The sequence below is a fragment of the Heteronotia binoei genome, chromosome 7 (assembly GCF_032191835.1).
Source record: "Heteronotia binoei isolate CCM8104 ecotype False Entrance Well chromosome 7, APGP_CSIRO_Hbin_v1, whole genome shotgun sequence".
In the NCBI taxonomy this organism is placed as follows: domain Eukaryota; kingdom Metazoa; phylum Chordata; class Lepidosauria; order Squamata; family Gekkonidae; genus Heteronotia; species Heteronotia binoei.
Window position 1 is genome coordinate 134,035,423 of NC_083229.1, and position 284,323 is coordinate 134,319,745.

The 284,323-nt window shown below is 46.0% G+C and overlaps 1 protein-coding gene across 1 annotated transcript; it reads right to left on the reverse strand.

Annotated features, from left to right (window-relative positions):
* Positions 1–5,402: 5,402 nt before the first annotated feature.
* FBXL7 (F-box and leucine rich repeat protein 7) lies at positions 5,403–212,769 on the reverse strand. Its single transcript, XM_060244312.1, has 4 exons — positions 212,733–212,769; positions 170,091–170,180; positions 10,809–11,420; positions 5,403–6,213 (listed from the first exon to the last, which is right to left on the reverse strand). The coding sequence occupies exons 1-4, from the start codon at positions 212,767–212,769 to the stop codon at positions 5,477–5,479; spliced, it is 1,476 nt and encodes a 491-aa protein (XP_060100295.1). The 3' UTR covers positions 5,403–5,476.
* Between the last annotated feature and the right edge of the window lie 71,554 nt (positions 212,770–284,323).

Below are 284,323 nucleotides of genomic sequence, written 5' to 3' on the forward strand. Positions count from 1 at the left end.
GAGAGGCTGCCTGGGGTGGAGGGGGAAGAAATGGAGACACATGAGGTGCCTTCATCTCCGCCCACTTCCCCCCGGCGGCCAGCTCCTCCTGCCCACCCCGAGACACGATGTGTCCACCCCGAGCACCTCACAGGAGGTGGCTCTGGACACCAAGCTGCAGTCAGCTTGGGCATCTGTACACCGAAGACTTCCTCCGAAGTCTGGAAGCATTTCTGACTTATGGAGGATCCACGCTATGTGCAGTGCCAGCTATGCAGGGCCTGGATCAGTCGTGGGCGGGAACTCCACCTGTGTCATGCTGGAGCACATGGTGGAGCAGAGAAACAGCTCTGGATGCCTTTGTCTCTGAGACAAGGGTCTTTCAGGATGAGAACCATCTCACCCAAGAGGATTTCTCAGACTGTGGAGATTCTTGGGCCCCTCAGGACCCACACAGAAATGCTCTCGTTTGACATGGCAAGCATCGCACTGGTTGTCCCCATGGCCCGTGAGGACCTGGCCTCGTTTCTAGTGCCAGCTCAAGGCCGTGCAGATGTTCTTTCAGCGGTGCGCACCCTGGTTGTTAGGCTGCATGAAGGGCTTGAGGCCTGTTTTCAGACTTTCACCCAGGATAAGGTCTACAAGATGGTGACCATGTTAGACCCGTGCCTTAAGGGCACGATCGCCAAGCGGGCCAACGAGCTCAATCACTGGTGAGACGGGCACTCCCAGAAGGTCGAGTGCTGCAGACTCAGGGCAGGCCTAGTGCCAGTAGCTAAGGAGGAGGGGGGTGGAAGCAGCTCATCTGCCACTTTCAGGGGGGTGAAAGCAGCTCATCTGCCACTTCCACTGCTGTTCATCCCCAACCTCCCTGGCTAGGCAGTGTTTCCCACCAGACTCACGCCAAGAAGAGTGCCGAGATGACACTCATCGAGTGGCTTGTTGGCCCCTCTGGGAGTGGTAGGCCCCTGAGAGCAGAGACAGGTGCTGCGATGGTGAGGGACTATCTTTCGGAGCCCAACGAGTCGCAGGAAACATCTCCTTTGGACTACTGGATCGCGAAGGAGGGCGTCTGGCCGCCCCTCTCCTCTGTGACCAAGGCGTTCCTCTCATGCCCACCGATGAGCATGCAGAGCGAGCACGTCTTTTTGCGTATGGGTGACATTGTCTGCCCACATCGCAATCACCTGCAACCCTGGACAGCTGAGCAGTTGGTCTTCCTGAAGGTCAACTTGCCTCTGTTCAGCTCCCCGAGCTGTAGACTTTGAGAGTGAATGAAGTGAGCACCTATTTGTGCCTGCATCCTCTCTTGGTCCGCGCTTGGAAGGTGGTTGTAAAACGCTCTCCCACTAAACATAGACTAGAGTCCAAAGACAGCCCAAAAACTCACTCACAAATTGATTGGCAGTGCACCCCCCCACCCCTCATCCATCCCCAAACCAAAAGTGAATGCTGATTTAAAATCTGCAAAGCAATTCAAATTTCCCCAGTTCCCATCCACACATGCCTAATAATACTGAAAGGGCCATTGCAGCCCCCAACTGTAACCGACAGCACCCACAGGCCCAGCCAGGATAACCCAGTTTTTTTTTCAGGGGCAGGAGGAAGAAAGAGGGAGGTGCCAGTGATGATGACAGGCAGCCAGCAGCCATACCAATGCTGAGGTCCCTCTAATGGGACAGTGATAGCTGGTGTGTTGCTGCTGAGCTGAGAGAGAAGGAATGGTTCCCTTCCTCTCACACAATCTGAGACCCTCCCAGTGATCTTCCTCATTTGGGGTGCAACTCTGGCTCACCCCTTTGGGGTGCACCTGGGTAATGCAAAGAGCCTGGACCAGCCAACCATCCATTACTCAAGGTAAGTCTAAATGCTTCTTGTTTTGTGTCAGATACAGAATGATGTGGAGCTAGGTGTGGTCCAAATGCTTCTCTTGTTTGAGAGCTGTGTTGTCTGGGGCAGGGCTGGAGAGCTGGCATCTGTAGATTGCGTGTTCTGTGGCAGGGAAGCTGGCATCTGGGTGAGAGACCCATAACCAGCATGCCTGTTGTGCTTGGCCAGCTTGGGGCAGGGCTGGAGAGCATCTGGGTTGTGCTTGGCCAGCTTGGGGCAGGGCATCTGGGTTTGTTGCAGCCTTGAGCAGAATGTGTTTTGTGTGGCAGTGATGTTGGCAACTGGGTTTATATGGGTTCCAGGCCAGCAGAGTTCATAGAGTAGATAGATGGATGAAGTGCATTTGGGTCCTATAGAGATTCTCTGGTGTGAAGTTAGGTTTGGCTTTGGGTGCCCCAGGAATTGGACCCCCTGGTCCAATTTTCTTTTGGCCTTGTGGGTTTTGTGTGGGACAGTGCCCTGAAGCTGCACAGCAGTTTGGGGGGCTCTCCTCAAAACCTCCTGCTCCCCAAAGCCACTTTTCCCACAACAATTACAGTGAGGAAGTGGCTCTAATTGGTTTTTTCTCACCATTGGGAACAGATGGGTGCAGTCTTTTTGGGCTGGGGGGTTGCATGTGGGGGAGTCCCCTGAAGCTGCCCTGCAGTTTTGGGGCCTCTCCCTCAAACTCCCCTCTGGCCAGAGCCACTTTCCCCACAGCAATTATAGTGGAGGAAGTGGCTAATTGGGCTTTCCTCAGCATTGGTGGCAATGGGCCTTTTGGGGAGCCCAAAGACAGGGACCCCCTGGCCCAATCTTTTTGGGACTTGGGGGTTTTGTAGGGGAGAGTCCCCTGCGGGTGCCCTACAGTTTTGGGGGCTCTCCCTCAAACCCCCTGCCCCCCAGTAGCCTCTGATTATGTCCTATGTTGCCATTGATTTCAATGGTCCATAGGGTATAATGGTCGGATAAGGGCACCCTCTTTGAGTGCCCCTGGAATGGGAACCCCTGGCCCAATCTTTTTGGGACTTGGGGGGGTTCATAAAGGAGAGTCCCTTTCATGTTCCCTGCAAATTTGGGGGGCTCTCCCTCAGACCGCCCCCCCCTCCAGGTGGCTTCCAATATACCCTATTTTGCCATTGATTTCAATGGCCCATAGGGTATAATGGGTTAGGGTATATTTGGAAATAGCCGTATATCTCCAGTATATATGGCTATTCCGAGTACCGGTATTCGGAAATATACAGTATTCTGAATATTTTGGCCCCGTATAATTCCGAATCCGATTATTTCTGTGGGGGGTTTTTTTGCACACCCCTCGTCACTGCTGCACAATTGTGGAGCCCCTCCCCGCTTTGCCCTGGCCTGAGTGCAGGGTGGCCAGCTCTGGGTTGGGGGAATCCTGGAGATTTTGGGGGTGGGAGAACTGGACATGGGGAGGAGGACATCAGCAGAGTACAGTGCCGAGTCCACCCCCCGCAGCAGCCTTTTTCTCCAGGGGAGCTGATTTCCATTGCCTGGCTCTACCTGGAAGTTGGCCAACTTGTCCGTAGGGCCCAGGCTAGTCTGATCTCTTCAGACTCTGGAAGCTAAGCAGGGTCAGTCCTGGTTAGTAACTGGATGGGGGACCACAAAGGAAGCCCAGGGGTGCTAAGCAAAGGCAGGCAGTGGTGAATCACCTCTGAACATCTATGGTCTTGAAAACCCTCCAGGGTTGTCATAAACTGACTGCAACTTGATGGCATTTTCCACCACTACCACTCATAGGTTTCCTATAGGCTGAGAGCAATACTACCTTGTAGTATCCTGTTATTCAGCGGTGCTTACTCCTGGGGAAGTGGCTGCAGCCAATGCCTAGTTTCAATGAAAAGATAAACCTTTGGTTCCTGAAGACAGATTCAGATGGGTACCTGTGTTGGTCTGAAGCAACAGAACAAAGTATGAGTCCAGTGGCACCTTTAAGACCAACACATTTTAATCCTGCAAACACACACTTCTTCAGATACAAGTGTGCATGCACCTGAACATTCATACCCAGAATTAAACTCTGTTGGTTTTAAAGGTGCCACTGGACTCAAAACTTTGTTCTTTGGTTCTTGAGTTAGCATTGCGATAATATAAATCAGAGTGGGTCTAGCTGATCCCAAATGGGTGGTTAGCCAAACCAGACAAATCTACTGTCCCATTTGATGTGGGCTGGGAGGGAGAGATGCCTGCCTGCCTTTTCCAACCAGATCAATATTGGCCAATTTTTTTAGCCAGTGGGCCACATGTTGAGCATGAAAAGTGGGGGTTTCATTGGACCACATGCAGTTTCCTGTGTCTGCAATTGGTTTGCCTTCCGCCTGCTCAGCTAAGGAAGCAGAGGCTGTCCAAGGGGTGGAGAGCACGGTCGGTGCGCAGACCTGATTCTAGGCCAGAAGAGCACTTATGACCACCCATGAAACTAGATGGAAAGACAAGTGGGTGGGGAGAAGACAGCAGGACTGCAGGAGACAGAAGGCATGAGACATCATCACAAATGTATTCGCCCCTGAATTGATGAGGAGAGTGTTAGTGCCACTGACCCGGAAGCCACAGCCTCTGTAGGAATGATGGAGCAGGGGAGGAGTCTCAGAAGGGTCTTCTGAGAGTGAGATGACAGCCAAGCTTCAAGGCACAGGGTGGCAGTAAAGGTATCAAACGTTTCTTGCCAAGGTCCAATTTAACAGCAAGTGGCCGAGGACCCTGCGCTTAGAGAGATGGACTCTCGTAAGAGTCACAAAGACCTTTGGGGGGCATTTTTGTTTAGCAGTGAGAGTCACAAACAACACCTAGGCTATGCCTCAAGGCTATTTTCCATATCTTCTGCATGAATGTGATGGCTGATAGGGCAGAGAGGGTGGATGCGTCGCATTTCTGCTCCAAGCAGTAATTTTGGCACTGAAAATATGAAACAAATCTCTGATAAACTTCAAATGACAACAGGGGTTGAGACCGCAGAGCCCTGGTTCATGTAATGCTCACAGTGCTTAAGTCCCATTGAAAGCAATGAGAGTGAATTATGACTTACTTCTTTCAGTAGTTTCAATGGGACTTCTTCACAAACAAGCTTTAGGTGGCTCACAGCCCATGACACCAGAAACCAATAATAACTTTGGACCTCGCTCTCGTACTTGTCTTTTGCTTTCTCAACTCTCCACACCCAGGGCTTTTTTTATAGCAGGAACTCCTTTGCATATCAGGCCACATTCCTCTTATGTAGCCAATCCTCCAAGAGCTTCCAGGGCTCTTAGTCCAGGGCCTACTGTAAGCTCCATGAGGATTGGCTACATCAGGGGTATGTGGCCTAATATGCAAAGGAGTTCCTGCTACAAAAAAAGCTCTGTCCATACCTATCACAATCACAGCTTCAAGTAGCCATAGCAGCTAGTGAGTTATGTTTTTAAAATAATCAGTGCTGGTGGGATCTTGCAGCCTTGAACAATGCCACTAAAAGGGTGTTTTGGGGATAACACCAAGAGGCCAACCTCTCTGTCTTCCCCCTCTGGTACAGGGAAGACACGCAAATGGGTGGGGTTCACATACACACAAACATACAGATTTTTTTGTAATATTTTGCTTTCGTCAGCAAGTGTGAGGTTTCACTTCAGAAAAAGGCAGGGTTGGTGTGTTCAATGATGCAGCGCTTGCAGTGGCGTTTAACAAACCGCAAAGCTTCCACTGAGATCTCACAGTCCTGAACGTTCAGCATCTGCAGGTCAAAGCAGTTGGCGGCTACAATCTGCAGGCCTTGTCCGGTGATGCTCTCACATGACTTCAAGCTCAGTCGCTTCAGGTTGAAGCAGTTCAGAGCCAGAAACTCCAAACCGGCGTCTGATACCAGAGGGCACTTCCCAATGTCTAGGGACTTGAGTTTCGTGCAATTTTTGGCAAGGTACTCCACTCCGTGGTCCGTGATGCCCTCACAGCCCCGCGCGTTGAGGTAGCGCAACTTGCTGCAGTACTTGGTGATGTATCGGATGCCGACGTCAGTGATGCGGCCGCAGTGGGCAATGCTGAGGTACCGCAGGTGCGACTCCAGCTTTGCGATCTCTCGCATGCCAAAATCGCTGACAAAGCGGCAGTCGCTCACACTCAGCTCCCGGATGGACATGCAGTAGATCATCAGGTAGCGGAGGCCTTCGTCAGTGATGCGGATGCAGCGCCGCAGGTAGAGGTGAGTCAGCTGAGTGCAGTGGGCGGCAATGGTGTGCAGCCCTTCATCCTCCAGGACAAAGCAGTCCGTCATGTCCAGGTAGCGGATGGAAATCTGTTTCCCGTGCAGAGGGGACAGTTTGATGGAGGCTTCCCGGGTCAAACTGATGCAGGTCACTTTGGAGCAACCTAAATTTGGGGAAAGCAAGAACAGTTAACCATTTGCAGCTCTGCAACTACAGGTCTCCTTCTTCACCCTCCTGCCTCAGGGATTCTGATGTGCTGCTGGGTGGATCCAGCCATCCTGGCCTGAACTTCAAGGAGACCTGCAGGCCACGTCAACATTATTGTCTAACTCGTGGCAGCCAGACAGATTTTGAATTCACTCCCATTTTGCTTGTACAGAAAATTAATGGGTTTTCAAAACTGTAAGAAACAGACAACCCACATTTTTCTGGCACAGCTGTTTCGACTTCAGCACAAATGTGAGATGAAATCAATGTGTGTATGTAGATGCAATGCTGACAGCTTACGGCTAGATGGCAGCAACTTCATTATGGAGGGGGATCACTTGTGAGCAGGCCTGTTTAAATGTCTGAATCCACTTCTGCTTCCTGGACCCCCCTTTATTGAACAGCGATCCTGAGAATACAGAAACTGGGCTTCTCTGGCCTGTGCAGGCGCCACAAATGAGGCCACCAGACCCCGGCAAACACAGACCCCCAAGAAGGAGGGCAAGTTGCTTTCTGGGACTGCAGTCATTCATTCAAGGCTTCTGGACAAAGGGCCCTCTCTGAGGTGGGGGCCAAAGCGAGGGCTCGATTCATGCTGTGTAGGCTGCAAGTTTTGATCACTTCAGTTTTGATCATGTTCTACAACCTTTTGCAAAGCTCCTGAAGTCTTCAAAGGGGAAAGGAGGTTTTCTCAACCTGAGAACCAGCTATTATGGAAGGCCACCCATCCCGCAGGAGGAGGGCAGGCACAGGGTGTTCTGCATGGGGTGGGGGAGTTGACAAAAGGACAATTTCCTCCTTCTCTTAAAATGCCACAGCTTGAGGGCATCCAATGAAGCTGATGGACAAAAGGAGATACTACTTTATGTAGAAGAATCTCACACAGCCTAAATATTCTGGTATGGCAGCTGGCCAATTACAAAAATGTAACAGGTTTCTGCTCTCATTTCAGACAGACCTGTTTCTGCTGCTACTGGAATACTTTTACCTGTTCTCACAGTCCCATAGTCACCCATAGCACTTCTGGGAGTGCCAGCCGTTTTTGCACCCTTTTTGCTGGCTGGCATGCAATCTCCACAATTTGGGGGGGGGGGGGGTGGAATGTCAGGGCTATGATGAAGTATCAAAACAGTGAAACCCCCCCAGCCTTGAGATGCCAGCAGTCGCTGCTGTTGACATTTGGTAACAAGAACCTCCTTGGATGCACAGTTCAAGCGGGGGGTCAGGGCACCAGGCGTTGGTCTGTCAGCTGTTGCTAACCCCTCCATGCAACATGGTATTTCTGTAATGGTAATTTGTCCAGCATAAAGTGGAATTGTTCATGAAGGCACTTTAATAAAAGGAACAAGACATGCTTCTGTGCTTCTTTGTGTGGCATGAGCATGGATGGAGCACATCCGGCTGTCCTACCTGCTGTCCTACGGGCAACTTCTCTGCAGGTGGCAACAGCCCCCCTCCCCCATATGTCTGCCTCAGACTCACCTAGAAACCCATCACTTCCCCCTGAGTCACATGTGGGCAGGGAGGGGTTAGCAACAGCTGACAGACCAATGCCTGGTCCCCTGATCTCCTGCTCGAACTGTGTATCCAAGGAGGTTCTTGTTACCAAAAGCAGTGATCTCAGTGGAGCCCAGGCATCCCAATGCTCTGCTGTTGCACTGCTTTGCAGAGATCATGCACTGGCCAGCAAAATGGGTGGTGATTCTGGAAGCAAGAGAAAAGCAGAACTGTGTAAAATGGTTCACTTCAGACACGGAACCCTACCAGAAAGAAAATCACATGTCTGAAACTCCCATCCCTGTCCCGGATTAATCAAGGACAACACAATACTGATTCCCTTCTGGTTTTGACTGGTAAGTGTGAAAAGCTTCACATAAAGTGATTAACATATGGAATACCCTACCAGAGAAGGTCGGGATGGCCACAGGAAGAAACACATTGAAAAGGAGATTCGTTTCTTAGAGGATAAGTCTATCGATGTTTACGAGCCATGCCTGGTGACCGAGGGGAACCTCCACTTTCAGAGGCACTAATCCTTTGAATCTCAACGCCAGGAGGCAGCGCGGGGAAGGCCTCGGCCTCTGTGTGATGCAGGATGCTGGACTAGACAGACTCTCACTGGTCTGATCCAGCAGGGCTCTTCTGGTGTTCTTATGTCTGTGGCTGTATGTATCTGCAACCATTTTTGTTGTCCCAAATAATGAAGATGTCAAAATGTGTATACTCAGATTTTTTCCCAGTGAGGAAATGGAAAGGAATGGAAATGGAAGGAGAAAGTTTGAGATCACCTTTGGCCAGCCCATGAGATGATGCTTTGCTATCATGAGCAGCCTGCCTCAGAATGAAGGAGAGGCCAAAACAAGAATGCTGTGTGTGGGGGGGAGGGGAGTGGGGATGCTCACTTTTGACAGGAAGGCATTCTTAAACAGTATTGGGCTTGCAAATCAAAGCAATGATTCAAATTAAGTCTTGGGAGGAGGGAAACTATATGGCTTACACAAACTTTCTAACTGTCAAGCTGTACTGATAAAATCAAAATTTCATGTGAATGCCGACATTATTCCAGCCAGCCCATTTAAAGCCACTGAGGAGCGGTGGCAACATCTGTCCTGATGCAGACACACACACACTTGCCCAGCAAAATGCATGTTCAGCAACATGGCCGCACACACCCTGGGGAATACATGCATGTCATGAGGGGGGCAGAGCAATCCCAAGATCAGAGGCAGGAATCCTGCAGTTTGTCAGATCTTTAACTTTATTGAAATTCAATTTGGGGGAGAGTTAGGGGCAGGGTTTCCTTATACCCTCCCCCCTCAGTAATCCCAGAACAAAACCTCTCCTTCCAGTTGCTGTTCACTTGGCAGAACAAATTCCTGTCTGGTGATGGCCCCTTCTGTACTTTACAACAAGAATCTGGTAATTCTAAGAGTGCAAGTCTGGAGGTCAGCTCTCTCTCTGGGGCCCTAGAGCACCACCGCGACCCTTCTTGTAGGGGGGGTTTTGGAACCAAACAGTATGCAGGTCTCATTTCCATCTTTAGCCATCATATCCCTGAGTAGGCTGACGTGTATGGGGAGGAAGGCAGGGCACGAGAAGGCTGTGCAGGTTTCTTCACTCTCTGCATCTGTCCCCACTGAGGGGGGAGGCTGTAAGGAAGCCCTGCCCTTCACCTTCCCCCAAATTGAATTTCAATAAAGTTAAAGATCTGAAAAACTGCAGAATTCCTGCATCTGATTTTTTCCCCTGTGGGTTGCTTTTCTCTCCAGTTGGGACTCAAAGCAGCATGAGGGTGCCTGGCCATGGGCCCTGCCTGGTCGTGTGCTGCAAAGACACCCTTCCCATCAGGCTGGTTATCAAGGCCACAGGGATAGTTCTGGGAGGGGGTGGGGTAGATGTGAGTCTCCACTTCCGGGGGCTGGAGCCACGGAAATGTGTGCTCCCTTCCCCCAGCCTCCCTGCAGCAAGGGACCTGTGGCTGGCCAATGGCCTGGCCATGCACACCCGGGGGCAGGGGGTGGGTGGGATCTGATGAAGAGAGAAGAAGAAGAGACTGGATTTATACCCCACCTTTCACTCGGAGTCTCAGGGGTGGCTTACAATCTCCTTTCCCCTCCCGTTCCCACAACAAACCCCTTGTGAAGCTGAGAGAACTCTGGGAGAACAACTTTGAGAGAACTGGGACTGGCCCAAGGTCACCCAACAGCTGCATGTGGAGGAGGAGTGGGGAATCAAACCCGGTTCTCCTGATTAGAGTCCACACACTTAACCACTACACTAAACTGATCACGGGAAGTGAGTGTGTGCGGAGACTTCTTCTGCGTGGTCCCATTCTGCAGACGACCAGACCAGGTTGGAGCCAGTGTGCTCATGCCCATGTCCCTCCCCACGTGGTGAGCCAATGTGTGTGTGGGGAGGATGTGTCTGTACTGGGCGGCTGTGTGCATCAAACACCAAAACCAAGAAGGTTTCAGGAGCTTTTGTGAGTCGCTGCTCACTTCTTCAGACCCAGCCAGAATGTAAGTTTATCTGTCCTTGCAGCTCGGAGAATGGAGTGATTTCGAATGCCTCCGTCTGTCATCTGAAATCTCTCCACTTTCCAGTAGGTAGGACAGACGGATGTACAGTCTAGCTGCATCTGAGCTGTGACTCACGAAAGCTCCTCTTCTGCCCCCAACTGGTCAGTCTGGAAGGTGCTGCTGGACTCTGGCTCTTTCTGCAGCTGCAGACAGACTGACATGGCTGCTGCCCTTCTTGATCTGCACCTGCATCTTGATCGATATTCTTCAGGTACCTGAAGAAGCAAGCAGTGACCCACGAAAGTTCATCTCCTGCCACAAATTCTGTCAGTCTTTAAGGTTCTTGTGGACTCTGGCTCTTTCCTGCTGCTGTAAACAGACTATCCCGGACGCCCATCTTGATCTAGACAGAGGTTCTGTTATTGAGTTGGTGTTGCATTTGCAAAAACACCGAGAATGTTCCAGCTAAAATCTGCCGCCCTCCACCAGAGCACTCCAGCCTAAGTTTCCATGCAGGCATTTATTCTGTTACCTGACATATCCAAGTGCTCCAGGTTTGGACACAGGGAGACCACATTGAAGACAGCCTCGTTGGAAATGTTGTAGCAGCCCGACACCTCCAGCTGCCTCAGCTCTGGGCAGCACTGGGCAATGGTGTAGAGTCCCCTGTCGGTGAGCCGCCTGCAGCCACTGACAATGACCGTCTCCAACATGAGACAGACGTTGGGGGTGTCCTGGCAGAGCCTCCGAGTCAGAACCTTCAGCGCCCTGTCTACATTGATTGTCTCGCCGGTCAGGCGAATCGTCCTCCAAAGGCGTGGGTCCCAAGCAAGATTGTACCAGCGGCGGCACACGCGGGCGCAGCGGCAGAGCTGATTCGTGGGCAAGAAGGAGAGGATCTGGACCATGGAGTGGTCTGGCAGCCGATCGATGTTGGCCTGCTCCTTCTGAAGTCGAGAGGCTGACCGGATGAGGGGGTGAGTGAGTCGAGTCGGAGGAGGGGGGTGGACCATCGCAATGGTCTCCCCAGTGACAGATGAGGAAGATGTGGAAGATTCTCGGCCATTCTGGAAGCTGTGTGGATTTGGGGGACATATGAATGCAGGGCTGGGTGTGCTGACAGTGCGCATGCTCAGGTCAGAATCTGAAAGAAACCACAGGGTAGATGGATGAACACCTGCCATTAGGAAGACCCATGTTTTGCAGCAGAGTAAAGACTTGCCATCTTCAGTCACAAGAGTTTTGCCTCATGGCAAAAATGCAAGAAGTTTAGATGCATACAAGCCAGATTCTCTGCTTATTTAAGTACAGAGGAGAAGCCATGTTGGATCAGCCAGTGGCCCATCGAATCCACCCCTGTGTCACTCAACAGCCAAAGCCTAGAGGTCACCAGGAGGTCCACCAGCAGGGTCGGAACTCCAGAAACCCTCCCACTGTTGCCTCCCCCAGGCAACCATGAATACAGAGCATGACTGCCCCAGACATAAGAACATCAGAGAAGCCATGTTGGCCAATGGCCATCTGGTCCAACTCTGGTCAAAACACAGATGCCATCAGAAGATCCACTGGCAAGGCCGAGCTCTCCCACTGTGGCCCCACAAGCACCAAAAGATAGAGCATCATTGCCCCAGACAGAGTGTTCCATCCATACCTAACAGCCACTGATGAACCTCTGCTCATAAAAGAAGCCATATTGGATCAGGCCAATCGCCCATCCAGTCCAACATTCTGTGTCACACAGTAGCCATCAGGAGGTCCCCCAGTGGGGCCAGAATTCCAGAAGTGAAGCACCAAAAAGACAGAGATTCACTGCCCCAGACAGAGACGCAAGACAGGAAGGAAGGGAGGGAGGGGGGAGGGAGGGAGGGAGGCAGGCAGGCAGGCAAATAGATGGGAGGGGGGAGGGAGCGAGAGGTGAAAAGAAAGCAACTTTGACTTTAAATGCATTCTCCAAGCTGTTGGCTGGCTTGGTTTGGAAAAGTGATTTAAAAAGACAAACACCTTCTCCAAGCTGGCCGATAGGGCAGTGGGGGCTTCAAGAGCCACACAATATGTGTGATGGACTTCTGCTCCAGATTTTATCCAACCCCTCCTGAAGCTTTCTATGCAGCCATCAACTACACAGAAAGGGAAATCCTTAAAACCAAGATGGTTATTTTTAAACATTGGGAGTCAGCTTCTCCAAAGGGGGAGGGGAGGAAACAGACTGATGCTCATTAGAACATAATGGAAGCCAGTCCATCCAGTCCAGCACTCTGGGTCACACACAGGCCAGAACCCCAGATCCCACCAGAAGGTCCACCAGTGAGGCCGGGGCTCCAGAAACCCTCCCACTGTGCCCCCCCAAGCACCAAGAAGACATCGCTGCCCCCAGGGCCTGCCCTGCCACTAGGCAAATTAGGCATTTGCCTAGGGCGTGGGCCTGTGTGGGGCACCAAATTAGATGCTCCCCATGTGACTTTAAACCAGCTTCCCAAGGGCCTCACTTTCGTCAGCCCCATCCCAACTGAGAGAGCACCCTTCCCCCAGCTTCCTGGCTTTTCGTTTTCTGCTTCCTGCCTCTTTCATTCCTCCCCTTCCATTGCTGTCACTCACCCACACACACATGCACCCAGAGAGCTCCATGGCTGCTTTGCCTGAGAGATACAAAGGGAAGCCTGACTCTCTCTCTGCCTCTCCATTTGCCTCTCTCTCTTTCTCTCTCTGCCCCTTTCTCTTTGCCTCTCTGCCTCTGTCTTGGACTAGTCCTTTTATCCTGTTCAGGAGCAGTTCCCTAACTATCTGAAGATAAACTCTATTGGATTCAAACGTCAGGCTGCTGCAGTTACTTATGCAAGGTATTCAACCCATTCTACCAATAAGGTTGATGCTGTTTGGAAAAGGAAATCTGACATATCCAGAATCCTGGGTGCCTTTGGCATGATCTTGCAGTTCTGGGCCCAAGCTGGTGTTCATGGGTTGCAGGAGAAACTGCTGGCCTTGCACACCTTGCATCTCCTTCCCTTTTGCCCTGTGGGGCTTATGAATTCAGTGTGCACACTCTCTTCTCTGGCACACGAAGATAAGAAACAGGGGCTCTGACTAAACTATGGACGATTACCTATGTATGTATTTATTGTCACTGGTGTAGATGTGTGGAGAGCCAGTGCTGCATAGTGGTTAGAGTAGGAGATCCCCTGCCTTGTTGAATGCATGGGCACTTTACCTTGCCTGCAAGGCTCTAGAAGTGTTGGGCTGACCACTGTACCGAGGAGACTATGCTCTGATCCAGCAAGGGAATTCATATTCTTAGGGGCTCTGGGAGTACTCAAGTTGGTTTCCTTGGGGGTTTTTTTGTGTGTGCACACACCTGGAAGTCATGGTGATAATTCATCTGTTTTCAAACTTGGTTCCCGTTTGGGGGGGGGGGGGGGCAGAAGTTAGCCTTGCCCAGGGAGCCAGATAGTCCAGGGCCAGCCACGTTCCCTCTATGTCTTGTGGCTCACAGCCACTGAAACACCTCTGCTCTGCTCCAGTCGTTTATCCAATCCCCTCTTGAATGCAATTTAATTTATTTTTGGGATTTATATCCTGCCCATCCTGCCAAGGCCACTCAGGGCAGGCAACAGACATCAACTACATTAAACCATAAAAATTCATCAATAAAACAATTTACACCTTTGGGATGGAAACGCCATGCCATGGGAGGGGAAAGGTTTATGTCTTATCAGGGGATGTGACAGAGGACATCTTCCCAGGACGGCAAAACAAGGCTGGGACTTTCATAATTATTAACAGTTTAGCCACTTGAACTCATTCACGTGAATGCTAAAGATTATAATTACTGTTATTAAAATTGTGAGAACAAGGATTATAGAGACTGGGAAAATGCAGACCCATATAAAATGTATAGCTATGGATGCTCTATGCAGACTCATTGTCCTGATGCAGACGGTCACAGAGCAATGCAGAGACCAAGTCCTGTTCTTTCTCCACAGCTGCACCTCCCCTCCCCCACACCGATTTTGCTTTAATAAGCTTGCAGAAAAATGTAAAAAACAGAAAACTGGGTGAGGCTTCTTCCAAAACCTCTTAATCAGCCCTTGGCAGAGAAGCCGGAAATGGCAGGCTCTCGGTGTCTGAGGGTCACAGCTGGGGACACTGGGCTGACCTTTCACCTCCTCATGACCAAGGCACTGTTTTTCCAGAGTGCATACACCAGCCTCCTCACAGCCAATATGTCCACACGGCACCACTGCCTCAGGATCAGGAAAACAAGTGTAGGAATCTCACTACGCCCTCCCCGACCTTTAGTGAAACCTTTAACTGGCAGCCAAAATTAAGAAGGGTGTGCAGGGTGACAACTTTGCAAGCAACTATCAAAGTTTGGGCAATATAAGCAAAACAGACAGGAAAGACGTTAACCCTGAGAGGACCACTGACGACATTCTGTGGTGGCTTCTAATAAACCCTGCTCTGGGAATCCTAAAAAAAGCACAGGAAGTACAGAATCTGCTGAAAACCATCACTGACAAGTAAGCAACTGCCTCAGCGATGCCCCCCAAGAGCTTCCAGGACTGCCAGCCCAGGGTGGGCCACCCCAGCAAGGCCCTGCGGCCGCTGCTCTTACTCAGGACTCCGAGAGTAAGCTGAGGGGTAGGGGGCTTCACTCCCCAGGCTCTGAAGCCCTCCTCTGACTGTTTTGGAGGAAGAGCCGCTTCAGTCTGAGGACAGCTGCTTGGATGGGGGGGGGGGGGAGGTTTCCATCTCTGCTGAACAGAATGGCTGGCTCCGCGCACCCCCCCCCCACTTAGATTGTGGTCTGCATCATTATTTATTCTGAGGTGCTGGAATGAAGGAGGTGCCTTGAGTCGTAGAGCAGAAGGGCTGTGCCAGGAAGCTGGGCATGCACAAAGCGGCCTTCTGCCCTCTGGCTGCTCTGCTCCAGGCAAGAGAGATCAGTTCACCTGGAGAAAATGGCCTCTGTGGAAGGGGGATTCTATGGCCTTCGACCCCACTAAAGTCCCTTCCCTCCCCAAACTTCACCCTCCACAGGTTCCACCCCCCCCGCCCCAATCTTCAGGGATTTCCCACCTGGAGCTGGCTGCTGAATGATGACCAGGCTCCCAGGCATCTCTTTTGGATATTTTTTGGCATGCCTGGGAAGTCCCTCAGTATGTAGAGGTGGCACATAAATTAATTTTTAAAAAATAAATAAAAATGAGGAGCTGGTGGAAGGAAAAAGGGTGGTGATGGGAGTCGGAGATTAAACACTGCACAGTTTCTCATCTTTGCCTTTAATATATGGTGCAAGAGATTCAGCTGGAGTACAACATTCAAGCAAAGCCTCCAAAACTTTGCTCTCTTGCTGTAGAAATCTGGAAATAATTTCTCCTTTTGCCAACTCTGTCCCTTGCCACTTGGCAAGAAGAGTTTTTTGCTTCCCGTATTTTGAACAGAACTAAAAATACCCGGGTTGCCTTTGTTTAACAAACAAAACCCAGCAATCTGCATGAGTTGAGGCTGCCAAGATGTTGTGGGGTTTTGCATTAGCATCTTTGCCAGTCCAGCAATTAAGCAAGCAGTTGTCATGGACACCAAGTCTCATGGAAGGGCGGGGGGGGGGGGCAGGAGGGTTGGGATATTCCTACTCCACAAATATCAGGAATAACAATGCATTTATACATTGCACACAATAATTCTGGGTTAAAGTAAACACATTTAGCATGGGGGAGGAAGCACAAAGCCCTGAGTGTTTATTACTGAAATTTTGCAGCAACTACATAATAAGAGAGCGAAGTAGCGTTCCTTAGGAAAAAGGAGCAGACTACAGATTATTTTCCATCTTTTTTACTCTGGAGACTGTCTCTTGGTAAAAACCTATGATTTACAAAGGGAAACCACAAGTGAAGATAAAGGTTTCTGAAAGGCCGGCACAGCATGTGCTGCTTCCAGGGCTATGGGAGATACAGCCAGGGAAGGGTGGGGTGCTGCAGGGCTCCATCCCAGGGTGGCTTCTGTGGCACCCACGCTCCTGGGGTCTTCGCTCTTCAAGTCCTGTTGCAGCTCCCAGTTGGAGATTTTGGGGGTGGAGCCTGAGGAGGGTGGAGTTTGGGGAGGGCAGAATTTGTTTGTCTTCCGCCCTCCTTGCAAGTGGATCCCATCATAAATTCTAAGTCATTGGCTTCTCACAAAAACAGACAGGCACAGATTGCCATAGAGTCCACTTCCAAAATGGCCACTGTTTCCAGGTGAACTGATTGTTGCTGGGAGATCAGTTGTAGTCCCTGGAGGTTGGCAACCCTATCTTCAAGGACTACAGATTGGATTCAAATGGCCTTTCCCGTTTCAGCCTGAAGTGTGTGTGTGGGGGGGGGGAGGGGTTGCTGTCATTTTCTGTTCTCCACCTAGCCCAAACTATCCATATTTATCTAGATTTTAAAGCACAACACTTTGGCTGGGTCCAGAACCGGGAGGTGTCCCAAATCAGGCCATGTCTACAACTATAACGAATCTCCCAATGAAGTAAAGTTGCCAGGCCCCCTGGAGGAGGTGGATGCCTGCCACCAGATACCCCCAGCAACTGACCAGCAGGGGGAGGACTCACTAGGAGAAAGGCGAAGGCCAAGTCTCATCACCAGCATTGCACAGAAAGTGACATCATCACGCCAGCAACACCCAGGTGATGCTCTGGTATTTGGGCAAAAACTCTATAGTAGAAGTTGGTTTGCCCAAATGCCAGAGGTCATTTCCTGTGCGATACTGGTGACGAGGCTTGGGCTTTCCCCCCATCACCTGCCAGTTGCCAGGAGGGATCCGGCAGCCCTACAGTAAAGGGCTGGTTTGGTTCAGAGACAGTGGGCAGAGCCTTCTAGCCCTTAAAAATTAGTTGATGACCAGGACCTTTGCATAAAACTCCAGCAACGTGGCAAAATACTGGTGACTGTAGAGCAGGCACTCTTGGGCAGTCCAGATGGCAGGACTTGCACAGATATCTTCTGCACACACGTTTATAGAATCACAGAATCATAGAGTTGGAAGGAACCTCCAGTGTCATCTAGCCCAACCCCTTGCAGAAAACTCACAATACCTCCCTCTAAATTCACAGGATCTGCATTGCTGTCACATGGCCATCTAGCCTCTGTTTAAAAACCTCCAAGGAAGAAGAGCCCACCACCTTCTGAAGAATTCTAGAGTTGAAAGGGAGCTCCAGGGTCATCTAGTTCAACCCCCTGCACAATGCAGGAAACTCACAAACACCTCCCCCTAAATTCACAGGATCTTCATTGCTGTCAGAGGGCCATCTAGCCTCTGTTTAAAAACCTCCAAGGAAGAAGAGCCCACCACCTCCCGAGGAAGCCTGTTCCACTGAGGAATCGCTCTAACATTCAGGAAGTTCTTCCTAATTTTGAGCCAGAAACTCTTTAGATATAATTTCAACCCACTGGTTCTGGTCCTCCCTTCTGGGGCCACAGAAAATAATTCCACACCATCCTCCAGATGACAGCCCTTCAAGTACTTGAAGATGGTGATCATATCACCTCTCAGCCACCTCCTCTCCAGGCTAAACATGCCCAGCTCCTTCAACCTTTCTTCATAGGACTTGGTCTCCAGACCCCTCACCATCTTTGTCGCCCTCCTCTGGACTCCTTCCAGCTTATCTAGATACTTCTTAAAATGTGGTGCCCAAAGCTGAACACAATACTCCAGATGAGGTCTTACCAGAGCAGCATAAAGCGATACCATCACTTCACGTGATCTGGACACTATACTTCTGTTGATACAACCCAAAATTGCATTTGTCTTTTAAGCCACCACATCACACTGTTGATTCATGTTCAGCGTATGATCCACTAAGACCCCTAGATCCTTTTCGCACATACTACTGCTGAGACATCTCCCCCATCCTATAACCATGCATTGGATTTTTCCTTCCTAAAAGCAGAACTTTACATTTATCCCTGTTAAAATTCATTTTATTGGTTTTAGTCCAGTTTTCCAGCCTGTCAAGGACATCCTGTATCCTGTTTCTGTCTTCTACTGTATTTGCAACCCCTCCCAATTTAGTATCATCTGCAGATTTAATAAGCATTCCCTCTTTCTTTCATCCAAATCATTTATAAAGATGCTGAACAAAACAAGTCCCAGGACAGATCCTTGAGGCACTCCAATTGTCACGCCTTTCCAAGAGGATGAGGAACCATTCACAAGCACTCTTTGGGTGCAATCTATCAACCAGTTACAGATCTAAACCACATTTTACCAACTTGTCAACAAGGATAGTATGTGGAACCTTATCAAAAGCCTTACTGAAATCAAGATAAATGATGTCTAGAGCATTCCCCTGATCCAGCAAGGTAGTCACTTTCTCAAAAAAAGAGATCAGGTTAGTCTGACATGACTTGTTCTTGAGAAACCTATGCTGGCTCTTAGTAATCACAGCCATCCTTTCTAAATGTTCCAGGACTGTTGGATGATTTGTTCTAAAACTTGATGCATAAATGGTGTCCCTAAGACATCCTTCTTCAGACACCCAAAAGAAATATTGGATGCAGCCAAACTTTATTTGTGGCAATGGACGCATCCACACTGGCCATGGCAGGCTACCTCTAGCCTTCCTTTGGCACCTCACACCAGGATTTCACATTCCTGAAATGCATTTACTTTGCAATGAGCCTCACTGAGGTCAACAGAAGCAACACAGGGATTCCTTCTTCCCACCTGTCAGTGAACATTTCTGTTGCCATTTTGGTTCACCCGCAAGAGACAGAAGCTTAATTTTCTTACTTAGAAACACAGGGACTCTGGCAAATGAGTGGGATAGTGGGGGGGCATTGTTGCTCAAACAACACCCACCCCCAAACCAACTTTTGAGGGTCTCAATCAAGTTATGCTTCCTGATGTCCATTCTTGAGCAGATCAACAAATACAGGCGCATAAAGGAACTGTGCAAAAGAAGCCCTGACATACACCATTACCTGTTTTATTTTATTCATTAGATTTATTAGACAGGTTTTACAGGTTTATAAAATTATGCTTGGGCAAACATAAATTTTACTCCCTCTAGCAAAATACTAAAACACAAGGAGAGCCATGAAGCTGGGGGGCGGTAGGCTCATGATCTCTCGGCTTGGCTTCGCGAACGAAGATTTAAGAAGGGTGCAATAGTACACGTCTGCTGCAGGCTTGCTGGTGGCTGTCAAGACCAATGCAGGACAGGCAGGTCCGGCCACAGTGGCTGCAGGGAAAAGTCTGATTTAGGGTTGGTGCTGTAGCAGTGCGATTCTTCCTCAATCTCCTTTTGTCCTCAAGACCAGCTATGCGTGCGTTCTCAAAGGAAGAGACAGCCTGGTGGATGGTGTGCCTCCATGCTTTGCGATCTGAGGCTAGGTCAGACCACTGGTGATGGTTGATGCGACAGGTGCCAAGGGATTTCTTCAAGGAGTCTTTGTACCTCTTCTTTGGTGCCCCTCTATTTCGATGGCCGGTGGAGAGTTCGCCATACAGGGCAATCTTGGGAAGGCGGTGGTTTTCCATCCTAGAAATATGCCCTGCCCAGCGCAGCTGCGTCTTCAGCAGCAGTGCCTCATGATGGACAAAAGGAAATCCTTCTTCACACAGAGAGAAATTAAAGCATGGAATTCGCTGCCAGAGGATGTAGTGATGGCCAGAGAGATAAACAGCTTTTAAAGGGGGATTATTCATTGAGGATAGCTCTATCAGGGGTTACTAACCAGTGCAGCTTAGGGGAACTTTCACATTCAGAGGCACTAATCCCCTGAACCCCAGAGCCAGGAGGCCCCATCAGGGAAGGTCCTGGTGCCTCTGCTCTGTTGCTGGCCCTCCAGAGGAACAAGTTGGCCACTGTGTGAGTCAGGAGGCTGAACTAAGTGGACCCTCCCTGGTCTGATCCAGCAGGGCTCTTCTGAGGTTCTTATCTCAGCCATCTCGTGCACCATTTGTCTGGGCTCTCCACTGCACTACCAATCACGACAGTCTCCCTCTGAAATTTCTGGAGCTTTTTCTTTCGTTTTATTATAAATACACAAGAGTGACACAGCAGGGAATGTAAACTTGGTGGGGGGATCCATCTTGTACAACAAAACAAGAAAGGGGCTTGTGGAGTCAGATGGTTTTACTGGATCCTACTCCAGCTCGCCCTTTTCTCATAAGTGTGTGTACACTCTCGGTCTTCAATAACAAGGACCGTAACATTTATGAGAGCCATTAGTCTTTGTTTAGAAAGGCTTATTTGTCTGTCTCCTATATTTTTTTTACTGCTTCCCACCCTCTTTTCTTTGTCTAAACCAAACAATTCACTGTTTAGATTTTTAATTGAGGGTTGGCCACATCCAATGTTTGTTTTATGCAAGAAAATCTCTCTCATAGCCACAATGATTTGGAGATCTTGAACTTTCATGCAGTCTGGAATGTCAGCTTTACAAGGAGAGGCTATATGGAAACATGTGTCCAACTCAGGCACAGGCAAAGGATTTTTTGTAGTGTTGCTGGAAGAGGGAAATGAGGATAAGAACATAAGAGGAGTCATGTTGGATCAGGCCAGTGGCCCATCCAGTCCCACACAGGGGCCAAAACTCCAATGCCCTTCAGAAGTCCACCAGATGTTTGGGTTAGGAAGAAACTCTGTGTGAGATTAACACTCTGATCCAAAGCTCTGTGTTTGCAGCAATGCAAAATGGAGCTCCAGAAGTGGGTCTGAACTGAATCCTTTTGAGTTTTCAATTTCACTCCAAGAATTTTTCATCAGACATCTGAGTACATCACACAGCGTTTCACTCGGTGCTTGGTTGTTGGTTTTGCCCGAATCCTGGATGCTTCTCAGCACAGTGCAAAAAGCCTTTAAGACCTCAGAGAAGAGGGAAGTTTTTAATACTTCATAAAAGGAAGACATAGGTTGGATTCAGATGGGCAGCTCACAGCATCTCAGCTTAAAAAATAGCTGGAGCATTTTGAGGCCCCCCTCCATTGTGAGCTGTTAGGAGAGGCATGGGCTGTGCACACACACACAGCCTTTCAGATGGAAGCACTTCAACAGTACCTGGTGGCTTTTTGAGGCAGGTGGGGGCATTTGTGGCCCAGGTCCCAGATGTGAGTGTAAACATGCCTTTTAAATCTGGAGAGAGGGTGGGTGTGTTGGGCCATAGAGATCTTTTCAGAGGTGAACCAGAAAATTACAGGCCAGTTAGTCCAACATCTGTCCCAGGCAAATTAGTAGAAAATGTAACCCTATAGAGTTGCCAGGCACGGTTTCCACAGAGTTTTGGGCAGAATGCGAGTGTGTTTGCTCCAGCATGACATTGTCACTTCTTGGTAGTGCTGCAAATTCCACCACTGCAGGGGTGGAAATTCCATCATTGTGTCCCCTCCCCCTTTGGCAGGTCTGTTTCTGCCCATTGACCAACTGAGCTTCAGTGGGCAACTGGAGCAATCTCTTGCAGGTCTCCCGCCCTGTGTGAGCAAATGCTAAACCTGGCAATCACAGAGAGAATTATTAGGCACATGGAGGGACAAAGCCTGATGAGGGAAAATCAGTATGGCTTCTGCAAAGGTAAGTCCTGTCTCAGCAATTTTTTGGAGGTCTTTGAGAAAGTGAATGAGCATATAGACAACAATGCCCAGGCAGAGATTACACACTTGAACTTTCACAAGGCTTCTGACAAAGTACCTCACCAAAGACTTCTGAGAAAACTTAAGAGTCATGGGATAAGAGGACAGGTCCTTCTTCCATGGATTAAAAACTGGCTAAATGAAAGGAAACAGAGAGCAGAAATACGAGGGCAGTTCTGTCAATGGAGGGAAGTGAGCACGAGGGCCCAGTGCAACTGGATTTGTTCATCTTGATCTGAAAGGGGCGTGTGTGAACAGGGTGGTGGCCAAATTTGCACGTGACACAAAGTTATTTAGGGGGATGGAAACCAAAGATGACTGTGAAGCCCTCCAGGAGGATCTCTGCAAATGGAATGAGTGGGCAACAACGTGGCAAATGAAGTTCAGCATAGGTAAGCGTAAGGGCCAATAGTTTAGTTTAGTTTATTCGATTTGTATCCTGGCCTCCCCACCGATGCATGCTCAGGGCAGCTGATGCTAATGGGATCTGAACTTGCTGAGACAGAGAGGGAAAGAGATGCTGGGGCTGTAGTGGAGAGCGCAATGCAAATGCAACCCGCAGGGTGCTGCAGAAGTGGGAGAAGACTAGGCTCAGATTATTAGGAAGGAGATTAGAAAACAAAGCAGCCAAGGTCCCTGTGAAGATCTATGGGGCAGCCTCATTTGGAGTACTACGTGCCGTTTTAGTCACCATGGCCAAAAAGAACACGGCAGAGCTGGAAAAGTATGGAAGAGGGCAACCAAGATGATTAAGAGGTCGGTGCACCTTCCCTGTGAGGAAAAGCTGAAGAGTCTTCTGGGACTCTGCAAAAAAAGATGACAAAGGGGAGGGGGGACATGATGGAGGTTGATAAAATTATGCACAGGGGAGCCAGCTCCTAGAACATGGGGTATCCATGGGCAGCAATGCTCCCTCTAAGCTGTGGAGTCTTCTGAGCAAAAAATTCTGCTTTGTGAGCTACTGGCATTAAAGATGTGAGCAAGCAATTTGGCTACTGCATAAGAGTTTGCTCTGGGGCTGTCATTCCTGAGCTAAGACAAATATGGGTGAACCAGAAGCTAAAAAAACTGTGAGCAACTCACACTAACTCAGCTTAGAGGGGACACTGATGGGCAGTAGATTCAGGACAGAGAAAAAAGGAGTAATTCTTTATTCACAATGAGTGAATAAAATGTGAAATTAAGTGCCAAAGGATGTAGTGATGGCCACAAGCATACGGAGCTTTCAAATGGAGTTAGACAAATCCACAGAGGGAAGTTCTATGAGTTGCTATTAGCCACTGTGGCTGAGGGGAATTTCCACAGCCCAAGGCACCAAACCTCTGAATCCCAGGGCCAGGAGGCCTCAGCCTCTCTGCCCTGTTGTTGGCCTTCCATAATAACTGACTGGCCACTGTGCGAGACAGGAGGAGGCTGGCTGGATCATTACTCTGACCCAGCAGGGCTCTTCTGAAGATCTTATGTCCTGTAGCTTGTTCATAAAAATTGGAATACCTATTTCCAACTCTGTCTATATGTATAATTTGATATAAAAATAACAAGATGGCGAGGGGGAAGATTTACAGGTTATGGCTCAAGGAAGTTCCTGAGCCCCAGAACAAGTTCTGCCTCTCTCCTTGGCCTGATCTACAAGGGCTGAAATAGGACAACCTCCCCACTCAACTGATCCAAGCTGCTGTTGCCAACACCAGCGAAAATGGAACTTCCATGTGCTCCTTTCCCTACTCTCTTCCACATGACTATTTCTTGCTTGTGCAGCAATGAGCACATGACTGCAGTGTGGATCTCATCAAGGCTATCAAGCTCAGCATCTCTCCCCTCCGCCCCATTTCCTGGGACGTTCACAAGCAAGCCATTCCACCGTTTGTCCCCACATGCTCAGTTCTGCTGAATCAGGCCCATCAGCAGCCTGTTGCTTATAGTGGCTCACCAGAAACTTCTGGGAAACCCACAAGCAGGGGGAAATGGCATCCATCTCAGCCAACTATTTGCCTCCCAGCAGCCTCCAAATACAGCATTTTGATTTTGCTTTCATGGCTACAGCAGTTGGCATCTTCCAGTCATGGTTTTGCAGAAGCAGCAGTTTGGATTTGGATCCCAACCAACACCTCACATTGCAAAGAGCAGGCTGCCCTATTCAGCAGCATCCTGTGACACACAACAAGGAGGCGGGAGGCCAACCACTGCGGCCTTCTTGGGAGGCCCAAACTACAGGCTGCTATTTTTAGTGCATCATGTTTGGGCTCCTCTGACCTCACTCTGACTCCAGCTGCGAGGTCATCTGTTTCCCAAGTGCCCTGGGCCTCAGTTCAGGGCAAATAGCATCTCTTGGGGCCATGACTGTCTGCTCTGGGACTCTCCTCAGTTAAAGAAGGCTTCGGTGTGCTCAGAAAGCTGTCTTGATTTATAGACAGACAGGTAGCCATACACAACTGTGTCAGAACTGGATCACCTGGCGAGTCACCAGTCTTTTATACCTTATCAAGGACCGTTATGCAGCCTGCCAAAATACAGTGCAAAAGCCTGTGCACAAAGATACAAATTATTTCCCACCAACACCTTTTCTCACTAGACATTTGGCGGCTGCGCTGTCTCTGCAAAAAGATAAATGTGGCCTTGAGGGACTGGCCAATTCCTTTCTGCAGGGCTGAGCGGAGTCCGTGGATTTCTTACAAAGGACAAAAGCAGGCAGAGTGCATTCCCCCTCCCCCTTCATTCTGAAGACATTCAATATAAAGGAAGAAGACGCCCCTTGGCAATTATGGGTCACAAAAACTGCATGGGGGGGGGCTGAGGCCCCTTCTCCCGCACACCATGTTCCTGATATGAATTGGGGCCCCAAAGACTTGGGAAACAAGTCCCCCCAGAGCTGATGGAAACACTACATTAAAAATTCTGACATCTAGTTAAGCCAAGCTGGGAGGGGCTTCCGAGATGTAGCAATGCCGGCAGCCTCCAGGGAGGACCTGAAAATCCCCCAGAATTACAGCTTATCTCCAGACTACAGAGATCAGTTTTCCCCTGGAGAAAATGAATGCTTTTGAGGGTGGACTCTGCGGCACTCTGCCCCATGGAGGTCCCAGTCCTGGGCCTGGCAGCCCCCCACCCGACACCAGCGGCCTTGATCCCACTGATTTCAGGAAGATGCCTATGCCTACATCCCACAGAAGGCAGAGCTGCCCCTGCAACCGATGCCCACTGACCTCGAGAGAGGCAGTCAGGGAATTCTCCTTGTTGACCTTTAGGGCTGACCTGACTTTATCCGTACAGAAAGGTCAGGCTTTGCTCCTGACAACAAGGTTTCAACAGCCTCGCTGAGGAAAACAACTGACAAAACATGAGCATGTGTCAAAATTTCTCCCATCTGGCAGGTTTAGGAGAGGGAAACTCAGAAGCACAAATTCCTCCCTCAGTCCCTCCCCCACAAGCATTTCACAATCTGCGGGACTCTCCTGAAAATTTGCTCAAACATCTACTCCACTTAGTATTACTGTTCATGCTCTTCAGAATCTGCAAAGGATAGGCTTGTCATTTTGGAGTGGGGGGGGGGGGATGAGGAACAACTGCCCCAGTCAAGCCACAGTTGCCACAGACAACCACACTCCAGCTGCTCAGCAGAGGAATATGGGAAATGCTATCTTCTGGAAGCCTTAACAGAGACGTGCTTCTTCTGCTGAGTTTTCTGCACAAAGGCCTGGGTTCCCTCCAGTGTGAAATCACTTCAGGTTTCCACAGCCTGATTCCCTGTGCCTGACAGTGGTGTTCAGGCTTCTGCATCAAGGGATTTCCCTCACCTGGACAGCCCAGGCTAGCCTGATCTCATCAGATCCCGGAAGCCAAGCAGGGTCAGCTCTGGTTAGTATTTTGGATGGAAGACCCCCAAGGAACACTCGAGTGTGAGGCAGAGACCGGCAATGGCAAAACCACCTCTGAATGCCTTTTGCTTTGTCAAGATTGTCAAAAGTCAGCTGTGACTTGTCAGAAAAGAAAGAAAGAAAGGAAGGAAGGAAGGAAGGAAGGAAGGAAGGAAGGAAGGAAGGAAGGAAGGAAGGAAGGAAGGAAGGAAATCCATGGGAATACTCCCCCCACCCCTTTAGCTGGAAGACTAATAAATTGTTTGACCCCCTACAGCAGCAGTTGATGAGACTCACAGCATGCTGGCTATTGAATCACAATTTGTAGAGCTCCTGCTACACCTGTTTCAAAGGCTTTTATGTAGGTATTTTTTGTTAGTTGGAATTCTGTTCCAACTAATGTGCAGAGGTTGCACTTGTGACCTCCACCTTATTGCTGCTGTTGGCATTTGGAGAAGGGAAAAGACCAAGGTGAAGAAAGAATCTCAGATTTTTTTGGGGGGGGGGCATTTTTAGCTCTCTGGTAGAGCATCTGCCTGGGGTGGGCACATGGAATATCTCAGCCTCCATCACTATAGCCTGCTGAAGAGGGTGTGCCTTACCGGCAAGTGACAGAAGACAGTGGCAAAGATGACATGTCCACACCTGTGGCTCCATCCAGGCATGCAGCTTCTGAATGGCTGGCAGAACCTGGTGCCAGGAAATGATGTCACAACTCCATGCTCCTGCTGGGTTCCATCAGCCATTCAGAAGTGCATGCCTGCCTGGCATTGCTGCCACCTTCTCCCATCACCCGCTGTTAGGGCAAAGCCCTCACCCCCTCAAAACTACTGGGTTAAATGTCAATGCGCCTTGGAAGCACAGAAGCTTCTTTGCAGAGTTCCTGAACCGCCATGTTTCCCAGGGAAGGGGAAATGCTGTTCCAACCAATTACAAAGATGATCTGACTCCAATGGTAACAAGGTGAAGAATTTTTACTTCCAAAAATAGAAGCACATCTTACATGGTGTATTCATGTAGGTATATTACCCTGATGGACCAACTGTCTGATTCAGTATAAGGCAGCTTCATGTGTAGCCCCCCACCCTGTGCTGAGATGGCTGTGGGGTGTGCTATCCACCCCTGACCCCCGGGGAAATGGGAAAGCTACACTACTGCTGTTAAGGAGACCTGTTCTCCTGATTGAAAGCAAATGCTCACGCAGTCTTCATCGCGGAACACTTAAGAAAAGTCCCATCATGACAGCCACGCTGTGTCCCACCACATCTGAAATGGCCTCCAATGCAAGGGTTAAATCAAGTGTATTCAGGGGCCTCTGGGGGACTGCAAGCCGCGGCTGCTCCAGCATGGAAGTAATGGGAGGTGATGTAATGCTCATGCTTTAGAACTCTGAAACGGATGATGGAATGGAAGGTCTATATCTGAGTGGCTCCTCATCAGATATCAGTGCTGGCTCCCATTCACAATCTATTAAAATCAGAATGCTGCAGAGCAAAATAGGCTGTGGACTGCAGTCATCATGTTTTAATTTGCTAATTTAAAAAAACCCCAGCAGGGACAAAGGTTCCTGTATGATCCTAGCAATCTAACAGTTTCAAAATGGAAATTCCTCACCATCTGAACAAAGTAACCTCAAAAACTGTAGACAGCTCAAGGTTTGCATTGACATGAACCTGAGATGAGCAGACGGGTTATAACAAATGGTTCCTAAACAAAAAGGAATGCTTCAGAATAACCAGGCAACTTTCTCCGCATATCCTTTTGATGGTACGAATAATAGCTCTAAAATCAATGCTCCATTTCCAATATGTCTCTAGAAGGAGAGTGCGAAAGAATGTTATCTACCTACACACCATGCATTTCTTCCACCCCCTTTCTCCAAGTCCAAGGGCTTTCCCCCACCTTCATTTTGTCCTTGTGAGGCAGGTGCAGCTTGGGAGAAACCCTCCTGCCAGAGTGAACACCTGAGCCCTCCTCTGCCCAGTCCTGCAGTGCAGGCCAAGACAGACTCATCCAGAGGTCAGGGCCACTTTCTTCCATGGGGTTCACTGCAGGTAACTGTGCGAGGCCTTGCAGCCTCCCTCCGACATTCTACAACCCCTTCATCACAGGGGCCCACTGGAGGGACGGGGGTGGGGGGGTGGGTGGCAGCCTTCTACAGGCAGTCCTGCTTCGTCCTAAAAGACGGCCATTTTCTTCTGCTCTTCTCTGTGCTATCGACTGGATTCCAAGCACAAAGAAGAAGGCAGCTTTGTGACAGTGCAGTCCACATAAACATACTTGTGTTGTTTCTCATGCAGCTCCCCTTGCCTAGATGCAGCAATATTAGCTTTCCTTTATGTCCAGATATATGTCAGCTAAGTTGTTAAAGCCTCCAAATAGCATGGCGGGCGGGCGCTTTTGGCTTGAACGTGGCCAGGCACTGCAAGGGGGAAGCGGCGGTGCAGCAGCACTCTTGTGCAGGATGGAAAAAGAAAAGAGAGGAGCTTGGGAGGGCCGGTGCGGGGTCTGCTGGTAGCAACAGAACCCCTAGTGCTGGGCCTGGGCCCGGTCATTCTCTGCCTAACCTACTTGAGGGGCTGTTCTGCCATGGAGACCCGGGAGGAGGGGAGAACAATTCTGTAAGCGGCTTTAATCCCCCCCCCCCCCCCGAACACCACTGGGTTCTGGGATTAGCTGCTTTGGGTTGCAATCTTAATACCATACAAAATATTCAGAAACCATCCTGTGTTTTCTATCCTATTGCTTCATTCATACTTCTGAATCACACAATGCAGAGATCAAAATTCCTCACAATTACTTAAGAGATACATTGCAATGCACACAGATGCAGTCTGCTTCAACATCACACTTTATAATTAAGGCAATTAGACTATGAACACATGAAGCTTTATACTGAACCAGACCACGCCCCTGCCCTTGTGGTCCATCAAGGTCAGTCTTGTCTACTCAGGCTGGCAGCCGCTCTCCAGAGTCTCACCCACAGCCTAGTCTTTTGGGCTGGCACAGCTGGGGGTTGACCCTGGGACCTCCTGCCTGCCAAGCAGATACTCTAGCCCTGAGCCACAGCCCCTCCCCTGAGGTAAGGGAGGTAGTTTTAAACATGCAGACTAGCTGAAGTCTGGGGTGGGGGGTGGGGGACCATGCTCAGACCAGGGCCTGTTTGATGACTCAAAGAAGCTTGGAGGAACAGGGGGGAAATACACATTTACCTATATCTGAAGACATGGGACACAATGGTCTTTAAAGTGCAATCCATGCAAACAGCCCACAACTGGCTTTATTACCTTGGCACATATTGGAGTGCAGATGTGCGCTGTGTTTAAGTAGGTGGTCTCCAATCTAGTCAGAGCCTGAACAAATAAGAATTGTATCTCTCAAGAGAGCAATTGGGGGGAGGGGAGGAATCAGTCCAACACCCTAGAATAAGGCCAATGTAAAGAAGTTTTCATTCTATTTTAGCAATAAAAGCCAGGCCTGCTTTTGTGTTCTGAACAACTTTACAGCAGTTTAGCTCTGGGGAAACAGGGATGCTACAAAGGCACTAAGGATTGTTACAACCGCATCACTGCATATGTAACCAAGAAGTAAATCACCAGCTATCAAATCACCAGCTATCAAAGCCCACTATAGACTAGATCTGTACCTTTCCTCCTGCGACACCTGAATTGCTCTTTGCACTGTAGGGACAGGTTTTATTGGGTTAAATGTAAAAAACAAACAAACTCTCATTTGCCTGGGAAGCACAGAAGCTTTTCACAGTATCCCTGATCCTTTACGCTTCCCCGTTAAAGGGAAAATGCTGTTCAAGCCAATTATAAAGAAGATCTGATTAAGCAATTAACAGGCTGCACATCAACTGCCTTGTGATGCTGGATTCTTACCACCATTCTCCAATTCTGACATTTTTATCACCTTTGCTGTTTTCTCAGGCAACTAATACTGTCCAGACCAAACTTGTTATTCTTTCAATTTATTAATTTCACTATTTTGCCACTGGATTCTAACTTTGTACTATTTTGCATGGTTAACCACTGTCCACCAGCTATATGTAGCTCTGCTCACTGTACCTCATTTCATTGCCTGACAAAGTGCTTTTAGCACCCAAAAGCTGACATTCTTAATAAAACTCTGATGGTCTTAAAGTTGCCACTGGGCTCCAACCTTGTTCCAAAGAAGATCTGACTCCAACGGTAACAAGAGAAAGAAATTTTACTTACAAAAATAGAAGCACATCTTACAGGACATATTCATGTCGATGCATTTAACTTATTGTGAACAGATGAACTCCCAAAAAGGTTCTTTTGCTACAGCTCCAAGCCCAGATAAGAGGGAAAAGAAGAAGAGAGGTCCTATCTAAGGCCAAAGAGCCTCAACATCCAACTGATGGGGGGGGGGGCACTGAGTGAGAGAATTCTCTTAACTCTTTCCCTCCCAGATCCTCTTGCATACAGAATCCAACAGATTTAGGGATGCTTTACATAATGCAACTGTTGTTTGAAAATGTTTGTGTCATACAGAGGCACTTATCACAGACCAGAACTAGCTGCAAGTTGCAGGTAAAGAGTATTTGGAGTTGCATGCTTGGGTGCATTGACACGCAACATGCAGAATGGCCCTGAAGCTCTAACCAAAAATTCAGTGTATGTTTTGGTGAGGCTTTCCCCAAAGAGTATGTAAGAAGTATCTACTGCAGCTTCAATGAGATTCTGTATTAGGTAGAGATGCAAATATTGTTTTAATCAAGCAACCATTTAAATAATTTTTAAAAACTGATTGTTCAAACATTTTCCCATTCAAGGAGAAAGGGAGAACATAAGACAAAGTAAGAGAAGCCATGTTGGATCAGGCCAATGCCCCCCCAGTCCAACACTCTGTCACACAGTGGCCAAAACCCAGGTCCACCAGTGGGGCCAGAACTCCAGAAGCCCTCCCACTCTTGCCCCCCAAACACCTAGAATACAGAGCATCACTACCCAAGACAGAATGTTCCAGTCAGTGGTGGGGCACACGGGGCAGTGCCCCCTATCAATTCCGCTGTGCCCCCACTGCAATCTCCCCCTTTACATTAAATTGCCAAGCTCCTTAATTCTGGAGGAAGTAGCCACCCTGTAGTCCGCTGCACTTCCTGCTGGCTGCCTGCTGGGCAGATTCTTCTAGTCAGGGGGCTCTGCTGACTGGGCAAGAGCAGCTGCTGCTGGCCCAAGGACAGCTGCCGCAGAAGTGGGGCCCCGCAGCAGTGGGGGCTGGAACTGTTCTGGGTGCGAAAGGGAGTGCCCAGGCTCCCCACCACCATGTGACCTTTGCTGGTGTGGCAGGAGGACAGGACAGTGATTAACATGTGGTGATTAACATGTGGAATTCACTGCCACAGGAGGTGGTGGCGTCCACAAGCATAGCCACCTTCAAGAAGGGGTTAGATAAAAATATGGAGCAGAGGTCCATCAGTGGCTATTAGCCACAGTGTGTGTGTGTGTGTGTGTGTGTGTGTATATATATATATATATATATATATATATATATATATATATATATATATATATATATATATATTTGGCCGCTGTGTGACACAGAATGTTGGACTGGATGGGCCATTGGCCTGATCTAACATGGCTTCTCTTATGTTCTCATGACAGGACAGCTGCAGGGGGGGGGGGGGAGCTGGAAGGCAGCCCAGGAAGGGAGCAACAGAGTCAAAGGGGAGGGGAGAAGTGAAGCTGCCACCAAGAAATTGCCCATTGAACAGATAGTGAGTTGGGTCTTGTGGCCAGTGGGTGGCTTCCACAGTGGGATTTAACTGGTGCCCCCCTGGTGCTCCCAGTAATTCCTGGCTATGGGGTTGGTTCCATCTATCCCTCGTGGCTATTGGCTACTGCTGGACCTCTACTCCGCATGTTTCTGCAATCCCTTCTTGAAGCTGTCTATGCTTGTAGCTGCCACCGCTTCCTGCGGCAGTGAATTCCACCCCCAGAAGCCCTGTCCCCTTTACAGAAATGAAGCTGGCGGAGGGGGGGAGGCTTCTGTTCTTTTCCTTCTTGGGTCCCAGTGTGATTTCTTGCTGCGGAGTGGCTGGCAAGGAGGATGACCGGGGCTCCTGCCCTTTTTGGGCTATGGAAGGGAGGCTTACTGTAGAGGAGGTCTGCCTGGGCTCTCTCACCCACTCCCTGGCAGCAAGGCCCACAGCAAACAGGGAACTGAGACAGAGCAACAGCAGGCAACATGGTGGCAGGCGGCTCACCCACGGTCTCCCGGTCCTCTGCATGGGTGGGGGCTGCTGGGGCATCACTCATGTTTCAGGGCAGGGTTTTTTACCACAGAGAATTGGAAATTCCTAGAGCACGGTGCCATCAGTACCTGTTCCCAAGCAGAAGTGATGTCCTGGCATCAATTGCTCCACCCCCCCCCCCCACTCCATTCAGCCTGGGGGTGAACAAGAGCATCAGTGCGAGCCCCTCCCCCACCAGAAGAGGGCAAGCGGAACCCTGGGCAGGAAACTCCACCAGGCACATGTCGAGCACCACGCTCCTCACTGAGACCTCCCCCAGGGGGAATGGGGGCTTAAACTTTTTCAGAAAAGTATAACTGGCAAACAAATCCTTGTTTAGTCAAGTAAACATTTAACTGTTTCCATCCCTAGCAGCAGAGATCCTGAAATCAGACTTTAAACAAGTCAATGTACTTGTACTTAGCAAGGTGTGCTCCCACGTACCCCAATGCTATCTGATAATACACGAACAATTATGACAGTGAAGGAAATAAACTTTGAATGGTCCAAGTGGGGGACCTGCAAGCAGTCACGGGGAGCAAATCTCATCTCCTCACTCCTTCTCGCTCTCCTTGGCCACCACCTCACAGTGTCTGCAGCCCCTCCCCTTTCCTTACCTCCCACCCACCCCCCTAAATTCTCTTTTTGTGTTTCTCCTCCTGGCAACCTTTGCCTCCCTCAACCACCTTCGCTTGTTCTCCTCTCCCATCTTTTGTTTCCCTTCTTTGCTGCTCCTCTCTCCTCCAGCTTTACCTTCCTTCAGTCTACTTTTTTTGAGTCTGTCTCTCCCCCGCCAGATGCCCTGGCTGGGTCAGCAAGCCCCCTGAGCAACAAGGGGGTGGGACCTGGAGAACTGGCCTGATACCAGCACACTGATGTCACCTCAGGTAAAATGTGGAAGTGGCATCACTGGATGCTCTAGGATTTTCATAAACTCTAAAACCATTGAGATTCTGAGAATTCTAAATTCTATGTGACATCAGTTCCAGGTTCTACCCATCAGCATGCTGGTACAGTGCCAAGATGCTCCCCAATTTTACCCTCTTTCTTCCCACCAGGATTTCCGATGCCGGCAGGCAAAGCACAGATTGGCCAGGAGGCCTCCTGCTATAGTGCGAGACCTCAATCGGCATTCAGGGACATCAAGTTAAAAGTCAGTACTACTTTTGCAATACATGCTTATCACTTGGTGCCTTAAACATCAAATGACATGTGTGAATGATCATCCAAGAGCAAACACAACTGGTAGAGCTCATTCATCTTCATAGCACCCTAAGCACTAAGCTGTTTCATTTGAGGAGCATCACGAATTTGGTGGAATGTGAAATGTGGAAATGAGGCTCACAAGGTCAGCTCCAGAGCAGACAAAAAACAACTGACTGCAAGTTGGAATGAATCTGAGCAGCCAACAGCACAGTGCCTTTATTCCTGGTCCAGGAATGCCACTGGAAGTGTATGCACCCTCTTCTTTCCAGCAGCTGAGTCATGTCAACTGGACTCATGTGACATCCCAACTGATTCATGTAACTCTCATTAAAGTCTGTTGGAAAAGAGAGTAAGGCTACAGCAAAACACTTTATGTTACTTAGGAGGAATCTTGGGTCAGTTTACAGAAGAACTTGCCTACTCAGGACAAAGCCAATACAACTTGAAAATAATCTAATTTTCCCAAAGGAGGCTATGTTGAGCAAATGAGAGTCCTTCTGGTCCCATATCAGCCTCATTAGAGTCTTTGGCCTGTTAGTTTAGGAGAATTTAACCTGGCCCTTCCTCTCCAACCAGCATTCTGGTAGAAGCATGGCACCATGCATCTTCCTGCCCTTTCAGAGCACTGCAGGCCAACAGCTTAACCTTCGAGTTTCAAAGTTTGTGTTTCATATCTCAAGAACCTTCAAGGACCCAGATCTTACTCCTGTGCCACAAAGCCACATCTCAATGATGGCATCTGCCTCATCTGGCTTTACGGACAGACGTATAAACAATGGAAACACGTTGCTGGCTCTGCCCTCTACTCCTGCTCTGGCTGTTGGGTCAGAGGCTCTGACCCTTAAATGGCACAGCTCCTCCTTGCCAGAGTTGCGAGCCTTTGGTCTCGCCTGGGGTCTCTGCGGGAAAGAGAGCAGCTCAAGTTGTCTCAAGAAGCAGTTTGGCAGCGGAGTGTTCAGGGAAGTCAAGATGAACAGAACTAATTTTGAACCGGATTTGAGCTGAGGCAGTGACATGTGAAGTCTGTGGGATGTTGTATTCTCACCTGAGGGTAACAGCAATTACACTTGCAACAAGCGTGAGTTGGAGGAGAAGACATGGGGGACGAGGCACCCTTGTCCACACTGCTGCGCATATGGGAGGGGGAGGATTTCATGGATAGAATGCAGGAAGTGCTCTTGAGAGGACAACAGGAGGAAGAGGAAAAGATATCTCAGAAAATGAAGGGGAGTCAACACAGGAGGAGGGCAAGTGGGAAAATGTAACCCGCAAGAGCAGGAAAATCAGAAGCTATTCTGTGCCTCTGCTGCTAAGTAATTGGTTCCAGGATCTCCCTGTAGATACTGATTCTGAATCACTGGAACAAGGGCTATTTCCCCAGCTTCCACAAAGCCTGAAGGAAGTTTCTCAGGATTCCAGGGATGAGAAGACGCAAGCTTCTGTTCCCCAATATAGGAAGAGGGGGGTGAGGTAATTGGGAATTTCCTGCTCAGAGAAGTAGAGCCCAAAGTGTGCTGACCAAACTTGTCATCTTGAGAGGTATGCTGCTACTGTGTGCACACATCCAGAAAGTGACAGAAAGGGTACGAAGACTTGTCAAGCTCACGGATTATTGTCCTTTCTTACTGATCCATGTGGGAACAAAGGAGCCTGCCTGGCACTGCCTGGCACGTATTAAAAGAGACTATGTGGCTCCGGGTCAGAAGGTGAAGGAGCTGGGAGCGCAGGTTGTGTTTTCATCAGTTTTTTCCTGTTGTAGGTTGTGGCTTAGGACAAGAAGGAGGAATAATGCAAATAAATAACTGGCTACACAGATGGTATCATCAGGAATGGTTTGGATTTTTGAACCATGGTTTAAAGCATTTGAAGCTCTTCTATTGGGAGATGGTTTGCATCTATCAGGAGAAGGTAAGAAAAAAAGGTAACCTAACCTAACCTTGTTACCTAGCATACATGCCACTCCCCATTAGCGTTCTTATCTCCATTTATTGGCATCATAGTAGGCTTTGAATAAAGATCTGGCCTTCCCTCAGGAGAGCCAGATCTGACACAAACCTTCACGCTTCTGTTACCTGTCTATCAATAAAGTTAACCTTTCTTGCAAAGCAAGAAGTCTGCTGTGTTGAAGATAGTCCCAAGCTGACATATGGAAGATTTCAACTACCCGGACATCCAACTCTTCTAAAAATGAAAGGTCAGATAAATTCCAGACTTGTCTTGCTGACAACTTCCTTTTCCAGAAAGCAGAGAAGGAAACAAGGGGATCTGCTATCCTGGATTTGATTTTCACCAACAGGGAAGAACTAGTTGATGAGGCAGAAGTAGTGGGCACCCTGCGTTATAGTGACCATGTGATTTTGGAATTTACAGTCTTGGGGAAGGGAAAAGCAGTACATAAAGGTGAAGGTAATCCCCTGTGCAAGCACCAGTCGTTTCCAACTCTGGGGTGACGTCGCATCACGACGTTTTCACGGCAGACTTTTTATGGGGTGATTTCCCACTGTGTTCCCTGGTCATCTGCACTTTCCCTCTAGCAAGCTGGGTACTCATTTTACCAACCTCAGAAGGATGGAAAACTGCGTCAACCTTGAGCTGGCTACCTGAACTCAGCTTCTGCTGGGATCGAACTCAGGTCGTGAGCAGAGCTTGGACAGCAATACTACAGCTTACCACTCTGTGCCAGGGGGCTCTCTAAGCTGTACATAGTCAGACAGACTTCAGGAAAGCAAATTTTGACAAACTCCCCCCTCCCCCCACTCCGTCACCCTCCTTCAATTCAATTAATGTACGTTTAAATTCAATTAATGCCCCCTGCCACCACCCCCTGGGGGAAAAATCCTAGTTACGAGGCTATTCTGGAACATCTGGCAATGAAGGTTGCTTGAGGGATGGATAAAAATCCTGGAGGGGCCAGTTCTGTCATGTGGGCCATATGTTGGACACTTCAGCAAGGTCTTCAGGTGCCAAATGAAAGTTTTCAGCCATGTTGAGCTTAAACTCCAGTCCTTGGATCCCGAGTTGCATTTCCCTTCATGTACTTTAACTGGGAGTTACTGCCATTTTAGTGAAACCCTCAAACTGGAAAACATTTATACAAAAGCTCACATGAGATAATACAATGGAACAGCCTTATTACAAATGGGGTATGGAACGGCACAAGCTAATGGAACACAGTTTACAATCGCAGACTCTTTAGAGGGGGTCAGTTATAGGAGGGTTTTAAAGATATATCGACAATTAAATTCTCGCTCTGACTGTTGCTGTTTGCAAAAACAAGATGAGACTGGCCAGGCCTTGAGAGAACATCTATATCCTCTCAAGCTTTGCCCCTCCGTTTCTTGTTTTTGAAAAGTATTGAAAATGCAGTGAATGGGCTAATAAAGATGCAGAGGCATGAACTTCAAGTCTGGACACTGTTTTTACCTTGGATGCCAACCACACATTCGGAGATGTTTAACTCCCCTCAGCCAACCAGCCTCCCTCTCACCAGACCATTCAAGCAGGTCCTGGCAGCCAGCCAGCCAGCCAGCCAGCCATCTCCTCACGGCAGCCGCACTTCGCAGCAGCAGGACTCCAGTCCAATCATGGTGTTCTCGATAAAGGCTGATTCATATTTGCCACCCAGATGAAGGTTTCATTTTAGCAGACTAAATTTCAGGTTAGTTTTAGTTATTTAGTTAATTATGAAATCACCGCAAGGTGAACTATCTCCAGTTTAACAGCTTAATCTTTCATATTTGGACAACTTTTCTGCTGTACTTTATTGGAAGAATAAAAATAATCATTAACAACCATTTAAATTGTTTTATTTAACCGAAACAATAACATTATATAGCATATGTATTCTTGTATTTGCTTAAACATCCATGAGGACACACTCAAAAGGATTTTCTGGACTATTCTGCGCAAAAAGTTCCACTTCCGTCCTGCCCCTGCCTCACACTTGGCCCTTAACATCTCCTCCTCCTGCTTATTTCTTCTGTGCCCAGTTGCTGGCTGCAATGCTAAGACCTCTTTCCTAGCAGCAAGGCCCTCAGAATAACATGGGAGTTACTGGCCAGTAGTTTTGCTAGGGATTGTTCCCACTGGCTTCTGGCCATAGGGCTGAATGGGCATGGGAGACTCTGAATGAGCATTTAGTACAATGAATTATTTTCTTGACATGTTGGAGTCTCCACCAACAGCACATGCCTGGAAAGAATGATGTAAGGGGGTCCCCCACCTCTTCCAATGAAGTTTAGAATTTAAATGCATTCCATGCTGAATTCACAGTGGCAACTGCATCAGTGTGCCCCCCCCCCCAAACTGATTGAATGGCATCTGCTTCTAAAAAAGGGTCTAAATTAAGACGTCACACAATTTAGAAGGTATTACCTCAAACTATTATGGGCATCTGAAAACTGCAGCTGAAATGGGCAGGGGAATCTTCACTGACAGTCTGATATGTCCCCCCCCCCACCACTTGCATTTTCTGAATTGCTTTCCCAGTTTTATTTTTATACCTTATGAGTTCCTTGGAGTGGTTCCAGGACAGCAGCCATCAACGACACAGAAAGGGGAACGGTTTTAAGAGTATTGTTTTTTTTAAACATTGGGAGAAAGTTTCTCCAAAGGGGGGGAGGCAGGGAACAGACTGAGATAATGACGAAGAGATTGGCTTCCTACCCTGTCCTTCACCTGGAGTCTTAAAATGGTGTACAATCTTCTTCCCTTCCTCTCCCCGCAACAGACACCCCGTGAGGCAGGTGGGGCTGAGAGAGCTTTGAGAGAACTGTGACTGACCCAAGGACACCCAGCAACTGCATGTGGAGGAGGGGTGGGGAATCAAACCCGATCCTTCCAGAATAGCATCTGCACTCCTAACCACTACACCAAACTCACTCTCCAGAAGTTCGTAAGAACATAAGAGAAGCCCTGTTGGATGCCCCCCCCCCAGTTTAATGGCCCCTCCAGTCCCAGTGCCAAAACCCATGTGCCATCAAGAGGCCAGCGGGCCAGAACTCCAGAAGCCCTCCCACTGTTGCCCCACAAGCACCAAGAATACAGAGCATCACTGCCCCAGACACTGTTACACCTGATGGACCTCTGCTCCATATGCTTATCCAATCCCTTCTTGCCTGTTTGTAGCTGCCACCACTTCCTGGGGCAGGGAATTCCACACGAAGGACTCCCTTTGGTCTGTTCTAAGCCTACTGCTCAGCAGTTTCACTGAGTGCCCGCGAGTCCTTGTATGGTGAGAAAGGGAGAGAAGGACTTCTCTACCTTCTCCATCCCATGCATAATCTTGTAAACCTCTTGTCACGTCACCCCTCAGTCGACTTTTCTCCAATCTGAAGATCCCCAAGTGCTTTACCCTTTCTTCATGGGGAAAGTGTTCCAACCCTTTAATCATTCTAGTTGCCCTTTCCTGGACTTTCTCCAACGCTATAATATCTTTTTGAGGTGTGGTGACCAGAATTATACACAGTACTCCAAATGAGGCCGCACCATCAATTTATACAGGGGCATTATGATACTGGCTGATTTGTTTTCAGTTCCCTGTTCAGGTGATATTATGAAGAAAGCATTTGAATGCAACTAGTAAATCCCAGAACATGAGCATATTGGTGCATAGCTGAATTTGTCCAAAAAAGATTGTTGGTTATGCTGAAGAAGTGATCAGTGACTCACAAAGCTCATCCACTGCCACAAATTCTGTTATTCTTTAAGGTCCTCCTGGACTCTGCAAGGTAGGAAGGTAACTAATAAATGTTTTAAACTAGATAAATAAAATAAAAACCTTGTAAAGTGGCTGTCCCAAGGCCAGCTTCATGGTACAGTGGAGAGTCACAGCTGGGTCTCCAGCTCCCCATCTAGCGTGTTCAACATCTTTATCAATGATTTGGATGAAGGAAAGAGGGAATGCTTATTAAATTTGCAGATGATACTAAATTGGGAGGGGTTGCAAACACAGAAGAAGACAGAAACAGGATACAGGCCAGAAAATTGGGTTGAAGCCAATACAAAGAATTTTAACAGGGATAAATGTAAAGTTCTGCATTTAGGCACAAAAAATCCAATGCATTGCTATAGGATGGGGGAGACTTGTCTTGGCAGTAGTATGTGCGAAAAGGATCTAGGGGTCTTACTGGATCATACGCTGAACATGAGTCAACAGTGTGATGTGGTGGCTAAAAAGGCAAATGCAATTTTGGGCTGTATCAACAGAAGTATAGAGTCCAGATGTCACGGCTGGGGCCGGGTCAGGCAAAGTCCAGAGGCAGTCCGAGGTCTGTAGCCAGTAAGCAGGAGGGTCTGAGGCGCCAAATCCAAATCAGTGTACAAGTATCACAGGTCCGAGGTCCAGAAGCCGAGGTCAGGGAGTCCAGAAGTCAAAAGCCAAAGTCAGGGAGTCAGGAACCAAAGTCAAGCCGGAGTGGATGCTAGGATGTCAGGGAGATGACTAGTTGCTTCCACAAAGCCTCCTCCCAAAGCCCACAGCTATATAGCCCTCTGCTGGCTGTTGCCCGTTTGGGCTAATTGCTGGCTCAGGGAGGCAGCCAGGATCCTGTCATAACTCAAGCATCCTTGCTCTTAGGAGGGCCAGAATCCTCTCAGAACTCAGGGCTCAGGGAGCGTCTTGCTTGTGAGCGTGCCGCCCTCCTCCGATCCCTGAGGTCCTGCCGGAGGCGGTCACGCACACGAGCCACCCGAGAGGGCGAGGCAGGGGGGCTGGGATCTTCTCCAGCAGGAGGCAGGGGCACTGGTGCAGGTGGCAGGGGCATAGTTTCCTCGTCAGACTCAACTTCCTCTGCAGGGTCCCCAGCACCCATGACACCAGATCACGTGAAGTGAGGGTATCATCTCACTCTGCTCTGGTAAGACCTCACCTGGAGTATTGTGTTCAGCTTTGGGCACCACATTTTAAGAAGCATGTATACAAGCTGGAATGGGTCCAGAGGGTGATGAAGATGGTGAGGGGTCTGGAGACCAAGTCCTGTGAAGAAAGGTTGAAGGAGCTGGGGATGTTTAGCCTGGAGAGGAGGAGGCTGAGAGGTGATATGATCACCATCTTCAAGTCCTTGAAGGGCTGTCATCTAGAGGATGGTGTGGAATTGTTTTCTATAGCCCCAGAAAGTAGGACCAGAACCAACGCGTTGATCTTAAATCAAAAGACTTTCTGGCTCAACATTAGATTAGATTAGATTAGATAATTTTATTTGTATCCCGCCCTCCCCGCCAGGAAGAACTTCTTGACCGCTAGAGTGGTTCCTCGATGGAACAGGCTTCCTCAGGAGATGGTGGGCTCTCCTTCCTTGGAGGTTTTTAAACAAAGGCTAGATGGCCATCTGACAGCAATGAGGATCCTGTGATTTTAGATGGAGGTATTTGTGAATTTCCTGCATTGTGCAGGGGGTTGGGCTAGATGACCCTGGAGGTCCCTTCCAACTCTATGATTCTAGCACCAGAACCACTACACCATATTGGCTATGTTCTACAGGCTCTCTTAAGTAATCACCAGAACTAGGAATTGTGATGTTATCAGACTCATGGAGTTGGAAGGGACCTCCAGGCTTAACTAATCTAATCCCCTGCACAATGCAGGAAATTCACAAATACCCCCCCCCCCCCCTCACACACACATGCCCAGTGACCCTTGTTCCATGCCCAGAAGAAGGCAAAAACCTCCAGGATCCCTGGCCAAACTGGCCTGGAGAAAAATTGCTGGCTGACCCCAAATGTCCATCAGCATTTCCCTGGGCATCTAAGAAAGGGCCACAAGAACTAAGCACTGATGCAGCCCTTCCTGCCCTCCTTCTCAGGATCTGCCTAATTCACAGCATTCCTGCAGAGTAAACCAGTAGCCATTCATTAACTCTTCTCTTGGCAAAATGGCAAAGGCTCTTGAACTAAGGGCCAGACAATCTGATCCTAAACAGGACTGCACCCTTCTAATTTCATTGAAGTAGGGAAGGGGCAACTCTGGTTAGGTATGCACTGTGGGATACACAGTGCCAGCCCATGGGTGCATGGCGCCCCAGGCAGGCTCCCTGCCCACCACCCCCACCCCCTCTCCCTTTGCAGCACTGCCAGGCAGCGCCGCGTTCTGTCACCGCCCCCCCCCCCCATGCACCATGCTGCGTTGTGCTGCACTGAGGCTGGTCCTTACTGGCTTCAATGCGGCTGGCACAGCTTCTACTTCTTCAAAGAGCTCGCAATGCAAGAGGAGACTTCGTTCCCCCTCCTTCCCAAAACCGTAAGTGAAGGAAAGCAAAGTCTCCTCTTGCATCGTGGGCTCTTCAAAGAAGTAGAAGCCGCACCAGCCATATCAAAGCCAGTAAGGACCAATCTCGGTGCAGCGTGGCATGGGGGGGGGGAGTGGGGAGGCGGCGATGGAAGGAAGGCGGCGGTGGGGGGCTTGCAGTGGAGACAGGCAGGGAGGGAGGCAAACTAGGCATTTGCCATGGGCACCGGTGGGGAGCCCAATTCAGCGTGCCCTACCACCTAGTTTGCCTAGTGGGTGAGCCGGCCCTGGGGATGCAACTGATTTTTGAAAGTTCAGGCTCTTAGGGATTGAGACCACTGGTTCCCCTAAGCTGTGTGCTCAGGAACACCGGAAGCCCCACTCAGCAGCAATCGGGAGCCGCGCAGGGCCTTGCACTGTCCATTGCCCACCAGAAGATTCCAGCAGTTCTGTTCTGCTCAGGATGGGATCTGCTCCGCTCAGTTGGGGGGTGGGAAATTAGGGGGAACATTGGAGGAGACTGCTATTCTAAGTCCATTACCCATGGCTGCTTGTGACCACTGTTCCTGCAGCTTCTCTTGCCCTTTCTAGGGAGCTGCCATGGAATAGTGTTTAGAATGTTGGAACAGGACTTGGGACAAAAGGGTTCGAATCCCCTGCTCAGCCACAGAAGCCTGCCAGGGTGACCTTGGGCCCATCACAATTTCTCAGTCAATTTGACCCCTCAAAAGACTGTGGTTACAAGCATGAATGTGTGAGCCACTTTGGCTTCCCAATCAGGGAGGAAGGAGAGGTATAATTTGTTTTTGTTTTTTTAAAAAATCAGTGATAGGATGACTTCAGTCTTGCCTACTCCATTTTAAAAGGCTTTTCAAACATTAGCTCCAGTGTTGTGTTTTAAGTTTACAAAGCTACAGTGCCTATTCAGGACCTTCAAAAGGTGTTATTGGCTGATAACAGACCAGCACTTTGGGCCGACTCAGAGATGCCTCTGAAAGTGGCCCAAAAAATCATTGCAGATGGCAACATCTGCCTCCCTCCCCATCCCGCACTCACCCTGTCCTCAAGGCCGATTCACCCGGCTCAAAAAGCTACCACTTTGGAATTGGTCACCAATTTTTGGGCCGGCCGCCAGTTGCCTCCACGGTGTCTGGAAGGGGAAGGGCGCACAGGAGGTGACTTGGCAGTGTGGAAGTGCCAAGCTGCTCCAAGCTGTTTCCGGCTTTTTTCCCTGGCAGCCCGGTGGGGCCTGTGTGCAGGAGCACTCTGCCCCTTTAAGAAACCCAGAGCAGCAGCTTCTGAAACGTCTCCCCATGTGGAGGCGCCCGGTCCTGGCATGGATGGGATGCGGCCGCCTCCCCAGTACCACGTGAAAGCTCTGGGACGGCTCTTTTTGAGCCAACCTGCTTTTGGCCACCTCTCAGCCAACCCAGAATGCCTGTCTGGTATCAGCCAATGTGTCTTTGTTAAGTCATTCTGCTTAAGAATACAAGGAGTGCCTTTGCCAAGTGCCTTGCCAATCATGGGTTAAAAGTACTATAAAATCAGAATTTACTTTCTGAATTTATAACACTTTTGATTGGCAAGGCAATTGACAGCCTTGTTGGCTGGATCAGACTGCCCTGCTCTACAAAAATCCAACCAACCAGCAGGTTCTGAGTGCTCCACTTGAATCTGAAGCTTGGGCTACACTTTGGCAGCACCTGCCCAGGGATCTCCCATGATGCCAACTGTGGCTCCTTGAGAAGGGCTATCTGAGGTCCCTGTTGACAATTCCTTGGTTACCAAAACCAGAGTCTTTTTATGACTGACTTCCAAAAGGTGCTCTGAAGACTCTCTGACAAGTTGACTGCAATACCCCAAGCTAGGCAATTCCACAACAAATATAAGTAAAAATCACTGGTTTTAAAGGTTTTGACTCCGAAGGAAGAGTGAGGGGCCATAAAAAGGAAGAATGCCCCCAGCTGTGTGTCTTTACAAACCAGCTTTAAGAGTTACAGCATATGAAGGCACTACAAGACTCTAAAGAAAGGGCTGGACTTGCCCTCCCAGACTGGCATTTTATAACAAAACATGTGTTTTAACCTGGGTAAGAGATTGTGGCTATTAGCCACAGTGTGTGTGTGTGTGTGTGTGTGTATATATATATATATATGTATATATATCTATTTGGCCGCTGTGTGACACAGAATGTTGGACTGGATGGGCCATTGGCCTGCTCTAACATGGCTTCTCTTATGTTCTTATGTTCTTATTGGATACTACTGAAAAATAGGAGATTGCTAATACTAGAGGGCCACAATCTTGCTAAAGGGTGGCATTTGTATTTGTGGTACCAGAAAATGGACACTCAGAAACGTTTTAATACTCATTTAATAAGAAGATCTCTTAATCAGGTGTGGTCTTGGCTAAAGCCAAAAATCTACAATAAAGTTCCTAAATGGGTCTCACCGACTGAAGCCCTCATTCAGCCAATATTACTGTATCCAAACATGATATTTACCTATGAAGAACTGTTAAAGGACAATGACAAACTGAAATCACAAGACTTAATGACTTACAATGTTAATTTTGATTGGTGGACCAGACTTCAGCTAGAATCAAGGTATACTAGAGATAAGGCAACTGAATTTGCTACTCAACAATATGGTTTTGATAAGATTATTTTGGGACCAGACCATCATTTAATTAAAAAAATTTACTTGGAGAAAATTACTCCAAAGAAATTTGAAGTAAAGTTACTCAATTTACTTCAAATGAAACTACAAGATGAGGAAGTGAAAGACACTTTGGTACAGTGGACTCAGAACTTGGGCTACAATATTGAAATGGCAGTTTGGGAAACATTGTGGAAATCACACATAAAGCTTACTAGAGCTATTACTCTTAAAGAAAATATTAATAAAATGTTCTATAGATGGTATATAATGCCTAATAAGCTGTCTAAAATATATACTACTGTTTCTAACAAGCGTTGGAAATGTATTTCACATGTAGGCACGTTTTTTCATATGTAGTGGACTTGTGGAGTGATAAAAAATATTGGATTATGGTTACAAAATTTATTGAAAACCCATGTCCATTTTAAACCAGAACTGTTTTTACTGACTATACTGCCAATGGACCTTTCGAGGCAGAACAAACATTTAACGATACCTATTATTACTGCAGCAAGACTTTTGATAGCACAAGACTAGAAGTAGCATGAAACTCCAAAGAAGCAGGACTTGAACAACAAAATATTAGAAATAGTTGGAATAGATGCACTTGCACTTTGCCTTAAAGGTAAATTATCAAGAGATGAAGAAAATCCTTGGAAACTTTTTTATGATTGGCTTAATGCATAAATATGACTATGTATATGATCTGTGGCACTTTCCTGTATATTCCTCAATTTTGATATTCTAAAATCATACTAGCAAGTAGTTATAATCTACAGGTTATAAATTGCTAAAAACTAAGAATATTATTTGTAATCTAGTGATGCAGAGCATTTGTTGTCAGAACTATTTTACTTTATTTTCCTTTCCCCTTTTCCATTCTGTATTTCCCTAAGCCGCCCTGAGCCCACCTCGGTGGGGTAGGGCGGGATATAAATCAAATAAAATAAAATAAATAAAATCTTGTCCCCTCCCCTAAAATTTCAATAAAAATATATGAAACCAAGAGTTACAGTATATGACTACCCAAAGATTAGTGCATGAAGGGAAAAGTTTTGCCAATTTTATAGTATTTTCCATAGGATACAGTTTCTTAACTGAAAAGCACCAGAAGCGTTAGAGCTCATTTACTAAGACAAACAAATGAAGGGTTTGGGAAAAGTCAAGCAGGCAGTGAAGGAAAAGATGGGGAAAATCTGCCTTGGTTGTTCCTTGCAGTCCTTTACGGTAAGCGGTGCCTTTGGTGCTCCTTGTTAATCGGTGGAACAAAGAGAGGGGTCCCATTCATATCACACTTCTCATTAAAGAGAGATTAAACCGACAGCAGGGGAGGGAAGGCGGCAGGGCATCGCCCCATCTCCAGATCTCGGAAACTAAGCAGGGTTGGTCCTTGGATGGGAGATGGCCAAGGAAGGCGGAAGGCGAGGGCAGCCACCTCTGCTGCTTCTCATTTGCCTTGAAAGGCCCTTTCTGGGGTCGCTGTGACTTAAAGGCACTTTGCACACATAGACTGACACAGTCTTCTACCTGGTTTAGAAACTGAACATAACATGAAACAGTTAAAGGGTCCTAATTAAATTCTGTGACTCTGAGCCTGTGAGATGTCCAAAGTCTTAGTTTACATTATTCCTAATAATTACAGCATCTATCATAGGTACACAGAACCCCACAGGATTAAGTGATTAAAGGAGCTTAGTTAGATATATATAATACATTGGCAAGGAATTATGTTTCCATGGAGGAAATGCACGTATGCTTTGTCAGAGCCTGTATGAATGCTGCCAGCTACTGCTCATTTCTCCCCAGGGCACCAATTCTTAAGCTAGACTGCACTGAGTTTTCCTGTTCTGGATGCTCCTTTTTCATGGGTCACAATGTTTCCTTATTTAATGGCCAGCCTGCTCAGGAGGTCATGGGAAAGGTTTTCACGCTTGCCTGGTTTGACATTAAAATGCATCTTTTTTTCTTTTTTAAAAGCAAGGAGGTTTCCAAATTAAACCTTAGCTGCTTCATTTGCCCTACACAGCTGCAATCTAAATCTCAAAAGATAAGATGGCGCTACAGGGAAGCATGACTAGGGATTACTTTGAAGCTACGTTTCTCTTTACATTTTACAGTGTCCAATTCACTCACAGCCTTTTTGTAATAATGCTGTTAGTGAGCCTGAAACCCTGAGACGACAGGTTAAAAATCCCAATTAAGGTTCTCAGTGTCTCTACTGTGAGCAGCTGGATATTCTCTGGCAATTGAGTTGTACGTTGTGATTTTTTTTTTTGGTAGAGGATATGTCACATCTCAAAGTGCTTAATTGTGTTTGGCGTTGACAGCGATGCATGTTGCCAATCCCTTTGTACTGAGACAAAGATTCAGAAGAAATGGAAAGAAAACTGGCTACCTGCCTCTGGGGCTGTTTTGTCTGGCAGAACCGTCGAGAAATAAAACTCGCACCACTTGAATCAACATATACGGCCATTAACCATTTAGATCATCACTGTAGGTGCCCCAGAACACCCAGGTGTGTAACGCAGGCCACAGATGTGTGGACACATTTTGCTTTGTCCTTTCAAATGGGACAAAATGGACATTCGAGTAGCTGAGCCAGCTTCCGGGCAGCTACAGGCCTCTGATTCAGTAGATTGTAGGGGGCAGGCAGCATTTCTTAAAACCTTGCTGTTGTGGCATGCTAAATACTCTGCTTATTCTTTGCAGATTTTATTTTACTAGGCATCCCATAGCATAGGGGGTCCCCAAACTTTTTGAGCCGGTTGTGGTGGGCACAACCACAAAATGGCTGTTGCAAGAAGCAGCGCCAGCTACAAAATGTGAGGGACTCAATTCATGCCTAACTTTAAGAGCCACTCTCTGACATTTCAGGCAGAAGTTCGTTTTAGCAGGATGCCTTTTAAAATAAACATATGGTTTTTAAAATACATTCTTGCACATCCACAGCTGGCCTTCAGTCACGCTGTACAGATCCTTGTGATGCTCCTGAAGGAACTTTAAAAAGCAACTGCACAGTCCATCAGATCTCCAGTGGCCAATCAGAAACTGCCTGGGCAAAAGCCATTCTTGGCCCTGCCCACTCTCTAAAAACACCTGGGGTGACACAGGAGGGTGTTTCAAAGGTCCTTTGCTTAAAACCTTTATACTTTGAAACCTTATGCAGCTAACTCTGACTCACTACTCAGATGGTTATGCCACTTCTGATTTCCATTTCAGCTCCTCCCACCGCTGAAGAAACAAGCTAATTTTCATTTAACGTTTTCAAATGTACACTGAAAAGCAGTTCTGGCTTGCCTTTTCAGCATGTAGTAGAAAGCTGTGGCTCTTACTGTAACTCTCATAGTCATTTCAATCCATCCAAAGGGCACTTTACCATTTAAGAGCCACTGTGCAAGTGGCAACTACAAGGGAGGGACGGTGGCTCAGTGGTAGAGCATCTGCTTGGGAAGCAGAAGGCCCCAGGTTCAATCCCTGGCATCTCCAGAAAATGGTCCAGGCAAATAGGTGTGAAAAACCTCAGCTTGAGTGAGGACTTCCTGTTTGGCTGGAAGACAGTCTGCAGCTCCCTAACAGAGGGGGATTTTATTGTCACTGTTCAGGGTATTAAAGACCCCTGATAAGGTCTATGCTCATTAACCCTAGGCAAGGGTTAACCCAAGACGACTTATCTTCCTTTAATGCTGTTGATATCGATCTGGAGGAGTCAGGAAGCTGACTCCTTCAGTTCTTGATGTCCGGCAATGGAATTTGTCAACCATCGTCTGCAGTGACTCTAAAGTGACTTCGGTCACTTAAGGCTGTCGGAATCCAAGCACTCTAGAAGGACTGATTTTAATTGCAAGAAAATAGCAGCCGGGGGAGTTGAGAACATCTAAAAGGTACACTCATCTTTCTTATCTTCACTCTGAGAGACTTTGAATATAGTTTAAACACTGAGTGGATTAACAACAGACGAAGGCAAAGCATAATTGAATGGAAAAAAAAACTTTTACCTTGTTAAGCTGAGCTCTGTGGCTTTGGAAGTGAATAACAGCAAAAAATAAAAAAACCCTTCAAGATAAGAGTGAAAGTTGGCAGTCGGAGGCTGGTGACGCAGAAGAAAGAAAAGAGAGTTGCCGTGTATATATGCCCATAAACTGCAGAACCTTGAATGAACTGAGCTGAGTGGGGGCATAGTAGGAAAAGAATTCAGCTTGTGAAAATTGAACGCCGTAAAAATAATTGCCTTCAAAGATATTTGGAGAAAAGACATATTGTTGTGGATTTTTGTGGTTGCGGTTTCTTCATGCAGCTCAAAAAACTGCGAGACTAGACACGAGATCAGTCTAAGCTGTGACAGGAAGTGAAACTAAAAGGGGCTGGACAATAAATCAGAGCCTATAAGGATAACAAGAGCTGTGACATCCGACCTTTGAACTAGGAAGGAATTGAGTCCAAGACTCAGACCAAGAAAGACGAAGAGAGACCTCTCTAGGCTGGAACTGTACCATAGAGAAATAACGATTGCCATTTTAAAAGGGAGAAAAACTGTCAAAATTGTTAAAATTCAATATCTTTGCTCAGGAAGAAGGGAGAAAAACGAAACTAGTCTCATCTGAAAGAACTGGCTCTAAGCTATTGGATTGGATGATAAACTTTATGTGGGGATTTTATATGTCAGTAGAAAGAATAACACGTGCAAGAGCCCAATCATTTGACAAGATGCAGTCTCAATTTGACGCTCTGGAGGCAAAAATGTTAAAAGCTATGGACAAATTGCATTTGGCAATAAAAAAAGATATTAAAAAAGAAGTTGGAGACCTTAGGAAGGAGATAGAGAGTTTTAAGGAAGAGACTCAAAATAAAGTGAAAGAGGTAGAGATGAAAGTGGATACACAGGCCTCTGCCTTGCTAAAAATTCAAGAAAAGGTCATAATACACGACTGTAAGTTGCTGGAGTCACAAGTGCGTCTAAGAGGGGTACCTGAAAAAGAAGAGACAGATTTAAAAGGCTATATGGTGGATATCATCACTGAGTACATAGAAGAAGACCCTGACAGATTTAAGAGTATGTTGGAGGGTGCCTATAGAGTCAACTCAGTTTATGCGAAAAATAAAGGCCTGCCAAGAGACATCGTCATAAGATTAAGATCAAAAGAGGTGGCAGAGAAAATCTTGAGGAAAGGGTACCAAAAAGCCTGGGCAATAGAAGGGAGCAGAGTTAAAATAATGAAAGAGCTACCAAGAGAAGTGATCAGCGATAGGAAAAAGTACAAGAAGCTAACCGATCAGTTGCGTGCAGAGGGCACAAGATATAGATGGATAATACCAGAGGGTCTTGGATTTGAACAAAATGGCAAAAGGATTACAATAAGAAGCGAACAAGAGATGCATAGCTTTTTTGAAGAAAATAAAGAACCAACATCATAATGGAGTACAAATTACTATCTTGGAATGTAAATGGACTAAATTCACCACAGAAAAGAAGGAGAACATTTCATTGGATTAAAAAGCAAAAATGTAATATAATTTGTTTACAGGAAGTTCATATACAACGCAAGGACAGTAAATTTTTGTGGAATAGAAATTTGGGGTTGGAATTTTTTTCACTAGCAGAGCAAAAGAAAAGAGGGGTGTTTTTTTACATTAAAGAACAACTTGACCCAAAATTAATCTTTAAAGATAAAGAAGGAAGATATATTGCTATTGAGGTGACGATAGGGGCGAAAAAAACGTTACTACTAGGACTTTATGCACCCAATGGAGCGAAAGACAAATTCTTTAAAGACATAAATCGACAAATGGATGAAGAGACCTATGACCAGGTATTGATGATGGGCGATTTTAATGGGACAATACAAAATAACCTTGACAGATCAAGTCCAAAGAAGAATGATAAAGAAGGGAAGCTGCCCAATTCTTTCTTTGAGTTGATTAAACAGGAAAATCTAGAAGACATTTGGAGAAAGTTCAACCCTGAGGTAAGAGACTATACATTTTTCTCAGCAAGGCATAATTCTTTTTCCAGAATTGACGTGTTGTGGGATTCCCAAGGCTTGGGCCTCATAACAAAAAAAATTGAGATTCTTCCAAAGGTTTGGGCGGACCATAATCCAATATGCTGGTCCACAAAATTGCAAAGAAAATCAAGAAGATGGAGAATTAATGAGGATTTACTACAAAATAAAGACACTGTGTCATTCTTAGAAAAGGAGACTGCAGCATTCTTCCAAATAAATGAAACGGATGATATGGAGTATCAAACAGTATGGGACACTTATAAAGCAGTAATGAGGGGTATATTAATTACATTGAATAATAAAGACAAAAGAGCAAGAGAAGAAAGGCTGTCAGCACTGCAAAATGAAATAAATAAAAAAGAAAAGGACTTAAAAAAAAGACCAGGGAAGAAAAAATTAATAAAAGAAATTACGATATTACAATCCCAAGTTAAACATTTGCTGAATAAAGAACTAGAATGGAATTTAAAAAATTTGAAACAGAAATCGTTTGAAAGTGCAAACAAACCTGGTAAATACCTGGCCTGGCAATTAAAAAAAAAGAAAGAAAATAAGACTATAAATAAAATCACGGCAAATGGGAAAACAGTAGTGGATCAAGAAGGAATTAAAAGAGAATTCTTTAAATACTATGCAAATTTATTCAAGGGTGTGAACGTAAGTAAAGAAAAAGTGGAAGAGTATCTACGAAACATTCAGGTGGCACCTTTGACGGAATATATGAAAAAGATATTAAATGACCCAATAGAGAAAATTGAAATAGAAGCAGCAATAAAAGCAATGCAAGAGGGTAAAGCTCCAGGGCCAGATGGATTTACATCAAAATTCTACAAATCTCTTAAGGATGAATTAACACCCAAACTGTTGAAGTTGTTAAACACGATAAGAGAAGAAGGGAAAATCCCAAAGACCTGGAGGGAAGCTGTAATCTCTTTGATTCCTAAGGAAGATAAAGATAGCACAAACGTAAAAAATTATAGACCAATCTCATTGTTGAATAATGACTATAAGATCTATACAAGAATCTTAGCAGAGCGACTGAAACAATACCTGACCAACTTTATAAACAAAGACCAAGCGGGATTTCTTCCTAAAAGACAAATAAGGGACAATGTAAGAGCTGTTATTAATGTCGTGGAATACTATGAAAAGCACCCGGAAAAAGAAGTGGCCTTATTTTTCGTTGACGCAGAGAAAGCCTTTGACAACTTAAATTGGGACTTTATGTTTGCGGTAATGGAAAAAATTAATTTAGGGGAACAATTTATAAAAATGACAAGAGCAATACATACAGATCAGCATGCAAAATTGTGTATAAATGCAGACCTTACCAAAGAATTGAAAGTGAGTAAAGGAACAAGGCAAGGATGCCCGCTATCACCATTGTTGTTTATAATGACTCTTGAAATTCTGTTACAACAAATTCAAAAAGATGAAAAAATAGAAGGTCTAAAAATTAGAAGATTCTCTTATAAATACAAAGCTTTTGCAGACGATATAGTGTTCATAATGGAGAATCCGGTTCAAGTGTCACCACTGCTGTTAGCTAAGATAACAGAGTACGGAGAACTAGCAGGATTATACATAAATAAGGAGAAATCGAAATTCTTCTGTAAAAACATGCAACCAAATAAAACAAAAGAACTACAAAAGGTGACAGGTTGTGAAGTCACAACCAAAGTTAGGTACCTTGGAATAGAGATAACAATGAAGAACATTGATTTATTCAAAAACAATTATGAAAAACTGTGGTGTAAGATGGACAAAGATTTGATGAAATGGAATAAACTCAACTTGTCCTTACTGGGCAGGATAGCTGCAATCAAAATGAATATTTTGCCAAGGATAATGTATTTGTTTCAAACCATCCCGATTGTAAAAGAAGCAAAACAATTCAACAAATGGCAAAGGAAAATTTCTGATTTCATTTGGGCCGGAAAGAAACCAAGGACAAAGATGAAGATCTTAACGGATGCCAAAGAGAGAGGAGGTTTTCAACTTCCCGATCTAAGACTATATCACGATGCAGTTTGTTTGACATGGATAAAAGATTGGATAATGCTGTTAGACAAAAAACCTTTGTGGTTAGAAGCTCACGGAAATAGATTCGGCTGGCATGCATACATGTACTATGGGAAGAATAAAATGGATGGTTTTTTCTCTCACCACTATGTCAGAAATACATTACTAAATACTTGGATAAAATACAAGAAATACGGGGACGAGAGAAAACCACTATGGATAGTGCCAGCAGAAGTAATAAAAATAACAGCTGATTCTGAAGAAAAAAGAGAAATGTCATATAACCAACTGCTTAAGATTCAAGGAGACAAAATTGAATTAAAAACCTCAGAAGAGTTAAATAACAATTATGACTGGTTTCAAATGCAACAAATTAAAAGTTTGATGGAAAATGACATAAAATCAGAGGGAATTAGACGAGAACAAACAGAACTGGAAAGGGTCCTGTTAGGTGACAATGAAAAATTGATATCAAAAGTATATAAGTTATTATTGAAATGGTCTACAGAAGAAGAAGTAGTAAAGTCTCAAATGGTCAAATGGGCAATTAATGTGAATAGAGAAATACAAATGGAAACATGGGAGCACCTCTGGAAGAACTCAATGAAGATATCAACTTGTCAAAGCATTAAGGAGAACTGTTTTAAAATGATGTATAGGTGGTATATGACTCCGAAAAAATTGGCTAAGATAAGTAAGAAAATGTCAGATAGATGTTGGAAATGTAAAAAACATGAAGGTTCTTTCTTCCATATGTGGTGGACATGTGAAAAAGTGAAAGAATTCTGGAAGATGATACAACAAGAAATCACCAAAATTTTGGGCTATGATTTTAAGAAAATTGCAGAGACGTTTTTACTTGGATTACAATTAGAAAAATACCCAAAAGAAGACAGGACTTTAATTTGGTACCTGTTATCAGCTGCTAGGACTCTGTACGCGCAGCTTTGGAAGCAAGAAAAAATACCAGAGAAATGGGAATGGACCATGAAAGTTTTATCGTGGTGTGAAATGGACAAATTAACCAGAACACTAAGAGACTATGATCTAGAGATATTCAAAAGGGAGTGGAGAAAATTTAAAGGATATATGGAGAAAACTTGGAAAGTAAAGAAATATTGGACAATTTTTTAGTTGTAAGAATATATATATGGAACTTTGAGCAGTCAGAAGTGCCTTTAGTATGGATTTGAACTTATAACCTCGGGGAAGTCAACATTGGAGGGAGGGGGGATGGAAATGTCATATGGGTTAATGTGAAAAAAGAAAAAAAAATTAAGAAATAGATAAGTTTTGTAACCATATGCTACCAATAAATTGTTTAAAACACAAAAAAAACCTCAGCTTGAGACCCTGGAGAGCCGCTGCCAGTCTGAGTAGACAATACTGACTTTGATGGACCAAGGGTCTGATTCAGTAGAAGGCAGCTTCATGTGTCCATCCAACCCAACTGCAGCTTAACACTTTCTCAAAGGGAATAATGACTTGCTGCAAGAACAGTGGTACCAAACAAGTCCTCATTTCACAGCTTTAGAAATATCAAGGACCATCCCACTTTAACATTCAGAGTGACAAGAAGGAATTACTGGAGAGAGAAATTTCAAAGTAACATTTTCTTGAGGGATAACTTCTAGACTATGATGTGCAGATATGCTCAGTTTAGTGCCAGCTATTTTCCCTATTGGATACTCCACAAATTTCCCTCTTTTAGGCTGTGCTTGATATTTGGGTACATGCGAGAGAATAATACATGACAAAGGGAAAGAAATTTCAGAATACATTTCCAGTTTCAAATTTAAAATGAACCCAAACAGTTGAATTCCTAACAATTCTTGAAAACAACCTTTAATTTGGAATTAAACTTCTTAAAACCTCTTTCAGAAAAGAGGGCTGCCCTTATTTCTGGCTGTTCACCACATGGTCACCTGTGCAGTCACATATTCTGTAGGTGCTGCAGATGTGCAGCCTTCGGGTGGAGAGATTTTTTAAAAGCTCAGATCATCCAGAGGCCCCCTGTTCCCCTCCCCCGTGCTGCTTCTTGCCTTTTCCAGTGTGATAAAGGGGTGGTGGTGGTGAAGCACTTCAGTTCCTCTCTGTGCAGTGATGCAGGTGGTATATTTTGTTGAGACGCCACAGTGGGGCAGGAGGGAGGAATGTGTGATGGCACAGTTACAGGTAAGGGCAATCCTGTCATACCTGTGCAGTCCCATGTGGGAGATTAGTGAGCTGACTTGCCCATCAAGGAAGGCGGGTCTGAGCTTTCAGGTGAATATACATTGTGGGGCCCCTCTTATGCTGCCTATGTCCTTCAAGCAGTGTCTTGGAAAGGCCCTGACCTGGATTATGGCCCTGGCAAGCCCAATGATCTCATCAGATCTCGGAAGCCAAGCAGGGTCAGACCTTCTTGAAATGCCCAGTTGGAAGGATAGGGGCAGGTTCTATTCAGCTACTTCTCTGAATATCTTCCAGGCCCTCAGGAGGGGTCAGCCAATCAGAGGTTGACATGCCTTCCAGGTGCGCACACACACACACAAAGTGTCTTGGAAAGGTGCAGGAGGGTGAACACACTGTAGCCTTGCAGAAGCAGTCAATGGAGATGCCCCAGCAGAAAGCACTGATGTGGACGGTGCTTCACTAGAGCGAGCGTGGAGACACAGCGGACAGTCAATTGATAGAGCGAGTGTGGAGACACAGCGGACAGTCAGCGGACACAGCGGACAGTAATTGATAGCACACTTTAATACTTGTGACTATTCACCTAGAGATAGATTGGGCTGCCCAAGTTAAGGCCCATGAAGGAAATGAAGAGGCTGTTGTCTTTCCTAAAGAGCCAGTTTGATGTAGTGGTTAAGTGTGCGGACTCTTGTCTGGGAGAACCAGGCTTGATTCCCCACTCCTCCATTTGCAGCTGCTGGAATGGGCTTGGGTCAGCCATAGCTCTTGTAGGAGTTGTCCTTGAAAGGGCAGCTGCTGTGAGAGCTCTCTCAGCCCTACCCACCTCACAGGATGGTTGTTGTGGGGGAGGAGATAAAAGAGATTGTAAACCGCTCTGAGACTCTGATTCAGAGAGAAGGGCGAGGTATAAATCTGTGGTCTTCTTCATTGCTATTGTTAAAACAATTTTATTGGGTAACATATGGTAACAAATTATATTTCTTGCATCATTAATAACTTCTTTTATCTATCCCATATATTACTTTCTACCCACCGCTCCCCCCGTTACTTGACCCCCACCGGTGTTATTTACTTAAAGTACTAATGTTTAAAGGTACCCTTAAGTAATAAAAACAAAAATTAATATCCTTCTTCATTTTAAGACTTAATCATTATCAAAAATTGTCCAATATCTTCTGAACTTTTCCACTCCATCTTAAAAAATCTAAATCATAGTCTTTTAAAATTCTTGTTAATTTGTCCATTTCACTCCATGTCATAACTTTTACAATCTAATCCCATTTCTCTGGTATTTTTCTTGCTTCCACAACTGTACATATAATGTCCTAGCAGCTGAAAGCAAGTACCAAATTAAAGTTCTACCTTCTTTTGGAAAATTTTCCATTTGTAATCCCAACAGAAAAGTCTCTGCAACTTTCTTAAATTCATATCCCAAGATCCTAGAAATTTCTTGTTGAATCATCTGCCAATACTTTTTTGCTCTTTCACAAGTCCACCACATATGGTAGAAAGAACCTTCATGTTTTTTACATTTCCAACATCTGTCTGGCATCTTATTATTCATCTTTGCCAATTTCTTAGGAGTCATATACCATCTATACATCATTTTAAAACAGTTCTCTAATACTATGACACGTCGAAAGCTTCCTAGAGTTCTTCCACAAATATTCCCAAGTTTCCATCTGTATTTCTTTATTTACATTAATTGCCCACTTAATCATTTCAGATTTCACTACTTCATCTTCCGTAGACTATTTTAAAAGTAATTTATATAATTTTGAAATTAATTTTTCGTTGTCTCCAAGCAAACTTTTCCCATTTCTGTTTGCTCTTTTCTTAGTCCTTCAGTTTTAATGTCATTCTCCACCAAGCTCTTTATTTGTTGCATTTGAAACCAATCATATTTATTATTCAGCTCTTCAGCAGTTTTCAATTCTATTTTGCCACTTTGTATTTTTAATAGTTGATTATATGACAACCACTTTTCTTCACCCGTCTCAGCTGTTATTTTTATCACTTCTGCTGACACTATCCATAACGGTTTTCTCTCATCTCCATATTTCTTATATTTCATCCATGTATTTAGCAAGCTGTTTCTTATATAATGGTGAGAGAAAAAGCAGTCTTATCTTTTTCCCCCCATAATACATATAAGCGTGCCAGCCAAATTTATTTCCATGACCTTCCAACGCTAAGAGTTTTTTGTTTAACAACATTATCCATTCTTTTATCCATACTAAGCAAACTGCTTCATGATATAATTTTAAGTCTGGTAATTGAAATCCGCCTCTCTCTTTTGCATCTGTTAAAATTTTCATTTTAATTCTTGGTTTCTTCCCCGCCCACACAAACTCTGAAATTTTTCTTTGCCATCTATTAAATTGTTTATTGACTTTCACAATCAGAATAGTTTGAAACAATACATTATTCTTGGTAGAATATTCATTTTAATTGCGGCTATTCTACCCAACAGTGACAAATTAAGTTTATTCCACTTTAACATATCTTCATCCATTTTACGCTGTAGCTTCTCATAATTATTTTTGAACAAATCAATATTTTTTAATTGTTATCGCCACACCCAAATATTTTACCTTGGAGGTAACTTCACAGCCCATTAGTCTCTGCAATTCTTGTTGCTTATTTATTTGCATATTTTTACATAGAAGTTTTGATTTTTCTTTATTAATACAAAGTCCTGCCAACTCCCCATATTCTTGTATTTTGGCTAACAACAAAGGTGTGACTTGTATGGGGTTTTCATTTATAAACATTATATCATTTGCAAATGCTCTGTATTTGTAAGTAAATCCTTTTACTTCTAATCCTTCTATTTCTTTATCTTCTTGAATTTGCATCAGTAATATTTCAAGAGTCATTATAAACAACAGTGGGGAAAGTGGACAACCTTGTCTTGTACCTTTACTAATTATCATGTCTTCTGTAAGATCAGCATTTATACATAGCCTTGCACATTGTTCAGTATATATTGCTTTTATCATTCTTATAAAGCTTTCTCCCTACTCCATTTTCTCCATTACTGCAAACATAAAATCCCAGTTTAAATTGTCAAATGCTTTCTCTGCTTCCTCAAAGAATAATGCTACATCCTTTTCTGGGTGTCTTTCATAATATTCTACAATATTTACAACAATTCTGATATTGTCTCTTATTTGCCTTTTGGGAAGAAACTCCGCTTGATCTTCCTTTATAAAGTTTATCAAATATTGTTTAAACCGTTCTGCCAAGATTCTTGTATATATTTTATAGTCATTATTTAATAATGAAATTGGTCTATAATTTTTTACATTGTAGCATCTGTATCTTCCTTTGGAATCAACGAAATAACAGCTTCCTTCCACGTATTTGGTATTTTCCCTTTTGTTCTTATCATATTCATCAATTTCTGAAGTTTCGGGATTAACTCCTCTTTGAGGGTTTTAAAAAATTTAGCTGTATATCCATCTGGCCCAGGTGCTTTTCCATTTTTCACTGCATTAATTGCTGCTTCAATTTCTATTTTTTCAATTGGATCGTTCAAAACTTTTTGCATATTTTCTGCTAAGGGTGCTATTTTTATCTTTTGTAAATACTCATCCATCTTTTCTTTCCTTATTTTAACAGCTTTAAATAACTTGAATAATATTTATAGAATTCTCTTTTTACTCCATCTTGCTCTACCACTTCTCTTCCATCCACCACAATTTTATTAATAATTTTACTTTCTCTCTTTTTCTTCAGTTGCCAGGCCAAATATTTTCCGGGTTTGTTTGCTCCCTCGAAAGATTTCTGCTGCAATCTTTTCAGATTCCATTCCAGTTCTTTATTTAACTAATGTCTCATCTGCGTTTGTAATATTGTAATCTCCCTTATAATTTTCTTTTTCCCTGGCCTTTTTCTCAGTTCCTCTTCTTTTTTCTTTATTTCATTTTGAATGTCCAACATCTGTTTTTTTTTTGCCCTCTTATCTTTGTTATTCAATGTAACCAATATTCTTCTCATTACTGCTTTATAAGCATCCCAGACCGTCTGAAATTCTATATCCTCTTTATCGTTTATTTGGAAGAAAACTTTAGTGTCATTTTCTAGTGATGTCACTATTTCTTTATTTTGTAGTAAATCTTCATTCAATCTCCATCTTCTCAACTTCTTAGACAATTTTGTAATCCACATTATTTGGTTATGGTCAGCCCCAATTTTAGGTAAAATCTCTATTTTCTTTGTTATAAGGCCTAAGTCTTTAGTGCCCCACAACATGTCAATTCTGGAAAAAGTTTTATGTCTTGCTGAAAAAAAGGTATAGTTCCACACCTCAGGATTAAATTTCCTCCATATATCCTCCGAATTTTCTTGTTTGACCAATTCAAAAAAAGACTTTGGCAATTTTCCTTCCTTATTATTTTTTCCCCTGGACCTATCCAGTGTGTTCTTAATTGTTCCATTAAAGTCCCCCATTATCAAAACTTGGTCATAAGTCCATCAAATTGTTGAATAATGTTTTTTAAAAAAGCATCCTTTACACCATTTGGTGCATACAGTCCCAATAACGTGGGGGTTTTTTGCATTTAATTTTATTTCTACCGCTACAAATCTTCCATCTTTATCTTTAAACACTAATTTCGGCTCCAATTCTTGTTTAATATAGAAAATCACTCCCCTTTTCTTCTGTTTAGCCAATGAATAAAATTCTAGTCCCAGTTGTTTATTCCATAAAAATTTGTAATCCTTTTGTTTGATATGCACTTCTTGTAAACAAACTATATTACAATTTTGCTTTTTAATCCAATGAAACATTGCCTTTCTTTTTTGTGGTGAATTTAGTCCATTTACATTCCAAGATAATAATTTGTAATCCATCATGGTGCAAATTCTTTATGTCCTTCATAAAACCTACGTAGTTTCTGTGTGCTTGTAATTATAATCCTTTTTCCTTGCAGCTCAAAGCTCAGACTTTCAGGTATTATCCATCTATATCTCATTTCATTCTCATGTAGTTTTTCTGTCAATTTTTTGTATGCTTTTCTGTCATTTATCACTTGTCTTGGCAACTCTTTCATGATTCTTACTCTGCTGCCTCCCACTATCAATGTCTTTTAAAAAAAATTATTCAAGATTTTTCCCACCATTTCTTTTGTCATATATCTTATAACCACATCTCTTGGTAGATTATTTTTCTTGGCATATAGTGAATTCACTCTATACATATAGTCATACATGCTTCGAGTTCCTTCAGGATCTTCCTCCAAAAATTCTGCAGTTATTCTTATTATATATCCTTTCAAATCAGTCTTTTTATCCTCAGGTACTTCTCTCAGACGTATCTGGGTTTCCATGAATTTGCAGTCATGAATTGCCAACTTTCCCTACATTTTTAGCAAGATGGAATCATGTACTTACACTCTCTCTTCCACCTCTTGCACTTTCTTTGATGTTACCACAGTCTCATTTCTGAGATCTTCTATATCTTTCCTTAGCTCTTCAATGTCTTTTCTAATTTCTTTTTTAGAAGCAGTTATCATGTCTCTCACCCCTTTCATCATCCTGGCTTCCATTGCTTCTAATTGTTCTTGCATTTTCTCCATTGAAGCAGTCCTTGCACGGGTTAACTTATGCTCTGACATTTAAAAAAACACCAAAAGATTTGACCTCTCCAAATTAAATTTAAACTATCAGGTTTGATAGAGTAAGGCTTGCCCTTTTCAATAAGCCTAATTTTGCCATCCTCAGAGCCTCCTGGGCTCAGATATTAATTTTTAAAGTTTTTATTTCTTCCAAAATGGCGGTCGCGACTTTCTGCTTCCCTTTAAAAAAATGTTTTCCTTCAAAAGGCTTCTAAAATAATTTTCAGCGATAATGTCCAATAGTATTTACCTTATAATTGTCACCTCTGTCAGCTTCACCAATTTTTAATGTCCCGAACACTTTAAAAACTTTGTTTAAATTTTGACCTCCTAGCAATGGCCGCCGATGTTTTTCTATGATATTATAGTCCTAGAGTAGGCTAGCTGCTTCAATGATTTCCCTCTTCCATCCGACGCTTCCTGCTTTTCTTGCCACCAAATCCCATTTTCACTGGTAAAAAGATCTCGTGATGTTTGACGTATTTCCTGTGTTGACTGTGAGAGCTGCAAATCTGTGACGATGGGGCTTTTTCACCAAAACCGCAAGTATACAAAACAAATTCCTTTCCACTTTTTAGCACTGTCCTTTAAATTTACAAAGTTCAAATTTCGCCCATTTTCCCCTTCTTCTTCCAAGCTTTCTGAATCTCTATTTCCCACCTTCTGATTTTATTTTGTTTAACTTTAAAGAATCCCGGAATGAAGATAGTCAACAGTGCCTTTTTCTGCAGTTATCCAGATTCAACACCGGTCTTGTATAGCTTTAGATGTTTAGCAGTCTCAAAGAAGGTTAGGATCCTGTCGAGCTTATGTCAAACAAATGACTCTGGAAACTTCTGCAGATGATGAATATGCAACTCGTCTCCAGAGACCCCTCAAAGCCTCAAAGGAGCTCCCCCCCCCCCCCGGGACTCCCTTTTAGCCAAGGTAAATCTCCTCAGAGTTTCCTGTGCATATCTTGGACTGAGCTCTGACTGAGAAAAGTAGGCAGTAATTGCCCTCCACCACCCCGAACAGAAGCCCCGGCCTTCTCCCCTTCTGAGACGTAATTCAGCTTGGCATTTTCCAACCCCAGAAGTCCAAATCTGTGGTCTTCTTAAAAGGCTTTGTCCTATCTAGATAGCAGAGGCATGTTCTACAAATGTCTCAGGAGCAGAAGTCATGGTCTCTGTCATCTTGTGGCTGTGGGCACAACACAAGTAGGGTTACATCTTGGCTCAAGTGGAATTTGGATGTCACCTTAGCAAGAAATTGCTGCAAAGTGGGGGGGGGGGGGGGGGGGACTACCCTAGTATCAAATACCTTCAGAAAGGGGGAGTTGTGTTTGTAACCTGCCAGCCCTACTGGCTGATGTGGCTACTACGAAGAGTGAAGGGAGCAGTTAGCCATGGGCTGGAATCGTTTCCCCACAGACTGCAAAAGCACAAGTGAGAGGCTCTATTGAGGTACTGGAGGACCAGCTTGGGGAAACTAGTTCAGAGATCCTGTGTGCAAACAGGCACTTCTCTTCAACATGGACAGGACAGCCAGCTGTGGCAGCTCACTTGGACAAGAGTACACGACAGGCCTCCTTGCACTAGACTGGCAAGGTGTTCAAAGGCCCTTTCTGTTGGAAATGACATGGGATTAAGGTTTTGGCCCATTTGGTTGACTATGAGCAGAAGGTGCATGGCTTCCGGCATTAAACAGCAGCTCTTTTACTGGCTCAGAGAACCGGCAATGGGTCACTAGATGAGCCATGCTGTTACTTTTATTATTTTGCTAGTCAAATGAACATTTTAGAATCCCAGGTGAAAAACATAGGCAGGTGCCACTAAGTTAAGCCAAGCACTGTGCTGCCCGCAAGGTTCTGTTGGGTGGGGGCAGCTGCCATGAGGTCCCTGCCCCACCCTGATGTGGTTTAAATGACGATTTAGCTCCCCAGAAGGACTAGTACAGCTAATAAGACTGACTGAACTGGATGTTCTGATGGCTCATGAGAAACTAAAAGGCAAAGGAAGATCTCAACACATGCTGTTTCCAACTCCCACAACTTGAAAGGGATTTCCACTTCCTATTCTGTAATGGCTGAAGTGGAAAGCGACCTCCGAGGAAGCCTACCAGGCAACCTTACTCTCACTTCCTGTCCAGGGCACCAAATGCATGTCTGATCCCGTGTTTAGCTGTGCAAACCAGAAAAGGAACAAACTGTAGGCCTTTTCAGAAGTTATCACCAGGCACGTTGGGAGCCCACCAACAGTACTCCTTCTCAGATGCATGACCCCAAAGCTGGATGCACAAACTGACCACTGGATTGCTCAGGGTTTGGCTTCTGAAGCATGAGGAATAAGCCTGCCCGGGGGTGTCGGGGGGGGGGGCTAAGAGGAACAGACTAGGATCTGGAATCCCTGCTCATGCTGGGTGACCCTGGTTAGCCATGCTCTCTCAGCATCACCTGCCTCACAGGAGACAGGAGAAGGATGTTCACTGCTTTGGGACCCCATTAGGGAGAAGGAAGGAGAATAAATGAATTAAATAAACAAACAAGTAAGATGTTGAGTAGCAGCTGAAAGCAGGGGTGCTGAACTCATGAGGGCCAGATCTGACACAGACAGGACTTTGTGGGGGTGGGCCATGTCTTTCATAAAATGTAATGTCAGGTAGCAGAGATATAAAACTTTATAAAGGATACAAATAAACATAATTAAAGATACTATTTTTAACTTAAAATACAAAATGCTTAAAACTCTTGTGATACTTTGTTTAAAATGGAAAGGTGCGGGAATACTGGGATTTGGCAATGCAATTTTTAAAATAAAACATGAAGAAAAAGCACAAAGATCATAACAAAAACTAAAATTGTAAACTAAATGCTCTGAGCCTGGGAAAACATGAAATGGCTGGGCATTGCACGCTTCTCTCCCCCCACCCCCAGGTCTACTCAGATTGGCAATGGCTCTCCAGTGTAATATCCCCCTTTGGCTGTGGGTTCCCAGGTTAGAATACTCAGTAGGCACCAGTTCATTCACCAGAGATAACCTGGCTCAAAGCATCAACCATGTATTTGGAAGGAGCTTCAACTGGCCATAAATGCTGCAAAATGCTGCCATAGCTCCACTCCCCTGAAATACATTGCAGCACAAAGTTGCAAGGAAAACACAGAATGGATATTCCATTACAGTCAATGGGTGCAGAGACCTTAATGGAAAATCCATTCCATGTTTTCCTTGCAGCTTTGAAAGACCAGAAGCCTGCAAAGACAATGTAGAAGGAGCTGGGAATGTCATCGGCAGCCTTGGAGCTTCAAAGGATAAGGACAGGAGGGGGAGGAGGGGGGAGAAAATTGCTGCAGGCCAGATTGAAGCCCTGGGCAGAACAGGTGTGGCCTGCAGGCCAGGAGTTTAACAGCCCTGCCTTAAAGACTAACCAAATTTGTGGCAGATTAGGAACTTTCCTGAGTCACTACTCATGTTAACCACAGTTCCTTCCTCTCCCCTGAACACCTGCTGGTTCCCAACAGGGATGCCGAAAGCAGTTTCCCTGAGGAGAGGGATCCAATCCCTGTAGAGACATGGCGAGAAGCTTCCCAGGGGTCTGTGTGTCTGTGACTGATTTCTCACTTGTCTTGCTCTGCCCCTAGGCTTCTGTGTTCCCCCAGCACAAGCGATCAATTTCCTACTGGTTGCTCCACAGGGGCATTTTGAAATGGGCCTCCTTCCAATTTCCTGTGCAACATCGTAATCCTTAAAAGACAGCATCACAAAACCACATGGGGAACTGGAGGGAGCCCCATGTCAAAATGTGCCCACAGAGCAACTGGTGGGAAATTGATCGCATGCGCCAGGGGAAACAGAAGCCTGGGGGCAGAGCAACGCAATGAGAAATGGGTCTCTCTGTGTGTCAGAAGACGGACTCACATCCAAGAGGCACCTGAAGAAGGGAAGTGTGACTCAGGAAAGCTGCCACAAACTTGTTCAGTCTTGAAGGTGTGACTGGACTCCTGCTCTTTTCTGCTGTTACAGAGAGACGGATGTGGCTGCCCATCTTAAAGTGAGATGTTGCCCCTGTTCACACAACATGGCAGCCACCTGCATTGGAAGGGCCATGGGGGGTATCCATGGGGGGCGGGGCTCCCATCACACAGGACTGCAATGTCTGGAGAGGACCTTTGCTCCTTTCAGCTCTAAATGCTACCAGGCACCGTCTGGGGACCACCTCCAGGCAGCCTCTCAGCCAGGGTATCTGGGACTTGCAAAAACTAGCAATGCTCTTGCTTGCGCGTGTTACTAATAGCTTTTAAAACATTTCAATCTGTGAACCAAAGTTTGCTGGTAAAATACTGACATCTAACAACCCTGGCCAAGAATATAAAGACCATCCAGACCTCATTAAGACTGGAGCAAGGGCAGGACACTCACATGCTTTCTATCTGTAGGCTCCAGATGGGAGAAGGGGCGGGTCCCACACTCATCAAAGGGAAGCTCGCAGTGGTACAAAGTGCTTTCTTCTCCAAACTGGGCTGCAGCAGAGGGAGGCCTCCAGCCGAAGTTTGTGTGGAATCTGGCAAGTTCCCTTCAGTGTGTGTTGCTGCATCTGGTCATTTGCCATCACAAATAAAAATGAGGAGAAGGCCTGCCAGCAACACAGAGGTCCAAAATAATAATGCAAGCGCTTTCCAGCCAGTCATGCAACATGATGAAGGTTCTTACCTCAGCCCTGGCCTCGGTTTTGGCTCTCTCTGGGACAAGGGGCTCTCATGGAACCTTTCGGTCTCTTTTCTTTTTTTTACATTTGGAAAAGCGCAGGCCTAAACAGAGCCCCGCGCCTTGATAGTTCAGACAATGCACACTGGACTATTAATCATTTGGCTCTATTTCTTGAGTGGCTGGAAAATGGAAACAAAGAGTGTAACATCAACTTTCTGTAACAATATATTTTGCATTACAAACCTTTCCACTCAACCTCTCTGCGTATCAGGTCTAGTAAAAGGAGAGGTGGGCTGGACCTGAGCCAGATCTCAGCAGGTCTCAGAAGCTAAGCAGGGTCAGCCTGGTTAGTCCGTGGATGGGAGACCACCAAGGAAGTCCAGGCTGTGACTTAATGGCCCCTTCCACTACTTGTCCTGACTTGGAGGGCCCAGGCTAGCCAGATCTCAGCAGGTCTCAGAAGCTAAGCAGGGTCAGCCCTAGCTGATATTTGGATGGGAGACCTCCAAGGAAGCCAAGGGTCATGACATGGAGGCAAGCAATGGCCAACCACCTCTATAATGTGTCTCTTGCCTTGAAAACACTGCAGGGTCAGCTGTGGCTTGATGACATTTCCCACTTCTTGTTCTGCCCTGGATGGCCCAGGCTAGCAGCCCAACTTTGAGCCCTCAGAAGCTCAGGTGGGTTGGCCTTGGTTAGTTCTTGGAGGGAAGACCACCAAAGAAATCTGGGGTTGCTATGCAGAGGCAGGCAATGGCAAACCACCTCCACATGTCTCTTGCCCTGAAAAACCTATGGGGTCGCCATGAGTTGGCTGTGATTTGATGGCAGGAGACAGGTCACCAAGAAGTAGCCACAAAGCACATTAGAAGAGCAAGATGCCTGGAGCCTGATACTGGCAACTGTGGCCACAGAAACGTCCCTGCACATTCTGCCATGGCAGCGGGACTAGAGGGGACTGCTGTGTTGCAGGACCAGCCCTGAGGATGGAAGGGGGTGACGTTGCAGCTTCCAATGCAGCAGGGGCAATGGGCCAATAAGGTTCCAGCTGCCAATTCTGATTTGGTTCCTCAATTTGCACAACATCAGTCATGTGGATCATCCTCACTGCCCCAGGCGGCAGGCCTGTAGTCCCAGTAGGGCATCTCGTGGCCATGCCCCCAAACCTTCCAGCCATGCCCCACAAGCTCCAGTGAGTTCACGCCTCTCCATCATTTGGAGAGGCAAGTGGGAGATCTTCTTCCTGATTCTGCAGCTGATTTTGGCTGCAAAAGCAGGAAGAAAATCCAATGAGACAGTCTGAGAGGCAGAGGTGGGGGGGAGGTCTTTCTGCTTCTGCAGCTGAACTTAAGCCCAGCAAGCCTGCATCTCTCCAACAGTCAGAGAGTGAGGTGAGCTGCGGAGGTCTTCTCTCTCCTCTGCCCCCCTTTCCCACCCTCCTGCCCCTTTGGATTTCCCAGCACCCCACCACCCAAAATTTTCTGGCTATGTATCTGCCTGGCAGCCCCTGGACTGTTTTCACTGTAGGAACTTGAGCAGGAACTCCTCCTCCTCCTCCGACCTGGGTCTTCTCAAGAGTTGCCACTGGAACTAGCAGCCTACAGCGCAGCTGCATGCTCTTGTGGTGAACTCCTGCTGGGCTCCCAGGACCCTCGAAAAGCTCTTCCAAGACCAGAGACCCTTCTGGAGCAGAGCCGGAAGTGTTGGGTGGGGGTGCCAAAACAAAAAGCAAGAAGTGGTTTGTGCATGGTTGGTTTGGGGTCTTAAGCAAAACGATTCAATGTAATTTAGACAGCAATTCAGGATTCAAACAGAAAGCATTTTGTTAATGGCTTTTCCTCACTTGATGGTATAATTCCAAAATGCTTGCATTCACACAGGTTAAGGTGGTTGCAGAGAAACCTTAAAGTATATTCTCATACATTCCAACTGCTTTTCCTCCTGCACTTCGATTACACCTTGGAATAATAAATAATGAAGCCTAAATGAAATGGAAATCTGATTGTGTGCTTCCTGGGAATGTGGAGGAATCTCCATCAGGTTGCTGCATACCAATTCAAACTTGGCAAGTCTTTTGACAGTCATTGAATTAAACTGATAAACACTCAATGCAGTTGTGGGAATTGCTGACAATTACTTTAAAAGCAAGTTTTCCCTGTACAAGGAAGTAGGAGCACTTTGAAGGGAAGACTTTAACAATTAATTCTGGAGAGCAATAAAAGTGTTTTATTGCTGGTGCGTATAGATTTGTTTTAAACTTTTGTCATGTGTGCCGATTGTGGATTAATCATTAATCCCTTTCCTGGTTGATCCAATGCTCCGTTCAACATCTTGCTGCCATTACTGTGCTGCACACAGTGAAAAGAATGCCCAGCAGTGAGGAATGCAGGTGGAGAATGCAAAGGACCAAGATTTGATGAACCCACTCTTCCCGAAGGATCATTTGCTGCCATTCATCATAGGAAACCCGACTCGGAGACCCCACAGGGTCTGTATCAAACAGCTGACTTACACCTGACAGGGCCAGCTCTGAGTTAAGAGACACCTGGAGATTTGGGGGGGGGGGGGGTGGAGCCTGAGAAGGGGGGGCTTGGGGAAAGGAGGGACTTCAATGGAGTATGATGTCATTTATCCAAGTGAAGTGGAGGGTTGCCAGATCCTACTATGGCTGCCAGTTCCCCTGGTAAAAGTGGGGGCCTCCAGCTCCCCATCGTCAATCAACTGGCTGTCAGGGGAAATGCACGCAGAAAAAGAGAGGCCTGGCTTCATTACTCACGTGACCCAGAAGGGAGGTCATCACTTTTGGGACATCACGGGTGACACTCTGGTATTTGGGCAAAAACTCTATAGTAGAAGTCATATTTACCATAGAGTTTTTGCCCAAATACCAGAGAGTCGCCCCAACATCCTGGACATGATAATGTCACTTCTGGGTCATGTGGGCAGTGATGTAGAGACATCACTGTATGAAGGCTGCACCCTGCCCCACCCCCACTGCTCCTGGTAAATCCCTCCCCCCCCATGCTTGCCGGGAGGGGCGTGGCAACCCTAAACCCTCCTGGTGGTGAAAATTATTCCCAGGATTGGGTGGCAAGCTGAGTAGGAGGTGGGGCTATGTCTTAGCGGCAGAGGAAAATAAAATAAAAATCTCGTGGCACCTTAAAGACTAACAGTGTTTATTTTATGTATGTCTGTATGTATTTATTTGATTTGATTTATATCCCGCCCTCCCCGCAGAAGCAGGCTCAGGGCGGCTCAGTGTTTATTTCAACAGAAGCTTTCATGGTTCTCAGCTCACCTTCAGACAGACATGTGATTGAACCACACTGAGACATTTTTATCGGACAGGTGGGGGGGAGGAGTCAAAGCCTGGTGTAAATTATACTCCCACTCCTCCCCCTCTACCTCCCCCATGAAAATCCCCCAGTATGGTTTTTCATCACATATCTATCTAATGAAGCCGGTTGTGAGCCACAAAAGCTCATTTTGAAATAAACGTTGTTAGTCTTAAAGGTGCCAGATGTTTATCCAAGATCCTACAAATCAGACCACAGGCTCTCCTTTTCATTGTTAGAAGCACAGTGACATGAAGTTATTTTAAAGATATCAAAAAGAAATAAAATCCAGCAGATGTTTCTCTTTAGATCCATCAGAGCTTTACAGGTCTGTATTTCCATGACTCCCAAGAGTTTTTGTGCAGAGTAATAAATCATTTAAACACAGTAGCATACAATTCACATTGTCCATTGTAGAAGAGGGTAAGGTCACAAAGCAAGCACTAGAAAGGGAGCAAAAAACTATTGTGGGAAGAACAAAATTCCTGTCTGGTGCTGTCCGCTAAGTCTCGGTTGTGTCCATTGTTTCTCCTTGAACTTCTCTCATTTGGCTGGAGTCAGCTGATTGAATTGTGGTTGCCAGCAGTAAAAGAAGCTTGGAGCACCATTGTGTATGACGATCACACAATTGTATGCTGAGATGCTGCTCCTGTGCAAACAAAGGAGTTATTGTTCTCAGCACAATAGTCAAGCTTTGGGGTTGGAGGAGGAAGAACTACAAGGCCTTTCCTTTATAGATAGAAATTTGGCTTTGTAGCAAGCCAGGGAGATCAAACAGAAACCTCCTCCTTTGGAGGACCCCTGCTTTTCTTTTAGTACAATTAGGCACCACGCAAGAAGCTGCTAGAGAAGATCTAGATTCAAGTCCAGTTGCACCCTATACAACACCAACCACATTTTCAGAGTATATCTTTTCAGAAGTCAAAGCCCTCTTCCTCAGATACCAGAGAAGATGTTGGCAAAAAAGGAAAAGGCTGCCTTAACTTCCTTCTAAAGAAAACACCTCAAAGCCTCTCCATGTAACAAAAATAATGCTCATTATTCCTACTTAGCCAGTATTTACTAGTAATAAACCCAGGGCTTACAGTGATAGCCAAACATAATATAAACAAACATATTTATACAACATCAAATCCCTCCAGAACCGAAAGCACCTGCTGCTCCTGCTGTATGATGGATCAATGTCCTATAGAAAAAATATGGAGCTGTAAACGCCATTTCAGAAGGATATGAAGATAATTTGCAGGCGTTCCAAGGAGAAATGAAAACAAAGCTATGAAAGTGAGACAAAAATTAAAAGCACCACCGCTTACCTACTGAATCAACAATAAAGAAGACAGTCCCAAGAAGAAGAGGCTAAAAACCAAGGACCAAAATCTGTGCAGAGTTACATGTGCTTAGAAAATGTCAAAGCCCACTGGTGGACCTCCTGATGGGACCTTTAGTCACTATGACACAGTATTGGACTGGATTGGCCATTGGCCTAATCCAACCAGGCTTCTCCTATGTTCATATTATGTTCTTATTAACACTTGATATTGGCATCATCAGGTAGTGAGCATGAAACACAGTATGCTGTAGATCAAGATGGATACCGTGTCGGTCTGCCTGTGGTAGGAGAAAAGAGTATGAGTCCAGTCTGAAGAAGTGAGCAGTGGCTCAAAGAGCAGTAGCCTCCTCTGCTACAAATTTTGTTAAGCTTTAAGGTGCTCCTGGACTCTGGCTCTTTTCTGCTGCTCTAGCAGGTTATGCTGTTCAAGACCCTTTTGTCTACTATAACTGTCTAGAATGAACTTCAAGTAAACATTGGGGGAGTGCCGCCAAACCTGCCTGGATCACTGGGGTCTCTGCAACAATTTAAATATGGAGGAAATTGTTTTGAAAATACAGTAAGGGAATTTTTGGTTTTGGATGCACTGACATTTTCTCTCTTCTTGAAGACCATGTTGTACAGATGTCATTAGTTCTGCTGTCAGAATTCCACAGGATGGTTTCCAAAGAAAAAATGACTACCAGCTTCTTTAGGTTTCCCAAGACTGTCTGAAATATATTAAACGCAGCTCAAGCTCAAACGATCATCCTCAAAATGATTTCCTTTCAACACTGAACCTCAACGTCAGATTCCAATTGTTTCAACAGAAAAAAAGATACTTTGAGGTGTATTGGTTCCAACATGCATTTCCAAGAGGTCTCACCTTTGTGAAAATGATGTGTTTTTTAACATCTCAGTTTCTCCTAATCGCACTCAAGCAACCGGCTCCCACACAAAAGCTTCCTATGGAAAGACTGCCAAGCACACCCCAGTCAAGCCACAACTCAACTCACCCAGGCCCAAGCCTTGATTGTTCCAAATCAGCATCAGCCGTGCTCACCACCACAGCTGCCTACGACATCAGGAAACAGCAGAGCCAAACCTTTTTATGGGCTAACACATACCAAATATATAGAGGTGGAAGACAAGTCTGAACAGTATAGGGCCGTAGGGAGCTGCAGTTTGTGTAAGCAGAAGCCAACGCATATTGAACTCCCCAAATTCCTCCCAGCATTACCAAAGTTTGAAACATGGACCTTGGAACATCTTTGGATTCACACTGGCAGCAAAAGGAGTCGAGAGGGAACAGCCGTCTTGCTGAGCGCCACGTGCTTTGCTTGCTAGCGTGCATCGAGCATCATGCCCTGAACAGTGAAATGCATTTCTCATCCAGAATCTATGAACTCTACTTCCAAAAGGATTTGGATCACACACTAACATTCTACTAGAATTACCCTTGAAACAACAGTATGTGCTATTGGGACTTTCTCTTCCCATAACAGATTTTAGCAAATGCAGACTGTTCCTCTTCAGTCTGTGACCACTGCTGCTGTGAAGATGAGAAACTCATTACATCATTAATGTCAGTACCTTATAAATATGGTCATCATTTTCCAGGCATTCATAACAAAGATTACAGCTACATTCAGATATCACTTGAGTGTGCATGTTTCTGATCTGAGAGGCCTTGAATCATTTTGCTCCGAATTCAGGCACACTGGAGTTTGTTTCTTCCATACAAACTGGGATTCTAAATCTCAGCTGAATCCCAGTTTACAGGGAAGAAACAAGCTCCAGTTTGCCCTGGCACCTCCATTCAGCTGTGATGACAAACTGGAGTTTGTTCTGTGTTTCAGGGAAGAGCCAGAGTGCCAAAAAGCTGCGTTTGTGACCCTCTCAGGCAAACCCCCATTCCCTGTGATGTCTGAATATGGCCTGTTATTTGGGGGAGGGGGGAGAATCACAAGGATTGTGCACCACATTTATTAACTACCTGAGTGAGGCTTCAGCATAAAACATGACGTCATTTGCATGGTGGATGGAAGGGTACCCATCTAAATTTGTCAGCACATAAAGCCCCTCACGTGTTTTCCCAAATGTATATGAATTGCGCCAATGCATGCCAATTAAGTGGACATAAGTATATATATATACCGTATTCATTCTTTTGGCTGTCCTTCAGATGGATCTTCTCCCCAGTCCTGCATTCTGCACCAGCCAGGAATTACAAACAGGGTGTCTCCTGAAATCTGCTGGATCCCTCCACTTCAGGGTTGTCAGAAAGCAGGGTGGGGGAGGGAAATGTTTGCTGGGCACTCCATTATTCCCTATGGAGATCGATTCCCATAGGGTATAATGGAGAATTGATCTGCAGGTATCTGGGGCTCTGTAAGGGCTGTTGTTTGAGGTAGAGGCACCAAATTTGCAGCATAGCATCCAGTAGCTCTCCTCAAAACACCCTCCAAGTTTCAAAAAGATTGGATCAGGGGGTCCAATTCTATGGGCCCCAAAAGAAAATGTCCCTATCCTCCATTATTTCTAATTGAGAGAAGGTATTTAAAAGGTGTGTTGTCCCTTTAAATATGATGGCTAGCACTCTCTTTGGAGTTCAATTATGCTTGTCACAACCTTGCTCCTGGCTCCATCCCAGAGGTCTCCTGGCTCCACCCCCAAAGTCCCCAGATATTTCTTGAATTGGACTTGGCAACCCTAGCTGGATGGGATGGCCATGAGTCAACAGGTCTAGGTATAACAATCAAAACAGATGCTGTTTAGTAAGGAGATGTACTGCTTGCTTGAAAGGCATGTACTTCCTCTGCTTCCCTTTGCCTTCAAGGAATGTGCAAGTTGTCTTCAAATGTAAAACAATTAATAAATTCAAAAAACAACACTAAAATAATAACTTTAATTCACAATGCGGTCTATGAGCTTCTGAGTCATGACTGAACTGTTCATCATGTTGAAAGTGAAAAAACAAATCTGAAAGGAAGAGAAAATGTTTTTGGAAGAAGACACGGAGTTAGATTCAACCAGCTTCCTTCCTCAGTCTCACCCAGGTCTACAGCCCTCCATGCCATTTGTCCAGTCAGGTCTTATGATCCCTACCTAAAGCCTTTTTGGTGGTCAAATGGGACCTCCTCCAACCATTTTAAACTGTAGAAAACTCTTTGGAGCCAACCCCTGATGTTAAGTGGAATTTGCCATTTGTTTCAGTCTTACAGTGGTAACAAAGACTAATTGCTGAATTATTCGTTTAAATTGTTATCGTCACCTCCACCACCACCACGCTGGATGCATAAAACAGATATTCTGTACATAAAATAGACATTCTACTTCTCAGCCTTTTGGCTAAGATCAAGTGTAGTACTGAATTATTATCAATTAACGTAACGCCTGTCATCTTTCTCTTCTGCTCTCAACCTCCAGCTTTACTTTGATCTTTCCAGGATTGAGCATGACATCTGCACATATTCCTTTGGCCCTCTTTGGCACACTCCGTCTTTGGAACAGTGTATATTGTGCTTAGAAAGCTCAGAAATGGAAATTAGATACCCTATGGTAACTGGAGCTCTGTTCTACAAACATGGACACAAAACACTATGTAGACACTTGAATATTTGGGATAGGCGGAACACACTGCAACAATCCCTCTCTTCCAGATTTGCTTTCTCTTTTATGGCTGCCATGACTTTATAGAAAACATATGAGTGAGGCGATTCTCAGAATGTATATGTATGTCTGCTTTTTTTATAAAAAAAACCTTGGGTTTTTAACATCACATATGTTGTGCAGCAGATACAATTATCCTCTCAGAATGCATTACAGATGGCACTTTTACCAAATGGGTGCAAGATGTGTGCTCAGAAATACTCTAGCAACCTAACAAAAAAAAAAAAACTGGCAAGAACAGTTGGCAAGTTGGCATCACAACAAACTACATTTTGGACTGTCTTTTGCAAGCCCAAGAGCTTCACATATGCAGTTGTCTGTTTCCCAGGGTGTTTTGGCAGCTGTATGGACCATCTCTTTGGTTAGAGCTTCTAATTGGGCGTTTCCATGGAAACACTAGCCTCAGGACATGCCCCCCCTCCTCCTTCTCCTCCAATTAAATCACAGGTTGAAACAAAGTATGCGAGAGACAAGAGAAACTAAACACAATCTTCAATTTACTAAAATGCACACTCACCCAATTATGACTGATTATCAGCTTCAGCCAGCCTAAAATCCAAAGGCCAAAACACATTTTTTATGACATTCAAACAATGGAGAAGAAATAAATAAAGCTTAGGTTAATATCAAATCCCATATGTTTTGTCAAATTAGGAGGGTACATGCATTCTTCATGGAGACAACATGCTGGGTAGTACAACTGCCTATGCTATAACAAGACATATGACCACATTGAAACACTGGCCAGAGCAGTTCAAAACCAAATGGAAAGTAAGCTACCACTGCATCTTTCATATGCCTTTGCCAAAATATTTTGGCTTAGACATTAGACAAGAATCTGGTGTGGAATTCTTAATGAAAAGATAAGTAATGGTGGATAAGCTGACCAGAAGAGCTAACAAAGAACTTAGCAGTGGCCATGCTGAACCAAACCAATTGTGTTCCATCAGTATGATTTCTGTCAGCCAGATGACAGCCATCCTGTTCACAACTTAGGGTGAATGCATACACAATCCGTGTACTGGGTACACTTGATTTTTCCTTATATGCATATTGAGTAATTTTCATGTTACACCTGAACACATAATTTATCCAGGTACCAGTTCTATTTCGTTGGCTCTTTCTTACCAACAGATGTACATGTAGGATGTCCATGTGTTTGCTGTAACATGCAAACAGGGCTACAGAAAGTGTATCAGGAGAAGAGTTAAATAACAAGTATGACTGGTTTCAAATGCAACAAATGAAAAGCTTGATGGAAAATGATATTAAATCTGCTGGAATTAGACATGAGCAAACGGAATTGGAAAGGGTTCTGCTTGGAGATAATGAAAAATTAATATCGAAAATATATAAATTATTGTTGAAATGATCTACAGAAGAAGAAGTAGTAAAATCTCAAATGATTAAATGGGCAATTAATGTAAACAAGGAAATACAAATGGATACATGGAAGTATCTTTGGAAGAACTCGATGAAAATATCAACATGTCAGAGTATTAAAGAGAACTGTTTCAAGATGATGTATAGGTGGTATATGACTCCGAAAAAACTGGCAAAGATGAGTAAAAAGATGTCGGATAGATGTTGGAAATGTAAGAAACATGAAGGTTCTTTTTATCATATGTGGTGGACTTGTGAAAAAGTGAAAAAGTTTTGGCAGATGATACAACAAGAAATATCTAAAATTTTGGGATATGACTTTAAGAAAGTTGCAGAGACTTTTCTGTTGTGATTACAAATGGAAAAATTTCCAAAAGAAGATAGAACTCTAATTTGGTACTTGCTCTCAGCGGCTAGGACACTGTATGCGCAGTTGTGGAAGCAAGAAAAAATACCGGAGAAATGGGATTGGATCGTGAAAGTTTTATCGTGGAGTGAGATGGACAAACTAACAAGAACTTTAAGAGACTATGATTTGGAAGTGTTTAAAAGGAAGTGGAAGAAATTTAGAGGATATATAGAGAAAGAGTGGAATGTAAAAAGACATTGGACAATTTTTTAATAATGAGTATGAGAAAAGGGAGAAATCGAACTTTGATTGGTTAAGGGTACCTTTATAAGTGAACTCAAGTATATAACTTCGGCGGGAGTCTAGTAACGGAGGGAGGAGGGATTGGAAAATATCAAATGGGTTAGGGATAGTAATGATATAAACAGACATTGTTACCATATGTTATTAATAAAATTGTTTAAAAAACAGAAAGTGTATCAGGAGGACCTTCAGGGAACGTCCCTTCTCTGCTGACTGCCCCTGGCACCTGACAAATCAGATGCTTTCTGCCTCCAAACGTGGAGATATGATTCAGCTATCAAGCATGAGGGGCCTACCCTCCATATCTTTGTCTGCCCCCCCCCCCCCCGAAGCCCTTGTAGCCAGTGGGCATCTAATTCAGGTTGCAGGTGAGGTTCACACAATGGGCTACTCTGTCACATGCACACAAATCTGCTCAATTCTTGCACATGGGAAGCTGGCAAGTCTTAGAGTAGGCTTCTCCCTAACTTGTCTTCTTCTCTTTGTGCAGGAACTGGGCAGGAGGTATGGATTCAGTCACTGGGTCTGTATAGCTGGCTTCTCCCCTGGAGCAAAGGGGCGACTCTGCTTCTCTCTGCGACGTCTGCCAGGCTCTTTAGCCACACGAAGCAGTGCAGCCCACAAGGACATGAGGAGATCTTCGTGTACAACTAGAAGTTACCTTCATTGAGTCTGCCGCTGAAACCTGACAAGCCACTGCTCAGCTATGAGCGACTGGGCTGGGTGAGCAGTTGCCAAATGCAAATGGCTTCCTCTGACAGCAGCCTTTAATTCTACACCAGGCTCTTGGGAAGCTGCAGAACAGAGATGCCCTCAAAGTGCCTCATGTTTGCCAAATTAGAATTGCAGCAACTTTTCAAAGAGAACCGCTCAGTTAAGGACAGGACCTTTGGAATTCTATTTATACCCCTCTACAAAGCACAGAAGTTGTTTTTATTAATCTACAAAAACAGCATGCACTAGGCTGAGGAGTTTCCTGTCAGCATATAGCCTGTGCCTTGCGGATCTGTGCGAATGACTTCCTGCACCAGCCTGCACTCAGGCACTGCTGTCTGTCTCGTAAGACTTTCCCAGGCATCTTGCTGCAAGAGGCTTTCTCAATTACACCCTCACATGGCTCAGCTGGGCACTTCCGTCCATGCGCCATGCACATCTCCTGGGGTGGAGGTGGCCCAGGCTGTGTCCCACACACCTTCTCTAGGTTGCATGTGGCTAACCTGGGCAGGATGCTGCCCATCAAGTCCTGGCAGGGACTGGCCAAGTGGAGGAGGAGAGCAGCCCACCAAGACTTTGCCCAGTGGCTATAACGGCCAGTCCTCTCCTGGAAACAGCTACACATCCTAAAGCAAATTGTACAGTCAATTGAAAGCACATGATTCTGTAATGAGGAATCAATAAATAAGACAAGACCATTTGATGTGATGCATCTGGTATAACTCCATCGGGAAGCTTAGTTGGCTCAGGCAGTTTACAGTGAAGAAAGGCATGAAACAAATACAAGTATCTGAAGCAGGGCTTTTCTGCACAGGTAAGAAGGTTGCACTCTACAAAACGGTTTTACAAACTTGTTTTGGATAAAGGATTCAGCACTGTGGTCTATATTGCTGTGTGCAACTTATTGTAAGTAGGATCCAATGTATGTTATTTCTGTACTACTTAATGTGTCAGGTGAAGACCGCTCTGCTTCAGTTCTTTCTGGTGGTTCCAGACTTCTGCAATCCTAATGATGCAGGGGCTACTGAAGGTCCCATTTGTTGATTCTACTGACATCACTGCGGCCCCCTTCAGACAGTGTTTGCAATCTGTTTTGGTAGCCAGTTGTTAATGGATTTTAGCAACTGGCTGCTACTGGATTTTATTTACCTTTTCATAAAAAGCACCTTGCATTTGGTTAACAAAGCTGGTTGAGCTGTTCTTCAGGTAAATTGCTGTCTTCCATTTTCACCTCTTCCTTGCGCTTCTGAATTGCTGCAGTGTGCTGTTTAAAATGTCTGCAGCACTTCCAGTAGCGCTGCGCTTCCCTCCACCCTTTTTTGTCCTGCGATCTTCCTTGAACATTTCAAGTTGAATGGATAGTGCTAGACCAATATGGCACTTCAGTGTTACAGAGGCACCACGGAGATGCCTTGGCACCACTATACTGCTCTAGCGCTATAGAGCTCAACTTTTTGAGGAAGTTTGAGGAAGATTGTGTGGCAAAAAGGGCAAGGAAAAAAGTGTGGTGCTGTTTGAAATGGTCAGATCACTTCAGAGGCAGCTCATTAACAGAATGAAATTAGCTGCATGAAACTTCTGTCCCTGTATCACTTTACTTGAAACTGGGCCAACAACAAATAACATCCAGTTTAGAACAGCAATGGCAAAAGGGGCTTAAGCATAATCTACCTTGAGTCCCTGAGAGAAAGGCGGGCCATAAATAACATAAATAAGATAATAAAAATTCATAAAACAGTCTAGATTAACACAAGGCTGTCTATAGACTGCTTCTTTCTGGTTGCTAAGCTTGTGCCACCAACGAGTTAACCATGCTGGGCCTCAGACTGCTGCACTTGCTCTCTTGCAGGGGTTTCAGCCACGGTCCAAAAGACCAGCATCAGTGCTGCAGGAGTGTCTCGGCCTTCTGCTTTTTGAACTTCCAGCATCATGTCTGAAGCAGCAGAGGCACACAAGGCACCTCCCCCCCCCCTGCTGCCCATGTAAATTCCCCATCGAGTCTTCAGCTGGAAATGCAAAGCAGAAGTGCAGGAGCTTGACAGGGCTTCCGATAATACCTGGAAACATTTTCAAAGTCATGCACGATAAAAAATTTTGAGCGAAGATTAATAATACTCCAGATTCAACTCTGAACATCTTTTATACTTTGTAGCAGTAGTGAATTATTACTGTTCTCAGTTCAACCAGGACTTTGGACTCATGCTCGTTCTACAGGTCTTTTCATGTGGAAGTGCTCCTTTGGTTTGGGTGCCGACCTGCACTGATTTTTCCTCCAAGCCTCCCCCTGCATCCTCGTTTTCCATTTGCCACCTTTCATCATTTTCCTACATTCTCAAACCACCTTTGATATGGTTTGAGAAAGCCTGGGAGGTCAAGAAACGGAAAACAATGCTGGGAGAAAGAAACACTGCAGGTCGGCACCCAAACTGAAGGAAAATCTCTGGGTGAAAAGGCTCTCCATTCATGAGAGATCTCTCCAGCAACCTTTGAGCCATGTCTGCTGTTAGAAATTACTTATGTTCTCAAAACATCTTTTTAAAAAATTACAGCTGCCAAAGTATCAGATATCACCATTCCCCAAACTATTATGGAAAGGAACACACCAAGAGACCTTCATCTATCCCTTTTTGTTTCCCTCCTCTCAACGGCTCCTGCACACCCCCAAAGTATGGGATCTTTGGTCTTTTCAGTTACACCAGGCCGCTGCCCTCAGGAAATACAGCACTAAATCTGACAAAGACATCTAATACCAGTCCACGGACTGCAGTGGCAGCTGCCATCCAGGTATCTACTCAGGTTCAGTTGGTTACAAAACATTTGTTCAGGCAGGCAGGATGGTAACTTCTGTGACATTCTCTGCAACATCCACGCTTGAGCCTGCACACCAGCTTGTCTTTTCTCAAAATCCACACCTTCAGCACTGCCTAGTCACCTTCAATTCAGGATGAGTCCTTTTCAACAACCCTGGTTTCCTAAAGGAAAGCCCCTTAACTCTTGCCTGGTTCCACAAGGCTATGCTTATTAGACAGACTGTTGAAAGGACTTTGGACTTTGGTGGTGTGTTTGTGGAGGGTGTTCTGGGGCACTGAGTTGTGTTGCAACTGTCTGAACATCAGAAGGGCCCTGCTGGATCAGACCAGGGAGGGTCCATCCAGTCCAGCATCCTGTCTCACACAGAGGGCAACCGGTTCCTCTGAAGGGCCAACAACAGGGCAGAGAGGCTGGGGCCTCCATAAGATCATAAAGAGCCCTCTAGTGAGGGTCCATCCAGTCCAGCATCCTCTCACACAGCAGCCAGTCAGTTCCCCTGGACAGCCAACAACAGGGCATTAGGTTTTAATGCACAGACTCTTATCTGGGAGAACCGGGTTTGATTCCTGACTCCTCCATTTGCAGCTGCTGGAATGGTCTTAGGTCAGTCATAGCTCTCACAGAGCTATCCTTGAAAGGGCAGCTTCTGAGAGAGCTCTCTCAACCCCTGCCTACCTCACAGAGTGTCTGTTGGGGAGGAAGGTAAAGGATATTGTAAGCTGCTCTGAGATTAAGAGTGAGGGGCAAGGTATAAATTCAATATCATCATCATTTTCTTCTTCTTCATTTCTCCCAGTGCTTGTAAACTGCTTTGAGTCACCATGCATGGGATAGAAAAGTTGTCAAATAAAATAAATATTTGGAAGACGGATCACAGTAAGTGGGGAGGATCCTACTCCCACCCTCCCATTACATCACAGGAGAGTCCCTGGAGTTGGAGGCAGGTTTCCCTCCCCAGGGGGATGCTAGAGCCACCCCCTCGTATTGACTCACAGGTCAAGCCCCAAGGTTTTGGGATAGCACAGAATAATTAAAATAGCTAAGTGAAAGCAAACAGCCTTTTTAGAGACATTAACTGAAATGCTCATTATCAATGAGGAAAATTATGAACATTTTCACAATAGTGGCATAAGAACATAAGAAGAACCCTGCTGGATCAGACCAACAGTCCATCTAGTACAGCATCCTGTCTCACACAGCAGCCAACCAATTCCTCCCTTTACAAGTCAATTCCCCCCTTCACAAGGAGCAAGACTTGATCAGACAATCTGCAGTGGATAAGCATCAGGAGCAGAGGCCCATCAGTGGCTATGAGTCACAAGGGACACTCTGTCTGGGGCAGGGATGCTCTGTCTTCTTGGTGCTATGGAGGCAACAGTGGGAGGGCTGCTGGAGTTCTGCCCTGCTGGTGGAGCTCCGGGTGGCACCTGGGTTTGGGCCATTGTATGACACACAGTGCTGGGCTGGATGTGTTGTTGGCCTGATCCAACATGGCTTCTCTTTTATTCTTATGTTTTTAACTTGACCAACTTATTAAATGTTCCAAGCCTACTTCAAATGGAATATTCCTTCCCTTGTTTCCCTCCCCCAAACAGAAGCATACTTGGAGCTTCTTTTTCCCATCTCAACTTGTCTGCATAACTGATGTTTTTAATAAAGTTATAGGAAAGCTCTGTTGGGACAGCAAGTCAAAGAAAGAGTCTTGTTTGGCTGTCATCCCCTTTCCCACTCCCCCCAAAATGCCTGATTGGCCCAGCACTTGGACACCAAAAAGTTTACCCGGCACATCTGTTCAGGTTCCCAAATAAAATTAAAATAAACTTTCAAATAATGTTATATCAGACTATAATGAGCTAAATATATAAGAATGAGATCTGGATTTGCTTCCAGGAGAAAATGAGCTCTCGACAGAAATTGCAGTTTGCCACAAAGAAAGAAAGAAAGTTTCCCCGAGCCAAGTGAGATCATCCAGTTCCAGGGCTGGGAGAAAACGGACTTGGAAGAAGCCGCAACTGGGTTGTATGGGGCGGATTCCTTCTGCAAGCAAAGGACACATGTACATGTTTATGGTCTACGTTAGGAGCAGGAAGGGGTGGGCTTTGGGAGTTCAAGCATGCATGTTAGATGGCTCCTTTTCAGCAGCTAGAGCGTCAACTTAAAAAAGAGAGGGGGGAAATGTAACCCAATCCTCCACAAGCTAAAGCCCTGATCCAAGCTGTAGCTACTAAATTGTTCATTGCTACCAGTTTTATGGCCTCCGCTTGATTCTCTCTTCAGTGTTCTCTGGCTGACAAATTTTGCTCCAATACATCAATCTGCAGAAACCACAGCTGCACCCACATGCCCAGACAGCCACACATACACACAAGCCAACATATCTCATGAAGCAACAGCACAGAAGTCAGACTTTTATGGATGTTCCCATACATCTATACCCTGCACACAATTCTCTGTCAGTAACAGACGGGAAAATACATTTATGGAATGTAAAAACTACAAATGCCGTTTCCTGCTGTGCTTCTATCTGGCAAGACAACTGTCGCATCTCATTTAAAGGCTGTTAGTTCTTATCTACAACCATGTCCTTTGGTGTCAACAGATTGCCCTTATTTTCCTTGAGATGCAAAACAGGAACTAGCTGAGGCACAAGTGGGTGCATAGTGTGCTTCACCAAAGACCACTCCTATCGGCATATTTTGGCCACTTTCTCTGCTGGCTTTTAAAGTAAGACTGTAGATGCATGTTGATGACTCCACTCCTGCATAAGAAGCGCCCTGCTGGATTAGAGCAAGGCCCAGCTAGTCCAGCATTCTGATCACACAGTGACTACTATTTGGTACAAGCACACTTTAAGAAACACATTCTTTCCCCACCTAGTAGCATCAGTATCAACAGCCGAGGAATTGTAGTTCATTGCAGTTTGTTTATTTAACAAGGAGCAGAAAGACAGGGTGCTTCCCTGTAGCTGTAGATCTTCGAGTGGTCATCTGTGCATTCACACTCATGGGATATAGCGCCTGTGCCGATCCCCCGAATCAGTACCTAAAAAGCCCAGGATTTTTTCGCGCTCGGCACCAGTGAGCATGCGCAGGCATCCCAGTACACATGCTCACCGGAGCCAGCGCGAGGATCCCGCCAGTTCCTTCTTGACCACTAGAAGCCCCTAACATAGGGAGACCGTCAGCAGTGGGCAAGGAGGGCGGGTAGTGTGAATGCACAGGGATAAAATGTGGGTAACCAAACGTCCAACTTAAGGCGAAACTGGGAAACCACCTTGGGGAGAAAAGAAACATCAGGAGCCAACGACACTCCAGACTCCTGAAAAACTAGATATGGGCAGTCACAACGCATAGCCATGAGCTCCCCTACATGGCGTGCCGATGTGATTGCTACCAAAAAAGCAGTCTTCCAGGACAGAAGCTGTAGAGAACATGTTGTCAAAGAGACGCCGAGTCAACCTGTCCAAGTCCACAACTGTGGAGATGATCTTGACGGGGGATGCAATCTGAGCAGACCTTTTAGAAACCTCTTCAAATGAGGGTGCGCAAAAACTGAATGCCCCTCAACTGACTCATGGTACGCTGATATTGCTGATAAATAAACTTTAACAGAAGAAAAGGAAAGTCCAGCATCCACCAAAGATAACAGAAAATCAAAAATCACCAACAGACCCACCCGTTGGGGTGAGACTGTATGGTCAGCCAAAAACTGAAGAAACTTCCCCCACTTCCTATCATAGGAAACACGGGTAGACAACTTTCTACTATTTAGAAAGACGTGTTGGACTCTGCTGGAGAACTCACAGGGTCAATGAACCACGCTGTCAGCTTCAGATGAGGCACGTTGTGATGGAACACGTGACCGTCCTGGGTCGACAGAAGGTCCGGTTCCACCGGAAACTGATAAAAAAAAACCCCTTGCTAGTTAAAGCAAGATCAGGAACCAGTTCTGCTGAGGCCATCATGGTGTCACTAGGATGCAGTGCGGCCTTTCTCTTGCAATTTTGTTGACGACTCTTGTCAGCAGCGGCAGAGGCAGAAACAGATAGAGAAACCAATCATTCCACGATAACATCAGGCCGTCTCCCAATGACTCTGGATCCATGCCCCCCCGGAACAGAACAGAGGACACTTCCGATTCCTGGCTGCGGCAGACACATCCACCTGAGGATACCCCCAGAGCTGAAACACAGGTTAAAGGAAGTGCCACTGCATCTCCCACTCGTGTGGAGATGCTGCTCCTCTGCTCAACAAGTCCACCTGCAGATTGAGCACCCCTGGAAGGTGCGCAGCCTTTACGTAGATGCCATTCTCCAGACACTCCATCCACAGGTCTATTGCTAGTGCACAGAGCCATCGAGAGACTGTCTCGCCCTGCCTGTTGATGTAACAAAGAGCTGTAGCATTGTCCGCCAACAGGGCCACCGCCTTCCCTGCTACTATGAGACGGAAAGACCGAAGGGCGAAATGAATTGCCAACAGTTCCAAAAAGGATATTATAGCATTGGAAAAAGTGCAGAAAAGGGCAACTAGAATGATTAAAGGTTTGGAACACTTTCCCTATAAAGAAAGGTTAAAACGCTTTGGGCTCTTTAGCTTGGAGAAACGTCGACTGCAGGGTGACATGATAGAGGTTTACAAGATTATGCATGGAATGGAGAAGGTAGAGAAAGAAGTATTCATTAGACCTTTATTGGCATTAATGTAAGAATACAGTAAAGTTTAAAACCAACAGTAACACTATAGAATATAACAAAGCCTTAAAAACCAGCAAAAATTAAATGACATAAAATAGCTGTGGGCTATGCATGAGTAAAAGCCACTCTGATTTGGATCGCAACCTGTAAAAAGCAAGCAACATGAGTAGTGACAAAGTTGTGTTTCCCGTGGAGTAAAAAGCGGACCTTGGCATTGTCAGAAAGGCCTTGATGGTCAGATACCAGTGCATCTAGGTATCTTGCTCGTGGACTGCTATAGAAAGAGCAGTCCAGAAGAACATGAGGGACCGTTTCGATGACTCCTTGGCTACAAGGGCATGGTTTAAGATTGTGGGGGATTCTGTGGTATCTTCCGAAAAGGATGGCTGATGGTAATGCATTGAATCTAGCTAGCATGAGTGCTCTTCTTTGGTGAGGATCAGTTAAAAAGAGGAAATAGGGAGCTAGAAGCCCAGGAGTCTGGGATAAACCCAGGTGACTTGGGGAGCAAGATTTCCGAGCTGCCGCAGTCAGACGTTGCAGCTGGATATCTAGTAGTCTACGTTTGATGGATTGAAATACCACAGAAGCAGAGGATAGATAAAATGCATCCAAGGAAAGAAGTATTTTTCTCCCTTTCTCACAATACTCGTGGGCATGCAATGAAATTGCTGAGCAGTCGGGTTAGAACGGATAAAAGGAGGTACTTCACCCAAAGGGTGATTAACATGTGGAATTCACTGCCACAGGAGGTGGTGATGGCTACAAGCATAGCCTGCTTCAAGGGGGGGTTAGATGGAAATATGAAGCAGAGGTCCATCGGTGGCTATTAGCCACAGTGTGTATATATATATATGTGTGTGTGTGTGTGTGTATATATATATATATATAATTTTTTTGGCCACTGTGTGACACAGAGTGTTGGACTGGATGGGCCATTGGCCTGATCCAACATGGCTTCTCTTATGTTCTTATGTCCCAAAGTCGGTGCAAGAGGTGCCAGGGGTTCGTTTGGCGCCGAAGCCTCGATCTCCGATATCGAACCCCCGTCGCTCTGATGACGCGATCCTGATGAGTGGGTATGCTGGGTCAGGTCTATCTCCTGCTCAGATCCCGACAGGGGGATAGGCTGCGAACCTCTGCTTCTCGACACTGAAGGACTCCTTGGATGTGGAGACGCCAGGATCTTCTGGGGTGGAGCAGCTTGCGTCAACACCGAAGCATCCCGAAAAGGAGAAGGAGAGCAGGAAAGTCTGTTCTTCCGCTTCTCCTTCGACTTCTTCGGGAGAGACGATTGGGTCCCCGAATCGTCCCGACGTTTCTTGGCCGGAGTCACCACTAAGCCTTCAGAGGGTCGTTTCATGGGTCGGCCTCGCTCGGTCGGCACATCGGTCTGCACCGGTGACGATGGATCGACCGATGTAACCGTCGGGGCCGGGGTGGCTTCCCCCATCGATACCAATGGGCCCGTTGCCATTTTCAGCGGACGAAGAGCGATTCCACAAGTGCTGCCGATAGCCTTGCCGCCCGGTTTTTGCGGGTTTGCTTCGAGAAACTCAAGCAATGCAGGCACGAATTGACTCAGTGTCCCTTGCCCAGACACAGTAAGCAGAGGGAGTGATCATCAGGAGGTGCAATTTTGCTACCATACTTGCAGCAACGTTTAAAGAACCCCCAACGCCTTTCCACAGGTACTGGAACCCACACAGAACGATTTCTGAGGGAATGGGGGGAAAATAAAGCCTTGAGGGGCAAAGTCCGACAACAACAGTCTGTGACATCTGGCAAGTGATAAAAACATCAAATCTTTTGTCTTGACATTGGTTACTTCTGCTCGCTTGGTAATTGCCAGGAATTGGGAGTCCCCCACAAGACCTTTAATTAGAAATTCTGGGAACAATTTTTGATGGGCAGGATTATGGATAATCCATTGTTTTGGCGACTCACGTGTAGTAGTTTCCTCAGCAGAATATGATGGAACATGGAAACCAGTTTTGGATTTTTTATGTGGTAAGGATACAATCCCCTCGAAGCAACTAAAGCTAAAGGTAGAGGTAAACCCCTGTGCAAGCACCAGTCGTCTCCGACTCTGGGGTGACGTCGCATCACAACGTTTTCATGGCAGACCTACAGAACACAGCTATTACAAGCAAAATATTAATATGCAACTGTAAGATGGAAGTAAAGCTGGCATTCTCAAATTAAATATGCAATCAGTCTGGATTCTGAACTACACCAGCTCTTTCTTATGCCGTTTTATATAGAACCAGCTCTTCACAGAGGAGCTGAATCCTGTATCAGTGGCATCATGACATTTTTAGACAAAGGGGCCATTCATTATACACCTGGCACCATCTGCATCCCCAGCAGCCCAGACAGCAGGAGGCATTTGCAGTTCTTTATTTCTCTTTTTAGTAATAAAGGTAAAGGTAGTCCCCTGCACATTAAAGTTGCAAGTGAGCAATTTGGCTATTGCATAAATTAGTGTGCTCTGGGGCCATCCTTTCTGGGTTAAGACAAAAATGTGTGAGCTAAAGGCTAAAAAGCTGTGAGCTAGCCCAACTCAGCTTAGAGGGAACACTGCTGCTGATGTTCTTATATCCTGTTAACCTCCCCAGTGAGGACACACAGCATCTTAGAACAGGGTTCTCCCTCTTCCATTTTCTCACAACCACCTTTCAGAAGGGAAGCTAGAATTCTGTTGTCACCAATGCCTCTAGGCAACGGTAGCAAGTGTCTGGGTGATGGAACGAACAGCCAGCAGATGAAACAAAGAGCATTTTCAACATGAAAAAGCAAACACATCTGCAGAATTAATATAGGAAACAGTTTGCAGAGCATGCCAAAAACAACTTTCAAATTCAAATACTGAATTACAGGGCTGCAATTTTTCTTTAAAAAACATAAAGAGAAAACAAACACACTGTAGACAAAGAATTTTAAGAGATTCACCTCAGGGGATTAAAAGGGCTAAATTAAGCTATTCACATGTACTTCAAAAGTTAAAATATATAGTGTCTTTTTGGAAAGAGATAGAGTTTTGTCAGCCACAGTGTGCAATTTGAAACAATTGTTATTCCTGGCATGGAGGGAATACTGAAAACGGCACTGTCTCCCAAGCCCTGAAATCCTGCTAGCTAAACAGGCCTTTTTTGCTCCATCTCCAAAGCAAAACTGATGAATGGCTGCAGAGAATCAGAGAGGGGAAAGCCAAACACGGCAGCGCTTCATCTTGGGCTGCATCTGTCATCTCCCAACTTCCTTCAGGACAAAACTTACACTATAATTGCTACTTGCCTACCTGTTGTGGGCCCATCCCCACCCAGCCCTTGAAAAACTGAGGACTGAGAGAAAAATGTCCAGAAAATTGCCTTCATTTTCTAGCCATTTTTCCCTCTATGGTCTTACCATAAAGTATGTGGGAAATCCTAGACCAGGGGTGTTGAACTCATATGCTATGAAGACTGGACATAAATAAGTCCTTGTCGGGTCAGGCCATATGTGTCATAAAAAGTAATGCCAAGTAGCAGAGATATAAACTTTATAGAATGACCACTGGTATTTACTGTGAGGGGTCAATCTCCTCTGAGTACAGGAGGCCATCTTGGGTGCTTTCCACCATCTTGTCAAGGAGGCAGTAAATAGAATAATTCTTCTTCCTCTTCCATGACCCTGGAGCACCCAGATCTCCTCAGTTGGGATACTCCAAGAAGCAGTTTCTATCAACCTTACTCAAAAGAATTAAACAGTAATAACAACAAGTTAAGATGCAACAAGCATAACAGAAAGAACTGTAAAGCAGCAAGAAAAATGAAATAGATATAGATATGGAAGAACAGACCCTAGTATGAGCGATGCAACGTGGTGGGCAAGATGTCCTCCTGTACTCAGAGGAGAATGACCCCTCACGGTAAGTACCAATGGTCGTTCTCCCTCTGAGTCGGAGGCCATCTTGGGTTCTTCTATAGCAGTAGAATAATGACTGGGTGGGGCATCGCTCTCTTCTAAAAACACGTTGTAACACTTTTCTGCCAAATGCTGCTTCTGCTGAACTGTAAGTGTTTAATTTGTAGTGTCGAACAAATGTTGAAATGGAAGACCATGTTACAGCCCTGCACACTTCGTCTACTGAAGCATATTTGTTAAAGGCTGCATTAGTTGCCACACTTCTGGCTGAATGTGCTGTAATCTCTCTGGGTACTTCTAGTTTCATTGCTCTATATGCTTCCGTAATGCATTGCTTAATAGCATAGCTGATGGCTGAAGTTGACATCTGCTACTTGTCTGCGTAAAGTGGCTGGTTTCAGACCAGATTGTAGTCCATCTTGTAAGAATTCCAAGATGTACTGAATTGATGGGTTTAGTGGATCCCTTGCTTTTCTGCGGCACCACCTATGAAAAGCCTTCCAAGTAGTATTGTAAATCCTGGTGGTGGACTCCTTTCTGGAGGCCAATAATGTGTTAGTAATCTCTGAAGAGTAACCTAACTTCAAGAATGTAGACCGTTCAATTTCCACACGGTCAATTGCAGCCATTCTGGGTGTGGATGCCAAATTGGACCCTGTGTCAACATGTCTGGAGAGATCTCCAACTGAAGGGGTTGAGTGGATGATAGTTTTTGGATGGAAGAGAACCATGGGCGTTGTGGCCACCATGGAGCTACTAGGTTAACCCGCGCTTTCTGGTGCTGCACCTGACGAAGAAATCTTGATAACACCAGAGTCAGAGGGAAGGCATACAGTAAGCCCTGAGGCCAAATCACTGTCAGAGCATCCACTGCTGCTGCAGCCGGGTGAAAGAATCTGGTGTAAAATCTTGGTACTTGAAAATTGTTGTGAGAAGCAAACAGGTCCACGATTGGTTAGCCAAACTGTTCGACTATCTGTTGAAACACCGACGTCTTCAATCTCCATTCTCCTGGTTGTATGGTCGTTCAGCTGAGCCAATCTGCTTGGATGTTGGTAATGCCCTTGATATGTTCTGCCCTGAAAGACAGAAGGTGGTGTTCTGCCCAGCTGAATAATTTCTTTGCTTCTCTGGACAGAGCTGAAGATCTCGAGCCCCCCTGATGGTTCAGGTAGGACTTTGCAGCCACATTTTCTGTTCGTACTAGAACGTGTCGTTTCTGCACTAGATCGCTGAAGAATAATAGGGCTAGACGGATTGCTCATAACTCTAATACATTGATTGGGAGTTGAGTCTCTGATGGTGACCAGCGACCCTGTGTTGGAAATGTTATCGAGTGTTGCTCCCCATCCTGACAGACTGGCATCTGTGAACAGTGGTACCTCTCTGGGAAGGTAGTAAACTCTCCCTTGTTGAAGATTGGAATCCTTGGACCACCACATCAGAGACTTCTTGACCTCTAATGTGACCTTGATCTGTGGATTCTGTTTTTCCATGATCTGGTATTGATGGGGATGGAGTAAGCTTTGTAAAAGTCTCGTATGTAGTCTGCCCCATTGAACTGCATCTATGTTAGAAATAAGTAGACCCATCAACTTGGCTAAGGTCAATAATGAAGTGTGGACATTCCGAATGACCAGATTCACGAGCTGTTTGGTTCTCTGGATCTTGTCGTTCGGAAGAAAGAGTGAATTCTTTCGTGTGTCTATGATCATCCCCAGGTGCTCCAACCGTTGTGTTGGCGCTTGAGAACTCTTGGCTAGGTTTATGAGAAAACCATGTTCCTGTAGACACCGGATAGTTGTTTGGACATCTGACAGGGCTTTCCAATTGGATGCTGACCTGATCAAAAGGTCGTCTAGGTATGGGTGGACATGAATCCCCTGTTGACTGAGATGTGCCACCACGTTCACCATCACTTTTGTGAAGACTCTGGGAGCTGTGGCTAGGCCAAAGGGAAGTGCTCTGAATTGGAAATGTCTGTGCCCCACACAGAATCGAAGGAACCGTTGATGTGATAACATGATTGGGATGAGAAGGTAAGCTTCCATGAGATCCAATGACGTGAGGAACTGTCCTGGTTGTAGAGCCTCTGTAATTGACTTCAGAGTCTCCATACGAAAATGCCGAAGATGAATGAATCTGTTGAGAAACTTTAGGTCGAGTATTGCTCTCCAATCGGTGTCTGTTGTGGGGGAGGAAGGTAAAGGAGATTGTGAGCTGCTCTGAGACTCTTTGGAGTGGAGGGCGGGATATAAATCCAATATCCCAACTCCCGGTCGAGCAGTGGAGGGAGGCAGACGTGTGGCTCTACGGCTCTGTAACGATAAGTCTATGATAAGCCTCTTTTAATTTTAATTTTTTTTGTTTTAACCCTGAGGATTTTACCTTTTCCATCTTAACTCTTTCAAATGGAAGCAGAGCTTTAGAGGAATGCAAACCTCCCCTGCTTAATTGGATAATTGGCTGGCGTCCTCACCGTCTCTGACTCTGGAAGGCTACCAAGTGGGAACTTTGCTTACTTAGAAACTTATCACTGTTATTTCCTCTTAGTTGCCCTGCAAGCTCTTCTTTTAACAACAGTGAATTGGTGTGCAGTGCTGCCGTTGAGGCTATACCCAGGGCCAAGGAACTTTGCAGAAAGACGCCTAACCACCATGGGGGTCTCCAAACGCCCAAGGGATACAGAAGATTCACTCCCACTTCCCAAGCAATTAAAAATTGGAGACTTTTATTCCACCCAGGTTCCAATTCGCAACCGTTTTGAGGTTTTGGCTGATAATGATAATGTTTATAATGATGACCTTAATGAACTGCTTTCACCAACAGAAAAGGTAGTCGGCTCCAACAGTCCAATCAACAACGGTAATAGTGTTGATCATTCCAAGGACAAGGTATGTCTTACAAGCCTCCCTGAGGTTAATTCCGGAGTGACTGACAACACAAAAGACTCTAATTGCTCATTAGCTGACTTTTGCTCCCTTGTAGCAAGAACTTTGGAGCTTATGTGGAACAATTTAGCCTCTCTGCATTCCAAGTTGGACCATCTAACTTACCTGCACAAGAATCAAGGAATAAATGCAGATGGGGGGAGACCTTGTGCGTTGGTGTCCTCCCTCCGACCCTACCCCTCTCAGAAAATTGCTGCCTGCTCTGCCTTCAGCTTAAGGCTATATCCTGTGTGGCACCTGATATTACAATCACGCAAAATATGCTTAACAATTTGCAGCTTCAGGGGCCAGACTCCATCCTGGAACTCCAAATTTCTGGTGTCAAGGCATCTTAAGTCACTTTTAGCAACTAAGCAGGTTGATCTGGAATCAGTAGAGCTGTTGAACAATACCAACCAGGCATTAAAGGTCCTGCTAACTTTCAGCAGCACGAAAATTCCACAGCTTCTCCTAATTAGGAAATCTTCCCTTTGCTCCAAAGGTGTCTTCCCTGTAAGAGTCTTCCAGAACATCTCAGTTGCTCCACTTTTTCCATCAGTGTCCATAGCCACTCGGTCTGGGCAAAAGGAAACTACCATCCAAAGCACCTCTAAGCCTGCTGTTGCTATCAAAAGAAACAGCACTCCACCAAACAAGGCTATGCCAAATGACCTAATTAATTGGACGGAACCTGTTGAGTCTCCTCGCCTCCTGCATGAGAACCCTGTGGGCCAGCCTGACTTGGAGGGTGACCTCCTGGTTGCTTACAAAAACCTGTCTACCACTGAGCAACAACTAATTACAGCCAGGTTAGAAGAATTGAAATCCTGCTTATTGTCCTACCAAAATAAGAATGAGAAGTGTCTGACTCCTCCCCTCCTGCAAGACCCTACTACTAGGCCTACATGTCCCATGTCCACCCAAAGTTCAGCTGGACCTTCTAAGCACCTGATCGAGGTGGAAGCAGAGATTCACCCTCTCCTGGACTCTGGGATGGCCAGCCCCATGAAGCCCAGTGTGGTCAATCTTATGCACCCTCCTCCTGAAGCACTTCCTGGTTCCAGTTTCAACAATGGCTGTATCAACTTTGATGTGAATAACTCGCTTGATCAGCTGATTGAAACTGACTGATGTCTAACAATGCCCCAGCCCTCACCAGTGAAACTGTTATCCTGGAATATAGCTGGCTGGGGAAGCAAGAAATGAGACTCTGATTTTTGTTCCTACCTCAAACAATTTGAGATCATCTTTCTCCAGGAAACCTGGACAGACTCTTTGATTTGCCTCGAGGGTTTTCTAGCATACTCCTTACCTGGGTTTAAAAGTAATTCACGTGGTCGTCTCCAAGCAGGCTTGTCTTTACTAGTCTCTCAGCAATCTAAATTTAAAGTGCTGGAACTACCTGCTTGCAACCCCTTTGCCCATGCTTTTAGTTTTAGCTGTCATAGCTTTGTGTTTATTGTTGTTAATGTCTACCTTCCTCCCTCTCCTGACAAAGCTTCGCTATGCTCCCTTTGGGATCGTATGACCACATAGCTCGAACAACTTGAGCACCTCTTTCCCACGACAGATATTATTTTACTTGGAGATTTTAATGCTAGAATTGGTAAAGATGACCGGGACCTCTTGGCTCTCTTGAACTTAGACCCCAATGTTTCCCTCCCTTGTTTTTTTAGGTCTGGCAGGATTTCTAAAGATGCCCGCATCAACCAGGCGGGCATTCTATTTGCTAAGTATTGCATCCAATTTGATAAACTAGTGTTAAATGGCTCCTCTGACAGGGATTTCCTGGGGGAAGTCACCTTTGCATCAATCAGAGGCTGTAGCGTCTTAGATTATATTTTAATCCCTCCATCTTTTAAAGATTATTTAGTATATTTTTATATTGACAATCGCTCTGAGAGTGACCATTTCCCCCTGGTTTTTATATTTGACAATCCATCACCTCCTGATGATAACCCAGCCTGTGCAAGGGCAGACACATCCGCTGGGTCCCTCCCCAATTGTCTCTGATGGAACCATGTCCGTCTTCTGACACCAAGCCCGGGTTCTGAAGTGCCGTCACAGGGGCTTCTAACATCTCATTTGCAAAAACAGGTAAATCATAGGGTTTTTTTTAACAAAACCAGGAAACTGACGATTTGAGTTAGGTTTTCCCCATTCAGCTTTTAGTTGTCTCTCAAAGAATTGTGGGAATGGAAAAACTTTAGTAGTTGTGTGTAACCCTGGAAAAAACTCCCTATCCCCAGTAGTTTTGTTCCTGGGATTGGTATCGGTACTGGTATTCTCCTCCTCAGAGGAAGAATCCTGGAGTGCCAGCGCTGCCGTGACCCTGGTTAATAAATATTGGTAATCATTGGCTTTAAAGCAACGAGCTGACTGTTCTGGGACACAGACATCCTCCCCCTCCTCATCTGAAATAAAACTCTCTTGATCTATGGATTGAGATTCCACATCTGAATGAGCGTCCTCGAATCTTCCTCTAGTAATCTAGAGTTAGAAATCTCTTTTCTGGCTGCCTTAGTTGGCCAAGTGCGCTCTCAGGGCAGGTTTTGCTCTAGGCGACGTGAGGAGGGAGGAGGAGGGGAAGGAGACCTGGACCCCACTGACCCCATGCCCATAACCCCTGATTGGCAAGCACTGAACAACTCTGCCCTAATTGTTTGTTGAAGCATGGACATAAATTCTTGGGAGAAGGGCCCCTTGGGGTGAAGTATATTACCACACCATTGTAGCAGGGCTGGGTCAACCATGGAGGCTTGATTCGACAGGGGCTGGCCTCCTGTAGTGGCTCCCGATGGGAGGTTGGCAGCCGTCCCATGGGGCGAAGCATAGGGCTCATGGTGTCTATCAGGCAAAAAGCGCGCCAAAAATCTTCCTCAAGATGGCTGCCACCAGTTGCGAATTGCTTCCTATCTGTTAGGAGCTAAGCTAATAAGTTGCTCTCCCTTTAGAGGCAGGAAAGAAACTAAGGAGATCTGGGTGCTCCAGGGCCATGGAAGAGGAAGAAGACTTATTCTATTTCCTGCCTCCCTGACAAGATGGTGGAAAGCACCCAAGATGGCCTCCGACTCAGAGGGAGAATCATAGAACTGGAAGGGACCTCCAAAGTTATCTAGTCCAACTCCCTGCACAATGCAGTGTCAAGTCTGAATATAACTCTGGCTCAACCAAAGAGCATGCTGGGTAGAACCAAAGTAGAACCAAATGCTGCTAGTGCCTCTCTGTGGTTCCCCCCTCCCTTTCTTAGAAACTCTCCCTGCTTTGAAATGGTGATGTGTGAAAAGTCTTATCTGAACCTTCTCAGCTCAGGCCCGGAGGAGTCCTAGGAGCCTGGTAAAACATCAAGGCCAAAACGCCTAATCAACATGAGAATGTATTAGTAACATCTATGTGTGAATGTCCCCTGCACAATTTCCCTGCCCGTAGAAATTCATGTGAAGTACTCTTTATATGCAATGTATTTACTGTATGGTTTCAATCTCTTCAAGCCTTGGCTTAGGCCGCAAGCATCCAGTATCAATAAACTAGTTTCTTTGTATCTACATCGACTCATTATTGAATCTGCAGACTTGACATGCAGGAGATTCACAAATACCTCCCTGTCTGATCTCCTGGACCAGCTCTCGGACTCGGCAGTGCCACAGCTTGCGACCTGCCTAGGCCACTGGAGTGAGCTGTGGCCTGCAAAATGCCCCAGTTTTGCATTCCCAGGCAGGGAGCGAAACCACAAAACTCACCTTGTACTGCTAAGGCTGGGGGGTTCTACTCAGCCAAGTGGGTCACAAGTCCTGCTGGCCTGGATTACAGGACAATGGTGTGATTTTATAGTATCAGTGGGTGAGGGAGGAACAACCTCCTTTTTTTCTTTCCTGTATTCACTAATCTGAAAATCTCCCCAAAAATGGCAGACACCCACCCTTAGAAGTGGCTAGTAGCTCCCCCCAAGTGGTGGCACTCAGCATTCTGCTTCCCACACTGCACCCACCTCTGTGCCTACAACATCACAGTCTATCTTCACCCCTGCTCTATTTTATTGGTTGCTGCGACTCAGGCACAATGAATTTTAACAGGGATAAATGTAAAGTTTTGCAATTTGGTAGGAAAACTCCCATGCATATAGGATGGGCGAGACTTGTCTTAGCGAAAAGGATCCATGGGTCTTAGTGGAGCATACGCTGAACATGAGTCAATAGTGTGATGTGGTGGCTAAAAAGGCAAATGCAATTGTGGGCTGTCTCAACAGAAGTATAGTGTCCAGATCACGTGATGTGATGGTATCGCTTTGTTCTGCTCTGGTAAGACCTCACCTGGAGTATTGTGTTCAGTTTTGGGCACCACATTTTAAGAAGGATATAGACAAGCTGGAATGGGTCCAGGGCAGGTCAACAAAGATGGTGAGGGGTCTGGAGACTGAGTCCTATGAGGAAAGGTTGAAGGAGCTTGGGATGTTTAGCCTGGAGAGGAGGTGGCTGAGAGGTGATATGATCACCATCTTCAAGTACTTGAAGGGCTGTCATATAGAGGACGGTGTGGAATTGTTTTCTGTGGCCCCAGAAGGTAGGACCAGAACCAATGGGTTGAAATTAAATCAAAAGAGTTTCTGGCTCAACATTAGGAAGAACTTCCTGACTGTTAGAGCGATTCCTCAGTGGAACAGGCTTCCTCAGGAGGTGGAGGGGTCTCCTTCCTTGGAGGTTTTTTAATCAGAGGCTAGATGGCCATCTGACAGCAATGAAGGTCCTGTGAATTTGGGGTAGGTATTTGTGGGTTTCCTGCATTGTGCAGGGAGTTGGGCTAGATGACCCTGGAGGTCTCTTCCAACCCTGTGATTCTATGATTCTACGTCAAGCAACACCTTCTTTGTGTTGTTATGTATTACTAGCAGAAGAATTTCACCACCCATGGGTGGAGACATCAGGACATAGCGTAAGCTGAATTAGGTATTACTGGGGAGAATCTGATACAGGGCTGCCATTTACAGCAGCAAACCCAGATTCCTTGTATGGTTTGTTGTGGCTCAGTGGCAGAGCCTCTGCTCATCATGCAGAAGGTTCCAGGTTTAATTCTCAGCACCTCCAGCTAAAAGGTCCAGGCAGAAGGTGATGTGAAAGACTTCTGCCTCAGACCCTGGAGAGCCACTTCCAGTCTAAGTAGACAAGACTGAACTTGATGGACCAAGGGTCTGATTTAGAAGATTTAGAAGATTCATGTGTTCATATGTGTAGTCGTCACACATGAAAGGAACACTGGGTAAAAGGTATGGACCAATGTAGTATCTGAAAACTGGCACACTGCGGTAATAGATGTAATTATCCATCCAAAGTCATGCTGTGCTATGCCCTACAACTTACAACAGCACTACAGATAAGATTAGAATATCAATAGCCAATCCGTATACAAAAGAAGCCCCTCAGGGAAGCTCCTCCATTAGCATGTCACAGTACAGGAAGATCCCACAAGACAATGACTCACCTGCCTGAGTAGATATAAGAACATAAGAACATAAAAGAAGCCATGTTGGATCAGGCCAACGACCCATCCAGTCCAACACTCTGTATCACACAGTGGCCAAAATACACACACACATACACACACACACACACACACTGTGGCTAATAGGCACTGATGGACCTCTGCTCCATATTTTTATCCAATCCCCTCTTGAAGCTGGCTATGCTTGTAGCCGTCACTACCTCCTGTGGCAGTGAATTCCACATGTTAATCACCCTTTGAGTGAAGAAGTACTTCCTTTTAGCCGTTTTAACCTGACTGCTCAGCAATTTCATTAAATGCCCACGAGTTCTTGTATTGTGAGAAAGGGAGAAAAGTACTTCTTTCTCTACTTGCTCCATCCCAGGCATAATCTTGTAAACCTCTATCATGTCACCCCACAGTCGACGTTTCTCCAAGCTAAAGAGCCCCAAGCATTTTAACACTTGAAAGTGTTCCAAGCCTGTAATCATTCTAGTTGCCCTTTTCTGCACTTTTTCCAATGCTATAATATCCTTTTTGAGGTGCGGTGATCAGAACTGCACACAGTACTCCAAATGAGACCGCACCATCGATTTATACAGGGGCATTATGATACTGGCTGATTTGTTTTCAGTTCCCTTCCTAATAATTCCCAGCATGGCATTGGCCTTTTTTATTGTAATCGCACACTGTCTTAACATTTTCAGTGAGTTATCTACCATGGCCCCAAGATCTCTCTCTTGGTCAGTCTCTGCCAGTTCACACCCCATCAACTTGTATTTGTAGCTGAGATTCTTGGCCCCAATGCGCATTACTTTGCACTTGGCCACACTGAATCTCATCTGCCATGTTGATGCCCACTCACCCAGCCTCAACAGATCCCTTTGGAAAGCCTCACAATCCTCTCTGGTGCTCACCACCCTGAACGATTTAGTGTCATCTGCAAACCTGGCCACGTCACTGCTTGCTCCCAACTCCAGATCATTAATGAACAAATTAAAGAGCATGGGACCCAGTACTGAGCACTGCGGCATCCCACTGCTTACCATCTTCCACTGCGAAGACTGCCCGTTTATACTCACTCTCTGCTTCCTATTAATTAGCCAGTTTTTGATCCACATGAGGACCTGTCCTTTTACTCCATGACTCTTGAGCTTACTAAGGAGCCTTTGATGGGGAACTTTATCATAAATTACCTGCCTACCAACGTCTTCTCAATTTGGCCCAGAGAGAACTCTAGTTTTCTGGGTTACACCTCTGAGGATGCCAGTCACAGCTGCTGGCGAAACGTCAGGTCTCACAGTGCTAAGACCACACAGCCCGCAAAATCTATAACAAACACTGGCTATCGTTCCCCATTTGCAGCAGAGGATTCAAGACAGCAGAATTGATCACCCAATCCCCAGAGAAGAGCTAAAGCTGTTGTCCCAGCAGGATGAGAAGAGCCCTGCTGGGTCAGACCTGTGAGGGTCCATCTAGTCCAGCATCCTGTCTCCCACAGTGGCCAACCAGTTCCTCTGGAGGGCCAACAACACGGCAGAAAGGCTGAGGCCTTCCCCTGAGAAGAATAACAAAAGAGCCCTGCTGGATCAGCCTAGTGAGGGTCCATCTAGTCCAGCCTCCTGTCTCCCACAGTGGCCAACCAGTTCCTCTGGAGGGCCAACAACAGGGCAGAGAGGCTGAGGCTTTCCCCTGAGAAGAACATCAGAAGAGCCCTGCTGTGTCAGACCAGTGAGGGTCCATCTAGTCCAGGTTCCTGTCTCACACAGTGGCCAGCCAGTTCCTCTGGAGGGCCAGCAAAAGGGCAGAGAGGCTGAGGCCTTCCTCTGAGAAGAACATCAGAAGAGCCCTGCTGGATCAGACCAGTGAGGGTCCATCTAGTCCAGCCTCCTGTCTCACACAGTGGCCAACCAGTTCCTCTGGAGGGCCAGCAAAAGGGCAGAGAGGCTGAGGCCTTCCTCTGAGAAGAACATCAGAAGAGCCCTGCTGGGTCAGACCAGTGAGGGTCCATCTAGTTCAGCCTCCTGTCTCACACAGTGGCCAGCCAGTTCCTCTGGAGGGCCAACAACAGGGCAGAGAGGCTGAGGCCTTCTCCTGAGAAGAACATCAGAAGAGCCCTGCTGGGTCAGACCAGTGAGGGTCCATCTAGTCCAGCCTCCTGTCTCACACAGTGGCCAGCCAGTTCCTCTGGAGGGCCAACAACAGGGCAGAGAGGCTGAGGCCTTCCCCTGAGAAGAACCTCAGAAGAGCCCTGCTGGGTCAGACCAGGGAGGGTCCATCTAGTCCAGCCTCCTGTCTCACACAGGGGCCAGCCAGTTCCTCTGGAGGGCCAACAACAGGGCAGAGAGGCTGAGGCCTTCCCCTGAGAAGAACCTCAGAAGAGCCCTGCTGGGTCAGACCAGGGAGGGTCCATCTAGTCCAGCCTCCTGTCTCACACAGGGGCCAGCCAGTTCCTCTGGAGGGCCAACAACAGATTAATCAGATTAATCACTTACATGGCCACTAATTAGATTAAGTGACACTCCGCTGTTCCATTCACTAGGCTCCTGCCTGTCCCGGAGCCGAGAGGTGTCGGGACTTCAGCTAGTGCCCTCCTGGCTTGTCTCCTGTGGGAGGAGGGGAGGGAGCTGCCACCAGGGCACAACAGAGGGCACCAAATGTTGGGCTCCACAGACATTCAGCTGCTGCTCCATGCCTAAGAGCCACTCAGTGCATGCTTCCAGGAATGCCCCTCTTCCTACTTATCATGCCTCTCTTCTCTTGGGGGTGCAGGAAGTACCATGCAATACTGTATGCTGCCTTTATGCCACCTTTTCCCTGAGTCCACCCCCCCTCCCCTCAGCCTTGCTCTACCTTCCTCCTTCAGGATATGCAGGTGCTCTGCTGAGGAGGAAGGAGGAACAACCAGCTAAGATAAAGGGTTAAAGGGGAAGATTAGTTGGGGTCACAGCAAATTTGATAGGGGACGCTGCTCCGTGGGCCCCCCACTAGTTATGGCCCTGTCCTCTCCTCTCTTCTCATGTCCCACCCTCAAATCTCCAGGAATCCCAAAACCCAGAGTGGCCAGCCCTGCTGAAGGCCTTCTCCACACAGCCCACAATCCCAATACAACTGGTCCCCTGGCCAGCCTGGGCCTGAGTTCTCAGTCTGGAACCCCAGCCAGGGGCACGTCTGGTCAGAAGGCCTTGTGGGGCCACAGGGGCTTCCGTTCTCTCTGAGATCCTGTGTCTGAAGGAAAAAAACAGGGACGAGACTACCTGGAGGTCCAAATCTTTCTGATTAAAAATACTTTCCTCCTACAAGATAATGGTAAAGAGAATTGGTGGCAGTACTGAAATTTAAAATTCATTTGTACACAGCCCTGTTTCTTTCACTTTGATCTAATAATGACATTAAGTCCCTTCTGCTACAATCTCATGAACAAACCTCATAGACTTCCACACCTGACAGACAGTCACATTCCCTCAGCTGGCAGAACAAAAATAGACGATTGTTTTACATCTGAGAGCCTGCCCCCCCCCCCCCCCCCCCCGCTTCCTAAGAAAGGTCTGTGAGCTCCACTGAAAGCAGGAATTCCTGAACCAGAAACTTTTAGGAATTTAATTTTGTTTTGCAAACAGGATCAAGCATGGATACACCTGGTAGTTAAAATGTGCACCCCAGAGTATACTGGCTGCTGAATTATGTGCCAAAAGCATATGGTCAAATCTCTCAGCATTTACTGGGAATGGTGAAAATCAGGAAGGGTGAAATATCCAGATTCAGGTTTAAGAAAATTCACATTAGTAAGTGTCCCTGTATTTGCCTTTGCTATGGTGCCCTCCCCCCCCCCCCTCTCCCCTACAGTTTCCCATGCTATCAAAGTGTAGATGACAAACTGCTTAGGGAAGGGGCAAGGGCAGGCTTTTATTCTTCCTGTTACTGTATAACATCCTGTTCTGTGTAACGTTACAGCAATCATCATCTTTTAGCCCATGGTGTGCCAGCTCCCTCATTTGTTGGATGTGGAGTGTCCACTATTGGCTAATGAATTGTCACTGTCTCTGGCTTCCCATTGGTATGCTGACACCAGCCCTGGACATCATCACATCAGCAGGGCATTCTAGGATTCATCAGAAGTTCTAAGGTTTAACCGCAGAATCTGGGGTGAATCCAGGCATGTTGCACCAATGCAACAATATCACTTCCAGTTTACAACAAAAGTCTTGTGCGGTTGGTGCAATGTTGAAACCTCTACCAATCCTGAGTGGGAGACCTGTCCCTTTTTCACATCATCTACTGCCTGATTCTTTTTGGGGGGGGTGCCCCTGGGACCATCTGCATGCCCCACAAATGCTCTGCCACTGAGCTGCAGCCTTAAAACAATCCTGGTTTCAAAATGGAGGTTTCTGAAGCAACCGGTTCCCTTTGGCTCTCCTACAGACAGAGCACTCACCACAAGCCTTCAAGCAGCAAGCTCTGGCCTGCCACTGGAGGCCAATTTGCAGGGCAACCAAAAAGGAGAAAGCCCATGCATCACTCATGTTTGTCCAGCTCCCTACATTCTGTTGTTGGAGTAGTAAGACCAAATCTGATTTATGTGTCCAACTGTTGTTAGAACAAACAACACAGGCCAAGTTGGGGGCTGCACCCACAGAAGACTCATACCTCATCAGTAAGCTACAGTCAGTTTGACCTGCACACAGGGTCAGAAAGATTTCAGGCTTGGGAGGCAAGGTAGGGAGAAGCCCTCTTAAGTCTCGCTGTGGACTTCACCAGGCAAAAGGCACTCATTTCCACACTCTTCTCTACAACCAGCAAAGAGAAGACTCTTGCTTAGAACGGGATGGTCAGCATTCACCAGGAGCCTCATGCTGCCTCAGTTCAGAGATCCTTCTCTTGTGTGACCAATTCAGAAATATGCACGGTGGAAGGTCTGCCTTTCTTGGCCATGTCAACTGTTGGAGTTCCGTATGATTAGCAACAGACTGCCTTGTCTAACTTGCTGACATTGGCCCAGTAAAACGAAGGTATCGCTTTACCTGCCATCTATCTGTACACAGAAAAAAATCTGGGCCACTGAAGGAAAATCAGAATGTATTGGTTTAATTTGGGCAAACTGGGGTGGACGGCCTTCAGCTGAATGTGTTTTTTGAAAGGATATTTATAGGCTTCAAGAGTTGTAAAAGGGAGGCTTGGAAAATGATATCTCATCCTAGGTACAAGGATGGAATTCACCTCAGATGGTTTTTATCAACTTCTCAAGCACTGAGCAGGGCTCAGCTATTGGGACCCCCCCCCCTCCCCGCCCAGTGACTGATTACCTGCATTGTCGAGCAGTCTGCCTTTAAACTCCCTCCATTTCTGGACCAGGATGCAAATTCAATCTTTTGCACGGTGTTCAATCTTTTTAACTTGTGGTTTTCAACCCATATTCCAGAGTATTTTAGGATTCCTCAGAAGCTGATCAGGACTTGCACATGGAGTAGAATATGACAGCAGCCCAGCCCCTCCCCCCCCATGAATAACTTGCCTGGTTGCGGGAGAACCCCGGGGTGGCCACGTTCATCTTGTGTCGAACCCAGACTGTGCCCTGCGTTCACTGTCTGAGTCACTGCACCTGACAACATGCCTCAGAACCTTCTGGAATGCACTCCAACTCTGTAGCAGATAAGGAGGGATTGGGCCCCCGATGACAGAGAGTTTAAAAACTGTCTGCTCATGCTTATATTTTTAAGACGGAAATATAACAGAAAAAAAAAAACAGTGTGAGAAATATTTGTAGAGTAACCCAGATGTGAGCATTCTTGGAGCAATGCTACAGTCAGCACTTACACAAAATTCTTATTTGCCTGGGGTAGAGTTAGTTGATAATATTTTAGATCACTTAAATAGTCTGGCAATGTGACTTACGTTCCATACCCGGAGCTATGTGTGCTCTATAGCAAGTGACAGTGAAGGACTCTTCACTAGGTGGTTCAAATTTAAAAGGTGAATTCTATAACATCTTATATGTTATGCAAGTTGAACAAGTTGCTTTGCATATTTTATTGTGGTTCTACTAGACATATAGAGAGATCAGGAGATAAGAGCAGTGTTGAAGCCCCCCAACATGGGAAATCTTTACACTCACACACCAGACTTCTGATATCTCAGCATGTGTAGATCACATGCTTTCGAGCAAGTGTGAGCTTAAAAAAAATTAATAAAAACTCAAGATTCTTCTGAAACAGCAGCCCAGTATAACTTCCTGTATTTACACCGAATCATAGCATGTACAACATTGTATCTACAAACACCAGTAAGCAGCATCTTGTTGAACTGGAGAAGGCACCCCAGAGCCTTCGCACATTCCCACCCATTGCTGCAGCTCTGTCTGACTACAGAAAGTTCACTCCCAGGGTCACAGGATCCATGCAAAGAAATGACCATGAGGGCCTGCAGGCTGAAGAGAAGGACAAAAGGCTGAAGCACCCCCCTCCCTTCAGCAGAGCTGCATGTGCAGAGCTGTCTGGAGGAGCAATTTCAATTCCTTGTTCCCCTCACTCCAGTCACACAAAATGACGGATCTACCCTTACACATGTGTCTCACAACTAGTGTTGCCAGACCACAGCCAGAAACTCCTGGGAGGAACCGGGGGGTGGGTCTTTAGATGCTCTAGCATTTTAAGAAGATATATTTACAAAAACGTTATAGTTGCTGGCACACACTCCCCCCCCCCCCCCCCGCATTTCTTCCTACCGGTGCTTGAAGCACAAGCGACCAACAAGGTGGGATGTCCAGAGCCCTCCTATTAGGGCAGAAGGCCTGGAACCCCGGAGCCTGAAAATGCTACAAAGGCCAAGCTACAGCAAACACAATTAATCTTGAAATAAATATTCATTATATGTCAGGGTTTATGTCAGGGTTCTTTGTAGCAGGAACTCCTCTGCATATTAGGTCACCCCCCCCCCCCATGTAGCCAATCCTCCAAGAGCTTACAGGGCTCTTAGTACAGGGCCTACTGTGAACTCTTGAAGGATTGGCTACTTCAGGGATGTGTAGCCTAATATGCAGAGAAGTTCCTGCTACAAAAAAAAGCCCTGGATATAATACGTGAACAAGTGAATGTTTATTTATTAAATTGAAGTGTGTTTAGTAGGGTTGCCAAGTCCAATTCAAGAAATATCTGGGGACTTTGGGGGTGGAGCCAGGAGACTTTGGGGGTGGAGCCAGGAGACATTGGGGGCGGAGCCAGGAACAAGGGTGTGACAAGCATAATTGAACTCCAAGGGAGTTCTGGCCATCACATTTAAAGGGACAGCACACCTTTTTAAAATGCCTTTCTTCCATAGGAAATAATGAAGGATAAGGGCACCATCTTTTAGGGCTCATAGAATTGGACCCCCTTGTCCAATCGTTTTGAAACTTGGGGGGTGTTTTGGGGAGAGGCATTAGATGCTATACGAAAAATTTGGTGCCTGTACCTCAAAACATAGCTCCACAGAGCCCCCAATACCCGCGGATCAATTCCCCATTATCCCCTATGGGAATCGTTCTCCATAGGGAATAATAGTGCCCAGTAGACATTTCCCTCCCTCCCGCACACTTATCCAGGGATTGTTATGCAGCTGCACCTACTGTTTAATGGACAAAGGTAGGTGGGAAGGAAGAGGGGGAACCGTCAGAAAGGTTCAGGAGCTGTGCTCCTGTGAAGTCCTGCTGAATCTGAGACCTGCAGAAAACATTTGACGTTTGGACAAGACAGGCAAACAGAAATCTTCCCTGCCCAGCAAGAAATGTTTTCCTGCAGACTCCTTTTTTTTTTCTCCCCCTCTCCCCTTGTAGCGTTAAACACCATGTTAATTTTTCAGCAATTAATAGTCATTTAGCACACGGAGGGTACGGAGAGCATACCGCAGATGGGAAATAAATTACAGCTCAGCGTTGGTTCCAACATTAGAAAAAGAAATTCAAAGCTGTCCGTTTTTTGGGAAAGGCATCTGCAAAGTAGCAGAGAGGAAACTGGTATCTCATTAAAAATGGGAAAGAGGGCAGAAGGGGGGGAGCGAAGGAGGCAGAGAGGAAACCAACGTCTCATTAAAACAACCAGGAGGGTGTCAGAATTATACCTTTCCATTACCTGGAAACTAACGAGCTGAAGACGCTTTTTCTCCTTGAAGGGGGAGGGGGAACAGGAGCCGGCGAGACGACAGCAGGGGACCCCAGACGGCCTTTGCACGCCGCCCTTCCTCCCGGGGGACCCAAGGCGGCTTCCATGGCACCTGGCCCTGGCCACAAGAAGCGCCGTGCGAGGGAGACCAGGCTGGGTCCCCTCCCCTCCCCCTCCCACCTGCCTCCCGTCGGGGGACCTGGATGACGAGGGTGGAGCGGAGGCCGGCCTCGGGAAGTAGTCCCAGACGCGGGTGCAGGGTCCGGCGGTGCGGCTGGCGTTGTGCCGCCGTGGGGGGGTAGCAAACGAGGAGGCGGGGCTCCAGGCGCCGTTGGGCCCGTGGGTCAGGGCGGCGTCAAGGAGGCGGGCGGCGGAGGTGTTGCACAGGGCCGGGGGCAGCAGGACCGGGTCTGGGCAGCAGCGAGGAGTCCTCAGACAGCCCCTAGCTCGGGCTGCAGCGGCGGCGGGCGGCGGCCTCTTCGTTCCTCTGCCGCTCTCCTCACTGAGGAGAGCGGCAGAGGAACGAAGAGGCCGCCGCCGCCACCGCCGCTCGAGCTACGGGCTGCCTGAGGAGTCCTCAGACAGCCCCTAGCTCGGGCTGTGCAGCGGCGGCGATGGCGGCGGCGGGCGGCGGCCTCTTCCTTCCTCTGCCGCTCTCCTCAGTGAGGAGAGCGGCAGAGGAACGAAGAGGCCGCCGCCGCCACCGCCGCTCGAGCTACGGGCTGCCTGAGGAGACCTCAGACAGCCCCTAGCTCGGGCTGCAGCGGCGGCGGGCGGCAGCCTCTTCGTTCCTCTGCCGCTCTCCTCACTGAGGAGAGCGGCAGAGGAACGAAGAGGCCACCGCCGCTCGAGCTACGGGCTGCCTGAGGAGTCCTCAGACAGCCCCTAGCTCGGGCTGCAGCGGCGGCGATGGCGGCGGCGGGTGGCGGCCTCTTCCTTCCTCTGCCGCTCTCCTCACTGAGGAGAGCGGCAGAGGAACGAAGAGGCCGCCGCCGCCACCGCCGCTCGAGCTACGGGCTGCCTGAGGAATCCTCAGACAGCCCCTGGCTCGGGCTGCAGCAGCGGCGACGGCGGGCCGCGGCTGCTGCCTGTGCCCGGTCCCCGGCCGGCGGCGCTGGTGCTGGTGGCAGCGGCGGCGGCGGCCGGGCGCTGTGAGGGGGAAGCACCGTTCTTCCCCCCCCTCCCCCGCTTCCGGATTATTGGAAAGCGGGGGAAGAGGTCGCAATTTCGGGGGTCCCCCGCCAGGGCGGGGGATTTGGGAAGCCTAGTGTTTAGTGTTGCCAGCTATTGCCTGGCAACCAGTAGGAGAGGGAGGGGACATGGGAAATGATATCATGCCCTCACTTATGGCACAACCCCGAAGCGACATCACTGCATTGGTGTGACACTCTAGGATTCCCCCACCACCATCAAAAAACTCTATGGCTTTACCACAGTGCAAGACCTGGTAAGGCTAGGCATGCTGGGGTTGGCAAAGAAAATGTCCCCTGCATTAACAGCCAGATATCAAAAGTTGTAGCTGTGCAGGCATCGCCCCATCTAGCTGCATTACACGGGAGAGCCCTTCTCTTCAAGAGACGCTCTTGCAGAAGATGGAAGCCATTTTGGCAGCTACTCATTACCTTTATATCAGTTCTCTTGTACGTATGTTCTTTCTCACCATAAGTCAACCAATCAGTATAAAAAGGCTTAGTAAAACTGATAGGAGGGGACTTCCTTGACAAGTTTCATCCAAAAATTATTTCAGGATTCACGATCTTGGGAGGATGACAAATCTGTAGTGTAAGAAGAGCTCTACCAGTTACCTCACGGTCCAGAGCTGAAAACTGCACCTGAATGGTTTCCTATGTGTAAAAATCCCCAAATGGAGAAAATTTTGCCTCAAGAGATTGATGCAGACATAACGACTCTGGGATGAATCATGGTTTCATTAAACAAACTATGGTAGAATGTCTGGACGTGGCCTTCTCTGTGAACTATGGTCAATTAGGGGCCACAAATCTAGGATCTGATGTTGGTACTTTATCTACAGTTAGCTTTACCGTGGTTTTGTTTAATGTGTGAATGAAAACATCCTAGTATAACCCTGGAGTAATCCTGGCTTGTTCTACACAGAAACTACAACAAAACTAGCATTTACTGAGGCAAACCCAAATTTTAGCAATCCTCTGTGAGTTCAATTCTGGTTTCACAAGCTAACCATATTTAAAAGAAACCATGGTTTCATGTGATGCCTGAACTGAGCCCATAGATTGTTGTCACAGTTAACACAAACCATTGTTCATAAACCCATTTCAAACTGTGGTTTCACATCATGGTTTGTGGCCAACTGTTAAGGAAAACTGCAACAGGAGGTGGCGGCAGCTACAAGCATAGTCAGCTTGGATAAAAATATGGAGCAGAAGTCCATCAGTGGTTATTAGCCACAGTGTAGATATATATGTGTGTATGTGTGTATATGTATATATACACAAACACATATATTGGCCACTGTGTGACACAGAGTGTTGGACTGGATGGGCCATTGGCCTGATCCAACATGGCTTCTCTTATGTTCTTAAAACAAACTGTGGTTAGATTTAATCTCTGCCCAGTACCTCAGTATTAACTGTGCCACATAAACCTTATAGGGCAGGGCTGTGCTATGGGCAGGGGTCGAAGAGTGTGCAGTGATACTATCACAGTGTTTGCAAAGCCAAATTTAAAGAGAAAAAAAGATTCTGTGACAGGCAAGGGAGATCTATCCGAATGTACAGTCAGTGCCTTAAATGACAGCCTAAGAAACTCTGCTCGCTTGCAAGAGTGTCAGATTTCTCCTCCACCTCCTTCTCAAACTAGTGCTGAGTAATAAGGGGGGAACGAGAAAATCTGTTGAAAGTTATAAGGTGGTTAGGATAGTTTAAATACTTGTATGAAATTCAATGACTTTCCAATGCAACAATGCCGGGGGGGGGGGCGTCTACAGACCACGGTGCCAAGTGACAGGAGCCAGAAGCCCACAGCGTTACATCCATCAAGTGGCAATTAGTGGAAGAAAGCAGCAGTGAATTTTGGGGAAAACAGAAAGAAGGAAAATAATTGGGCATTTGCTACAATCAAATTCATCTGACTTAGAAATATAGAATTCTATTTCCTCTATAACAGGGGTGGCCAAACTGTGGCTCAGGAGCAACAGATGGCTCTTTCACACATATTGTGTGGCTCTTGAGGCCAGCTTGGAGAAGGCATCTGTCTCTTTAAATCACTTCAAACTGAGCCAGCCAGCGGCTTGGAGAATGCATTTAAAATTGCTTTCTTCCCACCTCCCCCTTCCTCCTCCTATTTACTTGCATGTCTTCCTTCTTTCCTGACTGCCTGCCTGTCTTGTGGCTCTCAAGCATCTGATGTTTATTCCATGTGGCTCTTACATTAAGCAAGTTTGGCCACCCCTGCTCTATAAGGAACAGGCAGTCATCTCTATTTCCCCTCTCCCTTGAGCCTTCCAAGGAAGACAGTCTTGCCCTTCTTTGGTTTTAATAATACTGAATTACTTCTAGAGGTGCAAAGCTTTTTATGGATGCTAACCTTCACAGAGAATGAGGTCACTGGAAACAAAACAGTGGGTGCAGACCAAGGGAGCGGATGGTTGTCAAACTGATAGCACTATTTAGACAGACATTTTGCAACGCGAGGAGAAAAAAAACCCAATCAGGACAGATCAGTAAGGTACCTGCCACAAGCTAAAATGTAAAGTCCCTCCTGGTGGACCACCTGACGGCACTGGCCTAATCCAACATGGCTTCTCTTATGGTCTTATGTTCTTACTAGGAGTACAATGGGCTCTAGAGGAAGGCTCTGGGTGAGTGCTCCCCACCCTTACTATCTTCCCACCCACCCAAGTGAAGACATTCACTACCCCCCCCACCCACCCAAGTGAAGACATTCACTACCCCACTACAAGGGAAGCTGATCTCTGCCATCTGGACTCATAGAATCATAAAGTTGGAAGGGACCTCCACGGTCATCAAACCCTCTGCACAATGCAGGAAACTCACAAATACCTCCCCCTAAATTCACAGGATCCTCATTGCTGTCAGATGGCCATCTAGCCTCTGTTGAAAAACCTCCAAGGAAGGAGAACCCACCACCTCTCGAGGAAGCCTGTTCCACTGAGGAACCACTCTAACGGTCAGGAAGTTCTTCCTAATGTTGAGCTGGAAACTCTTCTGATTTAATTTCAAAATTAAAAAAACCAGAAAACATAGCTCTCCCCATTCTGGAGAAAATAGTTGATTTGGAGGGTGGACTGTATGGCATTCTATTTCCCTGAGGCCTCTCCCTTTTCTGACAAAAGCAGCCTGGGTTTCCTAGCAACAGCCTCTGGCTAGCACTTCCCAGGTAGCAGCCATGGGCTCCAAGGAAACACTCCCAGCAGGGCCTGGCCTCCTTGGCTATTTCTGTGGCCCTTGGGGGCTGCATGTTCTGGGAGGCCTTTCATGAGGCTACAGTAGCTCTGCGGCCCTTTCTGAGGTCAGTTGACAAAGAGGACACAGAGAAGAGTTGGAGATGTGGCTATCTCTGAGGTAAGGCTGCTTTTAACAGAATCATAGAGTTGAAAGGGGGCATACAGACCATCTAGTCCAACCCCCTGCTCCATGCAGGATCAGCCTAAAGCATCTCTTTTGAATGTGTGTTGAACATTCCTGGGCCGGCAGTAGGCGGGGGCAGAGGAATCAGCCAGTGGGAGGCCAGAGATGGTGACTGATGTGTGATGGGCCAATAGTGTGCTCCCACAGTAACTGCCAGAACTAAGCTTGGTTGCATTTTACCGACACTTGAGCGGGAAAGAGGAATGGACTCAACCAATGGCATGCAAGTACTCTTGATTGATAGTTTGATGGGCCAAAGGCTGATACCCCACAGTCCCACCGAGCCCCAACCAATCTGGATGGTCAGATTTGCCACCATGACAGTAGAATTATTAGAAGATACAGTGAAAAGTGGGATCTATCTAGTATACCTTTTCATCTTACCCTTCCTCAAAGAGATTCAAGGTAGTGTTCAGTTTCCTCTCCGCCCCATTTTATCCACATAACACTCCTGTGACCAAGAGAAAGACAAATCCAAAGTTGCCTAAAGAGCTTCAAGGCAGATTGGGAATGTGGGTTTCCCAACTCTTAGTACAACCGCTACACCACCGTGCCTGTCAGGATAACAAGGGCAGTGAATACGATGGAACACATGACTTTGTTCTGGTTGTTGGTTAAGGATGTAAAATAGGGCTTTATAAGAAAGAGGAGTTTTTGATGCGAAAGAGAAAAGGCACCAAACAGGCACTCAGCAAGGGACTTTCCAAGCATAATGAACAAGAGAGAATGAGGCCAGAGAAAAAGAAGGGTGGAGAAAACTGGTTGCAAGACGAGGTCTTAGGGCATGCAGCAGATTGTATGGAAACCGAAGAGGTAAATGGAAACATCCATTGACTGGATTTCTGTGTGTGTGTGGGGGGGGGGGGGGGGGATATGTCCTAAAAGTGGGAGTTGTGGGGTTGGGGATAATAGAGGTGTTTGGAAAATGTTGCTTATTTTCAGTGGGCTAACAAGCATCCTTCATTCTATTTAGAAGACTAGCCTAAAAAAAAACAAAAGCCATAGTCAAATGACTTCACACATGACATTTTTATTTTAGGCATGGACATCTGATGTAAAACATTAATATGAGAAACGGGCCTGTAAGGGAACAATGAATGACTGCAACTTAGAGATGTGGGTCAAAACTTAGAGTGACATGGCGGACACTCTAGCATTTACAAAAACCTCAAAGTTTTTGTAAGTGCAAGAACATATGAAGATGTCACGTCTGGTCAGCGTAACACTAGCATTCCAAGCCCTGCCCCCAGCAACCATTCTGCATCTTCCTTCTCATAAGTTTACTCTGTGGCTAAGTTTGGTTTGTCTCTACATGCTGCACAGCAGTAAGAAGGATCCAAACTCCTCCTCTATGTCTGGGAACAAGCTGATTGTGAGACACTAATAGGTACATCCAGCTATTCTGAGTGTGCAGTTGAGCAACCCTTCTTTCACAACAATTCAAGCAGATGGCGCGAACTATTTGGACATTCCTCCAAGGTGTTCCAACTGCAGATGCCTATAGCCAGAAGGATTTCTTGACGAATGTCAGGGAACAAGGATCACACATTGTATGAAGCTACTCCCCCCTTTCCAGAATTCCAGATTTTATTCTAAAGGGGGAAATATTTAATTCATTCCTAGTGAATTCTCTTAAGTTTGCCTTTAAAAATCCATTCCCAGCATCGCTGAAAGCAGGCCTCTAAATCAGCTGTTCCTTCCATTCTCTTCCTAGATCCCTCTTTGTTTTATAGCTAATCACATTTTTATAACAGGCAAGAAGTTCCCCACAAGGGCTCCTGCCTGAGCAGTGTTCTGTAAATCAAAACCTGACGCTATCGGTCTGCTGTCTGGCGGGGGAGCAGGGCTGCTTTGACCATTTATGGCTGCAAAACCCAAGCCAGCATTTTTTGAGGTTGTTGGTGTGTGTGTGTTTTAAACATTCTTTCTTCTGCCTTGCTACAAAGAATAATGTTCTAGTTTTAGCTAAGACATGCTGATGTGAAATAATTCAGATGGGTATCACTCTTCAGAATAGATCCAGGTGGGCAGCCATGTTGGTCTGAAGCACCAGAACAAAGCTGGAGTCCAGGGGCACCTTTAAGACCCACCAAGTTTAATTCTGGGTGGCTTTAAGGTGCTCCTGGACTCAAACTTTGTTCTTCTCCTCGGAATAGTTACTTCTCCATTATTATTTTTTTTAAAAGGGCAAACCCAAAAGGGCAGCCATGGGCCTCTGCATTTGACTCATTCACTCTATTTCAATGCCCTTTTCCTTTTAAATGCTGCAGATTCTGAAGGTCACACTGAAAACTTACATATATTCTACATATATAATTTGTTGCTCAGTAGTCAACAAACTCCTCAATGCTCCCACAGTAAATCCATTCAAAGCAGAAGCTGAAGTACAGGACAAATCTTGCAAAATATAAGTCTCAAATTCCCTACTATTATGTTTATGTTTTCTCCAGAGTTTCACAATCATCCACACGTGGCTGCACTAATTATACAGCTGTAGTGTGCTATAATGGGTACATACTGATCACACACAGTCTATGAAGGAATGAACTTGCAAGTCCCTCTCACTCAGGTCCTGGGAGGTCAGAAAAATCCCACAGCCATCCCAAATTGCTGCTTATCAACACTGTCCCTTTTCCTTACTCCTGGGTGGTACCAAGCTTTTTATTGGGTAGCAATTGCTGAAACCAACAAACCTGAGCATATCTCCTGTTAGACAGATCTGTCCATCAAGTATTCTGTATTGGTGTTGCTGTTTACAGGCTTCACCTAGTTGCTGTGGCTTTTACTTCATTCGTACTAACTAATCCAGGGACAATCTATTGCCCTTTTGAACTTCCAAGTTGTAATGCTCAAAGGATAGCAAATTTACTGGCTGCCCTCGCCTTTACTGCTCTCTGGAAAGCAAGATGGAAAAGGTGCATCGTGTTTACAGAGATCAGGCTTTGAGCATTCAAAATATGAATTTAATATAAACAAAAAAAGTACACATGGTCGGTGCAAGAATCAGGCTGAGCAAGAATATATATAAAAGGTTAAAATATGCAATCCTCTAAACTCTGTACTTATCCTAAGCAACGTATAATTAGGATAGGATTCTTAAAATTGCAGCATTTAGAAGTCCAGAATTACCTTAGTTCTCAGAGTTGGGACTTTTCTCCATTGTCCCTTCCAACTCTATGATTCTATGAATCTGTGTGGTCAAGATGGAATGCCCAGGTGATGGTTCAGTTTTTTATCACTCCTTTGGAGGCAACCACCCCATGGGGGACAGTCCAGATCTTCCTGCCTCAAGAAAAAGAAAATCCCACCTAACCTTTTGCCTGCCCCAGTCTCTGTTCTTTGTGACATCCCAGCAAGGGGGGAGATGGTAAACCATTTGTTCTTTCTTTGGTCAGAGATATTTCCATAACCAACCTCTGGAGTGCTCTGTGCTTGGGAGGGAGATGACTCATCTCCACAGATTTTCTTTTGCCAGTCTTCAGCCAGTGCTGCAACCTAAAGAGCTGGTGCAGAAAGTAGCACCAATTAATAAAATCCCAAGGTGGATTCTAGGATGGAGGACACTTTTTCACACAGTACATAAAATATAAACTATAAATTAGCAGAGCAGTAGTTATGATGCCTCACTGGAGTTGGCTCAACTCTTGCACAAAACTGTGGCTCCGGCAATGCCTCAATTGGATGTGGGATCCAGTGAAGTCAGACCCAGAGGACATCCTCAGAATGAGAGCCAGGATTCCACAGCCAACTCTCACAAATGGCGGAGAAGGTTTGGGATTGGGATTGCAAACAGAGACTCACATAACAGAATGCATATTTCTTTTTTAAAAACCCATTTCCTGTGCCCAGAACGCACCCATGCAAATCCAGAATGACACTCCTCAGATCAACCAAGACGGGCAGCAGAAAAGGAGCCCCTTCAAGACTAACCAAAGCAAGGTGATATTTTCAATACAAAATATTTTAATGGGGTATTTGACAAACAGAGCATTCACTCACAAAGTGAGGTGATGCTGTTAACTGTTCTTGCTGTTTTTACTCTTTTAAAAATATTTTTACTTCCCAGAGAGCTTCTGCTATGGGTGGTATGGAAATGTCGTAGTAGTAGTACCGTAATCATCATTATGTCACGTATAAGTCCCTGACAAGGATTTGTTTCAAATTTGTACTTTGAATACACTTTGCTGATTTTCCTAATAGTATTATTGTTGCTGATGAAGAGCAGATTATCCAAGACATATTCCTATTTGCACTCATACATTCATAACTGCATTGTCATATGTATCTACACCTATAACTGCGCGAACACACATATTTATAATGTTATTAATACTAACCCATCTCCTATGTAACCTTGTAATATTTTATGTATGAGAATGCTAGTGGGGAGGAAAGCCACCGTGGAGGGGAAGTCATGGTCAGAAGCACAGGCCTCATCTTGTTTCCCTAGTAACAGAAGATAGGTACCAACTGAAGTTGTCCATGAACTGGAATGTGACCTTGATGGAGAGTAACACTGCGGCATGAGAAATAATTCAAAGGCTTTTGAGCAGGAGATGTGTAGGCGGGAGGAGTGGTGGGCCATTAACCTATAACCTATATTTAGCTTGTAAGTTTCATTTTATATTAATATGGCAAGGGCAGTAGCCTTGCGTATACATGCTACAAGTGTTTGCTATATGTTTCCTCATTAAGGCTTCTTCTGCAATAACCCAAGAAGTCTTATGATAGATTCTGAGCAAAACCTTACACAACAACATCATCATAATCATAATCACCATTGTTATCATCATCATCTACCTTGGGGGAAAAAAGACTTACCAAAATTTGTGGTACCCAACTCAATGAGCTTCTTTGGCATAACCATGAACAAAAACTGGCAATCACTTCGATTTGATAAACACATCACTTGTTTTATCAATTTTGAAGCCTATTATTGACTCCTAAAAATTTGACAATGCTTTTAAGTTGGAACAGTTTCCTATACAGACTCTTGAGTAGAAGTGGCAGCAGTTCTGTAGCAACTTTCCAGTTCTCATCTGGTGGATTCTTGGACAAAGTGATTAGGGACTTCCCCAAATCTGGTGGTGGGTTCACAGGGCCCGTCCTATGCTATAGCCAGGTGGAGGCCCACTGTCCTTCCAATGCCATGAGGCAAAAATGATAATTTTGTAGAAGGTGCATAACAGAAATGTTCAGGAAAGCATTTTTAGAGGGATAAGAACTCGGTTCAGGAGGTTGCTTTTTGAAGGACAGATTTGTGGTCTGTTGTCATGTTTATTGTGTATATTACGTTCCATTTAATGAATAATCTTCAACTTTCATATCCTGCTTACTGCAGTATGGTATGTCTACAGGGATATTTGATTCATATAGCAGAGTTTTGCCCAGTCACAGAAGCGTGATGCTGAGTGCAGTAAATGAATCTCCCAAGAAGTACATTTATATATCTCCATAGGGAGAGAGAAGGTGGAGTCAGAGGGCAGCTCCCAAGTCAAGACAAAGAGAGGCATCCCAGACAACAAGAGAACATGACAGACAAGCAGAGTGATGTAGAGCTTCCCCCCCCCCCCCCCAATGTCCAGGCATGCTGAGCCACTCGTTCCAACAATGTCATGCCTTCAGGCCTTGCGCTAGAGGTGTCTGCACCCCTAGAATGAACTGTGCTCCTCAGCCCCCATTGTTTTTTTTTCTGCATGCGCACTATCACACACACGTGCGACTTTGCCGAGGCCTCCTGAGCCTTGTGAAACCCCAGCAAAGTCCAGAAGGGCAGCAGGCGCACTTAGAGCAAGCTCACTGCCCTGCCATGCCCACCCCCCCGCTTTGCCAAGGCCTCCTGAGCCTCAGGAGACCTCAGCAAAGTCAGGACAGCAGTGGCGCAGCCACAGGGCGTGGGGAGAGAGAGCACCTCATGGTGTCCCTAGGCCAAGTGGCGCCCTAAGCAGCCACCTACTTGGCCTACTCCCACGTGCCAGCCCTGCATGCCTTAGAAAACTGCTGTTTGCATTGTTTTCTAGGTCTGTAATCCTAGTCCTCCTGCATATTTTACTGGAGGTCTTTGCTGTTTTGTTTTTAATTGACTGTTATGTTTTGTAATCCGCTCAGGCTGCATTCAGATGGGACTTTTGGTCTGCCTTATCCACCCCAACTCCCAGATCAAAGAAGTGTGTTCACATGCACACATCTGGCCCCAGTGCTGCATTCACCCCTACCTTGCCTTCCAACACCTCTGTTATTTAATGGTCAGAATTAAACTCTGCTGTTGTCCTGTTATCTTCCAGGAGGAAGGATAAGTTGGTTAGAAGCATGCGGCCTGGAGATCTCCCACTTTTACAACTGATCTCCAGCTGGCAGAGATCAGCTCCCCTGGAGAAAATGGCTGCTTTGAAGGGTGGACTCTATGGACTCTTCTCAAACCCCACCCCCTTCTGGATCCACCCCCAAAGTCTCCAGGTATTTTCTAACACAGACCTGGCGATCCTGAGCATTCCTTCCAAAATGAAAAAGGGCTTCAGATGTAGAAACATCTGCTAGGCTCATTAGTGACTTGCTGGAGTAAGTTCAGAAGCACAGCAGACTGCAGTTGATCAGTTTTGCTTTTACTCAAAGGAACTGCAAAGAACAGGAACCTTTTTGACAAGATTTACTGGGAATGTGGCTGCCAAACTGGGAGGAGTCTTTTGGATGCAATGCATGGACACTTGGCCTAAGGAAGCAGCCCAGCCTCTTAAAATTTGCAGTTATAATTCCAAAAATTTAGTTTATCTATATCTCCACAGCTGGTAATATACCCACAACCACACAAAATGAGCCTGCTCACAGAGAGAGATCATAGCCGCAACTTAGAAGAACAGCCAGCTACAAAAAGGCCAACACTGTCCTTAGCAACTCCAGCTCATTTAGACCAAAAACTCTAAGCAACAGGCCCGGACAGCATGGAAATCTATAACTTAAAAAACATAAAATTTAGCAAATCTTCAAAGAACACAACACTGGAAAATGTCTTTTCTGCCAACCCCCCCCCCCCCCCAATTTAGAAGGTTCCTCGAGACTAGTTGGGGATCAAGTAACAAATTAAAACTGTCTCTTACAGCGCTTGCTGAAACACTTCAGAGTTGAAATTTAGAAACAGAGGCTTAAAGTGCATACAAACCTCTCTATTCCAAAAGGCAGCAGAGAGCTAATCTAGGAATGAGTTTCAAAAGACAGGCAGACTAGTTCTCCCTCCTTCCTCTTTGGGCCCAGTGATCCAGAGCAGGAGCAGACATTAGAGAAAGCATTTCACTGTAAACTGCACCCTGCGGTGAATTCTCTCTCCACCCACCTGTAGCATTTAGAGAACAGTTTGATGAGGATCACAGAGGGGGTGATGCCCAGTAAGCAGTTCTAAGCATTATGCATGGGCAGGCCTCAGATTCAGCAGGAGCTCACAGGAGCACAGCTCCTGAACCTTTCTGAGGGTTCCCCCTCTTCCTCCCCAGCTACCTTGTCCATTGAATAGCGGGGGCAGCTGCATAACAATCCCTGGCTTAGGAGAGCAGCCAGCCAGCCAGCCACCAGGAGCTTTGCTACGCCCTCAGCAGCCCTCATTAATCCCTGGAGAAGCCTGTGCCACCACTTCTTAAGTGATTTTGGGCAGCGGGTGGCCTTTTGACCGGGGGTGGGTGGGTGGGTGGCCTAGGAGAGTGAGGCCTGCTTGGACTGGCTGGATCTCTAGCCAGCCCAAGGAGGCCTCGCTCACCCTGGGGCTCTCCTTTCTTGCATCGGGTTGCTTTTGGCTGGGGGGGGCATATGCTAATGAGTTATGCTAATGAGCTCCACCACCTATTTGCGTGGGTGTGCATGGGGAATGCCCCCATGGGGGTGATGTTCTCACCATCATCGCACAGCAGCTGTAATCTGCAGGCTTGGGGGAGCTCCAGAGAAGTTGGGTAGAGCTCTCCTTCAGAGCACCTGAATCCCACAGCAAAGGGGGGGGGGAGTGAAAAGCAGTGGTTTGCAGAGTGCAAGATTTGGCCATCCTGTTGAAGGGCTCAACAGTTGGTGGCAGTAGGTGAAAAAATACCGTTTCCCTGAAGGAAGAACCAGGCTTTCCTCCCAGGGGTGCCCATCTAGAAAAATAGGGGGTTGTCTTAAACTCACAGATATGCTACTGTTAGGTACTATTTTTTTTAAAAAAAGGCTTATTGTATACAGCCTTGTTAAAGGGGTTGTCTAATCTTACGTTCAGGACCATCTTCTGTTCTGCTAGTATTTCTGCAGTGCTCCCCTCTCCTAGGGTGTGCTCACATAAGAGATTTGGCCCGACCTAGCCACTCCTCCCCCCTGGATTATACAGGCTCCATCACATGTGCACATCTGTCCCCTTGTCATAGGATGTGCTGGGACCAGATCAAACCAGGGGCTCACTGGCAGTAAATCTCTAAAGGTCATGCATGGCATGTTTCCTGGCTGTTCAGACAATTCCTCTGTCCTGCACACATCCCGCAGACGCAGGAGCAGTCTGAATGCTCCTCTTGCCATGCCAAATTGCCAGTGTGATCCACCCTGAGTGTCTTCACTAAGCATTGCCTTTGCTGCCTGGACCACTGGTGTTTGGATACCAGTTTTAAGTGTGAAGAGAAGAACCCAAGGCTTCCACCCGCATGGTTCCCAAAATGTCTTTGTGAAGGAACAGATTCACAAGCCCCATTCCCTTGGGTCCTGAAAGACTGGAAGAGTGCACAGCCACTTTCCCTTTTCTCCTGGGGGGTACCAGCTTTTCTTGGGGTAGTAACTGCTGCCATCAAAAAGTTTGAAAGAGTATCTCCCATTGTATGGATCTGTACATCTAGCACTCTGTATCTGCATTACTATTTAAAGACGTCCCACAGTTGCCATGTCTCTTCTGGTGGAATGGGCCTGCTCCGGCCTGTAGGCCCTGTTCCATCCTGCCCTCCAAGGTTTTCCCAACACTTGGGGTGCGGTCACACGTACCATTAAAAGCGGGTGTATAGCGCTCAAATTTGAACTGCTGAATATTGATTCGATGCAGGGCAGTTCAGACAAGCATCCAAGAATGCGATTCATTCTGTTGTGTGCGATCAGACATCCAATACTATCACGCTCCTTTCTTGGAGCATGCGTAATCAGATGGTGATTTCTGGGAGGGGAGGGGGTCCATTGAACATGCGCCCAACTGTTTGGAGCTGGGAAATCAAAACTTTCTTCAGAGGCAGGGGGGGAAGAGCAAAAGTTTCCAGAATTAATGTTGCCGATCCAAACCACAGAACTGCCAGGAATTATTTTCCTAGAAATTGGCAGTGACAATGATATCTTGAAATCCTCCACATTGAAAAAAAAGAATTTTTCCCCTGTTCTGAATAGTGGGATAACGTTTCCCCCCCCCCTCCAATCCTGTATTCATTGGAGAAGCAGAAGCGTCACCTCAGATTCCCGGATGATCTGGCAATGCGCATGTCTGCTGGGGCTTTCTTTGAAAAAAATGGTGAGAGGCAGTATTGCGTGTGAGCTGTCCAAACAACAAAAAGCCGATCCTGTGCCGCTGTTTTGCAAAAGGGCCGGACTTTATGTGCTGTCAAATTAATGCGCCATTCATGCGTAGCAAGCCTGGATGACGCCGGAAGATGCTCGATTGCCAGATGTGGATGTCTGAACGAACACATTTAATCCGTCAGCCAGACGGAGCTGTGTCGAAACTAATGGTACGTGTGACCGCGCCCTTGGAAAGGCTTTTTTCTCCCTCTGGTAACCCCCACCCCGCCACTTGACCTTTGCATGAATTACTCACTTGGGAAGGCCAGGACTCTCATCTTCCCTTCCCAGTTCTGAGGCCTTGCTTCTGTGTCTCCCACTGCCCAGCATCTGGTCACTATGGGGACAGCTTACTGCCTTGGGTGCCACTGCAGGAATAGCCTCTTGCCCACAGCCTGCCTTCTCCTTGGCACTCCTTTTTGAAATAAGGTGTCCAAGACATAGGGTTGCCAAGTCCAACCCCAGAAATATCTGGGGACTTTGGGGTGGAGCCAGGAGACTTTGGGGGTGGAGCCAGGAGACACTGGGGTGGAGCTAGGGGGGAGGGAGGGGAAACGGCGCCGGGGAGCGTGGCGAGCCGCCCCGTCTCGGAGCGGGCGACGCTGCTGCGCAACTGCCGCCTCTTCTCCGTTCGCCGTGGCTGCTCCTCCGAGATGGGCTCAGCCTGAGCCCATCTCGGAGGAGCAGCCACGGTGAGCGGAGAAGAGGTGGCAGCGGCGCGGCGGCCTCGCCCGCTCCGCCTCTGGGGTGGAATTGGAGGGGGGGTGGAGGCGGGCCGGGGGCGTGGCGAGCCGCGAGTCCGGGTCCTAGAAGGGCCCGGATTCGTGGCTCGCCATGCTCCTGGCCTGCCTCGCCCTCCCCTGCGCTGCTGCCGCCCCTTGGCTGCTCCTCCGAGATGGGCTCAGCCTGGGCCCATCTCGGAGGAGCAGCTGTGGTGGGCGGGGAGGGGGTGGCAGCGGCGCGGCGGTGTTTCCCCCCTCCGGCGCCATTTCCCCCTCCCCCCGCTTCCGTTTTTTTGGGGAGCGGGGGAAGAGGGTGGAAATCCTGGGGTCCCCCGCCAGGGCGGGAGGGTTGGGAAGCCTACCAAGACAGTGGAGGTCTCTGTGGTACAGAGAACCACTCGCAGCATCAAGTGTTATATTTATCAAAAGAGAAAATGTTTACAAGCATACTTTTAGCACAGCACCAAATTGAGCAAGGGGTTCAAAAGAAACACAATTCCTCTGTCCCTCTCTCTGTACATGCCCTATCAGTTGTTAAAATATAGGACAGGCTCCTTGACATAGGAAGTTACGGATCTCTCTACAGAATTTCCTCTACCTTGAAGTTTCTTTCAGCTTACCAGGCCACTGTATGACTAAAGGCTGCCTGATCCAGGCCTCAGTTACGAGTTCTTCCTCCTCCAATGGACGCTTCACCCAAGAGAGCTTCCTCCTTGCTCCCTTGGATTTTATCACCTCTCTTTTCCCCGCTTACTGACCAGGTCAGACTGGTCAAAGAAGCTTTTCCATAAGATTCTAGACTTTTCCTTCCTGAGGCTCCTCTAGTATTTAATTCTTCCAAATATCTGTTCCCTGCTTGAAGCGGGGATTGGACCCTTCTATCATCTCTAGCTAGACCTATTAGCAAGAGGTAGCTGAGCTGAGCCTGGAAAGTAGGGTTGCCAATCGCCATGTGGGGGAGAGGTTCCCCCAGTTTGGAGGCCCTCCCCCCGCTTCAGGGTCAGAAAGCAGGGGGAGGGGAGGGAAAGGTCTGCTGGGAACCCTGTTATTCCCTATGGAGATTTATTCCCATAGAAAATCATGGAGAATTGATCAGCGGGTATCTGGGGCTCTAGGGGGGTTGTTTTTGGGGGTAGAGGCACCAAATTTTCAGCATAGCATCTAGCACCAAGTTTCAAAAAGATTGGACCAGGGGGTTGAATTCTATGAGCCCCAAAAGAAGGTGCCCTATCCTTCATCATTTCCTATGGAAGGAAGGAATTGAAAAGGTGTGCCGTCCCTTTAAATGTATGGCTAGAACTCCCTTTGGAGTTCAATTATGCTTGTCACAGCCTTGATCTTGGCTCCACCCGTAATGTCTCCTGGCTCCACCCCCAAAGTCCCCAGATATTTCTTGAATTGGACTTGGCAACCCTACTGGAAAGCCATTAACTGACTTTCTCCTCCCTGCTTGCTCTCTGCCCAGAGGAGAGGGGGAAAAAAAACCTTTAAAACACGAAGTGAAGGTTTTGCTCATTTTAAAGCTCCAAAGGAAAAAAATGATTTCTTCACAGCTCCCACTTCATTTCTTCTTACTAGTACAGGGATAATATACTGCACTTTTTGTGCTTTAGTGATAAAGAGTTCAACTGTTCTTTGGAAAGTGGGACCAAATACACCGTTACAACCTATGGATTCCAGCAAGCCTGTTGTATATAACAAATCTACAGGCCCAGTGGTTGACAGCAGAAAAATCATGTCTCAGTTCTGGTAAAGAAATCTTTCTGTTCACTTGAAAAATACCAACAGCTTCTACTGGTTTTGGGTCTTCCTCTCAATTTCTGCATGACCTAGGCAAAGTTTGTGTTCTTTGCAAATAACTCTAGGCAGAGAGCCCAGAAATATAGTTGGCACTGAAGAAGGTCAGAGGTCAGAGCATGGGAGAATAGTTTGGGAGAGGGAGACAAAACATGGATGTGAGACATAAATCATTTTGGTTACATTAAGAGAAAATGAAACATCCTGACTAAAAGTCCTGCTTGTATTAACACAGGGCTTGGCATTTTAAGGACTCTGAAGGAAGTCAACTCAAGTTTGGGAGGAGGGGAACTAACAGACATAAGGAAGACTGCTGAGAAATTTCTCACCCGAAGTTTTAAATAGTCAAATTAGTCCATAAAAGTGTGTGAGTTAAACTGATTTCCTAAAGTGTAACCTGGAATGTCAAAATTTACACACTACCTATTCCCTAGGCATTTAAATTCTCTTGCTATGGGGCCACACTACCCACAAAGACACATACGTGGTCTATGGGAAATATATTCTCTGTATAGCTGCTGAAACTTCATGTTGTCAGTCAAGGGATCCTACAGGAGATGGGGGGAGCTGTTTGTGTGCATAGAAGGGAATAGTTCTCACTAACATTTTTTCTCAAGAATAAAAATTTTCCAACACAGTTCCTTTGGAGAAGTTTGGACCAGGTTCAAAACCCAGCCTCCCCAGACTCATGGTTTAAGGTCTGGTCCAAGCAGTGTCAGGGGGCAACTTCCTGATGTTCTGGGATGAGCCTTGAGGAAGGTAACCCAGTTTGGGAGAGAGGTTGAATGCCTGGCATTTTAAACAGTAGCAAGGAAAACCTGGAGGGGTGACATGACCCCCACTGGTTTAAGAGAAATCCACGTGGAAATTGCCTGTTTTCTCTTAACATCAAAATGACCAGACCAAGAGTTCTTGCCAAGTTCCCAGTGTCTTTCAGAGGATTCTCAACTGGAAAAATCCAGAACCGGTCATACAGTAGATTTGGCCAGGATTATGTTAATTTATTATATGAGAGGGAGGATACCCTGAGAAATGGAATAAATGCAGCAGCAGAAATCTCTCTTCTCTTTTTTGAGAAATCCTCTAAGCAAGTCTAAAGAATGCTGATGTAAAATCTCTGCGCCAGAGTATCCCCCATTAGATAAGAATAGCCAACTCATCCTATTGTCATATTGCTCTTGGAAACGGCTAAAATGACTGTAATTTGTAATCTAATATTCTGGAGAGTTCACATTGATGTAAGAACATCCGAAGAACCCTGCTGGATCAAAAAAGTGGTCCATCTAGTCCAGCCTCCTGTCTCATAAAGCGGCCAACCAGTTCCTCTGGAGGGCCAACAACAGGGCAGAGAGGCCAAGGCCTTCTCCAGATGTTACCACCTGGTTATGGGATTCAGAGGATGAGGGCCTCTCAATGTGGAGATTCCCTTTAGCCCTTTAAAAAGCCACTGATTGGCCTCTCCTCCATATATTTGTCTAGAAGAGATGTAAGAAGAGTCAGTACTGAGGTACAAAGTGTTCTGATTTATTGAGAATTTCTGTTTTGGGGGAGGGGGGGATGGAATTGTCCGTGGGTTGAGAGAAACAGTAGAGAATTTAACTTTTGGAATTTTGTTGTTCTTTGGAAAGGTTTTTAAAAATTTAAACTCTTGGGATCTGGAACTGGTAATGTTAAAATGAAAGGATGGACTTTGTTACCTTAAAATCTTCATTGTTACACAGCTGAAATTTAAGAAATAGTTAAAACATATTTGGATTGTGTCTGGCACCTTTCACTTGGGATTTTTTTTCTTTTGCCCTAAGGTTAAAAGACTCTTTGTAATTCAAAGTCAGCCTAGGAGCCAACAGGTAAGTGGGGCATAGAGCATTTAAAGAGATCAGGCTTTGCACATTCAGATTATAAATTCAAAAAACCATTTAAAAGCGTACACATGATCTGTACAAACATCAGGCTCAGGAAGGACAAAAAATGGTGAAAACATTTTCCCTCTAAATCCTAACTCTATAGTTATCCTGCACAACATTTAATTTGGATAACTAGTGATTCTGGAAGTTGCAGCATCATTTCTTTCATTCTCAGAGTTGGGACTTCCCCCATGTCCCCCAATATGTGGTCAAGACAGAGTCCCAGGGGTAGAGCTAGTTCTTCATGGATTTTGCCCATCTAGAGAAGAGAGTTTAAGAGAGCCTCTGGCTTGTGATCTCCCTTGAGACTCAACTCCTCTCTGGGGTCAGTCCTGACCTTCCTGCCTGAAAAGGAAGAAAAAACATTCTTCCATCTTTGCACTCTTCCACCTTGCTTTTCCATAAGGACAATTTACAGCAACAGACTAGGCCCACAGACCGGAACTTAACATTATTCTGGACTTCCTACCATGCTATGGTAATTTGGGGTCCCTTGGAACATCTAACATTGACACTATCCAGTCACTATCCAGTCATACTGCTACCACTGAAATTTAATTGCACCATGAATCATTGTACTAGCATCTATTGTTATATTGTTTTAAACTGATATTTTAATATTGTTTTTATGTTTTATGTATTATCGATGTTTTTATCTTGTTTGGTCATTTTTTGACCCTAACCTGTGAGCTGCCCTGAGCCTGCCTTCGATGGGGAGGGCAGGATATAAAATAAATAAATAAATTTCACAGTCCCTGTCCCTTCAGATAGAACTAGATGGGCAGCCATGTTGGCCTGAAGCTACAGAGCAAAGTTTGAGTCCAGTGGCACCCTTAATTTTGGTACAAGCTTGAGTATAAGATTTTAAAGCCCACTTCTCTTGACCCACTAAGAGAACATTTGGAAAACACAAGCTAGACATTTGTACTTTACTAAGGAGCCCCATTGTGCAGAGTGGTAAGCTACAGTACTGCAGTCCAAGCTCTGCTTACAACCTGAGTTTGATCCCAGCGGAAGCAGGATTCAGTAGCCGGCTCATGGTTGACTCAGCCTTCCATCCTTCCGAGGTCAGTAAAGTGAGTACCCAGCTTTCTGGGGGGAAAGTGTAGATGACTGGGGAAGGCAAGGGCAAACCACCCCGTGAAAGGTCTGCAAGGAAAATGTCCTGTTGTCACCCCATGGGTTGGTAATGATTTGGTGCTTGCACAGGGGACCACCTTTACCTTTTACCTTTAAGAACCAGGGAGGGATGCTGGGGGAGGGATTTACTGGGAGTGGGTGGGAGGCCCAGCTGACATTGAAGTGACATGTCCACATCACTTCCAACATGACCTGGAAGTGACAACATCATGCAGCAATGTCGGGGCAAAAACTCCATTGTAAATTTAGCTTCCACCACAGTGTTTCTATCCAAATGCCAGAGTGTCACACAATGGGGGACTAAAGTTGCCTTAGAACATTCTCTCCTTCTCAATTTTATCCTCACAACAAGAAGTCTGTGAGGCGGCCTGGTGGAGGGTGTGTGATGGTCCTAGCTTGAGCAAGTTTCCACAGTGGAGTGGGGATTCAAACCAGGTGTCCCAGATCCCAGCTGTTTTCTGGTGAAGTTCTGTATTTTTTTCTTCTCTCTCTCTTTTTTTTTTTTGAAAAGGAGAAAATAAGACTAAAGTAACACATTTTCAAGTAGTGCCTACGCAAGAGAAGGTGAGGCTACCCAGGCATTCCTATGAACAACGTTAAAGTTTCCTTGTTTTGCTGCCAGGAATTCCTCTATCTTTGGGTTTTTGTTAAAGACTTCCTTTGAAGATAGGCCTTCAGACCATCGTATGCATTAACCCTTGGCCTCTGCCAAGGCACCGAGGTCAGTGCCAAGGGATGCTGGCCAACTGTGAAGCAGGATCACTTAATTCGGCACCAGAAACCCAGACGGGATAAGGTTGTGTGTTTGCCACTGCGCGTCCTCTGCTCACAACACGCCTCAGACTCCATGGTGATGTTCAGTTATGAAAACATCTGCCTTGGTGTTTTCTCTTTTTACCTGCACCAGCAGTGGGGAAGCTGAAATGCAGAAAGGGACAATGAGGGGAGGGCAAGGAAGTATTTCACTGTTTCTTTTTGGGCCCATTTCCCTACTGAAACAACCCACCGCCTCAGATAATTTTCACCTTGAGGAGAAGACACCCGAACTGCTTCCAGCCAAAAAAAGAAAGAAAGCATTGAGGAAAATATTCATGTGAACAAGTGACGTGCCAAGCTGAAAATCAGACCCACAATTCTAATCAAGTTCAGTGGTGTATGGATGCTCCAGTAAGACCACATCTTTATTTGTACTGACAAACCACCTTTTCCCACCAACATGGTCTCACCCCCCCACCCTGACTTTCTCCTTGCTGCTACTGTAGACCAAGTCGCATGTCCATCCCTCCACACATCAAGGCCAGTCTCACACAGCACCTCAGATCATCAACGGGAGGTGGAGAGCCCAACCCACTGGGAAAACCAACAGCGGAAATCATGAATGAGACAGACAGGGATACCCCAACGATGTCCAAAGGCAAGGTGGAACATCAGAGGGCCTGATCGTAGATTCTGGAAGAAGAACAGAGAAGTCTTTAATGGGGAAGATGCCTGCCATGGAGCCTCCTCAGCCTCAAAGGGAGGCAAGGACGTAGGAACATAAGAGAAGCCCTGTTGGATCAGGCCAATGGCCCATCCAGTCCAACACTCTGTGTCACATAAGAACATAAGAGAAGCCCTGTTGGATCAGGCCAATGGCCCATCCAGTCCAACACTCTGTGTCACATAAGAACATAAGAGAAGCCCTGTTAGATCAGGCCAATGGCGCCTCCAGTCCAACACTCTGTGTCACATAAGAACATAAGAGAAGCCCTGTTGGATCAGGCCAATGGCCATCCAGTCCAACACTCTGTGTCACATAAGAACATAAGAGAAGCCCTGTTGGATCAGGCCAATGGCCCATCCAGTCCAACACTCTGTGTCACATAAGAACATAAGAGAAGCCCTGTTAGATCAGGCCAATGGCGCCTCCAGTCCAACACTCTGTGTCACATAAGAACATAAGAGAAGCCCTGTTGGATCAGGCCAATGGCCATCCAGTCCAACACTCTGTGTCACATAAGAACATAAGAGAAGCCCTGTTGGATCAGGCCAATGGCCCCTCTAGTCCAACACTCTGTGTCCCATAAGAACATAAGAGAAGCCCTGTTGGATCAGGCCAGTCGCCCATCCAGTCCAACACTGTGTGTCACATAAGAACATAAGAGTAGCCATGTTGGATCAGGCCAATGGCCCATCCAGTCCAACACTCTGTGTCACACAGTGGCCAAACACACACACACAAATATATATATGCACTGTGGCTAATAGCCACTGATGGACCTCTGCGCCATATTTTTATCTAAACCCCTCTTGAAACTGGCTATGCTTGTAGCCACCACCACCTCCTGTGGCAGTGAATTCCACATGTTAATCACCCTTTGGGTGAAGAAGTTGTTAAATAAAAAACTTTTAATGTTGGAAGGCCATGGAAAAAAATTTGGCTGGCATTCATACTTATACTATGGAAAAAAGAAGATGGATGGCCTTTTCTTTCACCATTATATAAGAAGTAATCTACTAAATGTATGGATAAAGTATAAGAAATATGGTGATGAGAGGAGACCTTTGTGGATAGTGCCAGCTGAAGTGATAAAGATAACGGCTAAAACAGCCAAAGAAAAACAGCTATCATACAATCAGCTACTAAAAATACAAAGTGGAAAAATAGAACTGAAAACTGCAGAAGAACTGAGTTACAAGTATGATTGGTTTCAAATGCAACAAATAAAAAGTTTGGTGGAGAATGATATCAAAACTGAAGGAATAAGGAAGGAGCAAACAGAAATGGAAAGAGTTCTGCTTGGAGATAATGAGAAATTAATTTCAAAAGTATACAAATTACTTTTACAATGGTCTACAGAAGATGAAGTAGTGAAATCTCAGATGATAAAATGGGCAATTAATGTAAACAAATAAATAAAGATGGAATCTTGGGAATATTTGTGGAAAAATTCTATGAAACTCACAACATGTCATAGTATTAAAGAAAACTGTTTTAAGATGATGTATAGATGGTATATGACTCCAAAAAAATTAGCAAAGATGAACAACAAGATGCCAGAAAGGTGTTGGAAATGTAAAAAGCATGAAGGTTCTTTCTACCGTATGTGGTGAACTCGTGAAGGGCTAAAATGTTTTGGCAAATGATTCAGCAAGAGATTTCTAAGATTTTGGGATATGAATTCAATAAAGTGGCAGAGACTTTTCTGCTGGGATTACAAATGGAAAAATTTCCAAAAGAAGACAGAACTTTAATATGGTACTTGCTCTCAGCTGCAAGGACATTGTATGTGCAGCTGTGGAAGCAAGAAAAAATACCAGAGAAATGGGATTGGATTACAAAAGTTATGTCATGGAGTGAAATGGACAAATTAACAAGAAAATTAAGAGACTATGATTTGGAACTTTTTAAGTTGGAGTGGAAGAAATTCAGAAGATACGTAGAAAAAGAGTGGAAAATAAAAGGACATTGGATAATCTTTGATAATGATTAAGGTTTTTAAAATAAGAATATAACTGTTGGTTGTTGTTTTTTTCTTTAATAGTTAAACGTACCTTTAATATTTGTTTCCTTTAAGTAAATAACACTGGCGGGGGTCAAGTAACGGGGGGAGGGGTGGGAGAAAAGTAAGATATGGGGTAGAAAGTTTTTTCTTTTACTTTAAGTTTTTATAAGTTGTAGAGATAGTTTTGCTACCATATGTTACTAATAAAAATTGTTTATTAAAAAAAAAAAGAAGTACCTCCTTTTATCCGTTCTAACCCATCTGCTCAGCAATTTCATTGAATGCCCACGAGTTCTTGTACTGTGAGAAAGGGAGAAAAGTACTTCTTTCTCTACCTTCTCCATCCCATGCATAATCTTGTAAAACTCTATCATGTCACCCCACAGTCGACGTTTCTCCAAGCTAAAGAGCCCCAAGCATTTTAACCTTTCTTCATAGGGAAAGTGTTCCAAACCTTTAATCATTCTAGTTGCCCCTTTCTGCACTTTTTCCAATGCTATAATATCCTTTTTGAGGTGCAGTGACCAGAATTGCACACAGTACTCCAAATGAGACCGCACCATCGATTTATACAGGGGCATTATGATACTGGCTGATTTGTTTTCAATTCCCTTCCTAATAATTCCCAGCATGGCGTTGGCCTTTTTTATTGCAAACGCACACTGTCTTGACATTTTCAGTGAGTTATCTGCCACGACCCCAAGATCTCTCTCTTGGTCAGTCTCTGTCAGTTCACACCCCATCAACTTGTATTTGTAGCTGGGATTCTTGGCCCCAATGTGCATTACTTTGCACTTGGTCACACTGAACCTCATCTGCCACGTTGACGCCCACTCACCCAGCCTCAACAGATCCCTTTGGAGTGCCTCACAATCTTTGGTTCTCTCCACCCTGAACAATTTAGTGTCATCTGCAAACTTGGCCACTTCACTGCTTACTCTCAACTCCAAATCATTTATGAACAAGTTAAAGAGCATGGGACCGAGTACTGAGCCCTGCGGCACTCCACTGCTTACCATCCTCCACTGCGAAGACTGCCCATTTATACTCACTCTCTGCTTCCTATTAATTGGCCAGTTTTTGATCCACAAGAGGACCTGTCCTTTTACTCCATGACTCTCGAGCTTACTAAGGAGCTTTTGATAGGGAAGTTTATCAAAAGCTTTCTGGAAGTCCAGGTAAACAATATCTATCGGGTCTCCTTTGTCCATATGTTTGTTCACCCCCTCAAAGAAATGTAACAGGTTAGTGAGGCAAGATCTTCCCTTACAGAACCCATGCTGAGTCTTCCTCAATAACTCGTGTTCATCAATGTGCCTACTCATTCTGTCCTTGATAATGGTTTCTACCAACTTTCCCGGTATTGAAGTCAGACTGACTGGCCTGTAGTTTCCCGGATCTCCTCTGGAACCCTTTTTAAAGATGGGGGTGACATTTGCTACCTTCCAGTCCTCAGGAATGGAGGCAGATTTCAATGAAAGATTACATTTTTTTGTCAAATGATCCACAAGTTCAACTTTGAGTTCTTTCAGAACTCTTGGATGTATGCCATCAGGACCTGGTGTTACCTCAATCTGACTCAGGTCTTTCAACACCCTTTCCAATATATATGTGGTTCTGGAGCAGGCAAACACTTCTCAACTTCCACAGTGAAGACGGTAGCAAAAAATGCATTCAGCTTCTCAGCCATTTCCCTATCCTCCTTCAAGTAATCCTTTGTCCCCTTGGTCATCCAAGGGCCCCACTGCCTCCCTGGCTGGTTTCCTGCTTCTAATATATTTGAAGAAATTTTTATTGTTGGTCTTTATGTTTTTTGCAATATGCTCCTCATAGTCCCTTTTTTCCTGCCTGATCACAGTCTTGCATTTGATTTGCCACTGCCTGTGTTCCCTTTTATTAATCTCATTTGGACTAGCTTTCCACCGCTTAAAGGAGTCCTTACCTTTTACAGCTTCCATTACTTTGTTCATTAACCATGCAGGCCTTCTCTTATACCTGTTTGTGCCTTTCCTAACTTGTGGTATATTTTTTATCTGAGCTTCTAGGATTGTAGTTTTAAATAGCCTCCAAGCTTCCCCAAGGGTTTTGACTGTATTTACCTTTCCTTTCAGTTTCCTCTTCACATGCCTCCTCATCTCAGAGAATTTACCCCTTTTAAAGTTAAACGTGATTGTGCTGGTCTTTTATGGTCACTGCTCCCAAGTAGGGCGATCACTTTTACATCTCTCACCAAGTCTTGGGCATTACTTAGGACCAAATCCAGGATCGCCCTACCCCTGGCAGGTTCAGAGACCATCTGCTCCATTGCACAGTCATTGAGAGCATCTAGAAACTCAATCTCTGTCTCTCGACCAGAACACATATTGACCCAATCAATCTGCGGGTAGTTAAAATCACCTATGACGACACAGTTTTTACGTCTAGCCACTATCTTTAAGCCTTCCATCATATTATAGTCGTCCTCTATCTTTTGATTTGGTGGGCGATAACAAACTCCCATAGTTAAATTTCCTTTTGGGCCCTCTATTTCAACCCAAAGCATTTCTAAAAGGGAATCTAATTCTCTGACCTCAGTCTTACTGGACCGTATGCCCTCTTTGACATACAGAGCCACCCCACCTCCAACCCTTCCCTCCTTATCCTTCCGAAATAACTTATATCCAGGAATCACCGTGTCCCATTGATTCTCCTCATTCCACCAAGTTTCTGAAATTCCCACAATGTCTATGTTTTCTCCCAACACTAAACATTCCAACTCACCAATTTTACTTTGAACACTTCTAGCATTTGTGTACAAACATCTATAATTTCCCAGGCAAGCTAGGCCCGCCACCTTCCTCCTGCCGCCTCGAGACTCTGGCAGGCAGTCCATTCTGTTTGTCACCATCTCAGTGGACAACTCTGATTGATTACCCAGTAGAAAAGTAACAGCTAACCCTTCATCTCTTTGAAATGAGTCCTCCCGAACCAAAGACATTTCATCTCCTGTCGGCTTTCCCCCAAGAAAAAGGTGCTCCGCCACCTTTTTGATTTTAAGCGCGAGCAGCCTGGTTCCATCTGGGGACAAGTAGAGACTGTCTTTTTTGTACAGCTCCCGCTTGTTCCAGAAAGCATCCCAGTGCCTAACAAACTTAAACCCTTCCTCCTTACACCATTGTCTCATCCACACATTGAGACTTCTAATTTGTGCCTGTCTCTCCAGCCCTGCACGTGGAACAGGTAGCACTTCTGAGAAGGCTACCTTGGAGGTCCTGGCCTTAAGTCTCCCGCCTAGCAGCCTAAATTTTTCCTCCAGGACCTCACGACTGCATTTCCCCACATCGTTGGTGCCAACATGCACCACGACCACTGGCTCCTCCCCAGCACTGTCTATCAGCCTATCTACTACACGTGTAATGTCTGCTACCTTTGCACCAGGCCAGCAAGTCACCATACGGTCAGTACGCGGTTTTGCTACCCAGCTGTCTACTTGCCTAAGGATCGAATCACCAGCTACCAAGACCCCCCCTCTCTCCCTGCCCAGGGATGGTTCCTTGGCACGAAAGGATTCCCGCTCACCAACTGAAGAAGAGGTCCCTTCGGAGGGCGCATTCCCCTTATCCTCAGCCCAGTGCCCTGTTCCCTCTCGATCCTCATGCTCCCTGGCAGCAATGGGGCTGCCACGTTCAGAGCGGAGCTCATCTAACACATCCCTGAGAGTCTTCTCCGAGTGCCTAACTGACTGTCTCTGCTTCTCCAGGTCAGTCACCTCAGCCTCAAGGGTACAAACTCATTCCCTGAGGACCAGGAGCTCCTTGCATCGAACACACACCCAAGACTTCTGTCCTGTGGGCAGATAGTCATACATGTGACACTCAATGCAAAACACTGGAAAGCCCCGACTCCCCTGCTGGCATTCTACCTTCATGATAGCTTTTTAACAATATACAGTCCCCTTTTAAACCCTGTTTGTTTATGTGGCTCCCCACCTGGAGAGTCTACTTACCTTATTGGGAACACAAGGAATCTGGGTTCCTGGTCCTTTCACAGCCCCCAGGCTAAGAGCCACAGGCCAAGAGCCCTTTAGCTCTCTGGCAAGGCACAGCTTAATAATGCAAAGAAGGTGGGGAACACAACCACTCCTAATCAATCAGCAACAATCACCTTCAATCACCTTCACCTTCAGTCCTTCACACGAACTCAGAAGTTTTCAGCAACTTCCCCAGCTGCTAAGCCACAAACCTCACGCTTGTAGCACTTCTCTGCTCCATCCCAGAGCTCTCTGCAATGTGCCACAAGACGAGTCCAGGCTATGCCTGACATGAGATCAGGAGGGAAAGAGCAAGATTCTCTCACCCACCACTCTCCTCCAGTTATGAATCATCCTAACACTGAAACACCTGGGGATAAGCACAGAGGGCCAGGAGGCAGCAAGATATTTAAAGAAGGGACAAAACCCAAGCCGGGGAGGAAGAGCAAAGAACTCTCAGAGAGGTTGCTGATGACAGGCAGAGAAAGAGGAAGTCAGGCCACAGAGAGAATCAGTGGCAGGTGAGAGGGAAGATGGTGGCTAAACCGCCGTCCTCCCAAATTCTGAGGCTCTGGGAATATCTGCGTCCCGGAAGCCCCCTCCATGGTGGAACTCAGTCCAGAGACCCCAGGACCTGACAGCCCAATTCAGCAGTGGCAAATGATATTAAGGGAAGGCTTATTGTATCTTGGTGGGGGCACATTTGCCCATTTTTCTGACCATCTCTCTTTGGCATTTCTGTCACACACAGCAGATATACCTGTGCACTGACAAGTATAGGTCCCTCCCTGTCACTGGTGGAGGATTGGAGGGGAGGAGGGTGGCTAAATCCTGGTTGGGAAACTCCTGGGGGATGGGTTCTGCGAAGGCAGGGACTTCAGTAGGGGACAATACTACAGAGTCCATCCATTTTCTCTGATCTCTGTAGTCTGCAGATAAACTGTAATTCCAGAGGATCCCCAGGTACCCCCTGGAGGCTACTGCAAGTGGGGTCCATTCACTGCACTACCAGCCCAGCTACCCTGCAATTGCTCAGTAGGGCAGTGGGGGGAAATGAGCAGGTCACCATAGCTCCAATGATGCAACATCACTTCTGGCATGGACCTGGAAATGAAGTCATTGCGTTGTGGCAGTGCTGTAGAATTCCACTGAAACTATAAGAGTGGGATCCTAGAGCATCACCCCAAAACAATGACATCACTTCCAAGTTTGTGCTAGAAGTGATGTCAGCAAATCTGAGCAACAACAATGTACAATCTGCCCCCCTCCCAAATCTGTTGATTGCCAGAGCTGGGTGGACAATGCTTTGCTTGAGGACTCCTTCATTTGGAAAAAGTGCCCTGTGCATAAAATTTGATGGTGTATTACGTATCTATCTTGTTAGATACTTCCCCCTTCATTATTTAAAACAGTTCTGAAAACTGATCTGAGAAGTCATGAATACAATCTTGAGCATGAGGCAATAGAGTCACACACCAAAAATGCCAATGCCTAATGCCAACGGCCTGCCCGTCTTCTGGCACGCTGATCTTTCCAGTCCACAGCTTGAAGCATTACAAACGTTTGCAGCTGATCAGAGCCCGCAATAGGAGAAGAGGCTCCCTTCCTCTCCTCTCCCCTCCCCCATCACCCCTTCCAACCTGCAGTTTACCCACTGCTGCCCATGAGCCTGACTTCTGCTCCCAGCACCACACACTCCAGACCACGGGGCAGCACCCCAGGCATGAGGCTCCCAAAATAAAGTCTGCCTGAAACTGACTCCAAGGGTAGGAGAGCCCTGTTTCATAGGGCCTTTACCTTCATGTGTTTGCCACAGGGGAACATTTCGTAAGCGCTGAAGTCATGAAACGACAGGAAATATAATGAGTTGGACGGGAATCCAAGATTAATTATGACACAGGGGTAGCCAGATGCTGGCAAAAGAAAGGCCCCCTGGGACTCTTCTGCAGGATACATCAGACAGATGGATTTCACAACAGGAAGAAAGAAAGTGATGCCTTTTGCACACGGGCAGGCTACCATGCAACCAAGTGAATGTTGGGAAAAGTGAGCAACACTTGGAAGTCACCAATGAAGAACACACAAAAAAGCTCTAGCTCTCAATAGGACATTGTACACACATTCCCATGTTTCATGCTTGAGTGCAAATATTCTACCAGAAGTTCTAAAATGTCCATAGTACAAGACACTGGGCTAGATCCAATCAGCTTTTCCACTGCGGAAGGAAGGAAGGAAGGAAGGAAGGAAGGAAGGAAGGAAGGAAGGAAGGAAGGGAGAGAGGGAGGGAGGGAGGGAGGGAGGAAGGAAGGAAGGAAGGAAGGAAGGAAGGAAGGAAGGAAGGAAGGAAGGAAGGAAGGAAGGAAGGAAGGAAGGAAGGAAGGAAGGAAGGAAGGAAGGAAGGGCCCCTTCCAAATATCATAAAGACTATGCCATTAACTGAAAAACACTCAGAGACAAAAATTCCACAGAACAGAAGCCGCAGTATGAGGGGATTCCAGCAGAAAAGCTGTCTGAATCCAACCCACCCAACCAGATTTCCCACAGGTGAGTCAGAGAGGAGGGGGTTCCAGTGCATCACCTTTAACATTCCCCTCTTCTGTCCTACAGTGCAGTTCCCCAAAGAACAAAGAAAACTGGAGACCACTCGGGGGCCCTGTGGGAAGAAGGCTGGGAAGAAAGGAAGGGGATGGTGTGTCACTGACCAAGGACTCTTGCATATGCTTACTCAGAAGCAAAACCCTGTTCAGTTCAACTGGACTTCTGCCACAACAAATGTGCTTTCAATTGCAGCCTTCAATTAGCAAAGCTCTCCTGTTTAAAACAGTTTACTATTTAAATCAGTTGTTTCCTGAACCAGTTTCCTTCCAAGGCTCTTTTTAATTACTGTTCTACCCTGAAGCCGAACTCTGCTAATTCTTCACTCCTTTCCCAGTCTCTGAATTAATGCCACACCTGAAATAATTTTCACTGGCTTCCCCCTGCCTGACTGAGCTGCCATCCTTTGTGGCCTCAATGAGTGTTGGAGTTTCCTGTTCCTGCCCAGCTCCCCTCAGGGCTCAGCTGCTGGCTGCTCCCCTCAAAAACTTCCCTGGCTCTTCCTGGCAACAAGGATCTTCACTGCAGGTCTGTCCATGGTGGGCAGCGGCAGGACACATGCTTCACATTGCCTAGCACAAAGAGTGATTTATTATTACATTTATATCCCACCCTCCCCTAATGGGCTCAGTGATAGGGACGGTGGGGTCATAGGAGTAGAAATGGAAGAGGCAGCAGATGGTGGGAACAGCTTCAGACACAGGGCTGGTGCTAGGGGTTCTGCCTAAAGTCAGGGGGGTTAGTGTGGCAGAGGGCATGCTCGTAGCCTGGCTCAGCCTTCCCAGGACCCGGGAAGGCTGAGTGGGTTGTGGGGGGGATGGCTACCTTTAATTGCATTCCCCAGGTCTGTGTTTCTGAGCACAGACCTGGGGAATGCAAAAGCAGCTGAGTGGCACATGCACTCCATAGACCAGGGGAACATGAAAGTGGCCAAGTGGCACATACAATCCATAGAGTCTGCCAGGGTCCAAGGAGTGCACATGCTTCTTGGGAGGTGCATTTGCGGGGAGGGGCACATAGCAGTGCCCCTGTAGGTCAGGTAACACCCTAGGTGGCCACCTACCTGGCCTATTCCTACATGCCTGCCCTGTGACTCAAGATCACAAAGGGGAAGAGGAAGCAAGTGCATGGAATTGTTTTTCACAGGTCTAGGAACAGGGGACCTGCATAGTGTCTAGTGTCTGTGTGACCTTGGCGACCAGCGTGCAGGTGAGCTCAAGAAGAAAGTGCCCTTGGGGTTCTCTTGTGGTCAGGTGAGTGGTCAGGTAAGAGCTTCTACAGATTATGGCAACTGCAGAACTAGTAGTGCCTTAAGGACTAACACAATTTGTGGCAGGGTGGAAGCCTTCGTGAATCACTGTGCTCACTTGAGCTGTGACTCCTGAAAGCTCCTCTCCTGCAGCCACAAATGTTGTTAGTCTTGAAGGTACTCCTGGACTCTGGCTCTTTTCTGTTGCTACAGACAGACCAGTCCTGTAGAACCAAAGGTGAGTGTGGAATCCACCACCCCACACTGATAGCACTAAGCCAGCAGTTCTTGGATCGGAATCTGGGAGCAGCTGTTGTAGCCAAGAGAGAGAAGGCATGAGAGCAAAGTCTTTTCAGTTGGCCTGATAGGAAAAAAAATCAAGACACCAACAAGAAGGGTGCAACTGAGTCCTGCTGGAGTTCCAGAAGGACAGCACCTAAGAAGAAGAACCTGGCCCGTGAGTGAATTGGCTGGTACTGACAGGAAAGCTCTGGATGCCAGAGGTGCAGTCACAGCAGGAAGACCTGAAGAGAAAGCCCCTGGGCTTTAATGGAGAACAAGTGCTTCATTTCCATGTTCCAGTGTGCTGACATTTCCAGCCAAAGACTAAGGCCATCCATGTTCAATCCTCTCCTCTTACACCCCTTCAGGAAATCTGAGAAACCTGTCTCCATTCCTCCTCTTAAGAAAGAAAAGATCCAAGATGATTGAGCCAAACTCTCACATCCATTACTTGCTGTGCCTCCCCAGGATGTTTATGGTCTCCAGGGAGTTTCTTCAACAGAACTCAGGTCCTGACTTGGTGATGTGAAGCACCCTGACCTTTGTGTTCACTTCCGTGCCCAAAGGCATTACTTTGCCAGTGGTTTCTACAGTGAGGTGGCCGTCCTCCTCTGGCTCTCGTAACATCCTGGTCACCTTCTTCTCCCACTCTCACCCATTGGGATGGCCATCACAGGATCGCTTCTCACCGAGCCGGTACCTTGTCCATCAGGGTAGAGGAGGTTCGGGGTACCCACACTTTCAGAGTGATGAATAGCTGTTGGATATGTAGGGGGGACCCTCTCCCCATGATTCCACGAGTGTCGATGATGTGCCATGCCGGTGTCTGCACCCCGACACCTTCTCCTCTAGGCTCGCCTCTCAGCTTATCCGGAGTGGTAGGGAATCTGCCATTATCTGGTTCTCTCCACCATACGGTTAGAAAGTTGCCTGTTTGGTTAAATTCCCAAGGAAGATTACTTCCAAAATGTCAAGCATCTATATTTTGAAATAATCAAGCTTTTGTTGTGAATCAAAGACTTGTTTTATTGAAATTCTATGACTTGCTCCAAGGATGGATTCATTGGAAGTAATACTGAATACAAAGTTACATAGAGTCTTATAGGTTAGTTCAAAAGACAGGGTTACAGATAACTTCAAAAGAATAACAGAAAGATGCAAATGGGGATGAAGGTTCAAAGGATACTCACTACTATCTCTTTATGACTAAGAAATGTTCACATCTCCATTTCTCACACATTCCCTGCTAGCTGATAAGGCATGGCTGTGTGAATCTGGGGTAGAGGCATTTTACACTGTTTCAAACAAGGTTACTCTACACATCTTGAGAGGAGAAGGTTTTATTATGCACCCAGAGGGGGGGGGGGAGGAAGAGGGATGAAAGAGAGGGGGAAGGGGAGAAGAAGAAAGGTATGACTAAACCAGCACTTAGAAATAGCATGCTTGACAGTTCCACTATAAGCAAAATGACTGTGAAGCTGGAAGAGGTTGGTGTAATGGTTAGGGCATTAAGCAAGGACCCAGGTTCAAATACCCACTCAGTCACAAAGCTTTCTTGGTGATCCAGGCCAGTCATACTGTCTCAGCTGACCCCACCTCAAAGATTGCAATCATAGAATCATAGAGTTGGAAGGGACCTCTAGGGTCATCTAGTCCAATCCCCTGCACAATGCAGGAAACTCACAAATACCTCCCCCTAAATTCACAGGATCTTCATTGCTGTCAGATGGCCATCTAGCCGCTGTTTAAAAATCTCCAAGGAAGGAGAGTCCCCCACCTCCCAAGGAGGACGCCTGTTCCACTGAGGAATCGCTCTAACGGTCAGGAAGTTCTTCCTAATGTTGAGCCGGAGACTCTTTTGATTTGATTTCAACCCATTGGTTCTGGTCCTACCTTCCGGGGCCACAGAAAACAATCCCACACCATCCTCTATATGACAGCCCTTCAAGTACTTAAAGATGGTGATCATATCACCTCTCAGCCGCCTCCTCTCCAGGCTAAACATGCCCAGGTCGTTGTGAGGATAAGACAGAGGAAGAGAGGATGACGTAGAATGCCCTGAGCCCCTTAAAGAAAGAGTGGGAAGAAGGAAAAGTGCACAGTTAATAAATCAAAAAGTGCCACAGCCTGCATGCTGCCGCTGCCCAATCAACTCACTAATCCTCTCCAGTCAACCTGCTTTAGGCTACACAAAGGAGCAGGACAGTCTCCGGCCTTGATGCAGCCGGTCCACAAGTGTCATTCCACAATGTCAACGGAGGGAAGGAATGAGGGACACATCACTCTTTTATGAGAAGGAGTTTTATTGTTTGTTTAGCAGGGACATGGTAGTTAAAAGGCAGCAGAGAGGTAGTGCAGTAGAAGGGCTAGAATCTCCAGGCTAAGGCCTTCAGGTGGGTCGCCATGTTTGCCTGAAGCAGCAGAACAATGTTTGAGTCCAGTCAGGCACCTTCAAGACCCACCAAGTTTTATTCACAGTAGAAGCTTTGGGGCACAAGAATACTTCTTCAGATACAGTGAAACATAATTTCCTCAACCATTGCATACAGGAAGAGAGAGGGTGGGGATTAGCTGCTAGGAAGGGCCAGTTAGAGTCAAGAGAGAGACAGAAACAGAATTGGAAGGTGCCAGCCCATCCACAAAGGGAGAGGGTGATCAGTAAAGTATCAGACAGCATAATGAAGATGTTTAGCAGATTCAGGGACCAAATGGGAATAATAAGCTTGATTTATATGGTAACCATTTGTTTGGGTTCAATTCTGAAGCAAAAACAGTGAAGGGAATAAATATGAATTGAACCCAAACTGGAGACTGATGTATCCTTAAATGTAAAATGCTGACGGTTGAGAGGAGACGGATGGCCTGGTCTCAGTTAATTTCTCTCAGCATTCCACTTGCATAATCTTATAAACAAAAAAACTCTCTCACGTCCCCCCTTAGCCATCTCTTTTCCAGACTGAAAAGCCCACGCCTCTTCAACTTTTCCTATGATCCTGGTTGCCCTTCTGGCTCCTTTTTCCAGCTCTCCAATGTCCTTGCTCTAGTCAAACACCTGGCTGCCCTTACAGTTGATCTCCCCCCCCCCCGCCAATTTATGAAGATGTGCTAATCCTAGAACAGCCCGTCTACAAAGGGGCCCCCAAAAGCCGGGTTCAATTTCTGTGAATGGAGTTGAAGGAATACAATGGAACTTGGTACTGTACTTGTAGGTGCACATCCCCTCATACAGTTTTCAAGTATTTATACACATCTTCATACAACATATGAAACTAAAAATATTTTTAATCCATGCTTTCTCCTACAGTCTCTCTCGGTGGTTCACTTCGAGATGAAACATCAGCTAATCCAGCGACACCAGGGCCCAGAACTGAGAACTGGAGTGCAGTTCCGGTGGTGTTGGAGGACAGAAAGCTCTTGAAGTTGAGCTTTTCCACTGGAGTTTGCTTTGGCAAGATTTATGTTCTCTGGGTTATGCTAGTTTTGCTCTCCAACTCAAGTCTTGGAACTAATCCATATATCAAAATCTGCCAATGCACAGAATTAGTCTGACCTCTAAAACAAAGACGGCGAGGAAGAGTCATGCAGGAAACAAGTGCTATTCAGTACTATTAACCATTCACTATGAACACTTCTGTCCTGTGATAAGAGGAGGTGGGCACAGAGGCCACACAGAGAGGCATTCCATATGCTGGGCTTGCTCACAAACCGTAGCTCATACTAGTACAAGGCACAAAACCCGTTTTCTGAGGGACCTCAAATATTAAAATGGTGTACTAAACAGACTCAGGATGCAGAAGGCTGTAGTCCTTCTTTTCTTTGACCCTAGTTACAGGTAAATCTAATTTTTATCCATTTGCTACCAATCAGCATTTCCTATCAAATTAGGTTTGGACCAAAAAGAATTTCCCCATCAAAAGTTCCATGCAGCATATTCAAACCGGAGTCTGTATTTATCCACCCTAATCCCTAACACAGCACACAGTTGTGAGAAGACTCCGTTTATGTTTGCATTTGGCACACGCTGGCCTTAATGGAGTGAAATGAGAAACCCAATTCAGGCTTACGCCTCTGCAAAGTTACTTTGCTCCCCCCCTCATTTTCTGCTGAAATCCTACCCCAGTGATTGGCAACCTGAGTGGCTGGTGAACAAATCTTGGATGGGACATGGGGGAGGCAAAGGACGAACGATTTGCCCTCGGCAGGAAACTTGTCACTTGGGGAAGTTCAAGATTCCAGGCTCCTCCTCTGCCAATCCTGCGATAGGGAAGGCAACTGGTGGCCCAGCCTGGAAGACGCCCTCTGCAGCCCCCTCTAGCTTCAAGTCTTCTTCTAATGCCTTGAACTGCGGAAACAAACACTTCAGACTTGTGATTATCTACATGCTACTGGTTGCCTTACGTGTCCCCACTTGTTGTTCTCCAGGATGGCGGAAGGGTTAAGACTGTCAAACTTGGATCGGGGCGACTCGAGTTCAGATCTTTGCTGGGTGACCTGGGCTAATCACACACTCTCAGCTGTCTTCACAGCAAAGTTTTGAGGATAAAATGGAAAGGGGAGAACGATCAAGGTTACTTTGAGTCCCCAGTGGAGGGAGGGGAGGGAGACTATAAACAAAGCCAATAAATAAATATCAAGACACCTCAAGGCATATAACAAAGTTAAAATGTACAGCAGCAAAATTTTATTTATTAGATTTTTGGACACTACTCACCCAAAGAGTCTTTTGGCAACTTACAACATTAAAACCAATGAGACAAAAACAACATAAAAACAAATAACAAATATTCAATGTTATCATTAAAATATTAAAATATGTGACTATCACTATAACACTATTAAAACAGCCCAAACATGTGGTCACCCTTCAAAGGCCTTGCATGCTCTGTAGAAACTGGGCAAGTCTGGCAGGGCATGGGGGTCATCTGAAGAGCACATTCCACAGTGTAAGGGCCACAACTGAGAAGGCCATTCCCCTGGTGACAGTTAACCAAGCCATCCTGGGGCCAGGACAGAGGCCCCTGGACAATGACTCGAGGAACTGAGGAGGGGGGGTTGTAATGGGAGAGGTGGTCCTAAAGGTGTGGGGGTCTCAGACTATTAAGGGCTTTAAAAGTTAACAACTCCTTGAATTGGATCCAGAGACTAATCAGTAGGCAGTGTGGCTGCTGCAGAATTGGAGTAATATGAGCTGACCAGCAACCTGGCAGCTGCATTCTCAACCCCCTGCAGTTTCTGAAGCATTTTCCAGGGTAGCCCTATGTGCAGTGAACTTATTTAACAAAATGTATAGCTCACCTTTCTTCCCTCATAAGTGCCACCAAGGCAGCTAACAAATTAAAACATACATAACAAAATCACATCTTAGAACCATTAAAACCAAGCCCCAATATGATGCAAATAGCAAGCCTTTATTGGCATAAAACAGATTTAGCAGTAAAATAGCAATATAAATAATATAAAATCCTAGATTATAAAGTACATAGGGAGCTAAAATACATAAAATGAGCAAAATATATATGAGTCGAGTTTAGCAAATTAAATAATTAAAAGATAAAATGTGGTCATTCCAGAACCATTCTCTGTCGTATTTCCATGGCCTGTTGGAGAAATCTAGCCACCATTAAAGTTACCTCAGCGCAAGTGTCATTTAAACGTTTGTGGACTTTGCCTGAATCAGCACAGCCCAACATATCTGCTAAGATATCTTTCAAGTATATACAACGAATATCTTCATAAAGAGGACAGTTCAGTAGTACATGGGAAATAGTTTCAATACACTTGGAATTACAAAGACAGTGTCTATTAGAGTACTCAATCCTGTTAAATCTACCAAATAGGATAGCAGATGGTAATGCATTACATCTCGTTAACGAGAATGCACGCCATTGCTGTGGAGCTTGCAGAGAAGAGAAATACGATGCTAATTTCCCTACTACTGAAAGAGGAAGTTCGAAATTCAGCTGGGAGCAGGACTTGTTGGCCAGGCTATATAACGTTTGCATTTCAATATCTAGAATTCTGAGCTTAAGTTTCAAAAAAGCTTCTTTTAAGGATAGCATAAGAAGTGAATCTAAATCAATGCCCATAGATTTAATTTTCCTCTCAATAAATACTAGCCAATTTGACAAATTAGATTCTGAGAGCAGTTGATATAAAAGGCTCTCTGAGTCAGAGTGGAAATGTAGCCGAAGCCAGTATTTAAGTGACATTAGCCATGCTTGTGTTTCCACAAGATTCGTCCCTGTTTCTAAACACAAAACTGCATATGGTACGCACTTTGGGAATCCCAGAATTTTCTGTAGGAATTTTGATTGGACACCTTCAATGTTATTATCCAAGGCTGTGATCCACACTGGGGCCCCATATAAAAGCTGCGGTATCACTTTAGCCTTAAAGATTTTTAGCGCGGCTGGGATAAACTGATTGCCTCTGCTGTAAAAGAAGCGCTGGATAGCTGCAACACTAACATTGACTGACTTAATTATACAGTTACGATGATTAGTCCAAAGTGTGTTATATTGAAAATGAATTCCTAGGTATTTGTAGTATTTTACTTGTTCTATCTCTTTGCCGCCTATTGACCATTTAGTTGGTTTCCAAGATTTGGGAAAAACAACAATTTTAGATTTGTCATAGTTCAATAGGAGCTTATTGTTATCCAGGAAGGTGATACAGCGAACAAGCAAACGCTTTAATCCAATTCTGGAACAAGATAGTAAGACTGTATCGTCCGCATATAACAGTAAGGGAACATGTCTGGCACCAAGTTTTGATGTAATATGATGTAAAGACATAAACACAACAAGTTGAACAAATGTATAAAACACACTGATTGCTTCACGAAACCACACCAGAAAGAATCAGATTCAACAGCCTAAAACAAGACTTGGAAAGGTCCTTCTTTAAAAAAAAAACACAAAAGCCCCCAACATACTGATGGCAGATCTATTTAGTAACTACTGAAATAGGAAGCTTAGGGTTGCCAAGTCCAATTCAAGAAATATCTGGGGACTTTGGGGGTGGAGCCAGGAGACATTGGGGGTGGAGCCAGGAACAAGGGTGTGACAAGCACGATTGAACTCCAAGAGAGTTCTGGCCATCACATTTAAAGGGACAGCACACCTTTTTAAATGCCTTTTTTCCATAGGAAATAATGAAGGATAGGGGCACCATCTTTTGGGGCTCATAGAATTGGATGTAGCAGAAGTATTTGGGCAGAGGCACTAGATGCTATACTAAAAATTTGGTGCCTCTATCTCAACAAATAGCCCCCCCCCCAGAGCACCCAATACCCGCGGATCAATTCTCCATTATTCCCTATGGGAATCGTTCTCCACAGGGAATAATAGAGTGCCCAGTAGACATTTCCCTCCCCCCACACTTTCTAAAGCGGGGAGAGGGCCTCCAAAGCAGGGAATCCCCTGCCCCCTCCCTCTCTCTCACACACACAAATGCTTACTGGGTCTTGTTCCTGCAGAACTTTACTTGCTCCAAAAACTGAAAGCAAAAGAAAGGGAGGGGCCGTTCTCCTATGAAACTGTTAATGATCCTTTCCCATGAAGCCCTTCCTGTTTCCTGCTTCCTGCTCAGTCTTAAAGGCACACAGATCTGTTTGTAGGTTTCTAAACCTGCAGGAGCTCTAAAACTTCATGGTGACTGTGGGGGCGGGAGGCAGCCTGTAAAAACGGGGTCCCCCGCTGGGACCTGGGGATTGGGAAGCATTATCGCCTCCCCCCCCCCCCGCAAAGTAATCTAACCCAATTTTAAATTGAGATGTAGCAGAAGTTTGCCTTCCCAAGGGCAAGCAAACAAATCATTGTTTGTGATGCAGAGAAAACAGCACAATATGGTTTTTCGTGAAGAGAAGTGATTAGTTTCTGAGCTGTGCATGAGGGGAGAAGGGAGGAGGACGGACCCCGGGAGCCCAAGGATTTCCAAGGCCTCTTCCCAGAGTGACAAATCACAGTTTATCATTCTAAGTTAATTGTACTCGTGTCCACAATTGCCTACAACATCAGTCTTTGGATCGGAAATGCAACAGCACCGCTATGCCCAGACATATCTACTCCATTACTATAAAGGCTTTACTGCTACAATACAAAATCTGACAATCTATTAGATGAGTGGCGAAATCAGTTTCTGGATAGGGGTGCCAGACCCCCAATGGAGGCAGAGTTTCCGCACTGCAAGGCCCTGCCCCCCAGCTGCCAATCATCTAGCGGCGGGGGGGGGGGGAACTTACCAGTAGAAAGAAGAAGGCCTAGGCCACAATGTCAGCATCACACAGGAAGTGACATTATCATGCCAGCAACTTTTGCATGATGCTTCAGTATCTGGGCAAAAACTCTGTGGTAGAAGCCAGTTTTATCATAGAGGTTTTGCCCAAATATCAGAGCATCACTTCCTGTGCAACTTCAGAAACTCTTTCTCCTGGTAAGTTGCCCCCCCCCTTCCTACTGGTTGCTAGGAGGGACTTTGCAACCCTATTTCTGGACCCTCAAATCACTGTCAACAGAACAAAGCTATACCTAAAATACTGAAGTGGTCATTCCCTAGTTTGTGGAATTTATCTACATATGTTTATTAAGCAACTCCATGGGCATGTTAAAAGATTGTGAGTAAAGGCAACTTTTGAAACAAGCATCCTCAGCTTCTGAGAGGCAGCAACTCTGTGTCCCGCAAGCACACTTCAAATTTAATTAATCTTGCTTTCTTACCCCCTTGTTTTGCCTTGGACTTTTCCAACATATTGCTGAAACTAACCACAACTTGGCAGAAGAGTTAACCATACCATGAGGTATTCATGGCCGAGGTCAGACGCACATAAACTGACGAGATGGGCATGGATGAAAGCCAGATGCATGTCGGATTATATGCGGTTGTCCAAACATCAGCATCTGGCAATGGTCGTTGGCTCATTCGTGTCCCGAACTGCCACGACTGAGACGCGGACTTTTTTGATAGTACATTAAATCGGGAATAAGAATGCTTCTGACGACTCCCACACGTACTTTCTATGTTTGAACGCTCCATTGTAGCCGACTCGTCGCAAGCGCACATCCACTTCCCTGCGAGAGCCCACTCCAAATGATATCATTGCGCCAGCAATTGTTGACTCAGCCTTCCATCCTTCCGAGGTCGGTAAAATGAGTACCCAGCTTGCTGTGGGGGGGGGGGGGAGTGTAATGACCAGAGAAGGCAATGGCAAACCACCCCGTAAAAGGTCTGCCGTGAAAACTTTGTGAAAGCAGCATCACCCCACAGTCAAAAACGACTGGCGCTTGCACAGGGGACCTTTCCTAAATGGGGGGGGGCAGATCACCCACATTTGCTGTTTCCCTGCCAGGGGAGGAGGATGACCCACCTTTGCCATCTCCCCGCCAGGCAGAGAGACAGCAAAGAGTTGCCGTGCGCCCCCCCCCCCATTTAAACACCATGGCGGGGTGTTTAAATGGGGGAGAGGAAGATCCCGCGCCTTTGCTATCTCCCTGCCAAGCGGAGAGACAGCAAAGAGAGTTGCTGTATGCCCCCCCATTTAAACACCATGGCGGGGTGTTTAAAGGGGGGGGAGGAAGATCCCGCACCTTTGCTATCTCCCCGCCAGACAGAGAGACAGCAAAGAGAACTCCTGGGCTTCCCTTTCCTTTCCAGGTGTTTAAAGGGGGGGCAGATTGCCCACCTTTTCTGGCACCTTTAAAAAAAAAAATAATAATAATAATAATAATAATAATAATAATAATAATAATAATAATAATAATAATAATAATAATAATAATAATAATAAAATTTTATTTGTATCCCGCCCTCCCCACCTCGGCAGGCTCAGGGTGGCTAACAACATTTCTCAATAGCATACAGTATAATAAAACCTTTAAATTTAACAATATAAAACAATATAAAACATTATTTAACAACATTAAAAACCAGTCTATACAATTAAATAGTTTAATCTGACAGTGCTGATGATGTTTGACGCTAGTTCTGCCAGTTTATATATAGCGGTCTAGATCTTTGAGCCGCATTGGCGGATCCTTATTAACAGCCTTCTTCAGCAGTCTGGGTAAGCAAGTTTAAAAAGGGTGGTCTTGCAGGCCCTGCGGAACTGGTCAAGGTTCCGCAGGGCCCGCACCTCCTCAGGGAGTTGGTTCCATAGGGCAGGGGCCGCGGTTGAAAAGGCCCGTGCTCTGATATTTTGATGTTTAATCTCTTTCGGCCCGGGGATAGCCATTAGATTTTTCCCGGCTGACCTCAGTGCTCTCTGGGGTTCGTATGGGGAAAGACGGTCCCTCAGGTAGGCGGGTCCTCGGCCATATAAGGCTTTAAAGCTAATGACCAACACTTTGTACTGGACCCGGTATATAATCGGCAGCCAGTGCAGTCCACGTAGCCCCGGCCGTATATGTTCCCCTTTCGGGAGTCCCAATAACAGCCTGGCCGCCGCGTTCTGCACTAGCTGCAGCTTCCGGGTCCGGCACAAAGGTAGCCCCAAGTAGAGGGCATTACAGTAGTCCAATCTTGAGGTGACCGTTGCATGGATCACTGTTGCGAGGTCCCGGTGCTCAAGGAAAGGGGTCAACTGCCTTGCCCGCTTCAGGTGGAAGAATGCTGACTTGGCAGTGGCTGCTATCTGGGCCTCCATGGATAATGAAGGCTCCAGTAGAACACCCAGGCTCTTTACCTGGTGCGCTGCTTTCAATGGCGCACCGTCGAAGGCCGGGAGAGCTATTCCCCCTCCCAGTGCGCCGCGACCCACACAAAGGACCTCTGTCTTCGCTGGGTTCAACTTCAACCCACTCAGTCTAAGCCACGTTGCAACAGCCTGTAGAGCCCGGTCGAGGTTCCCTGGGGCGGAGTCGGGACGGCCGTCCATTAACAGATAGAGCTGGGTGTCATCTGCATATTGATGGCAACCCAGCCCAAACCGCCGGGCAATCTGGGCAAGGGGGCGCATATAGATGTTGAACAACATCGGGGAGAGAACTGCTCCCTGAGGCACCCCACAATCCAGTGTGCGTCTCCGGGACCGTTCACCTCCGATGGCCACCCTCTGTCCCCGACCAAGCACGATATCCCATGGTACTGTGCTTGCGCGAGCGTGGAATGCCATCTCAAAAAACGAGGTCCGGTTGAACACTCTGATGGACCAGCGATGGGACCCACATGGGATAGAACGGTAGCCTGGCTGTTGTCTGATTGGGAAATTGGTTGTGCGGATTATAATAGAGGCACGTTGCAGATGGATTTAATGGTGAGTGTGACCGCACCCCATGTCTGCCTTGTTCAGTCAAATTGGCCAGCACTTCAGGATGCAAACTAGTAGGCTGCAAGACAAGCCGTAGTCAGCCAACAGAGAACGGTGGCATGGCTTTTTGCTTCTGCCTACCTTAAAGAAGAAGATATTGGATTTATATCCTGCCCTCCACTGGGAAGAGTCTCAGAGCGGCTCACAATCTCCTTTACCTTCCCCCCCACAACAACCACCCTGTGAGGTGGGTGGGGCTGAGAGGGCTCTCACAGCAGCTGCCCTTTCAAGGACAACCTCTGCCAGAGCTATGGCTGACCCAAGGCCATTCCAGCAGCTGCAAGTGGAGGAGTGGGGAATCAAACCCGGTTCTCCCAGATAAGAGTCCGCACACTTAGCCACTACACAAAACTGGCTCTACCATGCCCAAATCTGATGAACTCCAGCTGACAGATAAATGACACAGCCCAGTGTCTTAAATGGCATCACTGACAGGTCTTGGAAAGAAAGCAGAAACTTTGGATGTACTTAAAACTTGTTCATCAAACAAGGACCTCCACCTACCTTGTTGCCATTAGTATTTTCCATGGATGGAGCCCAAGTTGCCTTATTAAACAAAAAGAGCTTTGACTTTTGGAAAGTGCAAGAGAAGGAAAAAGTTCCCTTACAGTTAATATTAAGGGAATTTTTCTGCCTGCTGACAGGTTCCACACATGCACATTTGCCATGAGGAAACTGGAAAGATCCTTCAACTCCACTTCAACTGGAGATCTGTCAAAGATCTGGCTGGTTATTTCAAACCAATAAGTACTTCCACCTAAAATGCCTGGCCCCACGTAGCTCTCCTCTGCCCATTCTCTCTGTTCCCCATCTCTCTTCCACCTCTCCCTCACAATTGCCTGGACTATTACTTCCAGTAACCCCATCCTTCTTTGGGCTTGCTGCCTTCTTAGGCATCCACCTTTCCAAGCCCCATAATTCTTCTCACCTTCCCTCGCCTCATACCTACTAGGCTCACTTGGTGGTTGCCAGTACTGCCTCTACAAACACTGAGAGATTCTGAGGGCAGTGGAATTAGGGAAGGATGCGATGGTCTAGGAATTCCTCCTTATCTCTATTGTAAAGACCACAGAGAAGTGGGGAAATTCCTAGAGTGTCATTATGGAGGCCATTTCACAACCATTTTTTTCTTCTGCTCCTCAATTTCTTGAGGGTGGGTGAGCACCATCACAAAATAAGGGGTGGGCCGATCACAAAATATCTGTCATGGTTGAGGGGGTAACATCAATCAAAAAAGTTTTTGGAAATGCATACCAAATGTACTCCTACGATGGAAGCAGCTGTTTCCAGTGGGGCATTCCTTGTCAACCCTGCAGCATCTCCTGTGGAAGCAGAGTGAAGCTGGCCTCCTTGGCTCTTTCATTCGTGGAAGAGGTGCTGCTTGGTTTCTTCCATAGAAAGGAGAAGGTTTGCTCCTGGCACGGCTACCGGGAGAAGGCGCCAGGCCCAGAGACACAAGCAAACCTATATCTACAGCCAAGCCAAGTTCACATGGCTGAGAGATGTCTGCCTCGGATGAGCTCAGTGCTTTAGGCAGCCATCTGGTTATAAACTCCTTCCTTTCTCTCCTGCTCCATTCAAAGGCTTCGGATTTGCCCCCTAAGAAACAAGTGCCAGCAAACCCATTGGCAGGGTCCTCACTGGGGATCTCTGCTTTAGTTAGTACCAGGGTGGCTCAGCTAGATTCCCTCTTGAACTTGCTCCTCTATAGTAATAGGGAAGTTTTGGCCAACCACTACCAGAAGGGCCTCATCCCCCCACAAAATCCTTATTGAGATGGGACATTCCATTCCCCGGTATTTTCATTTTCAATAACAACTTGATGAGCAGCTTCCTGGAAGTCAATCAGAACCTCAGATCCTTGACCACACGTCAAAACAGGAAAGCTGCCCCAAGTCTCCAGCAAGCAGAACACTGAAGAAACGTTGGCAACAAGCTGCCTCTGTTGCCTCCACTGCGTAACATTTGGATCCTCTTTACAGCTCATTTATGTAATTCTCTCATAGCCGATAGGCATTTGTCTTCTCTCCATTCATATGTCTAAGTGTGTTGTTCTTGGCAGGCCTGGCCCATACAGTAACAGGCTTCACAATGGCCACATTGAGAATTATGAAGCACATTGCCTAAGCCAGCAAAGCAGACTACATGAGCAACCGTCTCACAAACGGCAGCTATCTCCAGCTTGCCAGCTCCACCTCTTAAATGGGCTCTGAAATTCAAGCTCCAAACCGAATCAGGAGCAACTGAATGGCTACACTCACCACAAACAGACACGAGTGGTCTCCAGGTTATGGACCATGTGACTAATGAAAGAGCTGGCCAGAAGTAAGGAACTTCAGATTAGACAGACATCAAATGCTGCCTTCAGGTGCCTTGAACCACCTTGCAACAGATTACAGCCACCATCACAAGCCTGGAAGTTGTGCCAACTGGCCCTCCATCTTCTGCAGCTTTGCTTTTGCATATGAACACACAAATCTGCCTTATACTGAATCAGACTCTGCGTCCATCTTGTCTACTAGACAGGGAGTAGATCTCTAGTGTCTCAGGCTTTCACATCATCTACTTGATCCTTTTAACTGAAAACACTGGGGGAATTGAGGCCGGGGTATTCTGCATACCCAGCAGATGCTCCCACACTGACACACGGCCCCTCCCCAGAAGACCTCAGGTTCAATACCTGTCATCTCCAGTTAAAGGACCATCAGTAATACAACTCAGAACAATTCTTGCCTGTGAGCTTTGGGAGCAGTTTGATGGGCAAATGACGTGACTCAGATTAAGCAAATCCCACTCCACAAACTGGAGGTTGTTTCTGTTCTTGAATCCCTGGCACCTTGGCTCATGCAGAAACAAAACCTGTGGAGATTCTTCTGAGGCTAAAAGCAGGAGGTGTTTGGGTCAGCATCAGGCATCCCGCAGGAAGCTCAAGCACTCCAGTAACTACAGGTGCTACTGCTGCTTCCACCCCCACAATGGACCCTGGGGCTGCAGTAGCAGCAGCAGCACCAGGATACATCTCAGGCTCATAACATCTTCCCTTCTCCAGCTACACACAGAGAGCACATAATGTACAAACTCACGGACCCTATGTGTGTTTGATCATTTGGGGAGTCAATCGCTTCAAACCTATCTTGAAATACCAGCCTGGGATCCTACCACTCTGCTCAGGGAAATCGGAAGTCTTTCTCAAACACAAGGAGCTAACAGAAGCCCCTTCGACTAGAGGAAGGCTCATTGTGTCCAAAGAAGGCTTCAGACTTGGCTAAACAGAGAGGCAGGGTACAAGCTACTACTTTGACCTCCTGGCTCGTATGGTGAGAAATAAGGGGATGCAAAGAGAGGAACAGGACCCAAAAGCTGGCAGTGTGCTGACAAGTAGGTATCCAGCAATGCATTGCAAATGACTTCCTCCTCCTTCCTTCTGAACATAGGAGAAGCCATGTTGGATCAGGCCAATGGCCCATCCAGTCCAACACTCTGTGTCACACAGGGGCCAAAAAACCCCAGGTGCCATCAGGAGGTCCACCAGTGGGGCCAGAACACTAGAAGCCCACCCACTGTGCCCCCCAAACACTTCCCTCCCTTCTTTGTTTATATTTGTAGGGTTTAATTACATTTAACTGGTGACTTTCATTTGCTCTAGAATTTTCCAGAGACAAAAAGTTAACATTCATGACCCACCTGGAAATGAGTTTCCTGAGTTCTGACATGGGACTGATCAAGAAGAGAGATATGAAAAGTATAGGGAAGAGTACGGAAAAATTGACATACCAACACACCAAAAAATGGATTCCAGGCTGCATTTCAACTAGGAACTTTGGCCTCTATCTTCACCACAAAATCAGTTATACTCTTTTTACTTTCTGTCCAAAAGGCATTCATGAAAATGAAAGAATACTCCAGAGAAAAGCCACCACAAGTCTGGACTATGTGGCCATCCTGGCTCAATGAGGGCAATCTGGTTCTCTCATCAGCCACCTTCCTCCTTTTAAGGATGAAAGTCTGAAGAACATTTAAGAGACTCGGGATCCATTATGTATCCCTCAGTTCGTCAGATATGAAGTTCAAGTAATCAAAAATACATTACAAAGCAAAATGAAAAGCAGAGCTAGCAGTGACACACACTGAATATGAAAGCGAACAATCGTATGTCAAGCTGGGAACAAGATGCTAAAGATGTACATTCAGAGTCTAATCAATTTCTTTCCTTTGACTTCATGAAGACACAGTTCGTAACATTTTGGCGTGGATGTTAGTGTTGAGATGGAGAACCTAAGAGGTCAAGATGCTACAGAGAACTTTCCATAAAAGGAAAGGCTACAGTGCAGAGGAGCTTTTTAGTTTAGAAAATGATAACTAACTGGGTACAATGCAGAGAAACATCATACATGGGGTCTTGAACATTTTTTCCAGACTGTGGAACCTCACAGATTGAGATGAGGTGGCCAGAACTGTGGAAAACATGCCAAAGGCGGCCATATCACTGGTTTATACAAGGTCACTTTAACACCAAGAATTTTGTTTTCAGCCCCTGGCCTCATAAGCCCTTGTATGGAATTTGCTTGTTAAATCTTTTCTGCATGATTGACAGACATTTCCATACCAACAGAAGAGTTGACATGTGAAAATGACAACCCATATTGGCAATCAAATTCCTTCCTTCTGTGTCTTATCCTATGTTACATTTTCTCTCTTTGTAGCCTGTGAGGTCTCCTTATCCTCCTCCTCCTACCTGGGCATCTACTGGCCTCAGAAATGGGGAACTAGAAGACTAAGTTACCAACACCTTACACCTTCCTTTCCTTCCCCCGGAGCCTTCAGCCTTCCTCACAAGTGTCATCTCCTCTCATCTTCCCCAGCCAAGTTACAGAGTCCCCCTTTTATACCCCCTCCCCTGCCTTGGCTCCTCCCCCTCCAGGCTCTCCCTCAGCCAATCCCAGAGGAGGCTACCTGGCCACCCCTGTCCCTTTCCTTCCTTCTGCCCTTTGTCCCCCAGGCCAAGGTCTAGCATGGCCACACTGCTTCTGCTTTTCCATCTGTCCCTCTTTGACTCTTGCTCTTTTCTACTTCTCAGACTATGATTAAGCATAGGATGATGAGAAGAGCACCCTGTAATAAAGTTTTCCTGTCTCTTGAATGATATGTGATTTTTGGCGTGCTGTCATTCAGCACTACGGAGGAGAAAACTGCCTTGTGATCACTTCTTTCTGCCAAACGTGAAGCAGAAGGACCACAACCAGAAGAAAGTCAGCTGGCCCGAAGATGACATCAGGGACAACAGCAACTTTGAACTCAGCCACACTGACTGCAGTCACTACTGTACAGCAAATGTCATAATGTAAATCTGGAGCCTGGCTAATGGCCATTTAAAAACAGCAGTGATGCATACTGCTAAATGACCACCACTGCCTCACATCCTTCCACTATGCCAGGACAGAATTCTTCCTCCACCCTGACGAGACTCTTTCCAGTGGAAGAGCCACAAGTGGGAGGAGCTTCCTTGAGCCTAAGGGCAGGATCCAGACTAAAGTGGCCATTCCCACCAATCCCCCTGCCACATTTTTGCCCCAGAACATGCCCTCATGTCACTTCTCAGCATCTCCTGCCTCCCAAGTGGGACATATCCTGGAGACCAGCAGGCTGCTGGAGGAGGGGGGAGGCAGGAAAGTTCCATTCTGCCCTGGAAAATTTAGTCTGGGTCCCACCCTGAGGTTTCCAGTTTGGTGTAGTGGTTAAGTGTGCGGACTCTTATCTGGGAGAACCGGGTTTGATTCCCCACTCCTCCACTTGCACCGGCTAGCATGGCCTTGGGTCAGCCATAGCTCTGGCAGAGGTTGTCCTTGAAAGGGCAGCTGCTGTGAGAGCCCTCTCAGCCCCACCCACCTCACAGGGTGTCTGTTGTGGGGGAGGAAGGTAAAGGAGATTGTGAGTCGCTCTGAGACTCTTCGGAGTGGAGGGCGGGATGTAAATCCAGTATCTTCATCTTCTTCTTCTTCTTTCCACCCTCCCCAGCCCTGTAGATCAAGGAGAATTTTTTTTTTTATTCCCAGTTCCCAATTTTTTTTTTCAGGATTCCAGTATTTTCCATTCCATTATTCCCTATGAGGAATATCTCTTGGGGGCCAGAGGGCTGTCTTTGAAGATACTGGCACCAAATCTACAGTAGAGCTGCTGCTGTCTGTTCTTTAAGTAACCACCAAATTTCCAGTGAACGAGACCAAGGGTTCAAATTCCATGGGCCCCTGAACAAGATGTCCCTAACCCTTGTTCAATTAATTCTATAGGGGGGAAATGTAAAACCTGAGAACCCTTGCAAAAGTACAACTCAAGAGTCACCCAAGCCAAGCCAAATACGGCCACTGATGCAAACATAGCAGAAAATGTAAGCTCACAAGGATCTAGCCAATGTACAATCCAAAAATCTAAAGCAACGTCAAACCCAAGAATCTACCACAAAACAGCAAACCTGATTGTGAGGCAACTGTTGGAATGAACACAACTTTACAAATCAACAAAAAAAAAATTAAAATGGCATAATCTAAAATAAGTCAACCTGGCAAGCTGATACCAAACCCAGGAAGACAGACACTTTGATGTGAAAGAGGGGTGGGAAGATCAGTTCCAAAACTCCCTGACTGGCTTTAAGTTGACTGAACAGGAGCTGGTTTAGATGAGCAGGCCCATCTACCAACATGAGAGAAGAGTTATGAGCATACAGTGAAACAGCTAACGTGGAAACAAAGGCCTTGCGTCAAAGGAATGAGGAGAGGGGCTGGAGGGGCAGGTGGGAGCTGGTCCTCCCAACTTCCCTGCCATAGAAGAGCAAGTCCAGAAGCACCTTGAAGACCTACAAGATTTCCAGAATATAAGATTTTGAGAGTCAGAGCTTCCTTGGTCAAGATCTCATACCCTGGAACAAAGTAGGAGTCCAGTCAGGCACCTTTAAGACCAACAAAGTTTTATTCAGAATGTAAGCTTTCATGTGCATGCGTAATTCCTCAGACAATGAACATGCTTTTCTCAGAGGTGTAAGTGTCCACCTAGTTTACTTGTTAACATGTAGCAGACATTATAAACATAATTCCAGTTTGCCAGTATAAAAAAAGAATATACTAGAATATAGTGGAAGATGGGAAGATATGTAATGAGATAAACAACTAATATTCCTTATTTAAGTTTGTCAATGCAAAAACATTATTCCAATACACTATTCTAAAAGAGAAATACATTGGAATATTGTGATTATACAGTCATAATTGGTGAGAATAGGTATGGCATATTTAACGAGATAAGAAACCAATATCCCTGTTCAGTTCTGGGGAGATGTTTGTTCCAAGTTTCATAATAATTTGAAATTCAGCAATTTCTCTCTCCATTCTGTTCTTGAAGTTCCTTTGCATTAAAACAGCAACTTTGAGATCACCCACTGAATGCTCTGGAAGGTTAAAGTGTTCTCCCACAGGTTTCTCAGTTTAGTAATTCCTGATGTCAGATTTGTGTCCATTTATCCTTTGGCGGAGGGTTTATCTTGTTTGCCCTCTGTATTGAACTGAAGGGCATTGTTGGCATTTAATGGCATATATAATGTTGGAAGATGAGTAAGTGAATGAGCCTGAGATGGTGTAGTTAATGCTGTTAGGTCCAGGGATTGTATATGGCAGCAAAGTTGGCATTTGGGTTTATTGCAAGCTCTGGTACCAGTGTCCATGCTCAAATGAGATGCTGTATTGTTGTGGGTGAGGAGTTGTTTGAGCTGTCTGTGTGCAAGAAAAGTTTTGTTCCTTAGTATTTTGAAAGAGAGATGTTGCTGTCCAATAGAGGTTGTAAATCGTTGATGATACATTGAATTGTTTGCATTTGAGAGTTGTGTCTATTAAGAGACCATCCTGAATCAAACTTTGTTGCTCCTGGACCCCAACTTTGTTCTGTTGCTTCAGACCAACATGACTGCCCACCTGGATCTATGATACCTTGGAAATCTTGTAGGTCTTAAAGACGTGACTGGACCCAAATCTTGTTCACCTGCATTATCTGCACCTGGGTCAACAGAAGTCCTCAAAAGACAACACAGCTCTCACCAACTCAGGACTTGCTCAAGGGCCAGAGAATGCCCCTGGGCTGAAACCACACCCTTACCATTGACATATGATATTGAACATACCTAACACCATTGATGACAGAAGCTCAAAGAAAGATCCCTATCAATAGCACATAATAAACTTTTATTTATTATTATTATTATTATTAGTGGGGAATTATTTGGGTGGAGCTCTTTATCTTTAAGATCCTGAGGCGATAAACACCTCCCACCCCCCGCCCACAAGTCAGACAAGCCATCTACCAAGCTGCACTTGAGAGCCAGTTTGGTGTAGTGGTTAAGCGTGCGGACTCTTATCTGGGAGAACCGGGTTTGATTCCCCACTCCTCCACTTGCAGCTGCTGGAATGGTCTTGGGTCAGCCAGAGCTCTTGCAGAGGTTGTCCTTGAAAGGGCAGCTGCTGTGAGAGCTTTCTCAATCCCACTCACCTCACAGGGTGGTTGTTGTGGGGGGAGAAGACATAGGAGATTCTAAGCTGCTCTGAGACTCTGATTCAGAGAGAAGGGCGGGGTATAAATCTGCAATCTGCGGATGACACTAAATTGTTCTGGGTGGTGAGAACCAGAGAGGATTGTGAGGAACTCCAAAGGGATCTGTTGAGGCTGGGTGAGTGGGTGTCAACGTGGCAGATGCGGTTCAATGTGACCAAGTGCAAAGTAATGCACATTGGGGCCAAGAATCCCAGCTACAAATACAAGTTGATGGGGTGTGAACTGGCAGAGACTGACCAAGAGAGAGATCTTGGGGTCGTGGTAGATAACTCACTGAAAATGTCAAGACAGTGTGCGTTTGCAATAAAAAAGGCCAACGCCATGCTGGGAATTATTAGGAAGGGAATTGAAAACAAATCAGCCAGTATCATAATGCCCCTGTATAAATCGATGGTGCGGTCTCATTTGGAGTACTGTGTGCAGTTCTGGTCGCCACACCTCAAAAAGGATATTATAGCATTGGAGAAAGTCCAGAAAAGGGCAACTAGAATGATTAAAGGGCTGGAGCACTTTCCCTATGAAGAAAGGTTGAAACGCTTGGGACTCTTTAGCTTGGAGAAACGTCGACTGCGGGGTGACATGATAGAGGTTTACAAGATAATGCATGGGATGGAGAAAGTAGAGAAAGAAGTACTTTTCTCCCTTACTCACAATACAAGAACTCATGGGCATTTGATGAAATTGCTGAGCAGACAGGTTAAAACGGATAAAAGGAAGTACTTCTTCACCCAAAGGGTGATTAACATGTGGAATTCACTGCCACAGGAGGTGGTGGCGGCCACAAGTATAGCCACTTTCAAGAGGGGTTTAGATAAAAATATGGAGCACAAGTCCATCAGTGGCTATTAGCCACAGTGTGTGTGTATATATAAAATTTTTTGCCACTGTGTGACACAGAGTGTTGGACTGGATGGGCCGTTGGCCTGATCCAACATGGCTTCTCTTATGTTCTTATGTTCTTAATTCTTCTTCTTCTTCACTCATAAAAGATGGCTTCTCTAAGCCCCTTGACAACATTTCTTCTCCTGGTGGTGATTTTTCTCTAGCCATTCCCCTCTTTAAGAGGAACTTCAGGATCCTTATATTGACCTTAACCTCTGACTGCCTAGACCAGAGGCGTCCAACCCATTTGTTACGAGAACCAGTTCTGACATAATGTCATGTTGTTGGGCTGGGCCCCGTGTGCCATAAAAGGTAACACCAGGAAGCAGAACTATAAACTTTATAAAGGACACAGGCAAACTCCTTTTTTTTTACTCTGAATGCAAATATGCTTAAAACATTAATACTCAAACAGTATTTCCTTAGAATACCTCCCTGATGCCCCCTCCCACTTCCACCACCCCTTCCGCTCTACTGCTGGGACAGCAGGAAGGGGCATAATGCAGAGCCCCTGGTGCATCTGGCAGGAAGGGTTGCTTGTGGGCCGGATAAGAGCCCTGGAAGGGATGGTTCTGGCCTGCAGGTCATATGTTTGACCTCCCTAAATTAAGGCTATGGTAAGTGTTTAAATAAATAGAGCCTCTGGCTATTATTTTTGAGAATTCTGGGAGAACAGGTGAGGTGCCAGAAGATTGGAGGCGGGCAAATGTTGTCCCCATCTTCAAGAAGGGGAAAAAAGACAATCCGGGTAACTCCCAACCCGTCAACTTGACATCTATACCTGGAAAAGTTTTAGAACAAATCATCAAACAGTCGGTCCTGGAACATTTAGAATGAATGCATGTGGTTACTAAGAGCCAGCATGGTTTTCTCAAGAACAAGTCATGTCAGACTAACCTGATCTCTTTTTCTGAGAAAGTGACCACCTTGCTGGATCAGGGGAATGCTCTAGACATCGTTTATCTTGATTTCAGTAAGGCTTTTGATAAGGTTCCACATACTATCCTTATTGACAAGTTGGTAAAATGTGGTTTGGATCCTGTTACCATTAGGTGAATCTGTCACTGATTGACAGATCGCATCCAAAGAGTGCTTGTGAATGGTTCCTCATCCTCTTGGAGAGGAGTGACAAGTGGAGTGCCTCAGGGATCTGTCCTGGGACCTGTTTTGTTCAACATCTTTATCAATGATTTGGATGAGGGAATAGAGGGAATGCTTATTAAATTTGCAGATGATACTAAATTGGGAGGGGTTGCAAACACAGAAGAAGACAGACAAAGGATACAGGATGACTCTGACAGGCTGGAAAACTGGGCTAAAACCAATAAAATGAATTTTAGCAGGGATAAATGTAAAGTTCTGCATTTAGGTAGAAAAAATCCAATGTATGGTTATAGGATGGGGAAGACTTGTCTCAGCAGTAGTATGTGCGAAAATGATCTGGGGTCTTAGTGGATCATACACTGAACATGAGTCAACAGTGTGATGCAGTTGCTAAAAAGGCAAATGCAATTTTGGGCTGTATCAACAGAAGTATAGTGTCCAGATCACGTGATGTGATGGTATCGCTTTACTCTGCTCTGGTAAGACCTCATCTGGAGTATTGTGTTCAGTTTTGGGCACCGCATTTTAAGAAGGATAGAGACAAGCTGGAACGGGTCCAGAGGAGGGTGATGAAGATGGTGCGGGGTCTGGAGACCAAGTCCTATGAGGAAAGGTTGAAGGAACTGGGGATGTTTAGCCTGAAGAAGAGGTGACTGAGAGGTGATATGATCACCATTTCAAGTACTTGAAGGGCTGTCATATAGAGGATGGTGTGGAATTGTTTTCTGTGGCCGTGGAAGGTAGGACCAGAACCAATGCGTTGAAATTAAATCAAAAGAGTTTCTGGCTCAACATTAGGAAGAACATCCTGACCATTAGAGTGATTCCTCAGTGGAACAGGCTTCCTCGGGAGGTGATGAGCTCTCCTTCCTTGGAGGTTTTGAAACAGAGGCTAGATGGCCATCTGACAGTGATGAAGATCCTGTGAATTTAGGGGGAAGTGTTTGTGAGTTTCCTGCATTGTGCAGGGGGTTGGACTAGATGACCCTAGAGGTCCCTTCCAACTCTATGATTCTATGAAATACATTTACTCTGGGGTTAGGGGTCAACCCCACAGTCAGTGTTATACAGCCACAATCATTGTGACCCCAGGGCATTTTGAAGAATTTTGAAAAAAAACAGAATGAATACAAAGGCAAAGAAACTGCTCAGCTTTGTTCAGATCTATGCAACAATTCAGGGATGCATTTCCTCCTTAATATCAAAGGATACAGTGCCAATTCAATTGGGTCCCACTATCAGCTAGGAACAACGAAGATCCAAGCACGCAAAATGCTCTACAGCTAATAATGGCACACATGATTTACCAGGAACCTTCCCTGTTCCATGTGACTCGTCCCTGAAAGTTGCCATCCCTAATTTTGCCTTTGGGGGATGCCTTGTTAAACTGCCAGTCGGTGGAACCAAGACTGTTAAATAGTGGATTCAATACATGAAGAGGCTATGGTTGCCAGGCCGGAACTAATTCCCAACTTCAACACAAAGTCCACATACACAACAGGTTCTTAAAGATTTTCCCCACCCCAGGATCTCTGTAATTAACTTGTAAGTATGTGCACTTTCTCTCCAGCGCATGTGCAAACAAATGCATGCACATGGACTGGCTGCCTGTGGCATTCTGGATTCGCTTCAAGGTGCTGGTCATAACCTTTAAAGACCTATATGACCTGGAACCTGCCTACCTTTCGGACCACCTCTCCCCATACATGCCCCAGAGAGCACTTCATTCGGGGTCTCAAAACCTCCTTAAGATCCCCGGACCAAAAGAGGCTCGACTGTCCATCACCAGAGCCAGAGTGTTCTCAGTAATAGCCCCTGCTTTGTGGAACTCTCTCTCTGAAAACATCAGGGCCCTGCAGGACCTGCCACAGTTCCGCAGAGCCTGTAAGACCTAATTATTTAAACTCGCTTTTAACGGTTGAAGGGAGGTAGCTATTACTCCACGGCACCGATAATCCCACTGAATTATTATAACTGAAACAAGAACATCAGAGAAATTAGAAATGCACATCTCGGTTTCAGGATTGTAAATTGTATGAATGATTTTATTGTGTATTTTGTTTTTAATGTTTATGTGGTTTAATTTGTTGTTGTTGGACTTCCGGGGTTGGAAAATGCTGAGCTAAATTGCTTCTCAGAAGGGGAGAAGGCTGGGGCTTCTGTTCAGGATAGTGGAGGGCAATTTAATGCCTACTGCCTACTTTTCTCAGTCAGAGATCAGTCCAAGATATGCACAGGAAACTCTGATGAGATTTACCTTGACTAAAAGGGAGTTGGGGGGGGGGCTCCTTTGAGGCTTTGAGGGGTCTCCGGAGATGAGTTGCATATTCATCATCTGCAGAAGTTTCCAGAGTCATTTATTTGACATAAGCTCGACAGGATCCTAACCTTCTTTGAGACTACTAAACATCTAAAGCCATACAAGACAGGTGTTGGATCTGGATAACTGCAGAAAAAGGTACTGATGACTATCTTCATTCCGGGACTATTTAAAGTTAAACAAAATAAAATCAGAAGGTAGGAAATAGAGATTCAGAAAGCTTGAAAGAAGAAGGGGAGAAGGGGCGAAATTTGAATTTTGTAAATTTAAAGGACAGTGTTAAAAAGTGGAAAGGAATTTATTGTTTTGTCTACTTGCAGTTTTGGTGGAAAAGCCCCATCATCACAAATTTGCAGCTCTCACAGTCAACACAGGAAATATGTGAAACATTGCGAAATCTTTTTACCAGTGAAAACGGGATTTGGTGGCAAGAAAAGGAGGAAGTGTCGGATGGAAAAGGGAAATCATTGAAGCAGCTAGCCTACTCTAGGACTATTAATATCACAGAAGAACATCAGCGGCCATTGCTAGGAGGTCAAAATTTAAACAAAGTTTTTAAAGTGTTCGGGACATTAAAAATTGATGAAGCTGACAGTGATGACAATTAGAAGGTAAATACTATTGGACATTATCGCTGATAATTATTTTAGAAGGCTTTTGAAGGAAATTTTTTTTAAAGGGAAGCAGAAAGTCGTGAACGCCATTTTGGAAGAAATAAAAACTTCAAAAATTATATCTGAGCCCAGGAGGCTCTGAGGACGGTGAAATTAGGCTTATTGAAAAGGGCAAGCCTTACTCTATCAAACCTGATAGTTTAAATTTAATTTGGAGAGGTCAAAATTTTTGGTGTTTTTTTAAATGTCAGAGCATAAATTAAACCGTGCAGGGACTGCCTCAATGGAGAAAATGCAAGAGCAATTAGAAGCAATGGAAGCCAGGATGATGAAAGGGGTGAGAGACATGATAACTGCTTCTAAAAAAGAAATTAGAAAAGACATTGAAGAGCTAAGGAAAGATATAGAAGATCTCAGAAATGAGACTGTGGTAACATCAAAGAAAGTGCAAGAGGTGGGAGAGAGAGTGAAAGTCCATGATTCCACCTTGCTAAAAATGCAAGAAAAGGTGGCAATTCATGACTGCAAACTGATGGAAACCCAGATACGTCTGAGAGGAGTACCTGAGGATGAAGAGACTGATTTGAAAGGATATATAATAAGAATAATTGCAGAATTTTTGGAGGAAGATCCTGAAGGAACTAGAAGAATGTATGACTATATGTATAAACTCACTATATGCCAAGAAAAATAATCTACCAAGAGATGTGGTTATAAGATATATGACAAAAGAAATGGTGGGGAAAATCTTGAATAAAAATTTTGAAAAGACATTGATAGTGGGAGGCAGCAGAGTAAGAATCATGAAAGAATTGCCAAGACAAGTGATAAATGACAGAAAAGCATACAAAAATTGACAGAAAAACTACGTGTCAATGAAATGAGGTATAGATGGATAATACCTGAAGGTCTGAGCTTTGAGCTGCAAGGAAAAAGGATTACAATTACAAGCACACAGAAACTACATAGGTTTTATGAAGGACATAAAGAATTTGCACCATGATGGATTACAAATTATTATCTTGGAATGTAAATGGACTAAATTCACCACAAAAAAGAAAGGCAACGTTTCATTGGATTAAAAAGCAAAATTGCAATATAGTTTGTTTACAAGAAGTGCATATCAAACAAAAGGATTACAAATTTTTATGGAATAAACAACTGGGACTATTATTTTATTCATTGGCTGAACAGATGAAAAAGGGAGTGATTTTTTATATTAAACAAGAATTGGAGCCGAAATTAGTGTTTAACGATAAAGATGGAAGATTTGTAGCGGTAGAAATAATATTAAATACAAAAAAAAGTTGTTATTGGGATTGTATGCACCAAATGGTGCAAAGGATGCTTTTTTAAAAGACATTATTCAGCAATCTGATGAACTGACTTATGACCAAGTTTTGATAATGGGGGACTTTAATGGAACAATAAAGAACACACTGGATAGGTCTGGGGGTAAAAAAATAATAAGGAAGGAAAATTGCCAAAGTCTTTTTTTGAATTGGTCAAACAAGAAAATTTGGAGGATATATGGAGGAAATTTAATCCTGAAGTGCGGGACTATACCTTTTTTTCAGCAAGACATAAAACTTTTTCCAGAATTGACAGGTTGTGGGGCACTAAAGACTTAGGCCTTATAACAAAGAAAATGGAGATTTTACCTAAAATTGGGGCTGACCATAACCAAATAATGTGGATTACAAAATTGTCTAAGAAGTTGAGAAGATGGAGATTGAATGAAGATTTACCACAGAATAAAGAAATAGTGGCATCTCTAGAAAATGAAACTAAAGCTTTCTTCCAAATAAACGACAAAGAGGATATAGAATTTCAGACGGTCTGGGATGCTTATAAAGCAGTAATGAGAGGAATATTGATTACATTGAATAACAAAGATAAGAGGGCAAAAGAAAAACAGATGTTGGACATTCAAAATGAAATAAAGAAAAAAGAAGGGGAACTGAGAAAAGGCCAGGGAAAAAGAAAATTATAAGGGAGATTACAATATTACAAATGCAAATGAGACATTTGTTAAATAAAGAACTGGAATGGAATCTAAAAAGATTGCAGCAGAAATCTTTCGAGGGAGCAAACAAACCCGGAAAATATTTGGCCTGGCAACTGAAGAAAAAGAGACAAAGTAAAATTATTAATAAAATTGTGGTGGATGGAAGAGAGGTGGTAGATCAAGAAGGAATAAAAAGAGAATTCTTTAAATATTATGCCAAGTTATTTAAAAGTGTTAAAACAAGAAAAGAAAAGATGGATGAGTACTTACAAATGATAAAAATAGCACCCTTAGCAGAAAATATGCGAAAAGTTTTGAACGATCCAATTGAAAAAATAGAAATTGAAGCAGCAATTAATGCAATGGAAAATGGAAAAGCACCTGGGTGAGATGGATATTCAGCTAATTTTTTTAAAACCCTCAAAGAGGAGTTAATCCCGAAACTTCAGAAATTGATGAATATAAGAACAAAAGGGAAAATACCAAATACGTGGAAGGAAGCTGTTATTTCGTTGATTCCAAAGGAAGATAGAGATGTTATGAACGTAAAAAATTATAGACCAATTTCATTATTAAATAATGACTATAAAATATATACAAGAATCTTGGCAGAACGGTTTAAACAATATTTGATAAATTTTATAAAGGAAGATCATGCAGGGTTTCTTCCCAAAAGGCAAATAAGAGACAATATCAGAACTGTTGTAAATATTGTAGAATATTATGAAAGACATCCAGAAAAGGAAGTAGCATTATTCTTTGCGGACACAGAGAAAGCATTTGACAATTTAAATTGGGATTTTATGTTTGCAGTAATGGAGAAAATGGAGCTGGGAGAAAGCTTTATAAGAATAATAAAAGCAATATATACTGAACAACGTGCAAGGCTATGTATAAATGCTGATCTTACAGAAGACATGATAATTAGTAAAGGTAGAAGACAAGGTTGTCCACTTTCCCCACTGTTGTTTATAATGACTCTTGAAATATTACTGATGCAAATTCAAGAAGATAAAGAAATAGAAGGATTAAAAGTAAAAGGATTTACTTATAAATACAGAGTACTTGCAGATGATATAATTTTTATAAATGAAAACCCCATACAAGTCACACCTTTGTTGTTAGCCAAAATACAAGAATATGGGGAGTTGGCGGGACTTTGTATTAATAAAGAAAAATCAAAACTTCTATGTAAAAATATGCAAATAAATAAGCAACAAGAATTGCAGAGACTAACGGGCTGTGAAGTTACCTCCAAGGTAAGATATTTGGGTGTGGAGATAACAATTAAAATATTGATTTGTTCAAAAATAATTATGAGAAGCTATGGTGTGAAATGGATAAAGATATGTTAAAGTGGAATAAACTTAATTTGTCACTGTTGGGTAGAATAGCCGCAATTAAAATGAATATTCTACCAAGAATAATGTATTTGTTTTAAACTATTCTGATTGTGAAAGACAGTAAACAATTTAATAGATGGCAAAGAAAAATCTCAGAGTTTGTGTGGGCGGGGAAGAAACCAAGAATTAAAATGAAAATTTTAACAGATGCAAAAGAGAGAGGTGGATTTCAATTACCAGACTTAAAATTATATCATGCTTAGTATGGATAAAAGAATGGATAATGTTGTTAAACAAAAAACTTTTAGCGTTGGAAGGTCATGGAAATAAATTTGGCTGACACGCTTATATGTATTATGGGGAATAAAGATAGACGGCTTTTTCTCTCATTGTTATATAAGAAACAGCTTGCTAAATACACGGATGAAATATAAGAAATATGGAGATGAGAGAAAACCGTTTTGGATAGTGCCAGCCAAAGTGATAAAAATAACAGCTGAGATGGGTGAAGAAAAGTGGTTGTCATATAATCAACTATTAAAAATACAAAGTGGCAAAATAGAATTGAAAACTGCCGAAGAGCTGAATAATAATTATGATTGGTTTAAAATGCAACAAATAAAGAGCTTGGTGGAGAATGACATTAAAACTGAAGGAATAAGAAAAGAGCAAACAGAAATGGGAAAAGTTCTGCTTGGAGACAACAAAAAATTAATTTCAAAATTACATAGATTACTTTTATTTATTTATTTTTAAATAAGAATTTATAATTTTATTGAACAAAAAAATAAACAAATGGACATATCAGAAATTCATGCATACCAGCAAAAAAGGGGAAAGGGGAAAAATACAACACAACATAGCGCAACAATAAGAAACACAAAAATAGCAAAAGAAAACACATAAATACAACTACAACTACAAATTCCATCCACACTAAGGAATGGAGAGGATCTGGTAAAATTCTGTTACTCCATATCAAATCCTTTACTTTTCACCCAGGTATAAACAGGATCCCATTCCTCCTGACATTTTTGCACATTACCATCTCTTACTCTTGTGGACATTAAATCTGATTCGGCAGCTTCTAACAATTTAGCAACAAATTCCTCTCTATTGGGAATTTTGTTAATCTTCCAATACTTAGCATACAATATTCTGGCTACTGTAACTATATACAACAGTAATTTCAGTTTTGTCTTAGGGATGTTTTGTCTGCAAATATTTAAGAGGTATAATTCAGGTGCATGACAAATTTTTATTTTCAAGATTTTTTGTGACCATATATTAACTTTGGCCCAAAATTTTTTGGCATACTCACACTGCCACCAAATATGAAACAAAGATCCTTTGGCTTCTCGACATTTCCAGCACTTATTCGAATATTTAGAATATATTCTGGCCAATCTGTCTGGGGTAAGATACCATCTGTATATCATTTTGTAGAGGTTCTCTTTAAAGTTCTGCTTGGAGATAACGAAAAATTAATTTCAAAATTACATAAATTACTTTTAAAATGGTCTACGGAAGATGAAGTAGTGAAATCTCTAATGATTAAGTGGGCAATTAATGTAAATAAAGAAATACAGATGGAAACTTGGGAATATTTGTGGAAGAACTCTATGAAGCTTTCGACATAGTATTAAAGAGAACTGTTTTAAAATGATGTATAGATGGTATATGACTCCTAAAAAATTGGCAAAGATGAATAATAAGATGCCAGACAGATGTTGGAGATGTAAAAAACATGAAGGTTCTTTCTACCATATGTGGTGGACTTGTGAAAGAGCAAAAAAGTATTGGCAGATGATTCAGCAAGAAATTTCTAGGATCTTGAGATATGAATTTAAGAAAGTTGCAGAGACTTTTCTGTTGGGATTACAAATGGAAAAATTTGGTACTTGCTTTCAGCTGCTAGGACATTATATGTACAGTTGTGGAAGCAAGAAAAATACCAGAGAAATGGGATTAGATTGTAAAAGTTATGACATGGAGTGAAATGGACAAATTAACAAGAATTTTAAAAGACTATGATTTAGATTTTTTAAGATGGAGTGGAAAAAGTTCAGAAGATATTGGACAATTTTTGATAATGATTAAGTCTTAAAAAGAAGAAGGATATTAATTTTTGTTTTTATTACTTAAGGGTACCTTTAAACATTAGTACTTAAGTAAATAACACCGGCAGGGGTGGGGTCAAGTAATGAGGGGAGGGGTGGGTAGAAATAATATATGGGATAGATAAAAGAAGTTATTAATGATGGAAGAAATATAATTTGTTACCAAATGTTACCAAATAAAATTGTGGTTTTTAAAAAAAAAATTGTTGTTAGCCACCCTGAGACGTCAGGGGAGGGCAGGATATAAATTTGATAGAATAAAATTCACGGTGCAATCCTAAGCAGAATTGCATCAGAAGGAAGCCCACTGAGTTCAACGTGCTTGGAAGGGGTATAAATCTGTGTAAGATTCCCCTGCAAGGTTTCAACCACTGAACAGTCTGCTGTTTTAACATGTGGAAGATGCCAAGATCTAGGTTAGAACATAAGAACATAAGAGAAGCCATGTTGGATCAGGCCAACGGCCCACCAAGTCCAACACTCTGTGTCACACAGTGGCAAAAAATTTTATATACACACATACACTGTGGCTAATAGCCACTGATGGACCTGTGCTCCATATTTTTATCTAAACCCTTCTTGAAGGTGGCTATACTTGTGGCCGCCACCACCTCCTGTGGCAGTGAATTCCACATGTTAATCACCCTTTGGGTGAAGAAGTACTTCCTTTTATCCGTTTTAACCTGTCTGCTCAGCAATTTCATCGAATGCCCACGAGTTCTTGTATTGTGAGAAAGGGAGAAAAGTACTTCTTTCTCTACTTTCTCCATCCCATGCATTATCTTGTAAACCTCTATCATGTCACCCCGCAGTCGACGTTTCTCCAAGCTAAAGAGCCCTAAGCGTTTCAACCTTTCTTCATAGGGAAAGTGCTCCAGCCCTTTAATCATTCTAGTTGCCCTTCTCTGGACTTTCTCCAATGCTATAATATCCTTTTTGAGATTGAACCATGATAGAATATTGCCAGACTTTAAAAAAAAAGAAATCTGTACTTTGAACTAAAACAACATGACCTGAACTTTGAAAAATCTGCAAAAGGCTATGCCAAGGTCCATACGGCCAGCAGAAAAGACTTCCTCAGCACACAATTGTGTGGACGGGGCTCCAGACAACAACAACTGGCAGGAGAGCAGGCAGGCTCTCATTTCCATCCAAGAACAGCTAGTGGGTATGTAATGAGGAAGGACCAGTAAGATTCACGTTGAACTGCTGAGTGGCAATGCATCTGGACACACATACAAATAACTAATACCATCGTAGATTAATCTTCTACCAAAGGGGGAGTTAACATTTAGGGACACACTTTTTTGAAGAATGCATGGAGTGGCCCCTTATTAAAAGCTAAAGTTATTTTTTTAAAACAGAACACTGTTTCTGTATTCAGTAAAGAAAACTGCAGAAGTAAATTTCATTTAGAATTCCCCTGCTTTCCGTGGGATGTCCAGGCCGGGGCTTCTCCTTTGGGATCACGCTCACCCATTAAGCAGTTTGTTTCTGTGGAGGTCAAAGCCCTCTTAAAGAAATCTGCAGAGACAATGAGTTTAAGGATAAAGAGCCAGATGCAGACAGTTGCCAGATGCATGTTTACTCAACCCACACGGTTTGCTTTTAAATTCTAAAAACACTCAGGAAACAAAAGATAATTCTGATTCAGTTTAATTCCTTAAGACAAAAAAAAGACAAAATCAAAATAATCTGCTAATCAAACCAGCTAAAACCAACAATTATAAATATTTTGTTTTGAAAGGACACAATCTGCTCCATAAAGTAGAACTGGGTTTTTTTAAGGATATCCAGAAAAGCTGCTGCAAACTCATGGCACATATACCAGATGATTACAAAGCTGTATAATTTCACAATTAATGCTCAACTATTCAAAAACCCTGCAGGGGCAATTATGATGTTTTGTTCCCAGTCTGACAAATGATATTTGTTACTGGAATCATTTTTTTTTTTGATAACTTATTATCCAGGAGGCACTTGTTAATTTCTTTCTTTAGTTTCCTTGTTTATTTTGTTGTGTAAGCCATGGATGTCAAACATGCGGCCCAGGGGCCAAATCAGGCCCCCCAGAAGGCTCCTATCAGGCCCCTGAGCAACTGGCTTTCATCTGCTTCCTTTTCTTGCTTCCTTCTGCATAACAGCTTGCTTTGCAAGACTTGCTCAAATGCACAAGAGCTACACAGCAAAACCTCTATTTTCTCCATTGGCTCCTCCCTCGGGGAGGAAGGGGGGGAGCCAAAGCTTGCTTTTCCAGATTCTCTCAATCACACAGCAGAGCTACTGAGCCAAGCTTCTCTTCCTTCTATTGGCTGAGGCTCCTCCCCTTCCTGGTCCCCTGAGGAAGGAAGGAAAGAGCCAGAGCTTCCTTTGCCCAGTTTCCTGGACCCCATGGGAGAAATACAAAGAAAGCACCTTTAAGCCCTATTAGTGCTAATGTTTAAGCATGATTTATTTTAAGGGTTTTTTTAAAAAAAAAATCTTTAATTGCATTTGTCTGTGTCCTTTATAAAGTTTATATCTCTGCTACCTAATCTTAAATAGGTACACACATGGCCTGGCCCAACATGGCCCGGCAAGGCCTCATTTATGTCAGATCTAGCCCTCATAACAAATGAGTTTGACACCCCTGGTAAACTTTGTTCTTGCAGTTGCTGCGCTGTCTCTGATAAAGACCCCCACCAAAACAGGCACTCTGTAGTTGGGGGCAGCCACACCCATCGTGGCTCCTGAGGGCCCTCCCCCTTGCCTGCTGCTGCCTTCTCCCCCAAAGCATCTCTAGGGCTAAGAATTATGATAATTATTGTACAGCAGTGTGTGTAGTATAGCCAGATGATCCTAAGATTGTCTCACAGCCTGAAGTTTTAGCTCTTTTAGGTTATGCACCACTAGGTGACGAGCTAGAGTTGTTTTGGGGGCTGAGAGAACTCTGAGGGAACTGTGACTGGCCCAAGGTCACTGTCAGGAATAAGTCCCTGACAAGGTTCTATTCCATGGTTGCTGTTTACTTGCACTGGAGGGGGTGTGTGTCAGTACGGTGTAGTGGAGAGTGCACAGACTCTTATCTGGGGGAACCGGGTTTGATTCCCCACTCCTCCACATGCAACTACTGGAATGATTGGCATTTGCATTGCTGATGTTATTATCCTGGTATTATGATCCTTGCCTATTAAACAAGTTCATGTTAAATGTCATCCACTCTAGATCCCATATGGTACTAACCTTATTGAGTAAGCTTGCTTTCAGTTACTCACAAGGTCTCTTGCTGGGATGTTGAGCAGTTTGTGTGATGTGGGATGCAGGCTCGCAGGTGGAAAGAGGCCGTGGGGAGAATCTAGTGTCCCTGGGCAATGCTGAGAGGCACCCACTGAAGAGCAGACTTGGCCTTGGCTACTGAGGCCTGAGAAAGAACTGCATTTTATTCAAGAGGCTTTCAAAAGACTTTTGGCAGGCGTGGGCAAGTGAATAGCTGACCCCTCTTTCTATAAGAGTTCCTAACTTCCAATTGTTCTCCAGCCTGGCAAGACCTGGACTGGTGAACATTTGCCATGTAATGTTTGCTTTAAGTATCACCATTAAAACTTCTTTTGAACCCACTGAAGAAGTTTCATGACTGAGCCTTGGCAGAACCTTAGGTCACCCAGCTGACTTGATGGGGAGGCATGCAGACACCAACTCAGTTCTTCAGATGAGAGACCATTGCTCTTTAACCATTACATGACAGTCTCTAGGACTAATACACTTGCACTGGAGGGTGTGTGTGTCAGTTTGGTGTAGTGGAAAGTGCACAGACTCTTATCTGGGAGAACCAGATTTGATTCCCCACTCCTCCACATGCAACTACTGGAATGACCTTGGGTCAGTCATAACTCCCAGAGCCGATCTCTCAAGAGCAGTTTCTATCAGAGCTCTCTCAACTCCCCCTACCTCATAGGGTGTCTTTTGTGGGAAGGGGAAAGGAAAGGAGATTGGAAGCCACTCTGAGACTCCTTCAGGTAGTGAAAAGCAGGGTATAAATCCAATCACCACCACCATCATCACCTCCTCCTCTTCTTCCATCTAACTGCTGCAACCTGCTTTCCTTGCTGGAATAGAGAAGCAAACCTGACGGCCTGCAGGGCTCCACCCCCTTCTTGGTGCCCTGAGGCTGGTAGGCTCTAAGAGTGTGTAAGCCACACCCCCAGCAGGCCACACCCTCAGCATGCTTCACTGTGCACACACAGATCACAATTATGCCATCACCAATTCAGGAAGGCTGGGAAGAGGATTCAGTTCCCACTTGCAAAAGGCCTTCATAAAATGTTCGCTCTTTGAAACATCTCTGCTCCCCCCCCAACACCCCTAAGGCAAACAATCCACATTCCAAACAGAGTCATGTCCCCCTAATGCCAGGTGAGATCCGTCAGCCTAACTCTCACAGTGCCACTGAACCATAAGTCTAAGTTTTATGCATTTCAGCATTTTTGGCACAAACTTCTAAGCTCCAGGAAACACGGTACATTCAAGTTTAGTTGTAGATCAGCTTTCAGAGGCAATTCCATTATTAGCCTTGGAAATAAAAGTCTGGCTCAATCACATTAAGTTTAAGACCCAGCAAGAATGATGTATCAAGAGAAAGGGTATTGGAAGAATACCTTCTGGAAAGGTGCCGAAAGTTATGTTTTCCACAAATGTCATATAAGGTGCACCATCCGCCCTCCCCACTCCCCACCCCCATACACAAACTACCATTTCCACAAGTTAAAAGGCAACACATGGGAAACAAAAGGTGGAAGGAAGAAGGGAGAGAAGGGGGGAAGGGCAACACCTCTAAAACTGATCAACACAGCAAAACCATCTGTGTACCTTCACTGGTGGCAGCATTCTTCTGTGTTTTGGTTGGTGTGTGATCTGTACTTGAACTCACGTCGGATGAGATGCTTGAGCTGCCTTTACCTAGAAAGGAAAAGAAAGAGAGAGAGAGAGACTTAAAAGCAAATCACTGAAGGAGAATTGATTCAGCAAGTGAATGGCATAGAGCTGAAATCATGAACATAAGATAGGAGTCTGGGAAAACCTGCAGGGCTAACAACATTTATTCCAGCATCAGCTTTTCTGTGGCAGAGTTCCCTTCACCAGTGGGCAACGCCTGGCAATGGACGTCAAGGCAGATGGGGCACAGCAGCAAAGGAGATTTTTTCCAAAAAAAATGAAGCCTTGTGCATTTACTAGAAGTTCTTACCAGAAATGACAAAAGGTGGCTCTAGGAATTGCCAGGAACTCTAGGTAATACCATAGATTTCCCAGTGATTTCTAGAGCTACCTCTGTTACTTCTAGCAAGAACTTCCAGTGAATACATGAGGCTGCATTTTTTTTTTTTTTAAAAAAACCCACCACTGCTCCTAGTGGAGGTGGGCATTGGGGCCTGGGTGTGGGGAATCCCCACATTCACTGGGGGCCTGACAGCTAGTGAAATGGCAAATTCCACTTGCACATGGTTGCTGAAGTGGATTGAAACTGCATTATTTAGCATGTGTGAAAGCACCCCACTGTTAAAGCCAGCTTTTCAATGTGACCAGAACCAGCCATAGAAAAAAGATAAGACTTCTGAATCAAGCACAGCAGGTACTGTATTGCTCTGGCAAAGCAAAGTTTGGCACCTTTAAGTGGCACCTTTAAGACCGACAACATTTTGTTCTGATATAAGGTTCAACCATTGGTCTGATCCAGCAGGGCTCTTCTGATGCCCTTTCTGAAGCCTGTGCTGGGAGCAGACCCCTGGCTCCAACTCGATCCCACCCCAGCTGCCCGAGCTGAGGACAGCCAAGGTCCAGATTCACCCATGCAAGGAAGGCTGGGAGAGGGCGGGAGGACCCAGGCAGATCACTTGGACACCATGAGAACAAGGCAGAGAGCCAGGAAGCAGAGGGGAGAGGCACAGTGAGAAGGCAAGGCTGAGCTTGGATTTGGGGAAGGCTAGTCTGGGAGAAGTTCAAGTCCAAGTAACCACAGAAAGAGTGAAGCGGCTGGGCCAAAGCCAAAAGGAGGCTCAGCTGTGGATGTATCTGATGGTGAAAGAACAGTCCGATGCTACAAAGAACAATACTGCATTGGAACGTGGAATGTAAGATCCATGAATCAAGGTAAGCTGGATGTAGTCAAACAAGAGATGACAAGACTGAACATCGACATCTTGGGAATCAGTGAACTAAAATGGATGGGAATGGGTGAATTTAACTCAGAGGATCACTACATCTATTATTGTGGGCAAGAGTCCCATAGAAGAAATGGTGTTGCCTTTATAGTTAACAAGAGAGTGAGGAAGGCAGTAATGGGATACAATCTCAAAAAATGATCAGAATGATCTCAGTCCGTATCCAAGGCAAACCATTCAATATCACAGTAATACAAGTCTATGCCCCAACCACTAGGGTGGCCAGACCGTCCCGGTCTCCCGGGACATTCCCGGATCTGGCCACCCAATCCCGGATCCCGGGCTGCCTATACCGGGACCATTAAAGGTCCCGGTTTAGGCAGCCCCGGAGCCGGTGGGCCGCGGGCGGGGGCGGGGAAGGCGGGGAGTGAGGGAGGGAGCGTCCCTGCGCCTGCGCAGGGCCCCTGCGCACGCGCAGGGACGCTCCCACCCTCACTCCCCGCCTTCCCCGCCCGCGCGCGGGGCCCGGCGGCAGTGGTGGAGGCCTCTCCGTGGCCTCCGCTGGTCGCTGGAAGCCCTCCAGAGACTCTGGAGGGCCTCCAGCGACCAGCGGAGGCCACGGAGAGGCCGCGGGGCACCCGGCGCTGGTCCCGGAAGGCCTTCCAGAGCCTCTGGAAGGCCTTCGGGGACCAGCGCCGGCCAGCGAAGGCTTCCCCGCGGCCTCCGCTGGTCCCTGGAGGCCCTCCAGAGTCTCTGGAGGGCCTCCAGGGACCAGCAGAGGCCGCGGGGAAGCCGCGGGGCACCCGGCGCTGGTCCCGGAAGGCCTTCCAGAGGCTCTGGAAGGCCTTCGGGGACCAGCGCCGGCCAGCGAAGGCTTCCCCGCGGCCTCCGCTGGTCCCTGGAGGCCCTCCAGAGTCTCTGGAGGGCCTCCAGGGACCAGCGGAGGCCGCGGGGAAGCCGCGGGGCACCCGGCGCTGGTCCCGGAAGGCCTTCCAGAGGCTCTGGAAGGCCTTCCGGGACCAGCGCCGGCCAGCGAAGGCTTCCCCGCGGCCTCCGCTGGTCCCTGGAGGCCCTCCAGAGTCTCTGGAGGGCCTCCAGGGACCAGCGGAGGCCGCGGGGAAGCCGCGGGGCACCCGGCGCTGGTCCCGGAAGGCCTTCCAGAGCCTCTGGAAGGCCTTCGGGGACCAGCGCCGGCCAGCGAAGGCTTCCCCGCGGCCTCCGCTGGTCCCTGGAGGCCCTCCAGAATCTCTGGAGGGCCTCCAGGGACCAGCGGAGGCCGCGGGGAAGCCGCGGGGCACCCGGCGCTGGTCCCGGAAGGCCTTCCAGAGCCTCTGGAAGGCCTTCGGGGACCAGCGCCGGCCAGCGAAGGCTTCCCCGCGGCCTCCGCTGGTCCCTGGAGGCCCTCCAGAGTCTCTGGAGGGCCTCCAGGGACCAGCGGAGGCCGCGGGGAAGCCGCGGAGCAGCCGGCGCTGGTCCCTGGAGGCCTCCAGAGGCCAGCCCCGGCAGCTCCCTCCCTCCCTCGCCGCGAGGCCGCCGCCGGAGGACTCCCCGCCGCCGCCGCCGCTGAATCCGCCGCCCTGGAATAAGGTAAGGGGGCCGAAAGCGGGGGGGGCGGGGGGCGGCCTTCCTTTCTTCCCTCCCTCCTCCCTCCCTCCCTTCCTTCCTTCCTTCCTTCCTTCCCTCACTCCCTTCCCTTCCTTCCTTCCTTCCCTCCCTCCCTCCCTCCCTCCCTCCTCCCTTTCTTCCTTCCTTCCCTCACTCCCTTCCCTTCCTTCCTTCCCTCCCTCCTCCCTCCCTTCCTTTCTTCCTTCCTTCCCTCCCTCCCTTGCCTTCCTTCCTTCCCTCCCTCCTCCCTTCCTTTCTTCCTTCCTTCCTTCCCTCCCTCCCTTTCTCCCTTCCTTCCTTCCTTCCCTCCCTCCCTCCTTATGTTGTTATGTGATGCAGAGTGTTGGACTGGATGGGCCACTGGCCTGATCCAACAGGGCTTCTCTTATGTTCTTATGTGACGCAGAGTGTTGGACTGGATGGGCCACTGGCCTGATCCAACAGGGCTTCTCTTATGTTCTTATGTGACGCAGAGTGTTGGACTGGATGGGCCACTGGCCTGATCCAACAGGGCTTCTCTTATGTTCTTATGTGATGCAGAGTGTTGGACTGGATGGGCCACTGGCCTGATCCAACAGGGCTTCTCTTATGTTCTTATGTGACGCAGAGTGTTGGACTGGATGGGCCACTGGCCTGATCCAACAGGGCTTCTCTTATGTTCTTATGTGACGCAGAGTGTTGGACTGGATGGGCCACTGGCCTGATCCAACAGGGCTTCTCTTATGTTGTTATGTGACGCAGAGTGTTGGACTGGATGGGCCACTGGCCTGATCCAACAGGGCTTCTCTTATGTTCTTATGTGACGCAGAGTGTTGGACTGGATGGGCCACTGGCCTGATCCAACAGGGCTTCTCTTATGTTCTTATGTGACGCAGAGTGTTGGACTGGATGGGCCACTGGCCTGATCCAACAGGGCTTCTCTTATGTTGTTATGTGACGCAGAGTGTTGGACTGGATGGGCCACTGGCCTGATCCAACAGGGCTTCTCTTATGTTGTTATGTGACGCAGAGTGTTGGACTGGATGGGCCACTGGCCTGATCCAACAGGGCTTCTCTTATGTTGTTATGTGATGCAGAGTGTTGGACTGGATGGGCCACTGGCCTGATCCAACAGGGCTTCTCTTATGTTCTTATGTGACGCAGAGTGTTGGACTGGATGGGCCACTGGCCTGATCCAACAGGGCTTCTCTTATGTTCTTATGTGACGCAGAGTGTTGGACTGGATGGGCCACTGGCCTGATCCAACAGGGCTTCTCTTATGTTGTTATGTGATGCAGAGTGTTGGACTGGATGGGCCACTGGCCTGATCCAACAGGGCTTCTCTTATGTTATTATGTGACGCAGAGTGTTGGACTGGAGGGGCCACTGGCCTGATCCAACAGGGCTTCTCTTATGTGACAATACTGACTTTGGTGGACCCAAGCACTGATTCAGTGTAAGGGAGCTTTGTGTTTGTGTCTTCTAGTGCAATTTTGTTCTCAGATCCTGTATTTACTTCATCAGTATATGGGATAAGGCACTTTCTCAACTGTGCTGCATAATGCAGCCTATTTATTTTGTCCTGTTGGCTCTGTTGGCTCTATCTGCGCCACCTTCATCACTTTCGGGGTGTGGATCCCCCAGTGGAGTGGTCTCCCGACTCCCTCCGCCGGCTGTTTCTGATAGCCCTGCGCCCCCTCTTTCATTTGATATGTGTCCCGTGCGGGTGCCACCCTCCCGCCGGGAGATGCCGCAAAATGAGCCCCCTTGAGGCTTATGGCGGCAGGGCTCGGGGGAAGCGAGCTAGACTGCTGTTCTTTTGAGGGGTTATAGAGTGTTTCGAGCCCGTCCCTGTGGCATCGGTCCCATCATTGTGGGGCCCAGGGGGCCGGCGCAGCGGCACGCTGAAGCAGCCTGTCGGTCACTTCCAGGTTCCTGTCCTGCATCTTGACCGGTGTTATTAGTGACAGGCTGCTTCGGCGTGCCGCTGCGCCGGCCCCCTTGGTCCCACAACGATGGGACCGATGCCACAGGGACGGGCTCGAAACACTCTATAACCCCTCAAAAGAACAGCAGTCTAGCTCGCTTCCCCCGAGCCCTGCCGCCATAAGCCTCAAGGGGGCTCATTTTGCGGCATCTCCCGGCGGGAGGGTGGCACCCGCACGGGACACATATCAAATGAAAGAGGGGGCGCAGGGCTATCAGAAACAGTCAGCGGAGGGAGTCGGGAGACCACCCCACTGGGGGATCCACACCCCGAAAGTGATGAAGGTGGCGCAGATAGAGCCAACAGAGCCAACAGGACAATAAATAGGCTGCATTATGCAGCACAGTTGAGAAAGTGCCTTATCCCATATACTGATGAAGTATATACAGGATTTGAGAACAAAATTGTTTCCGGCGGTGATATTTGGGGGATTTTTGGGGACGTCACAGGAAGTGCTGTGAAGTCACTTCCTGTTTCCGGCAGGTGACGCAGGGGAAATGATGTCACAGGAAGTGATGCCACTTCCTGTTTCCGGTGGTGGCATGACATCACCGGAAGTGACGTCACCGGAAGTGACGTCACTTCCTGTTTCCGGCGGCGCGCGCGCTTTGCGCGCGCACCCCCCCCCCCCCCCCCCAGTGTCCCTGGCTGGCCTTCAGACATTATGGTCACCCTACCAACCACTGATGCAGAAGAGGCTGAAGTGGACCAGTTCTATGAAGATCTACAACACCTTCTAGAATTAACATCAAAAAAAGATGTCGTCCTCATCACAGGGGACTGGAATGCCAAAGTGGGAAGTCAAAAAGTAACCGTAACAACTGACAAATTTGGCCTTGGAGAACAAAATGAAGCCGGGCAAAGGCTAATAAAGTTTTGTCAAGAGAACAAGCTGTTCATAGCAAACACCCTCTTCCAACAACCTAAAGGCGACTCTACACATGGACATCACCTGATGGGCAACACAGAAATCAGATTGATTATATACTCTGCAGTCAAAGATGGAGAAGCTCCTTACAGTCAGCAAAAACAAGACCTGGAGCTGACTGCGGCTCAGATCATGAGCTACTCATTGCAAATTTAAGGCTTAAACTGAAGAAAACTGGGGAAGCCATTAGGCCATTCAGGTTTGACCTTGATCATATCCCTTATGAATATACGGTGGAGGTGAAGAATAGGCTTAAGGAACTAGAGTTGATAGACAGAGTGCCTGAAGAATTTTGGATGGTGGTAGTGTGCATTCTGACAGACCGCTGGTTTTTATGTTTTATGTTTTATTAACTTACTGTTTTAAACTGCTGCTAATTGATGTTTTAAAGCCAAACCTATGTTAGATTTTATATGCTGTAAGCCGCCCTGAGCCACTCCAGTGGGAAGGGTGGGATACAAATCGAAATATAAATAAACAAACAAACAAACAAACAAACAAACTATGGACGGAGGTTTGTGACATTGTACAAAAGGCAGCAATCAGCACCATCCCAAAGGGAAAAAAATGCAAGAAAGCAAAGTGGCTGTCTGATGAGGCTTTACAAATAGCTGAGGAAAAAAGAAAAGCAAAAGGCAAAGGTGAAAAGGAAAAATTCACCTAACTGAATGCAGATTTTCAGAGAACAGCACGGAGAGATAAGGAGGCCTTCCTGAAGGAACAATGCAAAGCAATAGAGGAAAATAACAGAATGGGAAGGACAAGAGATCTCTTCAAGAAAATTGGAGAAATCAAGGGAACATTTCGTGCAAAGATGGCCATGATAAAGGACAAAAATGGTAGGGACCTAAGAAAAGCAGAAGAGATCAGGAAGAGGTGGCAAGAATACACAGAAGAATTATACAAGAAGGACCTCAATGTCCCGGACAACCATGACAGTGAAATCACTGACCTTGAGCCAGACATTCTGGAGTGTGAAGTCAAATGGGCCATAGAAAGCATTACTAACAACAAAGTGAGCGGAGATGATGATATCCCAGTTGAGCTATTCAAAGCCCTAAAAGATGATGCTGTTAAAGTGATGCACACATTATGTCAACAAATTTGGAAAATGCAACAGTGGCCACAGGATTGGAGAAGGTCGGTTTATATTCCAATCCCAAAAAAGGGTAATGCCGAGGAATGTTCAAACTATCGCACCATTGCACTCATTTCACATGCCAGCAAGGTCATGTTAAAGATCCTACAAGCTAGGCTTCAGCAGTACGTAGATCAGAAACTACCAGAAGTTCAAGCTGGGTTTCAGAGAGGTAGAGGAACAAGAGATCAAATTGCCAACATTCACTGGATTATTGAGAAAGCACGGGAGTATCAGAAAAACGTCTATTTCTGCTTCATTGACTACGCTAAAGCCTTTGATTGTGTGGGTCACAACAAACTGTGGCAAGTCCTTAAAGAGATGGGAGTACCAGACCACCTCACATGTCTCCTGAGAAACCTGTATAAGGGTCAAGAAGCAACAGTCAGAATGGGATATGGAACAACTGATTGGTTTAGAATAGGAAAAGGAATTCAACAAGGATGTATATTGTCACCCTGCTTATTTAATTTATATGCAGAGTACATCATGCGGAATGCTGGCCTGGATGAAGCACAAACCGGAATTAAGATTGCCAGGGAAAACATCAACAACCTCAGATAAGCAGATGATACTACTCTCATGGCAGAAAATGAGGAGGACCTAAAGAACCTCTTGTTGAGGGTGAAAGAGGAGAGCACAAAAGTAGGCTTGAAACTCAACATCAAAAAAACTAAGATCATGGCATCCAGCCCCATCACACCTTGGCAAATAGAAGGGGAAGACATGGAAGTAGTGACAGACTTCACATTTCTGGGGTCCAAGATTACTGCAGATTGTGACTGTAACCATGAAATTAAAAGACATTTGCTCCTTGGGAGGACAGCTATGGCAAACCTGAGCAGTATAATAAAAAGTAGAGATATCACCCTGCCAGCAAAAGTCCATAAAGTCAAAGCGATGTTATTCCCAGTAGTAATGTATGGCTGTGAGAGCTGGACCATAAGGAAGGCCGAGCGCAGAAGAATAGATGCTTTTGAGCTGTGGTGCTGGAGAAGAATCTTGAGAGTCCCTTGGACTGCAATAAGATCCAATCAGTCAGTCCTAAGGGAAATCAACCCAGACTGTTCCCTGGAAGGTCAGATGATGAAGCTGAAGCTCAAATACTTTGACCACCCAATGAGAAGGGAGCACTCACTGGAGAAGATCCTGATGCTGGGAAAGCCAGAAGGCAAAAGAAGGAGGAGGCGGCAAAAAATGAGATGGCTGGACAGCATTACTGATGTAACAAACACGAAATCCTGTAAAAATGGAGGCACCACACCCAGCTGGCTCAGGAGGAAGCAACGGACAGAGCTCATACCAGGGTGGGAGAGAGAAAGAACGTGGAAAGCCCGTCTAGGACCCCCCTCTCCTTCCCAGTTCTGAGACTGGGGGGCCAGTTGCCCTCTTTGGTGGCGGGATGGCAGATGGCAGCAAGCCTCAAAGGAAGATTACTGTGGGGGAGCCTCACAGTAAGATCAAAGTCTAGTTGCAGAATTATGGTTTTAAAAGATGCTTTAACAAAAAGAGAGACAGAGTGATAGTTTTGACATGCAACATGGTCAGCACTGCAAACGAGGGGCTTCTTCATTCAGAGGTCAGCCATGAGATGAGCCCTGAAGCATAAATATTTAACTAGTCTCTGTGTCTGTGCGCGTGCAGGCTGCATGACATGTTTGCAGAAAGAGCCATTGTGACAGATGCCGACTTGCACTTGGGGCAGAAGGGAAGACCACACAAGAAGCCCCTTCCTAGAGTGAAGGGAGCACAAGAAACAACACTTTAAAACCTTGCTTAGACACTCAAGGGGCTTTTCTTCAATGGGTGGAACCACGGTACATGTCAGGATCAACCAGGGCACAGAAAGATTGAGTGTGTGTGCATAAGTGACAATTACACAGTCTGTACACAAATGACAGTGGTCAGATGAGCACAAATCTTAGAATACCTGTTTAATTGTGTGGGTCCTCATCATTTTGAGAATAACTAATCCATTTCATTTTAAAGGCCCCATCTCAAATTACTGTTGACCATGAGTGCCGCTCTGTCTGTCTGTATTTATGGGGTAGGGGGGTTATGCTACAGCTTTTCCTCACATCAGCACTGCTCCAGTTCCCGCAAGAGGAAACGCTAGCACACAGAGAGACACCACAATACTGTCTTTCTTTTCTTCTCAAGGAGAATGGCACAGTGGATCTGATACTGCCCAAGAGGAGCTTGGCAAAGAGCCCTGAGAGCCAGATAAGAGGCATCATTCTTGAGCAAGGTGACAGGATGAGTAGGGGCTGGGCAACTTCATGGATTCCTGAATAAATCAGATTGTCCAAATGCATTCCAGTCAGCTTTCTGGCCTGGAGACAGGAATTGAATGGTCTTGGTTGCCCTACTGGATGGACAGAGTGAGCGCAACACTGTTAATACTCCACAATCGCTTCTGATACCATCAATCATGGTATCCTTCTAGACTGCCTTTGAGGGTTGGAAGGAACCATTTTGCAGAGGTTCTGGTTCTATTTCTAAGGCAGGTTTCAGAGCGTGGTGATGGGGGATTACTGTTTTGCCCCTTGGCCTCAGGCCTGTGGGTGCCCACAAGGTTCTATCATCCACCATACTTTTAAATGTCTACGTGAAGTCAACAGATTGGGGCTGAATGGTCACAAATATGCAAATGACACTCAACTTTACCCTGTAAAAAGCCTGTGAAAGGATGCTTGGAATAAATCTGGCCTGGATGACAGGGTGGCTAACAAACGGAACCTGAATCCCAACAGGATGGAGGTGCCACGGGTGCCACTGGTGGGGGAGGGGGGAGGCCTGACCAGACACTGAGAGGTTATGAACTGCTAAAGGAGCAGGTTCATAGCTTGAGGTAGTTGTTGCCAGTCAGACAATCCTGTCCTTGACAGACCAATGGGTTGACTGAATACCAGGCAGCTGATGCATTCCAAGGCCCAGGAGCTGGACCAAGGAACCAGTCACACACACAGCACCCTCTGGAGTGCCAGATTCCCCCCTTGTCTAGGACAAATACATCCCCAGATGGACTGGGTTGTTTTTGTACACGTAAGAGCATCTGAGTGGGAAATCTGTTGCCCTTGCTAACTTCATCACACAACAATGAGATTAATATTACCAATGGAGACAATGACTATTATCCTATTATTGCTGATTTAAACCTGTTTAGCCAGAGATTAGGGAAAGCTAATGGTGCTGTCTCATGAGCCATCAATCACAAACAGAAAAGATAAACACTCGAGACAGAACAGGTGCAGACAATGATAGTGAGATTCTAAAGGGCACCAGAAAGCAAGAACAACGACCCTTCAAACATATGAAAGAAGTCAAGGGGGAGGGAACAGAAAAAGAGGCAACACATGATTAACACAGGAGAAAGAGGGGCAGGGTGAAATATGGGTGTCCAGAGAACCTGGCCTGCACTAAGACAATACTCTTGACCTTCAGATCTAGAAACTACCTTTAACCACAAACTGCAATGTGGGTCCCACTTCTTATCAGTAATAAAAATGGGCATGAAAATGCAATAAAGGGGTGGGGCATAACACATACCACTTCTATCCTACTTACTTCTTGGGTTGGAATATAATCCAGTCATGAGCCATGGCCAACCAGTCAAAATCCACTTTTTGATTTCAGTGAAATGGTGGCTGCCTGGAAGAACTGACCCCTGCAACACTTAATGCACTGCAGTTCACCACCCCTTCCGGCTGAGTCCTGCAGCAGTTCTGTTTGACAAGAGGGAATACCAGTGGCTTCCTCTAAGGAGCTATGGGCAGGAATCAGAACCAATCAGACAGAATCTCTGTTAGTAGATGAATGCTTGGTAAACTCATAAAAATACTCAGTTGTCTATATTTACGGGGTGGGGGGTATGCCACAGCTTTTCCTCACAAAAGTCGTTAGAAAGAATCAGGAAAAGCAACTGAACCCACAACATTAAAATACTTTTACAACAGTGAAAGGAATCCACCGGGAAATGCATCCTCTGAGTGCCGCAACCTCCATCCAGACAATAAGACCTGCCAAGCAAAGGTGACATCAATGGACTTTGAAAGGCTGATAGTCCCAGTAAAAGACTATCATTAAGCTGAGCATTGCAAAGTGCTAAAATTTCCTACATTTGGGAAATCCTTCCTGCCAAAGAACCCCCAAGCATTTCTGAGATTTCTGGGGAGCTTTCACTTACAGTTCATGAAGGGCTTGAACCAGCCCTGTTGAGTCCCACCATTGTTCAATATAAGAACATACAAGAAGCCATGTTGGAACAGGCCAATGGCCCCTCCAGTCCATGTCACACAATGCCAAAACCCAGGTTCCATCTGGAGGTCCACCAGCAGGGCCAGAACTCCAGAAGCCCTCCCACTGTTGTCCCCCAAGAACCAAGAAAACAAAGCATCACTGCCTCAGACAGAGTGTTCCATCTATACCTTGTAGGTACCAGAGCTGATGGACCTCTACTCCATATAAGAACATAAGAGAAGCCATGTTTGTCTGATCCATCCAGTCCCATACTCTGTGTCACACAGTGGCCAAAACCCAGGTGCCATTAGGCAGTCCACCAGTGGGAGTCAAGAAAGGAAAAAACCACTGGGGAATAGAACCATCAAACACTAATTCAAATATTCAAAATGTGCATCAAGTTCTTCTGCTGTATGTCCCATACTCAGAAAATGTCCCACCATTGGTGAATCCATATTAGCAGACCTAATTCTGCTCTGGTGCTCTAATACATGAATTCCTACAACCCACATGCCCATATAATATTGCCCACAAGAGCAGATTATTAAGTGATTGACTTGTTTAGCTGCACAGGTGGCAAAAAAAGAAAAATGCAATTTAATTCCCTTGTCATTGTCCTCAAAAACATCACCAATCAGCATGAATTTACATACTTTACAATGGCCACATCTATGGTTGCCATTGAAAGCCAATTTGGTGCAGTGGTTAAGTGCGTGGACTCTTATCTGGGATAACCAGGTTTGATTCCCCACTCCTCCACTTGCAGCTGCTGGAATGGCCTTGGGCTAGCCATAGCTCTCGCAAGAGTTGTCCTTGAAAGGGCAGCTTCTGGGAGAGCTCTCTCAGCCCCACCCACCTCACAGGGTGTCTGTTGTGGGGGAGGAAGGTAAAGGAGATTGTGAGCCACTTTGAGATTCTGAGATTCAGAGTGGAGGGCAAAATAAATCCAATGTCTTCTTCTGTCTTTTCCCTAAATACAAACAAATTGCTAATATTTTTCTCTCTGTGCAGACCAATCCTAGGTGGAGGACATCCTGATATGTGAGAGATAACATGCTAATGACACAAGATTGCTTTGCGAATACCAACTGTCAAGTGAGAAAACTGAAAAGCACAAGAGACTAATTCTGTTGATTTTGCTCCAGTTATTGCCCCAGACAGAGTATTGCATCGATACCTTGTGACTACCAGCGCTGACGGGCCTCTACTCCATATAGGAACATAAAAGAAACCATGATGGATCAGACCAACGGCCCATCCAGTCCCACACTCTGGGCGTTTTCGCACTCACGTTCAGCCGGCGCGACCCCCCTCTTCACTGCGGAGGATCTGCGCGGATTTCGCACTAAATGCCACAGAGCAGCCGAAAGAGCCGGAAACTCCCGTCGCAAAAGCCGCGCAAACGGAAACTGCTTTTTGGCGGTTTACGTTTGAGCGGCTTTTGCGCCGGGAGTTTCGGCACAAAAGGCTGCTCCGCGGCATTTAGTGCGAAATCCGCGCAGATCCTGTGCGGTGAAGAGGGGGGTCGCGCCGGCTGAACGTGAGTGTGAAAACGCCCTCTGTGTCAAACAGTGGCCAAGACCCAGATGCCATCAGGCATCCACCAGTGGGGCCACAACTCCAAAAGCTCTTCCACTCTTTCCTTCAAGCATCAGGATTACAGAGCAATTCAACATTACAACTGCAAGCGAAATGGCAGTAACAGATGAAAAACCAACCTCCCAGTAAATTAATCTACCATTACAACTCTTACCCACTTCTAAAGTATACCAGGGCTCTCTGGACTATATTTTGAAAATCCCTGCCCTACTGTACCTTAACAGATAGAAAACAGTCTGCTTCTGTCATTAGTGAATCAATGGAACAAGCAACTAAAATATTCAACAGCCATGTAGCAGGAGTTCATTAAAAATCATGCTATAAAAGTCAGTGTGGTCTGATAGACATTAACTTCGGGCTTGGAAGATTTGTGTTCCAATGGAACTGTGTTAGATCAAGATCGTAGCACCAAATTAAATTGTGGTTTTAAATTGTTAGTTTAATTGCTGTTTTTAATGTAATTGTATATTTAATTAAGGAACATAACTGTTATGTAATTGGGGTATTTTATTATTGTGCTATTGTAATGTTGTATTTTATGCTATGTAAGCTGCCCTGAGCCTGCTTCGGCGGGGAGGGCGGGGTATAAATTAAAAATTATTATTATTATTATTATTAGTGTTGAAATCTGTTTGGAGCCCTGGCCAGAAATACCAAAATTCATAGAAACCCCAAGAAAATGATACGCAAGATCCAGGTTTACATACAAGGAGATTTTAATAAAGCATCAAACTTACAGAAATAGCAAGCTGATTTCAATCCATTCGGCCTCAAACATATACACAAACACACACACACACACACACACACACACAGAGCAAAGCTAGCCAGAACTGGAGACGAGATACATAGCTAAAACTAAACATCTGATACTCTAATTGCTGGCTACACGGAAAGAACAGTATCATCAAAGCTACATCCTAGACACTGCGAGATCTTTCACCTGGTACTCAGTGGTGGCGGGGAGAACAAATCAGCTTTCTAGATAAGAACTCAGGATAGTATGAATAAAAACATTCTCTTGGGAGTGGCCTGCGTGTCAAGATGTGCTCATGCCATAGTATGTGCGCTGACCTGCAACCTCTACAAAGTATCTGTAGTTGCATTGCCCTGTAGTAACCTTGTTCCTGCTGTCAATTGTGCTCCTCTTTGGAACCATCATGTATCCGCTATTGCCCTCAAGGCCAAGGCGTCTGGTTCATAGTGAACTGCTTGCACCTGCAATCAAGGGGGCATTTTGGGAAAAGAACTTGGGAGGGAGGAAATGCTTTTGGAGCCTAATGCTGGAATGTGTAATGGTTGGTTGTAGGGTATATGTAGGGGGCGAATGCCAGCCAAAACCCAGGTTTAGCAATGCTCGTCTAGCTTGTCATGTCATTCTCTCAATAAATTGACTTCTTGCACCCACTTGAGTCATTTAATGGGGAAGAACTGGCAGCAGTTGACATTGTGAGCTACCCTCCCAGGTGACTAGTTAGAGGTTACAATACTTCCTCTAAGCTGTGGAGTCTTGTGAGCAAAAATTCTACTTTGTGAGCTACTGGCAATAAAGTTGTGAGCAAGCAATTTGGCTACTACATAAATTAGTTTGCTCTGGACCTTTCCTTAGCAGTGCACAGACATCACTCTCAGCTGACCCATTGCGTATAGAAAGCCCTCTCAAGGGAAACAGGACCCTGCATTAATCATCTCTCTGGCCTGCTTCTCCCCCACATCTCAGCTTATCAGTACTGGTCATTCAAATCAAAATAATTGCACGTGTGTGTCAGTCACTCGCCTCCATGCCTTCTCTAAGCCAGCCGACGGGGCAGTGGGAGCTTTGAGAGCCATGCAATATGTGTGAAAGTTAGGAGATTTCTAGTATATGCCGATGTTAACACCTGAAGAGGGCTTGACAAAGAAGGCCCACTGAAGTCAAACTATGGAGAGAAGTAGTCTTAATCAGATCTTGAGAAAAATGGGTTTCAGCATAATGGCAGCCAGAGGATCCCTTCAGCTATTGTATCACAGACAAAAAAGGCAAAGTTCACAAATAAATGGCTCTTCCTTCATGAGGGCCATATTAAATGGTATCTGCTTCATCTGTTAAACTGGATCTGGAGATCAAGCATTCCTAGTACAGCTTTGATACCATTGTGCTCGTCCTTTCCACAGACGATAGAAGCCTCCTGCATTCGAATGGCCTGACCCACCCTATACAACAAGCGGGATTCATATCGGGTTTAATTCCCCAAAGATCCTGGGAGCTGGCTTGATGACCTGTTGAGAATTGTCTGTCAGAGACATGTTACAGGCCCTCCTCACAGAATGACAGATCTCCAAACTGCCTGTGAAGAGGCCTAAACTGCTGTGAGAGTTTCTGTCTGCCACGCAGATACGCTCCCTGAGGGATGAGGCCTGAGCTGACACCTCACTGCCAGGAGTGAAGAAAAAGCATTTGGCAGATAGCCTCAAGGGAAAGTAAGTGCAAGCTTATCTTTGATAAACAAAAACTCAGATAAGCAGGATATGCACAAGGAGGAGAAGCACAGAGCATTAGAAACATAAAGGAATGAACAGTGAGATTTGAGTCCCAGGAGCACCTTAGTGACCAACGTGATTTTCAAGAATCAAATACAAAGGTTGCATATCTGCGAAACAGAATACCCTCAGACTTGGGAGGATGAGTGATCTAGTCATTACACTTATGGATTACAGATTCAGTGGTTCACCGTGTTGGTCTGAAGTAGCAGAACAAAGTCTGAGCTCACTGTAGGATTGCCAGACCTAATCCCTGCGTGGGTTCCCCCCCTCGATTCTGGGGCCTCCTTCCCGCCACCAGCCAGCTAGCTACTAGCCAACACTCCCTGGTTAAATCACAAAGTTTTGGCTAATGCTTGCATGTCACGCCAATGTCATTCAATTGTTGGCAAGGCCCCACTTAGAAATGTGAGTGTCCCACCAGCTGTCAAACCCATTGTCTATATCATATCTACATTTTCTCCCTCAAACTAAGGCCTCACCCTCACCGCCCTGTTGTTGGCTCTCCAGAGGAACTGGTTGGCCACTGTGTGAGACAGGATGCTGGACTAGATGGACCACTGGTCTGATCCAGCAGGGCTCTTCTTAGGTTTTTGAGGGTTGAGTTAAAAAGATAAGACTGACCCTGACTGACAGCATAGCTGCCCCCAGACTTTGTGAGAAGCTTCTCTGAGGAAGCTGGCAGTAATTCTGTAAATAACGTACAGTTCAAAGGGAGCAACTTGATTTTCCTCACAATATTTACTAGTTTCTTTTCCGTTTTCCCTCTCCAAGGAAGCCTCTTTTGCTGCCCCCAGAACTGCGCTGATCCCTCGGGAGCACACCCCCCCCCAGACCGCCTGTGTCATGATACTGAAGTTCTGGTCTCTGTGGGGACAGGGGCAGGCCAAGGAGGCCCCAGAGCTCTGCAGACTCACGGGAACCCTCAGACTGGCCGAGTTGCAGCCACAACAGAGAGGGCTGCCCAGGTGATGCCCAAGAGAAAGGGGGGGAGGAGCTGGCCAGCTGCAGGTGTGCAGGAGTGAAAGGCTAAGCCAGCTTTTAGAGATCCAAAAATGAATGGAGGTGAAGCAGATAAAGAAAACATTTGATAATGGGAAAGAAAACATGAAAACCAAAGAGGCTTATGGGGAAAGGAAGAGATGGCAATAGGAGAATGAGAGTGAGGAAGAAACCAGAGTTCTTTGGGTCTGACTACCGTATAAGACAGAAAAAGCAAAACGAAAAGCAGCATCTCACTATTTAAAACAAAGAAACACCTCTGGAGTTAAGTTTTAGTCTGCTTTTGAAAATCCCAGACCAGGCAGAGCAGCTCTTCCTGCAGCTACAGATGAGGGCTCTCTTCTCTCTTGCACTCCCACAGCAGTCCAGTCCATGAGAGAGCGAAAGAAAGATTAAGGTTGCAACTTGTTCTAATTGGGCAGGTTTCGTCCCCCCACCCCTCACATCCTCCTATAGTTATCAGTTGACATGCTACTGCTCCCCCTCCCACCCTGGACACAGGATTCTAGAAAGTTCTTTCTGTGGCACACTTTAGGGATGCACTTCACTAACTACAATCTGAACCAAAAATAAGTTTGTTAATATAGTGACACAAATGTGGAACTATGAGGAACTCAAGGGGAAACCTCTTCACTGGTCCTGGCTTTGTCTTCTGTTAGCTCCCAGCTCTGTTTCTCCAAGCTCTCCTCTTAATGCCCCCAGCTGCTCTGGCTACCTGCCCCCCATCCTCAGCACTTGACTTGCCCCTCTGCTGCTCTGCCTGCCGCCTCCTGCCCCTTGCTGCTGTCATCACCCCCACCCTCAGAGCTTTTCCCACTCCCTCCCCTCTCCCTTGCTGCTTTGACTGACTGCTCTGCCCCCCCTCCCAATGCCCAGCCAGCCATTTAGTAGAGTATTCATGTGAAATCTAGCCAGAGTCCTCCCCAAGCCAGTTATGTGATCGGTACAAATGCCACTTGGGAAAGACAAGCTTATTGGCAAAATTCTCCATGTTGGCATGATCTCTGCAATTCTGGTGACTGGAAGACATCCCCATCAGTTAACTGGTTCGTCTTCCACAGAACCTACCCAAACATCAGTTAGGAAAAACAGGCCCTGAACAGGATGCTTATTTCTACTACTGAAATAATATTTTTTCTCCTCAGCTGACCCCCAAACCCTAACTAAAACGCCAAATGAAAGCCTGGCTAAGCTGATGCTCCTTTCCAGAGCCACCAAATCCCCTGTCTGAAGGAATTTTGCTTTTCTTCACTCTTTTAAAGGATGAGACTGCCTCAGCTCTACCCATCCACTGGAGTGCCCTGGGCTCTGATTGGCTGGCAATCACATGGATTTGCATGAAGCCTAAATCACAAGGGTTGGTTCAGAACCCCGGAGGAGAGGTCGGACTTGGAAGGGTGACTGCCACAAGGCCCAGCTATTCTGTGTGCCGACATACTGTTCCTTTTCCTCTCTCAGTCATAGAAGTCCTCCATTTCCCTCACACCCCAGCCCCATCACTAAATGGACCTTTAGTCCATAAATGAGCAAACAGAATTTTTATGTAGGAACCATCATCATCACCACCACAACTGTGTGGTCTGGGCCCAGACTTATGGGGTTTGTGAAACACTGAAAAGTGTTATGGGAGGAGGGGGAGAACAAGCCATGCAATACCCACAGAAGCTTTCTTTGTACAACTGTTTCTACCCACCCTTTCTGTTTTGAGAGCTATTCAAAAGAGATGAGCGGTCTATGCATGCCCACATGACAACAGCTCAATAAAGCAGCCCAGAAAAAGGCAGCTTCATGGCACAATTTCGATAACTCGGGCATCTCTGCTCAGGGCACGGACCAGAACCGCCATGTCCCTCCCAACAGGTGTTACCTTTCCAAGAGATGTTTACAAATCAAATCCTCGTGGCTCCTACTCCCTGGTACTTATTGTGGGAAGAGAAGTTTCTATGGCTTGCCATAAATGGTGACATTTTAGAGATCCCAAAGCAGAAGTGGGAGGAAGCAGACACGGCAAGCCACTGTGGACCCTGGAGCTGCTGGCACTCTCATCTGGTCTGCATTCAGAGGAGCTGGTGTTACTGATTTGCAAGACTGTAATTCCGGGATTTTTTCTACAAGGTTTTCTGTTTTTGATACATAGCAAATAAAAAGTTAAAACAAAACCTTTTCCATGGCTGGTGTGAGAGACACCGAAGATGTTTTATTGTAGCTCAGGTTTCAGGAATGGGCGGAAAAGAGAGATGCTTTCTAGCCTTACCTATCTTGTTCTACTGTGCATTTCCCCCCAAAGCTTAGGGGTTATCTGCTAGCATGGCCTGGTATGATTCTTTAGGTTGTCCCCCAGAGGGCTGTGAGTTCAAATCCCTTGCTACTCCATAATGAGAGAACCCATCTGTTTAATTCCATTACAAACTCCTGGAGGGAGGGAAATTTACTTCTGTTGCTTTGTCAAAACCTTCTAAATAAATGATTCGGTATTACTAGTTCAATTGTAACTCAACTGTTGTTTCCAACGACGAGAGGGGTTCAAAAATTCCCACGGTGTCTCGGGCTGGGCTTGGAGGAAGGAGGTAGGAGCGGCCGTTCCTTTCCAGAACATTAAAGCAATTAGTGGGATTTTCTGAAGATTTTTCCAAATATTCATTTGTAGCCAAGAAGGAAGTTCAGCACACTGCATGGAGGCCCTTCTGGGTCAAGTACATACTTTATATACCCCAAAGGCATGTTTGAGCATGCCTCGTACCACAGAGCTGAACCCACCACCCAAAATGAAAGTATTTTATGTGTGACACTGAAAAGCATGCAGATGTAGCTCTCACCAAGATATAACCAGCAGGCTTCATCTTATGCCTCATTTGTGACACTATTTATTTTATTGTAGCCCGAATTCAAACATGAAGGAACTTCCAACCCGTTTATAGTGGCCGAATGCCCAGATTTAACCCCCTCTCCCCAGCTTCACATGCTACTGTTTAAATGTAAGCCACAAACTGTTTCAGCACCAGCCACAAGGCAGTCGAAAGAATCATGGCTCCCTTCAGGCCAGGAGGACTTCAGTGACTTGCCAAACATAGATTTGTGGCTCCAGGAGGGCTGCGGGACTGCAAGAAGGCTGGCCTGACTGGGGCAGGAGGCTGACAGGCCATTTTACACCAGCTGAGACTCCACGGAAGCCCTGCTCACTCAGTCGCTTTCACTGACATTTGCATTCTGGAGCCATTTTAAAGGCCGTTTTCATGACAATTTGCAAAATGTCATTGGAGCTCTGGTGCTCGACAGTCAAGCTCAATGGCTCCCTCTTCACATATTATGGAATCTACAGGTTCAGCAAAAGTCCTTGCCCTGGTTCATATGTAACACGCAATCACATGTGACTTGCAGGCTTGCCTCAATTCCTGCACATGCAGTGTCCAATCAGAAGAAGAAGACTGCAGATTTATACCCCGCCCTTCTCTCTGAATCAGAGTCTCAGAGCGGCTCACAATCTCCTTTACCTTCCTCCCCCACAACAGACACCCTGTGAGGTGGGTGGGGCTGGAGAGGGCTCTCACAGCAGCTGCCCTTTCAAGGACAACCTCTGCCAGAGCTATGGCTAACCTAGGGTTGCCAAGTCCCCTCCATTCTCAGGTGGGGGAATTTCACGCACGCACAATGCTATGATGTCACCTGGAAGTGACATCATTACAATGGTGCTCGCAGCCACTCTAGGCGTTTCTGGGAAAACTCTATGGTTTTCTAGTCATTTGGGAGGGGAAAACTCTATGGTATCTATTGTGCCTGAAGCACCAGAACAAAGTTTGAGTCCAGTGGCACCGTTAAGACCAACAGAGTTTTATTCAAAGTATAAAGATGTATTCCCAGAATTGTTGTGTGCATACAAAAACTTATACTCAGAATAAAATTTCGTTGGTCAAAGATGCCACTGGACTCAAATGTTCATTCATACATTATTTAACTAAGGGCCAATTTACTTTTTTTCAGACATGGAAGGAAGGCAGGGCCTTTTCAGTAGTGTCCCCTCACCCTTGGAATGCCCTCCCCAAGTGCTTACTTTCTTTTAGGCACCATGACAAAGCACATCTTTTTACACAGACCAATTTCTCACTAGGCTTGTTCTGGTCTCTGAGCTCTTCTCCCGCCCCCCCCCCAAGCTGCCCCAGGGCTGCGACTTGCCCCGCCTCTTCCCCACGGCAAGCAAGATCCTCTGAAAACCGGTTTCTGCTTTCTGCAGGAAAGGGAAGGGGCAAGTTGTAATTGGACAGAACCGCCAGAGGGGGAAGGGCTCCAAGACCGGAAGAAGCCTAGTGAGAAATCAGACTTTGGGTTTTAATTAATTTTCTTGTCAGCTTTTAAAAAAGATGTTTCTGTTTCCAGGATAGTTATTAAGCAGCTAGTATTTTTTATGTTGTGTTATGTTTTTAATTGTAAGCTGCCTTGAGCAGGACTGTTAAGAGATGGCAAAGGAATATTCTAAATGAATGAAAGTCCTCATCCCCCCTTCCCACGAGAACTTCACAAATCTAGGGTTACCCACCTCCAAGTGAGGCTGGACCACAGAGATCCATTCCTCTGGATAAAACGGCTGCTTTAAATGGGGGGCTCTATCACATGATATCCTGTGAAGGTACCTCCCCTCCCCAAACTCCGCTCTCCCCAGACACTGTCCCCAAATCTCCAGGAATTTCCCAGCCTGGAGTTGGCAACCCTAAGAGCAGGAGGCCCATGAGGCAAGGGTAGAGCTGTCAACCTCCAGGTGAGGCCTGGAAATCTCCTGGAATAAAAACTGATCTCCAGGCCACAGAGATCAGTTTCCACCCACCTCCCAGAGAAAATGGCTGCTTTGGAGGGCAGACTCTATGGCATGATACCCTGCTGAGGCCCCCCTTCTCCAAACCCCGCCTCCTCAGGCTCTACCCCCAACAGCTCCAAGACTTTCACTAAGCCAGAGTTGGAAAACAGGAGATGGGAGTTGGTGCCTCCTAGATTGAGGCAACCTGATTCTCTCTGATCATGACCAGCATCAGCCTCCCCCTCCCCCAGGGAGTCACTGTGGGCTCTGGTGGGAAATTGCATACAACAGCATCATGTGAGGTCTCTTCTGGAGCAGAGAGGAAAACTGCATGGGGGGAGGGGTAGGTGAACTCCTCCTCCATGTGCCAGAGTCAGAATTGGGCCTGCAGGAAGTCATGAGAACCTGTATCTTGTGAACTGGTCTAAAGCCAATCACTCATTCCTACTGGGCATATATTGCAGCTAGCAGAACTATCTTCTTGTAGGGGAATTTTCTCATGAAAACCTCTTAGTGGAAGGGGGCCCTTTTTACTGTCTCCCCAGGTGCCCGCTATAAATCCCTGCTACAATGCAAGACCCTGCTCTAATTCTGGCTGCACAGCTACACTTCCCTTCAGCTGCCCCCCTCCTTCCCTCACTTCTTCCCTATCTTCTCCCTTCCTGCCTCTTTTAAAAGTTTTTTTAGGCAAATTATAGCAGCGCTTTGGACCATGTGATCAGCAATGGAAAAGCTGCTGGGAAAATTATTTTACATCAAATATGCCACATGTAGAATTAAAACAAACCCTTACAAGGCAGATATGGTGCTGGTTCAAATCCTGACACCCTAACAACTTCTACTGACTCCAGAAATAGGAAGGACAACTGAACTTCTAAAGCTGTGATTTGATCAAATTCTCTGCACCCCTCCCCACCCAGGCTGAGGAGTAAGAGACTCAGAATTCATTAAAGAGCTTCATATCCTGCCCCCTTAAGGGCTGCACAGACTCCACAAACATGCCTTCTTCTCACCAGCAAAAACTCCTGTGAGCTTCAGCACTGGGCAGAGAATTCATAGCTCACTGCTGTATCTATGACACATGGGTATCACCTCACCCAAGTTCACAGATTTTTAATTACACAAAGGGTGCACTTCACCTGTTAAAGCCCATTAATAAATAAAAGGTAACCCAGCCTAGGGACCCATTACCAGGACTGGCAAGATTCTGCTTACAGTAATTATAAGCACAAGATAGCATGCAAAAAATCAATCAATAAAAGGAAGCAGCGCATTTGAAGAAAGTGAAGATGCACATGCCCAGCATTTACATGAAACTGCCTTAAACATAGTCAAACCAACAGTAGCTCTCCAGGGTCTTGGAAGAGGACTCTGCCAGCCCTGTTAACTGAGATTTTCTAAAATAAAGATAATACAGATGGAATCTGGGACCCTTGCATGTGCAAACCATGTGCCTTCCCAGTGAGCCCTCATGAAGCCAACCAGAATTATAAGGAAGATTCTGGTAAATACATAGCCAACATTACTCATATCCAGCATTACTGCTGTGGGTGGGGGGAATTATGCCCCTTATTACCAGTGGAGAAATATCAACTGGAAAAACGCAGTCAACCCCAGAGGTTAAGGAAAGTACACAGGTTGTTAATCTCCCTGCCCCCCACAGCAATACTGAAAAAGCTGTGCCTTCCCCCTCTCATCTTATCAACCTGCACTTTCTTGAGTCTTCAATCCTGAAATCACTCACCAGTTCATAAGCATGCAGTCCATGCACATAGGTTTCACCCCTGTGACAAACTGGGGATGCTCCTGTTGTATGATTGGGGGGGGGGGGGTGGCAACAGTGGGAGTTCTGGCCTCAGTGGCGAATCTCCTGGTGGCCCCTGGGTTTTGGCCACTGTGTGACACAGAGTGTTGGACTGGAGGGGCCACTGGCCTGATCCAACATGGCTTCTCTTATGTTCTTATGTGACACAGAGTGTTGGACAGGATGGGCCATTGGCCTGATCCAACAGGGCTTCTCTTATGTTCTTATGTGACACAGAGAGTTGGACTGGAGGGGCCATTGGCCTGATCCAACAGGGCTTCTCTTATGTTCTTATGTGACACAGAGTGTTGGACTGGAGGGGCCACTGGCCTGATCCAACATGGCTTCTCTTATGTTCTTGAAGTCTATGTGTGCACACTACTGTAAGGGCATCTACTCAGTCCTTACAAGCATAGGCAGGGAATGGGGGCAGCATGCCTACCTTAGGGACCGTCTCTCCCCATATGTTCCCCAGAGGGTACTGAGATCTGGCTCGCAAAACCTATTGACAATCCCTGGGCCGAAGGAGGCCAAACTGGAAGTTATGAGAGAAAGGGCCTTTTCGATCACAGCTCCCCACTGGTGGAACCAATTACCAGAAGAGGTGCAGGCCTTGCGGAGCCTCGCCCAGTTCCACAGGGCCTGCAAGACTACCCTCTTTCAGCTGGCTTTTTCTTAATGTGGATTTTATTGTACCGTCATCATGTAAAATTGTGTCAAGATGAATAACATTGAGATTGTAGCACCAAATTAATTTGTTGGTTTTAAATTTGATGGTTTTAATTAGATGGTTTTAATGTAACAGTACATTTAATTGAGTAATATATAATTGCTATGTAATTAGTGTATTTTTATTATTGTATTATTGTAATGTCTGCATTTTATGCCATGTAAGCCACACTGAGCCTGCTTCGGTGGGGAGGGCAGGATATAAATTAAAAATTATTATTATTATTATTATGCCTACTTCCCCTTTCCATAAGCACCGAAGCAACATTGCTGTAAGCCATCCCAAAGACTGAGTTTGGTGGAAGGACATTTTAGACCCCCACAAGCCTGAAAGGAGGTGCTTCACTTTCACAACATCTATAATAACAGCATCCAGTTCGGGGGTCTCCAACGTGGTGCCTGCCAAGACCTTTCCTAGTGCCCACCAACTGCTTCAGGAAGTTTACTTTTGATTTACTTTTTAACATGTCTCTCCCTCTCTCTCTCTCTCGGCTTGACTTCGCAAACGAAGATCTAAGAAAGGTGCAGTAGTCCACGTCTGCTGCAGGCTCGCTGGTGGCTGACAAGACCAATGCGGGACAGGCAGGTCCGGCCACAGTGGCTGAAGGGAAAAGTCTGATTTGGGGTTGGTGCTGTAGCAGTGCGATTCTTCCTCAATCTCCTTTTGTCCTCAAGAGCAGCTATGCATGCGTTCTCAAAGGAAGAGACAGCCTGGTGGATGGTGTGCCTCCATGCTTTGCGATCTGAGGCTAGGACAGACCACTGGTGATGGTTAATGCAACAGGTACCAAGGGATTTCTTCAAGGAGTCCTTGTACCTCTTCTTTGGTGCCCCTCTGTTTCGATGGCCGATGGAAAGTTTGCCATACAGGGCAATTTTGGGAAGGCGGTGGTTTTCCATCCTGGAGATATGCCCTGCCCAGCGCAACTGCATCTTCAACAACAATGCCTCGATGCTTGTAACCTCCGCTCGCTTGAGGACTTCAGTGTTGGTCACAAAGTCACTCCAGTGGATGTTGAGGATGGTGCGAAGGCAGCGCTGATGAAAGAGCTCAAGAAGTTGCAGGTGATGATGGTATAAAACCCACGATTCGGAGCCATAGATGAGGGTTGTCATCACAACCGCTTTGTAAACATTGATCTTTGTGCCTTTTTTCATATGCTTGTTGCTCCACACTCTTTTATGCAATCGGCCAAATGCACGGTTTGCCTTTGCCAGTCTATTGTCAATCTCCTTGTCGATCTTGGCGTCTGAGGAGATGATGCACCCCAGGTAGCTGAACTGCTGGACTGTCTTCAAAACTGATTCACCCACAGTGATGTAAGGAGGGTGATAATCTTCCTGGGGTGCAGGCTGGTGGAGAACTTCTGTCTTCTTCAGACTAACTTCTAGGCGGAATAGCTTGGCAGCCTCTGCAAAGCAGGACGTCATATGCTGCAGAGCTGATACCAAGTGGGAGACAAATGCAGCATCATCAGCAAACAGTAGCTCTCGGATAAGTTTTTCCATTGTCTTGGAGTGGGCCTTTAGTCGCCTCAGGTTGAACAGGCTGCCATCAGTGCGATAGCGGATGTAGACACCATCGTCGTCATCTAAATCTACTGCGGCTCTTTGAAGCATCATGCTAAAGAAGATCGTAAAGAGAGTTGGCGCGAGAACACAGCCTTGCTTTACACCTGTGCCTATTGGGAAGGGCTCCGAGAGATCGTTGCAGTGTCTGACTTGGCCTCGCTGGTCTTCATGTAGCTGGATGACCATACTGAGGAACCTTGGGGGACATCCTAAACGTTCCAAGATTTGCCACAGGCCGTTCCTGCTAACGGTATCAAAAGCTTTGGTAAGGTCAACAAAAGTCACATATAGACCCTTGTTCTGTTCCCTGCATTTCTCTTGGAGCTGCCTGAGAACAAATACCATGTCGGTGGTGCTCCTGTTAGCCCTGAAGCCACACTGGCTCTCTGGGAGGAGTTCTTCTGCAATGGTGGGCACCAGTCTGTTCAGGAGTATTCTAGCAAGGATTTTGCCTGTGATGGAGAGCAGGGTTATCCCCCGGTAGTTGGAGCAGTCTGACTTTTCCCCTTTGTTCTTGTGTAGAGTGATGATGATTGCATCGCGAAAGTCCTGTGGTAGTTTGCCTTGTTCCCAGCAGGTGACAAGTACTTTGTGAAGTGTGCTATGTAGTACTATGCCCCCATGCTTCCAGATCTCTGGTGGGATTCCATCAACTCCCGCTGCCTTGCCACTTTTCAGTTGCTTGATGGCTTTAACAGTCTCTTCTAGGATGGGGATCTCATCCAACTCTGTTTTCACTGGTTGAAGTGGGGTGAGGTGGATTGCTGAATCTTGAACTATGCGATTGGCACTGAAGAGAACCTGAAAATACTCCGACCACCGGTTCAGTATGGATGCCTTGTCTGTGAGGAGCACTTGGCCGTCTGCACTATGCAGGGGACTCTGAGCCTGATATGATGGACCATATACTGCCTTCAGGGCTTCATAGAACCCTCTTAAATCACCAGTGTCTGCACATAGCTGGGTTCTCTCTGCAAGCTTGGTCCACCACTCGTTCTGAATGTCTCAAAGCTTGCACTGAAGGTTGCTACATACAGCGCGAAAGGTTGCTTTTTTCCCGGGACAGGAGGGCTGAGCAAGATGTGCTTGGTTGGCAGATCTCTTTTTCGCCAGTAATTCTTGGATCTCTTGATTGTTCTCATCAAACCAGTCCTTGTTCTTCCTTGTGGAGAACTCGAGGACTTCTTCAGAGGTCAACAGGATGGTAGTTTTTAGGTGTTCCCAGAGTGCTTCTGGAGAAGGATCTGTGAGGCGACTGGGGTCCTCAATTCTTGTCTGGAGTTTTGCCTGGAAGGCAGCTTTAACTTCGGCTGACTGAAGGCTGCCAACCTGAAACTTCCTCCGGGGGATACCGCCTCTCCTGGGTGTAGATTTAAAGTGAAGACGGAAATTGCAGCGTACAAGACAATGATCCGTATGACATTCTGCACTGGGCATTACTCGGGTGTTTAAGACATCTCGAAGGTCTCTCTGGCGCACCAGAATGTAGTCAATAAGGTGCCAGTGCTTGGACCGTGGGTGCATCCAGGTTGTCTTCAGACTGTTCTTCTGCTGGAAGATAGTGTTGGTAATGGTGAGCTGATGCTCCGTGCAGAATTCTAGCAGGAGGCGCCTGTTATCATTGCAGTTGCCAATGCCGTGTTTGCCAAGTACTCCTTTCCAGGCTTCCAAGTCTTTACCTACTCTGGCATTGAAGTCGCCAAGGATGATCATCTTGTCTTAGGGGTGCTCCTGTAGGGGTCTTCTGTACGAGGTTACGTAGATCAGCATAGAACTTGTTCTTTTCTGCAGGATCTGCTTGAAGGGTTGGGGCATACACACTGAAGAGTGTTGCATGCTGCTTGTTTTGAAGTGGGAGGCGCATAGACATGATGCGATCTGAGTGACCTGTTGGCAGGTTTTCGAGTTTAGAGGCAATGGAGTTCCTGACCATGAAGCCAACGCCAGAAAGGCGGCTCTCAGCCTTTGACTTACCCGACCAGTAGAGGGTATAGCCGGCACCGTGTTCTTGAAGACTACCTTCCTCAGGGAAACGGACCTCACTGAGAGCTGCTATGTCAATATTCAACCTGAGAAGTTCGTGGGCAACTAGAGCAGAGCGTCATTCAGGGCGACCACTGTCTACTGTGTCAAGCATGGTTCTGATGTTCCAACACACAAGCTTTAGTCTTTGCACACTTTGTGAGGCAGGTGCATGCCTTTTCTTTGTTGTTATTTTTCGACCGCAAGTAAGGATGCCTGTTGACCGTGGCTAGCCAACTGGGGGGGGGGGGGAGACGAGCTTTGTTTAGGCCACCTTTTCTAGGCCCATCTCCATACGGAGCAAGCAGTGCTGTTCCTAAATAATGCTGCTTGGTCGTTCAGGGTGCTGCCGAAAAATGCTTTCGTCTCCGGGTCAGCATCAAGCGACCAATACCCTGAACTGCCTACATGCAGGATCGGGACTGCGGCTTCCAGTGGCATCTTCCACCTGCCGTTTCGCCCCTTCTCATCACTGCAGGACTTGGTATGTTGTGGGTTGTGGATGTGGATACCCTTCAGGCCTGCGCAGAGGAATTTTTAGGTGAAGCGCAGTGTGCGCAGTACTGGTTCCACCCTTTCACCATGGGGTCATCTGCCATGGCCCAGTAAGCCGGGACGCCGGCAGCGAGTCCTCCAGGTGGTAGATGTTACATTAACGAGCTCTGTCTGCCTGGGCTTGATGTTAGAGATTTCCTTCTCTTGACTGGCGAGGTTGGTGAGCCCAACCTGCCCAGCCGGTTATACCGCTGGACATTCGGTCGCACCATGACGTGGCAAACTCTGTGAAAACGGGGGGGGGGGGCAGTGAGAAGATGTTGCCACGGATGCAGTGATGTAGGAGAGGCCACTGCAGTGACCATGTGGCAGGCATAGCCAGACAGTGACCACGCAGCATTCACTACACCAGGAAAGGATAGGCGATGTATTGCACATGCACTTTCCCTGGGGGGGCAGGACACCCGGAGGGAGCCCACCCCCCCCACCCCTTTTAACATGTAACATACATTATAAACATCATTCTAGTTTGCCATTAGAAAAAAAGAATACATTCAAATATAGTAGAAGATGGGTTTAGTATATGTAATGAGATAAACAGCCAACATCCCTTATTTGAGTATGCCAATACAAAAAACATTCTGATACACTATTCTAAAAGAGAAATACATGGGAATACTGAGGCTATATAGCTATACTTGGTGAGAATGGGTTTAGCATATGTAATGAGATTAAAAAAACCAATATCCCTGTTTAGTCCTGGGGAGGTGTTTGTTTCAAGTTTCGTAATAATTTGTAATTCAGCAATTTCCCTCTCCATTCTGTTCTTGAAGTTCCTTTGCAGTAAAACAGCTACTTTGAGGTCAATAAACGTAATTTTGTATCTACTTGACTCGTCATTGCAACTGCATGCTTGACATTTTGAGAGTAATGCCAAAAATACATTGCTACATTACTTTTAAGGCATTCTTCAAAGGGGAGTTGGCGGGACTTTGTATTAATAAAGAAAAATCAAAACTTCTATGCAAAAATATGCAAATAAATAAGCAACAAGAACTGCAGAGACTAACGGGCTGTGAAGTCACCTCCAAGGTAAAATATTTAGGTGTGGAGATAACAATGAAGAATATTGATCTGTTTAAAAATAATTATGAGAAGCTATGGCGTAAAATGGATGAAGATATGTTAAAATGGAATAAACTTAATTTGTCACTGCTGGGTAGAATAGCTGCAATTAAAATGAATATTCTACCAAGAATAATGTATTTGTTTCAAACTATTCCCATTGTGAAAGATAGTAAACAATTTGATAAATGGCAAAGGAAAATTTCAGAATTTGTATGGGCTGGGAAGAAACCAAGGATTAAAATGAAAAATTTGACAGATGCAAAAGAGAGAAGTGGATTTCAACTAACGAATTTAAAATTATATCAGGAAGCAGTTTGTTTAGTGTGGATAAAAGAATGGCTAATGCTGTTAAACAAAAAACTCTTAGTGCTGAAAGGTCACGGAAATAAATTTGGCTGGCACGCGTATTTGTATTATGGAAAAAAGAAGATAGACATTTTTTTCTCTCACCATTATATAAGAAATAATTTGCTAAATACATGGATGAAATATAAGAAATATGGAGATGAGAGAACACCGTTTTGGATAGTGCTAGCTGAAGTAATAAAAATAACGGCTGAGATAGGTGAAGAAAAGTGGTTGTCATATAATAAGTTATAAAAAATACAAAATGGCAAAATAGAATTGAAAACTGCTGAAGAGTTGAATAATAAATATGATTGGTTCCAAATGCAACAAATAAAGAGCTTGGTGGATAACGATATCAAAACTGAAGGAATAAGAAAATATGCAAATAACAAACAGAAATGGAAAAAGTTCTGCTTGGAGATAATGAAAAATTAATTTCAAAAATATATAAATTACTTTTGAAATGGTCTACGGAGGATGAAGTAGTGAAATCTCAAATGATTAAATGGGCAATTAATGTAAATAAAGAAATACAGGTGGAAACTTGGGAATACTTGTGGAAGAATTCTATGAAGCTCTCGACGTGTCATAGTATTAAAGAGAACTGTTTTCAAATTATGTATAGGTGGTATATGACTCCTAAAAAATTGGCAAAGATGAACAATAAGATGCCAGACAGATGATGGAAATGTAAAAAAACATGAAGGTTCTTTCTACCATATGTGGTGGACTTGTGAAAGAGCAAAAAAGTATTGGCAGATGATTCAGCAAGAAATTTCTAAGATCTTGGGATATGAATTCAAGAAAGTTGCAGAGACTTTTCTATTGGGATTACAAATGGAAAAATTTCCAAAAGAAGATAGAACTGTAATTTGGTACTTGCTTTCAGCTGCTATGACATTATATGCGCAGTTGTGGAAGCAAGAAAAAATACCAGAGAAATGGGATTGGATTATAAAAGTTATGACATGGAGTGAAATGGACAAATTAACAAGAATATTAAGAGACTATGATTTAGAAGTTTTTAAGACGGGGTGGAAAAAGTTTAGAAGATATGTAGAAAAAGTGGAAAATAAAAGGACATTGGACAATTTTTGATAATGATTAAGTTTTAAAAAGAAGAATATAAATGTTTGTTTTAATAGTTAAGGGTACCTTTAAATATTTGCATTTTAAGTAAATAACACCGGCGGGGGTCAAGTAACAGGGGTAGGGGTGGGTAAAAAGTAATATATGGGGTAGATAAAAGAAGTTTTTAAAGATGTAAGAAATAGATTTATTACCATATGTTACCAATAAAATTGTTTTAACCAGAAGAACCTGTGTTGAGAGCATATCAGTCTATCAATAAACGTAGTTTTGTATCTACTTGACTCGTCATTGAAACTGCATGCTTGACATTTGCATTATAAATGTTGTCTTTTATTGCAAGCCACAGAAACTCCTGTTTTACTGTTATACCCTGCAAAATTCTGAATGTCTTTAAACCTTAATGCTTTGGCTTTTAACATTAGGTTTTCATTCTAAAGTGTTTCATTCTAGTTTCATTCTAATGAATTGCAATTTTATTGCAGCTACTGTTCCAAGTGCTATGAAATGTATTACAGCTGCTGCTTCCAAGAAAGTAATGTCTATTTTATTGTTATTTTCATTTCAATTTTTTTGCTTCACTTGTTTATATTGTTTTCATTGCCTTAGGTGGAGACAAGTTGCCAGCTCCAGGTTGGGAAATACCTGAAAAATTTGGGGGTGGAGCGAGTTTGGGAGAAAGGAAGGACTTCAATGGGGTAGAATGCCAATAGGGTCCACCTTCCAAAACCACAAGCAGCCATACGAACTGATATCTGTCATCAGGAGCTCAGTTGCAATCAATACTCCCTCTAAACTGCAGAGTCTTGTTAGTAAAAATTCCACTTTGTGAGCTACTGGTATTCAAGTAGTGGGCTACTGCATAAATTAGTTTCCTCTGGGGCCATTTTTCCTGAGCTAAAATGTGTGAACTGGAGGATAAAAAACTGTGAGCTAGCTCATGCTCACTCTGCTTAGAGGGAACAAGGTTGTAATCCCAAGAGATCTCTAGCTATCGCCTGGAGGCTGGGACTTCTGGGTGGAGGACGTGGGTCCAAATGGACATTTGACCAATGTTGGTCACAGCACGGCCTGCCTGAAACTAGGCTGTCAAAGGTCAGGCAGGATTGTGAAGATTCAGACCAGGCCTCAGGCAAGGCCGCAGCACTGTTTTCCTCTTGCTTCCCTTCGTAGACTTTTCAAAGTCACAAGCAGCATTAGCAGTGACTTTCAGCAAAATACCCACTGCACTGGGAATTACAAATGCAGCAATACCTTCTAAGAATTATATCTACATTCCTGGTTTCATTAAAAACATCACTTGAGAGAAAGGTTCGTATCATTTATTTTTTAAACACTTCAAGACAATGCATTCATAAACATTGGAGGGGGGGATTTTTAACCTGTTATTTTTCAGGCAGACTATCTTATCTTGAAAACCAGGGAGAGACAAAAATGCCACATGACTTAGGATGTTAACTGGACAAATGTATGTAACCGTATAGGAATTTCCTGTTTCGAGCATGGCCATGAGCAACGGCTTCCTGTTTCGTCTCTTAGAAGACTTTGCTAGATAAGCCTCCACCAGATTTCCCAGTTGCCACAGTGTAGGCATGGCAATAAGAGCTAGGCATGGTTAGTACTTGAAGAGGAAGGAAGGATCCAGGGTCCAAGTAGAGTTGCCAATCCCCAGGTGGAGGCAGGGGATCCCCTGGTTTGGAGACCCTCCCCCCGCTTCAGGGTCGTCAGAAAGCGGTGGGGAGGGGAGGGAAATGTCTGCTGGGAACTCTTATTATTCCCTATGGAGATTTATTCCCATAGAAAATCATGGAGAATTGATCTGCGGGTATCTGGGCTCTGCGGGGGTTGTTTTTTGGGGTAGAGGCACTAAATTTTCAGTATAGCATCTAGTGCCTCTCCCCAAAATAACCCCCAAGTTTCAAAAAGATTGGACCAGGGGGTCCAGTTCTATGAGCCCCAAAAGTAGGTGCCCCTGTCCTTCATTATTTCCTATGGAAGGAAGGCATTGAAAAGGTGTGCTGTCCCTTTAAATGTGATGGCCAGAACTCCCTTTGGAGTTCAGTTATGCTTGTCACAGCCTTGATCTTGGCTCCACCCCTAATGTCTCCTCGCTCCACCCCCAAAGTCCCCAGATATTTCTTGAATTGGACTTGGCAACCCTAGGTCCAAGGACGTCCAGGGTTGCTGCACAGAGGCAGCTAATGGCAAACCACCTCTGAATACCTCTTGCCTTGAAAACCCTACAGGGCCTCCATAAATCAGCTGTGACCTGGTGGCACTTTCCACAATGATTAAGAAACATGCATGCACACCCACGCTGGTTCTTCATTTGATGAAAGGAATGTGCAGTCTGCCTCCATCATAAAGGTACAGCCCAAACAAAGTGTGCTCAGCCAAGCCTAGCGCCCAAATCTGGTGGGCAGAGATTAAGGCTATGCATTTTACATCTTATCAAATTATCAAAAACATGTAACACAAATGCAATCACAGAGCAAACAGCACACTAGCAAATCTCCAGTCTATCAGCTGTATCCATTTAAATCTGAAATGAAAGGTAAAATTAGTCATGTGTAGCTTCTGACCATGGACGAGGGACCCCAGGGCAGAGGCAGAATGTGAACCCACCTTTCCCTGATCAAAGCCCCTCTTTCTTTGCACTGGATAACACAGGCATTATGAAAATTAAAACAACACAGGCCATATTTAGGGGGAAGACCATTCAGATGACACCCTATATTAGTCGATTGAGACCCACCAATTACTTCCTCCTCCTCTCCCCCAGCTGACAAGGGGGCAGATCTTCACTGGGATTTATGGTAGGAGTCGTAGTCACCGGGTGACCCTCTCCCATCAGCCAAATTTACCGCACAGAGCTGTCATGAGGACAAATTGTTGCGGAAGAACCAGATATACCACCCTGCTCTCCTCAAAAGAAGGGCAGAACAAACCATATGACAGGAAGATTCCAATCTAGGAAACAGCACAAGAGGGGGGGGGGCACAATCTGAGGAGCAAGTCAGGAACCTAGCAGATTGAGCACCAAAAACACAGAACAAAATGCATCTATTTATTACAAAGTCTACAGTAACTATAGATTAAAAACTTACATAGAAAACAGATAAAACAGAGAGGCAGTGGGTATCACATTACATCCACATAGCACACAGCAGCAAATGCAAGTTGCACATACAGTAGCTAAGACCAAAATATTGGTAACACACATCACAAGACCAAATGCATTTCAGCTCAGAGGCTCTTCCTCAGCAGCCTCAATAAGAACAACACACATTATATAAAATGCCTGTTCTAAGCCAGGCAGGTTGCGTATAAATAAAAGTTTTAAAGTTTTGATGGCAATCAGGCCTGCGTATATTAAGGAGCCCACACCCAGTTGTGATAGGTTTATACAACCAGCTACCAACAAAGGGGATGACTGTATACATCCTGTCCTTGTTCATTGTTCTATTTACCCTGTGTGTTCATGTGCCAGCCAAAAATGAAGGGAGTCCTATGTTCTATGTTTTAGCTGCTCAACCATCTAGGTTCCTAAGGAAGACACCTATCTACACATTAATGAGGGGTTAGGACTGAAATTCCTAAAAAATTTGCATTTGTTTCAGATTTCTACCCTCAGGAGGATCTGTACTAGAGAACGTGTTTTCTCAGTTTCTGTGGCAGGGATGAAAGCACAGTTAGCCATGGCTTTCCTCCAGAATTCAAGTAAAGACGGGTGGCCTTAATTCTTCTGTGCTGAAATAATATTTCTGGCATTTTTATGCCATTTCTGCCAAGTTAAATAAGCAGTAACTGAGAAAATAAATGATGCATCTGTGACCAGATGAGGCCAGTTGCGTCCTCATCCTTTAGGTTACAGTTTTTCAAGCCCCCAACTGACAGGGGAAGCCATTTTGCCTAGTTTGGCTGCTGAAGAGCCTCAACATGTTACAAAGAAATTCTGGGACATGCTTGAGGAGCCAGGGCTCCACAAACCATGTTGGGAGTAGCAATTGCTCCACAATCCCCCCCCTTAAATAGGATCTTCTTCCCTCTCTGGAGTTGTCAGCAAACTGAACAGGACTTGTTGGGAGGAAAGAGAGCTTCTTTCCCTTTATTCTGGAGTTTGGAGCAGGTGAGGAACAACAGCAAATTTCCACCTTCTCTAACTCTCAGCACAAATTGCAGAAGATGCTCTGCATCCTCTAGAGAGGGTCAGAAGACTTGAGGACAACTAACAATGACCACAAATCATGACCAAGGGGAAGTGTGAAAGCTGTGGAATGTGGATTCTGTTGGGGAGGGACTGTGGGGTACCACATCAGCAGGATTTGCAGAAGGTCCCAGTTTCAGTCTCTGGCATCTCCAGTAAAGGATGAGGTGGAAGGTGATGTGACGTGAAAGACCTCAATCTGAGATACTGGAGTGGCAATACTGACCTCAATGGACCAAGGGTCTGATTCAGTATAAGGCAGCTCTCCCTTCCTCCCCCTCTCCCTGTGACATTTGGGTTTCACATGCTCTATACTCGGGCTGGATCTCACCCAACTCCTCTCTAGTCAAACAAACCATTTCTGGGGTGGGGTGGTGGGGAGGAGTTGGGCCCCAGGCTGGGTCCCAGCGATGCTCCTTGCACCTTGCACCTAGGAAGCATAGTTGCTGTTCACTCCACTGAATGTAGGGCTCATGATATGTCAGTCACCACTGGGAATCAAGTAGAGGGTATCACTACAAAGATTCATTCTTCCCAATGGTGCCCCATCCCCATGGGTACCAACTCTGTTTCTAGGGTGTAAGGGTCTCCCTGCACTGGGGTCCCATCCATCTGTTCACATTGAATGGACCTGGGAAGGTGCATCACTTCCAATCCCAGACCCATAATTATGGTGGGACTGATCAGGTCTCTACTGCACCCTGAGTCTAATAAAGCCCACACACTCATGTGAGTCCCTAATTTGGGGTTAGCTAAAGTCACTGTGACACAGAATAAAGTTTCCTTGGTTCTCACCCGAGGTGGAATGTCAATTCTCCAAACCTGCCACTTCACACCTCTCACAGCAGGTCTCGTTAGTTTCCTGATGTTTGTGTCTCACCCACATCACTCCCAGACAAGGTGCCCAATTGCGGGTGCTTCTGGTTGCTTGCTGATTGCACTGCTACCACTCGGGCTTTAAAGATCAAACACATCAGGCACATGAAAAATATCCTCAGCTACAGCCTCATTGTGCAATGAATGCACAGTGGGAAATCATCCCAATGTGGAAGCGGCCACAGAAGCTACAAACAAAACCAAAGAACTGAAGAGCTGCAGGAGTCCCCCCCCCCCATCAGTCATTCTACTGCTTCAAACCCGATAAGAGTTCTGGTCTGGTGGGCACCTGCAGCGCTGCAGTGAAGACCCAACAAATGAATGCAGAGATCAGTTCCTAGAACTGGAATCATCAAAACCTGGTGTAATTACCAGATGGAGGAATTCTATTAGCAGAGCTGGCCAGCAGAGATATTTGCTTGTGCTGATGTTGGATAACTTATGTGTGGGCAGGGGGATACTTATCTTTGTCCCAAAAATTTCAAAAGGAAGAAGAGATATAAATACAACTTCAGCAAGTTTCATCAGAATTTTAGCAAAACCCATAGTTAGCATTTCGTAAGACTCCCTCACACTTGAGAGTGTCTCCCTGCCATCTGCCATCCCACTACCAAAGAGGGCAACTGGCTCACCAGGTTCACCAGAATGGGGAAGGAAAAGGGGTTCCAGCACACAGGTCTTCTTCTTTCCCCACACTGGCTCTCCATACTCTCTCCCCCCTGGTCTAAGTTGTCTGTTGCTTCCTCATTGGCCAGGTGAGCCACCTTCCCTATTAGGATTCCCTGGCCCCTGACTGGCTTTAAAGGGAGTGGGCATGCCACAACATCTGGTTGTTTTGCTACACAGCCTATACTCCAGACAAGAAGCCACTGTTAGGACAGAACATGGAGAAACAGAGCGGTTTACAATTGGCAAAGGTGTTAGATAAAGATGCATTTTATCAAAGATTTCAGGTTTTCACGGCTGGTAACATCATTAGGGTTTGCAGAATCTTTCGGGCTCAAGTGCCGTGTTCTAATGGAGAAAATTTCCTTATCACTACCTTTCCAGGAAGCCCCACCAAACAATGGGCACATCCACAAACCATTTGCCCTTTCATCACACCCCCTCCAGCCTATAAATAGCAGCTCTCCAGCAGCCCTGGCCCCACTCAATGCACAGCAGCCAAGAAGGTCAGAGCGCCTGCTCCGGCTGCAAAGCCACTGAGGATGTTCTCCGCAGCTGAGAACGAAACGTCTGGAAGGAAAACTTTCTCCAGTAGAACACGGCACTTGAGCCCGAAAGATTCTACAAACCCTAAAGATGCATTTTATTTCCCTGTCTCTTCAATCTGTATGCAGAACATGCCATAAGGAAAGCTGGAGTAGTTTTAGATTAAGGTGGAGTGAAGATTGGTGGAAGGAACATTAACCATTTGAGATATGCAGATAACATCTCATCACTGACAGAAAACAGTGAAGACTTGAAATGACTCCTGATGAAGGTCAAAGCAGAAAGTGCCAAAGCAGCATTACAGCTGAACATCAAGAAAACAAAAGTAATGACTACTGAGGAATTACACAGCTTCAAGGATGATGATGAAGAAACTGAAATTGTGCAATTCTGCTTCTCACTAGACTTTGTATAAGGAGATGAACAGTGCAATCCTAAACTTGAGTAAAGCACATCAAGTTTAGCTGGATTTAAGAACATAAGAGAAGCCCTGTTGGATCAGGCCAATGGCCCATCCAGTCCAACACTCTGCGTCACACAGTAGCAAAACCCAGGTGCCATCAGGAGATCCACCAGCAGTGCCAGAACTCTAGAAGCCCTTCCACTGTGGCCCCCACCCAGCACCAAGAATTCAGAACATCACTGCCCCAGACATAAGAACAACAGAGAAGCCATGTTCAGCCAGGCCAGTGCCCCCCCGCCCCCTAGAACACAGAGCATCATTGTCCCAGACAATGGGTATGATTTTATAAGAGACGGCCTTTCCAGCAGCCACTTACACCAAAAACACAGAGGACCCATCCCTCACAACAGAGTTCTGCAGAAAACAACAGTTTGAGCGGGGACAGACGGCTCCATGGATCTAAATGCAGGGACGGAGGGGGGGGGGTGAGGTTTAGTAAAATGAAAATGCAGAGGTAGCATTTATACAGAACAGCTGGAGTACATTAAACTCTGCCTCTCTCTCGCTTTGTCCCTAGGGTTGAAAAACTTGCCATCTAGCCAGGAAGCCATCCTGTAGCATGCTACACAATACAGAAATCCTGAAATATCAAGAATAAGGTATAAAGGATCACAAAGAATATGCATGAGGCTTGTGAAAAGCCCCTAGCAAACCAACAGTGAGTGCTGGCTCTCCTGTGCATGGTGAGACGCCCCCACATCCCCCCACCCCATTGCTCTCTGTGTGAGGCAGAAAGGCAGAATGTCAACCAGAGTATAACCCCAGACTAGTCTCTGGAAATGGCGGTTGTGGGTGAGAGGCAGAGGAGCCCAGGATCCTGTGGCAGTTATGGTGACAGAAGGGCACACTGAGACAGGAGAACATGGGGAAAGTCCTCTGTTCCAGAGAGAGAGCATCTGTCACAACCAACAGGGAAAACAGATCCAGGTGGGCAGCTGTGTTGGTCTGAAGCAACACTGAAGTAGGGGTCCAGTAGCACCCTTAAGACCAACAAAGTTTTAATCAGGATGCTGACATTCTGAATAAAACTTTGTTGGTCTTAAAGGTGCTACTGGACTCCTACTTTGTTCTTCAACCAACAGGGAAAACACACTAGCTCTCTGATGCATTACCACCTCTTGATTGGACAGTCTGTGTTCTGGCAGGCTCACAACCCCAGACATGGCTCCAGATTGACTAATGCCCCAGAAGTCCATGTGGGGAGGGGTCTCAAAAGGAGAGCAGTCCCTTTGTTTGAGTTGTGCTTGTTGGTGGAGCTACAGGTCCTTTGGGGAGGGCTGTCTCCCCTGTGTGTACTTGGCAACCAAGGATGACAGAGGGGAATGATGCTAGAACCTGTCTGCAGATGCACTGGGGGGAGGGGTGGGTCATCATGCAACTAACAGACCAGATATACCACAGATTTTAAGTACCTAGTTAGCAGCTTTCCTTTTGTTTATCCTGATTTGTTCTCGCAGTACCCAGAGTCTGTGCCTTGCAGAAATAAAGTTGTTTAATTAGAGCGAATTGACACATTCCTTCCCCTTGGCTACACAGCAGGCTAAAGTCATGCCCCCCTCTGCCATCAACCTCAGGGGAGACAGAGGAACTGAACGATACCCACTGTGCCAGTGGTCAGAAAGAAAAGGGAGTGTGTGTGAGACACTGGCTGGTCTTCCCCACAAGGTGATGATGTTCTTTACATGCTTCTTTCCAACAAAGAAGTCAAAAAGGGCATTTGTGAATGCTCAGGCACACCTCTCCATCACTACCACCAGTCCCAGGAGGACACCTAGAATTGCAGAAGCAAACTTCCACATCAGAGTGCACACCTTGCTGGCAAATCTGAAGTCTGTTTTAAGAAGTGCATCTTTTTAAGGGAAGGCATACAGCCTGGAACCGGTTTGAATGTGTGTGAATGCATGTGTTATTTTTAGCCCAGCAGGCAGGTTACTGCCAGTCTGCTTACTCCCTCCCCCTCCAACAGTCAGCATGCCAAGGCAACTGTGACCACTGCTCAGACTTGAGGTCACAACCAGCTCCAGAGCGGCAGCCCCTGGAGCTTCATTTTCCGCAGCCTGCCCTGGTCCAATCTCATTCTCTTCCTTCCAGGAAAATACACTGGACTACGCAGCAGATGCAACAGCATGTATTGCAGCCAAGCTGGGCAACAGATTTGACATAAGGGTCCACGCCTAAGAGAATGCTGCTTTCAAAAGAAAGTTATTGCAAAAAAGATCTCTGTGTCAACATCCATTCCCTTCTGCCTGCAAACACTCAGAACGGATTCAGAAGAACACAGATGAAGGAGTCTCATCTGATATCAAGCCCTTGGTCTAGTGAGGTGAATCTTGTCTATCACCTCCCCCTGATCTTTTAGCTGGAAATGCCAGGAACTGACCCCAGGGCTTTTGACAGGCAAACCCTGCCCCCTCCATATTGAATCAGATGAAGGATCCATCTGGTCCAGCATTCAGGTTCCAGAAGGAGCTGTTCAGAGGACCCAAAACAGCTCTTAGGCAGGGTATGAACCTTCATCTGGCCCAGAAGTCTTTCAGACTGCCTCCACAGATGGAGGGTCCACTTAACTTAATTAATTTGGCTGGCAGCCATAACCCAAGGAAATCTGGCTGGCAACTGCCCCCCAAGGAAATTTGTCTAATAATGTCACTTTACAGACATCAACGTGATGTTCTTGGTAGAATGCCCGACTGAGGTCTGAGAGACCTGCATTCAAATCCACACAATACCCTCCCTGAAGGTTGCTGGGTCTTCTTTCTCAGCCCAGCTGAACTGACAGGGTTGTTGTAAGGATAAAAACAGGGATGTGAGGGCCATATATGCTGCCCTGGGCTCCTTGGAGGAAGGGTGCACAAAAGGCATACTAGACAGAGGGACAGAGCAGATTACTAAAGACCTGTGAAAAGCGCCTTGTGGCCACAATTCAGCTTCTAAGTCGCCACTCACCTCCTCATCAGTGGAACGTAAGAGAAGCAAGCAGAGACCATGAGCATTTTATTCTCTTCCATCCCACCACTATCCCAAATGATTGTCACAGGTATGCATGATGACTGTCACAGGTACACAGGTAACTTTTTTGGACTTGTTGATTAGTTTACTTTAGTTCCTTCACTTCAGGACAAATTCTGAGAAATGCCTCACTCACTCAGTACAGACAAGTACAACTGGACCCCTCCTCATCACTTCACATTTCACTCCAGAGTCTGCCACCAATTTGCACCTGTACTCTTCCAGAGCCTAATCTAGAGAGGTACTCATGTCAGTCTGTCTGTAGCAGTAGAAAAGAACAAGAGTCCTTTTTTTTAAACGGAAGAAGATGAAGAAGATATTGGATTTATATCCCACCCTATACTCTGAATCTCAGAGTCTCAGAGCAGTCACAATCTCCTTTACTCCCCCCCACCACACAACTGACACCCTGTGAGGTAGGTGGGGCTGAGAGAGCTTTTTACAGCAGTTGCCCTTTCAGGGACAACTCCTGTGAAAGCTATGGCTGACCCAAGGCCATCCCAGCAGGTGCAAGTGGAGGAGTGGGGAATCAAACCCGATTCCCCCAGATAAGAGTCCGCGCACTTAACCATGACACCAAACTGGCTCTTTGCACCAATCTGCACCTGTACTCTTCCAGAGCCTAATCTAGACAGGTATCCATGTCAGTCTGTCTGTAACAGAAGGAGAACATTTTAATCTTTCAGGTCATTCCACTGCTAACCTAAGAGTAGCAGTCCTCAAACAAAGAAATTTCAAGGGAAAATTACAATGTGAGATTGCTGGACTTGAGTTAATTCACAAGCTCAGAACCATGGAACTCTCCCCACAATCCTGCCAGAGGCAAAATAGGGACATGGGATTCTTATCTCATCACAGATGCTGATTTTCCATTAAGCATTTCCCCTCTGCTCTAATAATTCCTCTAATAATTTTCCAATAAGCATTTCCCCTCTGCTCTAATCAGGCTGATGACAATACGCCTTGTACCTCTGCATCCCTGGCAAGCAGGGCTTTCTTTCACGAGCAGAACTAACAAACACTGTGGCAGGGAGGAGCTTTCTGGAGTCACTGGAAACTCGTACCCTGCCACAAACCTCTTAAAGACTCTTGCTCTTTGGCTTTAGATGCAGGTCAACAGACCTCAGGAGTCTCTTGTTTCTGTATTGGCTGTGTGTTTGGCACACTGTCTGATAATTATTGGGGGGGGGGGGTGTTATTAGGCATATTGTCTGACAGTTTTGACCAGAATCAGGAGAACGGAGAGAGCATTCAGGTTTCACTAGCTCAAAGTTAAGCACACAACTCCAGACCCTCCACCATTGTTTAGCCCAGTTCAACACTAACAAACAAACACAGACCCCAATTTGTAATTCTCTTAATCTGCTAAAAACATGCCCATGACTCTACATACCAACACACTGCTCACTTTCTCTATATTAAGAACTGCTTGCCATTCCATTTTTGTCTGATGAAGTCTGCTTAGAGCATACAAAAGCTTACATTCTGAATAAAATGTAGTTGGTCTTAAAGGTGCAACTTGTCTACTGCTTCCTTCTATTGCTTTAGAACAACACGGCTGCCCACTTGGATCATGACTCAGCCATGTAAGGGCTGTTGCCAGGTGTCTGCTGGAGGGAGGTCCTGAGGGTAATCTGCTCTGGAAAATATTCAAGAAGACCCTTGCACATTGTTTCTGGATATCTGGCAAAGTAATCCAGAAAAATCATATTTATAAAAAGTTAAAACATAACTTCTCCTCCTACCCCTTTCTCATGATAGTTAGAGGTTTCATTCAGGACTGCAACACTGAGTAATTCATCTCAGTATTCCTGAACACAGGACTTTGGCTGTAAGACACTTTCTGCTTTTAACACAATAAGCCCATGAACAATGCAAAGATATATATTCCCAACATAGTCATAGACATAGAGCATCCACTGTGAAGGATCTACAAGCTGGGGGTGGGGGTGGGGGAGACAAGCAGTGCCTGAGTGACTGGAAGCCCAGTTCAAGCCCATCTCCGTCACAGACTTGTTGTGGTCTCTCAGGAAAGTCCTTCCCCTTCCACACCATCAGCGCAGGGCAGACTGAACACTGACAGCAAGCCCCAGTGTGGTGCCCCAGTCTCCCCAGAGGCCTTGAGGTGGGGATATTGAAGATACCATGGGATACGCTCAACCATAAAGTTTAGCCGGGGACCCCGAGCCAGTCGACCTACCAAGCAGGATTGTTGTGGGAACAACACAGAAGCGCAGAGAGCCACCCCCAGAGTGGGATAACAATGTGACAGACAGCACACACACCCCCCCCCCCCCGAGAGAGGCCAGGAGCGCTCCCCTGGGCAGCCTCTGCACTCCCGAGGAGGTTTTTCGGACTTGCACATCAGATGCTGGGAATCATTTCCCCGAAGCAGCCAAGAGCCCGAGAGCGAAAGGAGCCACCTTGGCGGCTGCAGGGGAGGGGCTCTCGGGGGTCTCCAGCAGCGTCTGGAGTTTGTGAAGAAGCGAGCGGCGCCTGCAAAGGAAGGAAAGCTCCCTTCTTGCCCCACCGCGCGGCTGCTGCACTCGGGCTCTTTGCCGCAGCCCGCCGCCGCCGCCGCCCTCTTTGGGGAGCTGCCCTCCCCGCCGCACTCACCGTCGCTGCCGTGGTGCTTGCCGTTGTGGGCGCCCATCCTGCCTCACGCTCGCCTCCGCCGCGCCATGGCCGGCCGCGCGGGCACCACCGCCTGCAGCTCCGGCAGCGGCCTCTCGCCTCCCTCTCGCCTCCCGCCCCCTGGCGGGGAACGCCGCCCCCACGCCCCGCAGGGAGGCCGCGCCCAGCCGCTCGCAAGGAGAGAGGAGGCCGGGGCGGGCCCTCCACAGGCTGCTTCAGAGAGGAGGGGGCAGCAGCCGGCTTCTTGGCATTTGTCTCTTTACATCACTTCGCCAAGCCAAGCCAGCCAGCATCTTGGGGAATGCATTGAAAGTTGCTTTCTTTCCACCTCTCCCTCAATCGATTTTCCTTACTGCCTTCCTGTCTTGTGGCTCTAGCACTTATTCTACATTAAGCAAGTTTGGCCAGCCCTGCTCTAACTCCTGTGATGCACTGCATTGCCCCCAGATTATTCCCATTCCAGTTTGCCAGCCTCTCTCGCTAATGAGGGCCAGGCAGTCCAGGGACAGGGGAAGGCACTGCACATCTGTAAGTCACTCGCTGTGTACCGTAAATATTTTATGCACTTAAAGGAATGTGGTGAACAGCAGCCCAGGAGGGGTGACCACAGCAGCCAGGCAAAGCTTGCATGAGCCAGCAACCTCTTTTCCCTTTTCTTTTCTTTTCTTTTTTCTTTTCTTTTCTTTTCTTTTCTTTTCTTTTCTTTTCTTTTCTTTTCTTTTCTTTTCTTTTCTTTTCTTTTCTTTTCTTTTCTTTTCTTTTCTTTTCTTTTCTTTTCTTTTCTTTTCTTTTCTTTTCTTTTCTTTTCGATAACCAAGAACATCTGTGAAGTGTTTGAATTCTGAACCCAACCATCAGGTGACAGAGCATCTCCATTTTAGCCCCTCTTGCACATTAATGTGCAGGTATGAAAAAGCAGAACTGCGTGTCCTGTTGGAGATTTCTAGTCTCGTGGCTGTGCGTGTGTGGAAAAGGGCAGTTTTAAATGCACTTGTGCTGGAATGAGAAGTGGGTGATTTTTCCAGATTCTTTTTATGAAAACTGTACGGAAAAAGGATAGGCACTGGGTCATTCTCTTGTTTCTTTGTTGAGTCCTTGGTGTATATACTAAAGGAAGACTTCGTTGTTCAGTCACACAGTCGAGTCCGACTCTGCGACTCATGGACAAAGTCACGCAAGGCCCTCCTGTCTTCCACCATCTTCTGAAGTCTGCTCAAATTTGTGTTTGTTACATCAGTAACACTGTCCAGCCATCTCATCTTTTGCCGCCTCCTTCTTCTTTTGCCTTCTGTCTTTCCCAGCATCAGGATCTTCTCCAGTGCATGCTCCCTTCTCATTGGGTGGTCAAAGTATTTGAGCTTCAGCTTCAGCATCTGACCTTCCAGGGAACAGTCTGGGTTGATTTCCCTTAGAACTGTGTCAAGTCTGATGTTTCAATAACGAGACCTTTTTGATAAAAGTTTCTAGTTTATTGTAACATGTTGTTAGACTATGGAACGAGGTTGAGAGACTGGCGAGTATACAAACAAAGCAATCATATAAGGTATACATCAAAGGCATTCTTAAGGGAGGGGCACACTATGCAGGGCACATTCACACATTGATGTTACTTTTTCGTTCTCAGGCCTAGGTCGTCCTTGAGCGTCTTCTTGGCACCACTTTCCCCCCACGCTCCTCTGAGAAGGCTCCACAATCTTGTTCCCATATTCCCATTTCAAAGCATTGCTACATAACAAAGGGAGGGAGGGGGGGAGGAGAGTTCGAGCTAGCAGCATTGGCATACAGTGTGGTTTTTACCCAGGATCCTTTTCCTGAACCAAAGAAATGATCTAACTACACAGAGAATTACAGCAGACTTGACAAACTGACTGACTGGATCTTCTTGCAGTCCAAGGGACTCTCAAGAGTCTTCTCCAGCACCACTTCTCACAAGCATCTATTCTTCTGCTATCGGCTGTCAGGCTCTGTTCATTTATGATGCTAATCCATATTGTTACTAATCATATTCAATGCTGCTAGAAATGCCTACTAACATAGCAGCCGGGGTAACAAGGAGGGAGGGAGGGAGAGTAGAAAACAGCTTCCCAAGAATATCAAAGGTTGCCAAGGTCCCTTTGAAGTAGACAGTATGTGCCAAATTCTCACCTCCTCCCCGGAGGCCACGAGGACATTGCCTCTGGGAAATGTAACCACCAACGGAAGAGATAACGGGGGGGGAGCATTGGGAAAAATCTCACATGCAAAGTAACCTTTTGTTTTGGGAATTAGGGGGTAGAAACCATTGCTTTGATGTAGAAGGATAAATGCCAATAGTTAGAGCTGATCTCCATCAGTTCCAATACCTGCCATGCTGAAGTAACTCTGAAGTATCCAATAAATGCAACTTTGTTTCAAAATACCAAGTCTGCTTACTTGTGAGCTTCAATGAACCTACGCCTGACATCGGCCTTCCTTATAGTCCAGCTCTCACAGCCATACATTACTGCTGGGAATACCATTGCTTTGACTGTACGGACTTTTGTTGGCAGGGTGATGTCTCTACTTTTTATTATACTGCCCAGGTTGGCCATAGCTGTCCTCCCAAGGAGCAGTGATCTTGGATCCCAGAAATGTGAAGTCTGTCACTACTTCCATGTCTTCTCTCCTTCTAATTGCCAAGGTTTGATGGGGCCAGATGCCATGATCTTAGTTTTTTTGATGTTGAGTTTCAAGCCTACTTTTGTGCTCTCCTCTTTCACCCTCAGCAAGAGGTTCTTTAGGTCCTCCTTGCTTTCTGTCATTAGAGTAGTGTCATCTGCATATCTGAGGTTGTTGATGTTTTTCCCGGCAATCTTAATTCCGGCTTGTGCTTCATCCAGGCCGGCATTCCACATGATGTACTCTGCATATAAATTAAATAAGCAGGGTGAGACTATACATCATTGTCGAATTTCTTTTCCTATTCTAAACCAATCAGTTGTTCCATATCCTGTTCTGACAGTTGCTTCTTGATCCTTATACGGGTTTCTCAGGAGACATGTGAGGTGGTCTGATACTTACCACAGTTTGTTGTGATCCACACAATCAAAGGCTTTAGCGTAGTCAATGAAGCCAAAATAGACGTTTTTCTGATACTCCCGTGCTTTCTCCATAATCCATCGAATGTTGGCAATTTGATCTCTTGTTCCTCTACCTCTCCGAAACCCAGTTTGAACTTCTGGTAGTTCCCAATCTAAGTACTACTGAAGCCTAGCTTGTAAGATCTTTAACATGACCTTGCTGGCATGTGAAATGAGTGTAATGGTGCAATAGTTTGAACATTCCTTGGAATTACCCTTCTTTGGGATTGGAATATAAACTGATCTTTTCCAATCCTGTGGCCACTGTTGTGTTTTCCAAATTTGTTGACATAATGTGTGCATCACTTTAACAGCATCATCTTTTAGGACTTTGAATAGCTCAACTGGGATACCGTCATCTCCGCTCACTTTGTCGTTAGTAATGCTTTCTAAAGCCCATTTGACTTCACACTCCAGAATGTCTGGCTCAAGGTCAGTGATTTCACTGTCATGGTTGTCCGGGACATTGAGGTCCTTCTGGTATAATTCTTCTGTGTATCCTTGCCACCTCTTCCTGATCTCTTCTGCTTCTCTTAGGTCCCTACCATTTTTGTCCTTTATCATGGCCATCTGTGCACGAAACATTCCCTTGATTTCTCCAATTTTCTTGAAGAGATCCTTTTTCCTTCCCATTCTATTATTTTCTTATATTGCAGGGGTGGCCAACAGCTGGCTGGGGCTGATGGGAGTTGTAGGCAAAAAACATCTGGAGAGCTACCCTTGGCCGCCCCTGCTCTATTGCTTTGCATTGTTCCTTCAGGAAGGTCTCCTTATCTCTCCTTGCTGTTCTCTGGAAATCTGCATTCAGTTGGGTGAATATTTCCTTTTCACCTTTGCCTTTCGCTTTCCTTCTTTCCTCAGCTATTTAAAGGAAGACTACACTTCTGTTAATTATCTTTTACATTTTGTAAATGTTGGTTTAGTAGAATATTCTGTGTGAGATGGGAGCAACAAATTAAATAGGAGCCCAGTGTCAATTTAAAAATTAAAGTGTTGTATTTAATTGTAAACTTGTTAGTTCTTAAAATGCCACTGGAGTCCTGATTTTTTTTTGTGGACTATGTGCACATTTAACCTGTGAAGAAGGAGGCTTTTATTAGAGCCCTTTGGGAGAATGGCACATTTGAAGCATCTCCAACTAACAGTTTTGCCATTTTTCCACAATCCAAGATTTCTCCTGTTTCCTTGAAAGCTGGACTAAAACTTGGTTGGTCTTAAAAGTGCCCAGCCGGACTCAAACTTTGTTCTGCTGCTTCAGACCTGCATTTATTCAGATCTTTATACTCTGTTTTCCTCCCCGGTGGGGCTTCGAATAGGGCAGCCAACTCAGGTTTTGGAAGGACCTGGAGCTTTGGAAGTGGAGCCTGGGAGAGTGAGGTTTCTGGAAGGGAGGGAGCTTGCTATGGTATCATGCCAGGCAGTGCACCTTCCAAAGCAGCCATTTTCTCCAGAAGTGGAATAAATGTTTTAAATAAATGTGTAATAAGCAAATCAGTGATTTATGTTATCTGGAGATCAGTTGTAATTCCAGGAGATCTCTAGCCCTCATCCAGTGGTTGGCAACCCTTGACCCAAAGCAGCTCACCACAACCACCACAACACTGGCTGCCCTCCCTTTTCTCCTCACAACAGCTACCGTTCAAGAGGCTCGGCTGCCAGCGAGTGTCTGACGGACCGGGGCCATCCAATGAGATTCCACAGCAGGGGGGTGGTCTTCCTGGTCCTGATCCCACATTTTAAGTCCCGCCCCCCCAGGTTGCTTCTGCACTGGGGCTGGTCTCCCCAGCCAACAACCTAACCTTTATGGCCTTTTCCCTTTGTTTCTCAATTGTTCTGAATTTCCAGAACATCTCAGTCAATTTCAACTTCAATACATTGGACCAGGCTCTCCCTGGATCAATTTGGAGGAGAGCAACTTAGAGGCTAGAAGTTAAAGCGGAATGGACAAGGCCTTCTTAGCCACCAACCAGCAAGAAATCTAGAACCACAATAAGAACATGTATTCAGGTGGGTTGCCATGTTGGTCTGAAGCAAGAGAACCAAGTCTGAGCCCAGGAGCACCTTAAGACCAACAGAGTTTAATTCTGGGTAGAAGCTTTGTTGGTCTTAAAGGAGCCACTGGACTCAGACTTGGCTCATAATAAGAAAAGGGAAACATGCTGGTTGTGAAGAGGAGGGAAGGGGCGGGGGGGAATCCTGCATGCTGTGCTGGCACAAAAATGCTACGCACAAACTCACATAGCTGCTTTGATAAAAGACACATCCCCCTGGTGAGCCACAGCAGAGCAATCGAGCATCCGTGATCAGCAACCATGTCAAATCCTGCTGGAGCTGCACAAATGCAAAACCCCTGGCAGTTCTGCTGGTGAGCAAACCTTCACAGCACTCAAAAGGGGACCAGATTGATAGTAACCCAGTATCTAGGGATTCAGCCAAGAAACAAAATCATAGAATAATAGAGTTGGAAGGGACCTCCAGGGTCATCTAGTCCAACCCCCTGCACAATGCAGGAAACTCCCAAACCCCTCCCCCCAAATTCACAGGATCTGCATTGCTGTCAGATGGCCATCTAGCCTCTGTTTAAAAACCAAAGAAGGAGAGTCCACCACCTCCCAAGGAAGCCTGTTCCACTGAGGAACTGCTCTAACGATCAGGAAGTTCTTCCTAATGTTGAGCCGGAAACTCTTTTGATTTAATTTCAACCCATAGTGGTTATAAACTATTTCAACCCAAGAGTGGTTATAAACTTTCATTATCTTTTTGAATTTCTACCAGCATACTATGTAGACTGAGCATCTTCCTGGAACCATTGTTATGGGAGTTTTAAAATCAGTTTGCTCATAACCTTGTTATTGTTTTAGTTGGAGGGGGGGTTAGGAAGGCAGACATTTTTAAATGTTCAGAACGTGTTTGAAAGTATATAAAAATGTTATATTTTATATGGTTTATTTGCATTCCTATTTCAATAAAATTGTTTATTAAAAAGGGGGGGGAGGGCAGAATCCGGCCTCTTGAGTGAGGTGAGCGTGTGCAGCCATCACAGGCTTTGTGACCTTCTCAGCAACCCTGCTGAAAAATGCTTTTTATTTACTTAAAAGGTCCAACTTTAGCCTTCTGTGCGCCTCAGAGATCAGTTGGGCTTAAGCCTTCCTAATTCTGCGCAGTGTCTTTGCTAGATGCCAAAATGGTAAACTCACTTCAGCTAAACTGGTACAGAACTCTGCATTCAGACTCCAGGCCTGTGGACACCTCGACCACAAGCCCTGCTGAAGCTGGAGCTAGCATGTGGCACCCCTGAGAGGTCTACTGGGATCATTGCAATGCTGGGAAATCTTTCATGATTCATCCACCTATGGATATCGGGTGTTTTTACATTCAGTTTGATCCAGAGTTTTAGAGTCTTCAAATCACCTGCCAGTGTTCCGCTTTAATTATTTTCCTTTTACATTTAAGCATTTCAATTTTGAGGGGGGGAGGAGGGAGCGGGTCTCTGATCAGAGGGCAGCCGGAATACCAGTGCTTAGTTAAATGTATACGATTGCTTGGAAATCGTGTCAACACTGCAAAAACAATACAAATTTAAATTACTAGATGAGGCAAGCAATGATATGTAAAAATTTCAGGTGCTGTCAGTTCTCATGCAAATTACTGCATCTTGTGGCTTTTGGAGGAGTCTTAAAACGCATGAAAACTTCTACAATACAAGTTTGAAATGCCTGTAGAGAAAAGACCAGATCAAAACTAGTTTCGAGAAAAACGTTGCAGCAGCAGCTCCAAAACACATCTCACCAAAACAAATGTAGATGCTTCAGGCAGCAACGATGCAAAACAGTTGTGAGAACGTTAGGTAATGTAAAAGGTGAGTTTCCGATGTGATGATAGTCACAAACTGTCAGTGTAAAAACACCCATAGTCTAGGCTAGATTGTTGGGTGGGAAAATGGAGGACAAAGCAATGCTAGCTGTCATGTGCATCATGAGAACCAACCCATCAGATGTGGGATTTGTCAGAAAGAGAGATGATGCGACAGGAACATCACTATGGAAGTGCTCTGCGTAAGACGGAGGGAGGAGGCATTCTGGGCACCTGCCATGGCTGTGCACAGGCTATGACGGAGGAGCTCAAACCCTGACAATAATGCAGGCCTGATGCATTGACAAAAATGCCAAAATCCACAAAAATCTGTGTGGATGTTGAGAGAATTGACCATCTTATGAGAGATGAATCAGGTTGAACCAATAGGCTTCAGTCTTATGCACACTTAGCGGGCTGCAGGTCCTGTTGAATTCAGGGTGATTTACCTGCCAAGTGCAGGGATTGGACAGCACATGAACACTAAAGTAGCACACAGCACATTAGGGCTCCTTCCTGAGAATTGCTGAAGTCCAGAACATAGGTTTCATCCGGTCAGACATTTTTTAAAAATCCAAAACTGAATATTTAAATAAAGGGCAGCCGGACAGAGTTTTCACATAGTTAGCAGCTATGTAGCTGACAATTAAAATGACAGGCATGATTGACAGGCAGACAGAGGCAGGCTTAATCAGGCAGTAATCCCATTGAAACCAAGCAGTTAATTAAAGCTTCTTCCAGCTGCTTTTGTCGAATCGCATCCCAGAAAAGCAGGGCTGGGGGTGGGGAGGGGTACTGAACGTCTTCAGAGGAGCCAGCAGAATTGCAGGCACACAATAACCTCCATTAACAAGGCCCTTGATAAATTAAAAAGCTGAATTCTTTGGGAGAAGTGCAAGGAAAATATGCAAACGTCTGTGAGCCAACTATTTAACAATTTAGGGCAAAATTCCCAATCACTAGTTTGCACAAGAATTTGCTTTGCTAGCCAAGCTGGTGGTCGAATGCAGATTTCTGCTTTTAATTTAGGACAGCCCCCCCCCTCCTGCTTTTAATCTCCATCCTCTCCTTCTCCTGCTGGCTGGGGGACTCTGACAGTCCTGCATTCTTGAACATGTAGGATGAAAATGCCTGGAACTTTTTTGTTCTTGATTAGTACCTGGAACTGCAAGGACTTGAACAAATTAGTTCAGGGTTCAGCTTAGCCTGGAATAAAGGGTTCTCTCCCCCAGAACAGATTGATATTGCTTAATTTTTAATAAGAAAGATGTCAGAGTTTCCCATTTCCAAGAGGAAGAAGAGAAGCTCAGACACTGTTCTTGCAGAAATTTAGAGTTTTTAGCTCTATACGGAGGGGACACTCCTGCCATTTGCTACCTGACAGCACTGAATGATCAGGCCCTAAGGAAACAAACCATTAGAGGTTCACTGCTCAGCTCCCAGTCCTGAACATCTGCCCCAGAACTCCCCTTTTACTGTGCTGCATCCCACTAGGAGTAACTCTGTTGCAAAGAAGGCCCTGCATGTTACTCCTCTTCAGGGCCACACATTTAAGGGCAATCCCTGGCTTCAAGGAAGAGCCAAGTTTATGAAATCTGCCTACTTACAAACCTCCGTCACAGCAGATCACATCTGGAGGACAGGTAGCCCAAAAGATTCTTGTGCACCTCTGGTCGTTTTTGAAAATGGCACAGAAAGGCCAGTGCAAGGTGCGGAGAACGGCACCTGAGTGGTAATTAGCATCGCTGACCACTTCTGATGCTGCGGCTGATTCCTGGCATCACAAAGAAGTCCAAGGGCTGACTGTCAGCAGTGAACTCCCCTTGGCTGCTGTTAGACACGCGCTGAGCTGTTCAGGCGACAAAATCCACCCTATCAAGACACAATTCTCAACCCAGCTCAGTGAAGCTCAGAAGTTCCTTATCAAAACACAGTTTTGCACAGGGGTGTCAGACTCATCTGTTATGAGGGCTCTATCTGACATAAATGAGACCTTGTTGAGCCAGGCCAGGTGTGTCACAAAATATAATGCCAGGTAGCACAGATAGAAACTTCATAAAGGACACAGACAAACACAATGAAAGATTTTTTAAACCATGCTTAAAAGATTAGCACTCTTGCAATATTTTTTTATTTATCTCTGATAACTGACACCTCTTGCTCTGAATTATCGCATCAAAATCTGGAGACAATGTGTCATGGCAATCTTGAGTATGCTGTTTAGGTGTTGTTCAGGTGTGTTTCTGTAAGTTGCAAACCTACTTTTGATTTACTGACATTCATTACAGAAATCTCATGGTCAATGCTCTGAGTCTAAGACCCAGAAGAATATATGAAATGGCTGGGCCTTGCGAGCTTTTGTACGTAAGTTGCTTCATGTGCTGGTCAGCCAATGGAGAAAATAGAGGCTTTGCTCTGTAGCTCGATTGAGCAAGCCTGGCAAAATAAGCTGTGAGAGGTGAGAGAGAGGGAAGCAGACAGCAGTGAGTTGCTCGGAGGCCTGATTGGAGCCCTCCAGGGCCTGATTCATCCCATGGGCTGCATGTTTGACATCCCTTATGGAAATATCAAAGAAGGTTGCCTGAAGAGGTTCTTAGATTGATTCATTAGCTAAAATTTGGTAAGGCTGCAGGCATAAGTCAAAATAAATCTAAAATAGTGGTGTTCAGAAATAAGAGGAAGAGGGGGGATCCTTGGATGGTGCAGGGAACAGAGTCTATTCTTATAAATATCTGGGCACCTATTTTGATGACAAGGAAAATCTATTTAAAATATATAATAAGTAGCTTTCAGCTTCTGTCTATATCCTTGAAGCTTTCAGATAGTCTTTTTTGATACTACTCAAATTATACAATTCTAAATAATGACCTGCAACCTTGTATGGCATTCTGTTAGGGCAGCACATGATTGTTGAAGATCTTGAGAGACTGCACACAAGTCTTTTTTTCGCCTAACTATAAGGGGAATTCCCAATTGTGTCTCCCATTTGGTAATTAGGTTAGAAATTGGATTGCATTCCCTACAATCAATTACATGGAGACACACTACAAAAATGTGGTTGAAATATTACAGCAAGAACCTCCTAGTCAATTCCCATATGTCTTATTTGGAAGGACTCATTCTTATCATCACGCCTTAATGCTTTTCATGGAAAATTGCCTGAGTTGGGATTTTCAACAGATAATAATTTATTTATTACTCTAATCACTGAATGCAATAAGTGAAGGTATTTTATTGCTGGATTGATCTGAGCTGCCTTGTATAGGAAGTGTTCTCTGTATTATGTGTATATTCCCACTACTTGTTTTACAGTTGCCAACTATTTGTTCACTATGCAAAACACCAAATATAGGCATTTAATTTTATTAGCAAGATGCAATTTGGTTCCGAAAGTCAAATATTTTAGAAGGCTTAAAGCCATTCCCTGGATGGAAAGGAAGTGTCCTTGTGCTTCTGGAGCAATAGGAGCCATTTTGTGTGTGGGTCGGGTACCCTGCTCCTCAAAGGCAGCTGCAACATATTGGGAGTTTTTGTTAATTCTGATTCTAATTCTAATTCAGTGTTCTAGCAATTACACTGTCTTGAAATCATTTTCTAATTATATGGAATAGTTGGAAGTTGCTGCTACATTCCTTGCACAAGTTTTTGAATAATCCGTGTCTCTGCCCTGGCTCACCTGATCTGGTCAGATCCCAGAAGCTAAGTTGGGTTAGCCCTGCCTAGTCTTTGGATGGGAAACCTCCAAGGAATACCCAGCCTGTGAGATGGAGGCAGGCGATGGCAAACCACCTCTGTAGCTTTGAATACCATGAATCAGCTGTGACTTGATGGCCCTTTCCGCCGCCACCAATACTCAGTGATTCATTGATCTATTTTTCCTTTTCCCAAATCCTTCCGGCCTATGGATAAGAAGGGCTAGGAAATAATAAAGTTAAAAGTTAAATCATATGGTGGGGGAGGGGGAGGCAGACTTTCCACTTAAAGTCTGATTTTTTTTTTTTAAAAAAGGTTCAAATTGTGTTAGAGACTGAAATCAACCAGACAAAAAAGTTCATACAGGCATTTGGAATGAACCTCCTCTAGAAAGACATCACAATTTTAAAAAATATATGAAATAGTTCATTTTTACTTTTTCTTGTGACTGTCTGTTTCATATAATCTGTGTATAAGCAGTCCCATTATCCTACAGTCAACTTTGTTAGAACAAAAACTATTTTGAATTTCCTACAGTGATTGCACCCCTGGTCAGATTGAAAATTCCAGGAGGGGTGGGGAATAGCTTTTGATTGAGTCATTTTAAAAAAGAATCTGATCAAACTCTGTTGATGTTAACACTCCCCTGGCTATGAATTTGTTTTGACTCTGTAAAACCTCCTGAAAGTGTTGAAAGAATTGTAGATTCCCACTGTGTATCACACACAAGTTCCTAATATGAACATATTTTGTTTTGCAGCAAAGAAATTGACAATAGGTCTATTGGATAATTATTATATAACCATTCAAATATTGGCTGCAGGTCACTGGTATGTAGAGAATGCGTTAAACCTAAAAATTTTCTGCAGTGCTGTGAATAGTTACTATGTTTATGTTTCAGTTGCAATGAAGATTTCATCTATTATCCTTCCTTTTACAGAATGAAAGTCCATCAAGATGACTAAACTCTCTAAAGACTCTGTATTTTGCAAAAAGACATGTTTGAAATGGAACACATGGATCTCCTGAAAGCCATAAATAAAGGAAGGAGGTGTTAGTCCTTATACTGAAAATCTGGTGATCAGTTTAAACGATGCAATTGGAAGTCAGACCGTGTAATGTTGCCTACTGGTTGGAGGATAAGAAATGCCCATAAATGAAGCTCCATTCCAGATCATCTCCCTCTAGCAGAAGAATCCCTGCCTGGTGGCCAAATGAAGCATGCAGGAAAGGGTGGCATCTCTGTTGGTCCACAGACAAATCCAAATCCAGAAGCAAGACTATACCTTTTGTGAAGACCAACGAAAAGTTACAAAATAGTGTTTGTGTGTTTTTAGTTCTGCTTTGGAATCTGATATAGTTTGGTAGATCTACTACTCTGAGTACCTCTTTACATGAATGTTCTGCATCTATATTTGGGAATAAAGCATAAATTTCCAGGGAGCCTTCTCTCTCTCATTCCAATAGCACTGCCTGCAAAAAAGGACATGGAGCAAGTATGAGCCTAGCAATGGGAAGTGTTTGACAGCATCTGCCATTGTTCCAATTCATCCATGTCTCAAGACATTACAGATGATCCTTTGAGGACTGGCTGCCCTTTTCATCTTCCGTGGCACCTACCACGTGTTTTTAGAAAGTGGGTAGGCCCAGCCAGGCTGCTGATCAGCCACCAGAGATCTGATTGGCTGTGCAGACTAAAACAACATTGTCTGCGCACACATTTGTCCCATTGTATTTCATGGTGCTTACTCCCAGGAAAGTGCTTTAGGATTATAGCCAGTAATGACTGATAAATCTCCAACCATAATATTTTTCACAGTAAAACAATAATCAATAAAATCAGTAGTAGTCAACATTTCAAACAGAAGAGATTAGTACCAAAATCTGTTAAAAAGATTATCTAGAAGCCTGTTTGAAAACAATGTCTTCACCAGGTGCCTAAAAATCAACAAGCCAAGGGGGCCAAGAGTGCATTCTACAACTGAGGAATAACCATGAAGAAAAGTCTGTCCCTTGTTGCCGCTCACTTCAGTTCTGCGGGTGGGGGCACTTTCAGCAGGATTGGTGATCATGATCTCAGAGGATGGGCAGGGCAGTATAGGAGGTCTTTAATACACCCAGTCCCAAGACATTTAGAGTCTTATAGGTAAGGAATAGAATAGATAAGGAAAAGAATAGGTAAGGAAAAGAATAGATGCTTTTGAGCTGTGGTGCTGGAGAAGATTCTTCAGAGTCCCTCGGACTGCAAGAAGATCCAATCAGTCAGTCCTAAGGGAAGTTAACCCAGACTGTTCCCTGGAAGGTCAGATGCTGAAGCTGAAGATCAAATCTTTTGGCCACCCAATGAGAAGGGAGCACTCCCTGGAGAAGACCCTGATGCTGGGAAAGACAGAACATAAAAGAAGAAGGGGACGGCAAAAGATGAGATGGCTGGACAGTGTTACTGATGTAACAAACACAAATTTGAGAAGGCTTCAGAGGATGTTGGAAGACAGGAGGGCCTGGTGTGACTTTGTCCATGGGGTCGCAAAGAGTCGGACTCAACTGTGCGACTTAACAACAACAACAGGTAAGGACCATCACTTTGAATTGTGCCTAATAACAGATAATGCATATCTTTCAGCCGCAGGACTGATACAGTCCTTATCTCCAACTGTGACCATAGTCTTGGCTACCACATTTTTGGACCAACTGAATTTTCTACATAGTTTTCAAAGGCACAGCACATGACAGAAATCCAATGTGGACATGATCAGGGCATGGATCTCTGTAACTAAGTCATGCTTTTCAAAAAATGGCCAAAGCCAATTAAAGGTGCCATGGGATGCAAGAAGACTTGGACTTCCAGCCATAGGCCAGCATCCAGCAGCAGCTCAGAACTTCAAACCCAGACTTTCAGGGGAGTTCACAACACTCTGCAGAACTATGTCAGTCCTCGAGGAGCTTGATCGTTGTCCAACAACATCTCAGTCCTGTCTAGGCTGAGCTTCTGCTAACTGGTCCTCCCCCATCCCATGTTTTACAGAGAAACAGTACAAGGTATCACCTGTGTATTAGTGCCACCTCACTCCAAATCCCCAGACAATCTCTCCAAGTGGCTTCACATAGATGTTAAAGAGCGTGGGAGACAAGATGGAATCCTATGGAACATCATAGCAAAAATGTCAGCAGGTCAAGCAGCTATTCCCCCACATACACACTACTTTCTAGAAGCAATCTCTGCCAGGAACCTCTATAGCACAGAGCCCCTGGTCCCCAACCCAGCCAGCCTCTCCAGAAGGACATCAAGGTAGTATCAAAAACCACAGAGGTCCAGGAGAATCAACACACCTGGCCTAGAATAAAGAGGCATGAAAAGCTCTTTCCTCTGGCTTTCTTGCACAAGTCTGTCAGTTTTTTCAACTTTATTCCTCTTTCCATACATCACTGCCTGGAATCCATCAAGAAGGGGACAGGATTACCTAACTGGAACTCCTTTGCATAGTAAACCCTGGTCTGGGAAAGAGGACAGAACACTCCCCAGTCACTCCCCAGATATTCTCCCACTCTTGTCCTGGCTCGAAACCTGCTGCCCCAACTAGGATCTGCCATTGTGCCATACGATTTAGAGTGTGGTGACCCAGAATTCTTGTATTTTGGTGTCCCAGAATGCAAACAACCTTCTGTGATGGACCTTGATTCTTGTATGTTTATGAGAAACCTCACATGTCTGACAACACTGATCCAGGAGAACATAAAAGCAAGCCCAATGGTGTGGAAGGAACCATGACTCTGGGCCCTTCCGCATTCTCAGAAGTTTACCAGAAAAATATAGGGTGAACCTTTACACTTTTGGAAATGAAGGACTTTGCGCTGTCTCTTAGGGAAGACTAAAAGAGAGTCAGAGAGACTGATAGGCGGGACACTGACCACCCCTTCCTTTATGACTTTCTGATACTATCCCTTTGTTGTGTAGATTACTACTCTTAGGGAAAACTTCCTTCCTTCCATCTTCACCCTCTCCACACAATGCCACTCTTCTCCACCTTGGCAGAATGAAAGCAGGACGTGATTCCTGTATCTCTGCCCATCCAAAGAGCCTGTCTCTACATTGCCTTATCTAGAATGAAGTCCCAAACAATATAGAACTCATATTAGTTTTGCATTGATAAAAAGACTCTGTGAGTAAATTTGCTTCTTGCTAGCACACACTTCAGATAGGCTCTGCTGCGCCTTGTGCACTCTGCTACCCATATAATCCAAAGGACACCACACTACTCAGCAGTATAAGAACTGAGTCTGTTCATCTGGCTAACATGCTCACAGTCACAGGGCTATTTTGCAAAGCCCAATGTGTAATGTACTCAGAGACGAGACGTGTTGAAGGCAACATGCTTTATTGGGGGGTACATCACAGAACGGGGCAACGCGGGCCGGGACCCGCTTTATATACATTCTACCCGGAACGGCCCTCCAGCTGGCCAGTCCAATCCTGGCCAGTCAAACTTCCCGCCACTGATCTTGATTGGTGGAGGCTTTTGCGCGCTGCGCAGAGTGACCAAGGGATTTCCCCTGGTCGCCTCTGCTGCATGGCCGCACGGTGCTTTAGTTAAACACTACACTCCTCCCCCCTCTAGTTAAGGTACATAATCCTGCAAGTAGGCTGGAGCCCTTCGTTCCCGGGTTGATCGCCTCAGGGTCGCTTGGGGCATTGGAGCGGCCCCCGTGGAGGGGGTCTCCTCTTGGGGATTCTCCTCCGGTGGCTGGTTGGCCAGCTCTGGTTGCGGTTCTAGATCGGCCGGTCTCGGGGAATCGTAGGTCGGCAGAGTCGGCGCCGGTGGGGCTGCTTCTGGTGGTTCCGTCGCTGGCTCTCCCCCACTCCCCGTTGGCTCCTCCGGCAATGTGCGGCGTCGCAGCTAACCTATGTGCCACCGTAGGACCTGGCCCCCTCTGTCAATACCTCGTACGATCGGGACCCCCATCACCCGAAGTACCTGGCCTGCTACCCACTCAGGGCTATTTGCAAAGTTCTTTGCATAAACCGGATGCCCCGGGAAGAAGCCCCTCGCCGCTTCCCTGACTTCGGGGGAACCGTGGACGTCCGTGGTCCGGTCCGGGTGTAGCCTGTCTAACCTGGTTATTAGTTTCCTCCCCATGAGTAGTTCCGCCGGACTTGACCCAGTTACCGGGTTGGGGGTAATCCTGTTATGAAACAGGAAGGCTGCGAGGCGGTGGTCCCAGTCCCCTTGAACGATGCAACCCAGGGCCTCTTTGGTGGTTCGCACCATGCGTTCTGCCTGACCGTTGGTGGCCGGATGGAAGGGGGCGGATCTAATGTGTTGTATGAGGTACCTACTGATAAACTCCCGGAATTCCCGGGAGGTAAATGCGGTGCCGTTGTCAGTGACCAGGGTATCGGGGATCCCGTGCATGCAAAAGACCCTCCGCAAGGCTCTAACGGCTGCTGCCTTGGAGGTGGACGCAACCGGGATCACCTCTAGCCATTTCGTGTAAGCATCGACCAGGATGAAGAATATTTGGCCCTGGTATGGCTCGGCGAAGTCTAAGTGCAGGCGGGACCACGGCCGCCGGTTGGACTCCCAGCAGTGGACTGGGGCGCTGGGCGGATCGGGTTGGGATTCTTGGCAGGGTTGGCACCTTCTCACCCACCCCTCTATCTCCTCATCCATACCTAGCCACCATACGTAACTGCGGGCCAGAGCTTTCATCCTCACAATCCCCATGTGGGTTTCATGTAGGTTGGCTAGTACCTGCTTGCGCATGTGGGGGGGAACCACCACCCTGCTGCCCCAGAGTATGCATCCCTTGTGTGTGGATAGTTCGTCTCTACACGATGCGAATGGCCTGAACTCACTGTCCACCTTGCCCGTCGGCCACCCCCTTCCCACCCAGTCCAAAACCCGTGCGAGGATACGGTCCCTGCCTGTGGCCCGAGCCACCTCAGCGGCGTGTAGGGGCTGCTCGGGCAGGGACTCCATGAGCATCACAAGGTGGGCCGGGGTGGGATCTGTGTCCGTCGAGGGAAGTGGCAGGCAGCTGAGGGCGTCCGCGTGCCCCATGGCTTTGCCCGGGCGGTGCACCAAGGTGTAGGTGTATGAGTTCAGAAATTGGTTCCACCTCAGGGCTCGCTGGGACAAGATTTGTGGGGTCTGACGGTCTGGGGCAAGGAGGCCCAGGAGCGGCTTATGGTCCGTGGCAATGGTGAAACGCCTACCATATAGGTAGTCATTGAACATGTGCACCCCCGCCACGATTGCCAAAGCCTCCTTGTCGATCTGAGCGTAGTTGCACTCCGTGGGGGTTAGGGTTCTCGAATAGTACGCCACCGGGACCTCCCTCCTGTCCAGGAGTTGGTGCCTTAGAACTGCGCCCACCCCGTACAGGGAAGCGTCGCAAGCCAGGATCAGCGGCAGGGCTTCATCGAAGTGGTGGAGCACTGCGTTGGAGACAAGGAGGTCTTTGACTGCCTGAAAAGCAGCGGCTTGGCGCTTTCCCCAAACCCACGGGGCTTGTTTATCGAGCAGCCGGTGGAGTGGTTCCACTATGGCCGCCTTGTGGGGCAAGAACGAATGTAAAAGTTCAACAACCCCAAGAAACTTTGCAGCTCCGCCTTGCACGTAGGGGCTGGGGCTTGGACTATAGCCTTGGTCTTGTCCTCCGTCGGGTGGATCCCCGCTGCGTCCCCGGCAAACCCCAGGAACTCCACCCACGGTACCCCTAGCAAGCATTTTTCTTTTTTGACTTTTAGCCCCGCCGCTTGGAAGCGGCGGAGTACCTCTCTCAGGCGGCTGCTGAACTCCTCAGCATCGAGGGCGGTGATTAGAACGTCATCGAAAAACGGCTGCACTCCGGGGATCCCTTTAAGAAGAGAGTCCATTATACTTTGAAAGATCCCCGGAGCTACGCTAACCCCAAATTGCAGCCTCCGCACCCTAAAGGCTCCCCGGTGAGTCACGATGGTCTGTGCTTTGGCTGTCTTGGCATTGACCGGTAATTGCTGGTACGCTTGCGCCAAATCCAGCTTCCCAAAAATTTTAGACCCAGCTAAGGCCGCCAGTACGTGGCTGACCACCGGGATGGGGTAGGGGTTGTCCTGGAGCGCCTTGTTAATCGTGCACTTGTAGTCAGCGCAGATTCTCACGTCCCCATTTGGCTTCACTGGCATGACTATGGGGATTTCCCAGGCCACATAGGACACTGGTTCTAAGACTCCCTGGGCTGTGAGGCGGTCCAGTTCTGCCTCTATCTTTGGCTTTAAAGCGAACGGAACCCACCTCGCCTTGAGTCGGATCGGTCTGACAAGGGGGTCGAGCGGTAGGGTGATGGGCAGCCCTTTGTAACTCCCCAGGGACCCATCGAAAACTGCTGGGAACTCCCGGCAGACGTCCTCAAAGCTGCTCGCCTATATTTGCTCTACCCCCACTAACTGGATCCCTAGTGGTTGGAACCAGACCAGCCCCAGTAAGGTGGCGAGTTGGTGCTTGACCACCAGAATGTCCAGAGGTCCCCTGAATTTCCCTCTCTCTACCCGTACCCGGGCCCAGCCCACAATGTGTACCAGGTTTTTTTGGAAGTCCCTCAGAACAAAGTGTCAGCTTGTATGCCTTGAAGTTTGCTTTATTGTTTGAAATGTTTATTTACTGCTAACTAACCCTACAATTCTTTGCTTTACTAACACCAGTGCCACAAGAGAATGTGAAAGATGGACGGGAGGGGTAACTGAGGTGCCAAAGGTCTTTGAAGTGCAAAACATCTAGCTGGTTCTCAGGCGCCTCCCGGAGCCAGGCAAAGCCACAGCAGGGGAGGAAAGACAGGCTGTGCATGTGGGAGATAACAACTATGTGAACTGGTTACTTTCAGCAGAAGGGCCCCAGCTTTATTATGAGAAGTGATTTAAAACCCCTATGCTTTGATGTGCGTCCATAAATGCCTATGCTTGTACCCATTTCGTTATTAGCATCAATGAACCTGCGTAGAGAATAGCATTGCTGTAATCAATAAATGGAAACTTTGTTTTAAACAAAGCTAAGCCTACTCCTTCTTGAAACTTCAATGCACCTTCGCTGACATTTTGATACTAATCCACTAAGAGGGCTTATCGGAAAAGAGTTACTTTTAGCGAATGGCTGAAGAAGCACTCGACAACCGAGAGTCCTCACCAACCAAAGAAATACCAGGGTCCCCAGCGTGGCACGTCATCGAACCACGAAAAGTGAAGAAGGTGAGCCGTCAAGCGCTGTTCATCACCCCAAAAGCCTGGAACCCCCGCACCTCCACCACGTTGATGGACGAAGCGGCACAAAGGCACGCCAACCTCCTCCGCACCCCTGGGGAGACGGAGGACCGCAGGAGCCCGGAGCAGTGGAGCAGTATGGCAGGGGAAGGGAGCACCTGAGAAAGGCCACCGCAGGACGACTGGCGCCCCGACTCGGAGGGGGACGACAGGTGTGACTCGAGGGCCTCGTCCCCTAGGTGCGACCCGACTGAGGACCTCCAGAGGGAGATGGAAATCCTGGGGTGCGACCTGAGGCAAGAAATGAAGGTGAACATGTCCCTGACGCTGCGAGAGGTGCAAAAGCAAATCGACCAAGCTCTAGCCCGGCCGACGGGGGGGGGGGGCTGCGGGGCAAGCGCCTCCGGTCCTCGCCCAGCCCGTGTAGCCGGTGGGGGCAGGCGTGCTGGCGGCCCCAGCCAGGGCCACTGCACCAAAGGTGAAGACCCGAGAGCTGGATGTCACTTTCGACAGGAGCCCAGACAAGGTGGAATACTTCATCCTCCAAGCCAACAGCTACATGCACTATTGGGGGAATACTTTCCCGGACAAGCACAGCTGAGTAGCCTACCTCGGATCGAAAATGATGGGAGACGCCCAGCTGTGGTATGTGAGCCTCCACGAAATCCGTGGCCCTGCGGTCGCCACCATAGCTGGCTTCCTACAGGCCCTCCTGTCCCAGTTCGAGGACCCCCTGCGAGAGACCCGGGCCATCGCCGCGATAAACGAGATCCGACAGGGGAGCAGGTTGATCAGGGAGTATGCCCTGGAGTTCCATAACTACTGTCGGAAAATAAGAGGTTGGAGCGAGGCCATGAAGGTTCGGGCCTTCAAGAAGGGGCTGAACGCCGGGCTACTGGATCGAGCCCTGCAGCAAGCGAGGCCCGCCACCCTCGTCGGCTGGATCCAACTGGCCGGGGAGGTCGAGACCAACATGAGGGAGGTGGCCCTCCAGCGCCCAGGGCACCAGAGCAAATCGAGCCGAGAGACGCGACCGGCACCCAAGACGGAGCCCAAGAAAGCGTTGGGAGGGGGGACCACCAAGCCCTTTTCCAGCTTATGCAAGTGCTACCAGTGCGGGGACCCAAACCACCTGGCCGCCAACTGCCCAGAGCGAAGCCGGGCATCCACCCCGGCCGCAAAGGGGCCCGCGAGCGGAGCAAAGAAGCCAACCAAGCCAAAGGAATCGGGCCGCAGCAGCACCGCCCTGTCGATGGTGCTTGACGAGGAGTCTATAATGCCGGAGGAGCTGGGGGAAGATCCCTGGGAAATCGAGCCGGCGGGAAACGGGACCGACCTGCACTAGAGGGTGCCCAGCGGCAGGTCCCGGAGAAAGCGGCACCACTACGGGTGAGAATATCGGGGGAGCTAATGTTTGTCCCATTGACTTTGCTAAACGTAAGACTGAAAAGATTCCTGAACGCCAGAGCCCTCATTGACTCAGGGTGCACGCGGGAGATCATAACCCCCCGGTTGGTGGAAATGTTAGAACTGACTAAAGAATTACTGCCCTGACCCCTTGAATTTGAGCAGATGGATGGGACTAGGATGAGGGGGGAGCCATGCACTGAGCAGACCCAAGAGGTCCCCATGGGTATAGACGATCACTGGGACTTGGAAGTATTTGTGATCGCCCCCTCCTGTTCCTTCGACATTGTCCTGGGGGTGGGGTGGCTGGCCCGCCACCAACCGAAAATAGAGTGGGGGGAGCATACGATAGACTTTATCGACAGGCAATGCACCCATCACCTGTGTAGGGAACTATGGGGGCCGAAGCCACCCCCTAATAATAATAATAATAATAATAATAATAATAATAATAATAATAATAATAATAATAAATTTATTTTTGTATCCCGCCCTCCCCCGCCAAGGCAGGCTCAGGGCGGCTAACAGGCATGGTAAGCACCATGGTACAATAAAATACAATCGTTACTATAAACAATTAAATAAATTAAGTTACAATCATAAATTAAACTAGAACTTAAATACAAGAGAAAACCATTCTAATTTATCATTTAAGGTGCTACATTCAGAGTGTGTATAGAATGGCTAACTGTCATATCTCGGGCTTCATCCAAAAGCGAGCTGAAAGAGGGCGGTTTTGCAAGCCCTGCAAAACTGGTTTAGGTATCGCAGGGCTCGCATCTCCTCTGGTAGTTGATTCCACCATTGGGGAGCCATTGTTGAGAAGGCTTGCTCCCTTGTTGATTTCAATCTAACCTCCCTTGGTCCAGGGATTTTTAAAAGGTTTTGAGAACTAGATCTCAGTGCTCTCTGAGGAACATATGGGGATAGGCGGTCCGTAAGGTAGGCAGGTCCTTGGCCATATAGGGCTTTAAAGGTAATAACCAGCACCTTGTAGTGAACTCGGAACACAATTGGCAGCCATTGCAGTTCCCGCAGCCGAGGCTGTATGTGTTACCACCAAGGTAGTCTCACTAACAGCCTGGCTGCCGCATTCTGCACTAGCTGCAACTTCCGGGTTCTGTACAGGGGCAGCCCCATGTAGAGGGCATTACAGTAGTCTAATCTCGAGGTGACCGTTGCATGGATCACAGATCAAGTTCAATACCTGCAGGCAGGTTGACGCTGTCGTGTGGGCCTCTGTAGATTCGTGGTATGTGGTCGGTCGCCGGCGGCTGTTCTTGGCCCGGCAAGCCCGAGCGATGTGGCCCATCTTTCCACAACTTCTGCAGTCCATGTTGCAGTATGGACAGTCCCGCCTCTCGTGGGGGTAGCCGCAGCTGGCACATTTGATGGTGGAGGGTCTCTCCGTCGCTTGTTGTCTCATGGGGGCCCTTAGGTCCGCTCCTTGTGGCCGCCGGACCTGGAAAGCCTCTTCGTCCTCCCGGTGCCATCTCTTCATGGTGGACTGCCTCTCCGCATGGGTGGCTGTATGCTTTGGTGGCCCTCTCAAAGGCCGTCGCCTCGTTGAAGGCTTGCTGGAGGGTGAGCTCTTCCTTGGCGAAGAGCTTCTGTTGTAGCCTTTCGTCTCGGAGGCCCCAGACGAATCGGTCCCTCAGGGCCTCCTCCCACTTGTCGAAACTGCAGTTCCCTGCGATCTGGCGGAGAGCGGCCAGGTAGACTGCAGCCATTTCCCCGGGCTTCTGATCCCTCTTGTGGAAGAGGAATCGCCGGGCGATGATGGACGGTTGGGGCGAGAAGTGCCCTGTGAGGAGTCTGACGACCTCCCCGTACGTCCTCTCGGTGAGCTTCGCTGGGGCAGAGAGACCTCGTGCGATCTCGAAGGTTGCCTCTCCACAGACACTCAACAGGACGTCCCTCATTCGGTTGTCGTCCGTGATCATGTTGGCCCACAGGTAGCATTCGACCCGTTCGGTGTAGGTCTCCCACCTCTCTGGGTTGTCGGGGTTGAATTCAGCAAGATGGCCCGTCGTTACACTCGAGTTGGCCATTGCGGTGGCGGGCGTCTCCGTTTCTTGCGGTCCTGTGCCTTTCTCATCTCCAGCCAGGTCAGCTGCTATCCTCTCGGGGAAGCCTTCCTAGCTAGATCCCATCCTCGTCACCAGTGTAAGAACGGGGCAACGCGGGCCGGGACCCGCTTTATATACATTCTACCCAGAACGGCCCTCCAGCTGGCCAGTCCAATCCTGGCCAGTCAAACTTCCCGCCACTGATCTTGATTGGTGGAGGCTTTCGCGCGCTGCACAGAGTGACCAAGGGACTTCCCCTGGTCGCCTCTGCTGCATGGCCACGCGGTGCTTTAGTTAAACACAAGACACTACACAATGGGTAATAATTAGAGTGCAGAAGTGGTATTCAAGCTTTCTGAATCAGCTAACTCTCTCCGCATCAGTTTGTCTGGTTCATTACAGAAGACTGCCACATGTTCCAGTAGGGTATGCAACCTCTGCAGCCAGGCTTAATTCTGGGCTTCCTCACAGTCCCCTGCACAATCAAGACAGGCTGTGAAACATCTCCAGCCCTGTGCATTAAGAACATAAGAACATAAGAGAAGCCATGTTGGATCAGGCCAACGGCCCATCAAGTCCAACACTCTGTGTCACACACTGGCAAAAATTTTTATATACACACATACACTGTGGCTAATAGCCACTAATGGACCTGTGCTCCATATTTTTATCTAAACCCTTCTTGAAGGTGGCTATACTTGTGGCCGCCACCACCTCCTGTGGCAGTGAATTCCACATGTTAATCACCCTTTGGGTGAAGAAGTACTTCCTTTTGTCCGTTTTAACCTGTCTGCTCAGCAATTTCATCGAATGCCCACAAGTTCTTGTATTGTGAGAAAGGGAGAAAAGTACTTCTTTCTCTACTTTCTCCATCCCATGCATTATCTTGTAAACCTCTATCATGTCACCCCGCGGTCGACGTTTCTCCAAGCTAAAGAGTCCCAAGCGTTTCAACCTTTCTTCATAGGGAAAGTGCTCCAGCCCTTTAATCATTCTAGTTGCCCTTCTCTGGACTTTCTCCAATGCTATAATAGCCTTTTTGAGGTGCGGCGACCAGAACTGCACACAGTACTCCAAATGAGACCGCACCATCGATTTATACAGGGGCATTATGATACTGGCTGATTTGTTTTTAATTCCCTTCCTAATAATTCCTAGCATGGCATTGGCCTTTTTTATTGCAAACGCACACTGTCTTGACATTTTCAGTGAGTTATCTACCACGACCCCAAGATCTCTCTCTTGGTCAGTCTCTGCCAGTTCACACCCCATCAACTTGTATTTGTAGCTGGGATTCTTGGCCCTAATGTGCATTACTTTGCACTTGGCCACATTGAACTGCATCTGCCACGTTGACGCCCACTCACCCAACCTCAACAGATCCCTTTGGAGTTCCTCACAATCCTCTCTGGTTCTCACCACCCTGAACAATTTAGTGTCATCCGCAATTTAGTGTCATCCGCAAACTTGGCCACTTCACTGCTCACTCCCAACTCTAAATCATTTAGAATTGCAGGGGGGGGCAATCACAAAGGAGCATCCCCCTTCCCCCATACAACACGCCACAATATGAAAGTCACTTGTATGCTGTCAACAGACAAGAGGTATGCCCTTCAGAGCTATTATCCAATCCAACCATGATGATTTAAAATGTGTATTTAAAAAAAGGAAGAAGAAAAAGAACAGCAAGAGTGACACCCGGATAATTAAAACAAGCCGGGTAAGTGTGATGATTCAGACTTAAACCAGCCCCCTGAAACTTTCTAATAAAGGACACACTGCATATGCAAAACTGATTGTGTTGGCAGTGCCCCTCGGTTATTTTTTCCCTTTTGTTCTTAAAATTAGTATTAAACCTTGTGTATTGTCCAGTTAGCAGACATCCTCCATCCACAAGTGGATATTGCTGCATGCCTTTTCCATAGGTGGAACGAAGCTGACAGGCACTCCGTGGAGCCCCAGCCCTGCCCAGCCCCTGACCGCAGTGGATGCAGCTGTGGGTGACTCTGCTCTCCCCGAGTGTTGGAGAAGCCCTGCACAGGATTCCACTGCCAGTCTTCCAAAACAAAAGTCAAACTGTTAAAACTGGGATGAAGCTGCAAAGAAGCAAAGAGAAACAGATGCTAGCTCACACCTCTTAGAAATCCCCAAAGAGTCTTCCACGCCCATGAGTGGCATGCATGGAAGACACGGATGCTTACTTGCTCACAGCTGGCTGCATTGGTTTGCTGTGCTTAAGATGGAGATGAGCTCTGGCCACAAACTCTGCTTTGCCATCCAATTTATAAGCCTTTGTTTGAGAACTGTGCAAGGAACAATGCTGGGAAATTATGAGCATTCCATCTCGGTCAAAAATAACTACAGATCCCATTCTCCCGCCCAGCCCCACTCAAAAGGGGCACCCTCCTTCCCCAACCCTGGTCAGCCCTTTCAAACAAACAAGAACAATGAAAAGGTAATTAAAACACACAAGTTATGTTCAAGAAAATAATACAAACCCAGTCATTAATATCTTCTTTGTGTTAATGTGGAGCTGTGGCTAATGTGCCATCTCAGTAAGAGTTCAGCCAATAAGAGTTCAGATAGATCCACCACACTGGCAAAGGGTCCGTCGGAGTGGTGGAGCAACTCCTGAACTGCTGGCACTTAGAATGGAGAAACTGATACTTACTCATCAAGTGTATGCTAGTTAAGTGTATGCCTGAGGCCAGCATATCTTGAGGACCACCTCTGCCCATATGAGCCCTGTAAAGACTTTACAGTCTACCAAGCAACATCTGGTGGTCCCTGACCCCAGGGATGTCTGTCTTGCCCCATGCGGGCCAGGGCCTTCAGGGAGCAGGACCCTGCAGGACCTGCTACAGCTCCACAGAGCTCTTCCGCCAGACCTTTCGTTGAGGCAGTGGGCATTCACTTGATATCTGGCCTCCCCTCCAGTGACCTCAGGTCCGACTAAGCACTCAGGCCAAACTGAGTGGCTATCTGTTCAAGCATTGTTCAGTTTTAATGCTGATACTCTGGTTATTGTAAATGCACTTTATTAATGGTTTATGATGGAACACCACCCCACCCCGAGCCTGCTTGCAGGGAGGGTGGGATACAAATGAAATAAATAACTAAAATGTATCCTGAAATTCCACATTTGCTACTCTCAGAAACGTGCCCTGAAGAAAGCCCACTTCAGCTTGTGCCTCTTCTCATTTGATCTGATGAAGTTGCAGCTCCACCAGGAGAAGGACCCATTTGAACCCTCTGCAATGAGATCTTTAGCTGTGACAACCTCAAAACTAAAACAAGGGAGGACTGCACAAGGAGGAGCTCCACAAGGGAGGGGGCACAAGTACCACACAGCCTGGCAGTGGCCTGGCTCTTTCTTTCTTGCTTGGGATTTCAAATGGGTAGTAAAATTTCCCAAGAAGTGGACTTCAAAAGGTGGCTGGTGGAATGCAGGGCTTGTTGTGCTTCCTGGAGAGAGAAATGACTAAACCCCCAGAAACCCCTGCAGTAGCCTGTACCATCTTGCCATTCTTCAGGAAGGACAGAGTAGAAGCAGCCCCACCACACCCCAAAGGTCTTCTTTATGGTAAGAGGTACAGGAGTGGGACATCATCATGGTTTCCTCCTTACTCCCAGCACCCTCCCCCAAGACAGCTCCCCACATCATCCCACCCCTCTGGAGCAGGCCCACAGCATCTGTGGGGAAAATGGGGTGAGGAGGTAGGAAAATATTGTCATGTACTTTTGATCTGGTTTGTGAGGTTATTTCACTGTATCTAAATCCTCATTTAATTTACATTATTTTTATTTATGTTATTTGTAGCCTTCCTGTCCTGTTTCGTTCGGACTCCAGGCGGCTTCCACGGAGTGAGTCTCGGCAATCAAGGAACGGGGATGCAAGAGGGAGGGACCCAGCCAGAAGTGTAAACACCCAAGTGAAGCAAAGCAGAAGTATTCACAGGACACATCAAACGGTGCAAAATTCACTGGAGGGCCCTAATTCCAGTAAGCCAAGCACAGTGGTGTGGACCACACTCCCTAATGGTTTAATCCCCCCCCCCCCCCGACTTTTCTACAGGTCCTCAGACACACACATGGAATTGGGTTTTTCTTAAAGCTTCCTGGTGCAGCCCTCTTGTATATGGAGCAAGTCTTTCCTGAGAGCCAGCTCAGGGCAGCAGTGATTAAAATGTCAGGTGAAAGAGGCAGGCTGAGACCCCCCCCCCCCCCCCCCGCCACAGAGCTTGCTGGGCGACCTTGGGCCACTCACATTTTCTTCACCTGGCCTCTTTTCCAGGACTGCCAGAAAGTTTAAACAGAGGAGGAGGTGGCTGGAATCCACTTTGGGTCCTTGCTGGGGAGAAGAGCAGGGTATAAGTATCTAAACAAACTCAACCAATATGGCTCCACTTATATAAAATATTATCAGACATTTGAGGACTTTTCTCCTTGCGCATGGCTGGCAAAGCGTGCAAGACCCAAGATGGAGTACGGTGCTCCAGCTGTCTTGTGCCACGCAGGGCACAGCTGGCAAGAGGAGTGTTCTTGTACAACAACCGGCACACACTGTGAGTACAGCAGATCCCCCCCCCCCCCGGTGGAAAGCCTTTCTTTTCTCTTTTGCGCCTGATGCATCTTGTGTGCCGTGATTCATTCCCCCAGAAGGGCATTCCGTTCATGGAGCGTGATGTCAGGCCAACCCAATTAGCACGTGTTTAACTGTTTCCCATAGTTTACAAGTGCTGTAATAAAAGACTCATTTCTGCTTAATTAAAATCAGACTGTCGCTCCTGGACGGTAGAGTAGCATTGTGCCATTTGCTGGCATCAAAATGCACTTTCTCCAATGTGTGCATTAAAATCACTTGCATATGTATGTCTGTCCCCATCCTACTATTTTGAAAACCTGTTACAGTATTTCTGCAGCTTAAACTTACATAGCAATTAGTCAATATATATGATAAGTGAAGAGAGTTCACAATTTGCTGCTCTGCAGTAATTATACACACCTAATGGGCTGATCTCTTTCCTCTTCTGGACTGATGTGGATATTGATATGTCTGTCCCAGTGGGGCAGATAGCAGCACCCCAAGGATACTTCCAATCAAGAAAATGGCCCAGAGGGGAGGCTTAGCCCCCTTCTTACTGCTACAGTCCCAGCTGGAGTCACCTTCTCCGTGTTTGGTTTGTAAAGGCCACCAGTGCTGGGGGGAAAGGATTGCTGAAGGACGACAGGGAAATGGCTGAGAAGCTGAATGCATTTTTTGCCTCTGTCTGTGGAAGATGAAAAGTGCTTGCCCACTCCAGAGCTGCTGATTTCAGGAGGAGTGTTGAAAGACCTGAGTCAGACTGAGGTGATGAGAGAGAAGGTCCTACGACTGATAGACAATTTAAAAAGTGATAAGTCCGCAGGCCCAGGTGGCAGACATCCAAGAGTTCTGAAAAAACTCAAAGGTGATTTTGTGGATCTCCTAACACAAATATGTAATCTTTAATTAAAATCTGCCTCCATTCCTAAGGATTAGAAGGTAGCTAATGTCACCCCCATCTTTAAAAAGGGTTCCAGAGGAGATCCAGGAAATTACAGTCCAGTCAGTCTGCCGTCAATACTGGGAAAGTTGGTGGAAACGGTTATTAAAGAGAGAATTAGTAGGCACATTGATGAACAAAAGTTATTGAGGAAGACTCAGCATGGGTTCTGTGAAGGAAGATCTTGTCTCACTAACCTATTAGTGTTCTTTCAGGGGGTTAACAAACATGTGGACAAGGGGACTCAGTAGATGTTGTTTACCTTGACTTCCAGGAAGCTCATTAAAGGCTCCTAAGTAAGCTCAATAGAGGAAAGGCAAGGTCCCCTGTGCAATCACCAGTCGTTTCCGACTCTGGGGTGATGTTGCTTTCACAACGTTTTCACGGCAGATTTTAAGGGGTGGTTTACCATTGCCTTCCCCAGTCATTTACGCTTTCCCCCCAGCAAGCTGGGTACTCATTTTACCGACCTTGGAAGGGTGGAAGGCTGAGTCAACCTGGAGCCGGCTACCTGAAAACCCAGTTTCCACAGGGGATCAAACTCAGGTCGTGAGCAGAGCTTAGGACTGCAGTACTGCAGATTTAACACTCTGCGCCACGGGGCTCTAAGCTCAATTGTCATAGCGTAAAAAGACAAGTCCTCTCGTGGATCAAGAACTGGCCAAGTAGCAGGAAACAGAGAGTGAGTATAAATGGGCAATTTTAATGGTGAAGGGTGGTAAGTACTGAGGTGCTGCAGGGCTCAGGATGATGCTTTTTAACTGAAAACAAATCAGCCAGTATCATGATGCCCTGTATAAATTGATGCTGCGGCCTCATTTGGAGTCATGCGCACAATTCTGGTCACCACACTTCAAAAAAAGGTTTGGAAAAAGTCCAGAAAAGGACACCCTATGAAGAAAGATTAAAGTACTTGGGGGGCCTGCTCTGTGCCAGTGGGTTGGGCCCCCCAAACTGGGGGATCCCCCATTCCTGGCGGAAGCTTGGCAGCTGTGTGCCTGGGGCTCTTAAGCTTGGAGAAACGATGACTGAGGGGTGACGATAGAGGTTTGCACGATTCTGCATGGGATGGAGAGAGTGGGCTCTGTGGCCTTGTACCACGCGGAGGCCCCTCCACCTCCAAAGTCTCCAATCTAGGACTGGCAACCCTGAGGAGTACCACTGATGGGAGTGAAAAGAGAAGCCTTGAAGAACAGACCACGGGAAGGAGAACTTACTGAAGATCCAGGGACTGGTCCTGGGTCACAATGAGTTCAAAGCTTCCAGGGACTTTTTTTAAAAAGCTAATTCTCAGGCCTTCATAGGGTTGCCAGCCAATGTCCCCTCTAAGCTGCAGAGTCTTGTGAGCAGAAATTTTACTTTGGGAGCTACTGGCATTAAAGTTGTGAGCTGCTGCTTAAATTATTGTACTCTGGGCCATTTTTTCTGAGCTAAGACAAAAATGTGTGAGCTGGAGGTTAAAAATCTGTGAGCTAGCTCATGCTAACTTGCCTTAGAGGGAACACCATTGCCAACTCTGGCTTGGGAAGTTCCTGGAGATTGGGGAGCAACGCCTGGGGAGGGTGGACTTTGTTGAGGGGAGAGCTTCAGGATGGATGTGATGCCACAGAGTCTGCTATTCCCTCCAGGTGGACGGATCTCTGGGGTCTGGAGAGCAGCTCTAATTCTGGGAGAATCCCAGGCCCCGCTGGGGAGCTGCTGACTTTACATGTGGGGCATATCTGAGGATTAAATTTTTTAAAGAAATCACTGGCAGCCCTAAGGATGGAAATCCCAGCACACATTTGGTTTGGCCCTCAGGAACCTCTGTTGCCCAGTCTGTCTCATATGACCGTAGTAGAAGCTGGGGCTGCTCTGAGGCAAAACCCCAGAACAAGAAAGGAATGGAGATGGGCCCTGAGCAGGGGGCATTCTTCCATCCCTGAACAACTAGGCACATTGGCAGTGATGAAGTTTTCAGAAGATCGTGTGCTCCTGAGGGCCATCAGGGAGCCATTTCAGTGCTACAGGACTCGGAGCAGGGCCTGGCTTCTCGTCATCACAATCCACCCGCACAGAAAGACCTTGAGTGAAGGCCATGTGATGACTGGCTGGATCCAACAGACCATTTCCCTGCATGGATTTCTACCTATGGAATGTGACTTTCTCACGTCCCCCTTCCCACTCAGTGGTCTCCCATCCAAGTGCTAAGCAGGGCTGACGCTGGAAGCTTCTAGGACTGGACGAGCCACTCAGCGCAGGGAGCAAGTGCTATTGTGTTGCTTTTGCTAGTGAAACCAACAACCACCACACACAATCTTAGCAAGAAGTTTGGTGTTCCCAGAAAACTGCATTGCTTTGTTTTCCATTTCTCACACTTCGAATATTCTACTTTAGGGTGGATTGGGTTTGTTTTTTAAAAAAAACCCACTGAAAAGAAGTTCTTCATAGTAGCCGCTTGCTAGTTCTTCTCAGCGATGTTGAGTTGAAAGAAAACAAAACACCATGTTCAAATGTATGCAAGGAATGTATGTGGGGAAAAGGCTATGTATTTTTGTTTGCTTTTAATTAGAGATGGATTTCTCATCTGCATTACCCCAAGCAAAAAGAAAGAAAGAAAGAGGCCAGCCCCTGAAACTGAGCAGATTTTGCCCTTTCTGGGCCTCTGCTGGGTTTATGCAAAAGTTTAAACAATGCAAAAACAGAGTCCTGTTTGGAGTTTGTTCCCATCAGCTGATCTTACGATGCATGCAAATGGTGGAGAAGATTTCACATGTTGAAGGTATAAATGCTCCAAGCTGTCACTCAGCCTAGGAAAACACATCTGCCAGAGGAAGCACCAGCAAGGTGTTTTTCAAACATGCCATTCAGCAATTTCCTTTCCTTTCCTGTTACCCACCAATCAAGTCCATGCATCCCTAATCTTAAAGTGCTTTGTTGGTTTTGGACGCTCCCTCCTTTCCACTCCAGTGGTGGGCCCCTCTTGCTTTGGACTGTACGCCAGGAACAGCTTTTGCTAGAAATGGAAAATTGCCACTCTCAGGTGGAATTAACCTGAGCAGTAGCTTCTAATAGCAAAGGACACCATTTCCCCCAGCACTTCAAGCTACATAACAAAGGATTGTTACAGAGCATCCTATCTGTCCAACATTAAAAGGTAAAGGTAGTCCCCTGTGCAAGCACCGAGTTGTTACCAACTCCAAGTGGTGACATCACATCACAAAGTTTTCTTGGCAGACTTTTTACAGGGTGGCTTGCCATCGCCTTCCCCAGTCATCTACACTTCCCCCCCACAGCAAGCTGGGTACTCATTTTACTGATCTCAGAAGGATGGAAGGCTGAGTCAACCTTGAGCTGGCTACCTGAACCCAGCTTCTGCCGAGATCGAACTCAGGTCATGAGCAGAGCTTGCACTGCAGTACGGCACATTTGTGAGGTTTATTTCTTGGAAATATTATTAACCCAGAGGAGTGTCTAACAGGAGACTGGAAGAACATTTGTTCCTAAACAGAAAATGGTTTGAACCATGGCTGGGATGGTTTCCCAAAGGGAGTGCCTTCCTTTCATAGCAATGTTAGGAGCTTGGTGGCAGCTACAAACATGAACTTGACACAATCCAGCAAGTCCACAGGCCACCCTCTGGGAGGGTCATGGCTGAGCAGTAGAGCCCCTGCTTTGTATGCAGCAAGTCCAAGGTTCAATCCCCAAGGTCTCCTGTTGAAAGGATCAGATAGTAGATGCCTGGACCTGAGAGCTGCTGCCAGTCAGAGTAGACAGCAGTGATCTTGGTAAACCGGTGGTCTGATCCAAGTGCCTGGATTCATCCTTCAATGAACAGGTGCTGGTTAGCGGCAGTACTCCCTGGATGGGACCCATTCAACTGCAACGAGTGGGATGTATTCTGCTTGCATTTGCATTTATTTCATTGAATCACTATTATTCCATACCCTCGGGAATGACTACATGAAGAAGAGGCACACTAGGCAAAAAGCAAACGTTCTAAAGTTTTTCTGTTTATTCTTGGCTGTGAAATTCAATAAAAAAGAGTGTTTCTCTGACAGACTAAGAATTCATCATTTGTATCTTAAAAATGCAAATGCCAGAGAAAGATTTAAAAATCTACGGAAGTTACCATGGCACTGGAATTGAAGTCAGAGCTTGTTTCCTTTCCCAGGGGAACATTACTCCATTACAGATCAGTTGTGGTGAGCAGCCCGAGCAGAGGTTGACCTCCTTCATCTACAATCAATATCTCTGCTTGTTCTAATTCAGAATGACAGGGCCGTAAACCAACAACACTCTTCAGAAGTGGGCTTCTGTTGCTGAAATGTGAACACTCACTGCCCACTGCCTGCCCATAAGTCGAATCAGAACAAAGTCAACCACAAAAGAAAGTTATTTTGAGCACAATCCCTGAAGCACATTAAGGGCACTTAAGTCCTGGAGACAGTTTTGCTGAGAGCAGTGAGTGGGATCCATATTGGGATATTTGGTTAATATAGCAGAGTTTTGCCCAGTCACAGAATCATGATCCTGAGTGCAGGAAATAAATCTTCCAAGGAGTATATTGCAAAAAAGGGAAACTTACATTTCTTCAAGTAGATCCACTTCACATTAAGGTTGCAATCAAAAGAAGAGAAAGAAGCCTAATCTAGAGAGCATCCAGAACTGTGTCTTGCCTTATTTGTGTAGGTTGTGAAAGCCTGCTTTCATCTTTTTCATTATAGTGCCTGTGCTTGCTTTGCATTTTCTTTTTCTGTACTTTTGTAATGGTGTACAAATAAATGGGGTTTAGATAAAAATATGGAGCAGGGGTCCATCAGTGGCTATTAGCCACAGTGTGTGTGTGTGTGTGTGTGTGTATGTGTGTGTATATATATATATATAATTTTTTTTTGACCACTGTGTGACACAGAGTTTTGGACTGGATGGGCCATTGGCCTGATCCAACATGGCTTCTCTTATGTTCTTATGTTCTTAACCCTTCTACCCCAGCTGACAACATGCATTCTTGTGAGAGATGTGAAGGCCACCTCTTATCTCTCAGGCTAGAGCTTCCAATTTTCACTTTGGGAAAAGACCATGAACTGTGTGTGTGTGGGGGGGATGGATAAGGGTCTGTCTTTGAGTATAAAGCCCGCCAGAATTTGTGCACCTGAAGCACTGCGTAATTAACGGTTTGTTGTAATCTATAAAGGTGTGAACTGTCCAATACCACTCAGTTCAGCAATGGCCGTCTTTGCTGTGAACATGCATATTATTCAAAAAAAAAGCCTAATTTTATTCACACTAAGAGGTGAATTTGATGAATATTGCACAAAACTTAACAAAGAGTACTTGACAAAGAAAACTTGACAAAGCTACCACAAATGGCCAGCTAATTTAGCATCATGTGGATGGCAGCATGAAGACATTGTCTCTACAGGAGAGACCATGGAAGGCCATGTGTGGAGACACTGAGAAGATAAAGGGAGAGACCATGGAAGGCCCTGTGTGGAGACACTGAGAAGATAAAGGGAGAGACCATGGAAGGCCATGTGTGGAGACACTGAGAAGATAAAGGGAGAGACCATGGAAGGCCCTGTGTGGAGACACTGAGAAGATAAAGGGAGAGACCATGGAAGGCCATGTGTGGAGACACTGAGAAGATAAAGGGAGAGACCATGGAAGGCCCTGTGTGGAGACACTGAGAAGATAAAGGGAGAGACAGGAGACCTACAGTGCAAATAGACTGACCCAGACCCCATGAGCTATCTCTAATTACTTTTTCACTGCCACCACTCAGTGATCTTCTCTGCACTGCACCTCCAAATATCCAGGATCCACTTCACTTAAGCTTATCACAAAGTCCCTGTTTAGGGACAGATGAGTAATGGGTGGGAGTATAACAAGACACTTTTACAGCAGGACACTGCCATTTGGGCAGCCATCGGCTCCTTAACTATCTTGTCTGCCTGTTCCTTCCCCAAGGTTCTAAAAGGGGTCTCCTAGGCCTGGTTGCAGGGCTACCCACGTAACCCTTCCAATGCCAGTTCTTTCCTAATCAACAGATTGTCAAGTCTGAATATAACTCTGGCTCAACCAAAGAGCATGCTGGGTAGAACCAAATGCTGCTAGTGCCTCTCTACTGTTCCCCCTCCCTTTCTTAGAAACTCTCCCTGCTTTGAAATGGTGATGTGTGAAAAGTCTTATCTGAACCTTCTCAGCTCAGGCCCGGGGGAGTCCTAGGAGCCTGGTAAAACATCAAGGCCAATACGCCTAATCAACATGAGAATGTATTAGTAACATCTATGTGTGAATGTCCCCTGCACAATTTCCCTGCCCGTAGCAATGCTTTTGAAGTACTCTTTATATGCAATGTATTTACTGTATGGTTTCAGTCTCTTCAAGCCTTGGCTTAGGCCACAAGTATCCAGTATCAATAAACTAGTTTCTTTGTATCTACATCGACTCGTTATTGAATCTGCAGACTTGACACAGATTTCTACGCAATAATGTCAAGTAACAGAACTCAATTGTAATTCCGAACACATACATTTTAAAACATCTAAAACTGGAATGACTGTGCTTCACTCCCCTCTCTAGGGTGGATCAGGGACCAGTCATGGAAGAGGCCATAATGAGAGTCACGGTGTGAACCATTGCTGTCTTCAGCTGTAGGCCTGGCGGAACATCTCTGTTATACATGCCCTGCATAACTGAGCAAGGTTCTGCAAGGCACAGCTGTCACCAGGTAGAATTCCATCAGGTTGGAGCCAGAGCTGAAAAAAGACCCTGGCTCTAGTTGAAGACAGCCAGATATCTTTTGGGCCAGGGACAACCAGCAGGTTTTGATCTTTAGAGTAGGAGGCTCTTTGGAGGACATATTGGGAGAGGCCATCCCAGAGGTACGCTGGTCCCAGGCTGTGAAGGGCCTTAACGGTCAGAACCAAAACCTTGACGCAAATCTGGTACTCAACCTGCAGCCACTGCAGCTGGCGAAAAGCAGGCTTAATGTGAATTGACATTGGGGTACTTGTAAGTATTGCATTCTTGACAAGCTGTAGTGTTTATTCATACAGAACAATGTTAGGCACCAATGCACAGAGGTAGAACATGGTGTCTGATATCCTACAGTTCACCTTAACCATATTTTAGTTTCAGCTGTGTGATCTAGGCATTTTCTGCAGATGACCTTATGCTTCTTGCATTCTGGAAATGGGGAAAATTTGACCGCCTCCCTTTTCTCTGTTTTCACTATTAAATCCTTCGCAATACTTCTTTATAAAGACAACAATGGATCTTGAAAATATGGACCTTTAAGTGTGAAAGGGATTCTTGTGGGTTTTGGAGAACCCTCAACACAGCAAAATTAAGTTCATGGCAACTGTGGAATATTCTACAAGTGGAGAGAGATGCCATTTTACTGGACTTCTAATGGCTTTACAATTATTGAAGAATTCTTGTCAATTCTTCATGGCATAGAATACTACTGGACAGTGCCCTTCTTTTCAAAAGATTCAGTTCTCAATCTACACTCCATCCTCTGTAAGAAAAAAATTGGTATATATACTGGGTTGTTGATCTTTGCTGTAAGCAATATAACCACTTGACAATATCTGTATTCCCCTTCCCAAAAACCAAGGTCATAAGAAGTTACCTTCTAAAACTACAGAACATTCTCACAGTTTCCTCATGGCGGTAGGTATGTTACAAAGTATTTTAATTAAATGAAGCTGTGACGGACAATAAATGGTTAATGCTGTAACCCAGTTTGAGAACCTTGAGTGACAGGGGATCCCAATGGAATTCTTCAGTTGAGGGAGTCCGTCAGGAATGGTTGCTGAGGCCTGAAGGTTATCTGTGGCCCTTTCTACACTAGCCATTTGGTCCTGTCTTTGTGTGCATCCCAATGCGACCTTCTACATTATCTGCCAGCTTCAGTTCTGACTTGCCTCACGGTTTCTACTAGCTTCTACATTTGTTTATGACATTCTGTACTGACACTGCTTTCACCCTGCTGTTGCTCCGCTGTTCTCAAAACTAGCTTTGGCTTGGACCTTTATCCAGATCCAAATCAAAGTCTTAATTGTAGAATTTTTCATTTGGGATTTCAGACTCCTCCCTGAAGCTTCTCCTCCCCAGACTCCTCCCCACTTCTCCCATGAGTGCTTTGATTCTGGAAGTCACCAGGTGCAGTGCTTCATATAGGCCAGCAGGCAGCATTTTGGAAATGTCTTCTGTCATTTATAACAGCAAACTTACATCATAAATGTCAGTAATACAGTCTCCTGCTGCTGTTATACCCTAGAAGGGAAATATACCTCCCCACCTCCACTCGTATATTACAAGGATTGTGAGACTGCGTACCCCTCAGATGCCCCTTCATGCTTTCCCCAGGCAGTGGAGGAAAAGGAGGCTTGGTAACATGACCGCTTACTTTGCACCAAGCAGAGCTTTTGCCAAAAAAAGAGGAGGAAGAGAGAAAAGCCATTGCATCTCACTTCCCTCTGGAAGTAGTGGCATGCAAAATCCAGCATCACAATGCCTCCCCCACCCCCCGCCCATGAGCAAGACTATGTGTGGTGTATGTCTCTTTAAAGGCAAGGACTTATGTAGTGTTATTTGGAATTGAGGAAAAGAGTGGATCAGGAGCAAGAAAAATATAGGCCTTATACAGAGATGCTAAGGATGTTAAATGTGAGTGGCGCAGAGTGTTAAAGCTTCAGTACTGCAGTGCTAAACTTTGCTCACAACCTGAGTTTGATCCCTGGCGGAAGCTGGGTTTTCAGGTAGCAGGCTCTAGGTTGACTCAGTCTTCCATCCTTCCGAGGTCAGTAAAATGAGTACCCAGCTTGCTGGGGAGAAAGTGTAGACGACTGGGGAAGGCAATGGCAAACCACCCTGTAAAAAGTCTGCCGTGAAAACGTTGTGAAAGTCGGAAACAACTGGTACTTGCACAGGGGACCTTTCCTTTTCCTTTTGTTAGAGTAAGGAGACCGGGAATCTTACAAAAGGGGGAATGTCAGTTCACCCCATCCCTCAAGGTTATTGAGAGGAGATGACCATACACCTATAAATTAGCAGATGGTCAAGTATGGAATGTGTCTCATTTGGTATCTGCACATTCTAGTGGAAGGAGTTTGAATTAGACATTTCTCCTTTGTTACCAGGGTTTCAAAATGAGGCTGGGCCTGTTTGTGAGGGGACTAATTCAAGGGATCAGCCGGAACTCTTAGATACACCTCAAGAGGCACCAGTACCACAACCATCACCATCTCAAGAGGCACCGCCAGCTGCAGTAATGGAGAGAACGAGAAGAACAAGATGACCACCTATTTGGGTGAAGGAATATGTTATGGATTGACAAAGGGGGAGATGTGTATGTCCCTTTAAGAGGCTTATATATAAGTAAAGACAGGAAAGGAAGGAGTGAACCTTGCAGCTGTAGGATGTGAGTTGTGTTGTGTGTGTTGAGTACAATAAGACTGACTTGGAGATATAATAAAATGAACTTGAAGACTGAAGTGGAGGCTTTATTTAAGAGACATAACACTATGGGACACCCATTTCCCTCACTTGTCCCAAGGAGGCTGACGTCTGTCAAGGCAAGAGTCAAACGAACTGGCTCCCGGATCTTCTTTTGGATCCAAACAACACATAGAGCCCACATTAACCAGCCACAGGGGAGAAAAAACTTCATGCTGATATTGATTTGGCAGAAAATCTCTCTTCTTCCCCCCTCCCAGTCGTCCACTGCCTCCCTGAATGTTTTATAAGCAACACACGCAGACTGAGAGAGAGATCATGGAAGGAGGGGGTCTTTTGCTTGCAAGACAGGAGATCCATGACAAGGGTGGGGGAGGGGAAAATCCGAAATCTCCCTGCTGGACAGATGTGGAATGTGGGGGGATGGAGAAGCTGCTCTCAGGTGTGGGCAGAATGCTAGTTGTGGGGGGGGGACTATAGTGCAGAAGTGAATCAAACATTGGAAATACAGAAGTAAAAACCCGCAGATAAAACGGTTTCCCTTGGAAAGGTGTGAAGCAAATTTTTAAATGTAGAATCAATTTGAGTATACAGATCTATAGTAGGCAAATTGAGTGCTCACAAAATCTGGATCGAAAGTGAGTGTAGAAAGGGCCAGTGAGAGAATGAAGCAGACTGTGAGGGGATCAAGAAGGATCCTGTTAGGGAAGTGGGACATGTAGCCCTTCCCTAAGAAGACTGAGGGAAATAGCAGCTAGGAGAGGGAGTGAGTCCGAGCCAGTGGAGAAGGAAGGAAGCCAGAGCTTGTGTGAATGTTCCTGCCTTCACCAACTCTGTTAGACCAAGAAACTTCTTTATGTAAGAAAAACTGCCATGAAACCTCTCTCCTTGAGTTTTAAAGAGCTGTCTGAATAACAGAAACAGCTTGTGACAGATTATCTGGTGATTATTTGTATACAAAATCACCTCATTTTTGTTGCCTGTTCACCTCCTAAACTGGATTCTTACCTAATCATTTCCCCTGTAAGTGAAATAAAACAGTTTGTTAGTTTTGATTGACCATCAGCCTCTCATGTGCCATTCTCAAACAAGAAAAAAGGAAGAATTTTAGTCTCTCCTCTCAGTTCCCTAGGCTGCGTCAGCATTTACCAATACACATTCAAATAGCTGTGTGGGACAGCCAGAGGCAGTGGTCAGACTGGAAGGTTGGTGCAGTTTGGGTGTGCCGCTAATTACTCCATCACAATTTGTGATTGAGATTTTTTATCAGACTCCCTCCCTGATCTGGCCTCACTGTGTACTTCTTCCATGGTTGACTCCACAGATTAGTGCTGAGTGTCAACCATGAAGTGTGCAGTCTGGTTGTCTTTCTCAGGTGGATGTTTACTCCACATTCAACTCATCATATGACAGGGTGAGTATGACTGGGGAACGGGCGCCAGATTTGGCTGTGTGAACAAGCCCATTTAATCTGTAAGGGAACAGCAACTCTTTTGGCCCAAACTGCCCATCTGACTGCAGCAGGAGCAAAACAAAAAGAGGCTGCTCAGCTGAGAACAAGATAAAGGGAAATCCTGTGAGAGAGGGCAAAAATGTTATTTGGTGGCAGTGTTGTGATCCAAATATGAAACCACAACTAGTTTGTCCCATCATAAACACAAAATAAAATAAGAAAATATCTTATAAGTTCATGAGGAACTTCATATTAAGTTAAGAGGAGGGATGATCTCAGAATTCCTGTCAGAAATGGCACCACCACACAGACTCAGAGAGGCACATGAGGATAGTCAGGGAGAGGAAGAAACTACAGCTGGAGAAAGTTCTAGGCAGGAGGTGGAGACTATGAGGATAAAAACTGAATTGGCAAAAATAGAAGCAGAAAAACAAAAAGCCAGGACTGAGGCAGAAAAGAACAACAAAAACAGCCAGAATTGAGGCAGAAAAGGAAAAAAAGCTAAGATGTCACAATTGGAGGGAGAGCATGAAAATCCAGATGAAGGAAATGCAGTTGAGGGCAGAATTACCACTCCCTCAAAGGAGTGGAGAAAATACCATCTCTGCAGGGTGTCAGGCAGAGGTCCTTCCCATCACCTACGACCTGGTTCTTTCAACCAGAAATGCTGGGGGGTGGGGGTGAGCCTGCATGCCAAGGATCCCAGGCCCTTCCACTTCTTTACTGCTTCACATAAGAAAATAAAGGGCTGTCAAAAGCTATTAAAAACAAAACCTTCCGGAGTGTACTGATCTCATCACATCTCTTTTACTTTGGGCAAGCTGCTGTTCCCTGAAATTCTAGCCCATTTCCCTCCTTCCCCGGCCTCCTGTCATTTGCATTCCTGGATGTGCCACCAGTTCTTCTGATGCTGTCTGTTTGGGATAGGTTCAGTCTTCCCGGCTGCTGATTCAGAGTTTCTCTCTCTCCTTTCTGTATGGCTCACAGACCCAACATATGGGTCAAATTACCCCTCCCCTTTGATTATGTGCTTTAAATCACCTTTCTGCCCAGCAGCTTCGCCACAGCTCAGCCTGCAGAGGGAATGTCCTGCTGAGCTCTAAGGAGATTACATTCTGAAAATGGCAGGCTGAGCTTCAGCTGAAGTCATTGCGCCTGGCAGGAGCAGAGCGGGCTGCTCCATGGTCGGCAGGTACAGCACTGGAACAAACACGACTTATGAAAAGAAACAGGAAAGAATTTTTTCTCTAACAGGCTTTTCAAATTAGTCTGACAGTTCCTTGCCTAAGTATATACATGTATTTAATATTGCACAGATAAAGGGCACAGAGTCACTGCAAATATTGCAGTGTGTTTCAAACATCTCCAAACAAAGGATCAATTCACACAACCATCTCAAGGTCAGCAACAGCCAACATTTTGCCACTGATCTGGAGGTGCTGAGCTAGGATAAGGGACTGGAGACTTCAACATTTGTTCCGGTTGGACCTCGCTGTCTCATGAAAATATCTGAAGCATTGCTTAAGGAGCAGTAGGTTCTTCTATATCTGTGTTAATTCCAAATTCTCAAGGACTTTTTGTTCTGCCAATACTTTGGTATGTTTGCTTCTTGCCTGTGCATTTGTCTTCCTGCTCTAACGATGCAATGCAGTCCAGTGTTTCAGCTCTGAGTCTTTCCTTTCCTTTTCTCAAGTGTGATGTTAGAGAAATGATAGAACCCCACAAGACAGCCTTCATCGTGTCCCAAATTATTGAGGAAGCTGTTTCCGAAGATGTGTTGTCTTTAAAGAAGTTTCTGATGTCCAAGTCCAATTTCTCCTGAACCAAATCCTTTAATTATAATACTTTTGTCCAAAGAAACTCCAGGTAATTTATGAACAAGTTCAAAAGCTCTGGTCCAAATACAGATTTCTGAGGGACCCTCTGTCAAGCAGACAGATTGAATGACGAGTCGAAGTTGATACAAAGACTACGTTTATTGATAGACCGTTACTTTGGCTCAAGCCTTGGCTTGAGAAGAATGAAACCAATACTTTGATACATAAGTTTTAAGGTACACTTCAAAGAGATTCCTACGGGGAGGGGAAGCAGGGGAGCATTCACACATAAGTATCAAAACTACATACATTCCCAGGGTGTTATCAGGCATTCGGCCTTGTATCACCCAGATGGCGCCTCCTCCCGCAAGAGGATTCATGGGGAGGTGCTGATTGCTTTGGTCTCAGTAATTAACAGCCATAAAACAAAGAGGGGCCAGGAAAGGATAATAAACTAGCAGCATTTGGTTCAGTGTGATCTTACCCAGGCCTGCTTGTGGCAGACCAGGAACCCATCAGTTATTGATCAGAATTAGTTGTGCTTGACATACTGCCCCCCTCAGCTGACCCCCTCGGTCTTTGAGGGAATTTTCTGTGGAACTTACTGACTAAATCAGGAGCTAATACATCTTTTTGTGCTACCCATTCATTTTCACTAGAAGGAAAGTGTTTCCATTTGATTAAGTAATACGACGTCCCTTGTTTGACTTTTGAGTCCAGGATCTCTTGGACCTCATGATGACTCTGATTCCCAATCTGGATAGGTTGAGGAGCTGTCGGTCGAGGGTGCCAGGGAGAAGCACCGGGGTCCCTCCGTAGTAGACTGCAATGAAAGACAGGGTGTACTTTACTAAACATTTTTGGTAGTTCCAATTCTACAGTGACCTTGTTTATCACCTGTTTGATCTTAAAGGGTCCCAGATATCGATAAGCCAGTTTCTTGGAGGGTTGATTCAGAGGCAGGTTTTTTGTTGAGATGAACACCGATCCCCCACCTTGAAGTCCCAGGCTGGTACATGGGATTTATCATACTGTTTTTTATACATCTCCTTTGCAGCCTCCAAATTCTCTTGGATCTCCTTCCAGCCCTTGCTCAAGGTTCCCCACCACTGCTCAAAGGAGCTAAGCTCTTTTGTTTGCTTTCCCCCTTGGCAGTAAGGGAATTGGTTTACCCTCGTACCCGCTTACAGTTTGAAATGGAGAGGTTTTGGTGGAGCTGTGCACACTGTTGTTGTAACCGTACTCAGCAAAGGGTAGGAGGTCCACCCAGTTCGACTGCTGGTGATTTATGTAGCACCTCAGGTATTGTCCTAACAAGGCATTCATCCGTTCCGTCTGTCCGTCAGTCTGGAGGTGGTAGGCGGAACTCAAACCTTGCTCCATCCCTACTAGCTTGCAAAACTCCCACCAGAAGTTGGCAATGAACTGCGGGCCCTGGTCACTAATTACCTTGTCCGGGAACGAGTGGAGTTTCACCACGTGGTTAAAAAACAAATAGGCTAAATAAAATGGGCTTGTTTCGAGAAAGTGTCTACTACCACCAAAATTACTGTTTTGCCATGTGATGGCGGCAGTTCCACAATGAAGTCCATCGAGACTACCGACCAGGGTCGAGTAGCCATCTCTATTGGCTTCAACAGCCCAGGAGGTTTCCCCCCTCTCCTTTTCGCCATTATGCATATGGGACAGGAAGATACAAATTCTGACACATCCTTCTTTAGGGAGGGCCACCAGAACTGCCAGCTAATTAGGTGGAGCATCTTCACGTACCCAAAATGCCCTGCCAGTTTGTTTGAGTGGCAAAACTGTTGTACCTCTGCCCTCATAATCTTAGGGACGTATAGTTCCCCCCCCCCCCATACCACAACCCATCCTCCTTTTTCTGAATTTCCCCTGGTCGGTCGTCCACTTCTTTTTCCGTCTCCACAGCCATCCTTTCAGTCCCCCACCCCTCCAGCTTGCGTTTTGTTTGGGACCGGGTTGTTACAACAGCGGCCACATGTGAGGGGGGAACTAGGGAATCTATTACTTCCTCCCTCTGATTATTGTGCTGGGGGTAGGCGGGACAGCGCATCAGCCAAGAAATTCTTGGTGCCGGGAATATGCTTCAGCACAAAGTCGAATTTGGAGAAAAACCCCGCCCACCGAATCTGTTTCTCGCTTAGCTTCCTCTTGCCAGTAAGGGCTTCGAGGTTCTTATGGTCCGTCCAAATCCCAAAAGGGATTTTAGCCCCTTCCAACCATGACCACCAGGTTTTCAAAGCAAAAGTTACAGCAAATGCCTCTTTGTCCCACACCGACCAGTTCCGTTGTTCTGCGGAGAACTTTTTGGAAATGTATGCGCACAGCCTCAGCCTCCCCTCCTCGTCTTTCTGCATGAGAATTGCTCCTATGGCCACATCGGAGCGTTGCATTGCACAATGAAGGGGCCGCAACTCATTGGGGTGGCTCAGGACTGGCTCGCTAGTGAACAACCGTTTAAGTTTGTCAAACGCCTCCTGGCATTTCGGTGTCCAATTTAGGCGGGCCCCCGGCTGCTTGGCCTCGGGCCCTTTCCCCTTCATTTTTAACAACTCTGAGGGGGAGCATAATCTGGGCGAACCTCGCTATGAAGTTTCTATAGAAATTTGCGAACCTGAGGAAAGATTGTAGCTGTCTACGTGTGCTCGGGGGGGGGGGGGGCCCAATCCAATACGGCCTGCACTTTGGCTGGGTCCATAGCCAACCCTTTCGTGGACACCCGGAACTCCAAGTAGTCTAGTTTGGTCTTATGGAACTCGCATTTGGACAGTTTGGCGTACAATTTGTGTTCCAACAGGGTGCTCAGCACCTCCCGCACCAATTTTACATGGGACTTCTCGTCCTCCGAGTAAATAATGATGTCATCCAGGTACACCACCACCCCCTTGAACAAAAATTTTCTCAATACATCATTGATAAAGTTCATGAACACCCCCCAGTGCGCCCTGCAGTCCGAACGGCATCACCAAATACTCAAATTGTCCCATGGGAGCGTTAAAAGCTATCTTCCACTCATCCCACTCCTTTATGCGCACTCTGAAGTACGCATCCCTCAAGTCCAGTTTGGTGAAAATCTTCCCTTCGGACACCATGCTTAATAAGTCTTTGATGAGGGGGATGGGGTAGGCATTAGAGGTCGAAATCCCATTGATCCCACGAAAGTCTGAGCAAAGCCTAAGTGAGTCGTCCTTTTTTCTAAACAGCACTGGGCAGCGTGGGGGGCCGTCGCCGGCCTAATTAAACCCCATTTCAAGTTCCGGTCTAGGAATGTGCGTAGCTCCACTTTCTCGACCCACCCCATAGAGTACAGCTTCGCTTTAGGCAGTGATTGCCCGAGTATTAGTTCTATCGCACTGTCAGTGTTCCTGTGGGGGGGCAGTTCATCTGCGCCCTGCTCACTAAACACCCCCATCAGGACCCAATATGCTTTTGGGACTGCTGGGACCTCCTCCATTGTCAGACAGACCTTCTCCTTCAAAGGCGGACGTTGGGGTCCCCAGTCCAAATTCCATAAGTGGGTTTCGCATAGTGGGTCCACAAACTTTATGGTTTGGTCCCCCCACAGTATGCTTGGCTCGTGTCTGGCCAGCCACCTCACTCCCAGGACCACATCATAGGAGCAGGAGGGGGCAATCACAAACGACTCTTGGTCCCAATGCCCTTCAATCCCCACCGGTAACAGCTGGGTTTTCTGGAGGGGATCTTCGTACTGGGCCATCAGAGCCTGGAGGAACATAGCCACATAGTCCAGTTCTGGGCTCATAGCTTCGTACAAACTCACATACCATCTCTTGGCGGCCCCCTTCAGTTTTGACCCCAGATAATCCACTCGGCTAAATTTGTCTGGGAAGGTGTTCCCCCAGTAGTGCATGTATCTGTTCGCCTGGATCGTGAAGTACTCCACTTCTTCTGGGTCCCCATCAAACGTGGCGTCCAGGTCCCGCTTATGACCCCCATCTCTTGGTGCCAGAGGCACAGCGGGTCTGGGTGCCGGTCCCACCAGTGGTGGAGCGGCCGGTGCTCCTGGGGCTGCAGGCTGCCGAGCCGGCGGGGGCGGTTGGACCCTCCGGGGTCCTGGTAGTTCCAGGGATCGGGAGATCTCCCGGGTGTTCTCCCCTGTCATCCGGGTGGTCATCGCCTGCATTTCTTCTCTCAGGCCCTTGACCACGGTCTCCACTTCCTCGCGGACCATCGCTCGGAACTCGTGAGCCACCTTGTCCCGGCACCTCCGGATCACTCTCCCCAAGATCGGGGCCTCCGTCTGGTAGGGGGACGACCATGATGGTGTCGACCTCCTCCAGCTCCATCGGTCCTGGGTTGCCGACCTCTGCGTTGGCCATCTTTACCCGGCGCATGTGTCGGGTTAGGAAGGCTTCGCTTCGCACCGGTGCCTCATCCATTGTGGTGGTGGAGGTCCACGTCTGCCACTGTCGAGGTGTGACCAGGAGCTGCTGGATCTGAGGAGGCGAGCCTGCTGCTCTCTGGGCATCCAGTACGTGCCACAGCATGGCCGGCCCTTCCTCGAAATCGGGAAGCTCACCACCTCCTGGAACCTTTTCGGCCTTTCGGTTACAAAGTAGCCAGGGTGGTTAAGCTTCAAAAGTATTTTTCTCAAAATGTCAAGCAGACGGATTCAATACAGTACATGAACTGGAGGCTCCGTGCCTGTCTTCTGGTTTAGTTCTGGATCACTTCGACCCACTCAGCCTGGAGGAAGTTGACGGAATTCTCTCCTCTGCATGCCCAACAACTTGCGATCTGGACCCGTGCTTTTCTTGGTTAATTAAATCTTGCCTGAGGGAGCTTAGATGTCCTTTACGGGACATCATAAATAGATCCCTCCTGGAGGGGCGTTTTCCAACACCCTTGAAAGAGGCTATGGTCCACTCCCTTCTGAAAAAAGTACAGCAGATCTGGTCGAATTGGCAAATTACCGACCGGTCTCTAATTTACCGTTTTTAGGTAAAATTATCGAGAGGGCAGTGGCGTTGCAGTTGCAGGGTTTTCTGGATGACGCTTCCATCCTAGACCCTTGCCAGTCCGGTTTTCGTCCGGGTCATGGGATGGAGACAGTACTGGTTGTCTTGGTAGATGACCTCCAGCGGCATCTGGATCGAGGTAGCGTGGCGGTGCTGATGTTGTTAGATCTGTCGGCTGCATTTGACACGGTCGACCATCAGTTACTGACCTGCCGCCTTGCCGACATAGGGGTTAGGGAATCGGCCCTACAATGGCTTTCCTCCTTCCTCGAGGGATGGGGACAAAGGGTGGCAATCGGGGGTGGGCTGTCCCAGAGGCACACACTAGATTGTGGAGTGCCGCAGGGAACAGTTCTCTCTCCGATGTTATTTAATATCTACATGCGCCCCCTTGCCCAGATTGCCCGGAGGTATGGGCTTGGGTGTCATCAATATGCAGATGACACCCAGCTCTATCTGCTAATGGATGGCCAGCCTGGCTGCGTCCCAGGGAATTTGGACCTGGCATTGCAGTCCGTGGAAACTTGGCTAAGGCTGAGTGGGTTGAAGCTGAATCCAATGAAGACAGAGGTCCTTTGCGTGGGTCGGGGCACTCTGGGGAGGGAAATACCTCTCCCGGTTTTTGACGGGGTGCCGCTGAAAGCAGCGCACTGCGTCAGGAGCTTGGGAGTTCTACTGGAGCCTTCACTATCAATGGAGGCCCAGATAGCAGCCACTGCCAAGTCAACTTTCTTTCATCTAAAGCGAACAAGGCAGTTGGCCCCCTTCCTAGAGCGTCGGGACCTAGCAACAGTGATTCATGCAATGGTCACCTCGAGATTGGATTACTGTAATGCCCTCTACATGGGGCTGCCTCCGTGCCGAACCCGGAGGCTGCAGTTGGTGCAGAACGCGGTGGCTAGGCTGTTACTGGGGCTCCCGAAGTGGGAGCACATACAGTCGGGGCTGCGCGGACTGCACTGGTTGCCAGTTACATACCGGCTTCGTTACAAAGTGCTGGTTATTATCTTTAAAACCCTATATGGCTGAGGACCTGCCTACCTGAGGGACCGTCTTTCCCCATATGAACCCCAGAGAGCACTGAGGTCAGCAGGGAAGAACCAACTGACTATCCCTGGACCAAAGGAGGCAAAACTGCAGAGTACTCATATGCAGGCCTTCTCTATCGTAGCTCCACACCTATGGAACCAGCTCCCGGAAGAAGTGCAGGCCCTGTGGAACCTTGAACAGTTCCGCAGGGCCTGCAAGACCATCCTTTTTGGGATGGCCTTTACCGATTAAATGACAGAGGGACTCGCCTAAGTGATTTTAGCCATCATGCTTATTGGAAATAGCACCAGAATGTTAATTTTAAATTAGACTGTTTTAAAGCTAGATACTAATTTTAAATATTTATTGTATAATCTATTGTATTTGATGTTGTTAGCCACCCTGAGCCTGCTTCAGCGGGGAGGGCGGGATATAAATAAAATGTTGATTGAATGTTGACAAGTCGAAGTTGATACAAAGACTACATTTATTGATAGACCGTTACTTTGGCTCAGGCCTTGGCTTGAGAAGAATGAAACCAATACATTGATACTTAAGTTTTAAGGTACACTTCAAAGGGATTCCTACGGGGAGGGGAAGCAGGGGAGCATTCACACATAAGTATCAAAACTACATACATTCCCAGGGCGTTATCAGGCATTCAGCCTTGTATCACCCAGATGGCGCTTCTTCCCGCAAGAGGATTCATGGGAAGGTGCTGATTGCTTTGGTCTCAGTAATTAACAGCCATAAAACAAAGAGGGACCAGGAAAGGATAATAAACTAGCAGCATTTGGTTCAGTGTGATCTTACCCAGGCCTGCTTGTGGCAGACCAGGAACCCATCAGTTATTGATCAGAATTAGTTGTGCTTGACACCCTCCTGCTTGCATCCCTCCATTGTGAGAACTGACCATTTATTCCTCCTGTTTTTTAGCCAATTACCATAATTGTCTTCTTATCCCATTATCTGAATTTGCTCAAGAGTCTTTGTTGAGGGACTTTCTCCATAGCCTTCTGGATCCAAATAAACCAAATCTACCAGCTCATTCTGGAGCAGAGGTCCAAAAAGGGCTATTATCCATAATGTATAGATGGAACACTATGTCTGGAGCAGTGATGTTTTATATTCCTGGTGCCTGGGGGCAACAGTGGGAGGGCTTCTGGCTCCGCTGGTGGACCTCCTGATGGCACCAGGGTTTGGGCCACTGTGTGACACAGCATGTTAGACTGGATGGGCTATTGGCCTGATCCAACGTGGCTTCTCTTATGTTCTTATGCTTCTTGAATCCCAGGAGCTCCTTGCACTGAACACACACTCACAACTTTCATCCTGCACATATGTGACACTTGATGGAACATACTGGATACATCCCAGGTGTTCTAGCTTCAAAACTGGCATTTATATCTCCTTTTGTGGTGTGTTTACCCAGGAGATGACAAAGGGTTGGGTACCCTACCCTCTATGCCCTGTACTTCTCCTGGATTGGCAGAGTGGGGGTCAAGTACCCTGGCTTCAAGGGAAGGAGCAAATGGATTTGCATACAAAACCCTCCTACAACTGGATCAAAGTTCCTCAGCCTCCACTACACACAGTGCTACAGATGGATGTTACTTCATTATTGAGACACATTGAGGCTGTGTGGTTGAGTGCCAGGTTTGCATGAAGATGGTCCACATGTCAATCCCAGGCACCACCTCCCAGGGAGAAGCTGCCATTGTCAGCCCAGTTGAGCCCCAAGTCACACTGTAAGGAAGGCCTCCATCCACCCGCCCACCCGCCTACCGCAGGCTGGATAGGCAGGCTGAGAGGGGCTAGCTTTTTTCACTCATGGCGGGACACCCCCTGCAGTGATTCTAGGGTCCCCTCCTGGAGTTTTGCCAGCTAGCATCACTAGGACTGGTCCCATCTGGTGGGGGCTTTGGCCCTGTCACTTTAAGAGCATATTTGGAAGAAACTTATTCAATTCAGGGAGCAGGAAAGTTATTTATTACATTTTTATATCACATTCTCACCTGCATTGTCTCACAGTGGTTTCATATCCTAAAATAAACATTCCACAAAACATGTCCAAATAATAACATAGTACTAACAATAAAAGATTCATAAACATGAATAAATATAAGGAAATCCCCAAAGAATAAGCCATACAACTGTGTCTAGGTACAGGCAGTGGGAGCAGTTCACGCCTGGTGGCCTAGAGTGGCCTTACACACCCTGCATGTCAAGCACAATTGTTTTGATCCATTATTAAGTTTAATTACTATCCTTTCTGTATTACTCCATTTCCCATTGCCACATATCAAAGCTAAATAACCCCTCACCTCCCTTTTACCTTTTCCCACCTTTGAGTAGCAAATGCAGGAATGCCTTGCTTTGATGATAGAGAAAAGGAGGCGCCTCCCGAGAAGGTCTCCCAGTCAATACTTATCAACAGTAATAAGAATGCATGAGACCCAGGGAAGTTTCAACTGCAAAGATAGTAGTTTGCATATTTGTAATAGTTCACGTCCTTGTTATGTCTTTAAGCTATCTTCTCTGTACACTTTGATGTAACCCTTAAAGCTTCATACCGTGGGTAACTTTGTATCACTTTCAAGGTGTTCCACCTTGAAGCAACAATGAATTATCAATAAACTGAGACTTTGTATTCACCAACTGCTTAGTTATTTGAAACTTCCACGCCTGACACTGCAGACCTGGCAGAGTGCAGGCCTCGCCAGAGAGCTGGTTCTAAACAGCAGAAGCAACAACCAAGAAGGCCCCAGTCCTGGTGAAGGACAGATGGACAATCCAGGGGGTGGGCACCTGCAAGAAGCCCTGAGATGCTGACTGGAGAGGGTGTGGGGAGGTTAAACTGGGAGGGTGGTTTTGCAGGTATTTTATAGCAGGTATTATATAGGTATTATATATCCCCCAGGCCATTATAGGCCTTATAGGTTAAAACCATCACCTTGAATTGGCACTGGAAGCTAATTGGGAGCCAGTACAGCTGTTGCAAGATAGGGGTAGGATGGACCAACCAAGAAGTTCCAGTCAACATAATGGCAGCTGCAATCTGGACTACTTGCAGTTTCCAAGACATCTTCAGGGGTAGCCCCACATAGACCATGTTACAGTAGTCTAGTCTGGAGGTGACTATCATATGGATCACTGAGGCAAGGTCCAACTGAGACAAATAGGGGGCCAATGGATGGGGTCAGAGCTGTCTCAGCTCCACCTACCTCACAGGGTGTCTGTTGTGCAGAGGGGGAGGGGGAGGAGATTTTAAGCTGCTCAGTGAGTGGTGGGGTATAAATCCAATCTCCTCCTCCTCTCCTGCATTGGTAGTAAAGGCCATCCTGTGCTCTGGCCTCGCCCAGCCACAGGATCCCCCAGTCAGCTCTTTCCCAGCTGCTCCACCACAGCATCCCAGCAGGAGGCTGAGGCTGAGATCCTGGCAGCTGGTTGCTTTTCGAGCAGGAGGAACAGCTGGGAGGCACCCAACTCCAAACCTCCTGATGACCTCTGCAAGAGAGCACATGTAAGTACTGAACAGCTTCAGGGAGAGGCCATTCCAGGGGCTATTTTGTCAATCTCTCACCCCCCCCCCCCAATGTGAGTGGCAAGACCCCTTCCCCCCACTGTCAAGCATGCTATTTCTAAATGTTGGTTCATCCATACTTTCTCCTTCCCCCTTCCCCCCTCTCTTTCTTTTTTCCCCTTTCTTTTAGTAAATGCATAATAAATTTCCCTGCCTCAGGAGATGTAAGTAATCTTGTAAGTAATCTTGATTATTTCAAAATATCGATGCTTGACACCCAGGGAAGCAAGGTGACTTACCAGGATCTAATGGTCAACTATGTTGAAAGCAGCTGACAGGATCAGCAGTGCTGAGTTGCCCTTGGGAATATGGAGCCAGAGATTGTCCACCAGAGCAACCAAAGCAGACTCAGTTCTGAAGCCAGCCTGGATGGGACTGAGCACCTATGTATCATCTTGCTTAGTTACCTTTTGCAGAAATGGGTGGTAATTGGCCAGGTCCCTCTTAAGATTGCTTCAGGAGAGGTGTCACCACTGCCTCCTTGAGGAAGCGAGAAAGAGCCCTGAGGGAATTACAGGTGATGATGTCTCTCAATGCTCCACGCACCACCTCACTGGAGAATCTCACCAACCAGGAAGGAAAGGGGTCCAAGGAGCCAGGGGCAGGCCTGACACTAACATGACCATGGAAGTGACTTCTTTACACTAGTGTCCTATGTTTTCATTGCCTGCATTCACCACCATACCTGCCACGATACCTGGTCAGCCAGGCACAGGTAATGTTCCACATGATACTACAGGAGACTAAGATGGTTTGAGTGGAAGAACAGATGTATCTGATGCTCCTCCTCCCTGATGTCTAGGAGATCCTACACAGCCAGACCACCCTGGTCAAGATGCTGGTGAGCACCAACCCTGCCACCACCTGCTCTGCCTGATTAGCCACCAGAAGAAGGGTCAGCCAGCCTCACGTACCCTACCTGGGACTTGGGCCCAGAGTTGTTCACTGCACAGGTTGCCCTGAATAAGCTGCAACAGGATGTCACAGTTAATGAGGATGAACTACAGAATCCCCACACCAGGCTCCCCTGGGCTGAGAGGGATGAACGAGAGTGACAGGAGGCTGGGGGATCTTGAGGGCAGGAAGAGATTAAACAACTCCTGGTCCCCCAGGCCTAGTGGGAGAAGGGGCTGCGCTTTGCCCACAACCTCTGTTGAGGGAGCTATCAAGCTCCTAACTGCCTCTGGAACACATCCTGGTCCACTTTTTTATGGTTGTTCAGTTGCTCATATCACCAGCAAACCGAAAAGTCCAACCTAATGCTGAAGAACTTTCTATGGAAGAAGTAACTGTAGTGCTCCTCAAAGGGAGACCTCAATATTGACCCTCTGGGGTTTCCTATATGAGAAATCCCACAGGCCTCCACAGAGTATGGCTACCTGAGCTTCCCTTCAACCAACAGCCACAGGCTGTCCTAGACCTCAAGCAATCCTGCAGGGTCACTAACTCCAGGGGAACAGTCTGGAAACTGCACACACAGCTGGCATGCCCCCCCAGGGGGGTCCCACTATAACCTCCAGGCTACCCAGGTAGCACACAAACCCTGGTATATTTTGGGGGCCAAGCACCCACGGAGAGGGTCTTGTCAGCCTCAAGGTCTTCCTAGGAAAGAAAACAGAACAATGGGAAGGACCAGTCCTATAATCAAGATGCTGAGCTCAGAAGTCCATTGCAGGCAGCGGTCCTAGTCCCTGCGTACACTGCAAAGCACCAAATAAGTTAATTTTATATGTTATGGTTTTAATAATTGCTTAGTGTTTTATACTAATATTGTTTTATAATAGTTTATTGTGTCTTATGATGTAAATATGCTGTTAAGTCGCCCTGAGCCAGTTCATAGGGAGGGTGGGATACAAATAGAAGCAAACAAACAAACAATCTGAAATCCTGGCATGATTGGGTCCTAGACCACATTACACAGATGAAGATCCTGGGAAGGTGGGAACAGGTGAACTCCCCCGGTGCTCCATCCCACTGACTCCAAGCCTCTGACCTGGATGACCATCCAAGACCACTTCTGAAAGACCAAGTGCAGTGGGTGAGAGCTGCCTTGCTAAGGGTCCTTTCCGGGCACCTGGGCTACACAAAGAGATTGCCACAGAGCCTGGGCTGATGACCTAAGCCACCTAGCATGCAGTACCATGAATATGATGGGAAGATCTGGTCAAGGAGGGCTGAGAGGTGAGTGTAGACCTGATGGAGAGAAGCCACAACTCAGAACCTGGCAATAATTAAGTCCAGCTGAAGCCAATGGTCCTATTTTAGTTGGAATAAGTGTTTTCCCCTGATTTCAGTGAAGTTGAACACATTTTTTAAAAAAAGATTGGCGGTTCTATTTATGAAGCCAGTATAAATGACATCCATGGTTTGTTTTCGAATACAACAGGGGTGGCCAACGGTAGCTTTCCAGATGTTTTTGCTTACAGTTCCCATCAGCCCCAGCCATTGGCCATGCTGGCTGGGGCTGATGGGAGTTGCAGGCAAAAAACATCTGGAGAGCTACCATTGGCCACCCCTGGAATACAAGGCTGGAGTTTTGCTTCTCCAGCTGCAGTCAAGCACGTCAAGCCCATCAGCCCCCCCAAACTGTTATAAGATTTTTTTAAAAACACACTTTAACTCTCATGGCTCCTTCCAAATGACCACAAAACTTGTAGTTTTGTGAGGGTTAGGACTGCCAATCTCCAGGTCAGGACTGGAGTTCTCCCAGAATTGCAACTGAGCTACAGACTACAGAGATCAGATCCCCAGGAGAGATCGGTGGCTTCCAAGGGTGGGCCCCAGGACCTCCCATCCCCACTGAGCTCCATCTCTTTTCCAGACTCTGCCTTCCCCAGGCTCCACCTCCAGAGCCCCAGCAATTCTCCCAAATGGGGGCTGCAGCTTTAGGGGAGATGCTGCGACTTCTCTGTCAGTTGTCTAGCCCCTCTCCCGTGGCTCCCAGGATTCTGAATGAGTGACTGGAAAACTATGCTGTGCGCATAGCAGAGACGTGGCCTCGCCACTGTGCCTCCACAATGCCCCGCCATTTAGTAACCGGGGGGGGGGGAGTTCAATGCCTATCAAAAAGCAGATGCCATTAAGTACATCTGGCGATGGTTTACAAAACAATGCACATATTTGTTTGCCTTGTTAATGCTTTGGATTAGCTGCAAAAATGCAAACTATGTTGTAATACATTTAAGGCATCAACATTTAAAACAACTGAATTGTTTTCCTGAATCCCTATTTTGTACACATAACATAAAATAAATTAATAGCATCCAGTCATAGTGGACTAACACCCCCCCCCCCCGGATCTGTTCCAATCTAATTTTGAGCCTGTTTATGGGACCAAAATGACCTTTGTCACCCTGGTGGGTGAACTGCTCTGGGAGACAGATGGGGGAATGTGACCTCATTAATAGAGTACCATAGAGTTTTACCCTGAATACTAGAGTGTCCTTTGTGTGACATGCCAAGCATGATGACATCACTTCTGGGTGATGTCATCGCACCAGGCATGTAGTGAAACAACAGAGCTCTTTGAGGGTGGAGTTCCCCCTGGCAGCCCACTTTGTGTGGGCGGGTTGGGGGCCCCCAAACTGGGGGGAAAACCCACCCCCAGGAGGACCTTGGCAGCCCTAAATCCTATCCAGAAGAGGAGATATCCCAACCCCTGGGTCAACTTTCTCCCCCCACCCCAGTAGCACCTCCAGTTCGTTAGCCCTCATCTATTCCAAAGTTACCTCCAGGCACCCATTCATGGTTTCCACAGCCTCCCAGGGATCTGCTGGAAGCACAAGAGAGAGCTGAGTGTCATCTTAATATTGGTGGCAACTCAAACCAGGTCTCCAGATGAGCTCTTCCAGTGACTTCTTGTAGATATTGGAAAGCATGGGGGACAAGATGGAACCTTGAAGAACACCATGAGCCAAAGGCCAAGGGGAGACGAGCAGTTCCCCAGCACTACACTCTAGTCTAGTCTAGTCAAGGGTAGGACCAAAACCACGAGGAGGTCAGGGAAATTAACGAGGTCACATTCCCCCAACTGTCTTCTGGGTGACATCATTGCTTCCAGGTGATGTTATCACTTCCAGGTGACATCACACCGTGTGCACAGAGCACACATGCGAAAGGAGTCCCCTGCCGCAGCCAAGGTAAAATTTGGCAACCCTAACATTGGTTATCAAGTGCCACCTATATTAACTAAGGAAACTTCATTTTGGAAATAAATTCTAGCAACACTAGCAGCATAGCTTCTATGGAGCCGGACTTAGCTCGAATCCAGTTCAGCCTTGGGTCACCATTCCATGATACTAGGCATGATGCTAGAAATACAATCAATTTCACTATTAAAGTTATTTGAAACATTTCTAACCTGCCTTATCTCTTTGGACTTAATGCAGCAAACATATTTGACAGTCAAGCTTATCCTGTTCAATAGAAGTGAGCTGATCGCCAAGCTTTTTGGGTACCAAATGACCCAATGCCCACTGAACAGGGTTGTCTTGGGTTTAGCAATACCACACATGGATGGAATTGTTGCTGATCCATACAGATTGGTGACCACCGGAATTGCTGGGGACCTCTCAGACAAACACTGAGCCCTAGGGCTTTTTAAAATACACAATTTAGGACTGATCAATATGATCCAAGACTGCTTTAACTGCATGCCGAGTGGCCCAGAAGTGCTGCAAGTAGAGGAGGGGGGAGGGGATCTCCATCAGGCTGCACTGTGGGGAAGGAACTGTGGCAGCAACCTGCCAAACAGCCATAAACAGGACAAGCCGCCAACAGTTGGTCAGAGAAAAATTGGCTCCCTGTTTGCGACCAGGAAGGAGGTTCCTGGTCAAGCATCCCTACGCAATTTTAAGTTCAAAAGCAAAGTGTGGATTGCTATTTAAGTTCCAAGGGATTGCTATTTAAGTTCCAGATCTATTTCTACTCAGCTCACGTTTTGCATGTCAGTCTGGAATGTCGTACGCAACTCAAGAGAGCCATCTACAGAAGCTCTCTGCTACAAGTTATGCATTGACATTATCTTTGTTCAGAGATTTTTACTATCACAGAAGGAACCAAGCAGCACATTTATGCTGGTGGGAGTGTTTTGTTTTTTGGAATCCAAGTTCATGCCTCATGCAGCTGGCTTCCACAGCTATTTGATGCTCATTAACACACTGAGTGTTAATTAACACACTGCTGGGAAAGACAGAAGGCAAAAGAAGAAGGGGACAGCAAAAGATGAGATGGCTGGACAGCATTACTGATGTAACAAACACGAATTTGAGCAGACTTCAGAGGGTGGTGGAAGACAGGAGGTCCTGGCGTGACTTGGTCCACGGGGTCACAAAGAGTCAGACTTGACTGTGCAACTGAACAACAAAAAACACACTGAGTACAGCTTTTGACTCTTGAGCTGATCATATATTCTGTGTTGATTTTGGTATGACAACATCATTGCTTTATTTATGAAAGGATGGCATCAAATGTTCTTTGGTGAACATTTTGGAGGATATAAAAGGGGATTTTTTGAGGTCCAAAGTTATCCCTGAAAGACCACCTCCCTTGAGAAAGCTTATATTTTACAGCTGTTAGTTGACCCTAGCAGCAGTTGCCTAGGTACTTTCACTATTAAAATAGATTCAGGTGGGTAACTGAAGCAATAGAACAAATTCTGACTCCAGGGACACCTTTAAAACACAGTTTAATGCACACAAAAACTTAGAATTAAATTGTGTTGGTCTTAAAGGTGCCACTGGACTCAAACTTTGTACTACCTTTACTGTTGTTGTTGCTTTCCCCTTCATCCGAGACTGAATTTTTTCTTCCTTACAAAACAGCAAACAAGCACAGCAGGCATTTTAAGAGCAAATAAAGGCAATTTAGAGTGAGGGCAATCTGGATGCATGGTGAAGGGGAATTCTTACTTGAGAAAAAGGTGTGGCTACTCACCAGATAATGCAGTGCTTATATTATCTGCAGCTCCACCTTATGCCCCGGCTACCAGTCAGGTGCCCTCATTAGTCGACAAAAGTGGTCCTTTAAAAGGGTGGATCTTTTGTCTCAATTACTGAGGCTTCTGGTTGCTATGAATATGGGATAGTTCTCTCCCTCTGGCAACTTTTTTGCCGAAGGAATAGATGGAAAAACAGGTTCTTGACTTAGCCTACATGCATCCTTCTCACTCCTGGCACACCTAAGCAGCTTGAAACATCCAGTTCTGAGTTAGAGTACAAACTATTGCAGAGAGGCTTTCTTCACCCCTTATATAGCTGTGCCACTGGTAACAAAGAATATTCATGAGCATTCTGGTTGGTTACAGTCCAGTTCTGGAGACAGAAGGGGAAAGTTGTCAGTTTAAGGGTGCTCAGTTGTCAGGAAGGAACTGGAAGGACGAAAGTCAACTAGAGAGTCAGAGAGCCAAGGGATCTCTAGGTATAGCCAGGCACGGCTGGGCCCATTATGGGGCTCCTCTGCCTTTCCAAACAGCATGGAAGGAGAATTCTGCCCTTTGCCACCTCTGCTGAGACCCTGTGACCTGACGTGTTTGGTTTAGTTTATTACGTTTATACCCCTCCCTGCCAAGGCAGGCTCATTGTTCCTGCTGGATGATGTGTGCCTACAGGGACCACTTTTCACAGATTTATTTGAACTAACCTGGACTGCATGGCTCTGGGGATGGTAACTAATAATAGAATGCAGAGCACTTTTGTGTCCCAGGAATTCAATGAGTGGGATAATCAGGGCTTTTCTGGCGCAGGAACACACAGGAACATGGTTCCGGCTGGCTTGGTGTCAGGGGGTGTGGCCTAATATGGAAATGAGTTCCTGCTGGGCTGCTTCTGCAAAAAAAAAAAAAAGCCCAGGGGATAATGCTTGAGTATTGCTTAGGTCAAAGGGACAGCAACCAAAACAATGGTCTCAGGACTTCTCCCAGACTTGAGTGCAGGGCAGGCTATTAGTCACAGTGTGTGTGTGTGTATAATTTTTTTGGCCACTGTGTGACACAGAGTGTTGGACTGGATGGGCCATTGGCCTGATCCATCATGGCTTCTCTTAGGTTCTTCTGTGACACAGAGTGTTTGACTGAATGGGCCATTGGCCTGATCCATCATGGCTTCTCTTAGGTTCTTATGTTCATTTAAAAGCTCCCAAGTTGTACTTGTGGGAGGGTGACCTTTTTATTTCCTTTCTTGTATTATGGCAGAGGAGAAAAATGAAGCCTCAAATACTTCTGCTTACTGAGGAATCTGCCAATCAAGATGAAAGTGGGCAATTTAACACTAATAGCAAATAATAAGGCTGGTACTTGAAAACCCAGCAAGCTCAGGAGGGTGCTTCGGCCCACATGGCCATCTCAAAGTGCTGATTAGTAGCAACCCCTGTGCAAATCTGACCCCTGCTAGGGATGCTTTTAGTGAGGAAGGGAAAGATCACGGGTGGAAGGAGGGGGGGGTCAAGATGAGAACATGCAGAACTTGACAATGTTGCCTGATGTCCACACATCTGCATGCCTGTGCTCTGTTGGCTCCTTCTGAAGAACGAAGTGAGTCGATTTCCTTCTCAACTAACATTTTGGTTGTTAAAGAGGAATTAAGTCAAGAGTGTGCAATTCAAACGACGCTGTAGGTCAGTTTGTTCTTTTATGGTTTCAGGGGCCTCCTGAGGACCACGCTAAACAGCCTCCTGCTGGATAATGCAAAGCGACAGCCAGGAAGCAGAGGGGAAGTGGGGGCCCTTGAATGGGGGGGGGCGCGAGGCTCTCCCCTCCCTGCTGCTCAGAGGCACCAGGACCTTCTTACGATCACAAACGCTCTGAAATGAGAATGAACATGACATTCTAAGATGAGTGAAGTGTACTTCTTCAGCACTGTTTCAACTCCTTCTCTATTCACAGAAGAGGAACTTCCTTGCTGAGCAGGGTTATCCAGACCTCTGACTACAATTGGCCCTGCTCCCCCAGACTTTTTATTCTAAATGAGGTAACAATGAGTTAATCTGAACCACTCAAAGTGATGCTTTCAATACTCATTGGACGGGATGGAGCCCCCCCCCCCCCCGTTTTCAACTCACTGTTTAAGTCTCGTGTTGCTTTGCACTCATCCACTTGTTTGAGTTATGGCTCAGGGATCATCTGCTTTGAGTGGAGGAGGTAATCAGAGACCAGGCTTTTCAGGTGGTGGCATCTCACATTAGGAATCCTTCCCCTTTTAGGTGCCAAGTCAGGACGTGTCCCTGCACCCAGGCCTCTTAACTAAGAGGCTCCATCTTCTGTAGCTTTTTAAGGGTCTGCTTCCAGCCTAAGGGCTTTCTTATCAATATCAGATTGCTTCATTTTCTGCTTTTTATTGGTATTTTTACTGACCTTTTTATTACAGACTTGGATGGCTTTAGTGATAAGCTTTTATTGTTATGACATTGCTTTTATCGCCTGCTTTATTATTGGGAGCTGCCCCAAGCAGGTCTGGAGAGGGAACATATGAAACTTCTAAATAAAGAAGCAAGAACTTTCTGAGAAGGCATCAAAAGAGCAGAGGCCGGTCTTAGTGGCACTGAGGCACAGGCTCTCCCGCGTTACGGAGGCCCACTGGTTCTCCACGGAGTTGCCAGATTCCAGCTGGGAAATTCCTGGAGATTTGGGGCTGGAGCCTGGGGAGGACAGGGGCCTTAGTGGAGGGACAAGGCCCGAGAGTCCCCCCTCCAAAGCACCTCTTTTTTCCAGGAGAACTGATTGTGGTCTGGAGAGGAGCTGCAATTTCTGTGCATCCCCATTTCCCACCTGGAGGTTGGCATCCCTAATTCCAAGCCGCATATTCTGCTTTGAGAGTTCCTATCAATTCCAGTGCAAAGATTTATTCACAAAGGACTATGTTCAAATGTCAGCATTACCTCCATTTTGTGTCTTTAAGTTACCATCACATTGAATTTTTATAGTTTTATCTAGATTTATTGCGGTTAAAGCTGCATTTATATGTACCATAAAAATGAACAGATATTGCCACTGTAAAATGTGACATTACATTTTCAGCCAAGAAAAACATAACTAAGAGCATTTCAAAGTGTAATGTTCTTGTTCTCATGTTAACTCTGCCCTCCCATTTGAAACCTGCCCCAATCCCACCATGTGCCTGATTTGAAACGCAAGAACCTTAGAGAGGTGGCTTTTGAGATGGGGGCGGGGGGTCCAGTTCCATAGCTGTGGAACTCCATTTCATTTTGTTCATTAAGCCTTTCCATGTTAAAATACATAGAACAAAAACGTTCCTAACAGTGTGCAGAAAATCAGACTGGTGATCCAGACCTCTGACTACAAGTGCTTTGGAACATTTGTAATATACCAAGTCAAAAATAACTCTTTTCCAGGTCAATCCATTTAGACCAGCACTGCCGATAGTAACTGGCAAAACTCTCCTAGGTCTTGGGCAGAAGTCTGGCATCAGAAACCACAACATTCACAAATCAGTGGGGGAACATTTTAAACTTCCAGGACATTGCTGACCTAAAAGTAGCAGTTATCTTAAAAAGGAATGTCAAAGGGAGATTAGAGAGACTGCTGAATTGCAAGTGATAATGAAGCTCATGACAGTGCACCTCCTGGACTGAATCAAGACCTAGGCTTTCTGTCTCATTACCGGTGCCAAAAAGGTTTGGGGCCACTGTCCTAGAGAACCAGACCAGTTCCCCACTTGCCTTGTTCCAGTCTTCTTGCTCCTTTTCCTGCAGCGCTTCTGCTGGATTTCACAGAAACTGCCCCAAGGTGGCAAGTTGCCCCGCCTCTTTTCAAGTTTCCTCTGAAGTGGGCAGAAACTGGTTTTCAGAGGATCCCGCCTACACAGAGGGAACTTGAAAAGAGGTGGGGCAACTTGCCGCCCTGGGGCAGCTTGTGTGAAATCCAGCAGAAGAGCTGCGGGAAAAGGAGCAACGAGACTGGAACAAGGCAATTGGGGAATTGGTCCCAATTTTGATGGATTTCAAGAGATCTGCATAAAAACCTCACTGCCATATCTCCTTTTTTCAAAAAAGGAGTGCTTTTGTTCCATGCACATGTTTTGTTTAAATAAACACCATCTGGAAGACATCTGCAATTAAAACCTCTCTTTTCTTGAGGCAGACAAGAAGCCCAGCATATTGTCTATAGTTCCTAACAAAATAGCTTGTACTTCTTTAAGAGTTGAGAGCCCAAAGGATTGGTCCACTGCTGGAGTCAGATTCTGAAATAAAAAGCCAATTGTAATTCCGGGGTAAATTCAAAGCTGCCTGATTTAAACAATAAGAAGAACAGAAGGCTGGAATTCATCTGGCACAGAGAGAATCACTCAGGGATTGGGCAGGTTTGCTTGGTGGGCTGCCAGGTTCCAGATGAGGCCTAGAGATCTCCCAAAACTGCATGTGATATCCAGAGATCAGCTCCCCTGGAGCAAATGGCAGCTTTGGAGAATGGATTCTGTGGCATCAATGCCCCTGCTGAGGTCCCTCCTTTACGCAAGGCCTGCCCTCCCACCCAGGCTCCACCACCCACCAGTCCCAGGCTCCAAAATCTTCCCAATCCAGAGTTGGCAACCTTTACCTGAACCTTCAAAAGCCAGCCCAAACAGCACTCCCATGCAGAAAAGGACAGAAAACACGGCCTTTGTGCTCTTCACCAGCCTTCTGCTCTCCCTCACCAGTCCTCCATTTCCTGAGTTGCACTCTGCCTAGTGTGGGAGATGGCTACCTGCATTCACAGACTTCTTCGAATTTGGGCCCTGACCTGGATAACTTAGGCCAGCCTGATCTCATCAAATCTCAGAAGCGAAGAAGGGTTACTATGCAGAGGCAGGCAGGCAATGGCAATCCGTTTCTGAATGCCTCTTGCCTTGAAAACCTGACAGGGTCACTGTAAGTTGGCTACCAATTGACAGGGTAAAAAAATAGCTTTCACTTGAGGTGAGCTGGGAGGCTGGACTGGCTGGTCAGTGTGTCCCGTGGCCCCTGAAGGCTGTCAGCAATTTCCTCCAGCATCAAATCCCAGCCGGCTTGTATGATGCTGCTTCATCCCCCCACCCCCCTCCTGAAGACAGAGAAGGGGGAGGGAATGTGTCGGAATGACAGGGCAGCAAGGAATTGACTGACCCAAATGGAAGTTGTTGGCCAGGCTGTGCCAAGAGTTCACCACATAGGAGATTCTGGATGCTGGAAATGGTGCCTGCCACACATAAAACGCAGGAGCAAGAGAAGGTTTCTATGCTTGTCCAATCAGCGACTTGCTAATATGCCGTAATCTACAAGCATAAATTCTGCAAAGGAACTGGCAACTTTAGAGGATAGATTATGGATGTGATGTCACGGAGAAAACCCCAGAAGTGATATCATGCCTCTCTAGGAATCGTGTGAAATTCTACAGAAAAACCATAGAGTTTCTGCCTGCTCCTAAGACAGGACTGATGTAATATCTGAATTTTCTCTTGAATTGGCATTATACCATAGGCAAAGAACCATGTATTATTTCACTTTTCTCCTACCACTGCTCTGAGTGGTGACAGCAAATGTGTCTCAGGGGACTGGCAACCCTAGATGTCATGATGCCAGTGCCTGCCTATCACAGGTACAACACTATCAGTGTCTACTCCTACCTTTCTACTCCTACCAAAAAAGTGAAGAACTGGTTTATAAGAGCTTACCAGAGGCCTGGCAGAGGTATGTGTGTTTTAAAAGAGGCAAAGGCATTACAGAACTACTGTTGACGGTACATAGGTCATAACACCAAGGTTTCATATTCACAAGTTTGTCCCTGCAGCTACCATATGAGCTTTTTGTGTGTTTGTGTGTATTAAATCGCATTTCTTTTTACCTAGCAGGACCTTTTGTTAGTATAAAACAATGCTTGAAAAAGTGAACGGGTCAGAGCTGTAAATCCACATCACATAAAATAATTTGGATGTTCACTTAAGCATAAAGAGAGACATTAATTAAATGTTTGGTTCCAGGCTGGGTGTTTATTGGCATGTAGAATGTGTTTATAACCCCATACTGTCTCTGCTAATTATTGCAGAAATATTGCTTTGAGTTTCATGGAAAATAATCACACAGTTCCTGGGCTGTTATAGCCTGACAAATGAATCATAGAAACACACATGCCTCACCTTTGCTTCTGAGCAGACTTTGACTCTGCTAAAAAATAAAACTCATTTCAAAAACTGTTCCATTTTTGTACAAGAAGGTGACTAAAAGGTTTCTTGGCAGGAACAATAATTTACTTTCCGCCATAATTTTTAGAGCCAGGTCACAAAATCCAAAAGGCTTTTCCTTAAGAAACGATGAAAACCTTTGCCGTCTGCCCACAATGAATGTTTCACTGAGGAAACTCTTGTCTGCGGCTGAAGACAAATATTAAGTTCTCACATGGGTGGCAGACCTGTGCCAGGCTGGGCCACTTCACACTGCCAAGGGGGCTCACGCAGCTGAATGGCCCTGCAAAGCATTCCCTTAACTGAAGACGAGAGCGCAAAGAGAGGTCTGGAGCCTAGCTGTGGCTGCTGTGGGGTGAGAGGGAGAGAGTGGGATTGTGAAGGATGATTGCTACACTAGCCTCCTCCTACCTAGGTTTGCCGCGCCTGGGTTGGAAAATACCTGGAGGGTGGATCCAGGAGAGGGTGGGGTTTGGGGAAGGGAGGGACCTCAGCAGGGTGCAATGCCATAGAGTCCACCCTTCAAAGCAGCCATTTTCTCCAGGGGAGCTGATCTCTGCTAGCTGGAGACCAGTTGTAAAAGCGGAAGATCTCCAGGCCCCACTTGGATGCTGACAGCCCTACTCCTACATGTGCTGTTTTTAGAGTTGCCGGGTCTGACTTAGGAAATATCTGGGGGCTTTGAGGGTGGAGCCAGGAGCAACAAGCAAAGTTGAACTCCAAAGAGAGTTCTGGCCATCATATTTAAAGGGGCTACACTCCTTTTAAATGCTTTCCCTTCATTGGAAATACTAGGGGATAGGGACACCTTCTTTTGGGCTCATAGAATTGGACCTCTTGGTCCAATCTTTTTGAAACTTTGGGGGAGGGTTGAGAAGAGGCACCAGATGCTATGCTGAAAATTTGGTGCCTCCACCTAAAAAAAACAGCTCCCTTGGAGCCCCAGATACCCACGAATCAATTCTCCATTATATCCTATGGGGACTGGTCTCCATAGAGTCCCCAGCAGCTGTCCTCCCCCCCCCCCCCGGTGTGCTTTCTGATAGCCCTAAAGCAGGCTCCAAACCAGGGGATCCCCTGCCCCCAACTGGGGATTGGCAACCCAATTTTCCTTTGCTTGGGGAAATTTTAAAAAACAAATATCCAGTTTTGCTCCTGCACTCTGACATAGTGCATCCCAGACATGGGTTTATGATCTCAGAGAATGAGGCTTAACAAAAAAAAAAATGTGAGACACCTTGAAATGGTGATAACTTAATGAAGGAAGATATCTCTTAAAAAAATCAATATTATTTCCCAATTAAGTGGTACTTGCCAATTAAATTAGTTTTCAGAATTTTAAAAACTGAAGATGTAGATTTGCTTATTCTCAATGAGATGGAAGGTGACATCAGAGAACCTGAGGCTGCAAATGATGGGGTGGGCAAGTAAAGTGCCTTCAGGTCACAGCAGTCTGAGGTAAACTCCATAGGGCTTTCAAGAGATGAGCAGAGATTAATGTTTTAAGCATGTTTTAAGGGTTTTTAATATATATATATGTTTGTGTTTGTCTAAAGTTTATATCTCTGCTACCTACTCTTAAATAGGTATACTTCCTTGGTGGTTTCCACCCAAGTATTATTTACGGCTGACCCTACTTACCTTCCAAAACTGGGTTAGCCTAGACCAGGAGTGTCAAACTCATTTGTTATGAGGGCCAGATCTGACATAAATGAGACCTTGTTGGGTCAGGCCATGTCAGTTTGGGCCAAGCCGTGTCGGGTCAGGCCCTCCTAGGCCCCTGCTGTGTGACAGTGTGTGTGCGTAATTTTCGGCTGATGCCTCTGAACTGTGAAACTATCCCCACCCCATCCAGGAGCCAAAGAGGAGCTGTTTCCCTAGGGTCTGTAGACGGCCTTTTCCTGGTAGCCCTTGAACTAGTCTAATGGTAGGAGAGTGGAAATTGATAATTTAAAATGGTTTGATTGATTTCTACCAACTTTAACAACTGAGTTTGTTTTAAACCACCTTGTAGTCTTTTAATTTTTATAAATTAACTAAATCAACCAACAATCTAATGAACTGCTGAAAAATTTCATCCTGCTGAAAAATTTAAGGATTTTCTGCTTGAGTTTTTCCTAATATGTTCTGACCCCATACTGCTTTGGTTTATCCCCCGATTTACACACACATTTTTGCACCTTTAGTTTAAGTTTTGTTTGTCTCTTGTTTTTAACCTCCGTCCCCCCATCTTGATATTACTTTTACCCCAGTCTTTTTCTGGAAACCGATTTTGAGTCAACCTTTCTATTGTGTAATATTTATATTGATTTTCTTTGTCCTACCCACCCTGATCCACCTCCAGCCAACTTTTCAGTTATTGGACTGCTGTCATCCTCAAACCATGCCCCCTCTCTCCCCATCTCAAAAAAAATTAGTTTCATTTTTTTAAAAATATGAATATACTGTTAAAATTAGAAGTTAAGCAGGTTCTCTGAGTTCCCAGCTTTTATTTAAAAAAAAAGTACCGGTAAATCTCTAGCATCTTCATTAAGGATCTATAAGGAAAAAGCATATCTTCACAAGGGAAGAGACTAGAGGCTTTTTAAAAAATGAAAATTATAATAGTACATCTGTCAAGCATGCGGGTTCAATGACGAATTGAAGTTGATACAAAGACTACGTTTATTGATAGACCGATACTTTCTGTGTAACAGGTTCTTGAGAGTAATGCTACAGATACATTGATACAATACTTTTAAGGCTTACTGCAAAAGGATTCCAAAGGATGGGGGTGCGGGGTAGCTCTCACACATAAACTATCATAAATGTCTACATTCTCATAGTGTTATCAGGACTCTGTCCTTGCTTTCCGCAGATGTGTCGCACTCCCTACCAGGGATGTATGGGAAGGTGCTGATTACTTCTTCTCAAGTTAGTTTCAGTTCTCACTACTTCTACTTTTCAGGCAATAAAGCAAAAAGGGGGGAGGGAAAGAATAACAGAGCTGACAAAGCTGGGTCCTCCATGATTCTTCACAGACCAGTGTTAGGACCCTATAACAATCAATTATCAATGGAATTTCACCATGCTTGACATACTGCCCCCCCCTAACATCAGCCTCGGGGTCTCTGGGGAAATGCTTTATGAAACTTGTTTATCAAGTCAGGGGCTAAAACATCTTTTTCTGCTACCCATTCTTTTTCACTGGTCGGAAAATATTTCCACTTAATCAAATAATATAACACTCCACGTTTCATCTTTGAATCTAATATTTCTTGCACTTAATGTGACTCTGATTCCCAATCTGGATAGGTTGTGGAGCTCGTGGTCGAGGGTGCCAAGGAGTACCACCCGGGTCTCTTCGCAAAAGACTGCAATGAAAGACAGGGTGTATTTTACTAAACATCTTGGGCAACTCCAGTTCTACTGTCACTTTATTAATTACCCTCTTGATCTTAATAAGACCCAAAAATCTATAAGCCAGCTTCTTTGAAGGCTGATTCAGTGGAAGGTTTTTTGTTGACACAAACACAGAGTCCCCTACTTTGAAATTCCAAACGGGCACATTGGATTTATCATACTGTTTTTTATAAGCTTCCTTGGCTACTTCCAAGTTCTCTTGAATTTCCTTCCAACTGCTCTCTAATTTGCCCCACCATTGCTTGAACGAGGTGGGGTCTCAGACTCGCTCTCCCCCTGGCAGCAATGGAACAGGCTTTCCCTCATACCCATTTACAACCTGAAACGGGAAAGCCTTGGTTGAGCTGTACACGCTGTTATTGTAGCCATACTCTGCAAACGGCAAGAGGTCCATCCAATTGGACTGTTGGTGGTTCACAAAACACCATAAATATTGCTCTAACAGCGCATTCACGAGTTCCGTCTGTCCATCCTTCTGTAGATGGTAAGCTGAGCTCAACCCTTGTTCTATACCCATTAGTTTGCAAAACTCCGACCAGAAGTTGGCAACGAACTGAGGCCCTCTGTCACTAATGATCTTATCGGGGAACGAGTGGAGTTTCACAATGTGGTGGAAAAACAAATAAGCTAGTCTCTTAGCAGTGGGCAATTGCGCACAAGGAATGAAGTTTGAAAAAGGTGTCCACTACTACCAGAATTACGGTCTTTCCTTGCGAGGCTGGTAGTTCAACTATGAAATCCATTGACACTACAGACCAAGGATGTGTGGCTGTTTCTAAAGGTTTTAATAGCCCGGGGGACTTCCCTCCCCTCTTTTTTGCCATTAAGCAAATAGGGCAAGAGGCCACAAATTCAGAAACGTCCTTTTTCATAGAGGGCCACCAAAATTGCCTATTAATCAGATGCAGTGTCTTCACATACCCAAAGTGCCCGGCTAGCTTGTTGGAATGGCAGAATTGCAGGACCTCTGAGCGGAGCCTCTTGGGGACACAAAGCTTGCCATCTTTATACCAGAACCCATCCTCCCCCTTTTGCACTTCACCCAGTCGGTTTTCCCCTTCCTTTTCAGTTTCTGTGGCCAGGTGTTCTCCCCCCCACTTCTCCGTTTGCAGATTCCGCCGTGTTTTGGATCGAGTGGTTACCATGGCGGCTACTTGGGAAGGGGAGATTAAGGAGTCCACCACTTCCTCTTTTTGGCTATTGTGCTGAGGAAGGCATGAAAGGGCACCTGCCAAGAAATTCTTTGTCCCTGGAATGTGCCTCAGCATGAAATCGAATTTGGAAAAATTCGCACCCACCTAATTTGTTTTTCATTGAGTTTACAATGACCGGTGAGCGCCTCCAGATTTTTGCAATCGGTCCAAATTTTGAAGGACAATTTGGTGCCTTCCAGCCATGATCTCCATGTTTTTAAAGCATAAGTCATAGCAAAAGCCTTGACCAATTTCTCTGCTCCTGGGAAAACTTTTTAGAAATATAGGCACAGGGCTTTAGCCTTCCCTGACACTTCAGTGTCCAATTTAGCTTTGCCCCCGTTTTTTTGGAGTCCGGACCCTTCCCCTTTGTTTTCAGCAACTCCGTGAGGGGCAACATTATTTGGGCAAACCCCGGTATGAAGGTTCAGTAAAAATGTTGGTGAAATTCCTGGTTCTGTTTGGGAAATGCCTGGACATTTGTAGGTGGAGCCTGGGGAGGGCACAGGGCCCCCCCTCCAAAGCAGCCATTTTCTCCAAAGGAATTGATGTCCACCATCTGGAGATCAGACGTAATTTCAGGAGCTCTCCAAGCCCCACCTGGAGGTTGGCAACTCTGTCAGGTGAGCAGCTCTCTTATATATCAGCTTCTAGGCTGGAAAGAGTAACAGCTGTAGTCATTCTAAGGCAGTGTGTTTAATGGGTGGAGCGGGACATGTTAAAAACACATGTAAGCTTGTAAAGACAAAGGTAATTCAACATATTTAGTTTATTACTTAAGCAATTTCCAAGCAAGCAGGTTTATGGTTCCGCTGCACTTATCCCAAGGAACAAAGTGGAGGCACAGGTGGTGGGGACAGGGTCAGCACCAGCTGAGCCACTAAGGGCAGCAGCTACCAGAAAGGGGGTTTCTTTGGGACTCTCCACAAGGGGGTGGTTTTGTACGGCTGAATTTTTCTCTTCCACCATCAGCTAGAAATGGAACTGAGGCTAGGGTTCCACAAAGCACTTCATATAAAGTGTATTAAAAATGCAACAATATAAAAATATGAAGTGCATTAAAAACCTGTCAATTTCCATTTCTACAGAGAAAATCCTGCTTGCTCTCAGCCTGCACCAAAGTTAATGAACTGTAGTATTCCAATCTTGTTTTGTGTGGATGAGGTCGTTCAGGAGTGGCCAAACTTGCTTAATGTAAGTGCCATGTAGAATAAATGCCAAATGTTTGAGAGCTGCAGGACAGAAAGGGAAGGATGGAAGCAAGGAAGGAAGGCAAATAGAGGGAGGTGAGGGAGGAGGGAGAGGTGGAAAGAAAGCAACTTTAACTTTAAATGCATTCTCCAAGCTGCTAGCTGGCTTGGGGAAGTGATTTAAAAGGAGAAATGCCTTTTCCAAGCTGGCTGACAGAGCCATGGGGCGTCAAGCACCACACAATATGTGTGAAAGAGCCACAGTCTGGCAAGCCTTGATGTAGTTCTTTTGCAAAAATCATTAACATTTTTCTCTGCATTTCATTCTAGGGAAGGTCTGTTGATAAATAATCACAAATCTAAGATTATGATCTTCTCTATGAAGAGAAAATTGACCTCTTTTCATTGGCCATTGGAAGTTGAATAGGCTAAAGATTTTGTTTATTTTGGCATTATTTTTTCATATAACCTAAGCTGGAATTCTCACCAATGGTGGTCTGTAATAACATCTTGGGGCTACGGCAGATTTAGTACTATAGGTGGAAAATATATTCCAGGAACTATTCAAGCCTGGCAGACGCTCATGTAGATAATGGGCGGAACAAATCCAGACCACTCACTTTGTTCTAGCGTTATGGATGGGACAGGAACTAAAAAAGAATCTGAAAGGTCAGTGTGATATTTTAATGTCCAAACTAACAAACAATCTAAACTGTAAATTCTTTATAAATATGTAAAATGTGGTGTATGTTAATGTTGCTTTGAATTTCTTAATAACAACTTATTATGAATTGCACTCCATACATGCTCTGTGAAAATGTCCTGTGGTTTTTAGAATCAGGTATAAATATGTTCTATTTTTTTTATCATTTCATTAAATTCCCTCTGATGAAGCTGCATGCTTAGCGTGGAGGGGCTGTAAACTATTAAAGATTCTATTTCCCTCTTCATGAATTTGTTTCTTCACCTTGTAAATTAAAACCAGCAAAATAAAACTCAGTCACCATCCTCTCCCCAAAATATGACTGCATTCAAAGCCCGGGCAAATAAGGCCTTGCAAAATTCTAGGCCGGCTCTTTATTAAACATCCACTCACTTTATGAAACACTCACTTACTGTTTGAAGTAGTCAAAACACTACAAGTCCCAGAATGCTTTGCAGGACATAGCTACCTGGAAGATCTGTCCTATCTTAGGAAAGATAAAGTGGGATAAGGCCACTGAGATGGGAGGGGGGACAGAAATGAGCACCATTGGCATGAAAACTGTTTTGGTTTCCTAGAGCTGGAAACTCAAGTTCATCAAGATTTTCTCTCTGGACATTATCAGGAGTCCAGATGGCATCAAAGACTTATGGAAATTAGCCAACACTTGTGCTTCTGTTCTCTAGGTGTTGAGTGATATGTCAAAACAATGATTTATAGGCAAGATGTTTATATTTTTAAACGTCTTTGATGGAAAGGGGTTCACACTACTATATAAATGCTAAATTTCACACTATTTCTTGCTGCCATCTCAGAGAGCTAAATGCTGTGTGGGGTGCCAGTCAAAGAACTTTTCTCCTGTAGAGATCTCTGTAAGATATTTGTTAGGAGAACTTAGAACTTCTGAAAGCTTTTGGGGTCTTAGTCTCCGCATTGCTAAAAGAACTTAGATTTCAGCAGGTATAATGTATAAGTAGAGTCTATAAGTATAGTATAAGGTATAGGCTTATATGTTCTATAATCTGAGATATAAGAGACTTCCTCAGTGGCCTAAAACCAATAGCACACACTTAAGACCATGGCTTTTGATGAGCAGGAACACAGTTCTGGCTGGCTTGATGTAAGGGGGTGTGGCCTAATACGTAAATGAGTTCCTGTTGGGTTTTTTCTACAAAAAAGCCCTGCTTAAAACAAATTGTAAAACTTAAGGTGTGCAGTATTTCAATATGAGGGCGGGCTTCATTTAAAAGTTTCTACATTTTGCTAATTAGCACACATGGAGATGTTAGATAGTTGGCCAGAATAACTGGAGAGAGACCCTGTCCTCTTTGTGAGTTGGCCCAGAATTATTTACAGGCTTGACTTTCACATTCAGTTGATGTACAATTTCTATAGTTTGGATTTTAGTATTTCTATGTATCTGTCTTGTTTTTAGTCAGCAACTGTCAACTGTAACACTGTGTAATAAATACTTTGTTATTTTTAAATTGGTTACACTCCACCTTCTGAGCAGCCACACTGTTTTCATGGCTGGGTTTCTTCTCTCTGGAGATATTAAGGGACATTTCTCAGTAAGGATTACACAAGAGGAATTCTAGAATACAGAATTAGTGTCAGCTCTTAACAGTGCAAAAAGAAATTAATCCCTGTTTAGGCCTTGATGGACACAATCATATTCTTTTTCTGTCACTTGCTTGACAGGCACTACTGTGAAGTGTCTGAAGACGTGACCAAAGAATATGTCCAGGGAGGCTAAAATGTTTACCCACAGACTTTTCATAATTTTTGATGCATCAAACTCATTTAATATTTTTCTCAAACACAACCCTTCTTGTCCAACAGAAACTGCTATCAAACGTTTCCTGCAAGAGGCTGAACTTCAGAAAACCCCAGTGGTCCCTCTTGTCCAACACCCCATTCCACACTGCGGCCAACCCTGGAGGGTCAGTGGAGCAGGCATACCAACGCCCACCCCTGATGTTGCCTCCTGGCACTGGCCTTCAGGTGTCCAAATGATGGGCCCCTCTCTTCCCAGGAATCTAATCCCCTTTTAAATCTCTCTCGGCTTTTGCTACATCTGCTGGAATGAATTCTACCATTTACCTCCTCCTTGAGCGAAGGAGTATTTAATTCTGTCCACCCTAAATCTATTTCCCATAAACTTCTTTGCATCCTCTTGAGTTCTACTTTTATGGGAGAGGGAGGAAAGTTCTCTCTACATTTTCTCACCGTAAGAGTCTATCCAGTGCTCTGCTTGACCTGAGGGCGCAATCTAAAGCTATGGGCAAATATTATATTAATCATCTGCTTTCTGCAAAGCAATCTGAACTCAGATTAACTCAGGGTCCATTGCTATTGGAGAGAAAACTGATGATTCTTTTAGCAATGGGAAACCACCCCGTAAAAAGTCTGCCGTGAAAACGTTATGAAAGCAACGTCACCCCAGTGTCAGAAATGACTGGTGCTTGCACAGGGGACTACCTTTCCTTGACCTTTTACTAAACAATGAATGGAATATTAACTGCTGCAGTCCTAGGCGGAGGTTCATCCTTCAAAGTCCAGCAGTGCATCACAAGAACAGTCATATTTTGTTTCTAAAATAGCTTAACAAGCAAGTTGGCTCTTTGTTCTCACAAATACTATCATCCTTGCATCTGTTAAACATCTTCATTATGTTGTATGCTACCCTCTACCTATATGCATGCATTTCAATGTATCTGAAGAAGTGTT

Bases quoted from the DNA above. Each gene is read 5' to 3' on its own strand.
- FBXL7 (XM_060244312.1), bottom strand. From the start codon at position 212,769: ATGGGCGCCCACAACGGCAAGCACCACGGCAGCGACG. The intron at 170,181-212,732 runs GTGAGTGCGGCG...TTTCCTTTCTAG, and splicing joins CAAGCACCACGGCAGCGACG to GTAAAGGCAGCTCAAGCATC. The intron at 11,421-170,090 runs GTACACAGATGG...GGTTTCTTTCAG, and splicing joins GAATGCTGCCACCAGTGAAG to ATTCTGACCTGAGCATGCGC.